The 243,001-nt window shown below is 48.1% G+C and overlaps 12 protein-coding genes across 39 annotated transcripts; 6 read left to right on the forward strand and 6 right to left on the reverse strand.

Moving 5' to 3' along the window:
* The first annotated feature begins 26,951 nt into the window (after positions 1–26,951).
* On the forward strand, positions 26,952–42,403 carry MRPS18A (mitochondrial ribosomal protein S18A). Its single transcript, XM_081031288.1, has 6 exons — positions 26,952–27,453; positions 33,899–33,930; positions 36,333–36,440; positions 38,674–38,797; positions 39,029–39,098; positions 42,009–42,403. Exons 1-6 carry the CDS (start codon positions 27,342–27,344, stop codon positions 42,151–42,153), a joined length of 591 nt encoding a protein of 196 aa, XP_080887414.1. The 5' UTR covers positions 26,952–27,341; the 3' UTR covers positions 42,154–42,403.
* Positions 42,404–42,544: 141 nt separating this feature from the next.
* RSPH9 (radial spoke head component 9) lies at positions 42,545–55,208 on the reverse strand. The gene is made up of 5 exons (XM_081031280.1): positions 54,922–55,208; positions 51,547–51,712; positions 50,579–50,708; positions 49,972–50,118; positions 42,545–43,026 (listed from the first exon to the last, which is right to left on the reverse strand). Exons 1-5 carry the CDS (start codon positions 55,146–55,148, stop codon positions 42,866–42,868), a joined length of 831 nt encoding a protein of 276 aa, XP_080887406.1. The 5' UTR covers positions 55,149–55,208; the 3' UTR covers positions 42,545–42,865.
* Positions 55,209–56,481: 1,273 nt separating this feature from the next.
* Positions 56,482–60,902, reverse strand: MAD2L1BP (MAD2L1 binding protein). The gene is made up of 3 exons (XM_081044412.1): positions 60,561–60,902; positions 59,902–60,146; positions 56,482–58,627 (listed from the first exon to the last, which is right to left on the reverse strand). The coding sequence occupies exons 1-3, from the start codon at positions 60,604–60,606 to the stop codon at positions 58,115–58,117; spliced, it is 804 nt and encodes a 267-aa protein (XP_080900538.1). The 5' UTR covers positions 60,607–60,902; the 3' UTR covers positions 56,482–58,114.
* A 3,750-nt stretch (positions 60,903–64,652) lies between these two features.
* Positions 64,653–76,781, forward strand: GTPBP2 (GTP binding protein 2). Of its 2 annotated transcripts, none has more exons than XM_081045254.1 (12): positions 64,653–64,868; positions 66,684–66,710; positions 67,001–67,185; positions 67,554–67,662; positions 67,861–68,058; positions 68,353–68,527; positions 68,689–68,908; positions 69,349–69,484; positions 69,625–69,683; positions 70,306–70,477; positions 70,902–71,066; positions 71,297–76,781. In XM_081045254.1, exons 1-12 carry the CDS (start codon positions 64,683–64,685, stop codon positions 71,471–71,473), a joined length of 1,809 nt encoding a protein of 602 aa, XP_080901380.1. In that variant the 5' UTR covers positions 64,653–64,682; the 3' UTR covers positions 71,474–76,781. The 2 variants fall into 2 exon arrangements, 1 of the variants encoding a protein (XP_080901380.1); XR_013993151.1 differs by having other exon boundaries at positions 64,675–64,868; positions 70,960–71,066; positions 71,297–71,433.
* Positions 75,818–102,615, reverse strand: POLH (DNA polymerase eta). Of its 2 annotated transcripts, XM_081045252.1 has the most exons (11): positions 102,220–102,615; positions 99,547–99,687; positions 99,180–99,314; positions 96,559–96,776; positions 86,789–86,958; positions 85,302–85,405; positions 83,977–84,096; positions 83,249–83,372; positions 82,620–82,685; positions 79,425–79,594; positions 75,818–77,687 (listed from the first exon to the last, which is right to left on the reverse strand). In XM_081045252.1, exons 2-11 carry the CDS (start codon positions 99,681–99,683, stop codon positions 76,796–76,798), a joined length of 2,136 nt encoding a protein of 711 aa, XP_080901378.1. In that variant the 5' UTR covers positions 99,684–99,687; positions 102,220–102,615; the 3' UTR covers positions 75,818–76,795. The 2 variants fall into 2 exon arrangements, with proteins under 2 accessions (XP_080901378.1, XP_080901379.1); XM_081045253.1 differs by lacking the exon at positions 83,977–84,096 and having other exon boundaries at positions 76,012–77,687; positions 102,220–102,470.
* Positions 102,616–102,767: 152 nt separating this feature from the next.
* On the forward strand, positions 102,768–145,257 carry XPO5 (exportin 5). Of its 2 annotated transcripts, XM_081045242.1 has the most exons (32): positions 102,768–102,900; positions 104,205–104,326; positions 105,328–105,400; positions 106,723–106,860; positions 107,030–107,212; positions 110,036–110,062; positions 110,457–110,642; positions 111,305–111,381; positions 114,126–114,225; positions 115,318–115,401; positions 116,018–116,143; positions 117,163–117,253; positions 118,569–118,697; positions 120,066–120,184; positions 123,643–123,798; positions 125,040–125,081; positions 125,402–125,491; positions 126,202–126,401; positions 126,983–127,082; positions 127,911–128,092; positions 135,825–135,925; positions 137,672–137,768; positions 138,572–138,708; positions 139,422–139,519; positions 140,057–140,103; positions 140,542–140,639; positions 141,267–141,329; positions 142,105–142,190; positions 142,656–142,763; positions 142,903–143,040; positions 143,236–143,400; positions 143,579–145,257. In XM_081045242.1, exons 1-32 carry the CDS (start codon positions 102,796–102,798, stop codon positions 143,714–143,716), a joined length of 3,606 nt encoding a protein of 1,201 aa, XP_080901368.1. In that variant the 5' UTR covers positions 102,768–102,795; the 3' UTR covers positions 143,717–145,257. The 2 variants fall into 2 exon arrangements, with proteins under 2 accessions (XP_080901368.1, XP_080901369.1); XM_081045243.1 differs by lacking the exon at positions 110,036–110,062.
* Positions 145,258–145,812: 555 nt separating this feature from the next.
* POLR1C (RNA polymerase I and III subunit C) lies at positions 145,813–149,418 on the reverse strand. Its single transcript, XM_081044399.1, has 9 exons — positions 149,332–149,418; positions 149,138–149,209; positions 147,844–147,951; positions 147,468–147,600; positions 147,078–147,197; positions 146,830–146,982; positions 146,523–146,672; positions 146,297–146,413; positions 145,813–146,163 (listed from the first exon to the last, which is right to left on the reverse strand). Exons 1-9 carry the CDS (start codon positions 149,398–149,400, stop codon positions 146,045–146,047), a joined length of 1,041 nt encoding a protein of 346 aa, XP_080900525.1. The 5' UTR covers positions 149,401–149,418; the 3' UTR covers positions 145,813–146,044.
* Positions 149,419–149,558: 140 nt separating this feature from the next.
* On the forward strand, positions 149,559–154,937 carry YIPF3 (Yip1 domain family member 3). 3 transcript variants are annotated; one of them, XM_081030426.1, is made up of 9 exons: positions 149,559–149,785; positions 150,395–150,592; positions 150,788–150,894; positions 152,450–152,495; positions 152,634–152,726; positions 152,896–153,027; positions 153,223–153,336; positions 153,514–153,637; positions 153,731–154,937. In XM_081030426.1, exons 1-9 carry the CDS (start codon positions 149,705–149,707, stop codon positions 153,877–153,879), a joined length of 1,044 nt encoding a protein of 347 aa, XP_080886552.1. In that variant the 5' UTR covers positions 149,559–149,704; the 3' UTR covers positions 153,880–154,937. The 3 variants fall into 3 exon arrangements, with proteins under 3 accessions (XP_080886552.1, XP_080886553.1, XP_080886554.1); XM_081030427.1 differs by having other exon boundaries at positions 153,483–153,637; positions 153,731–154,212; XM_081030428.1 differs by lacking the exon at positions 153,514–153,637 and having other exon boundaries at positions 153,731–154,206.
* A 677-nt stretch (positions 154,938–155,614) lies between these two features.
* Positions 155,615–158,995, forward strand: LRRC73 (leucine rich repeat containing 73). The gene is made up of 6 exons (XM_081031453.1): positions 155,615–156,560; positions 157,184–157,344; positions 157,681–157,803; positions 158,178–158,278; positions 158,421–158,646; positions 158,797–158,995. Exons 1-6 carry the CDS (start codon positions 155,722–155,724, stop codon positions 158,865–158,867), a joined length of 1,521 nt encoding a protein of 506 aa, XP_080887579.1. The 5' UTR covers positions 155,615–155,721; the 3' UTR covers positions 158,868–158,995.
* A 63-nt stretch (positions 158,996–159,058) lies between these two features.
* Positions 159,059–183,019, reverse strand: TJAP1 (tight junction associated protein 1). Of its 17 annotated transcripts, XM_081031309.1 has the most exons (13): positions 182,988–183,015; positions 182,373–182,520; positions 175,510–175,639; positions 173,682–173,810; positions 167,113–167,210; positions 166,282–166,404; positions 164,645–164,673; positions 163,732–163,893; positions 163,458–163,524; positions 163,212–163,241; positions 162,334–162,441; positions 162,153–162,236; positions 159,059–161,402 (listed from the first exon to the last, which is right to left on the reverse strand). In XM_081031309.1, exons 6-13 carry the CDS (start codon positions 166,375–166,377, stop codon positions 160,296–160,298), a joined length of 1,683 nt encoding a protein of 560 aa, XP_080887435.1. In that variant the 5' UTR covers positions 166,378–166,404; positions 167,113–167,210; positions 173,682–173,810; positions 175,510–175,639; positions 182,373–182,520; positions 182,988–183,015; the 3' UTR covers positions 159,059–160,295. The 17 variants fall into 17 exon arrangements, with proteins under 17 accessions (XP_080887435.1, XP_080887434.1, XP_080887425.1 ...); XM_081031308.1 differs by lacking the exon at positions 175,510–175,639 and having other exon boundaries at positions 166,282–166,401; XM_081031299.1 differs by lacking the exon at positions 175,510–175,639.
* Positions 183,020–198,855: 15,836 nt separating this feature from the next.
* On the forward strand, positions 198,856–203,854 carry DLK2 (delta like non-canonical Notch ligand 2). Of its 4 annotated transcripts, none has more exons than XM_081045177.1 (6): positions 198,856–198,927; positions 200,084–200,214; positions 200,488–200,551; positions 201,535–201,665; positions 202,103–202,247; positions 202,952–203,854. In XM_081045177.1, the coding sequence occupies exons 2-6, from the start codon at positions 200,139–200,141 to the stop codon at positions 203,685–203,687; spliced, it is 1,152 nt and encodes a 383-aa protein (XP_080901303.1). In that variant the 5' UTR covers positions 198,856–198,927; positions 200,084–200,138; the 3' UTR covers positions 203,688–203,854. The 4 variants fall into 4 exon arrangements, with proteins under 4 accessions (XP_080901303.1, XP_080901302.1, XP_080901301.1 ...); XM_081045176.1 differs by lacking the exon at positions 198,856–198,927 and adding an exon at positions 199,016–199,046; XM_081045175.1 differs by lacking the exon at positions 198,856–198,927 and adding an exon at positions 199,384–199,597.
* ABCC10 (ATP binding cassette subfamily C member 10) lies at positions 203,778–223,051 on the reverse strand. 4 transcript variants are annotated; one of them, XM_081045173.1, is made up of 22 exons: positions 222,919–223,051; positions 222,429–222,600; positions 219,189–220,407; positions 217,614–217,841; positions 216,864–217,020; positions 216,469–216,578; positions 214,810–214,889; positions 214,040–214,211; positions 212,626–212,724; positions 211,995–212,184; positions 211,187–211,264; positions 210,849–211,043; positions 210,231–210,384; positions 209,855–210,044; positions 207,758–208,101; positions 207,315–207,484; positions 206,679–206,839; positions 206,107–206,360; positions 205,002–205,147; positions 204,823–204,920; positions 204,529–204,641; positions 203,778–204,247 (listed from the first exon to the last, which is right to left on the reverse strand). In XM_081045173.1, the coding sequence occupies exons 2-22, from the start codon at positions 222,587–222,589 to the stop codon at positions 204,094–204,096; spliced, it is 4,473 nt and encodes a 1,490-aa protein (XP_080901299.1). In that variant the 5' UTR covers positions 222,590–222,600; positions 222,919–223,051; the 3' UTR covers positions 203,778–204,093. The 4 variants fall into 4 exon arrangements, 3 of the variants coding, with proteins under 3 accessions (XP_080901299.1, XP_080901297.1, XP_080901298.1); XR_013993148.1 differs by having other exon boundaries at positions 203,797–204,247; positions 206,271–206,360; XM_081045171.1 differs by having other exon boundaries at positions 203,959–204,247; positions 204,823–205,147.
* Between the last annotated feature and the right edge of the window lie 19,950 nt (positions 223,052–243,001).

Raw genomic sequence — 243,001 nt, forward strand, 5'->3', positions numbered from 1 at the left:
GGTAACAGTGACAGTGATTCCGGTGGTGGAGGTGATGGTGGTGGTGACGAAGGGGCTGGTGGTGATGGCAGAGATGGTGGCCTTGCTGGAGATAGTGCTGGCAACGGAGGTGGTGCTGGTGGTTGTAGCAGCGGGAATGAGATGATAGGGGCGTCTCCCTTCCCTCCCTAAGGCTCAGGGATGTGAACAGACCATCAGGCATGTGTGTCCCTGAGGACCACGGGAACAGTGGTGAGTAGATATTGTCCAGGGCATCTAGTCACAGAAGGACCCCAGAGCATGGGGTCATGACCCCTTCCTAGCTCCCCAGGGAGGTACAATATGTTCCCCTCCCAGACCTCGGAGACATTCCCTCCACTTGAAACATGTATCATCTGACCTAGAAACTACTGGGGCTTCCCTTGAGCGAAGGTGGGAACAGGCCAGGCTTAGAAGACAGAGGATCAAATACTGGAATCCCAATCAGTTGGAACAAGCTTGGGTCTAAAGCTCACTGTAGAATGGGAATCATAATTCTTACTGGCAGGGTCATTGTAAGGCCTGAGATAAGCATCTTTAAAAGTGCCTGGCACAAAAGAGTAGCATGATAAATAACAGAGATCTTTTTCCAAGGCTTTCTTATCAAGCTCTGGCATACCCACCCACCCCTTTTGCCATATGCCTTCCTGTATTCGTTTTCTAGAGCTGCCGTAACAAATTACCACAAACTTGGCGACTTCAAACAGAAATGTATTGTCTTGCAGGTCTGGAGGCCGGAAGTCTGAAATCAAGGTGTTGGCGGGTCAAGTCCCCACCAGAGGCTCTCGGGGAGAATCCTTCCTGTCTCTTCCAGCTTCCAGTGGCCCTAGGCGTTCCCTGGCTTGGGGCTCCAGTCTTCCCATCCATCTTCACCTGCATGTTCACACGGCCTTCCCCCCTGGGCTTCTGTGTGTTTTCTTTTCTTATAAGGACATTCTTATTGGATGTAGGGTCCACCCTAATCCAGCACGATGTCATCTCAATCCTTACCTGAATTACATCTACAAAGACCCTTTTTCTAATAAGATCATACACTGAGGTTTCAGGTAGATATAAACTTGGGGCGGAGGGGACCATTTAACCCACTACCCACATGCCCCAACTTCTGTGTGAGCCAAACCTAATTCCCCAACCCCCTGCCAGCTGGCACCTTCACGGAGGCCCCTGTCTCTCTATGCCCCCGGACACCCCCCACTCTACCCTGGCCCTTTAGCCTCCCAGGCCCCTGGCCCTGTGCCCCGGGCACCCTGGTGCCATGTGCTTGCGCCTGTGTGCTTGTGCACAGACTCCCCTTTTCACTTGGCGGTGAGAAAGGGGGATTCTAGGCTTGAGTTGGAGCCCACAGGGGCCTCTCTGCTCGGAAACGCTTCTTCCTCTCCCCCTGGCAGCTGTTTGGCTTGGCGGGGGCCCAGCTGGCAGACTCTGCAGCCAAGGAGCCCTGGGGGGCAGGGGGAGGGAACGGTGAGGGGCAGGCAGCTCCCTCCTCAGGCCCAGGCCCTGGGAGCTGGGCCAATGGTGGGCCTCCCTGCTGGCCGGCTCCAGCCTCCTCACTCCGGGTTCTCCTCCTCCCTGCTCTCCTGTCCTCTCCATCCCACAAAGGGGAATTCTGGAGACCCTCCACCACCCTGCCCCAGCCAAGCAGAAGACGTGCAGAAGGGGAGCAGCAATTGGCAAAGGAAGAAACACACACTGAGAGAGCAGTCAGCAGACCTTGGTGCTTTGCTCAGGGGGCTCTGAGTACTCTTTGAGGGCACCCTAGGACAACCTGGACTCCTTCCAACCTCTGGATACCCTGTCCCTTGCTCCTTCCACGTTCTTGAAATCTCTTGTCTTTCACGCCCCCTCTAGGGCCCTTGCCTTCTCTGTCCAGGACCCCTCTGAACCCCAAGCCGTTGCCCATTTTTCTGTTCAGTTATCTCTTCAGAGAACCAGGGCTGAAAATGATGGTCAGCAGCTCCCCATCTGCCAGCAGGTCCTACGACCTTTTCCCACTGATGGGAAAATAGTCAAGAAACACCCAGGGAGGGACACTGTACGATGAGCCTGGGTTTTAGGGTCTAATAGGCCAGGGTTTATGTTGCAACACTGCCACTTAACACTTGTGTAACCCTGCACAGGTTACACAGCCTCTCTGAGCCTCGATTTCCTCTTATAAAAAAAAGGGAGGGTACTCAGAGCTAACTTCCAGGTTGCAAAAATAAAATGGTATAGCTTCTGAAACAAGGTACTACATGATAATAACTTACTATGTCCCAGGCACAATGTTTTGCATAGATTCTCATTTAACCCTAATAATAACTTCATGGAATAGAAACTGCTTCCTGGCTAAGGGAGCTGAGCAGTTGGCCTGGGGTCCTGGAGCTGGTAAGTGGCTGAGCTGGGATTTGATTCCAAGCACTGTGAATCCAGACCCTGAATGCTAAGCCACTACGCCCTGCCCCTCCATCACTAGCAGTGCAGCCAAAGTAGATAGGAGTTAAAGGAGGAGATTCATGTCAATTTTGGAACGAAAACGTGTCCAGAGAATGTTTTGTTTTGTTGAACTTATTTACTCTTTATTTTAAAATTTCTTTTAACCTAGTCATTTCACTGGATTTGCTTGCGTCAGAGAAGAGAGCCGCATTTGTGACCAGCGCTAAAGGTTGTGTTAGTATGATTTGTGCTAGCCATCGTCGTCTTGGAGATAAACCGTAGTACCAGAGTCTGTTCTTCCTGTCAGTCTGGACCCAAAAATGTCACCATTCCCAGTTATTTGTCATAGCGAATTCGTGTCGGTTAGAAACTTTTCCTGAAATGGGGCAGAACTGCTTTGCTGTCTCTTCCATGTAACTTAGGCATAGAAATATAAAGCAATAGCTAGATGTTAAAAAAAAAAAAAGACTACCGAGAGCAGCTGGGCCACACGGGTTTCCCAGGGGCCCCTGCAGGTGCAGAATGGAGGTCTCCATCACCCTGCACACATGGATTTGCATACAGTTTTCGAGTAGGCATCTGCCCAGCTGCCTTGGCAATTCTGAAATCCTGGAGTGGGGGCCAGCCCTTCCCAGCCTCCCAGCCACAGCAGGAGACCGCTGGACCGGAGGCTCCCTCTGCTCTCGTGCCCTGGCACATCTGGAAACTGTTAGCCTCCACCCCTTTCCCACCTCCCCCTCTCTGCTCCAGCTGTTCTCAGGTGGCTAATTCTGGGAAGTACCCCTCAGCTGTGCTTGCAGACGATTGGGTGGGTGAGGGGGGGTCCTTATCACCCTTTTGGTGGGGTAAGTGGGAGGTGGGCAGGCTGTAGAGGGTTAATGTGAGTCACCCCAGAAGAGCGGGTCTCCTCCTCCCGTAGCCCTGTACACAGCCAGTGGGGTTACTAGGGGTTGAGTAATGAGGAGGGAAGAGAAAGGGAGGAGGCAGTGGCAAATGTGGTGGGAGACCAGGGAGCAGAGATTGAGAGAATGTTTCTGCTGGAAGAGTTTGTCAAAAGGTAACCTGATACTGTCCATCCCCCTGTTGCCTGGGGGTCACAACAACTGGTAGTGTAGTGGAGAGAGCGCAGCCTCTGCAGTTGAGCAGCGCTGGGTCACCATCCTGACTCCATTACTGGTGTCCTATGTGACCTTGAGCAAGGTCCTTACCCTCTCCGGGCCTGAGCACCCTCATCTGTGCAATGAAAGGACGGTACCTCCCTGGCAAGAGGGTTCCATGGTCTGATCCATGCCCCAAAACATTCGCTCATTCCTAAGAGCTGCAGGACACCTTCGCCTCGCTCCATTCCCTGCCCCACTTTTTGGGGTCTCACTCTCCAGTGCCTGCACGCAGCATACCCATCCCATGCCTAGACTTGCTCTGAAAGCCATGCCCTACCACGATGGAGCCTGCCTCTCCCTCCTCTCTGCCCAGCTCGGCCCTTCTCTCTTTCTAAACTTGCTGAATCCCCCCTGCTGAGGGAGATGGCCCAACTCTCCTTCTACCCCATAATACCTGTGGCCTTGCAGAGGTCATTGAACATCTCTGAGACTCAATTACCCTGAGGGTTAAATGTCATCACTGCTGTGAAGATGATTCCGTATATGATATCACATGTTATCTTCACCGTAATTCTGGAAATTAAGGTTTCTTGGCCCTGGTTTTATAGGTGTCGGGGGAAGGACCTATGCTAACATTTATTAAAGACCTGCCGCACGCCAAGCCTGAAAGAAAAGCCACGGAAATCCTGATTCTCCCTAGAGACGACATGGGTTTTAAAAAGCCAAGGACTGGTTAATATCTCCTACGGGTACTACTGCGAAGGGGCAGGGTCCCCAGGCCCCCAGACAGCCTGTCCCTCATCCTTCTGACCACGATGCTCAGAGAACGGCTGCTGAGTCCTAAGCCCAGTAGCTGTTGCGTCAGCTGCAGTTGGATGGCCCCAACACCCTTCCACAAATCTTTCCCCTTCCTGTTGCCCAACAAGCTCCAGTCTCCCTGGCACAATGAAATCACATTCCCCAGGCTCAAGCCTCATTCTTAGCCTTTCCTCTCCCCACTCCCTAGTCTCCACCCGCATAACCCATTTGATGACTGGTCCGCAGGAGCCAGACCTGGTTGGTTCTTTGTTATTTTTTCACTACCTTTCAAGTGTTTCTTTAGTGCCACACACTGTGCTAAGTGCTGTACAGTCTACTCTCTGACAGCAAGTCCCCAACTGAGTATTATTATACCAACCTTGCAAATGAGGAAACCAAGCTTCAGAAACAGGACTACCCCAGATGCTGCATAGTCCCAGCCTAAGGGATCAGCAGCCCTGCACAGGTTTTTAAAGAACAGACTCAAGTCAAAGGATTACAGACCTGAAGAGTCGACTACCTATGTCGACTCTTTGTATCAGCACCACCCTGGTGCCCACCAGATGTCTCAAACAGGTTCCAAAGCAAAACTCTGATCTTTCTCCTTAAATGCGTTTCGCTCATAGCTTCCCCATCACAGCTAAGAGCAACTCCATCCTCCCAATGGCTCAGGCCAGACATCTTGGTGCCACGATTGACATCTGTTCCTTACATCTCACCTTCAGTCATCAGGAAGTCTTGTTGGCGCTACCTTCAAAATAAATTCAGAGCCGACCACTCCCAATCACCGCTACTGCTTGCACCAAGCTGCCCTCCTCTTTCTCCTGGATTTCTTCAGTGGCCTCTTACAGGTCTCTCTGTCCTCCAGTCTACTCTCCACACAGTAACCAGAGTTGACCCTTTGAAAGCCAACTTCATCCACGCTCTGCTCAACACCCTCTTGTGTTACTTCCCACTCAGAGTAAAAATCAGGCCCTTGCAATGGCCTCCAGGACCCACACCATCTGACCTCAGCCCCCTCTCTCTCCTCCCACCACTCTCCCTGTTCCCTTTGCTGCAGCCACACTGGCCTCAAACACTCAAGACACATTCCTGCCTCAGGGCCTTTGCTCCGGCTGTTTTCTTTGTCTTAAATGCTCTTCCCCAAATATCCTCATGGCTCCTTCAGGTTTCAATCCTGAATCTCACCTCTCAGTTAGGCCTACTCTGACCAAAGTATTTTTTGCTGTGACCACCCTTCCCACAGCATTCCCAATATTCTCCCCCTTTTCCTACTCAACTCTTAATTTCCAAAGGCCTTATCAGTTTCTAATGTACCTTATAATTCACTTATTTTGTATGTTTTCGGTCTTTCTTGTCTCTCACCCACTAGCATGTCAGCTCCATGGAGGCAGGCAAACCTATCTGTTCTGTTCTTCGCTACATCCCAAGTCCCTAGAATTATGCTTAGCACATAGTAGGTGCTTAATACATATTTCTTGAATAAATGAGGTGACTGAGCTGATACATATCCTGAAGACACTTTGGGAACAGCATATCTTGGGGGATTCAGGTGGGCTACAGGTAAACCCATTCTTTTGCTACACATTTTTAGAGAGCTGCCCCGTGGCAGACCCTGTACTGAGTCCAGGAAAGTGATCAGGGACAGATGTCCTTCTTGCTCTGGAGACTACCAGAAAAGGACACAAGCACCGCCACCTCTCCCATCTCCAGCAGGGGAGTGGGGGTAGGGGGTCATTCAACTTCATGGAAACAATAATCATCAAGCACATAGAATATGCATGGCCCCTTGCTGAGATACTAGTTTTACTTTGACCTTAAAATACTTTTCACAATTGAAAACCCCTTTATATCCACATCTTCTGAGATCCTCTCTACCATGACCACCATCTCACATCACCCCCCAAAACACTTTCTCCCTTCTTCCCTTCTCTCTTTTCTCCCAGAACACTTACTGAGAATCTGTTCCATCCATAACCCAGCAAGGTGCAGGCTGTGTTGTACCCTGGTGGTTCCAGAGTCCCAGGAAATTTAAATCTACACCCAGAACAATTTCAATAACAAGATCAAGCTGCTGGGTAAGGAACAAAACAAGGCAAAGCCCTCAAGAGCAAGTAGACGCAATTAAAGATCCAGGGAGTTCTCATGCAGAAAGTAGATCTGAGGGGGGGGGGGATAAATTTTTTTTTTTTAATGTTCCAAAGTAGAAAGAAGGAAGGCAAAGGCAGAAGGAACTGCTTGAACAAACGCTTAGAGACGAGAAGGAGCCTACATGAAGGGCATCAATCTGATTGAACAGAAAGGTCATTTGAGCAGTGGTGAGATTCAAGAACTCAGCCCAAGTGGTGAGTGAGAAGGTCAAGAGTTCAACTGCGCAGCTGGATTTACTGCGGGGACAGCAGGCAGTAGAGCAAAGTACGGACTCTGAAATCACAGAGATCTGAGTTCAAATCCCGGCCAAGCCCCTTGGGCAAGTCACGTTCCCTCTGCCTTGGATTTCTCACCTCTAAAACACAGATAATAATTCCCAGCTCACAGTTTTTGTGAGGATTAAATGAGATGACATATATGAAGACCTCTGGCATAGTGGATGCTTTGTAAAAAATGTTTATTGAATCTGAGAAAAATGAAGGCAGTGGGTGTGAACTGCTCATTCAAGAGATTTAGTCACGAAAAGAGGGAAACATATTGCACAATGGCCAGAGAGTGCAGAGCAGGGTCAGGAGAGGCTTTTTTTTTTTTTTTTTTTTTTTTTTTTTAAGTTGAGGAGAACCTGTGGGTGTTTGAAAGCGGCGGAGGATGAGAGCTGCCAAAAGATGAGCAGGCTGGTGACGATCATGCTCTAAAACTGATTGTGGCAATGGTTGCATAACTCTGTGACTCGACTCCAAGTATTGAATTGTCACACTAAGTGGGTGAATGGTACGGTGTGTGAATTATATCTCAATAAAGGCAGGCTGTATAGATCCACCAGCTCCTGTGGGAGCCAGGAAGGAAGGACGTCGGTAAGGGCCAGACTCAGAGAACAGAGGCAGGTACAGCATTCCTCCAAGACAGAGTGGCAGGATGGTGAATTCATCCATCAGTTCCATGGGCTTTAATGGGTGCCTACTAAGTGCCACGCGTTGCATCGGAGGCTGGGAGGCTGCTACGCCCCGGAGTTTCTCACAGTGCCTGGGTGAGCCCAATATGAGCACAGCCGTGGGGGGAGGGGTTCACAAAGTGTGGTGGGCGCAGGAAGAACAATCAGGAGCAGAGACGGGACGCTGTCCTGCTCCATCTCACAGTCTTCATCAACCGGTGGGGTTGCTCTCTCAATCTGAGATCCACTCGCCAGCCGGTGGGCTCAGAGCTGCCTCAGACAGACCCTTGGGCTGTGAATGGGATGGTGGGGACCGACAAGGTGGGGAGCTCCATAGCCTAACTGGCACAGTTGTTAGAAGTGCCCCATCCTAGAAGAGGTCAGAAAGAGTCCTGATGCCATCACTCCCAACCCCCAAATCACTTCCATGAGATCTCCACGGGTGACCCCTGAAAGCATTCATGGAGTCTTCACTGGGTACACAGTTTCTGCCTGTGGCTTCTTTGTTTGAGTAAATGCCCTCCACCCCAAAAACACTGTGGGTCCTGCTAATGTGGTAAACTGATGCTACTGGTGACAGGTGAGTAGAGAGAGACCTAGTGGGCTTGGGGACAAGGCAAGGAGCCAGTTTGGGCCACAGAAAAGCCACCAAGCAGACAAACCACAGTTGGAAGAGCAAGAAGAGTCAGATATATCTTTTCAGTAAAAGGGGGCTTTGGGACACACCCCAGACCAACATGCAGTGTCAGGTGTTCAGCATGTCCCGCCCCCAGGCACTTTCTCTTCATCCCCACAGAGCTCACGTCTGCTGGCCTCTCCCCCCTGTACCACTGGCCCCTCTCTGAGCTCATCGGACAAACTGAGGCAGTGTGCTGCAGGCAGTCCTAAAAGGGATCCTGGCTTCTAGCCCCCCTGACCCTGCCACCAGCTTGCTGTGTGACTTCCCTTCTGGGCTCTGTCTCCTCCCCTGTGTGGTAGGTCACTTGAGGTTTCAAAGCATGGGCTCTAGGCCAGACTCCTGGGTTTTGATTCCCAGCTCTCCACTTACTAGCTTTGTGGACTTGGGCATGCTGTGTGTCTTCTTTGTGTCTCTGTTTCTTTACCTAAAACGGGATAGCAAGAGTATCCACCTCAAAGTTTGTATGAGGATCAAATGGGTCAATTGCCATAAAGCACTTGGAATGCTGCCTGGCAAAGAATAAGGGCTCAATCAATGTTAACTATTTGTATCATTATGATGATGAGGGAAGAATGCCCAATGGTCACTGAGGTCCGTTTAACTCTGTTATTCTATGACCTTGGGAATCTGTCTGTACTACCATATTTGTCTGCATTTCTGATTGTGTCTCCATTATTTGGGTAACCCAGTCATTTCAAAATCCAGATGATTTCTTGACCTTGGGCCTCCTTGACTTACCCTTTCTTACAACACCCATCGGGAAGGCTTGAGCCCCCACCCACATGCTATGGAAAGTACAGAGCCCTTCCCAGTATCTCCGAGGGCTGGACAGAGGGGTTCTCTCCCAAGTCATTTCCTTATGAAGCCCTCTGCTGTGTGGAGATTTGCCCCCAAGCTTCACCAGGCCTACATCTGTATGCCAGACTTTCTTGAAGTTTCAAGTGTACAGCAGGAAACTATAGTACAGAGCAGGAAGCAAGTTCAACATCAAGGTGAAACAATAGCAGTCTGGGTAAATAAACCTCTGTACACACACACAGTGGAACACTGTGCAGCTGTAAAAAAAATCATGCAAAAGCTCTTGCTGCTGATCATTAAGTAAATACAAAGCTAGGCGCAGAATGCTGTGAATGGCATATTTTCGAAAGAAAGGAGATGGTGGAAGGAAAAATATGTTTATGTACATAGAATATCTCTAGGAAGGCACATAAGAAACTGGTCGTAACCTTAGTGTCTGGAGCAGGGGGAGAGGGAGATTTTTCATTGCATATACCTCTGTATGCTTAAAATTTTGAAATATGCAAATATATTACCTACTAACAAAAATAATTTTTTAAAAATCGAGATGAAACTTAATTCTGTCTAGAGATTTCTTTGTTGGTCCTCACCTACTGGCCCTTTTTCGAGGGCCCGACCGGCACCCTTCTCTGCCCTGCTGCTTCAGAGATGCCAGTTTCCTCAATATATTATGCAAAACATTCTCTCTTGACCTCATGTAACCTGTTCAGACCATGCCTTTCTCACTCAAAGGGCCCACCACTGTGTTTTCCCATAAAAGAACCACTTCCCCAAGACGAGACATATCACGTTCCTAGAAAGCAGAAAGGGCGGCAGCAGCCTCTGTAGTAAATGGCCCTTTCGCTTTTCTGCTGGGTCTATTTCCACACCAGCCTCCCATCTGCACTGAGAGTTTCTTGAGGGCACAAACTTGTCCTATTCTCCTTTATCACCAGCAGGTTCTTGCATGCATTCCACATCAAGTCTCCACAAGACGCTTAGCATCCTAAGGGCAGGGACTCCCACTTCTTCACATCTGTCTCTCCCTCAATGCCTGACGATGGCTCACAGAGAGGACCCCTAGTAAACGTCTGTCAAATTGAATTGGTTTGGTGAGGTGGGAGGGACTTGGGCCAGATCTGGAGCAGGAAGGCAGTTGCTGTGTAATAATAACAGCTCACATTTACTAAGCATTTTACTAAGTGCCAGGTACTCCTCTAACTGCACTGTCTCAAGGCTTTATGGGTATTAATCGTATGGAGTAGGTTCTATCACTGTCCCCATTTTACAGAACAAAGCAGACTTCACAAAAAAACAAAGGAGACTCAGTTTCTCCCTTCCCCAGCCTGTTCCTGTTCTTGCAGCTCAGGGGCCACTCTCAGGCCTGGGGACCAAAGCAAATAGGCGGGGAAATGGGGGACACTGGGGCAACTGGGGCTGCTCTCCTGCCTGGGTGGTCAGAAGCTACCTCTGCAACAGTGACTCAGCCACATGCGGCTAAAGCCAGGACAAGGAAGAGAGGCCTTTGCTGCTGCAATTTTGCATCAGCTGCTCCAGGCAGGCCAGCCGGCTGAGGGCCAGGCCAGCCTCAAGCATGTGTACCGAGTAGGCGTGTGTGTTGGAAGGATCTTTGGTGGCTTTTTTGAATTCATAGGCCAAGGGCAAGAAAGACACTGTCTGAATTTGCATTACTGCTGCAGCGGCTAGAGAGCCTCTGCCCATGGCCTTCTCCCAACCAGTTTTTCTCTTCCCTCCCTTTCACCAAGAATCTACCTGAAATGCTGCCTCCTCCAAGAAGCCTTCCTGAATTGACAGGAGTTAATGCTTGCTTCTCCTCACCTCTGATCCATGTGTTGATACATACACTGACTCAGGGCTTCTCCAGCAATTTCCTCAAACTGCCATCCAAGTCAGGGAGTACGGCTCTCCATCTGTATAGGCAGGCACAGGCCTCCTAATACAGTGGTCAAATTTCTGATCTTTTACCTTCAAAGATATCTGAGCTTTGCCTTCTATTCCAGAATATCGCTATACCTGTCGTTATACTTTTTAAATATCTTAAGTTACTTACTGTCGCGCAGGGGACCCTGCTCGCTGTGTCATTTGTCGTGCGGGACGTCCTGCAGGGTCTCTTGTTCCGCTCCTCACATAAGAACACAGGACATGGTGAGGCCAAAAAGGAACACCCACGGAGCCATAGATAGGGGAGTCAAATCATTATATTCTCACCGGCGGCATCCACCTCTCCATCTGATGGGAGTCAAGTTGGCACTAATCCCTAAAAATACATCGCTGTCACTGCTGCTTGACCTGTCAGGACACCTACGCTGCCAACCCCGCGAACAAGGGCACATGGATTATTCACTCTGACAGGGCTTCTCTGGTCACCGGCGGCATCCGCCTCTCTGCAATCCGCTCTTGCTAGCCCCCATCTTTTCTGCTAGTGTAGCCACAGCCGTTATGTTAGTGGCCAATGGCTCACGGGTTACAGCTGATGGCCAACTAGCCACAGCTGCTGGCCATCTGATCACAGTTGATGGCCATTTACTACCCGAGCCAGCACCTTTCTATGTGAGGCCGAGAGCCTGGAAACTGCTTTTTGGGGCTTTGTCCCCACACTTATAAAGTGAATCATAATGTTTCTACTAAAATCTTCTAAGAAATTGATGCTCCAAGAAGATGCCCCGTACTTAACCTGTAACTTTGTGAACCACCTGGATATTAGCACAACCATCAGGTACACCACAACTGGAGGACCAATAAAGCAATCAACTCCAACTGGAAGGACAGAAGAACCTCTTGCTGGTACAGGGACCCTAAGTCCTGTGGGCAGCCAGGCCGGTGGGAAGTGGGAGCCCCCTCTGTGGTCACCTCTGTTTAACAGGGTACTGTTGAAACACTAATTCTCCGGGTGTCATGACATGACTGTTACTAGGAAACAGTTATCTAGAACCGTGGTGCGCAAACTTGGCTGTGGATTAGAATCACCTGAAGATATTCTAAAACTCCTGATGCTCGGGCCACAACCTACACCAATTGAATCAGCCTCTCTGAGGAGGAAATCCAATCACTGGTAGGTTTGAAAGTTCCCCACAGATTCCAGTGTGAGCTGAGTTTGAGAACCAGTGATCTGGGCCCACCCCTCTGAAATGCAGATGGACATGCTGAGACCCAAGGAGAAGAAGCAATGGGCCAAGGTTACAAGCATGGCAGTGGCTAAACCCCAGTCTTCTAGTGCCCAAGGCAGGCCTTCTTCCGCTGTGCCCCTGCCACCCATCCTCCATGTTGCTATGGGAACTGAGCTAGCCGGCCAACGGCTACTGTCACGCAGACCTTGGTGTCCTTGGCTCCAGGATGGCTCAGAGGAAGAGATCCAGGACAGGCCGACAGAGACCCCTCACCTCAATGTGCCCTCATTCAAGGAGCCCCTGAAACTGGACACCTTAGGGCAGAGCCCCACCTGGAAATTCTCCAAGCCTGGACACCACCCTGGAATTAATAGGAGCTCAGGGAGAACGAGAAAGACAGGTGGGGCTTGCAGCCAGGACACCAAGGGGAGAAGTGCTACAGTCACAGGCAAAAGAGCTGGGGGCGGGATGGATGATGACTTCCTGACCCCATCCTGTGGGGCCCCAGTCCTCTCTGTTCTCTCCACTCCCCAGCCTCCTAATGACGCACAGACCCCTGCCCTCCAGCTCACTGCCCTCACCCCTGAGGGGTAGCTGACGGAAATGCCTAAGGGCTGTCCACAACTGTTTTCATTCTGGGGTCGAGCTGGTCTCGATAGGTACATCCGGAGGGCCCCCGCACAGGGCTCTGTGTCCAGGCTGTCCTCTCTGTGGGGCACACACACGCTAAACAGAACCTCTGGGGGCAGGGGGGCGTCACAGGGGAAGACTGACCAGGAGAGCCAGTTTTTCTGTCCCCTTCCTCTTCTACCTTCTAACCCAGTGCTTCTCAACCTTGGCAGCAGAGAAGCACCTGGGAAGGTTTTTTAATGCTGATACTTAGGCTCCAGCCCCCAGGGAGTTCAATTTAACTTAGATTTTTCTGGAGAGAGGCAGGAAAGAAGGGGAGGTGTGTGTGTGGGGGGTCCTTGCAGGTGATTCTAATGTGCAGCCAGGAGCAAGAACCCCTGTTTCATGGAATCATGGGGACCGGAGGAGGGATTCTGTCTCTAGGCAGAGAGTCAGGAAACAGTCTGTCCTTCCTGGGGCTACAGGGCAGGTAATTACCCTGAGGCCCCTCATTCAAGTCCATCATCAGCACAATGCAGTAGAAGGCCATGGTTAGAGCTCACAGATGCTGGTCCTTGCTCTTCTCTTTCCTCGCCTTAGGCAAATTATTTGGTTTCTCGGAGCCTCAGTTTCTTCATCCATAAAATGGAAAGAATAGTTGCTACCTGGGAGGTACTTCTGATAATTAATGAAGTCTATGCAGTCGTGAGCCTACAGTAAGCAATCAATAAAAGGCAGCCTTTTATTATAAAAAAATAAAAGTCAATTTTTCAACCCACGTTTATAGCAGCATTATTTACAATAGCTAAAATACGGAAGCAACCCAAGTATCCATCGACAGATGAATGGATAAGCAAAATGTGGCATAGACACATAATGGAAACTTATTCAGCCTTCAAAAGGAAAGAAATGCTAACATATGCTACAACATGGATCAACCTTGAGGACATTATGCTGAGTGATATAAATACTGTATAATTCCACGTGTATGAGGTACTTGGAATAATTACCATCATAGAGACAGAAAGTAGGATGGTCGTTCCCGGGGCTGGGAGGACAGGGGAATGGGGAGTTAGTGTTTAGTGGGTAGTTTTGGCTTAGATGAAGAGTTCTGGAGATGCATGGTGGTGATGGTGGCGCAACATTATGAAGGCATTTAATACAGCTGAACGGTACACTGGAAAATGGTTAAGGCGGTAAATTGTGTTACGCATGTGTTACCACAAGAAAAAAAACTGTGGACAAAAAGATAGAACCAGAGTCAAAATTGGTGCTACATCTGATCCCAGGCCTGAGCAAGGCTATTTCCAGAAAAGGGTGGACACATGGCCCTGCCTTCTCTTCGAAAGCCGCCCTTTCTAAGACAGATACAGTGAGACACATGCACAATGAACGCACTCAGGATTTGCACTGCTAATAAACAGGAAATAATAGATAGGCTTAAATATTTACATGGTACACAGGCGTCAGGGGAAGGACCTTACCAGGGAGGGCAGAGAGGAAGAGGGAGCGGGAGGGAGCAGGAGGCTTAAGGAGAATGTAAACCTTAGTAGAAAATGGGGGTTGAAGCTGCCCAAACGTGTGTTTCAAGCACACCCAGTAAAAGAGGAACAGCTACAGGTGGGGGAAACCCCTGTCCAGGCCTGGGGGGTGTGCCAAAAACCTGCACCGTGCCTTCCTTCCTTCCAGGGGAGATCCTTGTTTACCCTGCGAGGCTGGAAGAGAATGTAATCAAATTATGACTAGTTATTCTAAATTACGGTCTCCAGTGGGGAAAGCAGGCAGGCAGGGAGCCTGGAAAGGGGAAACAAGTTATTTTCCAGGACGTTGTTTGTTTGTTCATTCTCCAGCTCCCTCTGTCCCCAAGCCCTTTCCCTCCCTTTCTGCTTTTCCCTGCCCTGGCCTCTCTCTCCCTCCCTCCTTCCTGGGCTCTGCTCCCTCCTCTCCCAGCTTGAGGGGCAGATTCCAGGGTACATTTTAGTCTCAGCAGGTGACCATAGGTAGGACCACAAGGAATAAACATCCTGCCACCCAGGACTACCTGGCCCCCCAAAAAGAATTTTTCCAGCCCCTTCCATGTCCCCACCAGAGAAAGCAAATACTACAATCCCTCTATTTCTAGAGGTCAGGTCATTTGATTGGTTAGGACTCTGTCTCTAATTTGCTCTGTTGTCATTTGGGGCAAGTCACTTGTCCTCTCTGGAGGTGGGAAGTCATTCCAGAAAGAGGGACCTGTTCTGAAAGAACAGCCAGCCCCTTCCTGCCTCCTAGGACTGATATAAGAACAAGGGGTGATTCCACAGGTCAGACATCTTCAAACCTGGGATCGTGGAGGGCAGAGGCAGATGATACGCACAGGCTTTCAGGGACAGGGGTTATGGGGGCCCCATGCGCTGGGCCCCTCTGAGCTAGATGCCCCACTAAGGAGCATCTCACCCACCCCTCTGCCTCCACTCAAGCCTGCCAGCAGTTTCTCAGAGAGGAGGGGAGCAGGGTCATAGGTCCCTTTGAAAGGTCAGATGGGCTAGAAAGGGGAAAGGAAAGAAAGCATTCTCCCCTCCCTCTGCTCGGGCGCCTTCCAATAATTCCAATAACCCAAAGGAGTGAGCAGAGAGGCTGGCGTCACTTCCTGCCCTGGGTCCTCACGTTCCAAGGCCTGGCAGCTTGTGGTGATAAATACAACTGAAAATCTTCTCAGGGGTCAAAAGGAAACTGTGAGCAAAGGGGAAGGTGCCATTTTTCCAAATATCAAGTTATGACAGATCTCTCTCTCTCTCTCTCTCTCTCTCTCTCTCTCTCACACACACACACACACACACACACACACACACAAACCACGTGGTCATGAGTACCCATGTCACAGATAAAATCTAGTTTACATTCTTTTAATATTAATACTCTAACTTTAATAAAATCACCTTGAAACTGTCAGATACAAAGCTCACCCAGAGAAAGACACAGCCAGGAAGGACAGTATTGAGACTGTCATGACTGCCCTTTCCTGGCTCCTGCAGTCTTCTCACCACCCCTACCTGCCCTCCAAACCCCACCCCCTACCCACCTTCACCTAAAGACCATCTCCCTGAGGTGTCTGCAATGGCTTCTGTAGGACCAGCAGGACCAGAGTGAAGGAAAAGACGAGGAAGCTTAGCCTCCCTGGCTCCCAGCCTCTCCCTTCTGCCCGTCCTAGCCCCACGGATAGAGGTGCAAAGAAATGATTTTAGCTTTAGAGTGATGGAACCATTCAGTTAGAGGTGACCTCAGAGACTCCCAGTCCAATCTTTCATTCTTCGGATGAAGTCACTAGAGTCCAAGTAGCCTGGGCCAGGCCCCAGGTCACACGGCCAGTCACAGGTGAACCCAGCACTGAGGCCCAGGTCTCCTGACTATTCATCAGCAGTGACTCCCCACACTTTCTTCAGCTCTCTCCTTCCTCCCTCTCCAACTGCCACTGTCCTAGTCATTTTGGGCTGCTGTTAAAGACTACCATAGGGGCGGCCGGATGGCTCAGTTGGTTAGAGCGTGAGCTCTGAACCATGGGGTTGCTGGTTCGATTCCCACATAAGCCAGTGAGCTGCGCGCTCCACAACTAGATTGAAGACAACGAGCTGCCGCTGAGCTGCTAGAGGGGCGGCCAGATGGCTCAGCTGGTTAGAGCGCAAGCTCTCAACAAGGTTGCTGGTTCAATTCCCACATGAGATGGTGGGCTGTGTCCCCTGAAACTAAGATTAAAAACAGAGACTGGGCTTGGAGCTGAGCTGCACCCTCCACAACTAGATTGAAGGACAATGACTTGGAGCTGATGGCCCTGGAGAAACACACTGTTCCCCAATATTCCCCAATAAAACTGGGGGGAAAAACATTTAATAAAAAGGAAAAATACCATAGACTGGGTAGCTTAAACAATAGACATTTATTTCTTGTAGTCAGGAGGTTGGGCAATCCAAGATCAAGGTGCCCACAGATTTGGTTCTTGGCGAGGGTCCTGGCTTTTAGATGGCCTCATTCTTACTGTGTCCTAACTGGGCAGAGAGAGGAAGCTCTGGGGTCTCTTCGTGTACTGTCATTAATCTCATCGTTGGGGCTCCACCCTCTTGACTCATCTAAACCTAATCACCTCCCAAAGGGCCCACCTCCTACTGTAATACCATCACACTGGGGCTTAGGGCTCCAACATATACATTGGGAGGGACACAAGCATTCAGTCCCTGACAACAACTCTGTGGCTTTTATCTCCTACCTGGCCTTTCCAGAAGCCTGAGGAAAACCATTCCAAATAGGAGAGCTCCCAGGACCCCTGCCAGCTGGTCACTAAAGTAAGTCCCCTCTCACCTAGATGACATCCCTGATCAAGAAATCTCCTGGCACTCTGATAACACCCACAGCACCCTGGGGAGATAGGGCTGGGGAGCCTGGGGAGCTCTCAGGATCTGAATTCTAAAAAATCTCTGGATTCAGATCAAGCCTTTCAGCAGAGCTCCTTCCATATCCAACAGCCAGATCTCAGCCCATGCTCAGCCTATCACAGCTGGTGACTCCCCAACATCACTTTTTCTGAAAAGAGAAACTAGGGCTCAGTGAGGTGAAGGACTGGCCCGGGCTGAGCCAGCTCGTCATTGGCAATTCTGGAGCCCCCACATTTTCCACTCTGCGCTAGACGCCATGACACACAGTTCAGGCCCCATTTTGGGAACAAAGGACCTCTTTTCCCAGCTGCTGAGAGTGCTGCAGGCAGAAAGCCCTCAGCTGTCCATCCCTGTGGAGTCTGCCTGGCGGAAGAGTTGACCCATCCAATGGCTGATTGTCATGGGGATATAAACACCTGGTCTTCTTGTCCTCACTTGAGACAACCCTAAAGAATCATCCCAGGGCCAGACCGGTAGCTCAGGTGGTTGGAGCTCCGTGCTGCTAATGCCGAAGGCTGCTGGTTCGATTCCCACATGGGCCAGTGCCAGATGGCTCAGTTGGTTGGAGCGCATCCTCTCAACAACAAGGTTTCTTGTTCGACTCCCACAAGGGATGGTGGGCTATGCCCCCTGCAACTAACAACAGCAACTGGACCTGGAGCTGAGCTGCGCCCTCCACAACTAAGACTGAAAGGACAACTTGACTTGGAAAAAAGTCCTGGAAGTACACACTGTTCCCCAATAAAGTCCTGTTCCCCCTAAAAAAAAAAAGAAAAAGAAAGAAAAGAATCATCCCCACTTCAGAACTCTCTGTAGGAGGTCAGGACATGCCAATGAGACCCCCTTGCAGCTTGACCCCTCCCCTCTGCCTGATCTTCTTTCCTTCTCTTCCTGTTAGCAGATGTTAATCCTAAGAGCACTCCCTAAAAAAGCCACTGCATGCTCACCTGTCTCAGAGTCCACTTCTCAGGAGCCCACTCTGCAATGTACTCCGAAGCTAGGGTGCTTCCCATTGCTCGGAGAAGCCTTGCACCTGACTTAGGGAAATCAACTTACCCACCGGAAGGCAAAACTAAACAGCTCCATGGGGAATGCGGAGGATGACACAGGACGTGCTCCTGACCCTGGCAGAAGTTGGAAGGAAAAGCAAATCCACCAGCTGACAGTCAAATTTTAAATTAAGGAGACACAAGAGCAAGATGGCAGTTGGCATAAATGTTTCTGAAGACCTACTTTGGGGTCCATCTGCCAGGGGAACAGATACAGAGCACGCGCGCTTTGGGACCATGATGTCCACGTGAGGATAAACATGAGGTTTAGTTGACAGCAAGCCCATCAGACCTGACATGGCACATTCCCACGCCCACACGTTAACAGATGTACGTTGCTGGGATGAGGGTACCAAAAGCCCAATTCTATCCTGTACTGGTCACAACACGTCTGGGACACTGGGACCCAGCTCAGGGCATCACATTTTGGGAGGGGGGGGCAAAGGGAACAGGACTTTATTGGGGAACAGTGTTTACTTCCGGGATTTTTCCTAAGTCAAGTTGTTGTCCTTTCAGTCTTAGTTGTGGAGGGAGCAGCTCAGCTCCAGGTCCAGTTGCCGTTGCTAGCTGCACAGGGCTCATCCCACCATCCCTTGCGGGAGTCAAACTGGCAACCTTGTGGTTGAGAGGATGTGCTCCAACCAACTGAGCCATCCGGGAGCTCAGCTGCAGCTCAGTTTAAGGTGCTGTGTTCAATCTTAGTTGCAGGGGATGGAGCCCACCATCCCTTGCGGGAGTCGAGGAATCGAAACAGCAACCTTGTGGTGGAGAGCCCACTGGCCCATGTGGGAATCGAACAGGCAGCCGGGAATCGAACCGGTTGAAGCATGGAGCTTCAACCTCCTGAGCCACCGGGCCAGCCCCAGGGCATCACATTTTAAGGAAGATACGGACCAGCCTCAGCTGCATGCCAGGGCAACTGAGGTTTGGAATTTATGAGAGAAAAATAAAAGAAGTTAAGGATGATTGGACCAAAACAGACTTGAGTGCCATGGTTGTCTTCCAATAATGTAAATACCATAGTGTAGAAAAGGGTTAGAAGGCAGAGCAAGGCCCAGCAGATGCAAGTCACAAAGGGGCAGATGTGGGTTGTCCAAAATGGAGCAGGTCATATTACATAGCACTGTGTTCCCTATCGTTGGAAAAATGCCCAAGTGCCCCCTCAAAGCACTTCATGGATTATGGGCACAGCACAGGCTGCTAATGGTGAATATCGATCCTTTCCTTCTTCCTTAGTGTGTAATAGCACCTCTGATCTTTAGCTATGCGTGTGGCTGCCCAGAATTAAGACATTTCCCAGAAGTCCTTACAGCTAGGTATAGCTATGTAAGTTCTAGCAATATAAAAGATATAAGCTAAAGTGTGTACACCTTCCAGAAGGCATCTTTAAAGGATGGCAGGTTAGGCCATTCTTCGTTTATGTCTCCTGTCTGCTCCATAGGCTATCTGGGCGGAATGGTGGGCGCTCAAGTAATCAAAGACGGTAAGGTGGCAGAGAAGGAGCCGGCTTCTCTGAGTGCTTCCAGAGTCGTTTGTCATCCTATTTACGCCACTGCTATTTGGGGGGTTCTGTCATGCACAGCTGACCTGACTCCTAATAAACGGAGGAGTGATGATTTGTTAGTTTTTCTGTCCAGTACTTTCCCTTTTTCTTGAAACGGTGCTTCCCTTCTTTGGGGAAATTCCTCTTCTTCTGCCTTTCCTGCAGCTTCTTCATATAGCTCCACTGGGGCCTGCCAATCTGAGCATTTCCATCCCTGTCTCAAGGCTAAGAACTGCTGGCAGCCTCGTGGGGCAAGAACAATGAGCGAATAAAGCCAAAAGGCAGAGAGAAATCGATCACGAGAAAGGAAGAGCCTGGTGTTGTCTGAGTCTCTGGCTCCAGTTGCCCCGAGGCCCCACTGAACCCTGCCCAGCCTGGGTTGGTTATAAGAGGTAGCAAAGGTCCTTCTACAAAGCTGGATGGCTGTTACTTACCACACCGCCCTGGCAATTGTAGAGCATGCAGTCCACTACCAGAGGCAGGAGCAGACTAGCACTGCAGTGGCAGGAAGGGAAGAGAATATGCAGAAAGGTCGCATGGAGGAAATCCTGACAAAGGAGGCGGAAATGGACCAGGCCATGAAGAACGGAGGGCTTTGACCAGGGTCAGAGGGAGGACGCCCCCTGAAGAGGAGCATGGTAGGAGTAAAGGAGGAAAGGGAAATGAGCACGGGGTAGGTTTTGAGAGTCTGTGGGGGTACAGGGGAGGCAAAGTGGGAAAGGCGGGGGATGCACTTCACGGAAGGTCCCCTGTGTCAGGCTGTACAGTGGGACTTTTATTCCCCTGGGTCAGCAGTTCTCACACTTCAATCTTTCTTTTTTTGGGGGGGAGGGGAACAGCACTTTTATTGGGGAACAGTGTGTACTTTCAGGACTTTTTCCAAGTCAAGTTGTTTTTTCGATTGTGGAGGGCGCAGCTCAGCTCCAGGTCCAGTTGCCATTGTTAGTTGCAGGGGGTGCAGCCCACCATCCCTTGCGGGAGTCGAACTGGAAACCTTGTGGTTGAGAGGATGTGCTCCATCAAATGAGCCATCTGGGAGCTCAGAAGCAACTCAGCTCAAGGTGCCGTGTTCAATCTTAGTTTCAGGGGGCGCAGCTCACCATCCCTTGTGGGAATCAAGGAGTCAAACTGGCAACCTTGTGGTTAAGAGCCTGCGCTCCAACCAACTGAACCATCTGGCACTGGCCAGATGTGGGAATCCAACCGGCAGCCTTCGGTATTAGGTGCTTGGAGCTCCAACCGCCTGAGCCACCCTGCAGGCCCCTCAGTCTTTCAATAGTTTCTTAAAAATGCAAATTCAGAGGCCAGCTGTAGGTAATGAGATGCCATCAAGCAGGGAAGTGACCAGGGGTATTTAGAAAAATTAGACAGAGACAGGAGACTAGATTGGAGATGGAGAAACTGTAGATTGGAGAAGATGATGGGCAAACTGAGGTGTTAGAAGATGGTGGAAATTGAAATGGTAAGGAAGAGGGGGAAATCATGAAGTAACTGAAATCGGTGAAATGTATGAAAACTTTGGAAATTAGCTTGGGGGGGCAGTCAATGGGGTCACTGTAAGGGACAGAGAGACACACAGTACTGATGGCATTTATCAGGAAGGAGCTGGTGGCCTTACTTAGACACGGTGCACATTTAAGCTCCTTTAGAAGAACCAAATAGAAAGTTCTGTAGACAGTCAGAGAAATTTCTGTAGACAGTCAGGCAGAGGCTGGAGTTCAAAGGAGTGAGTGCTGCTGTGGATTTTGGACTTACCAGCTTCCAGGTGAGAGCTGAGGAATGAAAGTGGGTGAGATCTCTGAAAGAGTGCAGAGTGGGCAGGAGGAAGCTAAAGACTGAACTCTATTGCTGTGGGTTACAGGGATGGGAATGTTTATAGAATCAGGATTCTAGAACCAGACAGGACTCCTTACAGACAGAGAAACTGAGGCCCAGAGAGTATGAGTATCTAATTTCAGGTTGCCAGTTGGTTAGAACAGAGCATGGTTTTCAGTCTGCAGCTCTTTCCTTTTGGTTTTGTGTGTGTCGCCATGTGCGTGCTGACGATAGCATCCGCCTAGGATGCCATTTTGTACCCATTAGCAAAAGTGTCCCAATAGTTCCAAAGTGCTCTAAAATCCTCTCTTTAGGCACAAATTGAATTTGGGCACCAGGAACAAGAAATCTTAGTTTCTCAGCCTGACAGGGACAGGAAGGCCCTTTTGGAAAGGGCATCCCGCCCTCTGCAGCAGTGCCCAGCCACAGCTGGGGCTTGCTTAGTGTGGGAGGAAACTAAGTTGAGCAGGTCTCACTGGCTGAAGCTGAGGTGAGGCTAATGCTGTCCAAGCACTGGGGGTCCCTACCAGGGTGCACACCCTTGGAGAAGATTCTGCCTAGGGGGTGTCCACAAAGGGCACAGCAGGCTCTCTCTCCGCCAGCAGTTTTTTAGGGGGGCTTCCTTCCTCTGGCCTCACTTTCCTGAAAGGTTCTGTCAGGGGTTCTGAAGGCCCCTAAAGCGGCCTCTCACCAATTCCACGTTTTTAGTTTTTTTTGTTTTATCCCCCCTTATCCATATTAGGGCAGCAGCATGCCCTAGTGATCCAGTGTAAAAATGAATGTTTTGCTTTATAATTAGTCTCTTAGATAGTACATTTAGGTTTGATGTACTTTTTCTGAATGTGTGTTTTATTTTACTATTTAAAAAAAAATTAAGGGTTGGGGGTGTGTGGCGAGAAAGCAAATAAATCCCAAGGAATTCATCCAGTTTTCGAAGAAAAACGTTTCTTTTGTCAAAGAGTTTTCACCCCTGGAGAGCGCCCACCCCCACCCCACCTCCAGCCCATGCATGTAATCATTTGTTTACAAATGGCACATAGTAGCTGCTCAATTGATACTTGCTGGTGAAATGAATCAATGAACAAATGAGGACATTAAGATGAACAACCTGGACAGAGTAAAAGCCGGAAGGAGGAAGAGAAGCAACCTTGAAAAATCGATGGAAAACATTGAATTAGCAAGTATTCTAGACACATAGCAATTGTTTCCAGATCTGTTGCGTCAAATAGGGCACACCTGTCGAGAGGTCACCACCAAGCAGGGGGTCCTTTGTCCAAGGTCTCCTCACCCACCCCCACTCATACCTGTTTGGAGGCAGCAGCCCCAACAAGCAGGAACTGCTCTTTTGTAAAGGTCGTGGGAAACCGAGCTGAGCAGCCAGGCAGGCCAGCCCAAAGTAAGCAGTCCCTGGCTGTCCCCTCAACTCCACGATCTCCTGGAGATGTTCTCCCTTCTTCATCTGCACAAAGCCAGTTTGGGAGGAGGGGCAGACGCTGCAAATGAAACCAGACCCTTTTGGGGAGGCTCACAGCTTCAGCTCCTGGCCAGGGCAGGGCAGGGCAGCCCACAAGTTGTTCTGGTTGCTTCAGCCAGCTGGGAATCAGCAGGGGGGTTGTAAGGAAATCACATTCATTAGGAGAAAGCAGACTTGACAATCACTCCCTCTTCCAGCCTTGTCTCCTGGTTTCTCTTGAAGCCCCCTCCCACGGTGGTCTCTACCCGATCAGCTCTCTCTCTCCACCTTCCTGCGCCTTTTCCTTGCCTCTGCTCATTCATGGAGAACATCTGTGTGTGTTGGCTCTGACCCGCTCTTCCAGAACAAGGTGGGAGGAAGGCTGGAAGAGCACATTCATCCACAGCTGCGACCAGAACTTCTCAGCCCCGAAGCCGTAGACAGGCTCAACCGTCCCATGGCCTCCTCACTCTTGCCTTTGCTCTGGCCTGAGCCCCGCGTCCTGTGGGCTGGAAGCATGTCACTAGAGCAGATCACTTCTGCTGGGAGTTTTAAGATTTTCTTGGCAAAATGAACATTTCTTGGTTATTCTCTTACGAATGTTTTCCTGAACATCTTCATTAGGATGGTTTACTTGGGACTTATCTCCAGATTTAAGAATAAGGCCCAGGGTGAGGGGTAGAGGAAAGAAGGAAGATTTCCTTCGGAAATGGGTGGAAGCGAGTGGGCTGGGCTACTCAGGAGAGGCAGTGGACGGAAGATTTTGTCGGGATAAGGAGTGGTGCTTCTCGCGTGTATGTGCATACAGTGTCAGGGCTGCTCTTCATGGGCCAGGAGTGCTACAGGAGCTGGAAATAACTCTTCCCATGCACAAGAATGACTCTTGTGCCAAAGCCCTGGAAACTCTGGCTCTTGAAAAGACCCTTCCTTTCGGTGGCAGCTACCATTTTGCCACCCCCAGAGAAGAGCCCTCACACCCTTTTATTCCACAGCACAGTTCTATTAAAAAAAAAAAGTCTACAACATACTAAATGTGGCGTACAAGACTCACTGATGAAATATTATAAAAGATGCTATTCTTAGAACTGGGAGATAAGTCTTAGAAAATATATTCAAATTAAAAGCAACCTAAGTGTCTAGCAATTGGGGATTGGTTGAGTAAGTTATGGCACTTCCAGACCATGAAATAGTATATAGCCATTAAAAATGGTGCTAAAGGACCAAGGGAACCAAACAGAAATTCCAGAAACAGATCCACTCCAGATAAAATGCAATGAGGGAAATTATAATACTTTTAATAAATGGTGGTGGGTCAGTCATATATTTCTAAGGGAAAAAAATGAAACTTAATCTCAATCTCCGACCACATAATAAAACAATTCCAGATGAATTTAGATCTAACGTGAGGGGTAAAACAATAAAGCTTTTGGAAGAAAACACTGGAGAACATCTACATGACTTTGAAGGGGAAAAAATTTTAAATAAGAAACCAAAAATGCCAGGGGTAGCCGGTTAGCTCAGTTGGGTAGAGCGTGGTGCTAATAACACCAAGGTTGCCGGTTCGATCCCCACATAGGCCATCATGAACTGCACCCTTCTTAAGAAAAAAAAAAAGAAAGAAAGAGACAAAAAATGCCAACCATAAGGGAAAAAAAGCCTGATTAATTGCACTACAATAAAATTTAAAATACTGCTTATCGAAAAAGACATTACAGACAAATGAAAAGGCTACCCACAGAAGAGATGACATCTGCAGCACATATAGGCAACAAAGGACAAGTATCCAGAATTTATAAAGAACTTCAATAAGAAAGAGACAGGCAATCCAACATAAAATGGTCAGAGACCTGAACAGACATTTTTACAAAAGAGGCTATCTAAATGGCTTATAAACATAAGAAAAGTGACTCATCTTCATTAGCCATCAGGGAAATGTAAATTAAATACACGATGAGAGCCTATACATATTCACCAGCGTGGCCAAGATGAAATGTGCAAAAAAAATCGAATATTGGTAACGATGGGGAGCAACTGGAATCCCATACACAGCTGGTACCAGAGTAAACTGGTACAACTACTATGGGAAAAGGTTTGGCAGTATCTACTAAAACTGAATATACACACACCCTAAAACCCAACAGTTCCACTCCTAGATACATTTCTGAGAGGTTTGTTCTTGTGTCTCCAAAAATCATGTACGTAGAAGAATGCTTATCACAGCAGCATTTATAACAATCTCAACTGGAAAGTATCCAAATCCTATCAACAAAAGAAAGGCTAAATAAATTGTAGTATAATCACGGTGGAACATTATACAGCAATGAAAATGAAAATGAATGAATGACAACTACAGAGGGTGCCAAAAAAATGTGTACACATTTTAAGAAAGGAGAAAACTATTAAAATTGTAATACTCAATATATACCAATAACAAAAGACGAATACAAGTCACATTTGACTTCTGCAATTAAAGGAGGTGCTCAGTGTTTACCATCAGCGTCCAGACACTTCTGATGACGGCGAACTACTGCTTGAGCAACGTTGACCAAAGTGTCACTTGTATACATTTTTTTAACAATATGGGTGAATCTCACAAACATGATGATGAACACGAGAGCAGACACAAGAGTACATGCAATATAAGATTCTATTTATATAAAGTTCAAGTGCAGGAAAAAGTAATTTATGGTGCTAAAAGTCAGAATATGATCATCCTTGGGGCAGGTGTAGTATCTGGAAGGGGACACTAGGGGAAGTTCTGGAATGCTAATAATGTCCTACTTGTTTGTGTGGGTAGTGTTTCCTTTTCGGAAAATTCATCAAGCTGTACACTGATAATTTGTGTACTTTCTTATATAGGTTATTCTTTAATTAAAAGAAAATGTACAGGCTAGTCTCCTGAGCAAAATCTGGTCTCACAGAATTATTTTTCATGTAAGAACAAGTAAGAGATTCAGAAAAGTAAGATACTGTAAAACGAAGACAATGTACTGTATTATTTAATTTTGCTAAGTGTACACAATGCTTATCTCTGGATTATGGATGATATTTATTTTCTTTTTACTTTATCTATTTCGTTTTTCTACAAGGATCACATGTTATTTGTCATTGTAAAAACTACAAGTTGTTTTTTTAAAATAAAATTTGACTATGATAAGTCAGGATAAGATAATGGGGAGAGGGGCGGCACTCCAATAGTTCACTATGTGCACAAGACCTGGGTGTGGCTCTCTTACGGCCCTCGTCCCTACCAGATTGCCAGAAATTGAGGACTTGTAAAGACACAGTGGATGCAATACATGCAGGAAGGACTCAAGGTCATTTGTACAGAAGAGAAGGGGGAGCTACAGGGAGAACCAAGGCTTTCCTGATCCCGGCCAGGATACCCAGACCTCTACGTCCTCAAAACCCTCTGTGCTGCTCTTAATCGTATGTCAGTCTCACCCACCTAGACTGACCTTCCTCTCAAGTTTCCCCTTCCCAGGATCTGCCCTTGCTGAATGTGGTGTGTTAAGGTACCCCGATGCCACACTTCTCCCGCTCTCGTCTCTGGTGATGCCACCCGAGCTCCCCATGCAGCAGCTGCTCTGCGTCCTCCTACTCTCCCGGGTGGCAGTCTCCCCTGGAAGATGGGCGCCTTCTCTTCCCCTCATCGCGGAACCTGCTGCACCCTTTAAGGAGCCTGATTTTCCCATCTATGCATCAGAGTAGGAGAACTAGAAAACCCCCCTTCAGGTTTCTTGTGGGAGGTGGAAAAGAATATCCTCACCCCCAAGTGCAGGAATTGAGCTGTGAATGGTTTTCCCTTATTAGGTAGCTCCAGGGGACCATCCTATGATGTCCTGCACATCCCAAAGAGGGAACATTGTGTGTTCTTTTTGGTCCTACTTTCACAAGTATATATGGCGCTCTTATTACGTGTCAGGCACTGTGCTAAGTGCTGCAGCTAGGAGAGTCAACGGAAGACGACGTCCTTGCCTTCGTGGAACGGCCAGTGCGGTGGGAAGTGCTACGTGCAGGAGACCGGGAGATGGGGCGTGGGGGGAGGGCGTGCGGAGTGACCGTCCTACGCCGGCCTCAGCCCTGATGCTGAGTTCCTAACCAGTGCAGCCTCTGCCGTACCGGCCTAGCGCCAGCCACAGGAAGCTGAAAATCCACATCTGAACTGCAGAGAAGAAAAAGCGTTCAAGACAAAGGGGTAATGCACGTGATTTTACCGAGGAAGCCTGCCAGGGAATAAAAGCGACCATAAGAGACTTCGGGGACTGAACGCTATTAATAGAAGACCTCCCCTAGACTCTCGGAATGAAGCACAGGCTTGACACCGACGTCCCTCGGCGTGAGCCAGAAGGCAGCCACAGGAGGAACGGAGCGAGGCGTCCACGAGCCTCACCGTGTTTGCCCAGCACTGCGGCTGCGCGCGCGTCGTTCCGGAAGCGGAAGTGCACAAGGGGTCAGCGTTGGCTTTCAAGATGGCGGCCCTCAATGTGCTGGTGGCCGGTTGTGGGCGGCTGGTGCGAGGGCTCCTGGCAGGCCCGGCGGCGACCAGCTGCGCTCGGCCTGTAGCTCGCGGGTTCAGGGAAGGTGAGTCCTGCGTCCCAGCGACCTCCGACAGTGGAGAAGCGCGGCACAGGTTGCGTGCTCCGCCCCCGTGCGCCTCTCCCTCCCTCTCGTTCGCGCTGTTCCGAAACGTCGGGGGATGCTGGCGCTCCCGGGGGGCTTGCAAGCCCCTTCCAGACCCTGACGCTGTTATCGTGACTTCCCACCCCTTGGGAGTGCCCTCCCGGGCGGGTGCGGAGGACGGAGAGAAAGGCCTCTTTAGTTAGCAAAGGCGGGGGAGAAGCGTGCCGGAGGGTGCGGGAAGGTGTTCCCTGAGGGTCTGCGTGTGAATTCTCTTCCGTGTTCTCCGAACGGCGGCTCCCTTCGTTAAAGAATCCCTGGAGGGAAGCACAGCTGGCCACCGTCCCCAGGGCCTCCCTTTCCAGTTTCGCATCAGAAAATGCTGTCAGCTGATGGCGGCTTTTTTTCTGCCCGGGCCGCTCGTCCCGCTGAGAGCTGGAAGCTCAGGTGGAAAGGCCATTGAACAGCTGAAAGAGGCAAAGGCCGCATGGCCGGTTTTGCTTCTCATTAACTTTCAGTGTGGAAAGGAAGCCTGCCTCTAGCATTGAACCGAGCGCTTTCTAAGGGCCAGGTGCTGCGCCTCAAGCTACCAGGGCATTCTGCAGAAAGGAAATACGGCCCTTTTTCTGAGAAGTTGGGTTTTAATTGGATGGTACGTACACACGCCAGTAAATGCAAGTTAAGGGTTTACGTGACGAAGCAGAGGGAGCTTCGGTTACCGGAAACCAAACCCAACTGGAAGATTTCAGTGGTGGTGGCGGGGGGTCTGGAACAGGCTTGTGAAAGGGTGGAATCTGGCGGAGAGGGAAAAGGTCTCCCAGGACACAGCCTTCCTTTGTGCACCGCTGGAAGCAGGAAAGGAGTGATGTGCAAAACGTGATGTGGGTTTTTTTTAAGATTCTGGCCTGGTATTGACCAGCGTTTCCTTTAACTAAAGCGGAGATGTATCCAGGGGAAAAGAGTGATCATTGTTTTCAGAGGGAGCAGAAAAGTCCCAAAAGAAGAGCCTAATGCGGAGGCGATTGGATTGGTCCCAGCAGAGGGCCCTTTTTCTAGCTTTCAAACTGCAGTTTCAATAGGATGACAGACAAGGAACCCAGTTTGGGGAAATCAAAGAGATAGTTCATGGAGAAATGGAAATAGCAGGTGTGTGAGAAGAATTTAGCTGTGAAAAGAAGATGGAACATTTGCTATAAAGAACAACAAAATCCAGATAGTGCCTGGTTAGCATCAGATAACTTAATCCATTAATAAAGACACCAGAGATATCATGCTGCTAATAGAAAGCACTTGGGTGTTTCATCTCTTCCCATGTTGCAAAATAAGCATATGCCCATAACATTTTTGAGTGTGTCTGCCAAGTGTCAAACACTTAATAGCTGCAATTTACATATCCTTTATGAAATTCAAAGTTAGAAACAGTTCTTTGCTATGTTCCCAGAGGATAGGCAAGAGGAATAGTTTTGGTGTTTTTATAACGGAATATTTTAGATGAGCATTTTTTCAGTTGGAGAGTTTGTGAAATGATGAACTGTATAATCAGATGGGTCTTTAAAGTCCTCCTTCCCGTCAGTACTTGGGTTGGTGGCTCTTCTGTGTTAGTCACTGTCAGACCTAAAAGCTAAGTCATGGAATGGATGTAACCTTACATGAAAGCACTACCATATTCTCTATTCCTGAGAACCACCTGTCTCCAAAGCCTTTAAATGAAAGAACTCTCTTGTTGTTCTACCCGTTATATGTAAGGCATAAAGTGTTACACAGACAGCTAATTAGGGGTATATTTGACCCAAATAATATTGTACACATAGAATTTAAAGTTGTGGGGAGGAAGCTGGATATCTTGCTGAAATTATTCAAGCATCCTACTTTCACAGTAGCAGATAATACAACTTAATGTTAGTCAAGAGTTCATGAGCACTCAGCACCAGTGGTCCTGCCTGTAAATTCTTAGTCTAAAGCAGTGGTTTTCAGTTGGGGGGGGGGGTAGTTTTGTCCCCCAGGGAACATTTGACAATGTCTAGAGACATTTTTGGTTGGCACAACTGGTGCTCTTGGTGGGTGGAGTCTAGGGATGCTGCTAAACATATTACGGGGCACAAGACAGCTCCCCACAACAAAGAACCACCTGGTGCAAAATGTCAGTCATACTGCTGTTGACAAAGCCTGGTCTCAGGTTTGACAAGAGAGACACACAAAGCCAAAAAGCATTATTACGGAAGAAGCAAGACTGAAGGAAGACAAAAACGGAAGTTGTGGTTTATTAAGTGCCTACTGCAAGCATTATGCTAAGTTTTCCACATACACTTATTCAATCTCAACAATCCTTAAAGATGGGTATTATGGACATTTTTACAAATGAGGAAATCTGGTTCAGAGGGGTTCAGTAGGTGCCCAATATCACACAGCTAGTAAGTGATGGAGCTGGAAGCAGAGCCAGCGCTCTTCCCTCTCCACCTGTAAGATCATCTTGGCACTCCCTGGCAGGGCTTCCCTGGGGTCCCCTCCCTTCCCCGGAAGCCCTTGTCAGTTAACTTGCTGAAGACCATTTAGTGCTTTTATGATTGACACGACCAGACTTAGCAAAGACTGTTAGACTTCATTCCTGCCTTGTCACTCATAGAGCTCTTATGAAGGAAACGTGTTGAAAACAAGAAAAATGAACACATACAAATATCTGGTTTTACAGTAATGATCTGTCGGTGTGTTGAAATGAGGAAAGGCTAAAGGGAATTTTCTTCATCTTTTCCAGTTAGCTAAGGGGGCTTTCTGGAAGACCTAACCTTTTAGGACGTGCTGGCAGGATGGGCAGCCTTATAGCTACCATAAAAGCTTTGAGAGAGGAGGGAGTGATTGGGGGCTTTGAAGAACTGAGAGTAACCTGCTAGTGGAAAGAAGATTTTCGTGCAGCAATAAACACTCCTCATTCAGAAGCATAGTGCAGAGGGACATTCCCTTGGGCCCAAGGGGAAAGAGGTGGGGAGGTGATGAGAGAAATCAGAAAACTCTAGCGGTAGGATTAAAGATGAATAGAAAGGAGTGGTGCTTGAGTGAGGAAGGAGTTGGAGAAAAGTAGTTAATGGCCAGAAATGCAGGCACACATCCCAAATAGCACTCCGCTCCCTGGCCCTACATAAGACTATTAGTGCCGCCGCCTCGTAGCCGTCCTGCCATTCAGTTACTCCTTCCTAGTGTACTTGGGACTTGGTTTCCATGGATCCCTTCCAAGAAGGACCTTGGTCTCTGGGCACTCTACGGCAGCGCCCTCCACTCCTCATCATTCATCTTTCCACACTTCCTCCTTTACTAAACAGTTGGCTCTTTATACTGCTGCCGCTCCTGTGTCTGTGTTTATGTGGCCATCAAGGTCTTTCTGCGTTCACTGCAATCTCACCGCAAATGCTGTTTGCTCTACACTGTTATAATTCAGTTATCTTGGACTCCATCCTAGGCCAGTATTTACTGAAGCACTCAAAGGACCTCTTTACGAGGCATGGACTTTATTATAGTGAGGTTCCCATACTTGTTTTAGTTCCCTTTTCTCCCCTAGGGCAAAGACTGTGTCTTCCTATTCTGTTGTAACTCCGCAATAGGTGGAGCCGTCCACGGGCGCGCAGCAAATGTGTGGCCTCCTGCGGAACAGATTGTTTGTGTGAGACGTGCCGATCCTCAGAGATTATGGCCCTTCATTCTAGTTTAGAAAACTGCTTCATTTCTTTCCTGAGTTTACTTGTTATAGCCATGGATCAGAACACAGGGTGATTCCACCTTTTTCTAAACAAGTTTTCTGTGAGTGCCTAAATCTCTCAGTCCAGCTTTTCTTAGCCTCCCCTGCTTATCTTGAATGGACAAGAGGCCAGGGACAAAATGGAGCTCAGGTTCTGTTTGGTTTTGACATGTTTGTGTATGCACACTGAAAATCAATACTATTCTGATTCCTATCTCCTGTTTTCAGAGGCTTAAAATCTACCCGGGCCTCTCCAGGCTCCAGCTGGGCCTTGGGCCCCAGCACTGACACGCCACCCAGATCAGTCTCCATCTCCTGTGAATGCTCTGGTCATGATTTCGGGTTTGACAAATTGTCTCTATTAGATAAGTATCTGCCTAATGTTTTACTCACTCGCATGTAGTCAGAGAATTCACTGGCGCAAAGTTGCAGCGTGGGGAGTTTGTGAACAGTGGAACTTGCCACGGGCTTTGATCTCTTTTCCAGGGGCCAGTGGGATGACTTCAGGGTTTGGTCCTTTGCCGGGAGTGATGTGTGTTTTGTTAGACTTGTTTACCTCATGGTTAGGGCCCAAGTGCCTCCACGGAGAAGGGAACCACATGTTTATCCGCTTTGTTTTTCAGGGCATTGTTCTCTGTGCTGTCCCCCCTACCTGTTGTTGCTCAGATTTGATCGTCCAGCGTGGTGTTTGCACATTTGTAACGTGTCCGCGGTCCCTGGAAGCCCTACGGGGCTGGGGCTGTGCCCTGCTGCATCCCCACATTTGTAGGTTGACACAGGGCAGTGACAGTCCCCAGCAGCTGTGCTGGCCTCCAGACTGAGCCCCAGGTTGAGTCTCTCCCACATCCCGTTTAGGCTGGTCTCTGAACAAGTAGGTCTGTGTGTGGGGTGACGCATTTTCTTTTACTGGGAGAAACCTAGTTTGTCTTTGAATTGATTAGTAACTCCAGTGTTCTGGAGAAAGCCTCAGGGCCTTTCTGGCCATTGTGACTCCTTTGTGTGTCTGGAATTGGACATGGAAGGGCTCTCAGGTTGGTTGTTTAGAAGTAATGAGTCTTTATGAATGGCCTTGCCCAGAAAACCAACGGGGAACTAATCCAGGCCGTCTGTGTCTAATTAGGTGCTGGTCCCGAGCTCAGTGATCGCAGATGCCGCTGTGGGACCCCGGGTGGGTTAGAAGTGCCTCACTTTTTTTTTCCTTAGACATTCTTTCTTTTTATCGTTTTATTTTTTTATTGCAAAACAATAGTACACGTTTATTTTAGAAAATATAGATAGGTATGAGAAAAACTAAAATGACCTTCCGCCACCCCTGAGAGGAAAGCAGTATTACCATTTGGGTCCATAGCTTCGGGGTCCGTGAGCCTCCTAAAATCCTTGTCTAATTATAGGTATGCTTACGGACATGTCTCTAGAGAGAGGTCTGTAACTTGCACTGGATTTGCAACGTTAAGAACCTTAGGCTCTTTCTAATCTGGATTACTTCTTGCCTTGGCTAGAGCTGAGTAAAACTAATTGTGGTAGCCAAGCCGCTGTTAAAATATGATTGTAGTATGTGGGGAGACAGTTTGCAGCCTGGCTCTGTGGGCCCAAGTTTTCTATTCCACTAATTAGCAGTCAGAAGGGGACCATGGCAAGTATTTTGCTCCCTGAACGCTAGCTAGCATTCATTGATCATCTGCTATGTGCCAGTTCCTATGCTGACAGTTACTGCTTCTCTCTTTCGAAAGAAACTGGGAGAACAAGGGAGGATCTCCAAGAACTTTCTGTTTGATTTTATTTGCCAAATGTGAGCTTTTAGCTTGATTCTTTCTTTGAATATTGTTGAAGTTGTCATTCTGCATCCTGGTCGAGTAAGATAGAAAATATGTACAGCCTGACGGATGCGTGCTGCTTACTGTCTTGCCCTCGAGGTTTCTTTTGACTGCCAGGCCTAAATAGGCAAAGAGCTGACGGAATCCCTCTCAGTTCAGAATTACAGTACTCTTCCTGCCATTCTGCCTGGACCCGGTACCTACAGGCCCCCTGATGCCCCCCCTCTTGTCTCACCCCTCCCCAGAATAGATAATAGAATGCAACCCTGCAGGGAGAGGAGTGGAGCGGAGAAGAGGATTTAACTCGCACAGTTGTTCTCCCCCAGCTTTAACACAAGGCTCTCACAGGGTGAGTTTTAGGAGTGACTTTGTCTCCGTGCTTATCCGTCGTGGGGCCACTGAGCAGTATTAGGACGGTGCTGTATCTTTGCAGACTCTTCAAGGTCAAAAACGTGTTTCTCTTCATGAAAGGACACAGGCAGGGGGTACCTTTGAACGTCTTTCAGATGCTTCCCCACCCCTCCATTCTTAGGTGGTTACTGCCAGCCATGGTGGGGCAGGATCTTGCTAATTTCCTTGGATAGAACCGAGATGAATCTTGGCTTAGAAAGGCAGAAACAGCGTGGAGACCCTTGACTCCGGAGAGATGATGTTACTGGGGCATCCGGGCTTGCCCCCACCCAGCCTCAAGGGCATAGAGCCTAGGCGCTTGGAGGTGAACCCTGCATGCTTTCTCTTCCACATGGGACCGTGGGAGAGTGCAGACTGAAGGCTCCGTTTTTCTGCATGTGTAGCATTTGAGCTGTTATTTGAAACTCCCTGTTCCTTATTAAATGGCTGACCTAATTTTTCCCCTTTATCTCTGTAGTGGTGGAGATCCAAGAAGGGAAGACGACGATAGTAAGTATCATTGAGTTGGCCACTTACAACCTCTTTAACACTTGGAGCTGCCTGGCTGCTCCTCTGAGGGAAGGAGGGGGCCCCAAACTGGACTCCTGGCTCCAGAATCAGCTCCCTCTGTGCCCATAAATCTCCTAGTCTACTATTTTTCAAGCTGTGCGCTAGTGTGGTTCATCAGGAACAGTCACTGTACATGGCTTGAGGCGTCTATTATTTGAGGAAAATGGCCTTTTGTATGGCAGTCTCAGAGGTCTTTGCTGATACGTTCTCTGGAGGGTGATAAATTAGTTTTCCAGAGGGGAAACTAAGGCAACGCAGGACTAGAGAGCCAGAGTCAGTTGACCTAGGGCCAGAGCCTGGATCTCAGCTCCTTTCCTTTGTGCCCAGAATGACTAAGTGATGCAGTTAAAAGGTGACACTCTCTGGGCCCTGGGCTCACTAGCTAGCACCCTGGCTTGTCTGCTAGTGAGGAGGCTGGAACAATTCTTTATCCGCCCACTGCCCCCTTTCCCTCATTGGGCCCATCTCACCTCCCTTCCTCCAGGAGTCACAGGGCCAAGATTAGCCTCTAATCCCTAAAAGACAACGTTGTTTTCACACGCCTTCCATGCCTCCGGCAAATCCTCAGCTGCTCCATAGAGCTCCCGAAAGCCTCTGTAACTTCCATGTCAGCCAGGGATTTCACCCTCCTGACAGCCAGCCAAGCTCTGTCCTCCCTAGGCAGTCCTACCCCCGGGACAAAAAGCCCTTGGGGCTCCCTCTTTGGCTCTCCCTCAGCTTTCACTGCTTGGCCTCAAAACAGTTCTTTTGAGGGGGGGTCCCCACCCCCTTAGCACACCTTGTTTGTTCCTTTATTCAAAGCTGAAACAAGCATTTACCCTGTGAACTCTGTGCTGGTGGAGAGAAAACACATCTGGCTTTTGAGTGTGAAGACATGTGGGGCATTTTTTTGCAAATAAAAGACAGTTTGTCATGTGGGGCATGAAATTGCTATTTGTAGAACGAGCATGGAGACACTGGCCCTAGGAGAGCCTTGGGGGAGGGAGCCCAGCCATGCCTGGAGAGCTGCTATCATGGCTGACCGTTCTGTTCGTTCTCTGGGGTCTCAGCTTCATCTCTAAAGTAAGATCACGATGCCTCCCGCTCTAGGTTCTGGGGGTTAAATGAGATGGTACCCGTGGCCCATGATTGGCGCAGAGCCAGGCATGTAATGAGTCAGTAAGTGTGAGCTCTCGCCCCACAGACCCACCTTACCCCCCTCCCAAGGCCTGCCACGCACCTACATGTTTTCCCTAACACACTTCTCCACTAGTTGTGGTGGCCTTGGCAGGAAGGAAGGTAGCAGTGTCCTGCACGGCCCATGTTGCTTCCAGCCCCCTTTCCCTTTTGCCAGGTCTCCCCCAGGAGACATGTCGTTGCCCTCCTACAGCCTCTCAGACCTGTCCCGCCTCCCGCTCACAAGCCCTGGCCTCAGTCAGCAAGGCTTCCTAAGCTTCCCCTCCTGCAATTGGAGCTGACGCCCAGCTCAGTGGTCTGTTACACTTCGTAATTCCAGGGCTGTGTCACAGGATACAGCAGCTGCAGCGAAGGTCATTTCACACGAGGCCTCAGCACAACTGGAAAGGTGGCCATCCAAAATAATAAAAGCAAAGAGAACAGGAATGTATCCTCCCATCTATGTTTTTTTTAAAAAAGAAAGAGAGCGAAGAAGCGGGAGTGCACGGCTATCTGCTTGTCTAGGCGGAGACCGGGCTTCTCACCTTGGCGTTGTTGGCATGCTGGGCTGCGTAATTCTCTGCTGGGGGGGTTGTCCTGTGCGTTGCAAGATAGTTAGCAGCTTCCTTGCTAGGGGCCAGTAGCACCCCATCCCCCAGTCGTGACCATCAAAAATGTCTTAAATGTTGTCCAGTGTCCCCTGGGGAGCAAACTCGTGGCAGGTTGAGAACCACTGGCATAGACCTAGCTCTGTAAGATAAAGTTGGAAGCCGCAGTTTCCTCTGAGAAGGATATGTGGGATGGGAGGGAGACTTCCTTTGGACTCTACATCCCTGCGCGGTTTGAAACTTTTTGCCATGTGCATTTATTACTTTTTCCCAAAGGTTTTTGTTTGAGGAAGGAAAGGTAGCATTCAGCTGATACAGCAAAACCCTACCTCTTGCCACCAACATTAAGTTCAGTTTCCGCTACCCTTGAAGGCCACCAAATCACTTCTTTGTGGCCACCCCAAAGCCCAGGGTACAGCAACTCCAGCCCAGTTCCAGTGGGAAAACCTATTAGCTGTTCCCGCAAGACCCCCAGAGATGAACTTACCCCAGCATTGCCACCATTTGGGGGGCGTTGCTCAAGGATCAGAGTCTGTACACGGCCCTCCCCCTCACTGGCACTCTTTCTCTGCTTCCTAGATCGAAGGCCGTATCACAGGGACTCCCCAGGAAAGTCCAAATCCCCCTAACCCCTCTGGCCAGTGCCCCATCTGCCGGTGGAACCTGAAGCACAAGTATGGCTACGAGGTGAGTGCGCAGACCCTGGGCTCTGCGTGGTGTGGAGGTCGAAGGCCCTGGTTAACTTAAGCAGGATTTGTGCCCCCCCCCTGCACCCCCCGTAGCCACTGCTGCATCTCATGGAGACACCAAAGACCAGCATTTTGTCCAGTGGCTCTTAACCCTGGCTGCACATTAGAATCACGGGCACTTTTAAGAAAAGGCTCAGACCCCACCCCCAGACATTGAGTCATTTGGTCTGGGGTTAAGCCTGGCCGTCACTCTTTTTGAAAGCTCCCCGGGTGAGTCTTCTGTGCAGCCAGGGTGGAGAGTCACTGAGTTCATGGTCTGGTCGCATGCGATTCAGACCGCCAGGGCCCTGCACCCCAGTCTTGCAGGTTGTGTTCCCAAGGGGGATGGAACAGAATCTGAGCTTGGCTTTCCTTCTTTCATAATGAGAGTCTATCTGGAGAGTCCTCACTGTGACCGGGGGACACACTACTGTCTCTTTCTGCAGTGGAGCTGCATAGACCCCCGTTTGCTCCAGCTCTTCTAGCTCTTGTTTCCCCCGAAGGATGATGACGGTAAATAACAATAGATACCCTGCGTTGCGTGCATGCCCTGCCAGGCACTGTTGGAAGCATGTACCTGTCTTCATTCACTCAATTGTCCTTCAGAGTTCTGCGGGTGACCTTAAGCACCCTATTTTTAGGTTGCAGGTGATTCAGGCTCCGGGCCAGCCTGCCCTGCAGGTTGTCCCTGTACCCCTCTGAGGAATGGGATGACTAAGGGCAGAGATCCCGGTCAGGTGGTAAGAGGAGGAGAGGCCACATGCCCATGGATCTGAACAGAGTGACCCAGCTAATCTCCCAGGCTGGGAGCCTTGGCTTCAGGCCCCCCCCCCCTCCCCGGGGTGCGGAGAGGCGGTGTTCTTTCACTCTGCCCCAGGCCCTTCTGCTGATGGCCGCCTGGAGTAATAGGAAGCTTGCAGGCCATGGGGCAGTATTCACAGCTTCTTGTTACGTGAAAGTTAGTGGGGTTGTGGCCATACTTGGAATCCCAGCTGAAGATGGGTAGATGGAACCCCCACACCTGCCTGACCACCATGGGGCACTCTTCCTACCAGCCGTTTCCAGGAAATAAGACTTGGCTCTGCTTATCCAGCAGAAGAAATCCAATCCCCTCCGAGGTAAAGGCTAAAGTTGTTTTCCTTTTACCCCTTTCCACTGAGGACACCATTAGCCTGAGCTGCACGAAGCTGTCAGCTTGCTTGGCAGCCTGCAGTGGGGGAGGCTGGGGCTGTGAGCCCAGTTTGTTAGCCCTAGATAATCCAATCCAAGTTCTTTTCATCAGATTCTGAAGATTACAGGGGTGGGAATTGGGGGTCTGGGTCCCTCGGGAGCTGTCCAGTGATTAAAACAAATCTGCGGTTATACAGCGAGACGCCTGCCAGCAAGTCAGTTTGTGGACATGACTGCTATGCCTGGCATGCCGGGCTCCTCAGGGTGGGCGGGGTGGGAGATGGCTGTTATTTAACCCCCTCAGCCCTCCTGTGAGAGTTGGGAGGGCAAATGGTCTCTTATCTTGATCCTGGCTTTGTTTATCCTTGTTTCCGTGACTCATCCAAAGCAGTCTGAATGGTCCAAAAGAAGCATGGTCGTCCATTCACATCTGGTCACAGGGGGGCTTAGAAGATGTGGGATTTCACTTCACAGCCCTGGTACCTTCCTCAGCTTGTATCCTACCCAGCACTTCAGAGGGAGAAGGAGGGGTTGTCTGCATGTATTCTGGCCTGTGACACATAGGTTTGGGGGGGCAGAAATGGTACAGGTTTTCCCTCTTCTGTGGGAATGTGTGACCTGCCCCCCACCCCCCACCTCACCCTAGGAGAAGAATAGACCTTTCGTCGTCAGGAAAGATATAGCAGGTACATGAAAGATGGTTGACACTTCTTGAAGCGTTTCTGTTCTCTAACGTAGTCTATCAAAAGATTATCTCATGGAGGAGCTGGACGCTCTTGGGGTTGGTAATAGGGTCTGAAAATTCCACTCAGGTGGGATATATCTTCTGTTGGGGTGAAGGTAGGAGAGCAGTGTGCAAAGCTCTTTGTGGGGGTAAAAGCCTCAGGTCGGTTCCCAAGGGAGACATCAACCTCCTGGAGTGTCAGAGTACGACGGCCTCCCCCGGAGGTCACGTGGCCTGGCTCCCCACCATCGAGCGCCCACCCAGCTGACCCCCTTCTCCTGTTTCCCATTTCCACAAGGATGTTCTGCTGCTCAGTCAGTTCATCCGGCCTCACGGCGGCATGCTGCCCCGCAGGATCACAGGCCTGTGCCAGGAAGAGCACCTCAAGATTGAGGAGTGTGTGAAGATGGCCCACCGAGCAGGTAGAAGTTCCCCTCGGGGCTAAGAGGGTCCAGAGGGCTGCAAGCACCAATCCCCACCCTCACCCATTGCCCTACCAGCTACCCCATGTTGTAGCCCCTCCTGGAAGAGAAACGGACATGGAGAGTCTTCATTATACGCCCCCAATGCCAACCTTCCACCCCCTTGGGCTTTCCGTACGGCCCCCAAGAACTGCAGAGACCATCCCCTTATATGCTCTTCCCTCCACTCAGGTCTGTTGCCAAATCACAGGCCTCAGCTTCCTGAAGGATTTGTTCCAAAGAGCAAACCCCAACTCAACCGGTAAGCACACCTGGGTGTCCACACCCTGAGCATTCTGCATGCCGTTTCCTGCTGGGGAAGCCATTCATGGAAGGTCATGCCACAGCCCAGGGAAGCGAGCTGCTCCTTGGCTGTCCCGTCCCGCCCAGCATGAGCACACCCCCCCCCCCCCCGTCAGTCCCACCTCCCCTGCTGGCCTCGGCCTCTTTCTCCTTCCCTCCCCGGTAGGGACTTAGCACAGGGGCAAGAAGGCTGAGAAGGTCTGCTGCTTGGGCAGTAGAATGTGCTAATCCCCTGTTGGTGACATCATACTGGGTTGCTATGGGAATGTCAGAGCACTTTACAAACTTTTAGTATCCCAGCACTGGGGTTATTAAAGGGCAAAATGAGGCCTTAAAAATGGGAGGGCCCTCTGGGGCAGGGCCACTGTATACAGCTGTGCAAGTCATACACAGCAAAACTTCAAGGCAGTATCCATGTAGACTAGATTGTGAATGGTGCTTTCTAGAGTTACGCAGTTACCAACCTGCACAGCTGCACACGGTGACCCCCGAGGTGCTGAAATCAGAGAGGAGAGGAGAGGAAAGCCCCTAGGTCCGGGAATCAGTCAGTCTGCCATTTGGCCTAAGCAGCGTGGCCCCTCTGGTGTAGGAGCAGATTCCTGTGTGACACTCACAGCCAGCGTATGGTCTGTTCCTTCCCTCCCCATCTCTGACATGAGCACATGCACATACTCCTAGGTCAGTGATGCCCCCTTGTTGAGAGTAGAGTCAGATCTGTAAAACTGGTTTTGGTATTTCTTCTTCTTCTCCCCATCAATGGCTGCTCCCCTTTCAGCCTACCCAGCTGTCACTGAAACTGCTCTCTATATGGGACCAAAAATGGTTGAAGTGAAGTAAGACTTACCTCACCCGACCCCCACAAACCTCCTAGTCTGATTGCCAGCAGAACCCAGGCATGGGGGTGGGAGGCCAGGCAGACCAGCCAAGGGCTGCTGGGCTGGGGGTGCCGGCCAGAGTTGGGGCTTCATTGACGCCTCGCCAGCAGCCTGGCCCCAGGCCCATGTCCACCTGCACTTCCTACATTGCTAGCTGGGCCATCTGCCAGCAGCCCTGGGAGAACAGGACCGATTAACCTCTTCCTGCCTTTCCCAAGTGTGCTATGGACCATTTGGGGGTTGAGCCTCTCCCCACCCCCCCTGACTTGTTAAGAGACAGCAGCAGGCCTAAGGACACAATCCATCCTGCCCTCAGGCCTTTGAAGTGAGGCCAGGCTCCCTCCCATATATCCGGTGTCCTTTAACGTGACACAGGATTGATGATGTGTGGGGGCCCTTGGGTTGCAAAAGGCCACCCTGGGGGGGAGGGGCAGTCCTGGCTATGAGGGAGGTTGATTCCCATGCAAGGAACTTTATGATTCTCTCCAGAGGTCCTTGAGCCGCCATGCACTGGCCTGGGTTCTGCTGGGGCCCTGGAGGAGCCACACTTCTTCCTTCCCCTGTCCCTTCAGGAGACGCAGAAAGGAGCCTTGGTTCTCCTTGAGCTGGAATCTTCCCAAATTGCTGGCTGGAGGCCACCCAGGCCCTCCCTCCCCCACCAGCTGGCTGCTCCATGTGGCATAGGCCTCAGGCCCAGGGTTAGCTGCAGCACAGCTTCCCCGGGGCTCTCCAGGGCAGGGGGCAAGAACAGCTTTAGGGCAGCAGCTCTTGAGGCCTCGAGATCTGGTCAGCTCAAGATCTTCTGGGGTCCTGGAATCCCGGGGAGCACTCCTTTTGGGGAGCCTGCTTCCATACCACATCTCTTCACCCACCCCCTCTAGAGTCCTGGAGATGCCAGCCCAGGGGCCCGGCCAGGTGTTCGTTGCCTTATCCTTTACTCTCCCGCTGTCCCAGCACCATCAACCATAGAAAAAGCAGTCCCTGGGGCCAGCCCAGTCCTCAGAGGTCCCTGGTTGGGGCACTGACATTGACAGGAGATGTATAAAGGCTGCCCCATCTGCCCACATCACGCTTGGAGTGCAGGCCAGCACCTCCCACAGCTTTCTGCTCCTCTCAGAGCTGTTCCCTGTGCGCAGGGCTGAGAGCAGAAGACTAAGGGCACTCCAGGGGAGTTTTAAGTCAGCAATCATTTTTCCACTTTTACTTAAAAATTTTCATCTAGGGGTGTTCATATTTTTAATTAAAATCTCTTATTTGAGGGTTTCCAGAGGTGGCTGGGTTGAGTCTCAACCTAAGTCAGGGGAGAGAATCCTGGCCTTTGCCCCGGCTGAGCTTTCGGGATGAAGGGTGGGCCTCTCTGGACAGGACCCAAATTTCATTCTGAATGGAGTCAACCCCAGTCCCAGCCGGCATGAGCCACTTTTCCGGGAACTGTCAGCGCCCTGGCCATCCCCAGAGGAGGCCAAAGGGCTGTGGGTGGCAGCCATCTTTTTCCAGCCCCTCCTACTTACAGGAAGGAACCTTCCTGGCCTGGGTCTGCCCCCACGGGCCTCACCCTTGGCTCCCATCATGGGCTGGGTGAGAGGCAGGGGTCCTACATCAGTTACGGCCGCCCAGGGGAGCTCCCTGAAGGCTGGGGGACAGAACGAGCCAAGTGGGGAAGAGGGAAGGCTCCCTCCAGGCCCTTCCCTCAGCCTCTCCTCCACCTCCTCCCCCACCAAACGCGCAAACACTGACGACTCCTGAAGATCAAGGGAGCGCGTGGCCCTGGGCTGCCTGACCCTGGCCACACACTTGCAGCGAGAGCCCAGCCCATCTGTTTACAGCACCCTCAGCGGTCGTTCCCAAGAAACGCTGCTGCCCCTCGAGGAAGGAACACTAGTGAAAGGGTTTGGTGCGACAACCATAGTTTTGGCCCGAAGTGGCAGTGCCCACTCTCCCAGCTCCGGTGTGGGCGCCGGCCCCACAGCCAGCTCCTGGTCCTCCCTCCGCAGGTACCTGACGCGCTGGTCCCGCCGCTCCGTCAAGCCCATCTACAATAAAGGCCACCGCTGGAACAAGGTGCGCATGGCTGTGGGCTCCCCCCTCCTGAAAGACAACGTGTCCTACTCGAGAAGGCCATTGGTGCTTTATCACTGACTGAGCGGGGCCTCCTGCGCTCCCGCCCCCTGCTGCCCGGTTGGCCCGGATCCTCCAGCACTAGCGGCACGAGGGTCAGTGGGACCATCTTCAGTGGCTCAGCCTGCCCGCGCCACTGGGAGCTGGGGGCAGGCAGGGCAGTCGGGCCCCTTGGCAGCTGCCGCGGTCTCGTGACTGGCTAGGGCTGTGCTCAGTGCTGGGGGACAGGAGCTTTGCCCAAAGGAATGACATAAACCAGGCTCATGTCTCACCCACGGGTGTGTGTGTGCTCACTGCTTGGGCAGTATGGGGGACGCTGCCCATTTCCGGCCAGTTACTGAGCACTGAGTCCCTGATCGTTTGTGATGAGCCACATGAATGCAACCAAAGGGCTTCCTGGGCCAAACAGGTTCCCATCCTCTTTTTTGACAGCTGGTAGCCGTGGGCCGGGGGCTGTGAGGAGGGGATTTGGGCCGCCTGGCCATGTGCGGCTCTCCTCTGAGTCCGAGAGCTGCCTTCCTCGGGGCCCCTGGCTGTCACCTTCTCTGACCCTCTGCCACTTGCTTTAAAGCCGGGTCTCCCAACTCCTCCGCAGACCTCTCCTCAGAGCCTGGACACCAGGTGGAGGTGGAGAGGAGGGGAAGCCTCAGGACAAAACAAACAGACCAACTTCAGGGAAATGTATGAAAATAATGGAGACACACTACAGAAGAAGTCCCCAAGCTGGCCCTTCCTACAGCATGAAGGGCAAGTCTATGTTCTTCTCACCGGTGCCGACGTAGATGTAGCCACAGTTCTTGGTGCGGGGAGCGTGGTAGAAGGTGAGGCCTGGCCACAGCAGGCTGCGCAGCACCACCAGGGCATTGCCCCTCTCCATCTGGACGCTCCAGGCCCCTGGGGAAGAGGCAGGCCTGGGCTGTGGAGCCAGCGCTCTGCTGGGTCTGCACACGCCCCAGGCCCTGGTGCAAGGCTCCCTTTCCACTGGGGAGAGGGGAGACAATTTAATTATCCCGGCACTTGACTCCTCCTGATTGCCTTTTAGCCATTTCACTGTTCATTAAAACCGCTTCCAGAGGGAGGGCAAAGGAAATGAAAAGCGGTGAAACTCAAACCAGTGTGTTTTGTTCCTGTCAGCAAGTCTAGTTAAAGGTTGAGTGGGGGAGGAAGCTGAAGCCACAGGCAGAGGGGAGTTGGGGCCAGGCTTGGGGAGACTTTCTCCAGCTCCCTCTCACCCTCTACTAGGGGAAATCACCAGTGACCTTCAGCCCTAGTAGTTTCCCCCGACTTGCCATTTTGCTCTCTTCCCCAGTCCCAGAAGCCTCTGCTCTGAGATGGCTTAGACCCGACCAGGGGCTCCCATAGAAGTTTGGTAGGAGGGGAACTGGGCTGCAGCTAATGAGCCTTTGTCTATCCTGGGTCTTGCCCCGGTTTTTGCTCCCCAGACAGGAGCAGCCCAGCTCCGGGCTGAGTCGTGCAGCCATGAGGACTTGGCGAGAAGGGCCGGATCCATCTCCAGAACTGAGGGAGGGAGCCGCTGTGTGGGAGGAAGGAGCCTGGGAAAATCGCCTCTGGATGCAGATCTGGAGCTTCTATTCCCCTGTGCACCGAGGCCCCTCCCCAGTCCTGCCGCAGCTCTGCTCCAGGCCCTGCCAGAAAGGCAAACGCTTTGAAGGGTTTGGTGTTGGACCAGCCAGTGATGTACTGAAAGCTGCGCTGAGGCCTTCATCGGCTGCCAGCTCAGCCCGGCTGCTTGGCTCCTGCCACTCCGGCTTCCCACAGGCCTCTTCCAACCATGGCCCACCCTGGTCACTCCACACCCAGCAGCCCCACAGCTCAGTCCCCACCCACTGCATCCAAGAGACCTGACCCCCAGGAACCCCTGGCCCTGACAGCAGCTCAGCCCTGCTCAGGGTACCATCACCTGCCCAGGTCAAAGCCAGAGCTTCCTAGGTGCATGTCGGTCAGCTGGCCCTGGGCTGCGCAGGGAGAGGCTGGCTCAGAGCCCACTGCGGCACTGTGGTGGCCTGCACAAGTGCCACCAGCCATGCATGACATGATGAAAGAGCCACAGTGTGGGCTTGCCTCTGCTCCCCTGGTCCCACGGAGTGCTGGCCAGACAGCATCAGGAATACGAGGCCCTGGGTTATGGGAGTTCTGGCTGGGGCACTGCCTAGGAAGGGGGTGGCGGCTTTCCTGGTCAGAGAAGGGGAGTATTTCCCCTGGCTCCTACAATCTTCCTGTCTGGACACGTGAAGTCCTCCACTTCCCAGACCTGCCCTTACTCCTAAAGCCCTAGCCTGTTGCTTTCCTAGTCACTTCTTCCAAAAAACAGGTTGCGTGGGGTGTGACAGAACAAAGTGTTCCCAGTGCACTGTATTCAGCCTTTGGCCAGCACAGACCCCAGGAAGGTACATCTCCGGGGCCCCCATAAACCCCCACCCCGCGCGCCCCAGTGCTCAGAACATCTGCAGACAGTTCCTCCCTGCCCTGGGAGTCCACAGTCATACAGGGATCCCCTTGAACCAAGAAAGGTCAGGCTCTGCCTCACTCTGCCCCCCAGGGAGAGCAGCTTACAGCCTGCCTAGCCAAATGCTGCCGTGGAGAAATGGGATCCTGGAGTCCCCCAACTTACACCACTCCTCCGTTCACTGTCACCAGCACCTTGGCATACCCTGGGCAAGGGCTGGGTCTTAACCTTCCCTCTCACCAGCCTGCCCACCTAGGGTTTGGCCACCTCTTTCCTCCAGTAGATGAGGAGACCCAGACTTATCGGCAGGGGCTTCCCCCAGTCCCATCCCCAAACCCCAGAGAGCAAGGAGAAACTGGCAGGGATGCTAGATACAGTGCCCCACCGGGGCAGGGGGGCAGTGCCAACCAGGCAGAAGGGTGCTGGCAGAGTGTGGAAGTGGCATGTGAGGGGCCAGCCAGCCAGCACTACCGCCCGCCCTCCCTTGCATTCCTGTCACACTCCTGTCCTCCTCTGCTTGTTCCTAGCTCAGCGGGTTGCCCAGGAAACACACAGTCTCTCAACGTGCCAGGAGTCACGTAGTGTCTACCTGGGAAGGCAGGCGCTTGCTGTCACCTTCACCCACTTTTCTTCCTGAAACTGCTGGAAAGGCTGGGCCCAGCCAGCTGCGGCCGCCTCTGCGTCCTCCGGGGTCCCAGGGGAGCAGCCTCCTGCCGCCTCGGTGTTTCAGCTTCCAGCCCCTCTCTCCCAAGTCTCCCCAAACCTCCCTCCTATCCCCTGGCAGCCCCCCGTTTCTACAAGCTCTGTTTTTTGAGGCCGTGGTGAGAGGACAAGCTGGTAATTAGGAACTCGCAATCAGCAGGCTGTCCTGGGTGCCCTGGACCCGACCGTCTCTCACCTACCTAGTGTAGCAACCTCAGGCTGGGGGATGCTTTTCCTAACTACATTCTCCTGTCCTCCAGGGAGAGAGGCAACTGAGAGTAAATTCGAGAGGGAGAGTGGGCTGGGCTGGGGGTCAGAGCTGTGCAGGAGCAGCAGTGGCTTAAACCCTCTCAGACCCACACTGCACAACTTGTCACACACACACACACACAAATGGCCACGGGTCCCTTGTCAGAGCGGCCACTCCCACAACACCAGGGCCACAAAGTATGGTCCAGCCCCCTGGGAGACGGAGGGGAGTGTGGGGTGGTACAGAGGCGGAGGAGTGCCCTGTGTAATTGATGGGCAAGGCCAGGCGCCCTGGTCCGGAAGGCCAAGCACCTGTCAGCCAGGCCTCCACGGGACTAGGTGGAAAGAGCCACCTGCGTGCAGCCGCAGGAGAATGCTGGGCAAGAACGCCGATTGCCCCTCACTCGCTAGTGCTCCCCTGTTGGCCACTGCCCCCAGCCCCAGCCCTCACCACCCTGTCCTAAAAGGCCGCTTTCCAGGCAGGCAGGCCCCTTGCTGCCCTCTGCTGCCTGAACTGGGCATTGCTGAGGGCTCACTCGTGCTGCAGCCCCAGCGGTCCTGGGCCTGGCCGTTTCTGAGGCGTGTCAGCCCCTGTTCAGAGTGGAGCAAGAACCCTGCCCCTCTCTACTTCCCAGGACACCAACGACTTCGTTTGTGAGGCACCTTTTAGTTTACATTTCTGCTTCCTATCCTTCCTATGTTTCGTTGGATCTTCCCAAACCTCTGTGAGACACGGTCAGTGTCCACCTTATTCATGACCTCCCCGGTGCCTGGCCCACAGAAGCTGCTTACTGGCTATTTGCTGATGGAGTGAAAGGTTAAGGAGCATGGAAGGGCAGAGTACTACCTGGAAATGTGGCCTGACCTGGTGCTCCATCTGTCTCACCTGGCTGCAGCCCTAGCTCAGAGAACTCGTAGCTGTTGCCCTGCTTCCATCATGAGGATGGTTCTGCCTCCAAAGCTACACACTCCCACAAAACTCTGCAGGCCAAGATAGCTCAGGGACAAGCTGCTGAACTCCTTACCTACCTCCATGGGCACAGAGAGCAGGAGTGAGTCCTGGGGCCAGCCTACACCATACCTGCTGTCGTGCGGGGTGTCTGGCGGGGTGGCCTGCGGGGTCTCTGCTCCCGCTCCCCACATAAGAACGCAGGACATGGTGAGGCCAAAAAGGAACACCCACGGAGCCATAGGTAGGGGAGTCATACCACTATGGTCTCACGCTGGGTTTACACGACGTGCGGCCTGCTGTCCGCTTTGCTGCCAACCGACAAACTCTCCTCGACTCTCCTTACTCTCCTTCAGTCTCCTCCTTCACTCTCCTCGGCTCCCCTCCGTAGCCACGGCAGTTATATCAGTGGCCAATGGCTCAGTGGCTACAGCTGATGGCCAACCAGCCACAGCCGACGGCCATCCACCATCTGAGCCAGCACCTCTCCACATGAGGCCGAGAGCCTGGAAACTGCTTTCTGGGGCTCTGTCCCCACACCTGCTCACATGTGACAAGAACTCCCCCTGAACAATTACCTCAGACCCAGAAAGGAAATGATGACCCTACCTGGGCAGAAAATTCCGTCCTGCCAGCTAATGCTGGTGTCCCAGGGAACTCTTCCTAGGAATCTGGCCCCACCCAGCAGCCCAGCCCATCCTGCTGCTGTCTGCCTGGCAGGGCGGCCCCCCACCAGCTCCTACTTTACTGGCAGATATCAGTGCTCTCCCCAGTCATCCACACTTCCACCCCCAAGCCGTGGCCGCCGCCAAGCCATCATGAGAAAAAGCTGGGCCTGACTTCTTGGAGGCCCTCTGATGGTGGCTCTGGGAGGAAGGGAGCTGGAGGTCCAGAAGCACCCCTCAGGCCCACACACACAGGAGATGCCAGGAGCCCTTTACTCCCAAGGCTCCAGCCCTGAGGACAAAGCAACACGCTGGGGTGATGGGGATTCAAACCGTCAGTCATCCGTCTGCCCTGAGGCCCAGCGTTAGGGCCACTGTGACTCACCCACATCCTAGGCCCAGATCCTGTACCCTGACGACTTCACTCGCTGACTGGACATAGCAGGGTGGCCCCAGCGTCCTGTAAGAAGACCCTCAAAACTCCCTATCACTGCAGGAAGACAGAGCTGCCTCCTGTATTCCCTTTACCCCAAACAGCAGGGCAGGCAGGACTGATGGGATTCCCTGAGGAAGCCTTTCCTGGGCCCCCACAGCCCATCTATTCAGTTTTGCACCCCCCAACCCCCTCCGCTGCAAAGACACTTGCGCCCCCCCCTTGCCCCTCACACTGCACAGAGGATGAGGACCCAAGATGGAGGAGGCACTTGTGTTAGCCCCGCTAATCACCTAGCACTGTGGAAGGAGGCCTCATGCACTGGCCTTGGAGCATCCGGCCGCAGGTGAGAAAGGCTGAAAAGGCAGCACCACGCGGGGCTTTCTGGCCACATCCTGAATCGAGGAGGTGGGGCTGCCGCCCCCAGATTACGGACATGAAGAGGACTTGCCTCAGCCCCTGGTGCAGGGTCCCACCCACCACCACATTCCTGGACCCCATTATCGGCCCCCCAGGGATGTGCGGCCCCCTCCAGCTCCTGGCCAGGATGGGAGCACAGCCTTGGAGGAGATAACAGGAGTCTGGAAAGTGTGTCTCATGGGTGAGAAATGTCCCAGCCCCGGCCCCTGCCCCTATAAACCTTCTTTATCTCCCCTGCAAGTCCAGGAGCCCATTTCGACTATGTTCAGGGAGGCTTGCCTCGAGCGCCCCCACGTGGTCAAGGCCAAAGTAGCTTTTCCTTGCTGGCAGCCCTTACCTTAGGATGGACCCCACTGCCAGACCCCTGGGGCACTGCAGTGGCCCCGAAATGGCCTCCGGATCCCTGGCTTGCTGCTTCTCCATCCATCTGTGCTCCACTGACATTGTCACACACCTGCTCACAAGCCACCAGAAGCGCCTACTGCCATGGTCTCGGCTTCCAACTCTTGGCCCTTTAGGCTCTCCTGGGCCTGCCCATCCACCCCTAAGGCCTTTAGCCACTAAACATAATAATAATTGTTCATTTTTATTTCAGTCCTTACTATGTGTTAGGCACTGTTAGAAGCATTTTGTATATGTTAACGCATTTAATATAACAACCAAATGAGGTAGAAACATACCATCATTCCCCTTTTAGAAATGAGGAAATTGAGGCACAAGGAAATTGAGGAGTTACCCCGGGCCACCCAGCTAGCCAGTGGCAGATGCAGGATTTCAGCCCCGGCTGTCTCATTCCAGAGGCCTTGCCTTTAACCATTACTGCCCTCCCACCCCTCTCCTCAGTTCTAGCCCAACTGGACGGCTCATTGGTCCCCAGAAGGGTTTCCGCGAGTGGTGGGGATGACTTGTCCCGCTGTTCCCGTTGTCCCCTGAAAAGGAAACCATCTACTTGACACCACAGGTAAAGCCAGAGCCCTGGGGTCGAATGCTCTAACATTCGACCTACTGTGTTCTTGGGTTTAGCTCTCTGAGCCTCTGTTTCTTCATCTGTAAAATGAGGCTAATAATAGTATCTACCTCTTAGGTTGGCTGTGAAGATTAAAATGAGATGAGGCGTGGAAAGGGCTGAATACAGTGCCTGGCACATAGTAAGCAGTGTCACTGCGTTTATGAGTTACGATCATCGTGTCCTTACCAGCGTCCACCACAGAGCCCTCTAGTTCTCAGAAACACCAAACATGGGGAGGGAAAGAGGCAGGGGTGCTGAGTCAGTGCCTTGGGTCTGCCCCCGATTGCCCAGGACATGGGCACCTGTCCTGGGATATAACATCCAAGCAACAGCATCTTCCCAGGACACACTCTTCTCTACAGGGGAAGGAAATGGGGTCCCTGACCCCACCACCAACTGCTGGATGTGTGCCTGGGCCAGGTGGGCCCTGAAGCATAGGAAGGCCTGTGAAGCTGTATGTTTTAAGATTTAAAAGTCCCACACCCAGCAGGAAGCAAATGTATAGAGCTCATTTCCTTAGCAAGCGGTTTGCTAATCAATCAGCACCCACTTACTGAGCGCCAACTATGTGGCAAGCACTGGATCTAATCCCAAAGTAACAGTCGAGATGGATGCATTTTCAGGGATGTTTTCAGACATATTTGGGGGAAGAGTCCCAACCTGCCTCCATTCAAGATTGATATGAAAATCAGAAGAGACACTGAGAGACTTCCTCTCCATCGAAGCATGTGGAAGACAATCCTTCCTTTTGTCCACAAACATTTACTGACTGTTTACTGTGAGCCGAGCCTTGTCTTGGACCCTGGGGAAGCCCCACCTTCAAGGGCCCATGGTGAACCATCACTTCCCACCTTGGTTCCACTCTCAGAGGAGAATGGCAGGTGGCACGGCCCACTGCTCTGACCTGGGGGCAGATCCAATGTCCTCAAAGTAATAGACTATTACCTTTGGGGATGTCATGCTCCAAGGAGTCCAGGAAGTCCAGGGACGGGTCTAAGTCAGCCTTCTCAAGCAAGGTCTTATTCTTCAGCTCCACAGGCTCCCTGAAGTGGAAGTAGGAACTGAGCTTCTTGGCTTCGGACAAGGACAGTCCTAAAAAGAAGTGGCAGGTAGGAAGGGAACCCCACAGCTCCCATTCTCTATGCATGGGGACCACATGGAGGGGCTTACAAAGGACTCAGGCAACTACTGACAGAGAACTGAAGAGAGAAAAGGGAGTAGTGTTCCCTCAGCCCAAACTTGGCCCAGATCCTACAATGAGGAGAGACCAAGGAGGAGGAAGGTGGGAAAAGGCAGGGAGCCGAGACCCAGGTGGCCAAATGCTCTCCCTTCCATGGCCGAAAAGGGTCAACGTCCAGTGACTGGGTAGCCCATGCCAACCACCGAAGCCAGGCCCTTGGACACATTCTCCAAAGTGATGTGGCCACAGCTGTCCCTTCCCTGAGGAAGTGGGCAGGTTCCCCCAGACTCCCTAGTTGGACAGATATGTGTCCAACTAGAGCTTGGAAGAGACGCTGTCCTGCCCTTGGGAGAAAGAACCCTGAGAACTCACCTTCAAAAGTCCGATTGACATGGACGGGCCCAAAAGGGGTCTTAAACAGGGCACCGCGAGGGACGACAGACACAGCCTTGTCAATCTGGTCTATGACGGACACCAAGCGCGTCTCTTCCTTGATCTGGACCTGAGGAGACAGGAGACGATCCTGCTGGGGCACTGTGCCCACTCAGCCCTGGTACAGGGCCCTCTGTGTAACCCTCTGACCTGAATCACCACAGTGTAGATACCAAGTCCCTGGGAAATCGTGCTGGGCAAGCCCTCCCTTTTCTCCTGCCAACATTTTTCTTTTCTTCTGAAAATTGGTCATACATACTGGTGGTGCAATATTTAAAACTACAAAAGGAAAGCACTCTGTGCCATTTGTTTTTAAGGTAAAAACAAAAAAAAAAAAGGAGAATATGTATAGGTAAAGTATTTGCTGAGGTTTGTATTTGCATAAAATGTCTCTGGAAGCACAGCTTCTCACACTTAAATGGGTATTGGAATCCCCTGGGAAAGTGCTAAAATACAGCTCCTGACGCCCCCCCCCCCACACACACACACATTCTGCGTTTCTCACCCCCTCCAGGGCACGGTCATGCTTCTGATCCAGACTGCCCTTTGAATGGCAAGATTTGGACACACACACACTCTAAATGGTTACATTATTGTCCCCCAGAAAGAGGAGCTGGGTGACTGGAGGACAGGAACGGGAGGGACACTACTATATTCCTTTCTGTACCTTTGACTTTTGAACCATGTGGATGTGTGACCTCGGAAACCAAAAATGGATACAGAAATGTAAGAGCCTGTGTCCGTGCCCTAACCCCAGAGCCAGGCTCTGAAGAGCTGCCCAGCCACTGTCCACCCTGTCGCTCAGGAGCTCGTTTGTAATGGTGTCCCCGTAATTCCTGCTGGGCTGGGTTTTGGATGGCCCGGGCCCTCTTCCTTCAGGCCCACCGCCTCATCTCGTCGTCACTCACCACTACTTCTTCTTCAAAGACCTTATCGCCGTCGTTCACCTTCTGCAGCTCCGTGTGTTCATACTCGTGGGAGGGGTCCCCCAGGAAGCGGCCCTTCACCACAGCTGTCTGCGCCGCCATCTCCTCTGTGGCAGGGGGCAAGAGGCTCCATTCCATGCAGTTCAGGCTGCCAACAACATCCACGTGACCCAGGTTTCCAGCTCCCCCCTCCCTCAGGCTTCCTGCCACTGCCCCTTCTCCTGAGGGAAAGGCCCAGAGAAGCTGCTGGAGTCTCACCTTCCCCCTCAGAAGCTATAAGTACCTATGGTGCATCCCATCCCCAGAGGTGATACAAATTCTATTTTATTTTTTAAAAGGTGGCTTACAAAAGCTTCATGTATGCCAACATTCCAAGAGCTTCTTCCGAGATATCTGGACTGGGAGATTCCAGATGAGTTCCGGAAGCTGAATTTTCCTCAGTTGCGGGTGCCTCTGCTTTGGTAGGCCCCACAGTCATGCTCAGCCTGCTTACTGAGCCCGTAGCACAGCCATCTTCCCTCGTTTCTCAGGAAAGCCTGGCCTGGGCTGAAGGATCTGTCCCCCTTTAAGGTCTTCAGGGGAACTCGCCAGCTCAGTTCCTTCTTTCTCACTTCCCACCAAGAGAAGATGTCCCCCCACTCCTCTCGAATCCACTCAAGGCCTGCGTCCACAGCCTGGCCTCTGCTCATCTTTCCTCCCGTCACTCTTCACTGGCTCCTTCTCAACATAAAAACTTCTCAGCTTTCTAAAAGAGCAGCCCTGAAATCCATGCCCCTCTACACAAAATGCCCTTCTCCTGTCCCTTCCTCCTCTGCCCCACCTCTGAACAGTAATCACAATTTGCCCTGCGGAAGCCCTTCCTCTCTCCACCTCGCTTTCACTCTTTGTCCAATGCTCTGTGATGTCTGCCTCTACCACCCCAAGAAACTGCTTAGGAAAAGGTCATCCGTGGGACCTAAAAGCCAACAAATGCATTTCCATTTCTATTTCCTTTTATATTTCCTTCTCCCTCCTCCAGTGCCTTAAATATTCTCAGAGATCTATTCTCTTTTCTCTCTGTAATCTCACCCACCTGACTCCCAGAGCCCCGGCTATTGACTACTTGGAATCCAGAATCCAACCAACCACCTCTCACAACCTCCACTGCTTCCCTCGTGGTCCAAGCTTCCATCTACTCTTGCCTGGATACTGCAGTAGCCTCCTGACTGGTCTCCCCACTTTCATACCCACTTCCCCTTCGGTGTAGTCCCCACCCAACTGTTAAAACCTAAGCCACATCATGTCTCTGTGAAGAACTTTTCAATGACTTCCCATTGAGCCAAGTCCTTACAATGCCCCTCAAGGCCCTGAATGATTGTCTCTGGCCCCTTACCCCTGTCACTTCATGTCCTACAATGCCCCCCTCACTCACTCCTCTCAGCCACACTAGCCTTTATGAGGTTCCACAGACCCACTTAGCACACACCTGCCGCAGGGCCTTTGCACTTGCCTGAAATGCTTTCCCTTCAAATAAAGACATAGCTCACTCAGTTGCTTCAGGTCTCTTTTCAAATGCTACCCTCTCAGAGACCATCCCTGACCACCCCATTTAAAATAGTACCCCATCCTGTATTCTCTATTCCCCTTACCACTTAGCACCAGCTGACATGCAATATATGTGTGTGCTAATTGATTGTCTGTCTCTCCTCCCCCCCACACACTATAATATAAATTCCATGCAGACAAGGGCTTTGTCTCATTTACCACTGAATTCCTGGTGCCTAGATCAGTGTCTGGCACATAGTAGGTGCCGAAGAAATAAAAACTTATGGAATAAAATGAAATGAGCCTCCAATCTCTATCCTCAGTCCAAATTTTTCTTCTGGGTTCCAGATCTGTACTTTAATATGCCTCCTTGCCACCTCCCCCTCCCACCTCCCACTAGGTCTCCCTCCTTCCTGAGTTTGTCCTGCTTCCTGAATTCTCTCCCAGTCGGTGGCACCAGCACTTACCCAACTGCGTAACCTGGAAGGAGGGGTCAGGCTTGACCTCTTCTTCACCTCCCCCATTCAGTCACAAATCCTGACAGTTCTACCACTGAAATCTTTCTAACCCATCCCCTGCCTAATTCTAACCTAATTCCCTCAGCTACCTCCTCCTTTCAGTCCCCCTCATCCGGACACTGCACCAGACTTCTAAATGCTCACCCACTCAGGTCGGAGCAGGCTCTTCCTGCTTACAGCCCTTCCACGGCTCCCTGTAGCCTGTGGACAAAGTTCAAACTCCTGTGCTTCTCCAGCCAGTTCTACATAACACCCGTGGCTGTCACTGTTATGTTTATCTACCTGCTGTTCTCCGAACACTCCAAGCCAGCTCCAGCCAACAAGTTTGCACAACTGTTCCCTCTAACAGGCATGCCTTTCTCCTATACCTTCCGGAGAACTCCTGTTCATCTTTATATTGCAAAGAAGTTACTCCCTTAGTAATCTAAATTAACTGCTCTCTGGGGGAACGCCCACTTTGGTCCCCTTTGTGTATACCTGTTCCAGTTGTAACATACAACAGCAAACTTGTAACAAGTACAGTTTGCTGTACTTGCTGGGTTGCACATAGGTCTCCCTCCCTAGAATGTGACTAACATGGAGACAGGATGAGTCTTAGTCTTTGTAACCCCAAGGTCAGCACAGGATACATCCAACCAGTGTTGGATTGATGCGTGGATAGGTCAATAAAGCCCCCAATTACCTGTGCCTAATGGACTGCTGTGTAAGGTGGTGAGCCCCCAGCAACGCTGACGGTAGTGAAAAAGCAGTAGGATGGATGGTCCTGTATGGTAGTGTCCAGGGAATTTTTCCCAGTTCTAAATCCCTTCTCTCCCATGCCGCATTCCTTCACTACTTCCTAGAACGCTTCCTGCTGTGAGCCAACTACTCCACTGAAAATGCTTTTGGCATCCCCGCCTTCCCAAGCTTCTGACCCGTCTCTAAACTGAACTCTTGGAAAAGCCAGGCCTGCTCCACGCTTGCACCAGGCTTCTTCTACTCCGGGTCTTCATTCTCCAGGAACTTGCACCTTGCTCCACCTCGGTCCTCAGCCCTGCCTCGATTGTAAACCCACCAGCTTCTAAGTTTCTCCTGCGTCAAGGCCTAGGCGTGTCCTCCCAAGGCCCTCCTTCTCAGACCTTGCCCACCCACTTCCAAGCCCGCTTAGGCTCCCGGGTCCCCGGCCCCGCCCCCGCCCCTCGGGCCCTCCCGATTCCCTCCTGGACCCCGCAGGCCCCGCCCCTTTCCATGCCCGCGCGCTCCCACCCTTCGCGGCGCCCCCGTGGTCCGCCCTTCAGTAACGCCCTGCGCCGGGCCCGCCCGGGGCCACCTGCACCTGTACAGCGTCTTGCGCGGTGCAAGCTGGTCCTCACTCAGGCCCTGTGCGATGTAGTAATCGGCGACGAGGCCGAGGATGCGGCCCCAGAAGAGCACCCGATCGTAGCGGTAATCGCGTTTCACCAGCGTCAGAGAAGTAAGCAGTGAGGCCCGACGGTCCGGGCTGAGGCCCTGCCCACTGCCGGACGCCAGCTCCAGCGACAGCAGGAGGCTATCCGCATCCATCGCGCCGGGGGCTCAGCTCAACGCTTCCCAGGTTGCTGGAAGCCGTCTCCAAGGAGACGCAAAGCTCCGCCCTTCCGTCGAGCGGGAAGCAAGATTCCACCCACCAACCGCCGGTGGCCCAGCCCCTCCCCGGCTTCTGCCCAGCCCCAATGCCCACCGAGCCCTTTCGAAAAGCCTGGGCTTACACGAGCTCCCTCCCTCTTCCTTTCCCAAGCTTGTGAGATGTGTTGTCACAGGATCGGCGAGGTTTCCCCTAAAATAAGTACGCTACAGTTGAGGTTGGAGGATCCAACCCAACCCAATTCCGTGGATATTTTTGCCTTTCCTGAGTCCTTCCACATACTTGACATTTATTGAGTCACTGTATATGCAATGGGGGCTTGGGAAGAAAAATACACCAGTGACACTACCTGTATTATTTCACTCCAGTCGTGTCCCTTCTTGGCCTCGCAATTACCTATGAAGGAAATAATTGAAGACACTCTTGGCTCTGAAAGTCTAGGAATCTAAGATAATCGATCCCCCCAAAGCCAGGTCTTACATAGTGGGGTCCAGCTATTCCATTTTCTTGTCTTCACCAGAAGTCTCTTTACCCCTTCCATTGTACTATTCCAGCTGAGTGGCAAATGAAGACTGAGGTGACGGGGCAAGGAATAGAGCCACACCTTGGGAAAGGAGGGTGTGAAGGGTACAAAAAGGGTGACATTTACAGACTACACTACCACCTACATTTACCTACCTGGGCCCCACAACTCTGTTGCTAGGCTCAAATGGTAGCAACAGAGGAAAGGCCAGCACCCCACTGCGGCTGGAGCTCTTCACTGGGCATCTAGAGACTGCCTATTGCTTCACACCCACCTCTGGAGTCCCCAGCCAGGGTCAAACAGGTAACAGGTGCCTCAGCAAGCTCATTGTCAGGGAAGGAGGGGGGATGTATCATTTTTATTAACTGATCTTTTCATTTCTGGAATTCTTTGGAGAGGACTCATAAAATCAAAATGACCTGAGCCCCAATGCCAAGCCAAAAGAAATAAGTGTACTAATTACCCAGATAATCACTTTGTTTTGATGGTCTAGACATTATGAAGCCTTCTAAAGTCACTATTGAGGGAGCCTACTTGGCTTAATGTGTTTTCCATCTCAAGACAATTTTTAACTCCCTTGTTCCGAACTCTCCCTCCCTTTAGTCAGACCCCTCACGCAGCCTGTCCTTCGCAGGTGGGAGAGATGACCCTGTCCTTCTATAACGTAATATCATCAGGCAGAGACGGCCCGAAATCCTAGCCAGTGGAATATGGTCACAGCACCAAAAAGAACGCAAACCTTTTGTTTTCATTGATTCCACATTTACTCAGTGCCTATTCATGTCAGGTCCCTTATCGGGAAACACAATCTGAAGCCAGTGACGGGGGTCCTGCAGGTTTCTAATACCACCGTTTCTGGTAGGGCAAATCCTCTTTAATTATTTCACAATAAAATCACACAGGCTGCACAGCACAGGGTAAAGCACTCAGCCTCTGGGGCCAGGTGGACGGGTTTCAATCCAGGTTTCAACACGCAGGCAATGTATTCAATCTCTGCAAGTCTCATCTATAAAGTGGGGGAAATGATAAAAACTTTGCACGGTTGTTAGGTTAGATAATAAAGTGCTTCAAAGGTAGCATAAAATATAAGCTATTTTTGGTTTACTTGACAAAACATAAAAACAAAACATTCTTCTTAAAACACAAAAAATTGTATATATTTATATTTTCCCCATGTATACACACACACACACACACACACACACACACACACACACACACTCTAACACCAGTACGGTGAGGATTCTCTGTTCAATTTATTAGGTTGGTGTAAAAGTAATTGTGGTCTAGGTTAAAAATAAATGCAAAAACCGCAATTACTTTTGCACCAACCTAATCCTTCCAAGAACTAAGCAGGTGTTCCCAGGGGTAAACAGCACCGATGTTTAGTGGTCAGGACGGCATCAAGCTGGAGAGGGTAACAGAAAGGATGAGGACAGCCACGTCAGAGATGCAGTGGTGGAGGAAGTGCCACGGGCAGCAGGGCAGGCTTTGCCTAAGGACAACATAAACAACAGTACTGCCAGCTGCGGACAACTGCCACGGAGACAGGCTGGGCAGAATTCCAGAAGGGACGTGTGGCCTCAGGGAACTGATCCCACGGGGCTTTCCTGGGGTTTCAGCCTCTGGTTCAGCCAGGCTTTGCAAAGACCCTGTTTTCTTTCCTCAGCCCAGTCTCTCAGCCCCCTTCCCCTGTGTGACCTCTGCTTTGGGCACACATACGTTAAGGGTCACAAAACCAGTATGCGGCAGGGAAAGAATGTTGGGCTAGGAGTTAGCTGATGCGGACTCTAGTCCCAGTGCTGATACCAAACCACTACAGATCCTGGGCCAAGTCCCTTCACTTCCCAGACTGGCACGGGGCTGATGAAGAGAAACATTAGTTAAAAAAACAAAAAAAGTCCTGGAAGCCCTGAAGCAGAAGAGACTGAGGAGAAACATAAAATACCCTAGCCTGGAGCCTAGAAAGTCTCTGTAAGCCAAGAGTTTCAGGAAAATTTAATATGAATTCATTCATTTTATATTTAAGTTCATGAGCCATACCCACATTATATGTCCCTGGTAAAAATCCTGAAAGGCCGCAGGAAAGGGCCACGTCCACGACAGCATTTGTCCATGGGCCCACATTTGCTTTCCAACCCCCAACAGAAAACCCTGACTCAACCCCCTCTGGGAAAAATCCACCTTTGATTCAATGAGGATTACAGTCCCGGCCACACCATCAGCGCACCAGGAAGTCTGAGGAGGGGAAGCAGGCAGCCAGAAGGCCAGAACCTTCCTCTTACCAGGAAGCAACTACCTCCAAGCCAGAGAAGGGTGACTTGGTACCATAGAAGGAAAAATCATTTAGCCATAGTGTTCACAAGTAAGAAGCACCCTCATTCACTCATGAAAGCCTTTCAACGTCACGGGTGCCTGGAACCAAACGTAATCCTCCCAGGCCGAGCCTGGGATGGAGGGTCTGCCACAGGACAGGGTCACAGTCAGTTTGTGGCCCCGTATGGGGACTCTATAGTTTAGCTTGGGTCGAAACCAATCTTCTCCACAGTCTCGGTGCCCTTGTGCCATGACGATCGTGCCCATGAGCGGAGGAGACTGCAGCTCACTGAAAGCATCAGCCACAAAAATGGCTCGGAAGAGACGGCGCAAACAAGCTGCTGTGCTCAGGCTCTGGTCCATGCTGTTGGGGGCCAAGCGGGATAAGTCCAGCTCGTAGAACTCCTTGGGACTTACGACACTGCCACCAAGGAGGATGAGCACTCGCGGTACTAGTGTCCGGGCAAAGAGACCCTCTAGGTGGCTGAGGACACTCTCCAGTTCTGCCAGGGTTTGTTGGCATGTCCTGCTGCTCGCCTCCGCAGTGGCCCGAGCTTTCTTCTTCACCATGTCCTCTGCCTAAGAGAACAAAGAATGGTGAGAGAGAAGGCAAGGTAGGGGAAAGCTAAGGACCTTTGTAGAACCCTGTTGGTTGGAATGGAGACTTATGGGATGGATTTCCAGTTCAGTGAAGTGCCACAGCTGAGACACTGGGTTTTACCAAAGGGCACTGTATCAAAAAGGAGAAAACATTTTTTTGCACAAAACCATAATTCTCCCACACTTAGAACAGCAAAGACGGTGTTCTGAAGTAGGAGAGCCTCCAGAAATAAGGAACCAAAATAGTCAAGGGGATTTGGTGGCACAGCAGGTGGCAAATTTTTGTTATAGTAGGATCACAGGAACGAGGATTATTTGGGCTAATTAATAAAGGTGATTCTGGAGTTTGTTTTCCAATTAAACATGGCAAATTGAACACACGCTTATTTGTGCTCCCATCTGAAATACTACTAAATGAGAGGAAAAGGAACAGAGGGAGGAGAGGAAGGAAGGAGGGAGGGAGAGAGAATGGAGGAGGAAGAAGGAGAATAAACAGTGGCCAAAGGCAGCAACACATTTTTGGAGGACAGAAAGCAGATGGAATAGTTCAAGAGAGCTGAAAACCAAGTACTGACAGAGGGAACTCCCATGAGAAGCAAATTGATTCACACAGCAGAACCCCAGAAAGGCTCGGGAACTGCCGATTCAGGCACTCCCAAAGGCAAGAGTGAACAGTGAGGACCCTCAGATCGCCTGCCAATATCCTCCACCCAGAGAGAAGACTTCCCAATATTGATGGTTTTGGGTGTTTAGTGATCCCCTTTCCAAAGGAACCAGTAGGTTCCCACCCAGTATCCTTCGAGTAGGGTCAATCAGCTCACAAGGCCCAGCCACGCGAGGCCCACACGGAGCTTTCAACGACTTACTCTTAAATATTCACCAGAGACAGACTAAACACCTCCAACATGCAAGTCAGAGACCGAAACAAATACGTGGGAAAAGGAATCTGGAAGAAACGGAGACACTGCGAGGCACAGAGGATAAGCTGAAAAAAGGGTCAGTTCATGAACTCCAAATGCAACCCACAACAGGAGTTTCAGAAAAAGTAAACGAGAAAAAGTGGGGAGGCTCAGCGTATCCAGGATTACCCGCGGGGAACGTGGCTGAAGCCAGGGGATGACACACTCCTTCCTTGTTCAGGCCCACGGGCCCTGCAGGTGCCCTAGCCCCTCCTTGTACCTGCGGACGAACTAAGAGGACCAACTAATGGCCGCAAAGCCTCCCGCCGACTTTCTCCCCAGGTGTGCGCCTACCTGCGGGGGTCTTCGGTAGAAGCGCTTAAGGTGGTCATACGGCAGCGGGAGCTGCTGGCGCTGGTACATGACGTGCTTTATGAGTTCACAAGTAAAGCGACAGCAGTCTTCCCGGCTCACAGGCCCGGGGAACACGACGGGCACCACGCAGTCTCGGCGGCAAAGAGGCCCCGGAGAGCCGGGGGCTTCGTGGGCGGGGGTGGGCCCGGGGCGCTCCCCGTGGGCGGCGCGGGCTTCCTCCGGGCCTGGCGGGCGCACACAGGGACGAGACAGAAACACGGCACACTCAACGGCAAAGCCAGTCTTCTGGCTCCCCGACGCCCACGGCAGCCGACGCTGCGGCAGGGCCAGCCCCACGCAGCCACGTCCGTCCGCAAACCGCCGCGTGGACGGAGGCGGGGAGGTGGGCGGGGGGGTTCCCACGGCAGCTCCACTCCGAGAGCGGAGGCCCTGCTCTGAGTTGAAAGAAAGTGTAGTCAAGAGGGGACCAGGACGCCGCCCAGAGGAAGACAAAGTGGGGGTGACACCCCACGGGACCCCGGGCCGCGGGGGCGATGGAGCCACCAGGGCCGAGTCAGAGCCCAGGGCCGCCGGGAAGCGCGGACGCGGACACGGTCGGGACCCCGTGACGGGAGCGAGCTCCGGACCCCACACCTCACCTGGCAGCGCGGCCGGGGACAGCACTTCCTGCTCCGCAGCCGCCATCACGACCTGCTCTCGCTTTAGGAGCGGTTGGAACAGGCGCCCCGCGAGGTATCATGGGAAGCCCGCGTCACCGATTCCGGCTCGGCCGGCGGGGATCCGGCGCAGCCGCAGTGTGCCGCGCGGGCGGGGGAGGGGGGGCTCGGAGCCCCGCGCTGTCTCCCCGGCACGCTCGCCCCGGTACGCCGACCCCGCAGGCAGCCCACGCGCTCTCAGCCACTGAACGCTGCCTTCCCAAGGACACTCGCCTTCACGCATCCGTTCTCTTCTGCGTTCACTATTTTTGATGCACCTACTTCGTGCCAGGCCCTGTCCTAGGTGCTGGAGACTGCAGCAAACAAGCCAGAAACGGGCGCTGTCCTCAAGGGGGTCACTGCCTATGTAGATACAACACAATGCGATGAATTATACTGTGGGCTGTGCACGGGATGTGGACGTGAAGAACAGGGGCGCCTAACCTAGATGGGGTGGGAGCGAAGGGTGGTCCGGAGTAAATGTGCCCAAGAAACTGTGACCTGTAGGGTGAGTAAAGATAAAGAGGAGGGCCTCGTGGCACTGGAGACCTTGAGAGACAAGAGCATCCTCTATTCAGGGAATGAAAAGAAGTCAGGTTATAAAGAGTGAAGGCTGTGGTGGACAAATAGGAGCCACAAGGTTTTATAAGCCCTGTTAGAATGTGAACTTGATCCTCTGTGTGTTTGGGGGGGAGGGGGACGTGAAGAAACTTTGAAAGTTTTAAGTAGGGAAGTAGCATGATTAAATTTACATTTTATAAATTTAATCTCCACACTGGCTGCAGTGTAGAGATTAGATTACAGGGAGGATAATAGAGGAGGCAGGGATACCAGTTAGAACTAGCAACTACAATTACCCAAGTGCCTGGTGACAGAGGCCTGAACTAGAGTAGTCACAGTGGGGTGGAGAGAACAGTGGGGTGGTGAACCCTAGAGATATCTAGGAGGTCCAATCAGCATTTGATGGTTGATCCCAGGAAGAAAAGGAGGGATAGAGAGAGGCTGCCAAGAAGACAAACAGGTTTTTCACTTCAGCAACTCTATAGCCAGTTATGCCATTCAATGAAGGAGGGAACACTAGAGGAGGACCAGGTTTACTGGGGTGTGGGTAAGGAGGAAACATGAGTTCAGTTTTTGATATGTTGAGGTGGCCGTTCCATTGTACGGTGAAGAGATATTTAGGAACACCATTAGGAAAAGAGATAGGTATTTGAGAGTCATCAGCATGGGAATGGATAAGGTCACCCAGGGAGGATATGTAGAATAAGGATAAGTTAAGTTCCCAAAGACACTAATTTTTAAGAAATGATGAGCAGAGAGAGAGAAGAACTTGTAGAGAAGAATTAAGGAGTAGCCAGAGAGGTGTCAAGAAAAAACAGACAAATATCAGATCATGGAGGCCAAGAAAGCATGTGTTTCAGGAAGTAGGGACCTGAGATCAATACATACTATATAAAAGTACATTGATTAAAATACTATGGCATAGGCGGCCAGTTGGCTCAGCTGATTAGGGCGCGGTGCTCATAACACCAACAGCGCCAGTTCGATTCCCACATGGGCCAGTGAGCTGCGCCCTCCACAACTAGATTGAAAACGACGACTTGGACTTGGAGCTGATGGGTCCTGGAAAAACACACTGTTCCCCTGATAATCCCCAATAAAAAAAATAAAAATAAAAATACTGTGGCATTGGCTCAGGAATAAACAAACATAATAAAACAGAAATGAGTCCAGAAACAGATCCACGTACATGGATATGATCCATGTATAGTATGTGATGAAGGTTACTTTTCAAAGCAAATAACTGGAGACAATTCCCTGCCCATTTAGAAGAAAAAAATCAAATTAGTTCCTACCACACATCCTATATGAAGATAAATTCTAAATAAAGATCTTATGTAAAGGTACTATACACAAAGAATAACTAATTACATGTCAGGAAAAATATTTTCATATTTTTCCACCTCATAAGCAACTTCTCCAAGGAAACTAAACACATACGAGTATACCACACTCCTAATCTCCTGGACATCCTTGTTCAGTCTACTCCTCTGCCAGCCTTCACTCCTACCTATGGTAAGCCAAGTTGTTCAAGAATGGAGTATGGAAATGAAGGGAGGCGATAGCCTCCCATCTCTCAAAAGAAGTTCTCTGCTTAGAAGACAAGGGGATTGAGATGGATAAAATGAAACTGTATTAAGGTGGTTGAAAGATCCACCAAGATGAGAGGACAAGTATTATCAGGAGAATGCAGCTGGCCCTAGTTATCAAGAGAGCCCAGAACTGCTGGTGGTAAGAATGTTGGGGGAATGGTCTTAGCTCTCCTTTCCAACCCCCATCCTTCTTGAGAGCTCTCACTGAGTTCTTCCTTCTCTGCCTCTAAGTAGCAGTTTCCCTGGTAGGGCTGTACCCCTGGCTACAGCTCACCTCTGCAGCATAACCTTGTTTTAGCTGAACAGGGTTGAGAAGAGAGAAGTCATACGTACTTTCAACTGCTGAAGACCACTTACTTGGCTGGGTCTGCTAAGGCCCTTTTGCAGATTTTGGTCCTTCTGTTCCCACTGCTCTGGGGAGTTATGCCATGTGGACAGCAACTCCATAATCGGTAACTTGCCACCCTCTTTGTGGTATTGGGAGGAAGCCATGGACTCCACTAAGTCTGAACTCCTGAAAGGATCACCAGAGGTAAGCCACTGTTGCTGCTTCTAGTTTTCCAAGGAAAACTGAGGTCTGGAAGAAAGGGCTGTTTTATTTCTTGGCTGTGTGAGCATCTCGCTGTTTGTGAAGAGAGGGGACGTGAACAACAATGAGTGTGGTGAGTCATGAGATAGCCACGGGCTGAGAATTGAATCCTGGCGTCCTGACTCCCAACCCAGCAACACTAACTTGCTTCTCCACTCTGCCTTTCTAGAGTCTTGTACACTGGTTTATGTCGCTGAATGTGTTTACTCTTTGCTGACTGCAAGAGCCCTAAAGAGCAAGAGAGATGGCTTGGCAATAAAGTCAAAAGTCAGCGATCCTCTGGGGCGCTTGCCCAAGTTTCTATTCCCGGCCACTTCCCCGCCCCCGCAGTAGTTGCTGTAACCCGAGCCCCAGCCCCGCCCCAAGTAGAGGCCAGGCCCCTCCCACAGCTCTGGCTGTTTTAAAATCAACCTCGGTTCTTCTTGATTGGTTCTGCTTCAAAACAAAAAATGAGTAGTAATACTCGCTGCGGATATCCTTGTAGCCCTCAGGCAGCAAGCCTGGTTTATGGGTTCGGGCCTCGCGTTGGGGCCCCCGTAGTGTCTTGGGCTTCTAAAACCGGCCCCCGGAGGGTGCCAGCCTGGTAATAAGCAGTGACTACTATGTAAAGGTGGCATAATCATGTAACAATAACAGCCATAATTAGGCTAACCACCACCCGCCTCCGCCCTGGCATTCGCCCTGACTCACCCCTACGGCACGTCGGCCGTCGGGGAAGAAACTGAGGCAGGGGCGGAGCCAGCAGGCTGCAGGGACTAGTGGCCCTGAATTCTACGACTCTCCACGTCCAAAACTTGTCTGGGATCGCGCTAAGGGGCTAAATGCAGGAGCGCCCACAAAGCTTGATTCTGATGTAAGCCCTTTGGTGACTGTCCACCCCCAGGCCGTGGGGCTCTAACTTCCTCCCCGCCACCACCACCCCGTCCCATCCCCCAAAATAAAATCCCTACGAAAAAACCCGCTCAGAGCGCGGAGACCAGGAACCCAACTACAGCACCCTCACGCCTTTGCGTGCAAAGGCGCGCTCCTTGTCTTCGCCCCGAAGTCACCGGCGGCCCAGTGCGCCGAGATGCCTCCTGGGAGTTGTAGGGCAGCGGCGAACTCTTTTGAAGGAGATCCCAGGCTTCAGGACTCTATATCCCATGATGCCCCGCGGCTGTTTCTGACGCGCCCGGAGCCAGAGAGGGGTGGGAGGCGTGGCCTGCACAGGGCCCCACCCCGCTCTCCTCTGGCTGGCCGGACGCGTCGGTGGCAATAGGGGCGGCGGCGGCGGCGGCGGTGGCGGGGGGGAGGGGCCGGGCAGGGGGCTGGCGGCAGCGGCGGATGGACTCGCGGGTATCGGAGCTGTTCGGCGGCTGCTGCCGGCCCGGAGGGGGCCCGGCCATGGGCGGAACCCTCAAGGCTAGGGGGGCCGGCGGCAGTAGCAGCTGCGGGGGCCCGAAGGGGAAGAAGAAGAACGGAAGGAACAGAGGGGGCAAAGCCAACAACCCCCCGTACCTGCCCCCCGAGGTGAGCACCTGAAAAGTGGCGGGGTGAGAAGAAACCGCTCTTTCCGGTCCTGGGACTCCAGGAAGGCGGGACAGAGAGAATCGACACCCCTTTCCGGTGTCAGGACCCTGGGGAAGAGGAGAACCCCTCCTTCCGGTCCCAGGACCCCAGGCCGGAGGGACTGAGACCCTGGCACGCCGTCCGGGGTCAGGACCCCGGGGAGGAAGGTGGGGGGAGGATGCCCCCGTTCTGATCTGGATGGCGCAGGAGGAGAAGTGGGGCAAGGGGGTCCCACTGGCATCCCCTGGCCAAGAGCAGATGCCATGCCCAGGCTCCATCCCGGCTGCCGCCGAGGGGACGCGCATCCTGGGGTGAGCAGGCAGAGTTTTCTAAACTTGTTCCACGGGGAGGAGGGGAAATACCTGGGGAAAGAACCATATGTTCTGTGCCTGTCCCTGAGTGTACACACACACACACACACACACACAATTAGAGAACAGTCAGGCTTAGTCCTCCTGCCCTTTGCCTGTTCTGTGAGGAACGGGCCTCCGCACACCTACTCCATCTACTTACTCCCTAAGGTAGAGAGTAACGGCTAGTTTGTCCCTCTGAGCAAAGGAGGGCCCAGAGGAAGAGCCTAAAGCAGCGCTTAGCAAACTTGAGCGAGTATCAGAATCACCTGGATTGCTGTCCCATCCCTAGAAGTTCTGGTTCAGTAGGTCAGAGGTGAGCCCGATAATCTGCGTTTCTTACAAGTTCCTGGGTGGTGCTGATGCTGCTGGGCCTGGGAGCACACTTTTAGAACCATTGGCCGAGACCACCATCCTCGTACCACTTTTCTGAAGCCGCCCATCCTAATTCTTCATCCTCAGCAAAATGATAAAACAGGAAGTTCTTTGGTGGAAAAAGATCTCCCTTATGCTTCATGATGTAGAGATTATGGGTGAAGATCTGTTAGAGCCTGGAGTCAGAGGGCCTTGAAGGGTGGAATGGTGACAGGAAGGGAAAAAGAAGAATGGCCAGGGAGGAGAAGTGCAGAAATGCAGAAAAAGCAGAACCAGAACAAGCAAATCCCTTTGCACCGAAAGGGGAAGGCTCAGGCAACAGGATCCTTCCGTGTTGGGTCACCTGATACAGGGAAGAGGTAGAGGAGATTGTGGGGTGCGTTCAGGATTTCACCTCAGATGAGGCGTAAGAGGGCAGCAAAGGTAAAAGCCACAGTGAGTCTGGTTTCTGGAGTCTGTCCCCCTAATTATATTTTCTGGGGTCCTTCTCTTCATCTCAGCCCCAACTTTGGAGCCCTGCCCCTCTCTCACCCGGGCTTCTCTCCCATTGGGCTTGTATGACCAGTGCTGAGTTCACCCTTTGGCCCTGGTCCAGAACTTCTTGCAGCATTTTACTCTTGATGGCATCAGCTAAGAGGGGTGGCAGGAAGGAAATAGTGTCTCCCAGACTCGTGGCAAAGAATGGCCTCAGCAGGCCGGACACAAGAGGAGACAGATTTCTGGGGACAGCAGCTCTCCTCCCTGAGGAAAAGAAAGAGGCGATCTTACATCTAGGGAGAATGTGCTGCCAGGAATCAAAGAAAGGAGGGACTCGGTTCTGTTCTGGCTTAGATGGGTGACTCTTTGTCTTCTTAGAGGCCTTTCCTTGACAGAGGTCACACTGGGGCTGAGGAGAGGGCTTGCCTGCCGGTGACCTTTGGCAGGTACCTTCCTAAGCCACTGAGGCTTCCTACTCTCTCCAGTTAGCTGCTGCCTGGGCTCCAGCGGGAATCAGGAAAGTAGGGGTTGGGTCTGGAGGGGTGTGTGGTAACGGCTCCCTGTTTCTTTTCAGGCTGAAGATGGAAACATCGAATATAAAGTAAGTCTTAGGCTGGGGAGGGGCAGGTTGTCCTGGCTGGCGTGGGATGATGATTTCTCTGAGATCCTTCCGACTTCATGATCGATAGTAATTCAGGAATGTGGTTCAGGGTAAGAGCTCTGTACCTCATTCTGGTGGCGGAGGGACTCACCGTTACAGGGGGTCAGGGATGAGGGGGTTTACGTGGGAAGGGAAGGGCCTGGTCCTTGCAGTAGGACAGCTGGTGAGCATGTGGGTAGACGAGGAGCATCTCTGATTTCACCTTGTGATGATACCTCACCTGCCCTAAGCTGAAGCTGGTGAACCCATCCCAGTACCGCTTTGAGCACCTGGTGACACAGATGAAATGGCGGCTCCAGGAAGGCCGCGGGGAGGCCGTCTACCAGATTGGGGTGGAGGACAACGGGCTGCTGGTGGGGCTGGCAGAGGAGGAGATGCGGGCCTCCCTCAAGACCCTGCACCGGATGGCGGAGAAGTATGCCTCCCCTTCCTCCTCTCTTCCCTAACTCCGGGCGGGACCCGCGTGTACCCAGCCCCTTAGGGCCTGACGGGCCAAGGAGGGACTTTCCTTCTGCTGCCCTCTCTTGACAAAGGGCTGAAGTGGGGAGAGCTAGTGTTCTGGGCTCCCCGGCATTAGATGGAGGCTTTTTTGCTCCTTGATTTAGGATTTGCTTGTTTGTTTAAAGGGAGCTGTGGATGTGGGATCGATTGGAGGGTGGTAGGAGGAGAAGGAAGGTGTTGGGAGCTCAGTGGGAGGTGTGGAAAGGCCATTGGTCCAGAGCCAGGATGGAAGGAGTGGGGGCATACACGTGAGCTGTGGCAGCTGTGGCCTTGCTCCGATAGGGTTGGGGCAGACATCACTGTTCTCCGGGAGCGAGAAGTGGATTATGACAGTGACACGCCCCGGAAGATCACAGAGGTGCTGGTACGAAAGGTCCCTGACAACCAACAGGTGCGCATGCAGCCTTCCCTGCCTTTCATGCCTGTGCTCCCCGGGAGGGCCCTGCGGTAGCAGGCTCTCTCCTGGCCCTGGATCCTGGGGGTGTCCAGGTCACCAATGGGTCCCCTGGCAGCGTCACTACCCTTGACCAAACCTTCAGTGGAGAGAGGGGAGGGATTGGAGCCCTGACGTCTGACAATTCATTTCCAGTTCCTGGACCTTCGTGTGGCCGTCCTGGGGAATGTGGACTCAGGGAAGTCGACTCTGCTCGGAGTCCTGACCCAGGGAGAGCTGGACAATGGGCGGGGCCGGGCTCGGCTCAACCTTTTCCGCCACCTGCACGAGATTCAGTCTGGCCGAACCTCCAGCATCAGCTTCGAGATCCTGGGCTTTAACAGCAAGGGAGAGGTACCTGCAGTCCAGGGGACCCCATGGGGCCAGAGTCGGAGGGTGGGATGGTCGCGGTGATGAACAGTCTGAGGGCAGGGCGGAAACTTTCTGGAGTGGACTCGATAAAAGCCCCGAGGGTAGTGAACAAGCTCCGTCCTTCTTCGAAAACAAATGGGGGAATCCACTGAGTTAAATCAGAAATGGGGTTCCGCGTTGAGGCAGGGTCACCCAGGGGCTGGTTTAGGTCCTGGCAACTCTGAAAGGGTTGGCAAGGCTGGCAGGGGAAACTGAGAGCCCTGGGCTCTGGGCCAGGTGGTGAATTACAGTGACTCCCGGACGGCAGAGCAGATCTGCGAGAGCAGCTCCAAGATGATAACATTCATCGACCTGGCGGGTCACCACAAGTACCTGCACACCACCATCTTTGGCCTCACCTCCTACTGCCCCGACTGCGCGCTGCTGCTCGTCAGCGCGAACACCGGCATTGGTACGAGGTGCAGGGCGGGGCAGGGCAGGGGGGCTGCCCACCCTCTTCTTCCCTGGGCCGCCTCAGATCGGGAAGCCAGAGGACCTCTCCTTTTCTTCCCTCTCCTCACTCCCACACACTCACTCGTCTCTCCTGCCACGTGCCTTCCTTCTCTGAGGCAGCTGGCACCACAAGGGAGCATCTGGGGCTGGCCCTGGCCCTGAAAGTGCCCTTCTTCGTCGTGGTCAGCAAGGTGGACTTGTGTGCCAAGACCACAGTAGAGAGGACCGTACGCCAGCTAGAGCGGGTTCTCAAGCAGCCGGGCTGCCACAAGGTCCCCATGCTGGTCACCTCTGAGGATGATGCCGTCACTGCTGCCCAGCAGTTTGCCCAGTCACCCAAGTAAGCCTTTCTTACTCCAGAGCCCTGGTCCACAGGGAAGGCTGCCACAGGGCCCTGCAGCATGGAGTCCCACCACAGGACCAAGCCAGTTCTGGCCCAGTTCTGTGGTTTGGCAGGTGGGGGTTGTGGGAGGGAGTCTTGGCTAAAGGGCTGGCCCTTCCCCCAAGCTGGCTGGAGCTTTGCTGATGCCTGGGCCCCTGGAGACAAAGTGCTATGCCAGGTGTTCGTCATCTCCCTTGGGCCCTGGGATGGGCTTTATGTACCTCGTTCCTTGGCTGGTTCACCCACACAGGGCCCAGAGCTCCTGCTAGGTTAGCAGATAGTAGAGGGGGCCCCCAGCCACCCTGAGAGAAGCTCACCCTTCCATGTATTGGGCTCTAGCCTCTGCTTCCTGTTAGAACTTGCCTCATGTGTCCATTCTGTGCCTCTCCCCTTCACAGTGTCACCCCTATCTTCACACTGTCCAGTGTGTCTGGAGAGAGTCTGGACCTGCTCAAAGTGTTCCTGAATATCCTGCCACCGCTCACCAACAGCAAAGAGCAGGAGGAACTCATGCAGCAGCTGACGGAGTTCCAGGTAATTGTTGTCGCCCAGAACAGGCAGTGAGCTGGGGAACTGGGAAGGACTGATTCTGACTGAGCCCCAAGTCTGTTTAGAGATTTTGGACCTGCCAGCCCTGCTTAGCAGGCTATTGATAGAATTTTCTTTGGCTTCAGGTGGATGAAATCTATACAGTACCCGAGGTGGGGACAGTTGTTGGAGGGACACTTTCCAGGTAAAGTGCCTTGCTTGCTGCCCAGCCTACTCAGCCCTCACATATGCATACACTCGAAGACGTTATGGTCCAAAGGAGACCCTGGAGTTGAACAGAGTTCAGCTAGACGATGTGCTGGCTTGCAGATTAGGCTTTCACCATCAGAAGAGCTGGAGAAAGTTAGTCTATTGGCTTAGGAGGGAAGAAACAGTATTGCCACTTTATTGGGAATCTCCAGGCCCCTGAGGGAGAGATATGGGTCTTGGGCCCCAGGAAGAAAACTAGAGTATGTTCAACTGGCTACATCTCCGAGTAGGGAAATGAGAGGTCCCTTAAGACTTTCCAAAGCAGAGGATGAAACCCAAGGGGATATCTTGCTCTTTCAGGGATCAGGTGTTCAGTATCAAACCAGCAGGTACCTGTCTGCCAGGTAGCCCTGCCTTTCCTGGTATGAGCTGTCAGTCTGACCTCTGAACCGGGGCAAGGCAGTTATCTCCCCTAGCTCCCAGTCCGAATGTAGGGTCTCTTTCCCCCTTCTGAGGGACTCAGCCTTAGAAGGGAAGGAATGCCCTGGGTGACCTGAGCAGAGAAGTAGGTAAAGGAGTCTAGGCTGACACTATGCCATCCGCCCTCTGGGCTGCAGTGGGATTTGCCGTGAGGGCGACCAGCTGGTGGTGGGCCCCACGGACGATGGCTGCTTCCTGGAGCTGAGAGTATGCAGCATCCAGCGCAACCGCTCCGCCTGCCGTGTGCTGCGAGCTGGTCAGGCGGCTACACTGGCCCTCGGGGACTTTGACCGTGCGCTCCTTCGCAAGGTGAGGTGGGAGGGAGGGTTGGAGAGAAAACACAAACAGAAGTGCCTGGGAGACTGTTTACTTGAATGAGAAGCACCTGTCTAAGGGAAACGCCAAGAAAACATGGTCTCTACCCTAAGAAGCTGGTTACACAGACTGTCCATGTGTGAAAAGGCTTAGAATACTCGGAAAGCACAGATCACCAAGTGTGGTGCAACTCGAGTGTCCAAGAGCCTAGCAGGACAAAGCATTGGAAGGGTTAGAGGACATGGGAGGTGGGTAAGGAAGGGTTCGAAGAGAGTTTTGAATATTGTCTTCTGAGGGCTTGTGTTTGAAATCGTAAAGGAAGAGGAAACTTAGGAGCTGGAAGGGTACGAGGGTGGCTGGGAGGGAGAGACTAATGTGAGGTCTGCCCTTCCTGGGTCTGGGGGCTGTGCCTCCCCAGGGCATGGTGATGGTGAGCCCCGAGATGAATCCCACCATCTGCTCGGTGTTCGAGGCAGAAATCGTCCTCCTGTTCCATGCCACCACATTCCGGCGAGGCTTCCAGGTGACAGTACACGTGGGCAACGTCCGTCAGACGGCCGTGGTAGAAAAGATCCATGCCAAGGTGAGAGGGACCCAGCCAGGTCCCTGTTTTTCCAGGGAAAAATCAGAATTCTCCTGCCTCCAGTAAGGCCGGGCCCAGGACTCGTAGAGAACGCCCTGATCCACCAAAGGGACAAAGCCCCACTTAGGGTGGGTAGACGCATGCTAGGCCCCTGAGGGTGGAGAGCCAAGGCCGGTAGAGGATGGGACGGGACACCCTGTCCGGGGCCAGTGACCACATGTCTGCTGCAGGACAAGCTGCGAACAGGGGAGAAGGCCGTGGTACGTTTCCGCTTCCTGAAACACCCAGAGTACCTGAAGGTGGGCGCCAAGCTGCTGTTCCGGGAGGGTGTCACGAAGGGCATTGGCCACGTCACGGATGTTCAGGCCATTGCAGCAGGAGAGGCCCAGGCCAACGTGGGCTTCTGAACTCCAGGCAAGCACAGCTCCATGGCTGTCCTTACAATATAGAAGGTGACTCTGGCCACGCTGCCCCCCGTTGGCAGCTCTGTGTGTTAATAGAGAGGGGTGCTCCCTGCCACCATTCTGGCCAGGTGCCAAGCTTGGTATGGCCGGGGAAGGGCAGCCCTGAGGGAGAAGACAGGAGAATTCAGGGCAGTGCCCAGCAGCGGTGTCCACCTGGTTGGCTCCTCAATCCTGGCCACCCCACCGCCTGTCTGCTGGAGAGAGCTGACCCCCGCCACCTGGGCCCACTGTCAGGACGGGGCATGATCCACCGGTGTGGTCCCTGCACTTCAGGAATTGTCACAACAACTGGGGCCTCAAAGGCACTCCTTTTTCTATACCTCTTCTCAAGACCACGTAAGTTGGCCATCTCTACCTGACTGGACAAAAGACATCTGCTCCTGGCCACGTGGTGGCCCAGGGTCTGAAGAAATGGCACAGCGACAGTGCATGGCAGTGTTCCCGTCCTGTGCTGAGACATGAGGCCTGTTCCGCAGCTTGATTTCTCTTCCCTTCACTCAAGGGCCATCTCCTCCGTGGCCCCTCGCGTAGGCCCCACAGGTGCTATTTGTTGTGCCGGCCCAGGCGTGGGGCTGCTGAGCTGAGGCTGGGCATCCCGAAGGTCAGCTGCATGGCAATCAGCTCTGTCCCCTCCTCTGCAGTGATCTGTTGGTTTTAGTGCTGTGTCAAACAGTATGTTTTACTTGCCCAGACTGACCTGGCTCCCATTCCTGTCACCCGCACCCCGCTTCCTGCTCCTCCATAAGTCCTCTCGTTTTAGTGATTTGCAGTGACCTTTCCCTCTGTTGCTGGGAACCTGGAGGAAAGGGAAAGATGGTGCCATAGTTCCTACTCTTTAGGGGATGGACTCCCTCCTTTCCCTTCATTTGTGTCCTGGGTTCCCGTGGACTCAGGGATTTGTCGGTTGAGGTTTCTCTGCACATATATATATACATATATATATAATATACATATATATTTAAATACACACACACATATATATATTGTACAGAATAAAAATGTTTTATTGAACACACTGTGCTTATGCTTAAGACACAGGCTCAGCTTCCGGAGCTAGACTCCTTTCTGGATTAGACTGGTGAGACCCTAACATTGCTGAACCCTGAACGGGGAAAGAACCTATCGGGGATCTCATTCACTGTTCTTTCCTCTCCCCCATGTCATCAGTGTTCCTGTATTGTGACCAAGTATTCTGGCCTGTTTTGCATAGTTTTTGAGCAGAATGGAAAGTGAAACTTGCTTTAACTGAGATGATTGGTAACCTCCCCATACGTGAGGACTTGGCCATTTGCTGCTGGTTACTGTGCCCTGTCAGAGATTCGGAGATCAGCGTGCCAGCTACTTAATGAAGAGTAGAATTCAGACATAGTAATCTGTCCTCACACTTTTTCTAGCAATGCAAAATAGCCTGAAGTGAGGTTTATACAGCTTAAACTGGCTGCTTGGAGCTATGAGGCCCACATGGCCAAACCTTAGTCCCTGCTTCCCGTTTCTGTTTTCAGAGTACCTGACTCTCACATTTTATGGGTATAGAAATAAGACCCAATGTTAAAGTCAACTATAAAAAGCAGAGACCGCATTTTGAGTACTGATCTTTGCAAAAGAAATGTAATGATAAATGTGGCCCAAGGTCCCAAAGGACATTCTGCCTCCAAGGTATTAAAGTGATAGCTTTCCTGCTACTCAAGCTCCACTGCTTTTTAAAATATGACTGGTTTAACTTCCTACTAAGAAGCCTGGGGTTGAAGACCGTCCTCCTGTGTTGGGAACTACGAGCTGTTTACTTCCATACAGTTGCTGAGCTATGAAAAAAGTTACATTCAGCAAAAAAAGTATGTTTTTGTTTTGGGGAAGCAACCAAGTTATGCTCAGAAACTGATTTCTCTTTGCCAGTAATTTACTTAGCTCAAGTTTGCTGTTGAGAATTATAATAATTTCACAAGCCAATAGCGTACAGGATAATATCTCTTAATAAGCCAAATAAAGAAGTAACATACTCCAAACAAACGACAAATTAATCACACTACTGCTCCTGGCAAGGGGAGGTGAAGGAGTAAAGTCTAAATTTAATATGAAGTGTGCCTTTTTATATACCAGGCAGTTGGGAGAGCTGGCGACCAACCAAAAAGCTGGTTTTCAACTGCCAGCACAAAGGTAAAAGTCCCCTGTTGCTATAGCACGTTGCTAGGGAACAAGGACACCAGTGTTAGCAGGAAGGCTGAGCTGTTCCAGGATTGTGCCAACTGGTAAGAGCAAATGCCTCGGGTCTTCGGAGAGTTTTCAGTCTAGCGAAGAGTTGCCTCTCCCAAACTGAAACTATCATATAGTACTCACAAACTCTCAGTATTTATAGTCTAAATGTCCCCTTATTATCCTTACTATACATGTTCTTATCAATGGCTTATCAGTGACAACAGAATGATGACATCCGGGCATGACTTAAACTTTTTTTTTTAATGTTCGAGGACAGTTTTTTGTTTGTTTTTAAGGACGGTGCAGCTCACGGTGACCCATGTGGGGATCGAACCGACAACCTTTGTGTTATTGGCACCACGCTCTCACCAACTGAGCTAACTGCCCACCCCTAAAGAAACTTTTTTAAAAAATTTGTCATAAACAAGTGAATTAAAACAACTTAGATTACACATGGATTTGAAATTGTATTAAACCTTTACACAACAAGATACTGTAGCTTTCACGTGTTAACAAAAACTCATTTTTTAATTAAAATTTTTTTTAAATTTTCCCCTAGATTAAGAAATTTTGGAAAATCATCTCAGTACTTAATGAGACATCTCCAGGAGTTAGTGAGCCACTTTATTACATCAGTGGAACATTTAGGAGGATAAAAAGGTATATAAGACAGCCTCCCCCCACCCCAGCAGTATGTACATTTTTATTGTTCCCGTACTGGTAATCATCTAAAAATTTTCAGTTTCATCCAGTGACTAACAAGCACCTATTATGTGCAAGGCACGGAATATGTCTTGGCTTCAAGAAAATACAGTTCTAGTAAGGAAAGGGCCATCTACACAGGGAATACTGCCTTTTATTAAACATTTAACTGCCACAAAAATGGAAAACATTTTTGAAAGAGAAATTTCCTGCAGTGCCTAATGGTTTTCATACGTCCCCCATTCCCCACCCTTCTTCAAACTAAATACAGACCCCCAATTTATAAATAAGCTTGAAAAGCGGTTGGTTTGTGCATACGTATGGGGGGGATATGTACACCATTCTACTTCTCCACTTCCCTCACTACCGCCTAACTAACTCAGTTCATCTTCAGTTTTATTCAAGGTTTCCCATATCAGAAAAGCCAAAAAAGCTGACTTTCCACATACAAGAACAGAGATTAAGAATGCAGTACTATAAACATGGATAAGTGCAAAAAGCTACAGTAATTAATTTAAAAACCCTAAGCTAAGTAGTCGTACTTCAATAGGGAAGAGAGGAACACACCAGTGACCCTGAAGGTACGAGTACTTTGTTCCCCAAAAATAAGACCTAGCCGGACCATCAGCTCTAATGTGTCTTTTGGAGCAAAAGTTAATATAAGACCCGGTCTTATTTTACTATAAGACCTATTATATTATAAAGACCTGGTCTTTATAATACCGGGTCTTATATTAATGTTTGCTCCAAAAGATGCATTACAGTTGATGGTCCGGCTAGGTCTTATTTTCAGGGAAACATGGTACTTACCCCTTAAATTTGTACTTTATGGTCTAAGGAAATGCTCTCTCCAAGCCTGGCCAGCTGTTGGTATCTTCTAGAGCAGTATTTCTCCAACTTGAAGATACGCCCTGAGGAATCTTGTTAATATACAGTCTGATTCAGTCGGGGTGGGTGTGAGGCTGAGATAACTTGTAACAAGCTCCCTGAGGACGCCACTGCTGCTCAAAAGCACACTCAGGGGCCTCAAGTTCTAGCTCAGGGGTGTCCAAACTCATTTCAACGTTTTTCACCAAGGGTCATATACGGTAAAATACACAAACAGCCGGGCCACTCAGTGGAGGTGAAGTACGTATTGCCTCACCTGGTTTATTTAAGTAAACCAAATATATTTTTGGAATTTGCTGTGGGCTAATTAACAATGGATCATGGGCTGTAGTTGGCCCTTGGGCCACAGTTTGGACAACCCTGATCTAGAGTAATCTAATTCTACTCGTGACTTATCCACTCTGAACAGCTCCTGAAGTGGTCCAGTAACAACCTCGTTCTACATGAGGACAAGACGCAAGAGGTAGAAGGGCCATTGGCTAAATCGGTGACTATCATAGGGTTCGCTTGTATGTAATTCAGTATTTATTGAGTAGCTTCTGTGTATAGAGCCTTGCCCTGAACTAGTTAACACTTTAGGGTTTCGTCTTCACCTCACATCCTCAAACCTCACATTTAGGTCGGCATTATCTGAACTGCCTCTGTGACAGAGCTGGGGGAAAATATTTTTTTTAACTTTTTACTCAGTTCCTTTTCTTGCTACAGTACTTTAAATACATTGGGGTTGGTTTTTTTTTAAGATTTTTTGGGGAGGGGGGAACAGGACTTTATTGGGGAACAGTGTGTACTTCCAGGACTTTTTCCCAAGTCAAGTCGTTGTCCTTTCAGTCTTAGTTGTGGAGGGCGCAGCTCAGCCCCAGGTCCAGTTGCTATTGCTAGTTGCAGGGGGCGCAGCCCACCATCCCTTGCGGGAGTCGAGGAATCGAACTGGCAATCTTGTGGTTGAGAGCCCCCTGGCCCATGTGGGAATCGAACCGGCAGCCTTCGGAGTTAGGAGCATGGAGCTCCAACTGCCTGAGCCACCGGGCCGGCCCTATTGTTCTTAATCTTCAGTAATTTGTAAGGCATTATCTGAATTTTACTCATTATCTCAAAGATGAGGAAAAGTGAAGAAAGTGACTTGGTCAAGCCCTTATATTCCACGAGGCAGATTTGAAACCAGCTCTCTTAGGCTCCAATGCTCACACAGTTTTTACTGGGTGACTGCCTTCCTAAACTCTTGATTAAAAAACTCAAAGCAAAATAAAATAATAAAAACTCCAAACAGTTGCACCTCTGGAAGATGAATTTTTACATCTCCATCAGCAATGGAATTAGAATCCATACCAGGGAACAAATGGGAACCTTAACTCAGCATCTAACTGATTATTTTTCTTACCAAAGATTTCATAAAGTTATGAATTTCCTTGAGAAGTGAACATATTTCTATTTCCCAGGTTACAGCTAAAATATTAAAAACCTGCAGCAAGCCTGAGGGCAGAACTAGTGTGTTAATGGCTTGAAAAATGATTCCAATGTCTGCATGCCCTCAGGCCTAGGGCGCTTATTCCTGGAGGCCAAAGGACTCTTCGGATTTCTTTTGCTTTGAGGAGAACTGGCAGGAACAACCAGGGAGTTTGAGGAGTGGGGCTGCAAAAAGGATTTCTGCAACTCCAATGCAAAATGGTAGTCCGTATGTTCCGGCATCTCCCATACAGATACCAGAGAGCCACACTTCTCACAGGGCACTTGGTCCTCATTAGGCAGAAGACTCGGGGTAGTAGTTGCCTCCTGAACCACCTTCAGAACAGACTTGGAAGTTACAGAAGCAAGACCGCTCGGGCTGTTCTGGGCCAAATCCATCTCTGCAGGAGTTGCTTTAGAAGATTCTAGCTTCAAAACCTCCTCACAGACAGGGGCGGAATCTGGATACTCTGTTGGAAAACAGTCTGGTAACTCTTTAGGGCTAGATTGTGGATTTTGTGGAGGGAAGACAACTGAAGGATTATTTAACTGTTTTTGTTTTAGAAGCAGACTTTTCTGCTTAAAGAAGGGCTCAATTCCTGTAGTACGACTGGTTTGGAAAAGTAATGATGGCTTGTGTGGTGAATTGCTCTTGACGGCCTGTGTAGTGGCAGGAAGAGATGAAAGTGAAACTTCTTTGACTTTCTGCTTTTCTGCAGCTTTTTGGAAGAATGATTCCAGAGAAGTGGTTGCTTTCTTAGCGGCCACCGATGGGCCACTTCCCTGGGTCTTATCTTCTGGACTAGTCATTGCCACCTTTGACGGAGAACTTGGGTCATTGCTCAAGAAGACAGTGATGTCTGTGACAGATGAAGGGGCAGAGGCAGAGAATTTGGTCGCACAGAGAAAAAGCATTGTGAGGGGCGGGGACCTGTATAGGAAGTAAAGGAACAAGATTAGCACTGGGTTACAGATACAATTTATAAACGATTGGGATTCTGGTTCTGCCACAACAGGAAATTATTACTGCATTGATTCTCAAACTTTAGACAATCAGATTAATACAGATCAACAGACCTGGGATGGGCTGAGAATTTGCCTTTCAAACACATTCCCAGGTGATGCTGGTGTTGCTGATTTAGGACCTAACATTCTGCAGCAGAACCGCTGTAATTCAGGGTGAGGGCAAAAGTTTACTCAGGCCAACAAAAAAGCTTTGCAATATTTAGACTGGAAAGATTCTTGAAAAAAAAACCCCTCCCACCCATTCTCCTGTTTTTAAGAGGGGATCTCCTTACCCTAACACTGACAGACTTTCAACTCGGGAATTTCTGCAGAGTGAAATTCCATAGTGGCTTTTGGTTACCTATCCGAGTCTCAGAAACATTTCAAGAAATTCCTGTCATAAGGTTCCTCATTATATCTAATTACCCAAATACATTTTCACACGAATTGAATTTCAGAAGATGAAACGTGCTTTTATATGTAGATGAGTCCCTTGATAAGGTAAAGAGTAAATGCTATTTTAAAATTATTATGACAGTATCTCACTATCCTCCAGTTTCAGGCTTGGGGACAGTCTTATAATCAGATGATTTTGATGCTTCCCTGTCAATAAGTTTCATATTCTTGGTGGGTAGTTAGTATCTGTTGTACTCTGTCAGTTTATAAGGTTTCATATGAATATCGTATCACAATTATCCTTTGGTTCAGTAAAAATGTTCAATGTTTTAAAATAAACAAACATACCAGGAAGTCACAGTTAAGTCAATTATTCTAAGTAAAGAACAAAGACTCCAACTTCAGAGACCCCCCCCAGCATGTGGTACGTCTATGTATACAATAGTAGGGGCCATATATTTAGATAAGCAGTACCTTAGGTGGTTAACTCAACTTTTATTTCTCAGAATCTTCAATATAGGTCTATAGATAAACAACCAATTTCTTTTTCTCACATAATTATCTTTCCATTGTGAATTTGGAATACTTTTTTCAATGTAACAGGCCATGTTAAGTAAATAATTAAAGGAGTCCAACACTGAAAATAGTATCTGGACAGTAAATGAACACACGCCAGTCATAAACGTGGATATTTTTCATGACCCATTGAAGTTTATGAATATGGCATTAGGTATTACACGAGTGGAACTTGTAACTTCGCTGGGATGTTAGAAACTATGAATGACACTTTCCTTCTCAAGGAAGGTGCTTTTAAAATAGAACAATTAAGTAGTTGAGAGAGAAGTTCCCAAATGTACCATATTCTTGAAGCTTGAGTTCTGTACTCCCAAGTACAGGCAACTGGTTATTTGCCTATTGCCAATTGATATAGGCAGGGATAGTAATGGTTCGCTCTGCCTCTCAAACCTACCCCTGGGAACTGGAGTGCATCGAATGTAAGGGAAGAAGCCACCACAGAGCTGCCTTGTTTCTGGTTTTTCTATGGTGTTCCCTACCAGGTGCACAACCATCCCTCTCTGTAATAGGTCCTGCCAGCCGGAGTCACAGAAAACCTACCCCAGCGGGAAAGCTTCCATACCCATGAATGTTAGAGCCGGAAAGCTTCCATACCCATGAATGTTAGAGCCGGAAAGCTTCCATACCCATGAGTGTTCGAGTAGGACAGGGTATAAGTCTCTCTGAGAGGATGGTCCAGAACGCAGCTCACCATATGGTTTGGTCTCCTGAAGTGTTACAGTTCCTGATGACAGCAAATGCATCGCGGCTCATCCTGTGAGCATCGTAGCGGGCCAGGGCACAGCAGCGGCGTAGGCTGCTGAGGCGCTTGTCGCCTTGGAACCGGATACTCACAACCAGCTGGGTGGCCACCCTGTCATTCTGCGGGTGGGAAAGGATGAAGTCGAGTTACTGTGAGCACCCGGATTCTATGGCCTGAACTGAGGGAGAGGAAATGAAAAGATCCAGAATGGTTTGGAGATAGTCGAGTTTAATTTAAAATTTCAAATATGCTTGTGCTGTTTCAGGGGGTAAGAAGAAACTGGAGAAGACAATGTGGATGACGCCATATTAGCATAGCTAGGAAATTCTGACGGGTGATGGGAACAGCATAGAATAAGTGAAAATGGACTCTCCTGAATGTTCCTTTTGGTGCTGTCCACGCGGGAAGATTACAACAAATACCTACAGAATTCTATTTTGTGACTGAAGGAAGGGCTCATGTCAGTAATTGTCTGAAAGGAAGACCCTAGCTAGGATGTCAATAGATCCATGTAGGCGATCTAGTCTTTAATCTGCTCCGATGCTCTTATGATTAAGAAGAGCAGAAGTTCCCACTTCTTTACATCCCATCTCTAGAAGATACAGTGTGGTGAGCTGCCTCTAGAGAGCAAAATCATTGAGTCACTTTTCAGGGAAGTCTAAGCAGCTGGATATTGTGATGCAAAGCAAACTAAGAAACAAAGGTCCAGAGGCAGAACTATAACAAGGTAAAAAGTCTACATAGGGATCCCCTCAAAATCAAAAGATGTTGGTGAGAAGAAACATCCCTAAGGCAAACATGCCAAGAGCAGCAACTAATTTTTGGAGGTAAAAATACAATCTGTATGTACATTTTGTAAATCCAGTTGGTACAGATTTGTAGGTCTTGAGAGAATACAAATTGGCAATTACAAAGGAGTCCTTGCTGACTAAAACCATTCAACTGTAACTAAATGCCTGCTATTGTATCAGGTACGTCTGGAGAGAGAGGAGAGAGAACAAAATAAAGCCCAGGCCCTCATGGACCTTATCTTGTAGTAGGAGCTACAGATAATAAACGTGTCGACACGTAACAGAAATGACTAGAAAGTGCTATAGAAAAAAGCAGACTAAGGCAGAGAGCGGTGGAAGTGCTGATGGGATAGGGTGGATGGAAAAGTGAAGAGAAGGTGAAATGAAAGCAGAGACCTGAATAAACCGAGGGAGCACATTTTAAGAAGATAAGAGCAAGATTCCCTAGGCTGAAGGAACAGGAAGTACAAAAGTGCTAAGGTAAGAGCTTGGTGTGTTAAATAAAAGGGAAGGAGGCCAGCAGAGTGGAGGCTAGAGCAGGGGAAGTGAAGGGGAGAGGACAGGAGATGAGAAGTAGCCAGAGACCAAGTCATATTGGTCGTTATAGAATAAAAGAAATCCACACATGACTTAAGTGTGAAGGGAAGCCATTAGAATATTTTAAACAATGAAATGACAGGATCTTCTATGTCCAGAATTCCTTTTGACAAAAAAATCTTTAAGCTTAAAGATAGATTAACTTTCAGTGATCCCTACTATGTTTCACTGGACACAAAGTGGGAAGACAAGTCCCAGCAGCTTATAAAGAGATGAGAACGGAGCGACGCCTAGTGGGCAAAGTCAAATAGGCCCACAACATGAGCGGGATCATAGCCCTCTTTCTGTTACCTCCCAAAGAACAATCACGAACCACCAGTCCGGCTAAACAGGGGCAAACAGGTAGTTTGGGATGATTCCTGACAGTATACATTTGACTCACAGGACTCCCAGATGTTTCAACAGGAGAGGACACAGCAAACGATTCCATCAGGAAAGTGAAAAGAAAACCCACACATTGGAAGAAAAAAAATTTGCCAAAAAAAAAAAATACATATAATGGGATTTGTACCAAGGATATATAAAGAACTCATAAAACTCAACAATAAAGACACACATAACACATTTCAGAAATGGGCAAAGGATCTCAACACACATTTCTCCCAAGAAGATAAGAAAATGGCCAATAAGCACCTGAAAACCATAATGAGATACCACTTCACACTCACTAATATAGGTAAAATTAAAAAAAAAGACAATAACAAGGATATAGAGAAATTAGAACCCTCTTACATTGCGGGAATGTAAAAAGTGCACCAATAATCTAGTAGTTCCTCAAAATGCTAAACATAGGTTACCAGTGACCCAGCAATTCTACTCCTAAGTATATAGGAGAAAGAGGAATGAAAACCATACATCTACACAAAAATCTGTACATGAATGTTCATAGCAACATTATTCATTAGCCGAAAAGTGGAAATAACTCAAATATCTATTCACTGAAGAATGGGTAAACAAAATGTGGTATATCTAGACAACAGACTATTACTCAGTTATAAAAAAGGAATAAAATACTGATACATGCTACTATGTGGGTGACCCTTGAAAATATTACGTTAACTGAAAGATTTCATGCCAGTCACAACAGGCCATATACTGGATTATTATTCCATTTATATGAAACGTCCCGAATAGTAAGTCTACAGAGACATATAGAGCAACTTAGTAGTTGCTTAAGGCTGGGGGAGTAACTGCTAATGGGTATGGGATTTCTTTTTTGGGTGATGAAAATGTTCTTAAGTTGGTTGTAGAATAGTTGAACAATTCTGGAATATATTAAAACTACTGAACTGTATACTATAAGTGGGTGGATTTTATGACATGTAAAATACATATCAATAAAGAAATGAATCATCAGATATCAAATCTTTGACTTAATGCTCTGTGTCTAAAACTGCCAGAACTTCATCACATGGACTATGTTTAAGTCCAATAATTTACAGTCCAGCCCCTAAAAGTCCAGCTTAATGGCTTTGTACTCTAACGAAGATCCAATGTAGATTCAGGGTTGCAGGAATAGTTAGATAAGAGATAGACAAAAATGTAGAGGCAAATGGCAATGAGGGAGGCAGGGGTCATCAGGTCTTATGTGCATGTTCACAGATCCAGGCTTTTGAAAATCATGTTGAGTATTAAGGCAGTTGAGTTTTATGGAAGAAGATTTATTAAAGTTTCCTCTTTTTGTACCTTCATTTCTACTCCATCAGGTAAGGTATTTAAATCCCAAAGCTCACCCAAGGAATAAAGAAAATCTTACATCATTTCGGTCCTTGGTGAGTCTCTCCTCTAGTTCCTGGGCTAATTGCAAAAGCCACCATTGCACCTAAAAAAGGAGTGAGACTTTCATTTTTCATTTGAAAACTGCAGGTTGATGATAGACCTGGACGGTGTATTTTTTTTTCAGAACTCCCCAAAATGGAAGTGTGCAAGAAAGTTTCCCCTATAACCAAGGGGTCAACAGATCATAGAAATCTTCAGTACTCCGACCTGCTCTAGCTCAAGATTTTCATTTTCTTTTCCTGCTGGCATGCCATCAGGTGAATTTCAGGCATGTTCCAGCTCTGAGGGTAAAAAAAAAAAAAAAAAAAAAAAAAAAAAAAACACAAACTTGAGGCACAATATCCTAGGCCTTCCAAGTTTCCACCTACCAAAAATGAGTAATTCCTTTATGAACTTCGATCAGTTCCATTTTATTTCTTTTTAGATGGAAAAAATAATAAATCACATTCAAATTGGCCAATTTTCAACAAGAAAGAAGAACTTCTGTTCCTTTCATACTTTATAGCAAAAGGTTCCATTTAACTTATTAAACCTTTTGCAGCTACCAAAACCTACCCGCTAACCCCCCTTTAAAGAGTCAATGTTCTGTCAAGAATGCCTGCCTACCTGTTCCCGAGTAGCCAGAGCTGTTTTTCCTGGGAAGTTCTTGCTGCAGCCAATGGTTTTGGGTATTTGCCTGGGTTTAACTGGGTCATGTTCAATCCCACGGCACATGGCATATAGCCAAGATCTAATAAAGCCAGCAAAAAAGTTTAAGGTGAAAGCAAATGATTATTCTTGTTAAAACAAAACAAAATACCTATATTCTACTACCCTTTTAACCCTTTCATAAAAAAGGGAAAATTTGTCCAAAATTAAGTATACGTCACCTCTGACAGAATCCCTGCCCTTCCCAATGAACTCCAGGGCAATATATTGCCAAGGAGAGAAACACGGGTTATGTTTTCTAAAGCCAAGTCATCATTTGTGTTTTTGGAAAAGTGCCAAGCAAGCTACTGATTTATATCCCCAAGTTTTTTGGTACTTAGCCTAAATAGAAGGATTTTAAGAGAATATCAACATCATAGCACACGTACGAGTAGATGATGTACTTGTATATTTCCAAGCTTCAAAGTAACAGTTCCTATCTATCAACCTGTTTTAGGTACATGAAAAACTACTCTAGACTGATAGGCCATAGTGATCTAATATTTTAAAGCAAAGGGACCAATGATTACCTTGAGGAACAAATGCTAACCTAAAGATAGGTCTAGATTTTACTAGATGCTTTTAACCATATGTGAATTTAGCATCTCCATAAAAGTTATGATTGAAAAGCATTAGGAATCACTTACCCACTCTTTTCCCCAAAATGACTCTGGAGCTGGGATTCAGTGAACTGGGTCAGTTCACCCATGTATTCTACCCCCAAGATTTCAATGACAGAGGCCCCTAGCTTTCCTCCAAGACTACGGCTGACAAAAAAAAGACAAGGAATTGATAGGTCACATCCTAAATATCTAGTTAACAGCAGATACAAGACATTTTGCTTGTGTGAGTAGCTGTCTAGAAGGTTCAGGGAAAATGAGAGCACATATTGGTCCTGGAGGCTATTAATATTCTAGCATAAGACTAGATGCTTCTGGGAATGCAGATATTCTGGGAGTTAGGACCTCGGAAGATTACCAATAGCAAAAACAAAAGGTTAAAGTCATTAATTAGTCACCAACTCAACTGTACATAAAACCTTCACTTGTATAGGATCGACTACTGTCCCACTTAGGGGTTAAAATTCCAATCTCCAAACAATTCCCTTCCATAGGTAAAGCCTTTTATATTTAAGAACAAAGTCAAACATCTTCAGCCTGGCTTTGAAGGTTTCCAATAATCTGTCTTCCACCGATCTTCTCAGTCTTATTTTCATCACTTGCCTTCCTAAATAAGGTCCAACTAAACTAACTTATGCTCCAGTCCACTAAAAATACCTCAGACTTTCTCCCTCTTTGTGTTCAAAATATTCTCCAAATCGGTATTGCTCTTCTATTCTCATTTGACTCTCCGAATTATGCCAAATCTCAAAACAAATCCATGCCTTTTTCATAAATCCTTCTCAAGTTACTCCTCTAGGAACTTTAGTAACTACCAGCACAGTTCAGTTAGCAATAACTCATGTAAAGTCTCATGCTAACACTTTCACTGTTGCTTTGAACTGTTGTATCTTGTCTCTTCAACCATATTATAAGCCCACACAGTTGGTAGGCACGGCCTAGTTATTCATTTTATTTGGCTTCTTCTCTAGTTTGGCTTCTTTCCCTAGTTTGGGAGCAAGTCAGTAGCCCTGAACAGCTCGATGTGATGTTACAGGAAAAGAAGTAAAATTGCTATTTATTTTGATGTTTTTGTGACTGACTTGAATAACAGCCCAGAGGGAAGTTAACCATATAGCTAAAAATCGTTTGAAATTCAGGATGAAGGTCTCCCACAGATAATCCAGAATTGAAGTTTCATTAAGAAAAATGTCTTAGTGTGTTTTTTGAAATTTTCTGCGTTATCTCCCTCCTACCTCCCTGGTACCTTTCTTCCCCGGCTCCAATCCTCCATAAGGAACCGAAGAAACTACAGCCAGAGAATGCCTTCACGTGCATATGAGTAAAATATAAGGTGCTCCTTGAAAACTTACATTTTGCCAATTGGCATGTGGCTAAAGAGTTGTGGGACGGAGCCGTGTGAGACGAGGGTCTGGCGATTGGGCTTGTTTAGTCCACAGGCCAGTTTTGCCAGGACCTGGAGCAAGGAGAGCGTAAAAACCTCATTACTGTCAACACTCGTGTACGCACTGAGTTGGTGAATATGAACAAACATGTATACACACAGGCACAGCTTAAGGGCTGTAACTAGAGGTGTCCACATTAAAAACAAAACCAGAAACTCAAGGCATCTCTAAACCTTGGGTCCCACAGCATCCTCAGTGGAAACCATGACCCACTATCATTATCCATTTTGTCCTTTCCACATCTTCCATTCTCGGTTTCCCTTTAGTCATTTTTTTCCAGCCACGTCAAGAGGGGGAAAAGCAGAGAAGCTGCAGAAGAAACTTCAGATGTATTTCTTAATGTGCCCATATGAAAATACTGAAACAAACTTGTTTTACCTTCCCCCATGTATTTACACTTCTTGATTAATGTTAGTCCATTTTGAATTCCAGATTTAATACAGATTAACCATAATTTAGTGTCTCTGAGAGAGACTGGGCTCAGAATCCTCTTCTATGAGCACACTTACTGTAAACAAGACTTCAAAATGAAAATAAATAAATAAATCCTTTTCAAAGAGTGAGGTACTTCAGTGGTATCATTTCGCAAATTAAAATTGGTAGGAAACGTATAAAATCATTCTTTAAATTCACGGGAGAGATTCTCTGGAACTTTCGCTGTGCAACATTTAGTCTGGTTTAAGTTACTACACTGGGACTTCTGTTTCCTCTCCTGCAACCCAACCAGAAAAAAAACCCCAAACTGCTGGGCAGTTTGGCAACTTTCCTCTGATTGGAAGGATGGGGAGAAGGCAGTAACCAATGATCAGTCATTGCCCAATTACTGAGCTTAGTCAGAAGGGGATGAAGGTCCCAAGCCCTCCCTACACTTTAATCAGAAAACCAGTAATTCTGTTCCTGGGTCATCGAGAATTGTCTGTATTCCTAAATCAAAATAGTTGTCCAAATGAATCAAGTTTTACTATTCCATTTCTCTTATTGCTTTCATTAGGAAACAGGGACTAAGCAAAGCATACAATACCCAGGCCACACCACATAAGATATAATACTAGAATATTCAGCAGGTGAAAGGAAACTAAATAAGTTCATATACGTATAAAATTCAAAGACTAGCCTCCTCCTTTCTATAGATAGCTCAGCCAGTAAGGAAATACTTTGGATGCAACTATATAAATAAGCATTTTCTGCACATTTTTCAGCCTGCTTCTTAGGAAAAAGTACATGTTCAATGTCAATTCCCATGTTAGAGAATTATTTAGGCTTTTATTTAGTGCTTAAATTTTAAACAGAAACCCATTTCAAAGTATATGATTTAAATGTCTCACTCCTATCTGTCTCTGCTGTATTTAACTACAGTTGTCTGTATCTCTTTGAAATCTACTAGTAGCCTTTACCTTATTGTGCGAAATTCCAGCTGAACACTGAAAACCAGTCTGCCTTTCTATGGCTGCTCTCATTTCTTCCACAATCACTGCTCCCACTGTGAGCTGTAGGTCTGGAGAGGTGGTGTTATCAATCTGAAGAGAATCAAGCCATTGCAATAAGCCTTGTTTTCGCATCTCCTCTGAAAAAGTTAAGAGGTCACATTTAGACATCTTTTTAAATTGGGACTTTTTATTTAATTGTGTTATCTGTTGCAGAAATGCTTAGATTTCAGGTACTTCAGATATGTAGGTTTCCACAAAAAAATAGTAGCCATTTTAGAAGACTACTTGATACTCACAAGAGAGATCAATTTCTCCTTCATGCTGAAACGTATGGTTTGAACATGCAACAAATATTTTATATAATCTTTCATAAGCAATGATTTGAAAGTTCATGTTTTCTCTCTCCAGTTCTCTTGAACTTTCTTCCTCCAATTTCCCCTTGCACATCCCCAAGAATTCTGTTATTCAGTTAGAATATATTCAGAATTAGCTCGTGTTTCAATATAAAGTTAAGTTGGTATACAGTACATATATTTTTAGAGACAGGTTCCCACTGAGTAGCTTAAAATCCCATCAGAGGCACTAGAAGATTTATTTTAGGTCAAACAAGCTATTTGAATTAGATGAAGCTTTGGATTCGGGTCCTTAAACATATCTTACTATCCAATTTAGAACTAGCCACAATTTTGAAAAAGCATAAAAAATTATTATATAGCGAGGAATTAGGTATGTAGGACATACAGACATGCTGGTTTAAAGAGGCAGTAATGAGGTATGAACAAGGCAAGAAAATACACTCAAAATATCTTGGAGAGGTAGAGTGAAGATCCACATATAGAAAAGAGGAGGAAGATGAGCACCTAGAAATATTTTCCAACTATTTAAAAATTTATTGGGGTGACATTGATTAATAAAATTATATAGGTTCCAAGCGTACAATTCTATAATACATCATCTGTATATTGCATTGTGTGTTCACCACCCAAAGTCAAATCTCCTTCCGTCACCATATATTTGACCCCTTTTACCCTTTTCTTCCCCCCAATGTTATCCAACTATTGATGATTGCCGCTTCTCTTCTTTGCTAGCTTTTCTTCCTCTTCTAATACCCTAATTGTGAGTACGGAGGAACATTCTCCTCTTCTTTGTATATATGCTTTTTCTCTTGGTGAACCTGGTACTGGCTTTTGTTTCAATTTGCTTATGCTGAGTACATGCAAATCTTACTCTCAATCCCCACACGCTTATTAAATGCCAATTCCTTATCTCCACTGCCTTACAAAATAAGTCTTCTTGAATTTTGCATTATAGTTTTAAACTAAATATAACTAAAAATCAACTTTTATTATATCTTTCTTCTCAAAGGTTCTCTTTCCCATAACTCCCTATGTCTATTAAAGGTTTAAAATGCAAATAACATTGTCTTCTTTTTAATCTTTCATTCCTCATTATTTAGTTAACAAAGACCACCTCAAAATTTCCCATATCCATTGCAACACACCCTATTTCATTCAGGTTTTCTTTATTCTTGCCTAGACCACCTCAATTCCTAAACCACCTCCTCCCTAAATGCATTCTACACAATTCCCACAAATTAAACATTCTTAGATACGAATGTTATCAATCTTATTCCTTTGGCTTAATGCCATTGGCTCTCTCACGCCTACAAAATAAAGTTCCAACTCTATAAATTGGCACTGAAGACCATCTGCCCCTTTCAATTTCTCTTCCACCAATCCCAACTTCATTATATCCTTACAATTTCCTGAACATACCATGTTTCTACCTTTAGACATCACTTATTCTATCTCCCTGCTCTTTTTTTGTTTTTTTTTCTATCTCCCTGCTCTTACTCCTTAACTCTTATCTATACTTCAGGGCTTATCTCTGGTCTCATCTATCATGAGGTTCTCTCCAACTATGCTAGCTAACTTTGCTAACTTTGGGGCGCTAAATATATATATATATAAATATATAAATATATATATATATATATATATATTTAGCTAAATATATGCTAAATATATATAAATATATAAATATATATATATATATATATTTAGCACAGTGCCTTATACATATTAAGAATAATAAATGTAACATCCTTAATTGAAAACTATTTATTAGGTTTAGAAAACAATTTATTAAAATTGTGGGGTTTTCTGGACTCTTTTACTTAACTAGTAGAGCTAAGTTTTCTCTGCTTCAGATTTCTTCATTATTGCTCTCCCGAATTAGGTAGTTGCAATCCTATTACTCTATATCCATTCAGTGGAACAGAACCACAGAAGATAAGCGGCATCCTCTGTTTCTTTCTCTTCTCTGGTTAATAAGAAGAATCTATTAAATTTGTGGCTTTGCTTTGACACACTGTGGTGGAGTAGAGGGAAAAGATCCAGACAGTTTTTGGTGAAAAATGCTCACTAAAGTGAGAAATGACTTTCCTTTTCCTAGTGGATCATCTGGTAGCTTTGTGGAAACCAACTGACCAAAAAATAAATGAATGAATAAATGAATGAATGAGGGATCTATTTGTGTACTCTTTATTCTGTATCATTCATCTATATGTCTCATCTTGTACCAATATCACACTGCCTTAGTTACTGTAAATTTATAGTTAAATCTTTTTTCTTTCTGACATATTTTATTCAAACACTAGTCTGATCACACATGATCCAAGAACATTCAAAGAAACCCAAAAGAAACAGCTATTAAAGACAGGTCTTCAAACATTATAGCCAACAATGCCACATTTGCCTGTGATCTCACCTACATAAAACCATATCCATTATTCAGTGGCCCCCAAACCATTTAGCAGCTAAATGGTTTGGCTGTGAGAAGTTTGAAAGCTACCAGTGTGAGCACTACTGACTACTATTTTCAAGTTCTGAATAGCTGTAAGGATCTCAGTAGGGGTTGGAGGAAGCAGCACAGCGCCAAAATGTGGTCAGTCGAGGCTTCAGGTTAAGTCACAGCCGTGTTCACCAGCGCCAGGGCCTTCTCTGTGAGGTTGCAGACAAATTGGGCCATGGTTCTAGGATGGAAAGTCTGTGGCCTTGAACAGCCAGCTGAATGTCTGTAGTTAAATCTTACAATCAGGTAGTGTAAACCTTCCACCGTAGTTCTTTTTCAAAGTTGTTTGGCTATTTCCACATCCTTTGCATTTCTATACAAATTTTAGAATCAGTTTGTCAATCTCTACAAAACCCACCAGGGATTTTGGAAGGGACTGCAATGAATCTGTAGGTGAATTGGGGGAGACTTGAGCTCTAACAGCATTAGCCTTTTGATCCATGGGTACTGTATGCCTCTTCCACGAGTATGGAAGATGGTATTGACTCTGTCTTCGTCAGTTTCTCTCAGTGATGTTTTGTCGTTTTCACTGAACTCACTTTTCACACATATTGTTAAAATTATCTTTAATAATTTCACAATTTTAATGCTATTACAAACGATACTGCTTTTTAAATTTCAATTTCCCATTTTTAATTTTAGAATATAGAAATACTATCGATTTTTATATTATCTTCGACTTTGTCTCCGGCAACCTTGCTCATCTCACTTATTCTAGTGGTTTTCTTTGGGGGAAGAGGGGTTGATTGCTGAGAATTTTCTATAAACATGGTCATGTCACCTGCAAAGTAAGTTACCTTCTTCCTTCACATCTGAATATCTTTTATTTCCTCTGCTGTTCTGATTGGACCACCTTGTGCCTCCAGTACAATGTTGACTACAACTGACCTAAGAGTTAATGTTGATGACTTGCACCAAAACTTTGGAGTTAGACTGATAAACCTCTAGCTTGACTCCACAACCCCAGGGCCCATAACTACAAAAGAGAAGTCCCTGTACAGATAACAGGGGTGCCCTCCTCTGTGCTACAAGCTGGTGAGTGCCTTCCAAGCTCCATCAGGTTGTAAGCAGAATCTAGCATCTTGCAGTTTGTAGCACTGAGGTCCCTGTTTTCTTGCTGGCTGTCAACAGAGGGCAGCAATCAGAGCCTAGCCGTGGGGTCTTCTGCAAAGTTCTCGCAACACAGGCTTACTTCTTCAAAGTCAGCAAGGACTCTCTCTATAAGTACTGCAATTCTTACCTTTGACAGTTGATTTATAATTTTTTGTACCACTATCCAACTGTTTCATGTCATTGCATTAAGAAGATATTCAATAGGTTCTTAGAAAGAAATGAATTACCAGCAAGCAAAGGGAGGAAAGGACAAATGAGTTCCTTAGCTAACACAAACTAGTTACAACATAGCCCTGAAGGGAAAGTTTTCACTCTAGCAGTTTTTGAGTATTATCCTTAAGTAATCTTACTACTTAAACTTTCCACAAACATAACTATTTTGGGAACAGAAAATACAAAGTTGCAAATGTAGCATAGCTGAGCAGAACTGCTGGCTTTGAACCCATTAAGAGGCAGGATAGTAAAGGTTATAAGCACTTAGATCAGCTAATTTCCATTATCATTTTGTTGTTGTTGTTGCACATATCACAAAAAGACTCAGGAATATGGTATGAAATATAAACCATTTACTAGACATTTCAATGTTTGAACACTGTAAATAATATGATATCACTGCACCTGAAAGCTTAATATTTAAATTGGACACACTAAAGCAACACTTGCATAAGACACAGAAATAAAATTTCTTTATCAACATTGGCATTTTAAATAAAAATGCACATGGGTGAGAAAGATAGGTGTAGAAGAAAGAGAAACATGCCCAATTGAGTTAATATTTGATCACCAACAAAGGTATATTCCATCATCTTCAGAGAGCTAGCTATTCAACAAGAGTTTCATCCAAAAACCTATGTGATGCGTAATAATAGTCCTTACTCTGAGGTATATCGGTTTCAAAGGGTCTGTGAATCTCCTGGAAACTGCATGTAAAATTGTCTCATATGTAGATATGTATTTTTTTCTGATACAAGGAAGAGTCCAGAGCTTTCTAAAGATTTTTAAAGGATATATAGCCCTCAAAAAAACCTTAAAGAACCAATGGTTTAAAGTATTATAAAACAAATTCTAAATGTTTATTTAAAAAAAATAGGGCACAGAATAAAATGTGGTAAACGAAGCTAAGACCAAAGAAAACTTTACTTATTATGATCAGTGACTTTCTGACTCTGGTCCCAGAATAACAAAGAAATCATGACATGTTTCATCATCAAATGATTATGTACCATAACTTTGCCTCCTTTAAGTGGCACATTTTTGTTGTCCATTGTATTTTCCCTAAAGAACTAAAGGATCTGCATCCTCCTGCTTGATAAACTCTCCCACATGAGGATCAGAGAATACAATAATTTCTCAATGGTCTTTCCCACAAGCTTCCCTGACAGTTCTGCTACTATCACCCTTCAAACCAACTTGTTGAAGGCATATCATACAGCTGTTCAACAGCAAAAGGAAACTTTAACATCTCACATCTTATTTTAAAACATGAGACCCATGGGAAATTCACCACTGTGACTAGAAATAAGCCAGAACCTCTTGGAACTCCCCCCTACCCCGCCCGCCCCACACAAATCCACATTGTTTCTACAAATAACAACAGATTATCTTATTTTTCCCCCAAGAAGTTAACTTGCTACAGATTTGTATCCAGACAGTTTCTTTTTGGCTAATGTCCAACATTCAAAGTTTTGTTATACTGAAAGAGCTCTTCTGAATAAGAACAATGTTACAAAATAATAGCTCTAAAAGTACATGTTACAAATGAAGGGGAGAATAGATACACTGTTTTAAATATAGTCATGATCTAAAGTAATAGAAAATATCTAGAAAAAAAGGGTAGACACCCTGTTGAAAAGCTTCTAAATATAGAATTCTTTGCTCTGGGAGATCCAGCGGAATTTGATTTAACAAATATAAGACACAGATTCTCTTAGATCTTGTACCTAGAACTATTATCATAATCTAATATTACCGTAAAAGCACGTTTTTATTGCCTTAATTTTATTCTAGTCTAAGAAAATATTTTTAACCATCAAGTTCATTTTATTTTTTAAAGAACTTTCATGCAGACTATATCACAAGTTTTTATCAAGTAGATGAAGTAAATAAAGATGAACTCACAAAAATCATTTATAGGGGTGGCAGGTTAGCTCAGTTGGTTAGAGCATGGTGCTAATAACACTAAGGTTCCGGTTCGATCCCCTCTGTGGGATCCCCTCAATGGGCCACTGTGAGCTGTGCCCTCCTTAAAAAAAAGAAAAATCACTTATCATTCCCCTATACATCAATAACCAAGTAGAAAATATGATAGAAAAAAAAATGTAATAGGCCAGCCTGGTGGCTCAGGCGGTTAGAGCTCCACGCTCCTAACTCCGAAGGCTGCTGGTTCGATTTCCACATGGGCCAGTAGGCTCTCAACCACAAGGTTGCCGGTTCAATTCCTCGAGTCCCGCAAGGGATGGTGGGCAGCGCCCCCTGCAACTAAGATTGAACACAGCACCTTGAGCTGAGCTGCCGCTGAGCTCCCGGATGGCTCAGTTGGTTGGAGCACATCCTCCCGCAAGGGATGGTGGGCTGTGCCCCCTGCAACTAGAAAACAGCAACTGGACCTGGAGCTGAGCTGCGCCCTCCACAACTAAGACTGAAAGGACAACAACTTGACTTGGAAAAATAGTCCTGGAAGTACACACTGTTCCCCAATAAAGTCCTATTCCCCTTCCCCAATAAAATCTGTAAAAACAAACAAACACAACAACAACAACAACAACAACAAAAAACCCTATAGATGAATGAGACAAGATAATTCAACTTAAACAGGTAGTTCATGAAAGGAGATATCCAAATGGTCAATAAATCGACAAAAAGGTGCTCAATTTCATTAATACGAGGGACATACAAACCCAAACCACATCATGATATTGCTACATGTAGATCAATCCAAACGGCTAAAATGCAAGTGCAAAAAGCAAGTGTTGCCAAGGATGAGCAACAACTGGCACTCTCTCTCATATGCTGCTAGTGCGATTTGAAACTGGTGCAACCGTTTTGGAAAACCGTTTGGTCCTATCTACTAAAGCTAACTATAGACAAACGAAAAAAGCTCCATATCGGCAAACCCTATGACTGAACACTTCTTGGCACATACCCAACAAAAATGCATCCATTTGTTCACCAAATGATATTTATAAAAATGTTCTTAGCAGCACTATTCTTAGTAGCCCAAGATTGGAAACAACCCAAATACCCATTAACAGTAGAATGAGTAAACTGGGATAGTCATATAATAAAATACTGCACAGCGATGAGTAAATAAACGCAACTACGTACAACAGAATGGATGAATCTCACAATGTTGAGTGAATGAAGCCAGACTCAAGTATATACTGCATGGTTTCAATTTTATAAAGTTCAAAAATAAGCTAAATAGAAATTCAGACCATGGTTACTGTAGGAGAGGTGGAAGCGGAATGGATGGTGATTGGAAGGGTAGGCAAGAGCGGCTCCTAGAATTTTGATGTTGTTTTTTGATTTGGGTGCTACTTACACAGATGGATTTACTTTGTGAAAATGAGTCAAGGTATGTATGCTTGCAATGTGTGTACTTTACGTATATTATATCAATTAAAAGTTTAGATGTGCAAGAAAAAGGAAAACATACTGGATTCCAGATCTCAAAAGAAGCAGATATATCACAACAGGCAAATCAAAATATTTAACTTAAAAAAATCATTAAAAGGGATATAAATGAAGACCTGAAAAATTGGTGAGATATGTTTATGGGTGGAATAATGTAACAGTAAGATAACTACCCTCCCTAAATGTGTAAATTTAATGTAAATCTGTCAGGATTGCTTGCAGAATTCAACTAATGGATTCTAAAATACATACTGAACAATAAAGGTGCATACCTAGCTAAGACAATTTTGAAAAACAAAAGCAGAGGTAGTCCTTATTAAATATTATGACACTATACACAAACAATAAGATAACATAACCTATTTCTGGAGCAGGAGCAGAAAGACTGATGGGATACAGCAGAAACAGATCCACTTATATATAGGAAGTTGAGAAGGAATGAATTGTTTAATAAATATTTGTTAGGAAAACTGACTCACAATAATAACTAAGGTGGCTCCCTACCTTAAATCAAATAAAAAGGTGAACTTCATATGGTTGAAAGACCTAAAAATAAATTATAAGGCAAATAGAAGAAAATGTAGAAAAATGTCTGTGTGAACTTCTGGTTGAAATGGATGTCTACAATGAGATTCAAAATGCACAAACCAGGAGGTGAAAAATTGAAGGGCAAAAAGAATTTTGTTCAATGAAATACGGCATAAATAAAGTTAATGGATGACAGACTTGAGATATTTGCAATGTCAAAAATAGACAAAGGACTAATCACTAGGAAATACAAGGAACTCTTGCCAAAAAAAAAAAGAAGGCAGGAAATACAAAGGAAAATTGGTTAAAGATTATAAAGACCCCATTCACCAAAGTAGAAACTCAATTAGCTAACAAGAATATGAAGAGATGCTTAACTTCAATTAGTAAATAAAGAAATGTAAATTAAAACAAACTAAAAGCACAAAATACCGCTATATAGCCACCACATTGGCAAATATTTTTAAACATTAAATAATATCAATTGCTGGTAAGGATATGGGGGAAACAGAAATGCTTGTATACTGCCAAAAAAAAATGCTTGCGTACCCTGCCAGGGGTAGGGTAACTTGTTACAGTGATTCTGGAGAGTAAATTGGCACTATTTAGATAAAGTAGGTTACCCTTATGTGTATACCTTATGACCTAGCAGTCCACTCCTGAAAATATTTCTCAGAGAAAAAACCTAGCATAGGTCCAAAGATGATGAATGAGGACATTCATCATATAAACAGTAGGAAATTAGAAGCAGCCAATGAATTTATCACTAGGAGCATGGTCTGTAAATAGGGTAGATTCATACCATGGATTACATTGCAATTATTTAAAAGCAATCAATTACACATAAATACAGCTACATGAAAAGAACTATAAAATCACCATTGAAAGTGGGGGGAGGGGGGTTCATGGTGTGAGGGATGTAAAAATAAAATAAAATAAAACTATAAAAAAAAATCACCATTGAAAGAAAACTAAGAAAAAGGATGAGATCTATAATACAATACTATCTTGTAATTTAAAAGCACAAATTTACAAAGCATACAAAGTATGATTTCTAAAGACATATAAATATTTAAGAAGATATACCAAATATATCAGTGGGTGCCAAAGGGTGTGTGGGGAGGGGAGGGAGTTGGGGGTACCACTATAAAGGGGAAAAGTAGTAAAATAAGTAAAATAAAATGAGAGAGGCCTTACATATCACATTAATAATATTGTGCTATGAACTGATTCAAAATTTTGAGTGACTCAATTTCCTGAACTTGAGGACACCTTAAAAAAAGCACACCCTTCTTATGATGAAGAAAACAAGTTACAATAATGTTAATTAACCTACAAATGATAGACATGCTCAGTCAGCCTTTTACTGATAACTCTAAGCTGCCCAAGTTATATCGAAAGAGAAACTTGATTTTATACAGATTTCACAAGCTTCTCAACATCCAGATGCCTGGAAAGATAAGAGAATTTGTATATCCTTCCGTGTGAGTCCTTATGATTCATTCAGATTGTAGTTTGTTTACTTTCAATCAGTCCAAGAAGTATCAGTGTGACCAAGCAAAGCAGATTCCAAAGGCAGGAAGCAGAAGTAACATGATGCGAGGAAGTACCTTTCTGAACAGTCCCTTCTGCTGTTGCAGGGCCTTGAGGCAACCCTTCAATGTAGGTGGTTGGCAACCAGTCCGCTGAGATGGGCTGACCTTGCAGCTTTTGTAGTCTCTCTTGTACAGCGCTGGTCAGGTCTACATAAGCCTCATCGATGCTGGCACGTTCAATCACAGCAAAACGAGACATTACCGTCATCACTTCCACACTGGCTTCCCGGTACCTAACGAGTATACAAGAATTAAACATGCAGGCAATAAATGGAGGTAACATTGAGACTGTGGGTCCCATCCCTTCCTTCTCATAATGGAACAATAATATAATAATCAGTGTAGTGTCTCCTTAAAGAGAAGAATGGCTTGTCAGAGACTAGATAGTAACTGAACTAAGGGATCAATGAGCAGGCAGATGGTCAACAACAGAAGCCAGGAAAAAGCACTCTGGAGGCAAAGCTTTTTAGTGCGTCCAGATCATGAATATGTCCATGTGACAAGGGTCTCTCTAAAGTGGAAAGAAATGCTTCAAACTACTTTAACTAGAAAACATTTTACTATGATCACCTACACCTTTTGTTATTTTTATATACCCACCACGTAGTATTCTGCTTCTACTTTTGTCTTCAAATAAGAGGTAACACTGCACTGATCAGTGAACCCAAGTATCTGGTCTTCCGCGTGATGGTATTTCTCATTATAAATTAATAAAGTGACACACGGATTTTATACTTCAGTCAATGCGGAGTCTGATTAACATGTCAGCTGGCCCTCACTACATGTATACACACATACACACACATAACCAACCAAGTCCGATCACTTCTGAATATAGTAACATTAAGATTATCAAGTTGAAGATAAGCTCCTAGAATGTGGCGATACATCTGGACAGGCAGACAGCCTTCCCCAGGGGATGCTGATCTCACCATATATAGTCTATTCAAACTGTAACAAGCAGCTCTTCTGGCTGTATACAGCGAATTTTCCACGGCAATATGTGGATGTTTGCTTTGCTTTGGACTTGCTATGGAATTTAAAGTAAGTTCTTTGTTCCTGTTGAACCTATTTGATGTGTCACAAATATGGAAATATCTGCACCTCTTCACTAAGACATCTATCATAACTGGTATAATTATTGTTCTAAAACATTCTCAAATGAGAGAATTAGAGAAAGAAATAAAAGAGAGAAAGACTTGGCTTTTTTTCTTTTAATCATTATTTGGGCTGGATGGAGGGGAGTCAGACCTCAAAGGAAAAAGAATGCAAGTGTGTGCAAGAGCATGAGACCATGATATACTCCCGCATCCACAAACAGGGCAAGGAAGGATACTCTACTGCAGTAGTTGGCATTCCTTCTCAGCCTCTTGAGCAAATTTCTCCAAGGTATTTTTAAGAATATTTGATAAACTTAGTGTATGTACATTCTGCAAATCATATTTTCATAACTCGACATTTCAGGTTAATTATTAAAATAATTTTAAATCAGCAGGTCTTAATCTCTCTCTGGTCTATAAATTTACTCCTAAATTTTCTAAAACTGTCTTTGTTCAAAAGTAAAATCAATGATCCAGTTTAAAATTGGTGGTGTGTAACTTTAAAATCATTCTCTGAACTCAACTATAATTCTGGGAAGTTGCATTGTCTTTACCAGCATAAAATTCTATTCAACGCAATGTAGTATATGTCCACTAGCTGAATGAATTCTTTTAGGGTTAAGGTATTAATCTTCAGTCAAATCTGCCTTCTTTTCTGGCCATAACTTCAATGTGAGGTTGACTATGACATTCCACCTTTAGACTTCCAGTTCATAGGTGAATTCAGGGATATCTCAAGTCCCAAGTCAAAGCAGGATACTTCCACAACACACCACCCAGTATAGTGTACTGGGAGAATGTGGATCCTGGAATCTAAAAAAAAAGAACCCTCGGCTTCTACTTTCTAGCTGTGTGAACTTAAATTATTTAGCCTCTCTAACGTGTTTCCTATCTGTGTGTGTGTGATGGGGGCAATAATACTAGAATGTGCGATACAAGAGACATTGCCTATGGAGAACTTAACATAGTACCTGGCATATGACATATGCTCAGTACATACTATGTATTAGGATTATTATAATGGCCAGGGCTGTACCTACCTTTAACTTGACTATGCCTATACACGTCTCACATTCCAAGGCTAACCTTCTAAAATTTGAGGAGAGACAGCTCAGGTCAAAAACAGAGAAGGTAATCTTTGAGACTGTTCAGTTCCGGCAAATAATTCTAGATATTGCACTAGAACATCAGTTTGACTCAGCCTTCTCTGGGAAAACTCTTCAAAAATTATCTCAAACACTTCAGACTTGGTCTGAGAAGACGGAAATTGGTATTTAGTTTTAATTATAACAACCAATTTTTAAATAATTAGGAAACCGAAAGGGTGTCAAGGGCAGCAATTTTAAGTTATGACTCTGAACTGTTCCTGAAATACAATATCAAAATCTGTTTTCAATTCACACAGAAAAGTTGGTGGACCAAAGGAAACTTATTCAGATACTCTTTACACAAAATAAATTTGAAACATAAGTTCTTAGCCTCCTGGGATATTATTTCCAACTCTTTCATTCCCCTTAAACAATCTTTTTTTCTTACTTGGTGAGGTTAGCTTTCCCACGGGACTCACGAACTTGTGCCAGGAGAAGATCTGGACATAACTTCTTAGCATCATCTGCCCACATGTTTCTAGTGACGCCAAATGCACGCGCTTCATAACTCACTGCAATTATTCTATGGTTAGAAAAAAGGGGAACAGAAAAGTATTACACGATCACGAGCAAAAATAATTAAAATTTGACATGAATAGGCTACAAACTTAACAGTAGAAATTTGTTGGCCACTGATGCCATTATTTGATCTCAAACACAGCAGTTCAGAAATCTCAAAAAATAGGACCTCGCAGAGTGCATGTATTCTTATAGATTAAAATAGTAGCTGACAGTTACAATAACTATATACACACCCTCCGCCCTTCCATGATTTGTACTGCACGACTGCACAAGGTTTATTCCTCAAATGAGCATTCTGCCGCTGCTCCACTTGAACAAAAAAACAGTCCATGTCCACTAGGGCGACTACCCGGTCCTGTCCATTGGCCATTTTTCTGTAAGACAATATTTTATGGATAGTTAAAAAGGATACCTAATCCAAAGTGCCAAGAAAAACTGTATTTCCATTCTTCCATTGTTGAGTTACCATGAACATGAGAGCCTGGAAACTAACAAGAATTAAATAGGCATTTTCATCTACTGCTAGAAGAAGAATAATAAATTGGCTCACTTTGGGGAAGGTAATAAGTATTAAAAGCTTTAAAAATATCCATCCCCCCAAAGAACTGAACACTTCACAAAAGAAGATACACAAATAGTCAATAGGCACATGAAAATGAGCTTAACATTTAGTCACAGGGAAATGCAAATTAAAACCACAATGTACATCAACAGAGAAATTCAGCCAACAGTTAATCCACTTCATAGACAAGTCTCAAGCATAAGTTCAGGGAAAAGAGAAGCGGAAAATTATATATAACAGTATAACATTCATGTGAATTTTTTAAACTTTTTATTTTGAAATAATTTTAGACTTGTAAAAATAGTAGGGTTCTCTTACCCCCAGTTTCCACTAATGTTAACATTTTATATAGCACAATGATCAAAACTAAAAAATGAACACTGGTATAATACATTTTTGGCAAGAATATTATGTGCTCTTCTCAGTGTATCAAACTGGGTGGTACATGATGTCAATATGTCTTATTACTGGTGATACTAACCATGATCATTTAGTTGAGATAGTGTTTGCCAGGTTTCCCACTATAAAGTTACTATTTTTTCCTTTTGTAAGGAATATTTTAGGGGAGATACTTTGAGAATATGCTAATATCTTGTTTGTCCTCATACCACAAAGCACCATCAGTGAATCTTGCCTGTCACAATTACTTTGCAGTGTTCTATTGGTGATTTTTCTACCCATTCATATACATTTCTTAAAACAAAAGAAAACAATACTGCATACTACTCGAGAATAGACATACGTAAAGGTATAAATGGTAGATTGGAGGGACAAACCTTATATACTCGATAGTGGATACAGACTAATATTATCATTTGACATTATTATAAATCTGGAGAAGAAATGTTAAATTCACATGGTGGCTCCCAAGTTTTGCTGTAGATTGGAATCACCTAGGATATTTAAATAATATTCATATCAGCTTCTACCACCATATATCCTAATTTAATTGGTATGTATGTGACTTGGGCATTGTGATTTTTATAAGTTCTGCAGGCAATTCTAATGTGCAGCAGAGACTGAGAAACACTGACCTAAAGTAAATAAGATAACTTATGAAAACACCAGTAATTCATGATTTAAATATGAGAAACACAGGTTATACAGTTGAGTAAGCACTCAACTGTATTCTTTAAAAAAAAAAGTGTCAAAAATTAACATTCACCTTGAAAAAAGTGGCATGCAACTACAAACTGGAAGATTAGTGGAAAGAAAACACTGAATTTAGGGGTGGCCGGATGGCTCAGTTGGTTAGAGCGCGAGCTCTCAACAACAAGGTTGCCGGTTCAATTCCCCCATGGGATGGTGGGTTGCGCCCCCTGCAACTAAGATTGAAAATGGTGACTGGACTTGGAGCTGAGCTGCACCCTCTACAATTAGATTGAAGGACAACGACTTGGAGCTGATGGGCCCTGGAGAAACACACGGTTCCCCAACATTCCCTCCCAAAAAAACCAAAAAAAAAAAAAAACAAAAACTTAATTGTAATTCTTAAAAAAACAAACAAAAATGAATTTAAAAATCAGAGTGTCAGGGCATTAATTCCTTATAAATTCTACTTACCTAAAACAGGCAGAATGTGATTCTTCCAACATGTACAAGTTAAAAACCGTAACATGTCAGAAATCACTTCACCTTGAAGTGCCTTTTGCATAGTGCTGGAACAGATGATGCCAGAGTAAAAATAGCAAATGCATTTTCACAGAAAACCACCAGGTACGCACCATGTTAGATACAAATACCAGCCGTGAAATACGAATAGGAAGCAGTGATTTAAGTCCAGCAAACATATTAATTACCGAGAATACAAACACAAAAACTGAGTGAGATGCAGGCTTTAACAGCTCATGAAGCTGTTCATGTATTTTTGCGGGAGAAAGCAAGAGCTTTTGAAAGATGGAGAAGGAAACCCTCCCCGCCACAACGCTCCTCTCAGAATAATGGTTACACTACTCTGAAGTCTCATATATAGCATTTCAAACGATTCAAACCGCACAAACCATCAATACTTGCGATTCTTCATCTTTAACCATCTCGATTTATCCCGACCTGTACAAAACAACTTTGGTGCTGATCAGGTGCCTAACACATCCCGGGAAAATAAGTACAAGCCAAGAGGGAGGTTTAAGAGCTATAGAGAAAAATACAAATTTTTTTTTTTCCCCGCAAGAAAAATCCTCTTGGATGACAATTCCCGGGCCTTCTCTCTCTGTGAGCATGTATTTCTATCGCATGTAATTTTGGCCCAATGTCACCATCCCACTGCTAGATCATAAAAACCAATAACCAAGGCAACACGAAAAGTTTGAAAACGGTGATGATGGAAGTTTTGAAATTCTCTTACCAATGTGGCAAACACCTGGCCAAACTGCCAACCGCGGATGCCGCCAATGCCGGGCTTGGCGTCCCCTGGAAGGACGATGAAGGGGTCTTGAATATCTGTTCCCTTTCCGGGAGCAAGCCAGTCGGTATCGAGAGAGATTTATTGACCGCACAGATGAAGAAACGGACGGAGGTCCGCAGAGGAGCCTGGCCCGGGCAGCCGCCGGCACAGCCGGGTGGCTTCCGCCCAACCAGCGCGCTCAGCAACTGACAGGTCTCAGGCCGCGCGCTCGCCGCGAAGGGCGGTGACGCGCCTGCGCACCGCGGCCCTTCCTTCTCCCGCTCCGCCCGCCGAGGAGCAACCGTCACCAGAAAGCCGCCACTTCCGCCGGCGCGTGCGCACTGGAAGATCGAGCGCGTGCGTAGCGCCGGTTCGTTCCCGGCTGGGGCTCCTGCGGCTCCCGCTCCTCCTCCCGCTCCCCACTCCCCCCCAGCCCGCCGCGGCCCGGTACCGGCGTGTTATCCCCGCAAGGGAGCGGTCCGTGCCTGGTGCTCCCAGGACTGCCGCGGGGCGCGCTCGCGGCGCGTGGCAGTAGCCATGGCGATGGATCAAGTGAACGCGCTGTGCGAGCAGCTGGTGAAAGCGGTGACCGTCATGATGGACCCCAGCTCCACCCAGCGCTATCGGCTGGAAGCCCTCAAGGTAGCTGGGGTCTGGCGCCGGGGCCTGCCGGGAGATTCTTCCCCAGCCCTGCGTCCCGGCGCCGCCCACGCGGCCCTTGGACCTCCCTCCCCACCCCCGAGGGGCCTTCCCTGCCGCTCTCCGCGCCACTTTCCACTCCCAGCCGCCTCTGCTCGCCGCGCCTGCCCCTTGCCCGGGACGCTCCGGTCCCCGGGTGCTTGTGGCGGTCTCTGTCACCACCGCTTCCCACGGCCCTCCCCTCCCCCTTTCCCCACGTCTGTTCGCTGTTGGCCGCACCACGACCCCCCTCCCCAGCTGGCTGCACGCCTTTTATCCCCCCAAGCCCCCGGCCCCTCGCCTTCCCGTGGCGCACGTGCCCATCCCGTACCAGCAGCAGCTGCATTCTTTATGGTCTTCCCTGCCCTCAACGTTTCCCCGCTGAGCCCCTCTCCTGACTCTCCCTGAACGAGCTCCAGCCCCCCTTTACTTACATTCACACAGCCTCTCCCTAACCTTGTGTGTCTTGGGTATTTCAGGGCGAATTCTCACACACCCTCATCTTAGGTTTTTTAGTGTCTGATATTCTTAGGCAGAGGTGAGCTGCCACCACTTACTTTGCATTTTAACAAGGGCACTTTGATTTCCTGAAAGTAGTTGTCTTGAGTCCCGATGCTCGGCTCCCAAGACTGACTGTTGTGCCGCTACAATAGGAGCTACAGTATCCCCGCATCAGTGTCTGTGGGCTGTGGGAAATGCAATGGCCATTAGGAAAAACGACTTGTGCTGCGCATATTTTAAGTGATGTACAGTGAGCCCCTCTTGGAGGAAACTTGACAATACATACGTGTATGCCACAGGATTTGGAATCAAATAGTTGGGTTATATTTGCTTTTTACTATGAAATATTAAAAATAGGTACAAAAGTAGTGAGAATACTTCAGTGGTCTTGCGTGTATCCCCATTGCCGAAACTCAGCTGTTACAGATTTTACCGTATTTCCTTTATCGCTCCTCCCACCAAAAGTTTTTAAAGCAAATCCCAGAAATTGTTGTTTCACCCCTATATACTTCAGGAGTGTATCTCTAACATAATTTTTTACTCTTTTAGGTCAGTTTCTTTTTTTTTTTTTCAACATTGGTTGGACATTGCAGGGGAAATCTGGAACTGTGAACATGAAAGGAGTGTTTATCTGTTTTTTACTCATATAATATTGATCTAGATTTTGTACTTAAAAATGTAGCTCAGGTTGGAGTTTGTTAAGATGAAGTGTTTTTAGTCCCCTCTCTCTTGGCTCCTAAGGGAAATGCTAACTTTTATTCTTTCAGTTTTGTGAGGAATTTAAAGAAAAGTGCCCTATCTGTGTACCCTGTGGCTTGAGGTTGGCCGAGAAAACACAAATTGCCATCGTCAGACATTTTGGCCTTCAGATCCTGGAACACGTTGTCAAGTAAGGAGCTTTTGGATGTTACCAGTCAAGTCTGTGAGAGAGCAAATCTTTATTTCTTATGTAACTCATAGAGATACTCTTTAGATGAGTAGAAAAGGGCAGTCACCAAGAAGAAAGGATCGATCCCCAAAAGGTCATCACAGCCTTATGGGAATTCTCATTCAGGACTTAACCTTTCTCTTTTTCAATGTCTTTATCCATATAAAGTATGTGGTACATACTAAGCAGTCTGCAAATACTACCACCTAGTCATTCAGCCAGCAATTATTGAGCTCCTGTAGTATGTCAGCAGACCTCAAAGTCTTTAGAATAGGCCTTTTGAACCACGCTGTTGCTCAGGCCCGCTCCTATCTCTTTGGAGTGTATTTTCACTTTTAATAAACTACACTTTCACCATTGTTAAAAAAAAGTCTTTAGAATAATGCAATGTGTAGGTAAACAAATCTCTGATTAGGCACTGTGCCTTTAATTTTTTTTTTTTTTAACTTGAGTGTATGCCCTCTCTGAATGGCAAATCCAAAGCAGGATTATATGAGAATAGCTGAAAACCTAAATTGAGTCTGCTACACACACTGCCTATCAGAAGAATTAGTTTTTAAGATTTAGCCAGTTTTTCTGGAATTGTGCTGTTACCTTGTAAACCATCACAGAAAGGGAATTCATAGTATCTGAAAAGCAACTACAGTGTTGCAGTCATCCCAGATGTGTATCTGCTTTTGGTCTGTCAGGGAAATCAAGAGGGAAGCTGATCTGTGCACAAATCTTGTGTGGATTTCAATGAATGGATCACTGCCTATATAAAATTCTTTCCCAAGAATTTTTCTGTTAGCATTTTGGTTAAACATGGACTGTTTTTGTCGGTTCTTTGAAAGGTATAAAATCAAAAATATAATTTCTTAATAAAATCACCAACATAATCTAACAACAGGAATCTAATCTAGTCTCTTATGAAGAGAAGACTTCTAATGTGGTTCTGTTGACTTTATGCTTTTGGTGGCCAGGTTTCGGTGGAACAGCATGTCTCGGTTGGAGAAGGTCTATCTGAAGAACAGTGTCATGGAACTGATTGAAAATGTAAGGAATGATTGGTTGGAAGACTTGTGTTTCCAAGGTAGTTTAGACAAAGTATGACTTCTTTAATGTAGCATTTGTGTAAAAACTTCACTGGTTCTACATACATTAAACAGCATGCTTTGTATGATAGTAAATGTTACCTTCAAGGTAAAAAGAATGACCATCACAAGAAATCATAGTTCATCACATTTCTCTTACTTGGTTTAATTAATCCCTTATGTGTTGACTTCTGTTTTGAAAATTATGTAAAGACAGGGCAGAGGAGGTAAGACATTTTTGGCAAATGAGTAAGATTCTTAGATCTAAATTAGATTGCACTTTGCTGCTTGTTTCCTTTTATTCCAAACTTACTTATTCCCAATGCACTGTATGATGAACAATAAAAAATAATGCAGAATGAATTTGTTTCAGGAGTTAGAATATGACTTTAAATATGTTTAAAATCCACAACCTTTTTTTTGTCTTTTTTACAATGGGCATGAAAAGTGGAATTGCTACCCTTTTTTGTTTCCAAAGTCTGGTGCCTTTAATAGAAAAAAAAAATTTCCTTCAAAATTATTAATTAACTTAGCTAGGTAGGATTTGTATTTTGCTAGTTCTACGGAAACTTGATAGAAGTCATAATTCATTAATCTTGATATCAAACTAAGGAGAGTCCCAGTAATAGTCTTTCTGTGTTTTCTAATACCGTGTTTCCCCACAAATAAGACCTAGCCAGACAATCAGCTCTAACATGTCTTTTGGAGCAAAAATTAATATAAGACTTAGTCTTATATTAAATAAGACCTGGTATTATGTCACATCATATGTCATATCATATCCTATCATTTCATACCTGGTCTTATAGTAAAATAAGACCGGGTCTTATATTAATTTTTGCTCCAAAATTCGCATTAGAGCTGGTTGTCTGGGTAGGTCTTATTTTCGGGGAAACACGGTACTAGAACTATTGGTAAAATATTCCAGTGCTCCTCCTGACTCTCCCATTTTATCAGCCCCTCAGTGTACTTCTTATTTCTGTATTCTTCCATGCTGGCCTCCTTAATGAAACAGTCGATATGAGAGTCTGCTCAGTTTCTGAAGGAGAACAATGATGTCTTCCTTGCTCTGTGTGGCAGCCATTTTATTAGCTGGTACAACCCTCCCTTTAAGTGGGAAGAATGATTAGTGAGAATGCAGGACAAGTGAGTCAGACGTGGAGAACCAGTTTGTTTATTCTGTTTACTTTAAAAGCAGGCCTGCTGATGAGTTTTTACCCTTTTGTAGCCCAGTTTTTTCCTTGAAGTCAGTCTTGTAGACTTCTTACTATCATTCTTTTTCAGGGAACACTGAACATTCTGGAAGAGGAGAACCATATTAAAGACGTTCTGTCTCGAATTGTAGTAGAAATGATCAAGCGGGAGTGGCCGCAGCATTGGCCTGACATGCTCATGGAATTGGACGTTCTTTCCAAACAAGGGGTATGAAATACAGCTGTACCGGGTCAGTTTACGTTTTGGGGGACAGGGCAGGGACTGGGGCTCTTCACGGATTTCTTTGTTTGTTTTGTCAACAAAAAAGCCTTTGGCTGTACCTATGAGGAAAAAGATGTTTTAGTTTAACTTAACTAGCTTATTTCTGTTGATACAGGAAACACAGACAGAATTAGTCCTGTTCATCCTTCTGCGACTGGCAGAGGATGTCGTGACCTTTCATACCCTGCCCTTTCAAAGAAGAAGAGATATCCAGCAAACGTTAACCCAGAACATGGAAAGAATCTTCAGTTTTTTACTTAACACACTTCAAGAAAATGTAAACAAGTACCGGCAAGTGGTAAGGAATACCCCACCTTCCCAAAATCCTGTTTTGTAATACAAGTGTTTTTTTGTTTGTTTAAAGTTCAAATGAGCCGTCAGCAAGGAATTAGGGTATCTAGTTGGCAAAAGAAAAGGCCATTTTATAAGCAAAAAAGAAATAGATAGGAAAAACAATGGATTTTTTTTAAGAAACTCGGTTCAATGACTTTCCATGTCTACTAGCAAAAAGAATTCCTTTTATAGTAAGAAAATTCTTTAAGTAGTATAAAAATGAAGGTTAATTCTTAATATTTGAAAGCCCAGATTTCTGATAGGTCAGGGTTGTATCCCTGTTAGATTTTGATGTCCCATTTAGTCCTGGTCCCATTTGTAATATAAATGGTGCCAAGTTTTATTAATCTTGACTACATGATTCCTGGTATTTTGCTTTTCCTGATGAAGTAATTCTTCAAAAAAGGGCAAGGCAAATTCTCTCTTTCCAACTATTGTCATTTTTATCAGAGAACTTTCAGAAGAAGGCAGTGTGGAAGTTAATCTAGTACAGTGGTCCTCAATAGGGAGTGATTTTGCCCCCTAGGTTGTCACAGGTAGGGATGCTGCAGGCATCTAATGGGTGGAGGCGAGGGGTGCTGCTAAACATTCTCTATTGCGCAGAACAGTCCTTGCAGTAAAGAGTTATCCAACCCAAAATGTCAAAAGTACTGAGGTTGAAAAACCCTGATCTAGAAATCTTATAGTTGCTTATTTCACAAAATAGGATTAATTAAAATTAGTTATTTTTTATGCCCATGGCAGCTTCATTAGTTCTATTTTCAGAGAAGCACTAGAGACAAACACAAACAGAAGACGCTACTATGAGCTGTTAGGGTGGGGAGGAACTCACAGTGAGTACCTAATATATATCATATACTTGTTTGCACTTTATATGTTATTTAATCCTCAAAACAACCTTAAGAGTTCGAAAGTATTATCTCCATTTTACAAATGAGGAAACCAAGGCTCAGAGAGTAAAGATTCCCTAATATATGGTTGTGATGGAACTCAAGCCCCATTTTTTTTTTTTTACTAGATTGTACTCTTTCCCACAAAATGCTTTTTCAAAAGAAAATATTTGCATTTAAAAACCTGTGTGTATTGAGGATGAAGAAGGTTATTCTTTTCATTTTCCTGTAGGAGATTTAATCCCTAAGAGAAGGAGGACAGTTTATGAATACTTAGTTGCCCTAGAAACCTAGCCAACATGTCAGAACAGGGCTGATTGGTGATGGTCTGACACAAGTTAGAAACGTCCACTGTGGTGTTTTTATTCCGCCTCGGTTTCAGTTTTCTCCATGTGTTAAACCAGGCCTCCACTTCTGCCTAGGTCAGAGCACACCAAGAGCCATTTCTTGAACCTTGAGCTTCTCAGTTTGCGCATAGTTGTTTCTCTGCTTCCCATCCCTTCAACTTCCCAATTGGGAAGTAGTTTGAATGGTAAACAATGATGGGATGAGTAGGCTCACTGTCCCGGTCCCATGACTTGGCTCCTGCACTGGTCCTAGGGGCATAGAGGATCCAAACAGGAAAGAAGGGTTTATAGGAGTGGAGAGTAAAGGCTGGGTTTGGCTATTGTCACTTGGATCCCTGTTCCTTCTTGGGCAGCATCATTAGATGCTGAGGAGAGGGTTCTACTAATCTCTGCCCTGTTAACACCTCTACTTGATCATTCATGATGAAGGCTTAATACTTGTCCTTTATGAAAAAAGTATCTTTTGGAAGTTGAGAAAGGAATTGTGAAACACGTCCTTTATATAAGATCCTAAGGGTAGTAAGTTTTCAGGGACTTCAGAAGTTGTTATTCCTGCTTGCATTATTTTTCCTTTGACAGTCTTCAGGAGTTACTCTTAATTTTAATTTCAGAAATTCCTCAGGGAAATATTAATTTTATACACTTGTAAATTGTAAGCATTACAGAACATTTTTATGGAATTTGAAATATACGGGTAAAAGTCATATTGTACATTTACTGAACAGACATTTTGCTCTGTTTCACATCTAATATTTTTGTGTACATGTTTTTCCTATATTTCCATCCATCCATGGTCATAAATGATATTGATTTAATTTTGTTTCTTGATTTTTTTCCATTAACATTACATCATTTCAATATACCTTTGCCAGTTATAATTTGCCTTTATTTTAATTTGGAAAAAATGCTAATACTTTGTTGTCTTCCCATCTCACCTCCTTTCTTGTGCCTCTCCCTGCCCACCCTGTGGTTCAAGCCATTGTTTCTCAGTCTAGTTGTGTAGGACACACAGCTCCCTGGCCCATGCTGGTAGTATGAGCCTTGCGCTCACCCGGCTGAAGCAGTGGGTCACCAGTTCACTGTAGAGGGCGCAGCTCACTGGCCCATGTGGGAATCGAACTGACGACCTTGGCGTTCGGAGCACTGCGCTCCAATCACCTGAGCCACTGGGCTGGTGCAAATACTTTGTTTTAATTTGTATTTGTTTCATCACTAGCAATGTTGAGACTTATTCATTGTTCATCTGTTAGTTGTATTTCTTTGTAAATTGTGTGCTTTGAAACTGCCTTTGTAGATCTTAAAGTTCTGATAAATTTGTGTAAGCTTTTTAAATTTTAACTTTTTGTCTTTATTGCTAAAACTAAAATAATCTGTCTTTCTTAGAGGGAATATCAGTTGTATGTTTTTAGTAAAGTGTTTTTTTTCTAAGATTGAAAGTTGAGTCTGTATTGGAGAATCTTTATTTGAGGATCTTGATTATGGGGATGGAAAGTTATTATATAGCCTTTTGCTTATTAAAAACATTGGATCCTTATACTTCTTTTCTTTCAGAAGACAGATAATTCTCAGGAGTCAAAGGTAAGAGCTCTTTGTGGAATTGGAAGCAGACTTCTTTGAGGCTTTCAGGTACAGGATTCATACACCTAATGAAGAGTGACCTCAGCCTTGGTTTATTTCGTCTCTGAGCTAAGGTGCAAGGGAGTTAAAATTACAATAGTTGAGATTTCTTGAAGGAAACACAATGGACACACATGGCGATATGGTCTTATTAACGTGTGCTGAGAGCGCTGTTGTGGAGGTGTGATTGTGTAAGAAAACCTTTGAGTTGCTTATTAATGCCTGTTACATGAATACATTTTTTTAAAAATCACTTTCTTTTTAGAATTAGAAACTAGAAGGAGCTCAGGGATAGCCACCACTTCCTTGTCTGTTAATGAGGACTCCGTGGTAAAAGGGATTTCTCTTCGTGTAGGCTCAAGCCAACTGTCGAGTAGGAGTCGCAGCGCTGAGCACGCTCGCAGGCTACATTGACTGGGTGTCCATGAGTCACATTACTGCCGAGAGCTGTAAGCTCCTGGAGGTGCTCTGCCTGCTTCTGAATGAGCAGGAACTTCAGCTGGGAGCAGCCGAATGTCTTCTCATTGCCGTCAGCAGAAAAGTAAGTTACCACTTCAAACTGACTTACAACTCAGAGTCTCCGAGGATTGTGTGTGTGTGTGTGTGTGTGTGTGTGTGTGTGTAATTGTATGTTGTGACAGAAAGACATTTAAAGGTTTGGATTGGTTTTTGTTTGTTTGTTTTTTTACTTGACGTCAATTAACTCCCTGCCTCCAAAGCCTTTGGACAACAGTTTGCCAGTATTCTAGGAATTCATTGGCAGACTATATAGAAATTTGTTGGGCTACTTGCTTCTTGAAACAGCTACAAATCCTGGCATTTCACACTTAAGAGATAAAAGTAGTATTAAGGTTTAAAACTCAGTGTTATGTTGAAGAATCTTAGATGGTGGCTCCACTGGCTTTATTATCTGTGTTGGCTAACAAACGGGACCGTGCCTCTCTTCTCCATAGGAATGCTATGTGCCAATGTAATTTACTTTGCTTTCAGGTCAGCATTAGGACCCAACACATTTTCAAATAGAAGTTTTATCCAGATTAGGTTTTAAAGAGCTGCTTTTCTCCCCGTGTTCAGTCAGCCCAGGGCTATGTGAGAAACTCTGAAGTCAGTGTATTTGATTATACAGGGATAGAAAACGTTAGGGCTTGGAGGCTTTTAATAACATAGCTTATATCACCTGTGTTTCCCTGAAATTGGGTCTAGGGCAAGTTGGAAGACCGGAAACCCCTAATGGTCTTATTTGGAGATGTTGCCATGCATTATATACTCTCCGCTGCACAGTGAGTATCTGCTTTTCTGTATTCTCTCATTTCTTTGTTATTTTTATATCATACTTGAATATATCTGAAGTTTGTATCTGAATGCTAGCAGTCAGTTGATAGTGTTTTTAATAAGAAAATCAGGCAATTTTAAAGGGATTATTTAACCTTTTTAAAGACCTTAATGCTGGAAATAAGTTGTGGTTGTTGACACAGCACCCATTCACATTCACAATTTTCTCCGTTCTCCCCAGACAACTCATCTCCATGATTCTCTTTGTTTGCGTCTAACGATCCCTAAGCCTCCTACTAGCCTTGGTGACTAGGCTTGAGGGTTCTCTGATCTGGACCAGAGTCTGTCCCAGGGCCTGCCTTGATTCAAACACTCCTCCCTGATCTCCTTGTCAAATAATCAACGCCTGAAGTGCTGAGGCTCTTGGAAGCAGCAGGAATAATGTATTCAATGAGAAATGTGTGCATATTCTATGTCCTAAACGCATTCTGTGTCCTAAAAGAATTACTTCCGCTTATTTTCTTTTAATCGCTCTGGAAAATATTAAAAGTATTTCCTGATTTGTGTTTCTTACCAGGGAGTCAGATAGAATCGTATATTTCAAATAGTTGAAACTGTTGCAACACTCTTTTCAATACTCTTCATTTATTCATTTATTCTTTGTCCCAAGGACAAGTTGAAAAAAATGTGAGATACATATGTATTACTTAGATTCTTTTACTGTCTATTCTAATACAGCTTTTACGATGGCTTTCTTTCCTATGGAGACAACAGCTCTGTTTTTAAGGGGTCATGTTAATTGAATGACCTGTCTTTTGGGTGGCCACTGTGGTTTCTGTCTCCAAGAACCATTAATTCCATAGAGACCAGGACACTCACACTGACGTGTCTGTCCCATCTCTGTTTGTGCTGCTAACACTGGTTAGCTAAGCTATAATTCGGACCCAGGCAATCAGACTCCAGAGGCTGCACTGGAAACTGTAATGCCATACTGCCCTGCAACATCACAAGAGCTTGTGTCTTGCTTACGTCAAGGCCCAAGCTTTTTACATTATATTCTACTGCCTCCAGAACACAGTTAATATAGCTGCTGTCCACACTAGTCATTATTAATACTTGTTACTGTGAATAGTTTTACACCATTTCAGGTTTTGCCACTAAATAAGCTTCATTTATATATATATATATATATATATATATATATTTTTTTTTTTTTTTTTTTTTTTTTTTGTAAGAGCTATTTGGATTCTAAGATAGGAGCTAAGGAATTACAGATCCGAACTAAATGACTTGGAGAAATGAGACACAAAGTTATGCTTTTATTACAGTCTTGTTTTTTATTAGTTTCAGGTGTACAAAACAGCATAATGATTTGACTATACCCCTCACAAGTGATAATCCCAGCTAGTCTCCTACCCGTCTAACACCGTACATAGCTATTACAATACCATTGGCTGTATTCCCTACATATATTTTTAAAATTATAGTGACATTTAGTATTATGTTAGATTCAGGTATACGGTGCAATGGTTAGGCATTTATATAATTTAAGAAGTTATCTCCCTGGTAAGTCTAGTACCCATCTGACACCATATGTAGTTTTTACAACATTATTGACTATATTCCCCTTACTCTATTTCATATCCCCATGACCATTTTGTGAGTACCAATTTGTATTTCCTAATCCCTTTACCTCTCATCCATCCCCCCAACCCTATTATAGTCTTTTTTAAGACTATTTTTTTAGAGCAGTTTCAGTTTCACAGGAAAATTCAGAGGAAGATACAGAAATTTCTCATACACCCCCTTTGCTCAACACATGTACAACCTCCCCCATTATCAACATCCCTGACCAGAGTGATACATTTGTTACAATTGATCATATTGTCACATCAAATTGTGTACCTTAGGGTTAATTCTTGGTGTTATACATTCTATGGGTTATTAGTACTGACTAATATCCCATTGTCTGGATGTACCAGTTTATTTGTCCATTCACCTGCCAGAGCACATCTTGGTTTGTTCCAGTTTTGGGGAATTACGAATAAAGCTGCTATAAACTTCCAGGTCTAACATGCTATAAATGTGCAGGGTTTTGTGTGAACACACGTTTTCAACTCCTTTGGGTAGGATACCAAGGAGGGCAATTGTTGGGTTATATGGTAAGAGTATCCCTAGTTTTATAAGAAATAGTTCATACTACCTTCCAAGGTGCTGTACCAAATGTTGATGTTTAACATTTCTTTGTATATTTTGGATAAACAGTCCTTTATCAGATGTGTCTTTTGCAAATATTTTCTCCCAGTCTGTGGCTTGTTTTTCCATTCTCTTGATGATAGTCCTTTTTCATTTCGTCTTGGTATAAAAAAATTGTTACACATGCTCCCCTAGGGATCTCTCTTTAAGTCCTCCCTGTGTATCGACCAATGTCTTTGTGCAGCTTTTATGTATACGCGTTGTTTTATGGAGTCATGCTCAGAGCTTACATAATTATCCCCAAATACTTAAGGACCATATAATGCCCCAAATTAGAGTGTCTTTTGAGGGATGAGATTGCATTGAACACTATTCCTCATCTATCTTTCAGTGTTTGGAGATTTTTTTAGTTGTAGGTTTGTTTTGTTTTGTTTTTTAACTTTAATAATCAACTGAAATTTGAATGTTGAAGCACAGACCACATATAGTTCTATTTGATGGGAATCCCTTTGGTTCTTTTGATGTGCAACTAATCACACTATTTTCTTATCTACAGGACTGCTGATGGAGGAGGCTTGGTAGAAAAACACTATGTCTTCCTGAAGAGACTCTGTCAAGTTTTGTGTGCTCTGGGCAATCAGCTTTGTGCATTGCTGGTGAGTACTTACTTTCTGGAGAGTTTCAGGGCCATTTGAAGAGGGCATTTAGAAAGTCATATTTGTGTAAGGACTGACACATGCCATTGATATTAGCCTCGTGGAGCATTGTCCTACAGATGATTTCATGTGTTTCTATAGATTAAATTCTTTTAACAGGGTTTGAGCGACATAAATTTCTTTTAACAAGTCAGTTATTAACATCAACAGTTATAACATTGCTATTCTTGTGAATTTTGGTACTTGTAAAACATGAGTCTGCTGAGTGCATGCATTATCCTTTAAAGTCCTAGTAGATCATGAAACATGGATTTGAGTAAAGAACCCTTTTCCTAAATCTAAAACAGGGGTGTCCAAACTGGCCCGTGGGCCAACTGCAGCCCGCAATCCATTGTTAATTGGCCCGCAGCAAATTCCAAAAATACATTTACTTAAATAAACCAGGTGAGGCAATACGTACTTCACCTCGAGTGGGTGGCCCAGCTGTTTGTGTATTTTACCGCATATGGCCCTTGGTAAAAAAAAAAAACGTTGAAAAAAGTTTGGACAGCCCTGATCTAAAGGATCTGTTATTGGATCATAAAAGAAAACTTTAGTCTGATTTACACAGCAATACCTGTCTTTAGGGAAACACTTAATACTCAGTCTTACAAATTGTAAGGTAGGATATTGGTACAGACATTTGTGTTTGATGTTATGCCTTTTTGTGGTGGCTTGAATTATTAGAGAGGATAGAGCTTCAGACATAAGACATATACCATTGAGTGGTTATTTAATGAGTTGGGTCACAGACATGAGAATAGACCAGATCTAAAAAAATAATATGGATTTTTTCTTTCTGTGGTTTCTGAAATGAATACTCTTTTATTTTATTATATGACCATAGAGTGGATTTTAATGATGATAATTAAGGAGGTAAAGCGGCTTTCCTATTTTTTAACCCTTGAAAGGAGGTCTTCCTTAGCCCACAAGGAAGTATAAAGTCCTTTCAAAACTGAAATTTTTGAGGGCTTAAATTATCTGTATTTGTTATTTCACTCCTCCCCGCTCCCCAATCAGCATCATTAATGGAATGGACTTTTTGTCTTACAGGGTGTGGATTCTAACGTAGAAACACCAGCAAACTTTGGAAAATACCTGGAATCTTTTCTTGCTTTCACAACGCATCCAAGTCAGGTAAACTTTTTGTGGGTAACTTCTCAAAATTTTAGTTAGGTAAGTCAAAGTCAAGCACTATGGCTTGAAGTAATCAGCAGCTCATATATAAAATGTGACTCTTAAGGCCCTAGAAAATAACTATAGCATCATTTCATTAAGAGAATTGCCGAATCTTCCTAGATCAGTATTGCACCATCAAGGTCAGCAGCTTTTCGCCTCAGGTAGTATCATTCTGATAATACTCAATCAGATGTGAAGGGTATCTCAGGTGATATACTACTAAAGATATTTTCAATACAAAAGTCTGATTGATGTGTTATAAAATTAATTTCATCCAATTCAAGATTTTTTTTATAATACCACCCTGAGGTTCCTATGACCTTTCTTGCGTAAAAGAGAAAGTGGTAGAGTTCAGCTCACCCTGCAGCAATGGCACCCGACCCACAGTATCTTATTAACGTGGTTCATAATGAGCCGTCATTACTGATGGACTGCAGTGTGGACAGTTCAAAGTAATATAGAGATTTCTTTCCATGAAAAAATACAGTTGATAATTGCTGGGCTAAGTAATAATCTTGGTTATATAAAATCCAAATCCTTAAGCAGGTTCTTCTTTTCTTTGTTTTCCCTTTAGTTTCTACGCTCTTCGACGCAGATGACTTGGGGAGCTCTCTTCCGGCATGAGATCCTATCCCGTGACCCTTTGCTACTAGCAATAATACCGAAATATCTTCGTGCGTCTATGACTAACTTGGTCAAGGTATGCAGGGGGAAGCTAACCATGTAGAACGTAGATGAATACACATAACAAGACTCAGATTGGCATCGTGGTCAGCCCGGTCTTGGTTACTAAGATCCCTTCCTTGCGTGTGGTCTCTTACTCCTCAGGAAGAAAGCAGCCCGTATCTACTCTTTCTGTCTTGGAGCACTTAAGTACCAGGTATTGGGCTAGATGCTGGGAAAAAGAAGGGATAGGACAAGAGCAGTGACCGTGACCATGCAGTGTGATCCTTGCTTTTCAGAGGTTAAAAACAGAAAGGAGGGTGGAGTGAAGAAGATTCTGAGAGGAAGTGGTACTGATTATTTCTGAAGATCAAGTGATTGAAAAGGGAGGGAGAGTGGAAGCAGATTGCTCACTACGTCGGTAGAGTTGCTTATGAATTCCCTGAGATCTGCTGAGGGCTCGTGCAGCTGAGAGATGCTTAATCTTGATTTGTAAAATCACAGAATGGGACCCATTCAAGGGTCCCCTTATTTCTTCTAGGAATTCACTTAGCACATAGCACATGTGTTCTAATTGTCTGCCATGGTCTTCAGTACTTTTTGATAAAACATACAAAATTCTGGGGCGGCCGGTTAGCTCAGTTGGTGAGAGTGCGGTGCTCTTTACAAGGTTTGCAGGTTCGATCCCCCACATGGGCCACAGTGAGCTGTGCCCTCCACAACTAGATTGTAAGAACTCCTTGACTTGGAGCTGATGGGTCCCGGAAAAACACACTTAAATAAATGAAAGTCTAAAGAAAAAAAAAACATACGATGTTCCATGCTTGTTTCCAGGGTTCAGCATTTAAGGAGACAGATAGTTCTCTATTCTTTTTTACTGAAACTGGGAGCAAACTATGGACTTAGAGTAGACCAGATGCAGTTATTTATCATAAAATATCTCATGTAAACCCTTCACTCTTCTTAAACAAATTAAAAAACACTTGAGCTCCTAGAGTTTAAGACTCTTTGGTAGTTCCATTTGCATTCTTCACCCCAACTATGTTTTCTTTGCAGATGGGCTTTCCCTCTAAAACAGACAGCCCTAGTTGTGAATATTCTCGATTTGATTTTGATAGCGATGAGGACTTCAACGCTTTCTTCAACTGTAAGTGATGTTGACCTGGAATTTCTGCCAGCCGTCTCAGAGCGGCATCTGGTGTTGTGAGTCGTGGTACATGGCCTTCGGGGTTCTTCGTTAAAGAGCCCCAAATCTGGACAGCAGCCTGTTAATCTCGTTGCAGAGGGTGATAGGATTGCACTGGTTCCAAACCTAGTATTCTTTCTTACACACACACACACACACACACACACACACACACACACACACACCTGTCTTTGGACATTGATGTTTAGAAGATAGTAACTATATGTAAGACACTCTTGAAATTTTTTTATATACTTAAGATTAAATACCATTTTACCTTGTGGGTCTCCTAAGAAAGAAAGAAAAAACCCGTATAACCTAATATTCTAATTCTGTTCTGGGTTTTCTGAAGCCTGATTTCCCCCTCTCTTTTTTTTTTTTTTAACTCCACCTTTATTAAGATATATTCATTTATGATACAACTCACCCATCTATAGTATACATAAACTGTATACATAGTGTGTTCAATGGCTTTTCATATTTTCAGAGTTCTGCAACCATTATCTCAAATCAATTTTAGGACATTTTCATGATCCCAGGAAACCCTATACCCATTAGCAGTCAGCTTCCAATCCCTTCCCAGCCTTGGGCAACCACTAATTCCCTTTGTATTTCTATATTCTGAACATTACATATAAATGGAATTATATAATATGTGGTCTTTTGTAACTGCCTTCTTTCACTTAAGATAATGTTTTTAATAGTGATGGTATAGCATATACCAGTATTTCATTTCTTTTTATTGCCAATTATATTGTATGGACATATACGTTTTATTCATCTATTCATAAGTTGATGGATATTTGAGTTGTTTCCACTTTTTGGCTATTTAGAATAATGCTGCTATAACGTTGGTGTACAAGTTTTTTGGTGTACTTATGTTTTTATTTCTCTTGGGTATATGTCTAGGAAGGGAATCACTGAATCTTAGGGTAATTCCATGTTTAATATTTTAAGGAACTGCCAGACTATTTCCACAGCAGCCACAACATTTTATATCTGTACCAACCTGATCTCCTTTCAATTCCAACAGAAATGGGAGACCACTTTTAGTTTGCCACTTACAGGATCTAGCAGCTTCCAGAGATAATTTTTTTGTGTGTGAAAATTTCTGGATTTGTTAAACAAAGCTTTATTGAACATTTGTTACATTCAAAGCACACGTCTGCAAAACCGAATCTCTTTGAACATTTTCCCCTTGGGATGGATAAATGAATGAACATTAATAAAGTACCCATTATATACCAATTATTGGTTCATGTCTTTCTCTTGGCAGCCTCCCGGGCCCAACAAGGAGAGGTAATGAGGTTAGCATGTCGTTTGGATCCCAAGACTAGCTTCCAGATGGCTGGGGAATGGCTAAAGTATCAGCTGTCAACTTCCATTGATACTGGATCCATGAACGGTAAGTTTTCCTATGTCTGAACATTAGTGAAATAATGTATCAAAACTGTACATAGGAAATAACTCTTCTGAGCCACACTTCAGAACAATATGCTAATCGTGTTGAAAAATAGCTTTTGATGTACTGCCCAATTCCATCCTAGGGAGTGAGCCTTTTCATTTGTACACAGAGAAAGCAGATAACACTACATTTTTCATCTGTTTTAATTAGGGCAAAACTATGTCCCTGTCAGCTTTGCCTGAATTTTTCTTTTTTAGCAAAATCAACTAGTTGTTTATTGTTGACTTTATTACTTCACTTCCGGTACCATCTTAACAAATTAAATGTCTAGACCTAACGTTTTTAAGCTTTTCAAGCTTTTGAAAGCTTACATAGCACCACTCCTAAACTCAGAAAGACTGTCTTGTGTGTCGGGCATAACGGGGCTGCCCATATCACCCATCCTCCTCACAGCCTTTGGGGAATGCCACTTTATATAAAATCAAAGTAATCCCCCTCTACAAATGCATAAGCTAGGTCGTTTCTCTGTGCTCCATGTCTTCTGTCTGTCATCTCACTGATGCTGTGGGTGGCAGGACTAATACAGCAGGAGAGAGTGTAAATCACTGCTTTAGAAAAGGTCCACATTACTGGTCAGTTACTGAGAACCTTAGTTACTTGACGTTCATGGTATTTAATATTCAGCTAAATTCCATGATTTACAGTTGACTCTGAAGGTCTTTGGTATCTAGTAACGCACATGTTTGCAGAGGCTCAAATATGTGGCACGAAGATGAAGCTAGGAAGTGGAAGCACTAATGGAAGCAGGAGAAGTAGTTTGCAAATCTTTTTGCCTGTGCCTCGCTGTTTGAGAGACGTGGTCTGATGATAGTTGTAAACTTGGAGCGTGGCACAGTTCTCGAAACAGCTCTTGCAATTGTCCTGAGGCTACTGGATTTTGTATGTTACAGCAATTCCTTGTTGGAAGGATTACTTACGGTTTCAAATATCTTAATTATTTAGATTCCCATGGACACATTATAAAGGAGGAGGAAAGGAGAGATTAATTAATATTTATCAGTTGCCTCTAATTGGCCAGACACTTGTTTTGATGCTTGCATGTATATTTTCATGCAATACTCAAAATGGTTTTTATAGACAAGGCTCACAGAGGTGAATTAAAACAGCTCATTGTAAGAGGTGGAGGCAGGATAGGGACTTCTTTCTCCTTTTTGTTTTTTTTTCCAGGCTGAGGGGGCCAAGTGGGCTCTAAGGCCCCATTATCTCTGTGTCTTCTGTGGTCCTACAATGTTGGGGTGGGTGGGTGGGGGTGTGTGTGTGTGTGTTTATGTATGTGTGTGTGTGTGTTAAAACACTGTTTTCCTACAGCTGGAACTGGAGAAAGCGGCCTCTGCTCCATCTTCTCACCTTCCTTTGTGCAGTGGGAAGCCATGACTGTTTTTTTGGAAAGTGTGATCAACCAGATGTTTCGAACACTAGACAAAGAAGTAAGTAACTGTTTCCCATGCTGATTGTGTAATGATTTTGATTTTTTAAAAACTGGCAGAGGGATAGAAAAATCTGTGGATGTGCATCTTATAGAAGAGGAAACTGAGATTTTAGAGAGGTTAAATAACATACTTAAGTTCACATGGTTAGTAAATAGCAGAGCAAACTCTAAGCCCTACAGTGTTTAGTATACATGTGAAGGGGATAATAAAATAAGCCTACTAGTATAGTGAACCACAGGTAGGATAACAATTGCAGGGAGGACAATGATGGAAACCTTGAATTGAAAAACTTGAGATATTTGCCATTAAGCATCTTTTTCTGTTGATGCCAGACAGACCAGAATATTCATGTTGGATGATCAGTATCTCTCTTTCCTGAGTAACTGACTAAATAGGTCTTGTTTTTCTATACTTCATGTTACCTATAACCCTTCCCTTGTAACATTATCTTAGATGAAGCTATAATGAATGAGATGATAGCATATTCCATATTAACTATGCAAATTAGATTTAAATGGATTGGATCCCTTAGTTTGGGATAATTACATTTTAGTTATTCTAGATTAGTTGTAGTAGAAAGAATCTAAGTCCCTTCAAGAAAAGTGGAATATAGTGCTTTTTCTTACAAGTGGCATATTAACAAATTAGATCTTAGCATCATTATTTCCTCTGTTTTGACACTGATTCACTTCAGTTTGAAATGATGGCATTCTGAGTTTGTTCCAAAATCTAGGTGGGAAACCCTGCTTGGATGGTGTATTTTCACTGTGTTAGTCTTTTTTCAAGTTGGGATGGGACTTATGTTTTAGTAAGTGGGACAAATCCAGAAAGCCCTTTATTAAATCAAGGGAAATGACCCTGCTGTTTCCTGGCATTTTTTTTAAGTTAGACACCTTAAAATGGATCCAGATATGTGGGTATGATCCTTCTCGAAGGCAGGAGAAAGAAATGTTCAGGGTTTGTCAAGTACTTGTCTTTAAAGTATATGAAAGGACTGGCAGTGTTGGGGGTGCGGGAGGCGGTACCTAGTTGGTTGTGTGCCGGATTTTACAGTTAAGTCCTTGAATATGATGGTAGTTGGTCAAAAAGTACAAAAAAAAGTTTGGAACGTACGAGTATATACAAGAAAGATGTGGGCTATGACAAAGCATAGATGACTATTAGAAATGTGGCAGGATTCAAAACCAATGGTGGGGAGAAAAACAAATAGAACTAGATTCTTTTTCCTTAGGAGAATCCTAGATGGTATTATTTAGGCTTCTTAATGACTTAAAGTAAACCTGACTCTAAAACCTTTTTCTTCACCAAAATGAAATGGGTCAGCGTAAGCATTCCTAACCAAGAGAGATGAGTGTTTGGATATCTGATTAAATTATTCACCTGCTTGTTAATGAAGCTGTAACACATTATAAATCCCAAGAGTGTGCAAGTGACAGATCTCAGCCTGCTACATTCCCACTTGCTGCTATCAATTTCTGACTCGGCAGAGCATTAACTAGGCCAGTGGTTTTGCAAACTGCTCGGATTCTGCCCCACTTTTACCCTGGGTCAGTCAGAACAGATCAGCTCTTATCATGTGAAAGAATTTGACCAAGAGCTTCTTTGGCTAAAAAGATTGAAAAGCGAGCGGCTGGTTAGCTCAGTTGGTTAGAGCGCGTTGCTACTAACACCAAGGTTGCCAGTGCGATCCCTGCATGGGCCACTGTGAGCTGCACCCTCCTTTAAAAAAAAAAATTGGAAGGAAAAAGATTGAAAAGCTACTCATCTCGTCTGTATTGGAATTAGCTGAGCTTGTATTCCCTGTAGTATGTACGTGAGAATATTAGGTAGAGCCTTACTTTTGCAATAGATTAATGTAGACGATAGCTTTGGAGAGAAAAAAAAAATCACATTTTGAAGATGATGACTGATTTGCCTCAGATTGTAAAATATAAAGCTACAGTATTTTAAAGCATTGTGGAACTGGCATTAGACAGTTCATTGGAGCAAAATAGCCCCAGTACAACTTGGAGCATAAATAAGCACCCCCAAGATATCGAGAATGATTGGATCATTTAATAAATAGCGTTAGGGAAGGTTCCTAAGTTGAAAAACAATGAAAGTAATAATGAAAAAATGAATGGCTTTAACTACATATGTTTTTTAACTTATAAGCTTTTAAAAGACAAACTTGGAACAATATTTGCAATAAATATAGATGGGGTTAATATCCTTACTGTAAAAAGCTCATCTCTCTTAAACATTGCTTTTAGAGTACAATTGATATCACAGCTTTGGAGAATAATTTGGCAATGTCTAGTTGAAGACACTTAGCCTTACAACCCAGCAACTCTACTCTTAAATCTGGCCTCTGAAGGAACTCCGCATGTGTACTGAGCCACCAATATTCATAGAAGCCTTGTGTGTTAAGCCAATAAAAATACTTAACATCTAACAATTGCTTGTGTAGAATAGATTGTAATATATTCATAGAGCAATGAAAACGAACTAGGGTTATTCTATGAATAAGGATGATTCTCATAAAACATAACGTTGACCCAAAACAGCCAGCCACAAAATAAGCATACAATACTGTATAATTACGAATATGGACATTCGTGGCAAAAGTACCCAGAAATCAAGGAATCTGTGACAGTATGAACACCAGATTCGGGATATTGGCCGCCTTGATGGCTGAAAAGGAGGGCACGCGCACAGAGCCACCACTGGTAACATCGTGCTTTTCAGCGCGGTCGTACAGGGGGTTATCAAAGTATTCTAGTGTTTTAAAGGCCGGGAATATTTCACAGTCACATTTTTGTATAAATTTATAAAAACACTAGAACCCAGTGGAGAAATAGACAAAAGATATGATCAGATAATATATAGAGGAGAAACTGAAGTGTTAATAAATATGAAAAAGAAAAACCTCAACCTAATAAATCGACGAAATGCAAATTTAAATAAACTTAATTGTTTTACTTACTAAATAAGTAAAAGTTTTAGGCGGTAAACTCTGCTGAGAACATGGTAAGAAGGGAGACATTAATGGATACAGAATTAATTAATACAACCTGTAAAGAAGAAAAGCAACTTGACTGACATATATATTCAGACCTTTTGGCCCAGTAATTCCAGCTGTCCCCAAAAGTCTCTTATTCAAGTGGAACAACAGATAATGGAGCCAAAAATTATTAGCATAATTTACAATGGTGAAGAACTGAAAATATTCTCAATTTTATCATGTATGTATAGGAGATGCTGTATCCCTAAGATAGCTCATGGTGGCATCATATATGACAATCTTTAGTAAAATGGGGTAATGCTCAGAATTTTAAGGGTTAAAACGCAGAAAAAAAACAAACAAAAAAAAACATGTGGCAACTGTATTATGTATTTATAAATTAGAGTCCAAAGGAAGTTCAGCAAAAGTGGTTATCAGGCGCGTCAACCTCCTTTTAATGTCTATGTTACAGGAAATCCCTGTTAATGATGGAATAGAGCTATTGCAGATGGTCCTGAACTTTGACACCAAGGACCCCCTCATTTTGTCTTGTGTCCTCACTGATGTCTCAGCACTCTTTCCATTTGTCACCTACAGACCAGAGTTCCTGCCCCAGGTCTTCTCTAAGGTAAACTCCATCTCCTTTGTAAACTTTATTTTGGCATTTCAAAGCTCGTTTTTTGTAACTTTTTGAAGTTGTGTGAGACAAGCTAATAAACAGACAGCCATGTATTCATTTATCGACTATTTACTCAGTACTTACTGTGGATCAGGTACCATGCTAGAGGAAAAGCTTTACCCTTAGGAGTGCTCTGTTTGGGAAGAAGGTCACATAAACAGATGTACCTGTGTGGCACTGCAAGTAATAGATGTGTCCAGTGAGAAAGGGAAAAGAATACCTAAAGGGAGGGAATCAGAGTGTGCTGTCAGATTGAGAGGGTACTGGTCGGAGGAAAGGTCAGTATGCAGTTTTCAGGTTTTCTACTTAGGTGCTATGTGAGTAGTGGAGCACCACCTGAGTGAGAACGCTGGGTCCGGGAGGGGGATTAGAAGTAAGGAACAGAAGGGAGTAAAGACTATGTTTAAAGTACACGTACAACAACTAGTGGAGACACCTCATTGGCTATTGGAGGTTTAAAGGTCTAGACTCTAGAAAATTACAAAGTAAAATTAAGGCAGCAGCATCATAGAAGTGCCACGCGTAGAGGTGAAGCCCTAGAAAAGAGAGTATGTTTGTAGATTTAGACGTGTGCCTCAAGCAGGGAAGCCTGGCGATCACCACCACTGGGGGTGAAGGGAAAGAATGAGAAGCCCCAAAGAAGAAAAAAGAGATAGCCAAAGAAATGGGGAAAATGTTGTGTGACAAAGGCCAGTAGAACTTCAAAAAGGTGGATTCATTTGTGGCAACAGAAATTCTCTAAGAACTGGAGAATGTCCACTGGGTTTCTCAATTAGACCTTTGTTAGAATGTTATTCCATCATAGTGACAAGGGCAGCACTCATATTGTGTTGGGTTAAAGAGTAAATGGGACCTTACGCAATGGAACCAGGGAGGGTAGATCACTAACTTTTAATAGAAAGAGAAGGAAGAGGCGTTACCATAGCTGAGTCTTTGCGTGATGGCATAGATGGTGCTAGGATTCTGTAACCCTTATCTTTATACAATGTTTAGTGGTAAAATTGTGACTCTCGGGCCTCTTGTAGTTATCTGAGAAAGGAAACATCTGAAACTTTGTAATAATGCCAATTGAAAGCCCTTTTGTTACCACACTGTAACACTTTTGGGATTTTGTTGGAAACTTTATAACTACTGTTTAAAATAACTATGCATTTGGGACTGATGAGTCACCTTTTTTTCCTTCCCCTTAGCTGTTTTCATCTGTCACTTTTGAAACTGTCGAAGAAAGTAAGGTAAGACCATTAATTCAACCAATAAATTCTAACTTCTGAGAGCAAAAGTATGAATGCCTAATGTCTACATTTTTTTTAAGTAGAAGGGGTTAGTAAAGGCAGGGGATGGTCATATGATAAGCTGTTTTATACTGGAGATACTCTAGGGCAAACAGTAAACATGTGGATTCGTGGTGACTATAAATGTCACTCCATCGTGTTCCCACAGTTATGAAAATTGATTGTTAATTTGTCTCTGAAAGAGGTATTTACATGATTCTGTACAGCATCTGTAAATTATATTAAAAGTGGCTCCAAGTTTGTTCAATATCTCTTCCCAGGCCCCCAGAACCCGGGCAGTGAGGAATGTGAGGAGACATGCTTGTTCCTCCATCATCAAGATATGTCGTGACTACCCCCAGCTTGTACTGGTAAGCCACTGAGACCTGTCAAGTTTGGTTACGTTTCTCTGTCAATGCAGCCCTATTCGTACCTCATGTAAAGAGAAAACTAGGAGCTGTAGCTTTGCTAAGGGTAAGCATTCTTAAATTGGTGTCTTCTTCCTCTCCTACTTAGTAATGAAGTTAAAAATGCAAAGTGTTCCCAAAATGAATAGTTCTCTTCCGTATGGATGGCCATGTTTTCCCCGTCAGTGTACGCTGCTTTGCTATGTGATGTTCTTAACTATTATTGCCAGATGATGTGCCCAATCTCAAGAGAAGCCAAATGTGAACCCCGATATTTTTTGGAGGGTTTCTAGAAGAAATTTAGCACTACTCCAGATTATAAATTAACCAGAAATTTCTTCTGTGAACACAGAGCGGTGTGTGTGTGTACACATGTAAACACACTGATCTTTGTGAAGGTACTGTAAAAGTTGATGTAGAGAAAAGACCAATTGTTTTCATAGTTGTAGTAGGGGAAAGTGCAGTTATCTAAACACTCAAGCCAGGAGCCACCTTCTGCCTAAATTGCTTTGCTTGTCCAAGCAAAGGAACATTATACCTGCATTACTAAAGACAGTCTTATAGGCCAGACCTTCCTGGGATGCCTGGGTCCTCTTTCCACCTTCCGTGAGTGACCACCTCTCTCTGAAAATTAGACTTTGCCACCTCTATTTTTCTTTCCTATTGATCTGCAGCCCAATTTTGACATGCTTTATAACCATGTGAAGCAACTCCTCTCCAATGAGCTACTCCTGACACAAATGGAGAAGTGTGCCCTCATGGAAGCGCTGGTTCTCATTAGCAACCAATTCAAGAACTATGAGCGTCAGAAGCTGTTCCTGGAGGAGCTGATGGCACCAGTGGCCAGCATCTGGCTTTCTGAAGACATGCACAGGTAGAGGAGATCCTTTGCCACTGACTGGCACTGCACTTGGGCACCCCATTCCATTTCAAGAGCTATGCCCAGGGTCGGGATGTCAAGATACCGAGGCATACTCGCATGATCAGTGTGATATCTGAAGGTCCCTCGAAGCAGTCTTGTACTCTAACTGCTGAAAATAACCCCTTGCTGAACAGAGGTATAGGGAGGATGAAGAAATGAGTAAAAATGGATCATACGGGTTGGGAGGCCACAGAGTGAGATCTGCGGTGTCTGTGTTGTAGCACCGGCACATGTGGAGAAATGAGAACAGCCAATAGGGGCCACACATAATAAGCCCCACACAGACACTCGTCTGTGCCCACGCAGCCTCCTCAGACTATATCCTTTCTGATTCATAAAGTGTTGCTAATAACATTTAGACATGGGAAGAGAAGTTTAAGCTTTCAAATGAAAGCTGACAATTAATGTGATTAAACTCCTCACACTGTAACAACTGCTCTTTGGGGCCAAACAGTCATAGCTTATTAGCTCTTGTGAAAGAAATTGCCCTTGCTTAAATTGCGGCATAACTTGTCTTTCCCCCCAACCTTCAGAGTGCTGTCAGATGTCGATGCATTTATTGCCTACGTGGGTGCAGATCGGAAAAGCTGTGACTCAGGCCTGGAGGATCCCTGTGGCTTAAATCGTGCACGAGTGAGTAAGCCTCTCCTGGGACTGGGAAGTCGAATTGGCCACCAGTAGGAGTTGGGTGTTGTCATTTATGTTTTTCTATACGGGTGACAAATCTAGGAATCTTCACTTCCCTAAGCTTCTCCTTTCTTTTCTTCTTTAGTATTGAATTCTTGAGTTAGTTCCCACAGCAGAGCAGATGGTCTTTTCTATGAAGTCATTATTTTGGCTTTAAGGATCTGTAAATAGCTCTGAAGACGGCAGGTATAATGAGGAAGTAGGTCAGAACTTGGTCCACAGGGTGAGTCCTCCCTGCCATTGCTCTCTGGCATGTAAAAAGTCCTGAAAGATGGCCTAACTTGCAAACCTGAGATTTTTCAGTTCTTTGCTGTTCAAATAAGCATTATTCCTGGCTCCATTATGGCAAATGTCATATTAATTAACCTGGCAAGTAGGAGGTTTGTTGAGAGTAATGTGAGTGCGGATGAGGGCAAAAGCTGCCAAGGCCTAAGCCAGAGAGTGTCAGGTCAACTCAAAATCAAGATAAAATGTTGTCAGTCTAAATACTTTTTTTTGAAGCATGTCCAAGCCACCTTCTAACTGGGGTCCTGCAATGCTCACTGCAGCCTCTGGAAAGACATCCTCGTGAAAGGAAGCTTCTAGAACGTACCATTCACTGTACTTTAAGATGACAATGAAAGGACCCCTCTTGAACTTGACCTTAAAGGAAGGGACAGGTGGGGCCGGGGGTCTTTTCCTTCTCTCTAGCCTCTGTATCACTTTTGCCATAACCTTATATCTAATAGCACTTCTTTCTTTCCCTTTTATGTTACCTTACATGTGTTTCCGTAGATGAGCTTTTGTGTATATAGCATTCTGGGTGTTGTGAAACGAACTTGCTGGCCCACCGACCTCGAAGAGGCCAAAGCTGGGGGATTTGTGGTGGGTTATACTCCCACTGGAAATCCAGTCTTCCGTAACCCCTGCACAGAGCAGATTCTGAAACTTCTTGACAATTTGCTTGCCCTTATAAGGTGAGTCGGAATAATGTTTTTTCTCTGTTGTTTATTGTTTTCTACCTTAAGAATTGCAAGAGCTGCATCTGTTTGTATTTCTTCAGATCATGGTGGTGGTAAATGAAGCACTAGGTCTTGTTTCTTTCTGGATGGGGGGGAGGGTCTCTTTTAAAAAACACCATGTTTCCCCGAAAATAAGACCTAGCCAGACGATCAGCTCTAATGGGTCTTTTGGAGCAAAAATTAATATGAGACCCAGTATTGTATTGTATCATATCGTATCGTATCGAATTATATTATATTATATTTTATTATATTTTATTATATTATAGTATATTATATTGATTATATTATAGACCGGATCTTATATAATTTTAAAATAAGACCCGGTCTTATATTAAGTTTTGCTCCAATAGCTGCATTAGAGCCGATGGCCTGGCGAGGCCTTATTTTCGGGGAAACGCGGTAGCATGAGCTCTCACTTGTGTGAGTCTTACATTCCAAGTGAACGTGTAGGGCTAATCTTAAAATGGCTTTGCTCATTTTGAGCCACCTCTCTGTTCTTTATACTTCATCCCTACTTTTTACTTTTAAGTTTTATTTGGTCTAAATAAATAAAATGAAGGAGTTGTTCATTGGGAGCATGACAATTGCTCTCTGTAGCGGTGATTCTCTGGGTGGTACTCCCATGAGCTAATCTGTATTTCTCAGTGATGACTCTTAATATCAAATGGACCAAACATCCAGTGGCTGTTGTGCCAAAGGAAGGCGTGATATGTGCTCCCACCTCCCTTTCCCAGTTCTTTCCTTCTCAAAGCTGAGTCCTCAGACCAGGCTCGTCACTTGTTTGAAATAGCAGAGTTGGGGCCCTACCTCAGACCAGTACATCAGAATCTGCAATATCACAAGATCCCAAGGTGGTTCTTGTGCACATTAAAGGTTGAGAATCACTGTTACAAATCGCAAGAGCTAATTCATATATTCAAGTGGAAATTAGACAAGTCTAGGCTTGTTACAGTTACATGATGTATGTTTGATGATTCAGAGATGTTCTCTACAGACACATGGGGTTTGGATAGAATTCCTTTTTTACCGCCCGAAGCAAAATTGGATTGCTTCTTATATCTCATAGTATTTCTGACTTACAGTCTCAACTGGGCAAACCAAATTTCTCACGTCTCAGGGACATTCTGCAGGCAACAGACACCCTTAGACGATAAACTTAAGAATCAAAGGTGAAGTAAAGTGAATGTTGGCCAGTTGGGAGGATGGAGTGTCTGAAAGAGTTGTCATGGGCATGTTTTTGGAAACAGGCCATTTTTTGTTCCGATTTCAAAAGGAGGAAAGAGATTTCAGTAAAGAAGTACAGCTTGCATGTTGAGAAGGCAGTACAATATTTAGTCAAGGAAAGCATTATTTCCATATTGAGGTTTTTTTTAACCAAAAACTGCTTTAGTTAGAGAAATGTGAAAGTGCTGAAGTCAGATGGTAACAGACAGACTCCTGGATCTGGCCTTTGTAGGCCTGTGGCCAGAGTCCCTGTGGTGAGAGACCAGACCTGGAAACGGGTCGTTCCTGGTTGGGTGAGGAGGCTGCAACCATGGCATGATTGTCATCTTGATGTTTTTCTAAAAGTTCAATGCTTTGGGGAAACCCTAAAGTCAGCCAAAAAGTATTTTGAACAATGTTTACTGTAGTTACGGAGAAGTTAGATTCCTGAGTGGCGTACAGCTGGAGCTATTAAGAGTTTTGTCTTGTTGTAGTAAATTTTATCTTGAAGTATAACGTAAGGGCACAAGTATACATAATAAAAGGCACAAATTAAGAGTGTGTGTAAGTGAATTTTCACAAAGTGGGCACATGCATAACCAGCACTCAGATCGAGAAACAACCGTACCCAACACCTCTTTTCAAGTCATTACCTGCCCCTTGAGGGTAACCACTCTTCTGACTGGTTTTTCAAGCTTTAATAACTGGCGTCAGAAGTGTGTACTCTTTCATGTCTGGCTTGTCTCGCTCATTGTTATGTTTGTGCGAGTCACCCATGTTATTGCACGTGGTTGTGGTTTGTTCATTCTCATTGCCTGTGTGGTATTCCACTGTGTGAAGATGCCATCACTTATTCATCTACTTAGTGTTGACGGACTTGTGAGTAGTTTCCAGCATTTTGTTTTTACAAACAGTACTGCTGTTAACATTCTTATAAATGTCTTTTGGTGTATACATAATTCCTGTTGGGTAGTAGAATCCTACAGGTAGGAGTAGAATTCCTGGTTTACAAGGTGTGTATATAGAACCAAGTAGTTTTCTAAAGTGGTATACTAATTAACTTGCCACTTATATTTCTACCAGTTGTATATTGGAGCTGTGAGTCTTAACTACTTGTCAAATAGTCTGATAAGCAAAGAAGGTGTTAGAGCTATACTGTCCAATATGATAGCCCACTAGCCACATGTGGCTGACTATTGAGCACGGAAATGTGGCTAGTCTGAATTGAGATAAGCTGTAAGTATAAAATACACACCAGATTTCAAAAACTTACAAGGAAAAGAAATATAAAATGTCTCATTAGTAATTTTTAATGTTGATAACATGTTGAAATGATTTTTGATGCATTAGGTTAAATAAAATGTGATTAACCTATTTCACGTTGTTTGGCTGGCTAGAAAATTGTAAATGGCTTATGTGGCTTACATTTTGTTTCTATTAGACAGTGTTGTTCCTAGTGGGTTGGATAGAGGATGGATGTAGAGAGTAGAACTCCCCGGTTCTCGAAAGGTGCATTACCATCAATATCTGTTTATAATGGTAACAGCTTTTCTGCTAACTTGAAGTCTCTCACATTGTTTCTGTATGTCTTCTATATGTTCTATTGAAATCTTTTTCTGTATGAAGTCTTGTTACTATACTCTTAGCTGGTGATACAAGAATATTTCAGATAGGTATAGATTGTCCAAAACTTAAAGCTTGTATTACCTGGTTGTCTTTTTCTTTGCCAAGCAATAAGAAGTCGCTCTTATGTGGAAGCACAGAGCTCTAACGTGCAAGTGTATCGGGAAAGGTGATATTTTGGGAGCCGTACTATCACTAAGGGTTGTAGATGTCCCTGCTTACGAACACCTGGCCTACGTCAGAGGTATCAGAGCAGTATGTGCTCTGAGTCCTCCTGCCTCTGCCTGTGAGAGGCACAGCCACCATGGTGCCATGTCCTTGAGGAGATGGCGAGGAGAACAGAAGGAATACAAGACTGTTGTAGCATCAGGGACATATGATACACTAACCCTCCCTTTTTTTTTTTTTTGAACTTATCTCTTGGGGTCACAATCATAATTAAAGAATAAAAAACAGTTCATCTGCTCTCTGTCAAACTTAAGATTGAATTTTTTCAGGAAACTGATTTTATCAGAGATCATTTCACAGTCTCAGACATCTTCCCTCAAAAAAACAAAACAAAACTTAATTCAGAAACCAAAAAGATAGTATATTGCAGTTTTTAAAAGTAAATGGCATGTGTTACCTATCCTTGGGTCCCACACAGCAGAAGGTGAAGGCTAAGGCAGAGTTGTAGCCAACCTCACAGAAATACAAGCAAACTGAGTCCAATAGCATGTTAAAAGGATTATACACCGTGACCAAGTAAGATTTATGCCATTGATGTAAGTCATTCAACGTATGAAAACAAATCAGTGTACTATACCATATTAATAGAACAAAGGAAAAAAAACCCACGTGATCATCTTAATTGACGCAGGAAAAGCATTTGACAAACTCGAACATCCTCTTACAATAAAAACACTCAGCTTACTAGGACTAGAAGCAAACTTCCTCAACATGAAAATGATTTTTATGAAAAATCCATAGCTTATATCATACTCAGTGGTGAAAGATGGCAAGCTCTCCCCCTACCATCAGGAACAAGAAGACCAGGACACTCACTTTCACCGCTGCTGTTCAACACCAGCGGTGTTGTACTGGAAATCCCAGGTGGAGCAGTTAGGCGAGAAGGAAATATAGGCATCCAAACTGGAAAAGAGGTAAAACTCTTCACAAGTGACATAGGAAATCCCAATTGAAAAAAAGTCTGTGTACAAGTTGACCTGCACAATTCAAACCTATGTTGCTCAAAGGTCAACTGTACCTGAATTCAGCAAAGTAGCAGAATACAGAGTAAACACACAAAAATCAGTTGCATTTCTATATTCTAACAATAAATAATCTCAAAAGTAAATTACAAAAACAATTGCAGTTGCAATAGCATCAAAAAATAAACTACTTAGGAATTAACAACCAAGGAGGTAAAAGCCTTATACATTGAAAACTCCAAAATGTTCCTGAAAGAAATTAAAGAAGACTTAAATAAATGGAAACATACCCCATGTTCATGGATTAGAAGAGTTAATATTGTTAAAATGTCAATGCTGCTCAAAGCAATCTACACGTTCAGTGCAACCCCTATCAAAATCCTAATGATGTTTCTGGCAGAAACAGAAAAACTCATCCTGAAATTCACATGGAATCTCAAGTGACCCCAAAAACCCAGAACAATCTTGAAAAAGGAAAACAACTGGAGGACTCATACGTTCTGATTTCAAAACTTACTACAAAGCTACAGTAATCAAAAAACTGGTACTGACATAAAGACAGACATAGACCAGTGGAATAAAGAGCCCAGAAGTAAGCCCTCACCTACATGGTCAAATGATTTTTGACAAGGGTGCCAAGACTATTCAATGGGGAAAGCCAACCCTATTTCAGTAAGCGGTGGTGCTGGGAAAACTGAGTATCCCACATGCAAAAGAATGAAGTTGGACCCTTACCTAACACCATATACAAAACTTAACTCAAAGTCGATCAAGGACCTAATGTAAGACTTAAATGATGAAACTCTTAGAAGAAATCGTAGGACAAAAGCTTCACATTGGATTTGGCAATGATTTCTTGGTTATAACACCAAAGGCACAGGTAACAAAAAATAGGCAAGTTCAATTTCATGAAAATTTTAAAGATTTTGGGCATTAAAAGACACTGTCAGTAAAAAGACAGCCCACAGAATGGGAGAAATATTTGCAAATCATATATGAGATTAATATTCAGAACATATAAGAGGTCTTCCAAAACTAAACAATAAAAAACCAACCTGACTCAAAAATGGGCGAAGGACTTGAACAGACATTTCTCCACAGAAGATATATGAAATGCCAGTAAGCACATGAAAACATGCTCAACATCATGAATCATTAGGGAAATGCAAACTATAATGGGATATCACTTCACACCCATTAGGATTGCTCAAAAATCAGAAAATAACAAGTATTGGGGAGGATGTAGGGAAATTAGATCCCTGTGCACTGTTGGTGGGAATGTAAAATGGTACAGCCATTGTGGAAGATGGTTCCTCAGAATATATGGTGGTTCCTCAAAAACTTAAAAATAAAATTAGCATATTATTCAGCAATTCCAGTTTTAGGTATACACTCAAAGAATTGAAAGTAGGGTTTCGAAGAGGTATTTATACACCCATGTCCATAGCAGCAGTATTCACAATAGCTAAAACAGAATTAACCAAAGTATCCATTGATGGATGAATGGATAAGCAAAATGTGGTCTATGTACACGATGGTATACATACATAAGTATTTCGTCTTTAAAAGGAAGAAAATTCTGCAATATGCTACAACATGGATGAACCTTGAGGACATTATACAAAGTAAAATAAGCCAATGACAAAAAAACAAATACTTGTTGACAAAAGAAATTCCAACCCTAAAGAAAGATTTAAAGAGTTTATTTAAGCCAAGGTTTTGGGGCCAGCGGACTGAGATAATGCTCCAAGGAATTGCAGTTTACTTTATACTTTAGAATCACAGGAGAGAACATAAGGAAGGTTACACGAAATCCATTGGTGGCAGATTAAAGAGGCGGGTGAAAGTAAAGTGGGGAAATTGCTGATATTGGATGAAAAGTAAAATGGAAAAATACATACTTTTATATTGGTGGGTGCAGGATAGTTAACATTTAACATACATAGTTTATAGAGGTATGAGGGTAGAAGATAACAAAGAGGAATGTTGGAGTTGCCTCGCCCCTTACTGGGGTGTTTCTCTTTGGAGGTCTGGAAAAGAAATCGTTCTGACGTTTTAAGTATGTTATTCTAGATGCACAAAAACAATGGACAGGGTAGAGAGTAATCTCTCATATAGGCCTTAGGACGTGACTTTCTATTCTAACCTGTTGAGTTAGAAATTTTTGTATGATCAAAATATCCCATGTGGCTACGTTCAGTTATTGAACTTGTCAGGCTTGTCAGGGTGGCCCCTTTTTTGTTCACATACTGTATGATCCTCCTTACATGAGGTACTTAGCATAGTCAAAATCATAAAAATATAAAGTGTAACGGTGGTTACCAGGGGCTCAGGGAAGAGGGAGTGGGAAGTTACTGCTTAATAGGTATAGAGTTTCTTTTACAAGATGAAAATAGATGTGGAATGGATGATGGTGATGGTTATACAACAGTGTGAGTGCATTTAATACCACTTAACTGTACACTTAAAAAAATGGTGAACTTTATGTGTATTTTACCAGAATTTTAAAAATAAAAAGTAAAGCCTATTGCAATGTCAGTGTGAACAAGTCAGGCCACGGAGTAGGAGAAGGTAATTTGTAACCCATGACTTGCAAAGGACCAATACCCAATAATTCTGCCTGTTTATGTCCACCATAGAGAAACTGTCACACACATACACAGGAGACCTCTACAGAAAAGCTCATCGTTGGGCTCTCTGTGTGAGCAAAAGAGGAGGGAGATGGAGAAATAAACTGGAAATACCTTACTAAGTGGCATTCTAAAAGACAGTTTAAACTAGTGTACCAATAAGTGTACGTTTCATAAAAAAATAAATAGATAAAAGTAAAAAAACATAAGTGTACATGTTAAATTTTAAAAACGTTGCAAGTTTTTTTCGAAAGGCATGGTCTAAAAATGATCTGTTCAGTGTGCATCTTCAGTATGTAACCTTGACGGTGTCTCTTATGGTCTGTGATTTTCTTTGTGTTTGAGATGTCTTATAATTAATTTTTAAAAGACAAGTAGGTAGTTACGCGCTCTGGCTCTCATTGTTCGGTGGTGCCATTGCTGTGGGCAGCAGGGACCAATGTGGATGGCAGGTAGGTCGGTGCCACGGTCACTCCTTAATCATTCAAAGCCAGTAACCGCTCAGGTAAGTCACTTTGGTGGGGAACAGACGCACATGTTGGGGATCGTGGGTGTTCCTCCAGGTGGCTGAAACACCTGTCAGAGATTGTGGGGTCCATGTTCTTGGCATGGAGGCAAGACATGAGTAACATGGGGGCCTGTTACCATGGGCTGTGTTCCTGCCTGTGAATCAATGGCTCTCACGTTTGATCCCGTCTCACTGGCAGTCGGAACACAGTGCCGCGGCACTGTCGCAGGTCTAAAAGAATTTGGCTTTCTAGCTTCAGTCTGTGATATTGTCCAGATAGCTCAGGATTTGCTTCTCATTTTGATTGCTTTTCGGTTGTGTACTATACAGCTCTGCTTAATAGCTTCAAGTCTGTTCTCTGTCCCAGGGAGACATTTAAATGTGTGTACCGTCTTTCCTCCCCCGCCAGGGGTAGTGTTGACAGGGACATTTGTCTGTGTGGAAGTGTAGTATCACTGAATTACACGGTGAAAACCCCTCTTCTGCAACAGGCTAGGAAAAGTTCACATAGCGTCCTTTTTTTCTTTTAGAACCCACAATACTTTATATGCACCAGAAATGCTAGCCAAAATGGTAGAGCCTTTCACAAAGGCTCTGGATATGCTTGAAGCGGAAAAATCTGCTATTTTAGGTAAGAAATCTAGCCTTTTGTTCCTTGAAGTTTACCTTATCTTTAATGAGCTCCTCAGGCAGCCTCACTGTGCCTGTGTCTCCTTCTCCCCACCTGGCACCACCCTGACCACCTGTTTGTTCAGAAATGTATGTGTGCAGGTCCTACAGACTTAGGGACAAATGCATTTACCCCGTTATCTTAGCACACAGAGGGGGTCTTCCTTCAGAGGCAGGCTCCCCTCCTGGGCCCTCCCCATCCCGTGGTAAGCCTTCCAGGCAGTGGTGTGTGTTAGAGCTTTGAGGTTCTAAATAGACCATGGTTTTTTTGACCTGAAGGATATTAGCGTGCTTTCCTGTCTTTTATGTATGAAAAAAAAATATTAAACCAATTAAGTTTAAACAGCTTTTATCAATAAAATATTATATATGTTATCAAAAGTTTTTAAGGAATAGTTTCTAAGCCAGGTTTCCTGGATTAGAATATTGCATTAACTCATTTTTCCCATTCGTGAATGACTATGCAATCAAAATTGGGGTATATGCTGTGAAGGAAAGTGGCTGTGACTGTTCATCGGTAGACCTCACCCAATCTGGGGGGCAGTCAGAAGATTGCTCCCCAGAGCACACTTGAAGGATGAGTAGGAGCTTAGTAACTACGTGGGGGGCAAGAGGAGATGGCTGAGCATTCTGCGCTAACAGACTGCCAGGTCCAAGATGCTGAGGCATGCAGGAAAGAGCTTGGTATGTCCAGGGAATAGAGAGGGGTGACCCATGTGGTCGGAACGCAAGGAGCAAGGCCGTGGTTGGAAGTTAGCGCTGGGGACATCGAGAGTTGTGCCCATCTCTGAAGCTTCGTGCTGGCTCACCATCACTGCCACCACTGTATCTCTTCATTCCCAGCCATGACCTCGGCCTGGGCCTGGCTCTGATTAAGCCATCCAGGGAGCAGGGTGATGAAGGGTGTTAGTTTACCTTTCCAGAGCTCATGTCTGTCTGTCTTGGCCTATGTGGTCCTGGGCCATTTCTTTTGGGCCACACTTAAGGTCCACGTTGCAGACACCAGTGAACAACAAAACAAAATTTAAAAGCTCCCAAGAAATGTTTTGCCATTCATACAAAAAGTGGATGTTGCATCACCACCCATTCTTCCCCCCGTTCGGTTATTCAAACTAAGCCAAGAAGTCCCGCTGTAGACATACTTGGCCAACCAAAACATACCTGAATGGACACCCAGTTCTGTGTGGCAGCTTCCAACCATGAGCGAGACTTGAAGTGTAAAATTGCCTGTAATTAGAAGTATAGATCTTTTAGGGCAATTATTATACTGAGGTAAGCGGGTTTCATTTTGTTCTGTTACGCATCTTGGGCTTCACATAAAATTTTGCTTGAAAAAGAGGCTCTACAACTTAAAAAGGGAGGGGGGCATCCCCAGTGCTTTATGGAGAGATCATTTTGAGTTATCTGTATGTATTTTGGTACCAGTCCCATCTGGAAAAACCCACACAAAAGTTGGGAGTACCCAGGTCTAGTCGGAAGTCCTGGGGACTTAAATAGATTTCAACTTTTCCTACTAAGACAGTGTAGCCTCACCTTTAGGGCAGCTCTTAGCACTTCTAGTTGGTAGAAGACTTGGCCAGCTTCTTTGCATTTATAGCACTCCTCGCTCCCACCCCGCACGCCCAAACCACATCTGCCTGCTGTAGGGTTGGCAAGTTGAGACCTTAGACAGCGGAACAACGTGTGCCTGACCTGTCCTTCTCTGTAGGATTACCTCAGCCTCTCTTGGAACTGAATGACTCTCCTGTTTACAAAACAGTCTTGGAAAGAATGCAGCGTTTCTTCTCTACGCTCTATGAAAACTGGTAAGGAACCAATGCTGCCACTCCATGTTCTCTTCCCAGACGTGCGCTGTCGAGGAATGGCCATGGGTTGGACCTTTGATCTAGAATCTAGATCTAGGTTAGATGAGGCAACAGTTTGAGAGGGAACTAATGATCCTAGTGGCAAATCAAAATGAACAGGCTGTTTTCTTACATTTGCTTTTTTATAATTGTCACGTGTGCCTCAGTCCTAGCCTTGACTTGATATTTTATGCCCAGCTTGTCTGTTTCGGGGGCATAAAACAATGAGACCAAAGCAGAAGACAGAGTGGTGAGGATGCATTTTCTCAGACCCCTCCCTACCTGTAGCCTACTTTTCATGGGACACCGGGAGTGGCTGACCAGAGGTTGTCTTTGGGTCCTGCTTGTGGGATGGGGAGGGAAGTGGCCCTCCTGTACGGCCAGAGCTCTAAGCAGCCACGCTAATGAGATTCTCCATTGTCAGTCCATAGTGCTTACGAGTAATGAAGGCTACTGTTGATTTTGGCTACCAACAGCCAGCTTTAAAAAGATGCTGAATCTTCTATCAAGAAGCTTCCATAAAAGTGGGAGGTGGAGGGGCATGATTTTCACTTCTCATAAAAGATTATGTTCACATCTTCAAAGTATACTGATTAAGCTCAAGTTCTCTTAAGGAGTAAATACAATTGCTCTTCTAGCCGACGAGTTTTGTGGTAGACTGCAATTCTCTGTGACAAAGAGTCATGGCACAGAGACATCCCAGGGCAGTCAGGGCTGGCGTAGTAGCTGTTGGGTCTGTCATTGCCCGTGGTTTGCCCTTACAGTTTCCACATCCTGGGGAAGGCAGGCCCTTCCATGCAGCAGGACTTCTACACCGTGGAGCACCTGGCCACCCAGCTCCTCAGCTCAGCCTTCGTCAACTTGAACAATATTCCTGACTACCGACTCAGACCCATGCTTCATATCCTTTCAAAAGTCCCTAGATCACCCAGAGGGCCAAAGATGGAGGACAGGAACAGTTTATGGGCACCAGAGGAGGCAGAGCTGAGCTGCGTGGAATAGATGGGATCATTTATCTCAGTGTATAATAACACGTGAAAAGGACAAAAAGAGTGAAGTAAATAAGCAGGAAAGACAGGAGGGCAGTCCAGGGGGCCTGGAAAGCTCTCTCCTTAGGGCTAAATCTTTGCCATCCCACTTCTTGGAAATATAGAAAATGAAGCTTTTATCCCTTTTGTATGTTTCGTCAGGTGCTTCCTCCTCGAAGACACACTCTCATACTTCATTCTCATTTGGGTTGTTTGTTTGTTTGTTTTTGCTTTTGTGAGTATCTTCCCTGAAGTTATAAGGAGAATGGTGAAGGAGAATTTATCACAAGGGTGTCTCCTGTTTTATTTCCTCCCTCCTTTCCAGCATCCCAGTGCCCATAACGTGCAGTCTGGTAGAAAGCATAGTTACAGTAAAAGTACAGTGGAAATGTATCCACGCAGCTTAGGATTTTCAGAAAAGAGCTTGACATTTTTTGCCTATTAACGGGATATTCTTGGCATCTTGCAAGGCCTTTGGGGGTTGACTTTGACCGAGGGCTCAGGGTACTGCCTAGCAAGTGAGGGGTGCTTTAGAATGCAAGGCGTGTGTATGCATGTGCTGAAACTTCTTAACCTGCAGCGGCATGGGTCTTTGTGAAGCCTCTGGTGCTCTTCTGCCCCCCCGAGCACTACGAAGCCCTGGTGTCTCCCATCCTTGGGCCTCTGTTCACCTACCTCCACATGGTAAGAGACTGGGCAGGAACGGGTAACAAAGAGGAGTTTTAGGGAGGGTGGCTTATGAGTCTGTCAGGAGCTCCTGAAAATGTCTCCAAGTCCTGCCAGGATGGCTGTGCAGCCGTCCGCCCCTCACTGCAGTGGATTGAGCAGCCCCCCAAGAACCGACTGGTTTAATTGTCCACAAAGCACCACAAAGCAGAGTCAGCTTCTATTAACAGAGGAGAGGTGATCAGAGGAGTGCTTCCCTTCAGTCTGTTTCCCTGACTCTAGAACTAAGCAGGTGGTGCAGGTGTGTTCGGAGTGACCCAGGAATTTTAAAATTATTGATCCTGTCCAAGCAAAGAAATGTTTGATCTGCTGCCCTCGTGGGTGTGGGAGAGGTTACAGAAACATCTGTTTTTTTAACCTTGTGGGTCTCCCAAGGTTCTGTCACTGATACCTGCAGTCATCCCTGGCTAATTCTAGTGATGAAATAGACCTTAGATATGATCTGTTCCAGCTTTCTCCCCAATTCTAGCATTTACTTCCTTTTTGTTTTCCCAGAGGCTTTCCCAAAAATGGCAAGTCATCAACCAGAGGAGCCTGCTGTGGTAAGGAACATCTCTTTTCCTTGATGGATGAATTGGAGCCAAGTTTGGAGTGGGAAAAGGTTGGGAGTGGGTGGCGGGTGGGGGAAGGGGCTCTGCGGGATGAGGGCTAGAACCGCAGTGGGCTATAGTCATTCTCAGCCTAATGAATGATAGGTGGCTTGTCTGTGACCATTAGCAGACTCAGCTCAGCTGCCTTAGGAGAAGCTGAGACATCTTACCCACTTAGGACTCAGATCTAGTACCCTCTGCCAGCTGGGTAGAGTCACAAGTCATAACATCCCTCAGTGGATCGTTGCTGTCCATTCCCAACATTTGCTTGGAATGTAGACCAGAAAGACGCCAGGAGGAAGTGGGCGCAGAGCGTCTGGTTAGGGTCCCTGCTCTCCTGGTCTTTCCCTTCTTTGCACTCCCCTGGAACTTGCCCCTGATTTTCTGCAGTGGAGAAGATGAGACCGCAGATGAAAACCCAGAGTCTCAAGAGATGCTGGAGGAACAACTGGTGAGGATGTTAACCCGAGAAGTCATGGACCTCATCAGTAAGTGGCACGTGGGAGCCAGGGGTGGTAGAGAAGAATTTTTCTGGAGAAAGAACTGGTCACTCGCCCAATCCCATGAAGGCATGTTTGCAGCAATTCTGATAGACTGATAAGAAAGAGTTAACTAGATAGAAGACTAAGAAAGAATTAACTAGATAGAAACTAGGTGGTCCTTACGTCAGTCTATGGAGATTTTATGAATTGCCAGCTGAATTGGATTTGTTCATATTAAAGCCAAAATATGGTCTAAAATTTGGTAGGATGAAAATAGCAGGTAGGAATAACTTCTCAGCTTCGTTAAAATCGGGAAAAAGTTAATTCTTGGACATGAAGGTGGTTAATTTTTTTATTTTTGGGCCATTTCATTTGTTTGAGATACAAAATAGACGAAAGATTTATCAGGTATCCTCTCGTGGTCACTTGGTCTCAGAAAATTTCGTAATTTCCCTTCAGTTACTTGAACTTGAAGAGGAACCAGAACAGTTTGGTCACATGCCTCTGTTTCTATCAGTGAGGCTGATGTTGTGCCTGGACAGTGCCCCCCCTTCCCTCCTCGTCACCTGCCCAGGGAGTCTGGGATCTGTTGTCTGGTGGTAGTAGCTCAGTAACCCTGCTTTCTTGCTTTAGCGGCATGCTGTGTTTCAAAGAAAGGTGCTGACCACAGTGCTGCGCCCCCTGCAGATGGAGACGGTAAGCGAGCCTCTTGTGTGGCTGTCTGAGCTCTTCAGTAGCGTCCCTTCGGTAGCCAGGTCACTTCCTAGCAGTCTGTGGGGGGGTGTTGTACATCTGGCTTTCCTCTGTGCTGGCGCTCTTGCTGGGTTCCCCCGGCATATTCCCACCTCAGAGCGTTTGCACTGGCCGTTTCCTTTATCTAGAATGATTTGCCTCCTGACTGTACATGGCCTTTTCCCTTGCTTCATTTGGGCCTGTGCTCAAATGTCAACCCTGAGAGGTCTTCCATGATCAGCTTATCCAAAATAGTAACCTCAATCACTCTGTATTCTCCTCCACTCTATTTTTCTTCAGAGCACGTAGCACTACATGACATTACATTTTATTTATGCTTTCGTTTTTTACTTGTCTCCCTCACTAGAATGTCACCTCCCATCAGGGAAGGGACTTTGTCCTATTCCTGTGGCAGGGTATCCCCAGTAACTAAATCAGTGTTTACTACCGTAGGTCCGCAGATGTTTGTTCAATGACAAAAGAGCCTCACCATTTGCTTAAGTAATTGTCCAGAAAACCTTGTTTCCCACTGTTTCTGAAACGTGCATCTAGTTACATCTCTACATCTGCCACGGGCAGGGGCTTCTGCACCCTAATGAGGCTGGGGACCGTCCCAGTGCTACTCAAGCACCAGTCAGCTCCGGGTTCTCAACCTTCCTCTCCTCGGTGGGCTTCTCTCAGGACAGACTTTTCTCTGTTCTGAAAAGATGCAGCCTAACCCTCTGCTCTCTGCTTCTAGATGAAGAGATGATGGCCACAGAGGTAGTAACCCCGTCGGCCGTGGCGGAGCTCACAGACCTGGGCAAATGCCTAATGAAGCATGAGGTAGGTGGGGCTGCAGATGAAGTTCTTCTCCTTTCCCAGCTTCTACTTCTCTTACTCTGGGATGCCATCGGAAGTTTTGGGGGTAAAACTCCTTTATGCGAGTTAGGTTCCTGGTTCCTAAAGCCCCAGAAAACAGTGGGGAAAGCACAAGGCCATGGGGTGCCCCCTGCTGGGCAGAGGCTCTCAGGAGAGCTCGGAGCTGCACTGATGCCAGTCCCTCGTGTTCATCCGGCCCTACACCTGAGCCTGTCTCCTTCCTACACATAGGTTTCCTCTTCTGTGTCGGTGGTTTTTCCTTCTTTTTGAGTGCCTGGTATACAAAGGAAAGAAAGAAACTCACTTCTCTTTTTAAAATAAGCTCATTTTCCCACTTACCTACAATTAAAACTCCAGCTCCTGTTACATAAGCATACTCAGAGAAAATGTGCTTATTTCCTGTTGTAATCCTTCATCCTTTTCCGTTAGGATGTTTGTACGGCGCTATTAATTACAGCCTTCAATTCCCTGGCCTGGAAGGATACTCTGTCCTGCCAGAGGACGACCACACAGCTCTGCTGGCCCCTCCTCAAACAAGTATGGTTATTCACCTCTTCTCGCCCCTCTGAAAGGTTTGGGTCATGAGGATTGACTGAATCAGTTGAAAGAATTGGGGTGCTGAGGCCTGCCTGGTGGTAACAGCCTGCTTTGGCCCTGAGCACGACTGTCTCCCCAGGTGCTGTCAGGGACACTGCTCGCAGATGCTGTGACGTGGCTTTTCACCAGCGTGCTCAAGGGCTTACAGACGCACGGGCAGCATGATGGCTGCATGGCTTCCCTGGTCCACCTGGCCTTCCAGATATATGAGGCGCTGGTGAGTGGAGAAAGCCTGGGGGCAGGATGGCTGCAGCTTCATTCTTCACAGCCGGCTCCCCTCCGTCGGGCCTTATCCTAAATGTAGGCAGTTGCCCAGTTGTTAGTGCTGCCCGAGGAGTGGGTGTGGCAAGGAATGGGCGAGGTGGCAGGGCCCAAAGCTACCCCACTGAGTGGGTTTGCCCTCACTCCGCAGCGTCCCAGGTACCTGGAGATACGAGCTGTCATGGAGCAGATCCCAGACATACAGAAGGATTCTCTGGACCAGTTTGACTGCAAGCTTTTGAACCCGTCTCTGCAGAAAGCTGCCGACAAGCGCCGGAAGGACCAATTCAAACGCCTCATTGCTGGTTGCATTGGGGTAGGTCATGCACCTTCCTTGGTGCTCCCAACCACCCTTGCGGGCTTCTTAGACCATGTGTTCGTGTTAGGGCAAACCGGAAACCAGCTATCGTCACTGGCCATTAGGGTGAGATGGTCTTAAAAACAACCCACTACTTAGGGTCCAGCGTTAGTTCTCTCTCATTTGTTTTCCACAGAAACCCTTGGGAGAGCAGTTCCGAAAAGAAGTTCACATTAAGAATCTTCCCTCACTTTTCAAGAAAACAAAGCCCATGTTGGAGACAGAGGTGCTGGGCAACGAGGAAGGCGGCCTGGCCACCATCTTTGAGCCCTGAAGCGAGCTTTGGGCATCCTTCCTCGGCCTTCGTTGCCATCTCTTCTTCCCTTCGTAGCTAATCTCTAGGCCTCTGTCAACTGCCACCTCACTTACCACCATTGTCAGCCTGGAGATACTCAGCTCTGGAGCTGGAAGAGTGTGCCCTGTGCAGGGCCAGAAGTAACTGTACTGAAGTATCAAGAAAGGGAGTGAGGGCTAATACCATGCTGTCTAGATCTCCCAAGTATCCCACATTCTACTTGGAGGTTGGGCTTTTCCGAGAGAGAAAAGCTAGAGCAGAGCAGCCCTTCTCCCCAAGCCCTCCTGCCCCCATGCAGCCATATACCTGTGCAGAATGGTAACTAGGGGTACTCTACTCAGCACTGCAATTAGCTGGGCTTGTGGCAAGGGTTCAGCCGTGAACTACTTGTGCCAGAGTTCCCCCAGGACCATCGCAAGTCCCCCTGAGTCCCCATGCCACTGGGCTGGCAGGGAGCCCTTGCCATCCCTCAGCATGTTCGGGTCAGGTGCTGACTGCTGAACTGAATGTGGCCGGTTCCTTGTTTTGAGCAAGAATCTGGTCAGCTGATGGGACCCATGGTACAGGCTACTGCTAAGCTCTGGACGTGGTATCAAGCGTATTACCTTCAGGGACCAGGGCTGGGCCAGCGTCTAGTACTCACATCCCCCTTAGAGCTCACACATCGTGCCCTTCCATGAATGACCCCTCAGTGTGGTGTCCCCAACCCCAGGGCCCACCTACGCACCAGAGCCACACTACCCTATCTAGTGTCACGTGATGCCATTGGAATCTAAGGGTAATGCAGACCAACTAGGCTACATCTGTGACAGCAGCTAGCAAAGCCACTGGTCTCTTAGGACTAGGCGTCCAGGTGCCTTCAAAAATCTCCCGGTCTTTCAGGTCCTGGGCACTTCTCTCATGGGCCATTTCCAAAAGAAAGAAAGTATGCCTTCTCATCACAACCTGTAAGTCTCTGGTCCTCTGTAGAGGTCACGAGATGGCCCTCTAAGCATAGGGGACGTGGACGCAGGACCCTAGCCTTGAGGTCGTCGCCGGCCACAGACACAATCCATACAGAAACCATATCGCGTGTTCACGCCCTCTGCGCAGACGGAGGCCTGTCATCGAGCCAGTCCACTGACGGGTCTCAGTGAGGACTGAGGAGCACGTAGACCGGAGCTCCAGCTTGTCGCCGTGCTGGCCCCAGGCCGGGGAGGCGAAGCCGCGGGAAGAACCTGGAGTCCAGCGAAGCCACTTCTGCAGCACAGACCTGCCCCGCGCCCTCTTCCTGGGTGGTGCGTGGGCTTCTTGTCAACTGTGAAGGCCATCTCAAAGCATGTTTCCCTCCAGATGTGTTAGCTGCCTGTTCCTCTGTGGTTGGGGCTTGGAGGGCACAGTTGTATTTATTGTGTTGTACTATTTTTAACATCTTGTGACTTCATGCTAGAAGTTTTCTATTGTTTATAGAACCTTTTTGTAGACACATTAACTCTAAAGCACATCTGCATGTCAGTAAAAATCTCAATTTCATATAGAAACAGCCCCGTCTGTCGTTTTCAAATGAGTGACATGCTCCAGGGTGAGTTCCTCCTGAGCATCTTGCTAAGGGGACTGGACAGGAAGAACGGTGACTGATGGCTGTGCTGTCCAGCTTTCTGACAACGTCAGCTAGAAAGATTTCTGTTGCTGACGTACCTACACCAGGCGGCCCATTCTGTGTCATCCATTACTGGAGGCCACCGACCCTGACCCTGAGGGGCTGTCCCAAGGGAACCGCTGTTCTCCCTCATGGCTCTTGGTGGCAGTGTGACATGACTGCTAGGGATCACCACCCTGTTTTCTATCGGCAACTTTCTCCATTATCCAAGGGCTACGTTAAGTGGTGCACAGTATTTTTGTCCAGTCTGTGCCCCTAGAAAACACCTCAATTTGGCGTTGCTCCTGAGGCGTCAGAGGGACTTGGCCCTGACTGGCAGTGACATCTGAGCCATGGGTCCCTAACCGCTAAATCATGCCACACCTGTTCTGAGGTGGGGCCCCATACTTGCAGACCAAAACTGAGTAAGGGGTCTCTGACAAAACAATTTTTGTTTGAATGTGAATTTATTTACATGAAAGCCTTACAAAGGCATAAAAGTCACATTTTGTGACACATTTAACAAAATGCATTGACTGAAATAAAGCTGGAATTGTCCCCCACACTCAGGACACCCCGCCCTGCGGGGCTCTCTTGGGCAGTCCTGTGGTGGCAGGTCGGAGCCCAAAGGCGTCAGCTTGCCTTGGGCACATCCAAGCCCCGCCATGCCCCTGTATCTGGCGCCAGCCTCAGTCCATCTGAACGGCATCTAGTTCATCCAAGAACCGCCGGCACTTCCCCATCAGGACCTTGACGGCTTCGCTCACCAGCACGTCTGGTGGCAACACCCCCGTGGACTCCACAGAGACTGGAACCAAAGAGACATTTTAACCCAGGCAGGGCTTGCGAAAGCTGGTCATTGCTAGATGCCACATCTGGACTCCAAGGAAGCTGTAGCACCAGAGCCACCCGTCCCTCTCCTGCCCACCCCCGGTACTCACAGATGTAGTGGTCTCGAACCCGAGCAAGCCGTACAATCTTCTTTAGCTTCTCATTCCGGAAGACTTCCCTGCTAAAGGTATCTAGCCGGGGATTGGCAACTCTGGCCACCTTTTTACCTAATGAAAACCAACCATGTTAGAAACACGAGCCCCAGGCTTGTATGTCTGCTCCCTTCAAGGAAACATACTTGAGGTCCTGACCTGAACAGCACCCCGAATACCGTACCGTGGACTTCATGCACTTCAATAACACCCGGTGAGAAGCACCGGCGCAGCTCCTCAGCAGCCTCCCCTTCCACGGGCTCAAGCAAGGTGATGTCCGGCAGGAGCCTGTAACTGGCTGTTGCCACAGGTGAAAACTTGGCATGATCTTTGCCTAGAGGGAAAACAGCGCCTGTGGGAACACCCTCCTTCACGTTCCCAAAGGCCCACTGGCTTTCTGCCCATCACACCTTAGCTGAGCCCCTCGGTCACACCTCACGCCACTGGATTGGAACTGCCTTCCTCGCCAGGGCAGCCCCCAGGGTCCTCACCAATGCCTTTGACACAGTGCATGAGTAGGTCGATCTCCTGGCCAGGCCGCAGCTGCGCAATGAGGATGTCGTCATGCACTGGTCGGATAGTGCCCTCCGGGAAGAGGTCAGCCTGGTTCCCCAGGGGGACCCACGTCATGTGTCTGGTGTACACTGGAGGGAGAAGCACATCAGGAAGACCGCAGTCCCTAAAACCGGCACCCACCGACAGATGGGCCCTCTTCCTTACCCTACCAATCAACACTTACCTTTGTGGTTCACGTAGAGTTCATTGGGGTCAGAGGAATCTTTAGCAGCATGGGGGTTCCGAGTGCACCTGACTTGCAGCCGAAACTGCAGCGTGTCTATCTCGGTGCCTTCTTCATCTCCTGCAGAAAGGGAGGAGATGGCAGCTCTTAAAGGACTAGTGAGTATCGGAGCACGAGGCTGAATGCATTAAATTTCTCATGACCAATTTCGTAAGGCAAGGGCAGCGGTTCTCATGGATAAAAAGAATGATGTACCAAAAGATTGGTCACTTGCCTAAGGTCTTGTAGTAGTCAATTCAGGATTTGAATACAGGCAGTCTGATTCTAGAATCTACTCTGCAGAGGAGAGCTGCTCCCTTTCCCCAAAATTTCATTTTCTCAAACCCTCACCTTGGTTCCGATATTCAAAAAGACGGGGATCGGCATGGATGGGAATGAGCCCCAAGCGATGGGCGAGGATCTCATCCTGCACAATGGATGTGTTGTTGTACACCAGGACTTTCTCCACAGCCATGGTTGGCACCTGCCCAACAAACAGAATCACTCATCTACAAAGACCTTAACGACTCCGCATCTATTCCCCGCCGGCTGACATAGATAGGGGGAGACCTCTTCCTAGAAGAATCCTTGATTAGAAGTTTACAAATGAGCAAGAGGAATGCTCAGCAAAACGGCAGGAAAAATAAACCTCGAAACAATTCTACAAGTGAGGTCAATGGCATGGTTTCCCCATGCAACTCTACCCCGTCACCAGGCCCACCAATACCTCAGCCAACAGAATGCGGCGAAAAGCATTGGCAATGGCTGCGTCAATTCCCACCATGTCAAACTCCAATGAGTTTTCATCCAGGTGTACCACATCCACGTGGAAATTCTAAAGGGACAGGAAAAACACTAAATGATGCTTGCTCTCTGTATAGTCAATAGCTGCCCTCCCTGGATATTCCCCTCAATGTATCAACATTCTGTCTCATCCAAAAACCTCCCTTTGCCCAGATGGCCCTCATTAGATGTTCCATCCTCCCCAAGTCCTCCTTTATGAGTTTCTTTTTAAAAGTCTCCCTGTTTATATCTTCCATTCATTTACAATTCTCTGCAGTATGGCTTCCAGCCAGACCATCCGCAAAGGATATTGTACTAAAGAACATGCTTCCATACTGCTTAGTCCAGTTGACACTAATCAATCCTTATTACGTTCCTCGGTTGTATCTGGCATTGATAGGATCCCTCCTTTTTCAAACTCTATTGCCTTGATTTCTGAGCACCAATCTTTTGGTTCTCTCCCTTCTCTGATCAGTCCTTCCAAATTCATTGTCTTCCACCTATTCCATAAATATTACAATTTCCCAAGTTTTCGCTTTCCCAAACCTATTTCCCAAGTTTTCTCTCCAGGGTGACCTCAACCACACTCCTGGTTTTAGCAACTATCTCTATTGACAACTCCCCAGATTGTATCTCACTTCTGACCTCAATTCAAACATATATTCTACTAGCCTGCTAGACTTCTCCACCTGAAGGAAACTGAAAGCATGCATCATCATTCCCCAGCCCCAGTTCTCATCAATAAATGACACCACCATCCATCAAAGCAGTTCCCCAAGCTACGTCATTTTACAGTCTCCCCTCACGGCTGATATCAAAGCAATCACTAAACCTACCTTCTATCTCCCCTTTGCTCTGTCACCTAGTGTCTAAGACACACTTTATTCAATCTTGCCTACCACTCGTGCGGACCCTCTTTACTTCTGCCCTCCTCCCCATTCTAGATTAAGTGCCTCTGCGGAATGGGACAGCCCCCGTCCCACCTCCGGTCATCCTTAGTGCTATCAACCGCCTTTAACACACAATACTGGAATGATTTGCTTACGCGCGCTCTTCCCCAACAAGACTGAATATTTTCTTAGACCCGAGCAGAAACGGTGTACACGGAGCGCCTAACACAGTACTCAATAGACGTTTCAGGAACGGAGCGAAACCCAAGGACAGCTTCTGAGGCACAGGCTGCTCAGATCACACGGTCCGATCCTATTCCCTCTCCGGACACCTCCGGCTCCACCCACCTTCTCGAAGCGGTCCTGGTCCCAGGCATCATCGTAGCCGGAATAGTTGCCGGGAAAGTCGGTGGTATGAACCTAGAGCAGAGAAGAGTCTGTCCGCGAAGGGGCAGCGAGGCCAAGCCCGTCCCCACTCCGATCCCAACTCATCCCTGTCCCACTCTCGTTTCTCCTCCCGAGCTCCAGACCGCGAGGCTTACATTGCGAACCCCGAACTCCCCGAGAACCACGCGGCCCCGCATTTCCTCCACTGCCTGGGGCGCCGCCATCTTCAACCCCTCCACGTGACGAGGGTAGCAACTGGCACTTGCGTTCTAATCGCCCGCCTCCGTCTCCGTGGCAACGCCCGCCGCCTGCAAGGTTAAATATCGCGAGATTCTGCCCTGTCTCCGTCCACGTCTCCTGCTTCCGGAAGTTAGTTGTGGCCAAACATCCGGGGTTCTCGTTTTTGCGTTCCGGCTGATCCCGCCTCCCTTTTGGCCCTGGACCTCTCCTTTCTTCAGGCCCACGTCTCTCCCACTCCCCCACGAGCGGGACTAGCGCAGGCTTCCGCGACGGGAGCCCTCGAGGGACATGGCGACTACGGCGGCGCCGGCCGGCGGCTCCCGAAACGGGGCTGGCCCAGAATGGGGAGGGTTCGAAGAAAACATCCAGGTAATGGCCCCAAGGCTTCAGCTGCCAGCTGCCCCAGGGTCGGCAGTCGTCCAGAAGTGTCGTGGGGACTCTCCCTCGGGCCTGGAAGTCTGCTCCGTGTGCAGCACTGTTTCTCTCCTTTGGCTCTCGGAGCACACACGGCAGCCCGTGGGACCAGTGATGGCCAGAAAGGGCCAGCCTCGTACTCCAGTCGGAGGGCCGGGCCTCTGGGCCAACCCGCTCTTGCTTTCGGCACAAATTAGGAGGTCGGTCGGGGTCAGGACGGCAGCGGGTGGGGGAGTGACGCGCGGGCCAAAACCATGCTGTGCGCAGGCCGGCGTGGGCTTGGGAAAGACAGAGGGACTGGGCACACTTGCAGCCCTTTGAGACTTTGGTCGGGAAGGTAGGAGGAAGACGTGCTTGCAAGACAGGGGTAGGTTTCCCAGGCTGGAAAAGACAGCCAGACAAGAAAGATTCTGAGAGCAAATGAGGAGAGTGGCACCATGTGTGGTGGTTCCAGGCCGTTTCCCCATCAGGGAAGGACAAAGCCCCAAGTCCTGGGAGGAGCAGAGAAACACTTAGTGGAGGGAGCAGAAAGGTCCTGCACACGAGGGGCTCTTGTCTTCACAGGGTGGGGGTTCAGCTGTGATTGACATGGAGAACATGGATGACACGTCCGGCTCCAGCTTCGAGGACATGGGTGAGCTGCACCAGCGCCTGCGCGAGGAAGAAGTAGATGCTGATGCGGCCGCTGCTGAAGAAGAGGATGGGGAGTTCCTGGGCATGAAGGGCTTCAAGGGGCAGCTGAGCCGGCAGGTGGCCGACCAGGTAAGCAAGACTGGATACCTGGCAGGTGGAAAAATACCCCTAGGAGGCCCCGGGTTCTGGGGTTGGTGTTGATGAAGGTCAGTCACCCCAGCTTGTCCAGTTAGAAACATGTAGAAATCCAACAGAAAATCAGCAACAGGGCTGAGAGCCAAGAGTCTCACGCTAGCCCCCACCCCGCCCGTCCTCTTTCTGCAGATGTGGCAGGCAGGAAAGAGACAAGCCTCCAGGGCCTTCAGCTTGTATGCCAACATCGACATCCTGAGACCCTACTTTGATGTGGAGCCTGCCCAGGTGCGAAGCAGGTGAGGACCCTTCTGACGGAAGCTGCCCTCCTCACACCTGGTTCTTCAGAGGACAGAGACCAAGTCTTTAGACACCCGTCTTCATGACACCAGCAGCCTTCATCGTTGTACCCGTACCCCAGCCACGCCATTCCTCCTGTCAATCCCAGAACGGGACATGCTGATAACACACTGCCTTCTTCCTCTTGTCCATCTAGAAAGCTCCTCATCGTTCGTCAAAACCTAGCTCAATGTCACTTCCTTTGTTCCCCATTCCTCAGCCTCATCTCTAGTTTGTCCTTTCCTGGTGCTCCCGTATTGCTCTGCGCTTTCCCCTAATAAATAACACTTCAGCAGGGCTGTACTTTCTTTTTTTTTTTAATTTATTGGGAGCCCTCGAGGGACATGGTGACAATTGTTAGTGAAATTACATAGATTTCAGGTGTACAATTCTATATTACATCATCTATAAATCCCATTGTGTGTTCACCACCCAGAGTCAGTTCTCCTTCCATCCCATATATTTGATCCCCCTTACCCTCATCTCCCACCCCTCACCCCCCCTTACCCTCTGGTAACCACTAAACTATTGTCTGTGTCTCTGAGTTTTTGTTTCTCATTTGTTTGTCTTGTTAAGGCTGTACTTTCTTACTCTTGAGCCTGTCTCCCCAGAGACCTCTTCGAAAGCAGGCTCTGTTTTGTTTCTCTTTTTATTCCAAGCACCAGAACAGCCTCTGAATCAGAATATCCGTACATAGTTGTTGGATGATTTTAAAAATTGGAATTAATCTTGGCTTGGTTCTTTGTTCATACTTGAATATAAGTCTTGCTTACCAAATACCCAGTGTACTCAGCAAGTACTTACTAAGCTTTTGCTCTGTGCCAGGTGCTTTACTAGCTGTGTCTGATTTAGTGGTGAAGACAGATGGGAGCCTTGCTCTCGAGTGTAATTACAGTGTAGCACTCACTTGCTATGAAGGGACACATAGAAGGGACACTTGACCCTAGAGTAGGCTTGAGGTGGAACAGGGCAGGTTTCACAGAGGAGGGTAAAATCTAGCCAAATTCGAAGGTATTTTTAGGAACTAGCCACTTAAGAGAACGGGGAAGTGGCTTGTACTCGTACTTGTATTCCTTCTGCCTGGAATTTTCACACCACTTCAAATGTATTTTAAGAAAATGCTCGGCAGTGCCTGGAGCAATTGTAAGCAGACAGAGGCAGGAGGCACACTGGTTCCCTCAAGTAACCTTCACTATTACAGTGTGGAATTCTGGGCATTCTCTGCTGAAGTTTGCCTTTTAGAGGGTAGCACGTCAAATAGGTAAATTGTCAAGCCCTTTCCCAAGGCCCAGCGGGGCTCCCTGAGTTCATACTGCTGCTGCAGCGGTCGGTACAGCATAAAAGGATTGTCCTTCCTGGAAGTATGTTTAGGGGCAAGGAAGTGATCTCCTCATTTTCCCTTTACCATCCAGCATGTTCTCTGGAGTTAGAGAAGTGAGTGAGATTCAGGCCCTTGAGAACCTCATAGCCTCGTGCTGCCTCTGCGCTCATCTCTCCTCTCCTCTCCTCTCCCAGGCTCCTGGAGTCCATGATCCCCATCAAGATGGTCAACTTCCCCCAGGTGAACAGGGGGTGGCATGACTAGAAGAGCCGGAGGGAGGCACCAGGTCAGAGGGTGGGGCCACCAGATAAAGCCTGGGGAGAACTCAACAGAAGAGCCATTGTACCCTCCAGCCTGAATGAGTTGGTATATTGACAGAAAATCGCAGGTGAGCTCTACGGACCTCTCATGCTGGTCTTCACACTGGTTGCCATCCTCCTCCACGGGATGAAGACATCGGACACCATTATCGTAAGCAGGACAGAGGACTTTGAGGGGCTGGGGGGCTGAGGGGCTGAACTGAGTTGAAAGCTGCCCAAAGAGACAGTGGTGGAGTGAGTTAGAAGCAGCCCTGAGGACGGCCCTGGGTGAGGATGAGACCATTGGCCTCCCAGGACTAAGTAGAGCCTTCACCCCACAGCGGGAGGGCACCCTGATGGGCACAGCCATTGGCACCTGTTTCGGCTACTGGCTGGGTGTCTCGTCCTTCATTTACTTCCTGGCCTACCTGTGCAACGCCCAGATCACCATGCTGCAGATGCTGGCGCTGCTGGTAAGGAGTCCAGCACGGTGGTGGGAAGAGTGGTCCTACAAGAGCAGCCAGGCCTTGGTCTGCGTCTGTGCTGGGGCCCCGGGGCCTGGAAAGGAGTAAGCTGGCCGCTCGACCATTTATTTCTCAGGGTCTCCATGAGGGTCCAGGGGCCAGCCCGGCCTGAATGATTTTCCTCTCCACCATCCTCCTCCCTAGGGCTATGGCCTCTTCGGGCACTGCATCGTCCTGTTCGTCACCTATAACATCCACCTCCACGCCCTCTTCTACCTCTTCTGGCTGCTGGTGGGGGGGCTGTCCACCCTGCGCATGGTAAGCTGGGCAGCGGCTATCCTCCTGGGGAGGTGGGGGACACGGCCCCCAGCGCAGGCAAAACCCCACAAGGGGCTCTGAGTGGGACGCCAGAGCCCAAAGATGGTTCTGCTCTAGGGAGGAGTGTCTTCCCCACACTGGAGCCAGGCGCCCTGAGCTGTATTCCTGTGGTCCTAGGTGGCAGTGTTGGTGTCACGGACTGTGGGCCCCACGCAGCGGCTGCTCCTCTGTGGCACCCTGGCTGCCCTGCACATGCTCTTCCTGCTCTATCTGCATTTCGCCTACCACAAGGTGGTGGAGGGTAAGTGCCAGGAGGCTGGGGGGCAGGGAGGGGGGCACAGCTGCCGAGGGTGGTGCCCCGCCAGCTCACGCTCACCTTCCATCTCCCACGCAGGGATCCTGGACACCCTGGAGGGTCCCAACATCCCACCCATGCAGAGGGTTCCCAGAGAGATCCCTGCCGTGCTCCCTGCTGCGAGGCTGTCAGCTGTCGTGCTCAATGCCACGACCAAGGCCGTCGCGGTGACCCTGCACTCACACTGACCACACCTGAAATCCTGGGCCAGCCCCATCTTCCCCAGCTGCGGAGCGGAGGACAATTAAAGAACAGTGCTGATGACATGTGTCCTTTTGATGGGGTCGGCAGCTGCCACAGAGCCGGAACCACTTAAGTACCTCCTTTGATGCTGGTCGGGGCTTCCGAAGGGCACAAGGCCAGGAACTCGTGGCCAGGACTGCAGCGCTCTGCAGTCAGTGCAGAAAGTGGGTCAGCACCCGGGAGGCCCTCTCACCACCCATCCCTTCCTTCCTCTTTATTTTTCCCACATTGTCTTGCTAAATATAGACTTGGTAATTAAAATATGGATTGAAGTCTGGAACTGCAGCTACCACTTCACTGGTCCTCCCTGCCCTCCTACTTCCTGTCCACTTTCCGGTTCTTCTGTCAGTTGTGTTATAACGTCTTGTTCCCTTATTTATACCCTCAGAACGTAAGGTGAGAAAGGCAGGATGAACATGAGACAGCCCAGGCTACGCTGAAGGCAGTGACTGAATATGGAACCTGCCCCCAAGGGCAGGGGCACCTGACCCATGGAGCAGCAGGGTGGCCTCAAACACAGGAACCATAATTCTGATGGAACAAAGCGCCCAGCTTGAGTCTGAGCTCAGCTGCACTCTTGGGACACTAATGGAGCAATGACAATTGGACAAAAACTTCCAGATTCAACCCCATAGCATTACAAGACCCTTATGGACCTGGGCCATTATGTAGGGATAATTTTCCTGTGGGAGCTCACATTCGAAGCCAAACTTGGCCTTGCCCTGGTTATACTGGGGCCAGAGGAACAAAACTCTGTTCAGTTCTGTCCTTCCTCTTGAAGGGTGCTGGTTACTCCTAAAAACCGCCACCACCCATGCATAGCACCATCCACCCACCACCCATTTAATCTGCTCCACTTAACAGATGAACAGAGGGAATAGAATTTTTTGAGCTCTCTTCACTACACTTACGTTACTCATTTAAAAAAAAAAAAATCATTACCCTAGTAAACCGAGGTCAGCATCTTTCCTTCCTAATAAAGGGACTAAAAGACGTGCCCTTCATTTGCCCAAGGTGACCTATGTTCTGTGTAGCCCCACCATCACCAGTGGACAAGGTCCCAACAACACCGCCCACACTGCAGTGTGTCCTTCCTGAGGGCTCCAGCCCACTCTCCGTGCCCCGATCTCCACTCCAGGCCGCTGATCCTGGCACTCCATTTATTTGGGCTACCCCGGTTTCAGGGCATCAGCAGTGCCCTCCGCACCTGGGGAAGGGGCGGCACCAGTACCCTGCATGTACCTGCGGCTCACCTGCCCCAGGGACCCTTTGGGAAGATTCCCCTGGGCCTGGTAATCCAGATTGCTTCTGCCCGGCCTGAACTCGGACCGCTGCTGCGAGGCCTCCATCGTGGCGAGGGGCACGCGGGGAAGTGCTCGTGGGCTGGAATCCCTTCGCACGACGTGCCTCCCGTCGCGGGGGCGCGGGGCGGGGCGAGGCCTGGATTAAAGGACCCTGAAGACTCCCAAACGGGACCGGAGGGCGAGCCTGGGATCCCAGCGATGGCACCGAGGGTCTGGCCCTTAGGGATGAGGAACGACGGGAGAACGGGCGAAAGAACGCGGTCAACGTCTCAAACGCCACGTCCAAGTGACGTGCCTCCATTTTCCCCTCCGCAGCCCTGCCAGTCGCCGGCCTCCACCCTGCTACCTACTTCCTACCTGTTTGGCCCCGCGCCCAGGGGAAGAGCGTCCCCACGGCTCCTGAACCACCGGTGTGCGCAAACCTCGTGGGCCCGCGTGGCCCAGGCAGGGGGCGGGGCGAGCGGTGGTGACGCGGCTGTTGCCATGGGAACTCGCCGCCCGCTCCGGCGCAGGAGCCGAAGCCCAGGCTGCCGCCCGCCGCCGGCTGCCGGTCTGCCCGCCGTGGGCTCCTCTCTGTGCGGGCGCCGTAGGGAAAGCCGAGCTGGAGGAAGGGAGGGAGCGGATGCGGCGCCTGAGCGGGAACCAGTCCCGCGCGTCCTAAGCCGCGGCCGCTGCTGCAACGGCGACGGACGAGGACGAGCGCGGAGCAGCCCCCGGCCCGCCCCCGACCGCGCACCCCGGCCCGCGGCCCAGACACCGGCAGCACGGTCCGTCCCGGCGCCAGCGCCGCGCGGTCCCAGCCCGACCGGCGACCGCGGCGCCTCCGCCACCCGGGCCGGCTCCGGCCCAGGCCCCGGCGCTCTTCGCCACCGCAGCCGCCGCCGTTCCCGCCGCCACCTCCGCGGCCGCCGGCGCCTCTGCCGCCGCCGCCGCCCCCGCTCCGGCCGCGACCCCTGCCCGGGCCCCGACCTCAGCCCCGACCCCTCCCGCGGCCGCGCCGACCTCGCCCACGTCCCGGGCCCCGGCGCCGGAGGCCCAGCCGTGGGCACGATGCTGCCCAGCTCCATCCAGATTTCGGGGGAGCCGCTGTCAGGCGCCGAGGTGCGGGACATCTGCCGCGGCCTGCGCGACAACGCCGTGCGCCTGCTCTCCCTGCGCGGCTGCCGCCTCTGCGACCGCGACTTCGGCCGCATCTGCCGGGCTCTGTCCGGGGCCACGTCCCTGGCGCAGCTCAACCTTAACCTGGGCGTCGTGTCCAGCCCCAGCCGCATCAAGCAGCTGGCCGAGGCGCTGCGGACCAACCGCTCCATCCAGTCCCTCTTGTGAGTGCGCCCCCTCGCAAGGGGGTCCCGGGCACCGCACCCCTTCTCGCACTCACCTGCCACCTCCTCTTCCTCCACACCTTCACGTACCTCTTTCCAGCAGCCTCCCTTCGCCGCCGTTACACACACCCCTCATCCCTCTGCCCACGCTTGCACAATACCCTCCAAGCGCATCCCTTCTCTCCAGACTTTGCACACGCAGCCACACCCCAAAGGAGATGGGATTCCCCCCTTTCCTGGCCGGGCACGTGTACCTCCCTCCTCATCACCCGCATTGACTTCTGGGGGCAGCTCCTCAATTCCCAGCACGGACGGAACACCCATCTGGGGACTAGACTCCTGCCCCTACATTCTGCCTACTCAGGCCTCCTAATCCACCCCCCACGCCCCTGCTCTGTCCTGGGTCCCAGTCCCTGCCCGAGAAAAGAAACCGAATTCCATCTCTACCTGTCTTCCTTTCGAATCTAGAATTTTCTTTCTCTCTTCCCAAGGCCTCTCTCTCCCCAGTGCTGTGACTGAGTGCCTTCCTTACCTCTGGGGCTCACCTAATGGAAAGCACCCCCTCCGGCTCCAGATAGGGCTGATGACCGCAATAACCTCTGCTCTTTGGTCCCAACCCCTAGCCTGCATGGGAGCCCCCTGACAGACGCGGGGCTGGCCTTGCTGAACCCAGCGCTGGCGCTCCACCCTGCCCTTGTGGCCCTGGATCTGGGGGACTGCATGCTGGGCGACGAAGCCATCAACCTCATCTGTGGCCTTCTCCCGCCAGACGGGGCCAAGTCTGGTGAGCGGGGCCCTGCTGCGGGGCATGGGCTGGCGCAGCTTTGATGAGAAGCTAAGTGCAGAGGGCAGGGGGCGTGGCCCAGAGCTGCGGGCCGGCAGTGTGGGTGAGAATGTTTCTAAATCCTCTCCGGAAGAAGGATGAAGGGCTGAGCAGGATGGGGAATCTGGAACCAGGTTCCGGTGGGCAGGGAAAGCATGGGTCTCGAATGGCCCTGAAGTTCTGTGGTGGGGGTGGGCTGGCTCCAAGCCACTGGGGACACCCCAGAAACCCAGGGCAGGGTAGAGGCTTAAGGAGTGTCTGACCTCCATCCTGGCTTCTCCTTCTGATGTTGCCCAGGCTTGAAGGAGCTAACGCTGAGTGCCAATCCTGGCATCACCCCTAAGGGCTGGAGCCGCCTTGCCATTGCTGTGGCCCACAGCTCCCAGGTCCGCGTCCTCAACCTGGATTACAACCCCCTGGGTGAGGTTCCAGAAAACCCCCTTAGAGTCTACCACCCACCCCCATCCCAGAACCTAGGACCCTGGGTTGCCATGCTAACCCCCACCCTGGGGGAGGGAAAATGGAGGGAGGTCTGGGAGCTAGTAGAGGAGCCCCTGTGTGGGGGATCAGGTGACCACAGGTAGGTCAGAGCACTCATCACCACCGCTGGGCCTGGCTTGCTTCCTGTGTTCGCTCACCAACCACAGTGCTCCCTTCACGGCCACCTATCAATTGTTTCCTGGCCTGGGGGTGGCAGCTAAGGCTGCTAAGCGGGCAATGGGGAGGCTTTCAGGAACAAGGGTTAGCAGGCCCGTGCATATATGCAGGTTTGTGCGTGTGTGTTGTCTCCCCAGGTGACCATGTGGCAGGGATGCTGGCTGTCGCTGTGGCCTCCAGCCGCACCTTGGAGGTCCTGGACTTGGAGGGCACGGGGCTCACCAACCAGTCAGCTCAGGTGAGACATCTTCATGTTTGGGGAAGGACGGACGTAGGGGTGGAAGTGCGCCAGGGTGTCGACACACCGAAGGGGTGGCAGGATGGAGTCAGGGGGTCACCTTAACTGTGTTTATCCTTTTCCATACTCTTCTCCACGCCAGACCCTGCTGGACATGGTAGAAAATTACCCCACGGCTTTGCGGAGCCTGGTGTTGGCTGAGAACAGCATTAGCCCTGAGCTGCAGCAGCAGATCTGTGACCTCCTTTCTGAGGGAGAGGAGGAAGAGGAGGTGGCAGGAGGGTCTGGGGACACGCAGGAAGGAGTGAGGGGGCGGGAGCCTGCTGCCCACCAGAGAGGCAGCAGCAGCTCCTGGATGTGCCCCAGTGGTAAGAGCGCTGTGGGTTGATCGGAGCCCGGTCTGAAGAGGCCTGGGAGCTGGGAGGGTGGGAATGGGAAAACGAGGCCATTTCTCTCCTATTTGTGGTGCCCAGCGGAGGGACGAGTGGCGCTCTGAAAACCCCTCTGCCCTTCCACAGATCCCAGCTCTCAGATGGTGCTAATGACGTCAGGACTCGGGGACAGTCTGTTGGCTGAGACGGAGATGTGACTCTGCACTTGGGTTTCTGTGCATCATTACATTTGTCTATGTCCGCAGCACCTTGCCCCCGATATCAGGGTCAGGCCCGGGGCTTGGGAGGGAGGGGGTGGCCCGGGGCTCTGGCAGCTCCGGGCAGTGTGGTGGGAGGCTCTGGAAGCTGTGACTGAGCAACAGCCTTGGGGGTACTTGAACTCAAAGCAGTGGTTCTGGACTTGTTGGCAGGTCTGGCTGCAGCCCGCTGGCTCGGAAGAGATTTTATGAACTCTACAACCTGGCGTGTGGCTGTGGTCACTGGGGGCCGGCAGTAGGGGAGGAATTGGAAATACCATTAGGCACCTGTAGGGGGCAGTGCCGTCCCACAGCCAAAGTGTCCTCGGGCCCCGGAAAGTCCCAAACAGGTCTGGCTCAGGCTTCGGACTTCTAGGATCTGGGGTTCTGAGGTGACACCTTACACAGGCCCCATAAGGACATAACCAAAGTATATGGTTATATACCAGAGCTGGTTATATACCAGAGCTGGGCTGGCCTGGACTCTACCTCAAGGGGAGACTCGGGGGCCCTGTCAAGGCTCCTTGAGGTACACCTTCTTCCACTGCCTGATGCTCTGAGCCCAGGAAGCCCCAGGCAGAGGGAGCACAGGCGTCACTAGCAAAGCGTAGGGTATCACAGGCACTGGGAATACTCAAGAATGGGGAGAATAGCAGAAGGAAGGTCATTAATAGACATATTAAGCCATACCAGTAAAATAGTTTTATTTAATTTTAAAATAGTCATCGATGTGAAAATTTTCCCAAAGCTGGGAGTAACAGTCGAGGTCAAGGTTGGGAGGGGGGCAGGCCCCACCGAGAGCCCCACCTGGAGGCCCCCGAGTCCCACCGTCCACTCCCTTCCAGAAGGGGGAAAGGAAATAGCTGAGGGGAGCCCTGAGTCAGCCCCCTCCCTCACCCCGAGGGCCCACTGTGCCAGGCCCCCTGAAGGCAACGGCTTGTGCAGAGGATTTGTGGGGAGAGGGAAACAGGCAGAAAACAGAAAGGTTAATAGAAAACAGAAATTAGAAGTTAATAATCCCAATGATACCCTGCCCACAAAACCAAAACTCATGGCTGGGAAAGGAGGATGGTGGCTGAACACTGATACGATAAAGCCCTCGGCTCCCTGGAACAGCCCGGTCTGGACTGGGCTGATCTGAAGACAGGTCTCAAGCCCCGGCTGCATGTTACCTTTGGAAAATAAATATTCCAAGAAGAAAAGGGAAAAACCATGGGCGAGGGGTGCAGGTCACAGTCAATGCAGCGGAAAGGGTTGGGGTGGCCCGCCTGGCCCTCCGTGCACGGAACCGAGCTGTGCAGGCCTGGAAGGCGGCTGTGCAAGGGCTCGGGCCGCGGCGGGACCCTGAGCTGCAGTCCCAGCGCAGCATGGCGGGAAGGCAGGCGGGGCCTAGTTAAGCAGGTTGCCCTGCTCCTGGGCCTGCGTCAGGCTGTCCTTGCGGTGCAGGTGGTGCACCCCCATCCTCTTGGGGCTGCGCTGAGGACGGCTGGCGCTGGGGAGCGCCCAGGCCCTGCCCTCGGTGTGGCACGTGCCAGCCCCTTTCTCTGTGCCACTGTCACTGGGCAGCAGCGTCTGTTGTTCCTCCTCGGGGCTGAGGGGCAGGTTCAGTTCTTCCTCTTCCTCTTCGTCTTCCCTGGGAAGCCCAGAGTCAGGGTCTGCTGGCAGTAAAAGCCCTCTCGCAGCCGGTGGGGAAGAAGGTGCCAGAGCCTCCTCAACCCTGTCAGTGGGGCTGGGAGCAAGCTGCCGCTGCGGCCCAGGGAGCGTGTCCCGTCCGAAGGCTGTGCGCTGCGCCACGGCGGCCGGCGGCGGGGTGCGGTCCACAAATGCCCGCCGCCAGCTGGCCAGCAGGTCCTCCTCGGAGCTGGCGGGGCTGGCGGGGGCACTGAGCGCGGGGGGCACGGGGCGGGGCTGGTGCCGGGGCGAGGCCCGGGCTGAGGCCGGGCTGCTGGGCGCTGGGCTGCGGCGCGCCCGCTCGCTCCCCTCCTCCACCAGGCTCAGGGAGATGGCCTGGCGGGTGGCGTAGGTGCAGTTGGGGAGCGGGCTGTTGCGGGGGATTCGCACCTTGTCCTCGGAGAACTCGATTACCTTGCGGCCGGGGTACAGCGGGTGTGGTGGAGACGGGGTGGGGTAGGGGCTCAGCTTCTCCAACGCGGGCAAGGGCAGCTCCTCATCCGGGGAGCCCCCAGCAGTGCTCAGAGGGCGGCACTCCCCATTGGGCTGGGGGGTGGGGCTGCCCGGGGCTGGGGGGCTGGCGGGGTCACCTGGGGCACCCCCACTCATGTCGACATGCACAAAGACATCCTCAGCCAAGGGGCGCCCAGCACTGCCTGACTGCGCTGAATTGAGCAGCAGAGACTCGGGCTTCTCTAACACCCGGGCAATGACCGAGGTGGGTACCACTGCCCCCGGTGCCAGGCTGGGGGCAGGGCCTGGGCTGGCAGCCTCTTGACCGCTGTGCAGATGTTTCCGAACCATGTCCTGTAGCTCACAGGGCAGCTGGAGTAAAGGAACAAGAGAAGGGAAGGGAGACATGAATGATCTCAACCTAAGACAGTTTGCAAAAATCGTGGCAAAAATCATGGCTACCACATACAAGCATCGCTCCGTGCCCGCACTTGCTATCTGCTCTGCTGGCAGCACGCCAAGGCACCCCCCCATTTCATGGATAAACAGACTTAGCAGGGGGCAGAGTACCTTGAAGCTTTTGATTAACACAGCCCGGATCTGAACCCAGAACCAGGGCTAAGGCACAAGAACTCTCAATCTTCTATCCCCCGCATCTTAGCAGTAGCTTCTGCCCAAACGCGACATACATTTGAGAATCTATAGTGACCTTGGGAATACCGCCACTCCCTGTGCAGGCCCCTGGGGCCTCTGGCTCCGGGGTCTAGAGTCTGCCCCTTGGGGTAAGGGAGTCAGTTGGGCCTAATCCTCCCAATATTCTCATGGCTGATAGCTCTGCCCCACCCACACCCCCTTCCTGTCGGGGCTCCTGAAATTGAGTCCCTCTCTCCTTGTCTCTGTTCCCAAAACACCAAAGGGCAGCTCCCAGCCCTGGTAATGGGCCCTTGAGAGCACCCAGGACACTCCCCAGCGGCAAAGTTGACTGGCTTGAGAGGAGACATTGGGGCGAGGGAAGACAAAGCAGAGAGGGGTAAAGGCGGGAGGAGGGGGAGAAGCGTAGAAACGAGTTCGGGGCGCGCGGGAAAGGCTGGGCTGGCCTGCCGGAGAGGGCGCTGCACTCACGTCAGCCAGCTTGTGGTTGCGGAAGTGGGACTTGTTGCACTTGAGCAGCTGTACAGCCAGGTTGCAGTCCAGCCGGTACCGCTCCTGCAGATACAACGTGGTTCAGAGCCCAGCCCTGGCCAGGGGAGCGGGCGGCCCAGCACAGAGCCAGCGCGGCGAGGCAGCCCCCAGGCGCACGCACGTTGAGCTCCTCCAGCCGGTTGATGGTGTTCCTGGCATCCAGCAGCTTGTTGGTCAGCTCCACAATCTCCCAGTCCAGGGTCTTCCTATCCATCTCCGCCTTCTTGATCTGAGGCACGAGACTTGGGGTGAACCCAGCTCACACCCCAGCCAACCCTTCCTCTTCCTCCTCCCCTCCTCCCAGCCCAGAGACACAGGAGGCCACAGGTGCTAAGGCAGCCAAGGCAGACGGAACAGAGACAGAGGATGGACAGACAGAAGGAGACCAGACAGCTCTCCTGTTCTTCGGGGTAACAGTGGACGGGGGCTTTCTGCGCATGACCTGCTGCTGTGGGCCCAGGACCGAGGCCTCGATAAGAGCTGCCCGTCCCTTGAGGGAACTCAAGGAGTTCTACGCACGAGTCAAGGCAGCTGGTCCCGAGAGGCGAGACCTGTGCACACCCAGGCACTGAAGCCTATGTATGTCATTGTTCCAGGCTCAGGCTAGGAAGAGGGAAGAGGGAGTGGGCTGGGTGGCAGCTGGGGAGCTTGTGAGATTATCTCATGGAGCAGGGAGGGCACTGCAGGCTCAAAAGCAGCCTTCTGCTCTCCAGCTCACGGGCGGGATCCACAGCCCCCTCCCCGCAATGGCGTGGGCTTGCTGCCACTGCAACTGAGAAGCTCTTCGTGTTCAGTGGTGACATCAATCAGTACCTCTGCCCAAGCCAAGAGCAGGCTCCCAGCTGTCCCCCAGGAAGGAGGCACCGAGTACTGAACGGGCCTCACAGAAGGAAGAGGACAGCAGTGGGCAGAGGGAAAGGAACAGGGCCCCGGCAACCCCAGGTCTCAGTGGAGGAGACGGCCAGGGCAAGGGAGGAGACACACAAACTCAGACGCAACTGCAAAAATCCAGCTGTGGCTAAGAGAGGCCTGAGAGGAGAGCGGCAGCAGCGGTGGCAGCATGAGGGGAAGACGAGGAGAGAAGAGAAACAGTGTGAGCATTACGACAGTCCTGACTGCACAGCACACGGCAGTGCGCACCCCACCCCGCCCCCTCCCCAGGCCCCAGGGCAGAAGGCACCCCCTCGGCGCAGCCCTCTGCTGACTGAGCACAGGGCCCGCCCCGCGGCGCCCTGGACAGATTACCAGCGTGTGCAGCTTGTCCTCCAGCTCCTGGTTGGTCCTCTGGGAAGCCGTGTAGCTGTTCTGCAGCCTGTGGAAGGATACAAGGCAGACGCTTGGATCAAGACCCTGTGTTTCAGCCCCTGCTCAGTACCTCCCTGACAAGGGATCTTGGGCAAGTCATTCTCTTCCCAGAATTTTTTCTCATCAGAATCAGACGATCTCCGAGGCCTCTTCCAGCCAACCCCTATGAATGGGGAGACTCATGCATGTGTGTCCTGGCCCTTCCTTCCCATACCTGCGGAACTTGTCCTTGAACTTGTCCAGCTCCTCGCGGCTCTGGCCCAGCTCCAGCTCTAGGCAGTCCTGCCCGATTTCCAGCTCACGCTCCAGGGCCTCGGTGCGCCTGGTGGCCGAGGCCAGGCGCCTGCGAAGCTCCTCATTCTCCTGCTCCAACAGCCTGGCAGGGGGAGGGGTCAAGGGCAGAGGGGCATCAGAGATGGAAGGACCAGCCCTGGAGCCCTAGGTTGGGCTCAGAAAGGGAGTGGGGATGACATGAGGATGGGCAGCTGGGGGCAGGGGACTCCCTGAGACTCAGCCTGAGCCTGGGGCAGCATTCCATAGGCCACTGGCCCTGAGAACACAGCCTGGCTTGGAGGGTTGAGGGAGGAAGAGGAGATGGTAGAGGGCAGTGCAATCCCCACCCCCCACTGGAGAAGAATGAGAAGACAGGATTGGGTGGGGGTACAACTCCCAGGCTGTCTCTGGTTACAGCCCAAGCCAGCCGGCCACCAGGCCCCCCAGCTCCAGTTTCCCCACTGCACAGTCAGGCTGCTTCATTATTAATTTCCTGGAAATCCAGCCCAGCACTGCACTCCTCTCCGGAGGCCTCACGTGGCTGACAGAAAGGGCTGCAGGGAGGCAGCTGGCACAGGACGGCCAGGACCTGGTGAAGGGCTCGCTGGTAAGAGCAGGCCCTCAGAGCCATCCCTTCCTTCATTCCAGGTTCTCCTGGAGCCCATGGAACAAAACCTTTTTCTATAAGGAATATCCACAACATCAAGCCTCCTCCCAGAGTCCCTAAAACACCCCACCCCAACCCAACCTTTACCTCTACCTAATCCCAGGAAAAGCTCAACTATACCAATAGCCTCGCCTGGAGCTAAAAGGGACTGAGGTGAGGCCGGGCGGGCTCTCGGGCAGGTACTCACTTCATCCTCTCTGCGTCAGTCAGGGGCTCCTGGGCACAAAAGAACAGAAGCTTAAGGCTCAGCTCTGGACCACTGGCCTCCTGCTTGGCCCACCCTCCAAAGAGCCCTGGAAAGGGCCATGTCTGAAGCCCAAAGACTCTCACAGCAGAAGTGGGCTGCAGGGCCCTGCAGAGATGGAGGCAATCCAGTAATGGCCAGACAAGCCTAGATTACTTTCTCCCATGCCAACCAGAAGATTCACAAACCCCTTCCAACCTTCACCCAGCTCTAATCCGTCTCTTAAGCCCAGAGCCAGCTACTAAAGTTCTGCTACCCATGCTGCCTCTCCCAGGGATAAAGAGAGACTCTCAGCTGTTCACGGGACCCTGGTGACCCCACAGGCATGGCAGAGACCTTCCAGAGAAGTGAAGGAATCGGGCTGAGCTATAGTAGGGTTCCCAGCTCTGACAATGAGGCAGAATCAGGCCGTCATAGAGACTCGGCAGGAACATGAAGGAGAGCCTCTGGGCGGATCCAGTCCCACAGGAGTGAAGTGTCCTGTCTCGCTCTGAACCTCACGCCCAACCGCCCCAAAGCCCACGCTGGTCACAGCCCAAGAGTCAGAGCTTGGCCACACCCAAGGCAGAGGGGGCACCTGTGATGGCAAGAGGGCAATGTCCAGGGTCCCACTCCAAACAGAGCCGACTGCTTCAAGCATCAGTCGGGGCAGGCAAAGGAGGTGGGTGGCCTTTGGAGCCACCGACACCTGGATTTGCTCCTTTCCTACCACACGCTGGTTATATGATCGTTGCTCAGCCTTCGTGTCTGCATCTACAAAACCAGGGCAAGGCACCTCACACAATACCTGGCCTTTTTATGTAATGTTCCCTGACCTGAAATGGGCGAGTCATCGCATTTCTGCCCGGACGCTGACCAAAGTGGCCATGGCACGCCTGACACTCAGCGTGTGCTACCTCTCTCTCAATTCTGGAAGCGCACTCCTGGGGCTGCAACACGACAGCAAGGAGAATAAACCACTCCAATACCCGTTTCCTCCCGTCGGTGAGCTTAATGAGGGAGGACAACTGATTTAGAAAATGATTTGCAGTTGACTGGAGGCCTCCTAAAACCTGACACGGTTCCCCGCCGGGAGCACGTATTTCACAAATGGGAGCCAAACAAAGCAAAGCTGGAGGAAGGACCGGACTTCCTTCCGAGGGTCAGTGAGGAACAGCTGGTCGGGTGAAAGCAGTTGGAGCACAGCCTCCCAACAGCCCCCAGAGGGGCCGCAGGCTGGACGGCTCTTCTCCACTAGTGGAGAGCCAGAGTCCCCGCCCCTGGCAGGTTGGGACCCCACAATCTGGTGGGCTGCCTCCTGCAGGAAGGGCAATACTGTGTGCATGGGATCATTTCTGCTGAGCTACCACGACTCAGGGGCTCCCTGGCATGTGGACATGTGCTCACAGCTGCCCCCCATGAGCCCACATTGCCCCCACCAGCACTGCTGCAGCTAGGACACCCCAGGTGCTATCAGCAATGCCATACTTTCACCCCAACTCGGGGGAGGGGCAGTAGCCCCCTCAGGTGGGAGAAGTCTGCCAGACACCCAACCTCAGGGGCCCGGTTCCGCCAGCCAGGGTAGGTACCGTCTTGCTGACCTGCTCAAGCCGGGAGCCAGGAACTTCCAGCCGCAGCTCCCGATGCTCGGGGGGTGCCTTACGATAGGGTTTCTTAGCAGGAGCTGCACTGGTCATTCTGGGAGGTGAGGGCGCCTCGACCTGCTGAGGGCAAGCAAGGAAGGTGGAGGCTCAGAAATGAGGGCAAGAGGTCTCTGGACTGTGGGGAAAGGACGGCAACGGGGACATAGGGAGGAGCCATCCGGCAGGCAAATGGGCCTGGACGTTGCTGGGGCCACTAGAAGGGCTGGACTCTGGTGTGTGGGTGCCCACGGAGTCAGGAGAGTGCAGGAGGGGCCTGGGTCCAATGGGAACACAGGAGTGGGATGGGAAAGGCAGGGCCCAGGGCCTGGGCACCAGGGAGAGTGGACTGTGCCCGCGGAGTCTGCAGTCTGACGGGCAGCCCACCACTCTCTTGGTGGCCTCGGGGATCAGAAGGTGGCCTCGGAGGGAAAACTGTTCCATGGATCTGATTCCTCAACTCCAAATTTGGGGAAGAACAGCACGAATTTCATAGGGTTGTTGTGAAAACTATGTAAAACACTAAGATCAGTACCTGGTACTCAAGAAATAGTCAATAAAGGTTAGCTTAAAAAAATTATAACCAGAATAAGGGTTTGAGGATCCTCAGTGGGGGTCCCCAAGCTCGAGAGAGCCCTGAGGGCCAAGCCCCCCAGCTACACCACTCTCTTTTCACCAGCCCCCGACCCAGAGGAGCCAAGCTGCCTGCCTCCCCTGCCAGCCTCCCCAGAAGAGAGCCACACGGCAGGGAGGGGGGAGGCGGGGGGGGGCACAGGCCTCACAGGGACATACCGTCTGTTTGTCGGCAGCTCGCTCCTTTCCGCTGTCAGGGAATTAGCCCTCGGCTCTCCGCATCCCACAGCCCCTCCACTTCCTCTGGTCAACAGCTCCTGAAACCAGAGAAGGGAAGAAAGTGGAAACCAGGTGTCAGCCGCCTCTGTCAGTGCTACAGGCCGGCCTGCCCAGTCTGGGACCTGGAAGGCCCCCCAGGAAGAGCGAGCCAGGAAAGCTACAGCACAGGGAGTCTGAGGGGAGCGTGGTGGAGGCGGGAGAGGATGGGAAGCACGGGGCACCTGCCATTCTCCGTGAAGCACTGTCACATGTACACCTGTGCGCGTGTTCATGGGCTCCGCTTACCCACGTGCCCAATTTGGAAATGGGTCTGGTCCTGTCCTATCCCGATTCTACCCCATGTCTGTCCTGCTCGTCTCCCAGGCTTTTCAGAGTCTGGAAACAACTAAGAGATTTGGAGAACATGGATCGCAGAAGAGAATACCAGGAAAAAGCCTAGAGAGATACCAGAAAGTGTTGGGGAGAAAGCTCCTGGCAATGTCTCCAGGAGCCCAACGACTACCTCTGTGTGCAGTGGTCAATAGACTCTGTGATGAAGAGGGGTGGGTCTAGGACAGGAAGCTTGAAAAGGCGGCAGTTTGGAGCAACGACGGTTCCCAAACAGGGAGACTGTGGTCCCCTTTCTTCCCCTTCTGGCAAATGTCTAAAGACATTTCAGGTTATCACAACAGGAGGGTGCTATTATCACCTAGTGGGCAGAGGCTAGGGCTGCTACGAAATATCCTGTAACACACAGGACAGCGTGCACGACAGAATCATCCGCACACAGGGCTTAGAGAGCCAAGGTTGAGAAACACTGGTGTAGAAAACACGGGTGGGCTGAAAGCTGGGTTCCAGGCTCAGTGAGGACTCTGCCACCCCGTGTGGCCCTTCCTCACTGAATAAGCCTGCGTCTCCTCTGCACGAGCTGGCTGGACTGAGTGACTTGTCTGCTCCCCTCCAGCTTCTTGGGGGTTCTGCCCTCACCTGTAATAAGCGGAGCTGCAGCATGGGGGCAGCAGCCGCCACAGGGACCAGCGGAGGCAGTAATAACCTCAGGTGGCCTTCTGGGCATAAACAATCTTCCCACTGCCATCCACCTAAGCAGAGCTGGAGGCTGAGGGAAGCCTAGCGGGCTGAAGCGTGTATTCCTGCTGTTGGGACATGCCCTGGCCATGACTCCTGTCACATTCCAACAGGGCCTGAGGCAGGAAGAATGGTGAGGGGGTAGAGAGGGCGGGAACGCAGGAGTGGCCTCCCTCCTGTCTGGGCAGCCTGGTCTCTGGCTTGGGGTTCTGGGGGAGCGAAGGCGTGACAGCAGGCACGAGCCGCCAAACTCCGCCCCTTTGACGGTGAGGCAAAACGTGTCCCCACAGGGCACAAGCAGCATGCTGGGTTGGGCTGACTCCCTGAGCAGGAATCCAGGTGGGCCTGAAAGGACAGTACATTCCTGGGGTGTGGGGAGCAAACAAGTCACCCCACAGGTTCCCCGGGGCTACGCCTCCACAGGCCTCCAGGGTGAGAGCGCCTATGGCCTGGAGGAGAGGCCCAGAAAGTTCCAAGCAAACCTGGGTACCAGGGCTGATACTCAAGAGGGTGTAAATGGGGTGGGGTGGGGTGTATGTGAGCTGGAAAAGAGGTAGAGCCCGAAACACAGGTAGCCAAAGAGATGCTATAAAACCCAGGGCAGGCTCCCAAGCTGGCCACTGCCTTCTCCCCTTCTCGATGGAGAAGCTAGGCTCCTCTCCCTTCCCGACCTGACCCCATCAGCTGAGTAGCCCCTTGCTCCCCACAGGCCCCTCTGTGTAGCCCCATTTATTCTCAGCCACTTCTTTTCTTCCTTACCCCTATTCCTGCCCATGCTCGCATGTCCTTTAGGTACCAGGACACGTGTACGGGCGGGGGGTGGGCAGGGAGGACAGGGACACACACAGGTATCTGGTAACTCTCCCCGTAGGGAGAGTGGCCTCACGCCACACTCCAGGCCTAGCTCTGGTTGCCACACTTCCTACAGCTCGTCCTGACGTCAAGCCCCCACTCCCAGGGCTTCCACAGCCAGGTGGTCTGGCTTGCTGAGGGGCTCAATGTGGCTGTGCCTGGCAGCGAGATGCCAAGTACATGCAGACACGGGCTCTCTGGGATGAATGGCGGGAGACGGGGCGAGGGGCAGGGGGTGGGTTCTCTCTCCCAGCCAGAGCCTACTCTTTTCAGGCACGTTAGCCACAGGGAGGGGAGCCACTCCCACTGGGCAGCAGAAGGCGATGTTACCTTAGGAAGACGGTCCACCAGGGAGCCTGCAGTATCCCCCAGGACAAGTCCATGAGGGAAAGTCTGTGCCACTCCCTGCCCCGTGTCCAAAAACACTAGTGCATGTCAGGGCCCCTTGCTCCAACTCCTCAGATCTGCGAAGTGCCCCAGAAACAGCCCTTAGGGGCCCACAATTCCAGCACTGAACAGGAACACAGTGGGCCTGGCAGGCCGCTCTCCCTGACAGGAAGTGTTACAGAGAAGTGTTCAGAGACCCAGGAGTGAGACGATGCCAGGTGCCGTGGAGAACAAGACGAGAAGCAGCTGGACACGAGGCCCACAAGCTGGGAGAACATGAAAGGTAAGCTGAAAGGCAGCAGAGCCATCCCACCATGAGTGCCAGCTACCAGGTGCAGCCTCTACTGGCCACATGTCTCTACTGGCCACCAGAGGTTCCCAGGTGGCCTTGGAGTGTCTCTGCCCAAGGAGGGCTCCCAACCCTGTGTTGAGAAAAGGAGGCCTTCAGGGAAAGCAGCTGGACTGCGCAGCATGGGCCATGGGCTACGACGAGCAAGTCAGCAGCCTCAGGGGCCGCCTGGCTTCTTCATGCTGCGCTAGCTCCGGGGCACCACCAAGACAACGGTCTTCTGGAAGGTCTAGAAATTGACAAGAAAGAATCCCACTCCCAAACTACCTGAGCTTCAAGGACAGATGAGTAAGGACGTGGGGACACCAGATCATAGGCTGGGTTTGTACTACAGAAGGGCTGCGCTATGGAAGAAAGGCTGACGCCAAGGACGAAAGCTCTGGCTGACCCAGTCGGGCCTGAGGTTTCTGGGGCTGGACCTACAGGCCTGAGGGAGACACTCAGAGCAGCAGGAAACCCTCCTCATCTCAGGGAGGGAGGGGAGAAGACAAAGCAGTTCTCCTCAGCCCTCACCAACCCCACCTCCTCCTTCCTCTTCTGAGTAATATTCATTCTTCACTTATTCAAAATCAGTGTGGAGGAGAGACTCAGCCCTGAATCTGCTGGGGTGGAGAGGGGGGTGATGGCGTCCTAATTGCCATGTTGCAATCTGCCAGTCGGCGCAGGCCGCCTGTTGCCGCCTGCCCTGTATGAAATACCTTCTCCCTGATTACAGCCCATGGGGCATGATTAGCTGCCTCTGGAGAACAAAGTCTGCTTTCATTAGCAATGGGCCTCGCACGCACAGTGAACCGGCTCTGTGAACCCACTGAACAGCTGAGCAGAGAGTGTAGACAGAGAGAGACACTAGGAGAAAAGTGTGTCAGAAGTTGGCTGAGTAGTATCCTTTCATCAAAGGACCAAAAAATTGCAAGCACCTCTTTAACCAGGAGATGGGACTCCTACCTGCTCCCTTTTATGGATGTGGAGTATGTGAGCAGGGCTTCGGCGGCGGTGGTAAGGGGTCACCGCTGCTGGAGATGGAGCAGGATAAGGAGAAACTTCTTCAGGAGCTGGATTCTGTCCAAACCACTAGCCTCACTCCTACTCCCAGCAAACATTCACAAGGTGGTACAGAAAAAAGGTTGAAGCCCAAGAGCCAAGGACGCCCTGTCATTTCCTTCTGCACCCTTTCTGTGGGTCTGCCCAAGGCCCAGGGCAAAGTCAAGGGCACAGGAGAAGAAGAGAGATCCAAGCATCCTCTGAGGGCTCCAGCCACCCCCTCCACACCGGTTCAGCAGCTCTGCCCTAGAAAGACCAACTGCCTACCCGCTCTCCCATGCTCTCATTAAGAAATTATGGCTCCAACAGTTTATCTGGGCTCAGACCATTTCCAAACCTAATGAGAGGCCTTTCTGCTCACAGCTGTCACTGAATCAAGTAAGTGGGGGACCGTGAGGGCTCAATGAACCCAACCGATCTTCTCAATCATGAAGGGTCCACACTTCACCACCGAAATCATTAAAGGTCTTCTTCATAAGTCACCCCAAAAACGTCAAACGGAAGTCAGCAATCACTACCGATTTTAAAATGAAAGGAAAACCAGCCCCTCTCCAGACTACTCCAGCGGTATGGTATGCTGCCTTAATTCCCTGGGAACCCAAGGATATAAATAAATAATAAAAATAAATACAGCCCTTCCTAAAAACCCTAATCAACTAGTGAAACACAAAGGTCTCATCACCCAGGGACTCGCGCCGCCCCTGCAGGCACTGTCCCCAGCGATCAGCCGTGGACATGGTCTCTAACTGCGAGCCCGGAGGAAGCCGCGCCTTTGGGAGCAGGCTATGCCCCTGCCATGCAAGTCCAGTTGCTTCCCAAGCCTCTGACATCCAGGCTCTGCCTCCAACTGAGGCCCCAGAAACAGAAACCATCACCCTGCAAGGGCCAGCCCTGTAACTAGGTGACCGGGCAGGGTCCCCACCACCATTAATACAGCCTGTGTCCAACTGGACCGTTAGTGAACAGCAGAACATCCCCCAGCACAGAGAGCCAATCCTTCCCGAGCTGGCGGGGCTCAGCCTTCCCTGCACTGACCCCCAGGTGCCCCTCCCGCTGGCCCACCAGCCCCCCCGTTTCCGGCATGCAGCTGTTCCTGAGCTACATGAGCAAAGCCCTCAGCAATCCTGGGCGCGTGGCAGGCAAGCAGCCAGCAGCTCACGGGGTGGGGCCTGCGCAGGCTCTGCTCTGGGCTGATGACTAGGCTGCAAGATGCCAGTCTGTGCCCAGACCAGCCCTGCTGCCCCTCCAGCAGCCCTGCCTACCACCCCTCTGGGCAGGTACAACCTCACCCTCTTGGGACACACTGGCCCTGACCTGGCCTTGTGCCTGCTTTAAGTGGAACAGGCTGACAAGTTTTTAAAAGCCCAAATGGGTGGGTACAAGTCTGCCACAGAGGAGTCCTGAGGACTCAGAGCTGGCACTGGTGGCCTGAGCACTCACCTGGTTCCCCTCCTGGGCAAACGCCTCAAGTCTATCAGCCAACCTCATCCCAGCAAACACCGGACAGGAACTAAGGGGCTGAAGATTACTGATGATGACCCAAGTAAACCAAACCTCCCTCAGCAAAGAGAGAGCCCCCAAATCCCCACGATCATAACCAGTACTTGAGATTAGTTCCCCATGCCCTCTCCTAAGGAAGGGCAAGGTGAGGGGTGGCCCTGAACTAAGGCTGCACTCTAGTCCCCTCTGGCTTTCCTGGTCAGAGCCACGCCACCAACCCCTCCCACCTGCTAACTCCCTACTCAGGGTCCCTGAATGTGCGAGCAGCACCTACCGGCTCTCACATTTACACACTCCCACCCCACGTAGTAAGCAGCCCCCTGCCTTCGCACTCCGAGCCCAAGGATACAGCACCCAGTGGGAGGGCCACAAGCTTCCCTATCCAGCCTACCCCATACTGCACTGCCGAGAGGCTGGCGAAAGAATCACCTGTGCAGACAACCAGGTTGCTCCAAGCAATCAGCCTTCCCGTTATCTCCGGACCCCCTAGTCCCTTCCAAGTCTAGAGGGAGAAGGGAGTTTGGCGGAAGCTCTCCATGGCAGGCTGTTCGTCAGTCTCCCAATCTGAGGCCAGGGCCTGTCCTAGGCCCACTGTGGAGTCCAAAGCTGGGTCCTGCCCCCTCGGCCTGAGGCGCCCTACCCAGCTCTTCTCGGCTAAAGTCCACCTAAAGCTCCAGACATGTAACCCCACCCACTCCACTTCCCAGACAGTCACCAATGGGACTCAGATGGGTACCTGGTCCTGGGCTCCAGCGTTCAGCTTAAGAAACTTCACTCTTCTGCCCAGGGAATTTCCCACGACCAAGCCAAGGTTTTCCTCAACCTCCCCAACCCCAAGGAGAACCCTGCAGCTGATCCTAAATTATTACACTGGGGTGAGGATAATGGGGACACCACCCAATCTTCCCCTTTTAAAAACGGGAGGAAACTATTTAGTCTAGAAGAAATTTCCCATCTGTGTCTGAGGCATGAAAAAGAAACAGCACGTGAACCGAGGGAGAGTCTAACGCTGTGGTGCTAAAAGCAGATTAAATAGCTACGCTACCAGTTCTAAGAAAGCCTGGGGGGCAGGCTGGCAGCAGGCTGGCAGCTGGGCAGGTGGCTGTGTTCAGGAAAGCCTCCTCTCCTGGCCGTGACAGGGGCCCATCCCCACCCACAGTAAGGAGACCGGGAAGATGGAGGGGACCCAGTGGTGAGGACCCAGGAGCAGAGGAGATGGCGTGAGGTCAGCATCCAGGATGCGGAGAGGAAGAGGGGACAGAAGCACAGCTGGTGGCACTCCCAGGGCTGGTTAGCGGGCCCAGGTCAGACTCACAGGGTGAGTGTCGTCTCCCCACCAGCCAGCTCTCCCGGTTAGCACGGTTAGCGACAGACTCATGGCAGACACCCTCCAGGCGCTCCATACAAACAGACAGCTTGGTTTGTGAGCAGCCCCACTCCGGAGCTGCAAAGAGAGAACAGAAGGAATGCCAAGCTGCAGACGCCCAAGGGCACGCACTGCACTCTCCAGACAGGAACGCTCCTCTGGACTTACAGACCCCTGGGGGCTTCCTCCCACCCAGAAATCATGCCGCGGGGAAGTGCAGCACTCCTTTGCCACCCAGGGAGTCCAGCTCACTAACCCCCAGGAAACAAGGCTCACTGTTGGTCAACACTGTTGTGGAAGGGTCACTGCTTCCAAGGGCATAGCTCCCTCCTCACCTAGAACCCAAACATGGCTGCCAGGCCACACTGAGCCCTGAAAGCTGGGTGGTGAGAACAAAGCCACCCACAGCTGCCGCTGCCCCCCATGCCATGCCTGTGCCAGCAGCGTCCATCACAGCGCCTCCCAAGGGCTCCGAAGAAAGAGGCTGGGAGAGAACTGGCCCAGGGATCAGAGGCTGCAACGAGCACAGTACAATGGGGCAGTGTGTGACCCAGCTCAGAGCTGGGCCAGTCAAGCCAGGGGGTAGCACACTGCCACCTTTCAGTTTCTGAAAGGGCCAGGGGGGTGGCTCTTGCCAGGGAGCTGGCCCCAGAGGAACCCACAGAGCAAAGATAAAGGCTATGCTATAGCCAGGCTCCCCCGTCTCCAACAGGGACTAACTAGTCCACCGGCTCAGAATGAGCAGTGCCCAGAAACGCTAGCATTCCCATCACAGCAAGCCCGGGAACAGCCCAGGAAAACACTCCTTTCTGAAGCCTCCAGAACCACCCGAAGGGAAGTGACACACCCTGGCTTAGAGATCTCAAGGCAAATGCGGCCACAGTGGCGCCCCAGAGACCAGGCAAGAAGTGACCTTCTATCCTCAGCAGGATAGGAAAGCTACAGCAAGTATATCAGCAAACACTGCCTGTGCTTCACAGAGAAGGGCAACATGTTGGCAGGGAATAAACAGGGAGGGAATCCTCCTTTCTGGAAAGCCCTGCACATGATGAGAGGACTCGGGGTAGAAAGGGGAGAACAGCGACCACCGCCCTGGCCCCCATACAGGCCTGGCCGTTTCCCAAGCTTGGGTTAATAATTACTGCAGGCAGGAAACGCCTGCCCTAGGCTCCCCAGCTGCCTGCTCACTGGGTTCTCCATCTTGCTGACAACCGCCCCAAAGCTCCAAAGGCCAAGGCCTGGCCGTGGAGGGTGAGATAAGTATCGAGAAGACAAAGACTACTCTTCCTGTAGGCTCTGACGTGTTCCCTGGAAGGAGAAGAAATCACGACAGGCTCCCTTCAGGATCCTTACCCACAGAGCAAAGATAATTTTACAATTTTTAAAAGGGAAATTTTAAAGTAATAAAAATACACCAGGGGGGTCTGGTTTGCTTTCAGAAGGTAGAGCAGCAAGTGACTTGACTAATCCAAGTCTCAGAAACCAGGGCCCCTCTCTTCACTGAACTAGAGGTTAATTTTTACGCTCTTCCCAGCCAAAGATGACAGAGGACTGAAGGGGAGAGAGAGGCGTGACATGGAAATGTTGATGCCCATATTGCACTTATTTCCATCCTGATTCCCACTCAGGGGCACTCCTGCTGGACAGTTTCAGCTTGGAATAAACAATCCCTGAGATGAACAGGGGGCCACCGTGGCAGGAACCTGTAGTAAAGCCCCTCCATCCCTCCCAAGGAGCCAGCCCCAGGGGAAACCCCCAAGCTGGGAAGGAAGCTTACAAGCAGGCTCTTCAAAGGTTCCTCAAGTACGACCCTGGGCAACTTGTTAGGTGAACAGAGCAAGCTGAAGAACAGTCTGTATTGTTATTGCGTTTTGTTTATTTTACAGGTAATACATGATGAGGAATGTCTAGAAGGACAGAAAAATGATTAGAAGGATACCTTATAAATGGTTAAGTTGTTAAAATGTTAGTTCTCTATCTTAGGGAAAGGGCTTAGACGGGGCAGGGGGAAGGGTCTTTTTACTTTTTATTTTGTATAGTTTCCTGTGTGGTTGGTATTTTATACCAGGACATACATTATGATTATGATAAAAGCATACAATTCCTAAATAAACGGACCAAAGCCCCCCATGTGCACTGTGCTTCATCATTCTGGAAGCATTTTCCCTTCCATTCGATGTCCTTTGATCCCTGTCGTGTAGTGAGGCTCACAGACCAGGTCGAGTTCTCCCATTTTGAAGTGACAGAGAGGACAAGTGACTCAGACCACAGACAGAACCAGGACAGAAAGCTGATTCCAACTCCAATGCAAAGCATGGAAAACTGCCTTCTCGAGGGAGCCACGGGAAAGCCACGACAATGTGTCATGTCTTTTATGGATGCCCAATGTCACCGAGAGCAGACACCTGGCACTTTCGAGATAGTACCTAACAAAGCAGAGGTCCCACTCTCTTTCCTACCCATGGCCAGCCCAGGAGACTCAGTCCCTTGAAAGCATAAAAGTACACAAGACAATCCAGTCCAGCTGGTTCGTCCAAGCGCCTCCCAAATCTGCTTAACATACAATGCAGCTTATCACTCCTGCCCAGATGCCATCAGTGAACACACCACATTGCAATGTGCACTCCCAAACCAAAGGACAAGGAGCAGCGCTGGGGTGAAACTCCTTTCATTCCCCGTTTAGCTATTGGTTTCATCCTTTTGACTGTCTGGGCACTAACACGACTGTAGTAAATCCTGGCTGTGAGTTTGGAGCACACCTAGATAAGACTAGTGATACAACCAGAAAAGCAAGCAGCTTACAGGGGCACTAAAAGAAGCTTAATGAATAACACAGAGAATCCCAGCAGCCAAGGATTTTTTAGAAGATGCTAACTCAGCAAGAAAATACACCGGGGTGTTTCACATCCTCTTTTAACTGGTTCTGCTGGCTTAGGGACATGTTATTAACATATTAGGTTGGTGCAACAGTAATTGCGGTTTAAAAGGTTAAAAAAAAAATTGCAAAAATCGCAATTACTGTTGCACCAACCTAATAAAAAGGCTGGACAGGGAGCAGCTGAAGCTAAGCACCTGAAAAATCATTAGGCAGATTAACTCAATCCTGAAAAATAATTAGTAACGCTATTTTGAATACTGTCACATTTTGTTTATGCAGGGCCTTCCTTCCTAAGAGTTCCAAAGGTTCTGCCACATAGATCCTCTTTGCTTTCACCCCGCTGAGGAAGGACTGGGTGGGGCCACAGAACCAGGAGGGCTCCATACCTGCTAGGTATGCCCCAAATGCTCAGCCTTCAGGAACAGACCCCTACCGCCCTAAGAAGCCTCAGAGATAGAAGGCCTCGCCCCTCTTTGGGGAGAGACAGGTGAACAGCCAGTTGCATTGGAGCTCCATGAGTGCTTTGAAGGCCCAGAGGAGGGGCGCCTTGGGGGGGGGGGCAGGAGTTTAAGGAGCAGAGAGTAGGCTGCTCCCCTGAGAATTCAGACACACCTTCCTCCTCTGATTGTAAACTCCCCCTGGAGTACCACCCAGCATTATCCAATTAAAAGGTCTAGACTTCTAGAAACAACTTCCTTTGGTGTCTGCTGGGAACTGGCATCCTCAGGACCACCCCCAATCAACTACACTAAACATAAAAAAGGCAAAGAAAGGATAACAACTCTCAGCTACCAGCCCCACTTCTGGGGAGTACCTGAGTTAAGCCTGTTCTGTGGCACACGGTCATCGAAGTCCTAAGAAAACTGGAGCCGAAAAGTCAGGCTTCCTTGATGGCTAGCTGTGTCCACCAGCTTTACTCAACACTTTGCAGTTCACAGAACAACAGGAGACATGGATCCTCCAACCCCCCGTCCAGTCACCCACCACCTTACCTACATTACAAATCCACCACCTAACACCCCCCACCTGGGCCCAGCAAGGCCACCCCCAGTCTCAGCTCCACCAAAGGAGTCACTGCAACACAAGAATGCGGAGAAGCATCAACAATCTTTTGCACAAGCTACTCCCTGATGATGTCCCCAATCTCCCTTTTTTTGCTTCATTACAAGAAAGGCGACTCTCAATTTTATTCCCACCTCAAAAATGCTCCTGGCCACCTGGCAGAAAGCAAAAGGCTTATCCTAGCTTGACTAAAACAAAGCCTTTTCTTATACATTGAGTTTTCTACAGTGGGATTCATTCCTGCCGCAAACATTTACTGAGTATTTTTCATACACCAGGTACCATGCTATATGTGGGAAACTCATTCTCTCTGATAGTCAATACTCCTGCAAAAAAGACACTGTCGTCCTTATTTTATAAGGGACGAGATCCTGCTGGTTAAGTAACTTGCCCACAGTCCCACAGCTGCTAAGTGGCTGAGTCTAGATTGAAACCAGGTCTGCCAAGCTCCAAAATCAGACTCTCTCACACTCTCACCTCACTCCCAACTCCCCACACCTGCTCAACCCTCCCAGCCGCCCCTACCCCGCACCCCCTCCCTGCAATCAGGGAGGGTCAGCTTAGTGAATGAGATGGACAAGGAAACAGAGAACTCACCATACAACATAGTAAGTGCCAGAACACAGGTTCAAACCAAGTGTTGGGGGGCCACCAGCAAGACAGAAAAGCAGGGAAGTCTTCCCACAGGAGGTAACAGAGGAGCTGGGTCTTAGGGGCGGCAGAGTTTCAGAGACAGGGTGAACACTATGAAAAGAGTCGAGTGCACAGCGAAGAAGAGAAGGAAATGGCTGGCTATAACAGGTTCAGGAGCAGCAGGAAATTTCGGAGCAATGAAGAACAGGACAGATGAAGTAGAGTGGCAGCCACTCAGGCTAGACACAAGGTTGGGTTTGGGCCAGGGTGTATAAAGAATCTTTTTGCATGCCTCGCCCAAGAGTATGGACTTTAACCGAAACAAGGGGAACCCATGGCACTTCTAAGGGAAGAGACATCATTTTTTATAGGAAAATAATTTTGACAGCAGCAGAGAAGATAAGACTGGAGTGGGGAGAGACTGCCCATCGCATTTCATTCATCCTACATGCGCCACAGTATTATAAAGCACCTATTATGTGCCCTGCACCATCCTAATGGAAGAATACAACAGTGAATAAGACACACTAAGTCTTCTAAGGACACTTATAGTCTTGTAAGAATCAGACAAGTAAACAGGCAATTATTAGGTTGGTGCAAAAGTAATTGCAGTTTAAAAGGTTAAAAATAATGGCGAAAGCTGCCATTCCTTTTGCACCAACCTAATACAATACAGCATATTAAAACAGAAGTAAGCACAGAAAAGGGCACTAAAGGTGGGGCGGGATCCCAAAGCAAGTGACCTTTAAACTAAGAGGTGAAGGTCAAAAAGGAAAGTAAAGGGAGGAGGGGGAATGCAGTCCAGACAGCAGAAACAGCACTTGGAGCAGATGCCCAGGAGCTAGACAGAATGAGGTAAATTCAGAGCGCTGGTAAGAGGCTGAATCCAGTGAGAAATGAAGGCCCACTTTACCCAGAGGTCCTTGGCACTCGGAATGTGGTGGTAAGGATGTGACGGCCTTAGATTCAAAGATGATACATGAATAAGAGGTGTTATGAGAAGAAATTGATTTCGACAACAAAAAGAAAACAGTAAAGGGGGAGAATCAACTCAAAACCCAACAGACTTCACCCTGCAGTTTAATCATTTACTAAAATGTGACCTGAATCCAGAAAGTCTGAGGACTTCTACCAAAACACAAAGGTGTACGCTCTGGAGATAACACGTTTCAGCATGCTGCCTGCAGCCCAAGTCAAGATAAAATACACTACCCTGAGCTTGGAGGCTTCTAAGTGAACGGCGGAGGGGAGCCGAGACTGACAGATGCTGTCTAACTCTCAAATCACATGTGTCACTACAAATAGAAAAGTTCATCACAGGGCTGGGTCAGAATTCCCAGGGAAAGCCCTCATTCCTGAACCCCCAATTCCCTGGAATCTGGTTAGACACCAGGCACGTGCCTACTCTGGCTGCGGGGTGGAGCGTCATTTATTGAAGAAAAAGATGGGCCTTGAGGGTGAGTTAAAATAGACAGGACGTGACTCAGAAGGAGGGGAAGAGTGACTCTGAAATACAGGGCAAAGGAAAACCAGTCTGTCAAACGCTGGCACACCTCTGCCCCAAGGCGCACGCAGGCCTCCTGCCTGGCGAAAGGGAAAAAGACGTGAGCGCTGAGCCAGGAGCTTCCTCAGCCAACACAAGTAGAAGCACATTTGTTTTCCATCTTCCTCTTAAGCTGGGGGGCGGGGGGGGGGGGACTGTTTAAAATGCCTTTTTTTCCTGTGTACGTTGCTACCTGCCATTTTTAAAGGAAAGATGCATCCAGACTGTCTATAAATTTAACACGATTGCTACTTTAACTGTTCATGTCAGTAATCCGTAATCCAAGTCAGACAAAAGCCTTCTATGTACATCTACATGAACACACACACACACACACACACACACACACACACACCCTCCCCTCTCCGCCCCCACCTTTAAGCCATACTTAGGGTGGATCCTAAGTCACTCTGCTCACCCAACCTAGGCCCAAGGTTTTCCAAGGGCCAGGTTGAATCATGACTACTACAACATGAATATACATCTAACAAACAAACAAAAAGATACAAACTGCCACTAGGCATATTTAAAAGTTAACTTCATACCAAATCCAAAAAACAAAATCTAAAACTCAATGGCTGACGCCAGATTGCCTGGGTTCACATCCCAGATCTGTCACTTACTAGGTGGGTGACCTTGAGCAAATTACTTAACCACTATGCACCTCTATTGACTCAACTGTAAAATGGGGATAATAGTATCTACGTCATAGGGTTGCTATGAAAATTAGGTAATATATTTAAAGCACTCCCAACAGTGCCAAGCACAGAAAATGCACTCAGTAAGCACGATTATTATTATCACTCAACTGCAAAAAAGATAATTCTACAGCCTTCCAACAGGAAATCACTGGCATTTTAACATCACTTTAAATCTACATGTCAAGTCTATACAATCCAAAAGCTGTGCCTTGCCTCTCTAACATCAGGGTAGCAGCCCAAACCAGTACAGGTTCTCCATAGAGAGACACCAGGTTCGATCAGGAAGCATACATTAGTGCCGAATTCTGACGAGCATAATAAACTATACGTACTGAGGGTCAGGTAGTGTTCTAAATATATTAATGTATTAACTTATTTAACCCTCACAACAACTCTATGAGAAAGGTACTCTTACCAAACCGATTTGATTGATGAGAAAGCTGAGGCACAGAGAGCTATGTAATTTTTAAAGTTCACAGAGCTACAAACGGCAAAGCCAAGATATGAACGAGGCAGTCTGGCTCCAGAGTCAGTGCTCTTAACCTCTGCACTCACTACACTGTCTTGGCTGATCACCATGTCCAAGGGGCCATCCACAAATTGTCCTCAGAAAGAAAAGGTTCCTAACCTTCTAGAAATGGAGTCACAACTACATAGCATCAGTTCTCGAGGTATCTGAAGATATTGAATCTGGCCTAGTAACAGTGAGTTGGGTTGGTCTACCTGGAGTCAGACTTTTTTGGGGGGTGGAGTGGGGAGCAGGAGATGGTTAGTGAGGTGTCCTAGATCAAACCAAACCTCTCAGTTCAATCATGGAGCAGATGTCAGCCCGGTACCAGGATTCACTAAGAAGCCTGCTCCCAACTCTGGCTTGGGCATAACCACAGGGCATCAAAGGAAGTGAGGACCATATACACTGCACCCTGTGGCTCCAGACCCCTTCCTTCTCCAACCCCAAGCCCACTATCTCTCAAGCCATGCTTAGTTTGGCTAGTGAAACTGTTTTTTTGTTTGTAGTTGGTTGGTTTAATGTGGTTTGATGGGGAGAAACAAAGGAAAAGAAGCAAGCTACCAGATGAGAAAAGGGTAAATTCTACAATCCTTTCCTCCCATCACCGTACTGGTCTAGACTGAAAAGCAGCTCTCAAATATCAGGGATCTCAGGAACAGAGACTGATGTAATCAACACTCCCAGAGCTTTACATCAGTCAGCGTGACCTCTTACTATAAACTGATCTGGATTTCTTCTTCCTAACCCCAATCTGCCTCTCCCCGTCCTCTGATCCCACCTACCTGCCAAAGCCACACCCCCACAGAACACTAATGAGCCCTTCTTACCAAAAGATGAAAAAAAAAAAACAGACATGCCGCAAGAGCGAACGCAGGAGCTGGTGACAGCAGGTGCCTAAATGTTCAGTGAACACCATCAGAATTATTTTTTTCTCATGACTCCCCGCCATCTGTCACGCGCAAGTCTCCACTTCAGGCAGGATACCAAACTGAAGATGTGATGGGGAGTTGACGATAAGATCCAGGGAGCATGTAGGAAACTGCTTGTGACAGGGCTGTGTTAAAGTATTTTCAACGTGATCTCTAGGCCGTTGCCCATGTTCGTGTGCACGCGGGATGGCACACAGGCCCAAGGCTACACCCAACTCTCAACATCAGCAAGCACTCTAAGCAGAACGCTAATTTAGGACGACAGACAAAGGGCAACCTCTACAGAAGGGCGCCCTCCTCGGAGTAACTGATTTTCAGCATCACTGGGCTCATGCATCCTGCCTCCAGGGAGCATGCCAGCCTGTCACCGGAGGCCACCTTACCCGCTCTGGGGTTCGGCTTGGGCAAGTCGCTACCTCCTCTTCTTTCCAAGCAGCCACTGTGATTCTTCCAGTCCCGGGGGCCCCTGAGTCTTCAGCTGAAATTGGGGCAGATGCTGCTATAGGAACTGTGGAAAGGCTAACCCTGAGTCTGGAAGAGGGTCATTTGGCTGGCGTTAGTGCTTTCTTTTATCAAACCTGCCAAGCATCCTCCAGGTGTCTCTTTCCCGCTTCCCCACTACACTCCTCCACGGAGAAGACCCATTCCTCTCCCACGGGCCTGGGCCAGTTGGGCCTCGGTCACAAGCTCCAGGCTTCTCTAGGTTAAGAAACTCCCCTCCAATCCGTGATCCCGCTTCTCCAGGGCCTGCACGCCTACTCCTGGCCCCCCGCCCCTCCCCCAGGGCTGCCACTGGATCCCAGGGCCCCTCCCTTCCTCCCCAATCGCCCTCTTATTTTCTCTCCAACCTCCCATCATTCCGTTTCCTCTTCTCCACCCGGGAGCTAGTCCCTCCTCCGCCCCGGCTCCATGCCGGCGTTCCCACGATGACCCCCAGCTCTAGCCTCCCGGCCCGACTACTACAATCCCACAACAAACTTTCCGCCGCTGCCCGCTACCTTCAGGCCGCCATCTTGCCGCGGGGCAGGCCGGGTAGTGGCCACGGCCTCGGGAATCCCCACGCACTCGGCGCCGTGCGTCACCGGGGGCGTGGCAATGGGCGTGGCCTCGGGCTGAGCTCCGGGTGAGAGTGAAAAGTGGGGATCTCCTAAGAGCGGGGTTTGGAGGCCTGGACACCGGAGAAGGAAGGAAGTGTAGGAGTTGGGCGATAGTGGGAAGGATTGGGAGAGAGTCTGGTATTCCAAAAAAAGGGGGGTGGGACGGGGAAACAGCACAAAAATATGGTGGGAGAGCATTGCTTCCCCATCTTCCAAAGAATAAAGGCAGCTTTCCAAGTTGTCACGCAGAGATCCGCATGACCCAGCCTCTTCCACATTCACCAGCCTCATTTTCCTCCGCTCCTGGGGACTTCAGGGTCCCAATTGTCCTGTGTTTTCAGGCCTTAAAATGTCCAAGCCCTCTCCTCCCCTGGCATTATCAATTCCTACTCCTCCTCCAGCCCTCAGCTCAAATTGCCAGCTCCTCCAGGAATCCTTCCCCAGCCTCACACCCCCAGACTGGATTTGGGGCTCCTTTGGCCGGGCATCTCTAGTCACTTTCACATAACGTCACTGTAGCTATATTACAGCTGCGCTGTAATTATCTGTTTATATGCTGTATCCCTCACTAAGCAAATGCTCCTTCAAGGCACAAACTATGTCTGATGGCATTTTTATATTCCCTAGCAGGTGTCTGGCACACAGTAAATGCTTAATGAATAAATAGCATGGCATCTTCTAATGCACTAAGCATACCTCTGCCTCAGGGCTTTTACATACAGAACATACATACATACAGAAGCACACTTCTGTTCTCTGTGCCTGGAATGTTCTTCCCCTAGATGATCACTCCCATGCGTGTCTCTGCTCAAATGTCACCACCTCAGAGAAGCCTTCCCTGGCCACTCTATCTAAAACAGCACTCCCAGCCACTGTCCCTTACCCTGCCTTAATGTTTTCTTGCATAGCACTTATCATTATCTGACATTAAATATTTCTTTGTTTGTTTATTGACCATCTCCCACTATAATGCAAACTCCACACGTCTGGGACTTTTCCTCACTCATCACAGTAGCGCCACCCCCACCCCAGTATCTAAAACAATTCCTAGCATAGTAGGTGCTCAGCAAGTGTTTACTGAATGAATAAATGGCATGGAGATGACTGACAGAGGGGTTTTGGAATACAGAGGTGGAGAGGAGAGGCTAAAAATACTACAAAATAGGAAAATGCATTACCGGCCCCCAAAGCCAGACTCGGCCCTATGAGGAAGGATAGCAAATACAGAACCCAGACTCAGCAAAGGAAAGAGTAGAATGAGAGCCAGGTGGAACTCGAGAGGCAGGTCCACAGGGAGCGGAGTCCTCCTGGGAAAGCCACAGTTCAGGTAGAGGAAATGGGGTGGGCGGGAGGCCGTGGGGTTTACTCAGATCTAAAGACACCATCCACCCTGAGCCCAGGCCTCTCTTGGCCAGATGGTTCCGGAGAAGCCTCAGCATCTGTTCCTCTGTAAATTATCCAGGGCTCCCTCCTGCTTGTCTTCTCTGGTGACAGCCGGAACAATTGTCCAGGAATTCCATCTGCTCCCCTGTCTTCCTCCCTCCCACAGCTCATCAACATTTCAGAGCAGAGAGGTGTCCCATTTCCCTGGGTCTAGGGATGGGAGCTGGGTCTGTCCCTTGGTGGAGCTGGCCTCAAACACTCACTCCTCACCAACACACACAAACAAAACCTCAGGTCCCCGGAGGGAGGGGTCAGTCATCTTTATTTCCCATCCTGTCTATGCTTTCAATCCCATACAACTTTTTATTATGATTCATTTAATAAAATTTCACTAAATGAATCAATCATATTGGTTCTTGTAATGCTTAAATCAAGGGATCCCAATCGTTATACATTTCCTCGTGGTTCCCCTTAAATTGCCCATGTAGTACTTTTAAAATGTGACATTCATTGTGATATAAGCCCACAAACTCAGATTTTTTGAAATATGAGTTTTACTGTTTATTAAAAGGAGTGTGCCTGAAAGAAGAAATGAGTAAGCTGGTTTTCTTTTCTAAATAGGAATGATTCCTAGATCCCCTCTCTACCTTTCCTGAAATTGTTTTGTGATCCACAGAGAGAGAAAAGCCCATGAACTGTCAGGTAAACAAAGTTATGGTATATACATTTGAAAAGTGATCCAAGTTCATCTTTTATAAATGGGGAAAGTATCAGTAAACATAAATATGGCTTTGGAAAGAAAAGAAGTGACAGTCCTCCAGAATATTTCACTTTTAGGATGTATGAGATAAAGTTCTTTTTACTAGGAAGAAACTGGTTTGCCTCTTCATTCCCTCTGTGGATGTACAGAGGCATGCATGTATACCTATATATTCCTTAGACCATAATACGTAATTGTTCACCATCACTGTAAGGAAGATTAAAGATCTCTTTTAGGATTTCAGGGCTTTACGAAGTAGCTGCAATTTGCAGAAAAGTCAGGCTCACAGCGTTTTGATGGCAGTTTTCATGTGGTTGTGCCTCAGTGTCCACAGGGCTGCAGTGGCTGCAGGGCCCACCCACACAAGCATGGTCTGTGCTTCCCAGGGCACAATCCACCCAAGTCCAAGACAGTTCTTTCTCCTAGTTTCATTTGTGTAGACCTAGTGTCCCATCTGGAATGGATGTGTTGGTGTGGAGTCTAGGTTTGGCCTGCCAGACTGTATAGGTGGAAAAGGGCCATGGAGTAGAAATGGGTCTTGGACACAGACAGCAATTTGAGCTCCCGGTTTGGAGGAAACTACTAAAGAGTTGACACCATCCTAGATTCAGCCCCATAGTCCTTTGAACTGTTCATCATGACCACTATTGGGCCTTAAAGGCATATGCAACTTTTCGGTTGCAGTTGACATTATTTAGTGATAGTTTGAAGCCAGGAGGCTGCCTATATTCTTATTTGTGACCCTGATTGAACATGCTAAATCCTACTTACATGATTGTTTTGACAATGATTTCAAAACTCCAAGAGATGTTAACTTAGTCTGCTTCCCTAGATTTAAGTTATACACATCTCCTGATTCTTCTATTAATAGAAATCCACAGCTACCACATTGGGGGATATATGTAAATGTCTTTTTCCTAACTTGGGATGTTGAATTTGATGGGAGCCTAAGAAATATAATTTTTGGGCCGGCCCTGTGGCTCAGGTGGTTAGAACTCCATGCTCCTAACTCCGAAGGCTGCCGGTTTGATTCCCACATGGACCAGTGGGCTCTCAACCACAAGGTTGCCAGTTCAACTCCTCAAGTCCCTCAAGGGATGGTGGGCAGCGCCCCCTGCAACTAAGATTGAACATGGCACCTTGAGCGGAGCTGCCGCTGAGCTCCCAGATGGCTCAGTTGGTTGGAGTGCGTCCTTTCAACTATGAGGTTGCCAGTTCTGCCAGTTCGATTCCCACAAGGGATGGTGGGCTGTGCCCCCTGCAACTAGTAATGGCAACTGGACCTGAGCTGCGCCCTCCACAACTAAGACTGAAAGGACAACAACTTGAAGCTGAATGGCACCCTCCACAACTAGGATTGAAAGGACAACAACTTGACTTGGGGAAAAAAAAAAGGCCTGGAAGTACACACTGTTCCCTAATAAAGTCCTGTTCTCCCCTTCCCCAATAAAATCTTTTTTAAAAAATGTAATTTTAAAGAACTTGAAATTTGGTGGGATCTCGCATTCTTTACTATTCTTAAAATCACTTAACTCTTAAAAGATAATGAAGGCAGGAGCACAAACAAGTATTTGTACACCACATGTGCAATAATCCTATTCATAGCAGCATTTTTACAATAGCCAAAAAGTGGAAGCAACCCAAGTGTGCATTGACAGATGAACGGGTAAACAAAATGCACTATGTACACACAATGGAATATTTTTTAGCCATAAAATGGAGGGACATTCTGACACATGCTACAATGTGGATGAACCTTAAGGACATTATGCTAGCAGTAAGCCAGTCACAAAACGGCAAATACTGTATGATTCCATTTATATGAGGTACCTAGCGTAGTCACATTCATAGGGACAGAGAATAGAGTGGTGGTTGCCAGGAGCTGGAGGCAATGGGGATAGGGAGTTGTGTTCGATGAGTACAAAGTTTCAGTTTAGGAAGACGAAAAAGTTCTGGAGCTGGATAGTGGCCCAACAATGTGAATGTTGGCAATCAACATTAATGCCCCTTAAAAATGGTTGAAATGGTAAATGTTATGCTATCCACAATAAAAAAAAATATTTCCAGTAAAAAATACTTAAAATATACATGCAATACATCTTTATACAATACCGAGCTGTGTTTTCTGGTTTCTGATGGGGTCTTGCCTCTGCCAGCTCTAAGGTAGGGACCCCTGAGGGCAGGGCTTGTCTCCCCCCTCAGTGTTTGGGCTCTCTGAGGTGAAGATCTGCGCTTCCTCTCCCAGACTTCAATTCTGAGTCCTGGGGAAACTCAGACAGCACAGAAGAAACAGCTCACCTCCCTCCTCTGGACCACGCGTGGACTCGTATGTCAGGTCCTACTTCGCTCTGACGCAGTAGAGGCTGGGTAGTTCTGCGGTCCTTGGTGTCTTTGCTGAATCAGGAGGGCCTCCCTCCATCGCAGCTCATGATGTGAAATTTGGCCTTGAATGTACGCGCTGTCCCAGACAATAAGCAACTGTTTATCCACGAAAGGTTAGCAGAGGAGACTCAGCTTCCAGAAGCTTCAGGGAAAGCTTCCTTAGCAGCTGCTAGCGGGGCTGGAGCAGGACTCGCCTGGCTATTGATGCCCCATGGGCGCTGGCTGCTTCCAGGTGGCAGGGACTTCCCAAGCGTGGGCAACACTCATACTGCCATGCTTCACGCAGGTCAGACAATGAAGTGCGCGACCTTGTGGCAACGCTGTCGCTTACCTTTTTTGATCTCAGAGGGATTATTCATTATGAATTTGTACCAACTGGACAAACAGTTCACCACGTTTACTATGTGGAAGTGCTGAAAAGGCTGCATGAAAAAGTTAGACGACCCGAACTTTTCGCCAACAATTCATGGCTCCTGCATCACGACAATGCACCAGCTCACAGGGCACTGTCTGTGAGGGAGTTTTGAGCCAGTAAACAAATCACTGTATTGGAACACTCTCCCTACTCACCTGATCTGGCCTCCAGTGACTTCTTTCTTTACCTGAAGATAAAGGAAAGATTGAAAGGAAGACATTTTCATGACATTCAGGACATACAATGACAGCTCTGATGACCATTTCAGAAAGAGTTCCAAAATTGATTTCAAGGGTGGACTAGGCACTGGCATCGGTGCATAGCTTCCCAAGGGAAGTACTTCAAAGGTGACTGTAGTGATATTCAGCAATGAGGTATGTAACACGTTTTCTAGGATGAATTCATGAACTTAATTGTCAGACTTTCGTACACTCGTAGTTCTGGATAGGGGTGAACCTCTTACCCTTCCAGGCCTGTGCACGTGTCTGCACACTCTCATGGTTCCAAATGGACATGTTCCCTCTCTTGACATTTTGGACACCAGTTACATGACTGCACATTGGGCCCATCAGTGGGCAAAGTGTCCCCTGCTGCCTTTCTCATGTAGCCCCAAAGCTCACAATCAGTATTTACTCTTGTCCAGCTTCCTCTCTTCCCCTGAGCAAACATTTCCAGGTACTCCAAGCATGGCATCCAAGGTCTGAAACTTGGCACTCCAACCCCTGAGGCACACAATAGGCCCTGCACACACACACACACACACACACACACACACAGAGTCAAACACAGCCAAAAGGTGGAACACAATGGTTGGTTTGGATTTCAGCCCTGGAGCAGCAGCTGGCTCTAACTCCTGCTATGCCGTAGGGATGGGGGTGGAGAACAGGAAACAACCAGAGAGGGAAGACATTTGTTTCAGGACCCAAAGGCCTCTGCGCTGGCAGAAAGCCCAGTGAACTACTTGGATGGACTCCTTGGACCTGCCTGACTCCCTACCTGCTCCAACTCAGCTCCCACCTGGGGCCCCCACTTGTTGGGCTGGCGGACCTGGCTTGGAGAGATGGTGGCAGGACAACACAAGTACGGAGATGACTGCCCCTTGCCTGGTGAGGGCAAGGGCCAGGCCTGCATGCCCCTGGGTCTCCATGAGGCCCAGAACCCACAGGTCCATCTGGTCCCCCGTTTACTTGGAGTGTACGAGCAGTGAGAGGGTGTTCCTGGTCTACTAGAGTATAAGCTGCTGGAAGTCAAGGCCCAGTCATTTTTTTATTCATATTGATTGTTAATTCATTCAACTGATGCTTATTGAATGCCTGGAGTCCCTTCCCTGCTGCTGACCACAGTGCTTACATCGTGCTAGGCTCTGACGGGGAGTGGGTGGGTCAATGAATGTGCGCGCGGATGAGTGGCTCTGCTTGCTCCCCATTCTCTCGTCTCTGCATCCTCATTTGGTGTTGGTAATGCACACAACATTTTTTAAAGTCAATTTACTCAACTCTTTATTGGACAAGCTAATCCTTTTTCAGTGGTCTGAAACGTTACCATTTTTCAGTGGTCTGAAAAGTTACCATTACTTATATAGGACTAAACAGGTTACCCAAAACTTTTTGTTTGGAGAGGGGGCTAAGGAGAGAGGAGGGGAACTTGAGAACCCCCCCTCCAGGTGAGGAATGGGGAGGCCATGAAGGATGAACCCACGTGGCTGGGGGCCCTGGAGAAAGGATTTACTGGCAGGTACTCAGAAAAGAGACGCTCAGTAAAGTGGGAAATCTTGAGGGTTGGCAGACCAGGGTGTTCTAGAGCAGTAGTTACTATCCAGGTGTGGGATCAAAGCTACAAATGCGCCTCAGACGTCTGGTGGTGCCCCCCAAAATAGTGGCCCCAGCCACTATGAAGGCAGACTTAGGAGGATCCTAAAGTCATCAAGCTTCCAACCCAATGTATTCCAAGTGTTTTCCAAATGAAAGCTGAGTTCATTATCATCAGCCAGAGGGCTCTCACCACACAGCACATACCAGTCTTTTTCCCCATGGATAGGCTAGTAATTAAAAAGCAGGGTTCCTGAAGCAGATGGCCTGGTTTCATATCCTGGCTCTATCACTTAACTAGCTGCGTGAACATGAGCAAATGATTAAATTCTCTGTGCCTCAGTTACCCCATCTATAAAATGGGTTAAGCATAGTACCTACGTCACAGAGTTGCCATGAGGCTTGAATGAGTTCATGCATGTAAAGTGCTTAGAGCGATGCCTGGTACATAGGATATCCATCTATTTACCAGCAAGGACCTTGAGGCTCAGAGAAGTCAGATGTCTCCTGAGGGTCATCCATCTACAGATGATGGAGCCAGGATTTGAAGCAGCTTCTGGTACTCTTGCCTTGCTATCCATCGCACAGTAATAAGAGTAATAAGAATGGTCCCAGGCTGCTGAGTCAGGAAGTGAGATGACCACGAGGGTAAGGCAGGATGCTTTAACCTCAAGGCATCCTGCAGATGGGTGCATGGGAGAAAGTGATGGGCCTGAAGCTGAGTGATCAGGTAGAAAACGCTTGTTCTGACACTGGTGTGGTGCAGAAGGAGTTGACCAGGGCTGAGGCACGGGGATGATCTCCCATGGCCCTCCTAGAGAGAAAGAAGGTTAGACAAAGTTCAGTGAACAGCCAGAACAAGGAAATGGGGGCAAGAGAGGAGGTAAGGATGGCCTTAAGGTTGTCAGGGTCTGTTACCCAGGGACTAGAGAGGCCTCTGCCAGAAACCGGTCATTGGGATGGGGTGTTCTTGGAAATCTAAGCAATGAAACAAGCCTTTGTTTCTGGGTGATTGTTAAATGGGAGGGTATGTGTTAGAAACAGTTCTGCAGAGACAGAAGCCTGGACTAAATGATACCTTTTACGTCAAGGGGCTTCTACCCCTAGTAGTGGATGGATACTCAAAGATACTTAAACAGAAACAGTTGCTAAGAGACAGCCCCAGCACATCCCAGTACAGCCCAGAACAGCCCAGTTCAACTTCCCATCATTGCTCTTGTCACCAATTCCGTCTCCTACTCCAGAGCAGGAAATTGACTCTAACCAGGGATCCTCCCCACAAAGCTTCAGCAACCACTCATCCCAGGCCCCGCTCTCCACCGTCCTGTACACTTAACTGCACTTTAACCCACACGATCTCATTCCACCCTCACAGCAACCCTGTAGAGAGTAAGGCTGGCACTATTCTTCATTGTACAAATGAAGAGGCCCCCAAAATTTTTGAGACTTTCTCAGGTGCCTACCTCCTTTCCTCAGGAGATCCACAGATATCCCTTGGTGCCTGGAGTATCCTTTTTTTTTCTCTGGGAGTAATAAAATGGTGGGATAATGACTAGGTATTAAGGAGGCCTTGAAAATGGACAAGGGGACGTGGCAATATTATGGGTAAGCGCCAAACATCAGGGCTGGAACCATCCTTAGAGATCACTGAGTTAATGCCTACTATTTACAAGGTAAACTTAATCCCCAGAAGACAGGACTTGCCCACTGAATACCTCTGACGTTTTGTTACTCCCTTTGTTCCAGTTATCTATCACTACATATAACAAATCGCCTCAAAATTTGTGGCTTAAGACAACAATCATTTTATTATCTCTCAGATTCCTGGGGATCAGGGATGTAGGATGAACTGGGTAGTTCTGACCTTGTCTCTCATGCAACTGCAGTTAGTCAGTGGCTGGAGCTGAAACAGCAGGACTAGTTTGGACTTCCTCATAGCATGGTGACCTCAGGGCAATTAGATTGATTACAAGAGCAACTCAGATCTCCAAAGGCAAGTGCCCAAGAGAATCAAGTGAAACTTGGATCATCTTTTGTGATCTAATCTCTGAAGTCAGAAAGCATCACTTCCACCCTAGCTACAAGACCGCCTCCAGCCAAGGGAAGGGATTCTAGACCCTATCTCAATGGAAGGAGAGTCAAAGTCACATTATGAAAAGAGCCTGTGAGATCTGAGACCTTGCAGCAGCTGTCTTAGGAAAACACAATCAAGCATACCCTTGTTCAGTTGCCTAGATCAATAGCATGGAACGGGGGAGAGACAGGCGTGAGTCTGACCCTGAATCCATCACTCACTAGCTCTGTGACCTTGGCAAAGTCACATAGCCCCCTGTATCTCGCCTTCCTCATACGTAAAACCAGAATAATAGTAATGCCTGTCTTGCAGCGTTGTGAAGAGGATTAAGGGAAATGGCCTGGCCAATAGGAAAACAAAGGTTTTTTTCTTCCAAGTTATAAGAAAGCAAAGAACACACTGTCAACCTAAATACCTCACCCGGCCCGTGAAGCAGCTGTGTTACAGTAGTAAACAAAACAATGTCCTTGCCCTCCCCGAGCTTCTAATCTAGTGGAGAGGGTCAGTCAATACATATTAGGTTGATGCCATAGTAATTGCGGTTTAAAAGTTTACAAATAATTGCAAAAACCGCAATTGCTTTTGCATCAACATAATAAAGATGCTAATAGATAATATTTCAGGTGGAGAAAAGTGTTGTGGAGAAAAAATAAAGTAGAATAAGGGAAATATGCCAAGGGTAGGGGTAGGGTTACTCTATATGATGATCAGGGAAGGCCTGTTTACTAAAATGAAATTTGAACAGAGAACTGAATGAAATTAGGGAGTGAGTTATAAAAATGTCTGGGTAAGAGCCTTCCAGGCAGAAGGAATAGCTAGTGCAAAGGTCCTGAGGCAGGGGACATGCTTGATGAGTTCAAGGACCAACAGAGAAGCTACTTTGGCTAGAGTAGAATAAGGCAGGGAGAATGTAGGTCAAATGGGGTCTACTGGAAGGTTTTGAGCAAAGAGATGACATAATCTGACTTTCATCTTTTAAATTCACTTTTTATTTTTGTATAATTTTAGATTTCCATGAAAGTTGCAAAGATTGTAAGAATTCCTGTATGCTATTCACCCAGTTTGCCCTAGTGTTAACAATTTACATTACCGTGGTACACATATCAAAACTAAAAAGCCAACATTGGTACCCTCATGTAAACTAAACTCCAGACTTTATTCAGACTTCACCAATTTTTCTACTAACTATCGTTTTCTGTTTCTGGATTCAGTTTAGAATACCACATCACATTTAGCTGGCTTCTATTTTATCAGAATCACCCTGGCTGCTGCTACATAGCGGAAGACCATTAAGGCGCTATTGCAGAAGTCCAGGCAAGAGACAATGGGGCTTGGACCAGAGTGTTAGAAGTCAGATTGTGAAAAGTGGTCAGATTCTGGATGCACTTGCAGACAGAGCCAACAGGATTTACAAGACATGAGATGTGAGAGAAAGAGGAGAGTGATACTAAGGATTTTGGCCTATAACAGTTAGGCATTTACTGAGAAGGTTAAGACTGACATAGGAAGACTATTTGGGGATGGAAATCAGGAGTTTGCATTTGGACATGTTAAGTTTGAGTTGCCTATTGGACAATCCAAATGGAGATGTCAAGTAGGCAGTCAGATACACGAGTCTGAATTTCAAGGATAAATCTTGGTTGGAAATATAAACTTGGGAGTCCTTAGCTTATAGCTATTATTTTAAGCCATTAGGCTGAAGGAGATCATGAAGGGAGTGAGTGAAGGCAGAAAAGAGAAGAGGTCTGAGTATTGAGCCCTGGGACTACGGACAAAATTCGGAAGAGAAGGAGGAAGCAAAGGAGACTGAGGAGGGGCAGCCATCACGGTGGGTGGAGAGCTAGTGAGAGTGATCCTAGAAGCCCAGTGAAAAACTGTATGAAATGCAGCTTACAGAGCCAGCGACATAGGACTGAGAAGTAATCGTTGGATTTGACAATGGTGAGGACATTGGTAACCTTGACAGGAGTCATTTTGTTGGAGTGGTGGGGTGAGAGTGGGTTCAAGAGAAAATGAGAGGAGAGAAGGCAAAGACAGCAAGCATAGACACGTATTTTGGAAGAGTTTTCAGTAAAGGGGAGCAGAAAAATGCAGCTGGAAGAGAATATGGGACTGAGGGAGCTTATTTATTTATTTTAAGATGGGAGAGAGGATAATGAAAATGATTCCACAGAGATAAGCAAACTGATGACACAGAAGAGATGGAGAGAACTGCAGGAACCCTATAGTTATATAGGCAAGAAAGGATGGGAACTCGTGCCCAGGTGGAGGGGTTCACCTATGTAAGAAGGCAGGCGGTGCTTCTATGGTAACATGAGGGATGACAGAGAATATGGAGACAGATGCAGGTAGGGGGTGGAAGCATGGGGAAATTCTCTTCAGATTGCTTCTATTTTCTCCATAAAGTTGGAAGCAAAACCACTAGCAGAGTGAGGAGAAAGGAGGAGGGGTTGGAGGTTGGAGGAGAGCAGAGAAGGTAAAAATAACTGTAGGAGGGGAGAGAGGGTTGGGTGGGTAGGAGAGTGCACAGAACTGAGGACGTGCAGGACGTTGGTGGTCAACAGAAAGGCTGTTTGAAGGTATGAATTTAAGTGAGACCAGTCAGCCTGGAGATGTGTTTTTCCCAGCCACATTCAGCTGCTTGGGTGCAGGCTGGAAAGGGCGCAGCAGTAGGGTTTTACCAGAGGAACATGGTGGGAAAGAAGGGCCAGGGAGTTGGTCTGTGCAAGGGACTGATTATAATGGTAGGTCATGGAGTCAAAGCTGGGTAAGGAGGGAAGGGTGGGTGTGATGGAGGTAGGGGACCCTGAAAGGAGGTAGGATGAAAAGATGAGAGACAAGGCCAACTTATCCACAGCAGGTACAGTGCCAAAACCCACAGTTTTTTTAGGGACCCACAAAATGTTTTAATTTAAATGTATTTTAAAATCAGAAGAAAAAATGAAAATAATAAAAATGAATACGCAACAGGTCCTTGAATAACATCGTTTCATTCAACAACATCATTTTGTTTTAACATTGATGAGTCAGAAAAAAACAAAAATTCCAGGGCCCAGCCAGGCCACTCTCCGTGTGGAGTTCGCACGTTTTCCTCATGTCTGGGTGGGTTTTCTCCTGAGACTCCAGTTTCCTCCCCCATCCCAAAGCTCTGCATGTGAGGGTGTCTATATTTTCCCAGTCTGAGCAAGTGTGGGTGTGGATGTGGGTGTGAGTGCGCCCTGTGATGGACGGGCGTCCTGTCCAGGATGGGTTCCCACTTTGGCCCTGAGCTGCCAGGACAGGCTCCCACCTCCTGCACCCTGAACTATAATAATTATCTTACTTGGAAAATAATTATCTTACTTGTTTTTATTAATTTTCCTTAAATGTATGTATAGCTCACATCCATTTCAATGCTTAATATTAGAAGTGTTTGGGTCTTTATTTAGAAGTTTGGTGATGTTTTTCTGACCAGAAATATGCCAGAGGAAGCTAACTCTTGATTATGTCAATTAGCCTATGGTAAAATTGATTTTCATACGCATCGTTTCACTTAAAGTCACAGTTTCCAAGAACCTATTGAGGAGGTTAAGTGAGGACTTACTGTATAATAATGAATCTAGCTTGGATTATATTTGTCTTTATATCAATGCAGTCATAAAATATAATTTTTAATATTCTTTTATGGAGGAAAGGGGCCATAAAGGTAAAGTGCCCAGGGCCTACAAAAGTTGTTACATGGCCCCGTAGATCCCAACTCAATATTTGTTAAATGCATTTATAATGGCAAAAAGTAAGCACGACCTTAGTATCCAGAATTGTTTGAGTCCAGATACCAAAGATCATGGGCTGAAAACATACGAGTTGGTAATAGGAAGATGTGACACTTAAAATTGAAATAATGGAGTGTGAAGTATTGGTAGTAACAAGGTTTGGCTGGGCCTATCCTTCTCATTGGTGGAGAAAAAGAAATCAGGGAAATGGGAAGCTGGTTTGATCAGTCATCTAATGCCATATTAACAAACCACCCCAAAACTTAGTGCCTTAAACAACCACCATTTATTTGCTCATAGTTTGGTAATACTAGGCTGGGCTCTACTGAGCAGTTCTGTTGATTGTGCTGAAGTCATCTGGAAGCTCGACAAGGGCTGGGTAATATGACCTCACATGTCTGGTGGTTGGTAGCCAGGGAACCCCAGTTCTCCTCCACGGGGCTTCTCATCTTCCAGTAGGCTAGACTGGACTTCTTTACATGATGGAAGTGTTCTAAGGGGGCTTACAGGCAAGCTGCAAGGTCTCTTGAGGCCCAGACTCTGGGGATTCACACAATATCATTTCTGTCCCATGCTTTTTTGTCAAAGCAAGTCATAAGGCCAGCCCAGATTCAAGGGATTGAGAAACAAACTCCACCTCTTTCTGGGAGGAGCAGCAAAATCATTGCAAAGGGTCACGTGGGACAGGAGGAAGAAGAGTGGCCATCTTTGCAACAAACTATCACATTTATTAGGAGAATTGTCTATGGGATACTGAATCATCAAGAATCTCCAAGAATTTGCTCTCCCTCCCTCTCTCTAGCCCTTTTCCTTTCTCTGTCTCACTCTATGTCTGTCTGTCTGTCTTTCAGCTCAGCTAGGCCTGTTTTCTTCCCTGAGAATGTATTACTAATAAACCCTGCTTGCATAGTAATTGGCTTGCTGACCCTTGATTTTTCACTGTGTCGGCAAGAAGAACCAAGACTCCTGTAACATGTTGGTGTCGTGACTCTGATTACACACCCTTTGTCTCCAGCCATTTGGAACGCACATTCTTTCCAGGCTAATCCCATCATTGTTCCTGGGTTGCTGACTCCACCATAGAATCACGTTGCCAGAAGGAAGGCTCCATGCAGACCCTCGGGAACCATCATGTAGCCTCTGGAGGAATGCCCAGATTTTCCCTTAAAAACCCCAAGCCGGTCTGAGAATGTTAAGGCAGTATTTGGAGGTGTTAACCCGCTGCCTTCTCAAACCACTGGTGCTCTGATAATAAACGCTTATTCTATGACCAAAAAAAAAAGGAGAATCTCCAAGAATTTGGCAGAAGTGGGAGTGAGGAGGGTAACAACAAGCCAGGTGCTAAAATCTCCAAAGCATGAGGGAGTAGTAAGTGATAGTCTGATGCCATCAACTTCCAAAGCTTCGAATATCTTTACTGTTGCATCAGTGAGTGTCAATGCATTTCATTAATAAGAAGGAATTGTTCATTTTTTCACAGCTTCTTCGACTCAGTCACTCATCAATTTAGACTTCATCTTAAGGAAGGAACCTAAACCACGGAAAAAACTATATGCATGAAAACTATTTATCTGGGATACTGTTTACCAGATACTATTTATCTGGGAGCTGTGTCCCCAATACCTAGAATGTCTTGGCACATAGTAGTAGCACATAGGTGCGCAGTAAGTATTTGATGAATGAATTTATAATAGCAAAAAAGCAAACACAATTTTGTAAGGATCCATGTGTAAGTATACAATAATGAGGGCTCGGTTAAACAGATCATGATCTAGCTATCTAATGTGCGGTCATGCAGCCATAACAATTATGTTTTTGAGGACTACCAATAAAAACATCTGGATAGGAAAAGTGGTCAAAACAACAACAGTGGCTTTACCATACTAGTTGGATTACGGGTGATATTTATTTATTTATTTATTTCCTTCTTTATTTTGGTGAGATCGATAGACATTTGATTTAAATCCCAAAGTAGGAAAAAAATAATTGGCAAAAAAGTGAACAGAAAATAGTTTTTTTACAGACACGTATAGAAATTATGATTGATTTGTCTGATATCTTAAAGAGAAAGGAAAAAGGTAAATTTTTTAGCTTCCGTGAACATTTACTGTAAGACGCTGACTGCATCTCTTGGTGTAGGTTCCAGATGAGACAGCCAACTAGTCCTGAATCATCTGGGCACTTGATTTCTAGAAGCCAATTTGATTCATCCACAAGTAGCTCTGAATTTTTTTTTTTACTTTAGTCTAAAAGTTCTTTAATGTTATTGAATTTCTTTCATATTAGTAAAAAACAGTTGTACGTCTTCATTGTGGAAAAGGGGGAAATGCAGAAAAGCATCAAGAAGAAAAAAAACCCTATAAGTCCATCATTCAGAACAAAAATCACTGCCAACATGGACATAGATTCTGCTTTGTTTCTTGCTCCTCCCACACTTAATATATTCCTAGCTTTTGCCTGACATCTTTAGACTTCAAAAGGTGACTTTTAATAGTCACATAGTGATGACATACCATAATCTATAACCTACAGTAATCTGGACATTATAGGTTCTTTGCAATTTTTTACTGAAAAACAAATTTAAACAAAATACATGGTTAGAGCCGTGGCATTACTCAGATTCAGAAATCTCTTCGGGTGATCAGAGTTTCCGGGAAGTTGGCTAGAGAGATAGGGTGCGTGTGGCTGTTATGTCCAATGGAGACTGAAGGAAAAATTAGTCCAGGGACTCCGTCCCTGGGAGGGTGTCTGTAGGAAGCTGCTCTGAACGGGCTGGAGACTCCTCCTTCCAATATTTTGAACTTAAAGGTGGTGAAATCTTGATCTGAAGGCTTAGGTGGCGTTGCTCACCTCTGCCCTCTTGCCCTGTGCAAAGAAGAAACCGTTTCCTGTCCTTGCCTTACACGGGTGTCTCTGAGCCACTAGCCTGAGGGGTAGTTCTCCCCCAAGGCCCCCACACAACTCTCTCAGATCTCGGGGTTTGGGCAGTTGAGGATTCCCTTGAGGTCAAGAACGGATGTGATCCGAGGTACAGAAGTGGGAACTGGTGTGGGGGGCACACTCACAGAGTTAGGGCCGTTCCCAGTACAGGGAGGCTTCCCAGTAACGTCCCAAAAAGGAATGGGGTGGGAAAGACGGACTTGACAGAGGGAGGGATGGGGGTGGGGCAGACTGAGACTTCGGCAGGAGTGGATCCTGGAAGGCTGTGGACGGCAGTGAGGAGAGAAAGCAGCGGAGGGCGCGGAGAGCAGCAGACAGATGAAGCAGGTGATGGAGGATTTACAAAGGGAGGAGGCGTGGGCGGGTGACAGAAGGAGGGCGGGGAGCGGCACTGTGCGCGGGGCGTGCACGGGGTACATATGAGAAGCGTGATGGGAAGCGGACTGGTGAGAGCAGAGGTGGGGCAGGGGGTGAGGGGCGCGGGTCGGCAAAGCGGGGATGCGAGAATCGCACGGCTGCGCACATCTGGCCGCCACTTTAGAGTCAGCTCCCACTTAGACTCCCATAATTTCCTCCCTTCAATGAAGGAAGCGAGGTTCGGAGAGGTTAGGTGGCAGCGGAGGGTGGGGGGGCCCGGGGCGAGCGCCGCGGCGAGGTGCGGGCCGTGTGTGGCAGCGGGGCTGGCGGCAGACGCCGGCGGGTGGGGGGCGGGCCAGCCGCAGCTCGGGGGGGGCGGGGGGGAGGCGGGCTCCGCCGGCACACGCCGCCCCTGGCAGGCGGCCTGAGTGCGCGTGAGGAGCCGCCGCCGCCGCCGCCGCCGCCGCTCGGGGTCGCCTTGAGCCCCAGATTCCCGAGCGCTCGGCTCGCATGGCAGCCGCCTCGGCGCCCGGCCCCGTGGCCCGCTAGGGGCGGCCCCGCGCCCTGGCTTGGCCCGGCGGCGGAGCCCGTCGGATCCGGCCTCGCTCTGCGCCCCGGGCGCGCCGCCTCGGAGCCCGAGGTGAGGATCGCGAGGGCAGAGGCGCTCGGGGACTCCAGGCCCGGAAGCCGCGGCCGAGCCCGACGCGGTGGAGACGCGAAGGGGACGCGGGAGCAAGTCCTGGTTGGAGTCGGGGTGGGATCGGAGACTGCTCACTGCCGGGAACCGGCGCCCGCGTCCCCTCCGTGCTGGAGACTGCCTCTCGGCGCTGACTGCATCCCCGCCGACTCCTCGGTTCTGCTGCGTCCCCAGCCCCGGCCCTTCCTGCGCCCTGACGTGGCTTCGCGCTGTCCATCCTTCGCCCGCTTCATACGGAGCTCGCTCCGGGTCCTGTTCCCCGGTGCCTTTGCCGGCTCAGCCCTTCCCAGCCCCCGCCCTCCCGTTGCCCCCACCCTCGTCTTCTGTCTGGACGCCCCTCTACCCCTCGGCTCCGGTCGCTCGGAACAGGAACAGGTGCCGTGCCTCTATCTCCGCGTCCGATCGCCTCCAGCTTGTGCTGTCCCACAGGTGTCCGCACGTCCGGCCGTCCATCCGTCCGTCCCTCCTGGGGCCGGCGCTGACCATGCTCAGCGGCCGCCGCGGTCTACATCTCATGTGCCTGCTCTGCATCCTGGGGGCACCCGCTCAGCCTGCCCGAGGTGAGCGCGCTCCGGGCTCAGGGCGCGGCGGTCTCTGGCCGTCCCTTGCTGGCATGGTGTCCTCTGCCGGTCAGAGACTGCACTGCAGCCACTCCGACCCGCGGGGTTGGTGAGACCCAGCTTGTCCCTTCGGCATGGGAGGAATCTCTGTCATCCCCTGCCCCAGACCTGAGCGCACCCAATACCTGGGACCCCGCATCCTCTCCCGAGCCCCGCATCTCAGAGCGCAACCCGGACCCCGGGCTCACCCTTCCCATTATCAATCTCTTGCAGCCGATGATTGCAGCTCCCACTGTGACCTGGCCCATGGCTGCTGTGCGCCCGATGGCTCCTGCAGGTACCTCTCCTGAGCACGTGCTCCTAAACCCTCTGCTCCCCATTTCCCAGCCCTTCAGACCCACAACCAGGTTAAGGCCCAGGGCGGAGCGTCTGATGGTTTAAGACCTACTGTTCACTCCTCATGCCCTCATGGCATACAGGCAGACTGGCCAGCCCACCCCGCCTCCCCAGTTCCCTTGCCTTGCCTCTTTTTCCTTCTTCCAGCTTATATCTCCCCACTTTACTCTTCCAAGTCTGATCCATTCCTCCTCAAGATACCAAGAGAAAGACCCGAAGCTTGAGAGAATTTGGAGATTGGGAGTCTTGAGGAAAGGGAGAAATAAAGATATAAATTGGTTCAGCCTGGAAAAGAAAGGCTGCCAGGAGGTTTGCCCCAGAGAAGCACTTATGAAAGAGGATCTTTCTTGATGAATTTGAGTAATTGACTCACTGGGGTGGGCGTTGGGCAAATTCTGTAGCAAGAGGAAAATGTGTCTGGATGGATATAAGGAAATGACCTGACAGAGCAAGCTGCCCGAGGGCATGTTTCAGACTCTCCATCTTTGAAGGGTTTTAAAAAAATAGGTCAGGCCGTTGCCCTGGAATCAGGGTAGGAAGATAGTCCTAATGCCCTTTCAAGGTTACTTAAAAAAAAATGTTTCTGAGCTCCTCAGACATGCCAGGAGTGGTCCCGGGGGGCATTTGTGGATATCCTTTTATTTAGGTTCTTCTTCAACACATCCCTGCCAGGTGTGTCCCAATTTACATATGATAAAACTAAGTCTCATAAAGATTCGATAAAGTACAGAACTGGGAATTGAATGAATGCAGGTGTCTGATGGTCTGATTCCATATAGGTGGCCTATGATCCTGCACCTACCTGGGATAGGCCTGCTTCCCTTTAAGGGACTATGTCCTGTTTTCTAAAAGCCCTGGTCTTGCTGCCTTCATTTCCTCACATCCCCCTACCCAGAGCCCTGACCCTGCTCTTCTCCCCATCAGGTGTGACCCAGGCTGGGAGGGGCTGCATTGTGAGCGCTGCGTGAGAATGCCTGGCTGCCAGCATGGTTCCTGCCATCAGCCCTGGCAGTGCATCTGTCACAGTGGCTGGGCAGGCAAGTTCTGTGACAAAGGTAGGGGAGTAGAGGGTAGCTGTTGGTCTGGGGAGGGGACCCATGTGTCTTGGGAGAACGTCCATCCGTATGTATTGAGTACCTATTGTGTCCAGCTCAAATCCTCTACATGGTATCATTTTAGACTTCATACCTATCTGCTGTCTGAATTGGTCCTCAACATAACCCTGCGAGGTAGGCAAGGCAGCTGCTGAAAACAGTACTCATTTCACAAATGAGGAAACTGAGACCCACAGATGAGATACAGCTTGCCCAAAGTTACTGTGAGACAGACTGACACTGCCAGGGCTAGGAGCCCCCTGACTCCAAATTCAGTTTTGTTTTCCCCCACCGCACCCTACCAGCCTGGGTGGGTTTGTAGTGTGAGCCATGGGTGGGACCTGGGCGGGTCTGCAGATTAAGGGGCTATCCTAGAGCCTTCCCTGTCTCCTCTCCAGATGAGCACATCTGTACCACGCAGTCCCCCTGCCAGAACGGAGGCCAGTGTATATATGACGGGGGTGGCGAGTACCACTGTGTGTGCCCACCAGGCTTCCATGGGCGGGACTGTGAACGCAAGACGGGACCCTGTGAGCAGGCAGGGTGAGTACTGGCCCCATGGGGTGTGGGTGAGGTTTGATGAGAACCTGGTCCCAGGAGGAGGCAGGATTGTTGAGGGTGATGGTGAAGTATTAGGGCTGAGGGCCGAAAGTCCCATGTGGCGGCAATAAAAGATAAAACCCCAGCCTGCCAAAGAGTCCCTAGTTCAGTTTCTCAGATTTTTTTTATACCACCCGCACCATTTCTTCAATAGCAAAAATCTACAGGAGGTGTAACAAATTAATGTGTGTGGAAGGGCTTGTGGGGAGGTTGAGGACCGAGGACTCCCTTCATCCTCTGAGGAAAGCTGCCATGCAGCTCCTAAGAATGTTCCACACAGCAGCCTTATGCCGCATTGTGTGCATAAGGAAACGGGCAGCAGGGCTGGACTTGTCCTCATTTCCGCCGCTGGCCTGAGAGCCTGTCAGGATAATAGTATATTTGCCTTGAGCTTTGCCTTTGGACCAGGCCCCATGCTGACTGCTTGGCATTGGGGTATCTCACTGAACCCTCACTATTTGGGACGCTGGGTACCACTTGTATTCCCATTTTTAAAATGAGGCATTCGAGGCTCAGAGTGGCTCAAGGTGACGTAGCTGGATGAGGGTGCAGGGGGTGTGTGTTGGGGTGGCAGTGGTCAGGAAGCCGATCTGGGCTACCGCGCAGGTGTGACTTCGTATCCATGCCCTCTCCCACCTCCACTCCAGCTCCCCATGCCAGAATGGCGGGCTGTGCCAGGACGACCAGGGCTTTGCCCTCAACTTCACTTGCCGCTGCTTGGCGGGCTTTGTGGGTGCCCGCTGTGAGGTGAATGTGGACGACTGTCTGATGAGGCCTTGTGCTAACGGCGCCACCTGCCTGGACGGCATAAACCGCTTCTCCTGCCTCTGCCCTGAGGGCTTTGCTGGACGCTTCTGCACCGTCAACCTGGATGACTGTGCCAGCCGCCCGTGCCAGAGAGGGGCGCGCTGTCGGGACCGTGTCCATGACTTCGACTGTCTCTGCCCCAGTGGCTATGGCGGCAAGACCTGTGAGCGAGTCTTACCTGTCCCAGACCCCGCCACCACCGCAGACACCTCCCTGGGGCCCACCTCGGCGGTGGTGGTACCGGCCACGGGACCTGTCCCCCACAGTGCGGGGACTGGTTTGCTGCGAATCTCAGTGAAGGAGGTGGTGCGGAGGCAGGAGGCTGGGCTAGGTGAGTCTAGCCTGGTGGCTGTGGTGGTGTTTGGGGCCCTCACTGCTGCCCTGGTCCTGTCAACGGCATTGCTGACCCTGAGGGCCTGGCGCCGGGGTGTCTGTCCCCCTGGAGTCTGTTGCTACCCTGTCCCACACTACGCCCCCGCACGCCAGGACCAGGAGTGTCAGGTTAGCATGCTGCCGGCGGGGCTCCCCCTGCTGCCTGACCTGCCCCCCGAGCCTGGAAAGACCACAGCACTGTGATGGACGTGGGGGCTTTCCTGCCCCCTCCTTCACCTCCTCTGCCCCTCAGACTGGAGTGGTCCTCTCTTGCCACCCCTCAGCAGCCTCACACCAGAAATATTATTTTTTTAATACACAGAATGTAAGATGGGAATTTTATCCAATAAAACTGTGGAAGTGTAAGTGGGCTCCTTTGCCAGAAAAACCTGCCTGGAGTCACAGAGGTAAGAGGGCCAGAGCAGAGGCCTGGTTCTGCAGAAAACCGTGGGCCTCTGCCTTAAGAGTGGTTCCCAAAAAGGAACGCCGGGCACCTTTTCCCCCCTGGGGAAGTGCCAGCTGAGGTAGAGCCATGGAAGAGAATGTAAACAAGCAGCCAGCTCTACGCCGCCCAGCACGGGTAAAACAGAGGGGAGACCCTGGAGGGCCCTCAGGGGGAAGACTGGGCTCTCTGCTGGCTGCTCTGCAGCAGCTGCTGGAACAGCGAGTGGGGCTGGTTGCACAGGACGGCAGGAGAGTCCAGCTCCGCGACCCTCCCTGCTTGCAGCACCAGCACCCGATCTGAGTTCAAGATGGTGTTGAGCCTGTGTGGGAGCAGGAGGTCAGTGGCAGCATGGGGGACAATGCCCTAAAGCAGAAAGCTGACCCGCATCCCCTCCTGGCCTCCCCTGGACAGCAGAGGTCTACTGACAGGCTTTATCCCTGGCTCAGTCCTATGGGATGGGGGCTGCGGGTCCCTCAGACAATGTGCTATGAGAATGAGGAGTTGGGGTTCATGGGGGGTTGGAATCTCTAGGGCCCCTGCCCCCTGGGGACCCTGATACCATAGGCCCTGATTAGAGTCTCACGCTGGACGCTTGCACACCTGTGGGCAATGGTCAGCACTGTTTTGTTGGCAAAGCGCTTGCAGATGGTCTGCTGGAGCAGTTGGTCTGTCTTCTGGTCCACGCTTGCTGTGGCCTCGTCGATACACAGGATCTGTAACATGTGGAGGGGGTGACTCCTGCCCAAGCACCAGCCCCCACCTCCTAGCCGGCCCAGCCCAACTTACAGCTCCTCACCTCCAGCTCTAAGAGGGAAACTAACTTGGTCCCCAACACCTTTCCCCAACCCACTTCTTCACCCCTAACATGCCTCTGCCTTCTTCCTCTCACCTTACCTTGGCATCTGTGAGAAGAGCCCTGGCGAGACACAGCAGCTGCCTCTGCCCCAGCGATAAGCTCCGGCCCCCCTCGCCCAGCTCGCCATCCAGACCACCTGCAAGGCACACCGTCTTCATCCCCAGGCCTCTCCCTGCTCCCTCCTCTTCCACCCTGCAGGGTAGCACCTGGTACTCACCCATGGATATGATCACCTCACTCAGGTGGCACTGCTCCAGGGCCTGCCACAGGGCCCTGTCCTCATACAGGCCCTGGGGATCCAGGTTTTCCCGAATAGTCCCGCTGAACAAAAAGGGCTCCTGGGGGATGATAGCCAGCTGGGATCTGGGGGGCAAGAAGGGAACAGGACACAGGGTCTAGGCTGGAGATGTGGCCACTTCTGCTCCCAGCACAGGGTTTGGCTATAGGTCTAGCACCTCCAGCAAAACTTGGCAAGAAGACCCGAACACAACCCTCACTCTGCTCCCCAGTTGGTCAGCCATGTTCTTAGAACTATGCCGGTGCTGTGAGGAAACCAGACACCAAAGTCCTAGACTCTGTCCTTAAGGAGCTTACATCTCACTGAGGAACAAAACACAGAGAACAAGAGCGGGCTGACTACGTGGCACTGACGCCAGCAGTCCCTGAGACAGCAGTGGAGGCAAGGAGTGAACAGAGAGTTTGAACGTGGAGGGGACACTTCAAGGGTAGAGGGTCTGAAATGGGTCCTGTGGAACCTGGTGGCAGACTAGAATATGAGGCCACCACAGGTGAGACGAGAAGGTAGAAAGGCCAGGGCCAGGGCCTGGAATCCGTAATGGGCTTTAGAACAGAGCTTCCCTGCCTTTTCCATGTCATGATACTAAGCTAACCTGGGGGTGGTACGGGGAGATGTTTAGCCCAAGATGTGGCCACTTGTGGCCAAGGGCAACTGGCCCAAGTCTCGAGCTGTCCTGAGCACCGCCTGCCAAGCCTGAGGGCTAAGAGGACGCGTATCTTGGGCAAAGCACCAGGGAGGTTGTGATTCAAAACGCACTGACTCGTGCTCTAGAGTGCAGAGCGTATGCTGGGAAATTCAAGCAAGATGAAGCTGGAAAGGTGGGCCTGGGTCAGACTGAAAACCTTGAGACCCCAGCTATGACCCTGGACCTGAGCACAAGGAGCCCACTCTCCTCGCCGACCTGTCCTGTTCTCCGTCTCACCCCGACTCGGCCCTGGCTGCCCTGAGGTGATGGAAGACTTTCCTGGCTGGGCCTTCCTCTAAGTGCCAGCAGTCTGGTTCCCGTCTTCTCCCTGCCCCAGACCTGAGCTCAGCCAGCTCCAGTTGGCTGGTGTCCACTCCGTCCAGCAACACTCGCCCGGAACTGGGCTCCAGCAGCCGGAAGAGCACCAACAACAGGGAAGACTTGCCGGAGCCCGTGCGGCCCACGATGCCCAACTTCTCTCCAGGATGCACACGGAAGCTCACCCCATCCAGGGCGTTCGGCATCCCTGGCCGGTACACCAACACCACGTCCTGGAACTCCACGCTTCCCTGGGTCAGCCAGCCAGCGCCTAGCTGGTGGGGTTCGTGGGTGGGAGACACAGAGAGATGGAGAGCGGGAAAGGCGGTGTTGGAGAGTGGAAGGAGGGGGAAATAATAAATGGATGGCACGACAAGAAAGGTGAGGGACATGAGGGCAAGTGAAGGAGAGATGGCGAGAATGCACACAAAGATGAGGGTCACGGTGAAGAAAGGGGACATCACGTGGGGACATTAGAGGAGCTGAGAACAATAGCGAGGAGTGAAAGGAAAGGAACTCAGGAAGCGACTGGGGCCGTTGGAAGGTCCTTCGGGGTTCCGGTGCCCAGGCCTGGGGCCGGGGTGCAGGCCTACCTGTGACAGCTGGCCCTGGGGCTCCTGGGGAAGGTCACAGGAATACTCCTCCAGCCGCTCAACGCTCACCAGCATGGCTTCTGTCTGTGTGAAGCTGCTCACCAGGCCCGAGAGCAGGCCCGTCAGGGACAGGGCGTAAGACAGTGACAGGCCTACCAGTCCTGGAGGGAGAGGAGCACCAGACACTACGGGAGCTGTGGACATCGGGATGAGTGTGGGGAGGGTTGAGGCAGATGGGAGAAGCCCCCGCTGTGGACTGTGGGCATTTAAAGGAGGCCAGCAGAGAAGCAGGACGCCAGCAGCAGACCAGGACGACCAGGGGCTGGACGCAAGGCAGTGGGGGGGGCCTGGAGAGCCTAGGAAGCGTGACAGGTGGGCCTGGCAGAGTGCTGGGGTGGGGGTGGGGCGGGAAGGAGCGGAGGTCAGAAGACTTGCTCTAGTCCAAGATCCACCATCATCTGGGCGAATCACTCTTTCAGACTCAGTTTCCTCAACTCTAAAACAGGGGGGCAGGAGAATTACAACACATCCTCATAGGGAAGCCTGGATGGGTGGTGAAAGTGTTGGGGAGAGGTCTGGGGCAGGGGTGGGAATCACATGCTTATGCGGCGAGAGGGAAGGGCCCCAGGGTGGTACCTGGGTCCGCGAGGCCGTGCTGGTGCTGCACCAGGGCGATGCCTGCGATGGCACTGACCACTGCGGCCCCCATGAGCTGCAGCCGAATATCCAGCCACTGCATGGTGGCACTGGAAGCAAACTGGCACCTCTGGTTTAGCTCCAGGAGTCTCTGGTTCTCCTCCTCAAACCTGGGGGAGGCCAGGAGGGACGTGAGACCCCTCCTGGTGCACTGACCAGCTCAGTCTCCTTCTTGGAGCTGATCCACCCACCCACAAGCTTCACCTCCGGGTACGGAGAGGCCAACGTGCTCTTTCAGAGAGGATCTGCTCTGCCTCAGTATCCCTTTTTTCTGTTTCTTCCTTCTTTTCCCCAGGGGCCCTTCTTCTCAAAGGTCCACCTGCTCCCCTCCCCCCAGCACCTCATCGTCCTGGCTCTGGTTGGGAGAGGCAGACTCCACACACCTGTCCGTGGCCCCCGCGGCCCGGAGCACGGGGAGGCCGGCCAAGGTGTCGGCCAGGTGGGTGTAGAGTGGAGACAGGGTGAGGCTGCCCAGGCGCCGCAGCTCCCTGGAGGACGCCCGGTAGCGGCGCTGCACGCGGTAGTAGATGACGCTCAGAGGCGGCAGCAGCAGCAGCAGCCAGGGCAGGCCGGAGCCCAGCACGGCCAGGAGGCCCAGCAGGCCTGCCGTGTTGGCCAGCAGGATGTTGAGGATGAAGGGCAGGCTGTCGTCCGCACAGGCCACATCAGAGGAGAAGCGGTTTAGGACCCGGCCCGAGGGTGTGGAGTCGAAGAAAGTCACTGGTGCCTGGGAGAAGGGGTATGGTTGGGCAAGGGCAGGGCCTGTCAGAACAGGGCTTGGGGACAGTCCTGGGCGGGGAGGTGGGGTGCGGAGAAAGGCCCAAGGTGGAGAATGGGAAGGGAGGAACGTGTCCCCAGAGTTTGGGGGCAGAGAGGAGGGGCAGGCGGGGTCTGGGGGAAGCACGGCCCAGGGCGAGAAGGATACAGTCTCCTTGTTCTTCTGGCCAGTGGTGACCCTGAGAGGCCATGATGGCCATTCCTTTACCTCTGTGCTACACCGGTCTACTCCCCTTTCAAGGGCAGGGAGCTAATCTGCCTCTGGAAGATGAGGACGTCAGGCGGGTGGGTGAGATTTAGTTAGATGTCAGGAGGATCATGCTGATGGCCAAGGGCTGGACAGAGCGGTGAGGGCAGCAGACAAAGTCAGTCTCCTCGCGTGTGGAGTGAAGTGCTCAGGCTCTGGAGTCCTACCGCTACTGGGATCCCAGCTCTGTCACTTAGTAGGGGTGTGAAACCCCAGGCAAGAGGCTCAATCTCTTAAAGACCCCTGCTCCTCACAAAAACAGGGATTAAAAAGAAAAGAGAGAGAAAATAACGGAGCAGTACCTCCCGGGGCTATTAGTAGAATTAAAGGCCATATATAGTGGCACAGCCGGCCTGGTGTGGAGTAAGTGCTTAGTGACTGTAGCTCTCTGGCTACTATTGGGAGGCAGTCTCAAAAACAGCCCCCTTGCCATTTCCCTTCCTTCCTTGTCCTCCTACTTTCTGTCTTTACTTGGGGAAAGTCCTCTCCTAAGGCAGGAGACGTAAAAGGACTTTCTGAAGTACCACCTAAGGCCAGTTTATGTGAAATTAATTCCTTCACCACCTGAAGACGTCCCCTCTTTGACTCCTGGAGGACAGCGGGCAGCTGTTCCCTGGGAGGCGATGCAAAGACCCACATAGCACTAGGCTCACAGCCTGGCTCGTGGTGGAACCAGCCTTGCCCAGGCCACGTACACTCTCAGAGTCTGAGTTTTCTCATCTGCAAAATGCGGATAATAGTACCTATCTCACTGGGTTATTATGAGGCTCAAATAAGATAACGGACAAGACAGGGCTTTTTAACAATAACAACATAATAATAACTGCTAATTGGGCACTTAGTATGAGCCAGGCACTACCCTAAGTACTTTTCATGTACTAATGAATTTAATCCTCATAAGAAGGCTACGGGGTACGCAACACACTAGAACGGATGTACACATAGCAACAAGGATGGAACTTACAAACAGCCCTAAATAAAAAATAAATTGTAAGAAACGGAAAGCCATTTATAAAAAGACGTGGACACAGAACATGGGCATTTCGCAAAGAGACAAAAAGATACATCTTAAACACACTTAGAATGGTTGCTCATCAAGGAAAGGAGGGGAAATGGAGACTGGGTATGCAGATAAAAGCGGATGGACAAATAAGTAAAACAATAAAGGGCCTTGCATGAACTAAGGGGTGGTGAACTCGGCGCTCTGCACTTGAAGTGACTCTGAGGAAGATTCTCTTCTCCCCATGTTCCAGGTGAGAAAGCTATGGGTTTGAGTAACTGGGTTTGAACCCAGGCAGCCTCTGCTCTTGGCCTTTCCAGGTCTCAAGTTGTCAAGTGCTGCCCTTGTCTGGGAGGGGCTATTTTCTCCTAAGGACTAGGAGGTAGGCTACCCCCCCCATGGAGCCTAGGTATTGGGAGGGCCCCCCATGCCACCCCCACCCTCCCATCCCCTCACCATCAGGGTTCGACACAGCAGGCGGCGATGCAGGGTGGAGGCTGCTCGGAGAGTACCTGCTGCAAAAAGCACTGCCCGGAGCAGCGTGCAGAGGGAGTTGACGCCAGCAATGGTCGCGTACACGGTGAGGTAGAAACGGATGTCTGAGGAGCCATTGGGGGCAGCTTGGGGCAGTGGGAACACTGAGGTGCTGGGTAGTGGGGAGGGGGCTGTAGGTAACCAAACGTAGGGCCACTGGGGGGTCCTCCCCTCCCCCACACCACCTCTCCCCAGCCTCCAGCGACAGCTTCTGGAATATCACCACCAGCTCTCACTCCCTGCCTGGTAACCGCTCGCTGGGAGAGCACCAGGCCTGCTCCCAGCCCCCGCCACTCACTAGAGGCTTCCAGGGGAGAAGAGGAGCAGCTGGGCAGAAAGGAGCCCTGTGGAATCTGGGGTGATGGGGGCTGGTGCCTCCTGGGAGCTATTCTTGGCTTCTTTCAGCTGAGAGATCCAGTGTGAGAGCCACCAGTCGGCAGCATTCCTCGTGGCTGGGTGGGGATGAGAAGGAGAGAGAGAGAGAGAGAGAGAGAGAGAGAGAGAGAGAGAGAGAGAGGGAGAGACTGACCTCCTTCCTATTCCTCTGCCTTCACTCTAGTTTGTACCCTTCAACACCCCGCTGTGACCTGGGTGGGGGGCCGCCGCCTTGTCCCTTGTCCCTATCCAATGTCCTGCCTGGTGTGCTCTTCTTTCCGGGGCCCATCACCCTTCAGCTCTGGGGAGAGCTTGATCTTCGATTTGCAGAATGAGGCAGAATATGGCTATAGAGCACGTCTATGTAGAGAGTGCATCTCTGGCACTCTCTCAGAAGTGGGGGCAGGCCTCTTGTCCCAACTGTCGCCTTTGCCTGGTGAGTCTCTGGGCTTTGTAAGGGTGAGTAGCAGGTAATAGATGTGACGGGGACCTAGAAGACGAGGCTGTGGGTGGGACAAGGGGCGCCAGGCTTTCCTCCTACCTTGCATGAGGATCAGAGAGAAGAGGATGGCCAGGCCCAGGCCCCAGCCCACGGCCCTCCAGTAGGCGCGGTACACGTGGAAGGCCACGGCCCCCTCCTTCTTGCTTTCTTCCTGCAGCAGGCGGCCAGATGGGCTCTCCTCCACCTCCAGCCCCTCCTTCGTTTTCTCTGGGTTCTGTGCTGACCGGTCTGTGGCTGGAAGGATCAGGGGGACTTGAGCTTGCAGGATGACAGCTGAAAGCCTCAGTGTGTCAGACGGGCAGACGAGCTCTGAGACAGCCTATCTCTACAGTGTGGGGCCGAGGGGCAAGCCTCTTCCTCCCACCCCTGGGCCATACCTGCATCAGACTCTTGTCCGTCCTTAGCCCAGACTTTGGGGACAGCTTGTACCAAAGGCAGGATCTCAGCGGGAGGCCCTGGAAGGTAGCAGGAGAGCTCAGGAGGGGCTGTTCTGAGAATATACTAGGCTTTTCTAACTCTGTGTGCCAATCCCCATCCCATTCTCTTTGGACCTCCTCCCTGACCCGTCCTAGCAGGACCCTGCCCTGGACTCCCAGACTGAGCAGGATCATCGAGTCCATCCCTCTGTGTCTGGAGTCCAATCAGCTCAGACAGAAAATGCTCCCCCCTACAAGGAGAGTCACAGCCATGCCAGAAGCACTGCCGAGCTTTTCCCTCACGCCATACAAAATTCCTAACACGCTGGTGGCACCTCATGGCCTCCTGTGTCTCTCCCAGTGAACTCACAGATGCTCATGTCCCACTGGGTAATACTCCTTCAGGTGTTCTTTTTTTGTTTTGTTTTTAATGAAAAGACTATTCTAAAACTGACTGCTTTCTCTTCTCCAAACACATCTGACTGTTCTCAGACACCCTGAGCCTCGGAGCTCCCAAAGCCCAAGTCCCACATCCAGTGGCTTTTCACCAGTGTGCTCCTTTCCCTCCTGCTCTTCACTTCCTCACGCCAGTTCTGTGAAGGCGGGACAGGGGCTCCCCTTAGACCAAAGCATGCCAGGGTCCAGGCCACACACAGAGGGGGTGGCAGAGTCTGCCCGTGACAACCCATCGTCCCTCTTCCCCTGTCACACACAGGTAGTGGCTCCCTCACTGCGCTGACGTGGCTCCCGCCCTGGTGGCCCACATTACCAGCCTGGATGAGGCGCCCGGCTCCCATCAGCAGCACCACATCAGCCCTCTCCAGGTACTCGACGCGGTGTGTGCAGAGCAGCCGCGTGGTGTGGCTCAGTGCTCCCAGGATACACCTGTGCAGCAGGTGGTTGGCCACATCGGCATCCACAGCAGCCAGAGGGTCATCAAGGAGATAGAGTTCCTTTTCCTAGAGAGAGGTGGGGGGCACGGTGGGCACCAAGTCCCAGGGCCTCTGGAGAAAACCCAGAGCTCTCTCCTAGGATGTGATCTTGAGGCAGTCAGAGAAGACGGTTCAGGGCAACTCTGGGTGCTACCCCTACAGCAGGAGAGAAGGAGGTGAGACCTGAGGATGGACTTCCCTCCAGTCAAACAAGACCAGTGTCCCATAGCCAGTGCTCAGCCTCGCTTGGTCCCAGTGCTTCAAGCCACATACCGCTTTTTAAAGGGCCTCTAGTTCTACCTTGAATCTACAAAAGAGGAATGGGATGGCCAAGGGACCAACACCTCAGGAGCATGAAGGGGTGAGGGAAAAAATCAGATGCTGATGAAAATATCCCCAATATCCCCATCCCATTCCACTCAGCCAAGCTCCCAACGCTCCGACTGCCCCCCCCCTCCTTTAACTTACCTGGTAGACAGCACGAGCAAGGGCAATCCGGGCCCGCTGTCCCCCGCTGAGGGTCACACCCTTCTCCCCCACCTCTGTCTGGTCTCCAGCAGGAAGGATCTGATGGGACAGGTCCCGCAGTGTTGGCCAGGGAGCTTCCCAGTACTTTCTACCCCATTTCCTATCCCCATTCAAGCCAAGGAGCTTGAAAAAACTGGACTTGATTTTGGGGTGAGAAGCCAGAGGCAATGACTCATAATTTCAACACCAACTGGCATTTATTAACCACTTACTATGTGCTTGGCACATTACAGGTGTCATTGCATCTGATCCCCATGACAACCTTATGAAGAAGGTATTATTTTCTTTTCACAGATGAGACCAAAGCTCAGAGTCACTACCCTGCCCACGGTTGTTTGACAGCTAGTAAGGGGCGGGACACAAACACAGATTCTTCACCACTCCATCACACTCATGACCCTGCCTTTTTAACTGGCAAGGAGGAGGAAGAGGAAATTCGATGTGCAAACTTCCCTAGGTTTTTCTTTTTCTTTCTTTTTTTTTATTAAATTTATTGGGGTGACAATTGTTGGTAAATTTACATAAATTTCAGGTGTACAATTCTGTATTACATCATCTATAAATCCCATTGTGTGTTCATCACCCAGAGTCAGTTCTCCTTCCATCACCATATATTTGATCCCCCTTACCCTCATCTCCCACCCCCCTATCTAGGTTTTTCAAGAAGGAATTTACCCTGACCTTCCTATGGTCTCAGGAGTAATCTCCTTAGCTGAGGGGTCCCCATACCAGAAGAAGCACCTGCGGCCCACCAGATGGTGAGTCCCCTAAGGGAAAAGTTTTGCTATTCATCTCTTTTCTTAGTGCCTAGAACAGTTCCCGGTACCCAGTAGACATTTGGGAAATGCTTGATGTAGAAACAAATAAGAAATGGACATAGGCTGCCCAATGGTCAAAGTCAAAGGTCCTTTCCAGGGAAGCACCACATTTACCTGGACAGGGTAGTGGTGAAAGCAGTCCTGCAGGGGGCATGGGGGTTGGGTGTGGAAGTCATGGGAAAAATCTGTAATCCCCCCCACACACCCCAAATTTACTCTAGATGTGAGGGATCTAATGGGTTTGCCAGGCTTTCTAGAGTAACCTTGACTCTCCCAAATTTTCCCAGTGGGAGGCGGGGAGGGCCTCATAGGGAACCCTTCCTAGCCTCAGGGTTCCCCCAGCTGCTGTGTGAAATACCCAGTCCCCACCTCCCCTCTGGGTCCTACTCAGAACAGGGAACGGAGCAGCTGGACACTCGGGGAGGACCAAAGCCTGACAGCTAGTCCTAGGTAAATAATGCCTGAGTAGAAGTAACCCCTTCTCAGAGCAACCAGTGGCAGAGGGCAGCCAAGAAGTTTCAGGGCCAGGTACTCACGCTGAGGTCGTCATTGAGGGCGCAGGCCTCTAGTACTTCCTTGTACAGCTGGGCATCGAATGTCTTCCCAAAGAGAATGTTGTCTCGGATGGTGGCAAACTGGATCCAGGGTTCCTGGGTGGCTAGGCCAAAGCCTTTGGACAACTCCCACACAGCCACCCGTCCACGCAGCCTGTGGAGAGCCAGGACAGCAGCATGGGCGGGAGGGGGGGGGGCTGGCTCCAGACTGAGTCCCTCCATGCCCAGCTCCTGTCTCTCAGAAGCGTTTCCAGATGGCTGTCTTCTTCATAGGCTCCCCCTTCATGTCACATGGCTCTCTGGATTGGTAGCCACTGAGGGGAAGTCCTAAATGAGACTGTAGGCTCATTCTGGACTGGGAAGGGAAGGCATTGCTCTTTGGCTGCAGCTAAGCAGCTGTCATATCTAGATGTGCTCAGAAGCTCAGAAGAGAATGTGGCTACCACCCTGTACTCATCCATTCTCATTGTAAAATAAGAAGGGCCTCCTTCATATCCCAGCTCCTCTCTGGATCCCTTCGCTGCACCACCACATTTTCCCAAAGAGTCGCTGATGTTTCCATTTATTTCTTCACTCACTATTATAGCACTAATAACACTCTGGTGAGAAGATGATGATAATTCACTTCCTTGACTGTCTCCCCCTTCTTCATCTTGGCATCTCTGGCCCCTAAAAAAGGTGTCCACCACATAGCAGGGGCTAGGTGTTTGCAAAGGGCAGAGCCAAAGATGGGAGCACTGGAGGTTGCTTACCTGTGGAGCTCCCCAGCAATGGCGGCCAGCAGCGAGCTCTTCCCACAGCCCACCTTCCCCACAATGCCCACCAGGATACCCTGCAAAAAAGCCACCCAAGTAAGCGTCAGGTCTCCTGAGGCTCTGGGCTGCCAATCATCCCACGGAGGCTTCTTTCTAGGCCCGTTAGTCTGCAGGGAAATAATTTGCCATTGCCTAGGCTGAGCTGTGCTGGGCCTAGAAAAGTAGGGTGTTTTATCCTCTACCCAGAGGAGCTATTGGTTTCACTGTCTATGTGAAGAGCCTCTGGAGAGTAGCAGCATGCCAGAGAATGGGAGGAAAACTGCCAAGGAACTTCCAAGGAAAATTCTGAGGCAGGCTTCCCAGAATGGGGAGAGGAGATAAGGGCTCCAGGCTTTGGAGCCTGAACACTGGGCTGGGTAAGACCGCCTGAGGCCAGACTTCTGATATCTCAAGACAAAAAGCAATGCTCTCAGAAGTGCCCATTACTGTTTCAAAATTTCTGTGGTTCCATTCCCTTCTCAGTTGTAACACACGTTCATGGAGCTATCTCCCTATACAAAAAGGAGGGGGGGAAATTCCTTCTCTAGAAATGGCAGGGCTCCCAGCTCTGTCTGTGATGCCCCCACCCTGCCAGCCAGTATTGACCCATCTACAAGTGGGCACCAGCAAATCTGAGACCCTTCCCTGGCTCCCTCTTTCTGCCTACAACCTGTAAGTGGGAGGGCTCTCTGCAGTCACCTCTTCTGCTCATGGAGAGTGGGTTCACAGAGAAAAACAAGGCAAATACTGAGACAGGAAGGGGGAGAGCCCTGCAAGTTGAGGCCTGGTTCTGGGCTGCTGCTGAGATCGGGCTGTATGCTTGCCTTTGGATTCTGCAATTCATCTCTATATCCTTGTTACACATTCTTGTTTGCTTAAGCTAGCTCCAGTGAATTTCTATGACTTATACCCCAAAAAAGCCCCAACTGACACATTAGTAAAATTCCTTTGAAAAATTCCAGCCTTGTCTTGCCTGAACTAAGAGGAAAACAAAACATACAGCCCAAGCCAGAAATGTGAGCCAAATGTGGAGGCAGTTCAGCAACCACGGGAGAACACTGGGTTGAGCTGTGGGGCAAAGGGTTGGACAGGGGTCAGAGGAGAATGAAAACTCAGGACTCGGGTTGCTTTCCTGCCAGGAATGTTCTTTCAAGTGCTTCTTTGAGGATGTCTGCTGGGGTGTGAGTCACACGGTATGATTCCTTTCACCAGGCTACGTTATCCCATTTGCAAAATCCTTCTCAGAAGAGGCAGCTGAGCCTCCCCCGCCAGCCTGGGTGAAAGGCTGGATAAGCTCTGGGGTCTGTTCTGAACTCAATAGCCTCTGGGGGACATGGAGGACCCGGGAGGCAAACACTCTTATTGGTCTAGACTGGTGGGTGTGAGCTGTCCCAAGACCAGGGAGAGATGTGACAACTCTGTAAAAACTATGTGGAGTTTTGAGACATTCAGAGATGAAGTGTCATCTCTTCCCCGATGAGAGCCTCCAGTCCTTCCCTCAGTAACTAGGGCTACTGGGCCATCTAGCTGGATTGGCTCCATCCTTGTGTATCTGTCCCTGAGTCTCCATTTTTCTTATTAGTCCGGGGACTTTCCTAGGTTGTCTGACCAACGAACCTTCTTTACTTCGAGGTGACTGATGAAGGTCTCCTGGCTGGCTCCAACTGGGTCCCAAGAGAACAGGGCTTCGTGCAGCTCCAATACTATAGATGGCTCTGCGGGGGGATCTGAATAGGGAAGAAGCCACTCAACGTGGTGTTCTACTCCACCACCTACCTGCTTGGGGAGGGTACACCAGGGGGATGTCGTTGGCTTGCCTGTCCCATATCTACCTGCCCAGGGCTAATTCAGCCTCAGTCTTTGTCTGAGGATTCTCCCCCAGGAAATTGCCTCCTGTTTTACCTGGATTCTGCTGCCTCTGGCTCCTCTTGGGAGCAGCCATGTATAGTACCCAGGGGGCTACAGTTCCCTCCTCACCCTGTGCCAGGTTCTGCCCTCTAGCTTCCCATTACCTTGGCTATAGTAGGCCTTGGGGTTGTGGTTGGGAAGGTCAAGGAAACGCTGGATTCGCTCTAAGGACACTTTGGCCTCTAGGAGGCCATTGATCACCCAAGGGAAGTTGTTGAGAGGAAGAATGAGCATGCGCACCAGTGCCAGGGCTGTGAACACCTACGTAGGGGAGAAAAGGGGTATGAAGCACCTGAAGGCCTACTGTATGGGTGGCCCCGTGGACAGGTCTGGAGAGGGAAGAACAGGGCAGCAGCAGAACTGAGGGGCTGGTTGGACAATCCTGAGATCACCGGTGGCAAAGTTGGCCACTCCAAGAATCCTAGAAATTCCTGATGTCCCTCCAGGGATCCAGGTTGTACCTTGGTAAGCCCACAGGCCTAGCTCATTCTCAGACATTCTCAGAATTTCTAAGTAGTAACATGATCTTGCCCTGGCCAGAACGAGCATCGTGGATTTTTCCCCCCCAAGGCCATCAGAATGAGACTAAAGGGGACCTAACACGGAGCTTGGGCCTGAACAGAAGTTGGAAAGAAAGGAAGAGAGGAAAAAAAGGAATTCCTTTAAAGACGGAAGGATTACGTATCCAAGGTCCCTTCGGGGAATTTTCCCTTGGCTGGGAAAGGTGAAGGTAGTGAGGGATCCACCTCCCTCCTTCCCAGCCAACGTTGATCCCACCTCCCCACTCCACCTTAGTCTTCTTGCTGCTGCCTCCCTCCCCTGCTTCCCCACAGCCACCCCCACCCTGTCCTCACCTTGGTGGCAGTGAGCTGGTGCCCCATGAGGACATAGGTGATGAAGATGATGATGGAGATGACAACGGGTAGGGCGGCCCACAGGTACACACAGACCGCGTCCAGGTATTTGATGACCCAGAGTCGCCCCAGCTCTTGAGCCCGGCAGGCCTCTACTCGGGCCCCCAGAGCCTGTTCCCACCCGAAGAACTTGATGACCCGGATGCCACTCAGCAGCTCTGTCATGAGCTAAGGACGGGGACAAGAGAGCAGTGAGAAGTGAAGACACTGCTCATGTGTCTTCTTCTCTGCCCCGTCTTCCCCAGGCTCCTGGCGAAGGATTCCAAGCACTCTGAACCCCCAGATACTCTGTACTCTCCTTTAGCTGGTTTGCTTCCTCACCTCAGCTCTATTTGAAAATCCTGCCCTCGAACCCTTTCAAGCTCTTGGTTGCTTCCCCTCCTAGTCTTTTACGTCTCCTGCATACTCTCCAGCTGGGGGCAGGTCAGAGCGGGATCCCCCCCACTTTCCTAGGAGATGAAGTGGTGGAAAGTGCCAGAGGTTACCTCCCGGGGGTAAAAGCACTCCTTCCATTAGATGAGTGACTAAGGACCATTTCCCAAAGCCAGAAGATAAGGGCTTCGGGGGCCGGTCACCAGTCTGGCCCATGCTTGGGTGGTCTGTGGACTATTCCCATAGGAGCATACAGGGGTAGGCAGCCACACCACAGCCCGGCGAGATGGGCAAGGGCCAGAGAAACTCCCTGGATCCTAACATTTGTACATCTCCAGCCTGCAAGCCAGGGAGGCACTGGGAGCCTTCCCAGATGGCTCTGGAGACCCCATCTATAGCTCTCATGGGCAGGAGAAAAGGCCTCATGCCATCACCAGCTATCAGGGATACGCTTCACCCCATTTTGCTGAGCTATTCCAGTAAGATGTTGACAACTACGCTGTGTGGACCGCAAGCCTGCCATCGCCTCAGGAAAGGGACCCACAATCACTGTAGAACCCAGACCTGACTCAGCCAGATGTTCAACACCTAGGGCTGTCCCAGGCAGGAGTGACCTACTCCATTTCCCACAGCACATCCCTAAGAGGTAGCTGGGGTTCCCCTAGAGCTCTCCACATGCAGCTCTGGGATGACCTGTACCCTAGATGAGGAGGTGGGAGACTTAGCTTCTGGCTCAATCACTAAACACTCATTTGGTCCCAGACAGGCCACTTCCTACCTTCTAGGGTTGCTGCTTAGGATTCCGTGAATATTATACTATGGGCCACGTTTCTTTAGGGTATACTTTGTGACTGGCCCTGTACCAAGCATTATCTCATACAATCCTCACAACAACTGCATAAGGCAAGCTGCTATCCTTACATTACAGATGAGGAAATGGAGGTCCAAAGGTTAAGGGATTTGTCTGAGGCAGTTAAACTGCTGAGGGGTAGAGTTGGGATGTGAACCCATGTCTTTCTGCAGCCTGAGCTCCCAGCTTCTAGATCACATCTACTCCCTCAGGCACCGTGCATGGCAGGACCTGGGGACCAGGATCCTGGGCGGGGGTCTCCGATTGCTGAGGGACGTCAAGCAGCCCCTCACCTTAACCCGGGCGTCCTTGTGCTGTAGCATGTCCTGGTTGCTGGCCATGATGCGGGTGGCAATCACTTTGTTGACAGGGACCAGCAGCAGTGCCAAGATCAGACCACCCACGAAGGCCACCCCGACCTGCTGGTGCAGCAGGTAGAGGGTGATGGCCAGCTGCAGAGGCAGGCCCCAGGCCTCATGGAAGCTCCCAGCAAAGTTAAGCAACCGCTCAGAGTCAGTGCTGAGTAGGTTCAGGGCTTCCCCAGCAGGAGGGCGTCTGGGCCCCAGCTGTAAAGCCTTTCGGTATAGGATGTGCAGCACGGCTCCCCGTGCCTGAAGGGTCACCTTCCGTACCTCATATCCATACTGATTCTGCAGCACAGCACCCAGCACAGCCCCGCCAGACAGCCCCAAGGCATAGAGCAGGCCATTGCTTAGTGGCTCCTGCCCCTCCTCCAGGAAGCCCACCAGCAGGGACAGCAGCAGGGGCCCTGAGAATCCCAGCATGGTCCCCACCAGCTTCAGCAGCCCAAGTGCCAGATAGAACCTCCCAAAGGCCCCATACAGGACCCTCCACAGCTGGGCCCCCTCCTGCCAGTGTGCCTGGAAGACACGAGCCAGGTAGGTTGGGTGCAGCCTGTGGGGAAGGCGGCAAGTGTCCTGGGGCTGCCGGAGCTCTCCACGGGCCCCACGGGCCAACAAGGGTGTCAGCCAGGCATAGGAAAAGCGTGACAGCCAACTCTCCCCATCTTCAGCTATCTCAGGTTCCTGTCCTTCCGACAGGAGTGGCTCCTGGGCCCAGGGTTCCCGAGGACCCCCAGGGACTGCCCAGCCCAGTCCATAGGCCGAGATTGCAGCCAGCTGCAGAATGAGAATGCACAGGCGGGAAAGGGGCCCTGGGAGAAGTGGGGGCAGAAGTGTGCCTCGCTGGAAGTGCCATAGCAGGGTCAGCACTAGGGCTGGGGCTGGCAGGAAGGCAGCCAGAGCCAAGGCCAAGGGCCCCCGGGAGCAGCCATAAGGGGAATAAGCCAATACCCACAGGGCCAAGCTGTGGCTGACCCAGGCCACAGCTGCCACAGCCCCTGCCAGTACCTCTAGCCCTATGGGCCCTGGGCCTGCCCCTGGTGGCAAAGCAACAGGAAGGATGTCTAGCAATGGAAAGATGGAGAGCAGGAAGGAGGCTATGAGTCGGAGGCGCCAACCAGGACTACAGGGTAGGTTGTAAGCTGGACTCCTGGAGACAAGAGGGAAAAGAGAAAAGGAGGCACATCATGGCCGACTCGAGGCCCAGACATACCTCCAATAACTCATTTCCCTAGAGGGAATCAACTCCCTTTCCTGCCCTGTACACCTTATTTCTACCCCACTTTACCCTGGAACCTTCTCTCCCAGGAAGTCTTGCTGGATTAACCTAATCTATTTTCTAACCCACCCACACCATTTCTGATGATTCTTTCGCCATAGAAATTAATAGTTTTAAGTTAAGGTTGTACCAAACATGAAGGTTCTAATTAGAAAAAAAATCCTACATTTTCATACTGACAACCACTATAGGATGAGTCTTCATTTTCACAAAGTATCTACCTAACATAACCTTTACATTGACCTGAAGCACTATTAGGTGAATAAAAATTTGACTTACATGCACCTTCTGTACTCTATTACTATAGCCTAAGTTTTATGAAGCCTCAGAATATTCTACTCTCTGTCTCTCCAATGGTTGTAGAAAGGGGTGAGGATCATTCTGCGACTCCTTTAGCTGAATAAAAAACTCCAGTTTTGTCTATATCTTCTTGGCACGCAAAACATGTTTTTAATAAACAAAAAGGTGATATGTCTGCATTAAAAATCAAGTATAGGAAACTATGCCTGCAGCAGTAAATGTTAGAATGTCTTAAAAGTTCATGTAAAAAGAGGACTGAATCTGTTCTGTTATTCCCTTTGTTGGCAGGGGCAGGTTACTGAAAAAGTTTAACTGGAGATTAAAATGCTTCAGGTTTCCTTGAAAAAGTCCAGCTGACCAGTTATCTGGAGGGGTTGTATTGGAATAAAAGTCAACCTTTGATAATTCTATTTCCTAAGACATGGAGACTGAAGAAAGACCATTGGATACTTGGAAGCTGGCACACTGGCCCCAAGTTGGCCATCAACAGTCTCATGAACTTGGGCAAGTCTCTTTCTCTCTACACATCTCATTTTCCTCATCATTAGAGTGACAAGTGAAGACTCCGAACCCAAAGCTCTCTGAGATCCTTTCCTGTCTGAGATTTTGGCTTTCTCTAACCCTTTTCCACAATGCACAAAAGTCTGATAAGTGAAGTGAGATAACCCCAATTTCTATTGATTATCTGATGGTCTTTCTTGCCTTTTCATTAGACTGTGAGTTCCCAAAAGACTAGACGCTCCTCTGAGCAGCTGTGGATGCCGGTGAGAACTGACTACCCCTCTCTTTTCTTTTGTCTCATGCTGTATAAGATATAAAACAGGATTCCTCCCAGCCCAAGCAGATCCGAAGCTTCTCCTACCCAAGGGAGCAACTCATCAGTCCCCTAATTCATCTTGGATAAGGACACACTCCATCCTTTAGACTAGGGACTCCCAAAGGCAGAGACTACAGTTCCCTTCTGCCTTGTCAGTAACCAGAGTGAGACTAACGTATCTAGCCACACAGGAACTAAGCACAAAACATAGGCGAGTTTAGCACCTGCACCTTACAGCCTCAAACCCAGGTAGGATTAATGTTTTGCTTTTGCTCTTTTCTTCTACGTCCTGCGTCCTCTCCAGCTTTGTACAAATGCTTTCCTTAGCCTAGGGACCCCGAGGTGTCACCACTTCGTAGGACGTGGCGAGAAAAGGGTCCTCCAACTTCAATACAAGGTATCCTTTTTCGGCTAAAATGACTGTTCACCCATTTTTGCCTCCTATTCATGACCGTTGGGTCTGGGCATCTGAAAATCTACAAAAGTGATTATTTCTACCACGCATCGGGCCTTTAACAATGTGCGAGGCACTGCGCGATACGCTTAAATATATTATTTGATTGAAACCTCCCAACATGCTGGGAGGCTCAGAGAAGACAGGTAACCTGCCCCGAAACGGCCACACCGCTGCAAAGTGGTAACGCCCACATTTCGTCCCACTTTTGCGCTAGTCCAGCGACCTCACTATTCTAGATGCACGGCCGCGCAGATGTGGGTGTCAGGTGAGGTCTGCAGGCACGCAGGGACAGATGTCTTACCAACCGTGTCTACCCACCTCGGGGTGCCCCAGTGGCAGGCGCTGAGCACGGCGAGGAGCGCGTGGGGCAGGGCGCCGAGCACCAGCTGGGTGAAGCAGTGGCCCGTAGTGCCCTCCTCCCACACCGGGAGCGGCTGCAGGGCACGGCTGCCGCACAGCTGGGCCAGGAGCCGCTCCATGGAGGCTTCACCTGCGGGGCAACGCCGAGGGCGGATGGAGCGAACGTTCCTCCCGGAAAGCGGGGAACGCGCGTCCCCAAGGCGAGAGCCGCGCTGGGAGAGCCGGGACGCTGACCAGCAGCAAAGGTGGTGTCAGAACGCCCTGGCCGCTGGCCCTGGCGGCGCGTCCCCGCCGCGGTTCCAGACCTCCCACCCAGTCCTCCCCCCGGGGACCTCCCCTGGCATCCGCCCCGAAGCCAGACCCCGCCCATTTTCGCGTTACCGCAAGGGGTAGAGAGGGAGGTGGTTTGGCTGCGTGGAGCCGAGGGACTAATGAACTGGTCACTTACGTGGGCTTTGCGTTCCGCCCTCCCCTGTGTCCCCGCCGCCCGCGATCCGGAACCTGTAACCCGAAGAACTGCTTTCCACCGGATCCCGAGATCCAGAGCACTGGTGGAGGCAAAAGGGAGTGTTGCCTGCCGAGTTGGGGTGCCTGCCACGTTCACCTGGCACCCCCTAGAGGCGGGATGACCTCTCAGGAGCGGCTCACCCTCCCATTCGCAGAGCTGTTGCGCGCATGCGCACCGCTCTCGGCTTGGGAGGGCCTCAGAGAGGCATCCTTGCGTGTGTACTTGCTTTTGCTGCCTTACTTGCCTGTGGGCTGAGCTGTAGTGCAACGGCATTCATACACTCTCACGTAGAGTACTCGCTCCCATCTGTCTACTGTTTACTAGCAGGCACCTGCATTGCACTCTCTAATTCTTAAAGGTTACAGAGCTGGGAAGCCAAACATGGTTGCTCCAGGGACACGAACCATTTCCTTCTTACTCCAAGGCCTTGGAGAAGATACCTAACCTTGTTGAACCTCAATTTCTTTATCTGTACCAAGAGGGCAATAATACCAATACCAAAGTGCTGTGGAAGGAGTTCAGTCATTAACGTGGTTTGAGCAAGTGCTTTGCTTAGGCTAGTCCCACAATAAATAAATCGTTGAGGGAAACAATAGGAAGGATATAAGCTTTATTGTTAGAGGGACCTGAAATCGAATCCTGAGCCCACCAATTTTCAGCAGTGTGATCTTGGGCAAATTGCCTCTGCATCTTAGTTGTATTATCTGTTTATTGGGCATGGTATTGGTATATACTTCACACAAGTATATACAGTGCCCAAAGAAAAGTAGCTCAACAAATAGTGATGATTATTGCATTTCATCCCAATAAGAAGCTGGTTTCTCTAACATCAGGAATTAATGTTCTTATCTTTACAAATTAAGAAATGTAGGTTTGCATTTCACAACCCCTAATAATTAATGGATCATTTAGGCAATGATCATCAATGGCTGCTAACTCACAAAAAGAGAGACAACCAGACATTGTATGCCTCCTTATGAAAAATAAAATATTCTTGCCAAAAACATCTAACATGAGTCTGAGCCAGCCACTGTATCTAATTATCTACTTGCAAGAAATATAGGAGACAGTTAAGCAATACCACAGAGCTATTTGCAAATGAGCAACTATTTGAAAGTTTACATTAGCCACCTTAGACAAATACATCATCCTATACAGAGCCCTAAGCTAAAGTGTGTTTTATTGCATGTGTACAAGCTGGATAAGGTGAATTTAGGTGTTGGGATCTAAGAGCCAGAGGTCAAAAGGGCTCTTTAGAGAGGATACTTCTGAAAAGAGGGTAAGAGGGGTAGTTAATACTTCTGTTAAAGATTACTCCTCCTCCATTGCTACCTTCCACCCCAACCCATGTCCAATTTGGTGCTCAGGCACACCGGCAAGACCGAGTTCCCACTGAACATCTGAGGAAGATGGTGCAGGATATGGTCTCCTCATTTTTATCACATTCCAGTGTCCCAATTTTCAATAAGAAGTTTAGCAAGAGTCACACCACTGAAAGGATCCTGTCGTGTGGGAGATCCTGCTCGCTGCGCTATTTGTCGTGCAGGGCAGCCTTCCGGGTCTCAGCTCCCGCTCCCCACATAAGAATGCAGGATATGGTGAGGCCAAAAAGGAGCACCCACGGAGCCATAGGTAGGGGAGTCATACCACTATAGTCTTGCTGGCAGCATCCGCCTCTCTGCAATCCGCTCTTGCTAGCTCAGCCACCATCTTCTTGCTAGCCCCCCATTTTTCTGCTAGCATAGCCACAGCAGTTATATTAGAGGCCAATAGCTCACTGGTTATAGCTGACGGCCAACTAGCCACAGCTGATGGCCATGCAATCACAGTTGATGGCCATTTACTACCTGAGCCAGCACCTTTCCACGTGAGGCTGAGAGCCTGGCAACTGCACTCCTGGCTCTGTCCCCACAGATCCCTTCTGACTGTCACAAACAACCAACTAACTTTTCCTCAGAACCTAGAGTAGGAAAGATCACAAGAAAAAAATAAATCCTCCATTCAGTGTCATTTGGCCCCTAGTTTCACCCAGTTTCCCAGAGAGATTTTACATATGGTTTCTAAAAAATGAGGCCACAGGTACAAGTTTGTCTCCTTCCTTTCACCTGGGGGAATTGGAGGTAAGTGGAGTAACAGCTAGGTGTGGAGAGGAGGTGAAGAGGGAGAGGAGGAAATCACTGGTCACTGGATAATTCACATCCAGAGAATGGAAGGCTGGCCAAATTCTCCAAAACCTGGACGGCCAAAGGAAGGTTCTACCACTTTGAAAACTGACTTCAGACTCATCACACCCAGATCTGATGCGAAGTGAGCCTGGATGATCCGGCACTCCAAGAGAGATGGTGGGAGTGAGGGTGGGCAGATTCAGCTGAGTGCCTGCGAGGGGATGGGAGAGAAGGGAAGACCTAGAGATACCTTTGAGGAATGAGGAAGAGTTCTCTCAGATGGTGACTTTCCAAAGTAGTAGGTTCTGTCTCTTAGGTCCCCTCTTGGCTTACTTGACTTACTTCTCCTTGCTACTTGCACTTTGCTCCATAGTTATCAGCAAGGTGATTTGCTGGAGGGCAAGGGGCAAGTGTGACTAGGGCTGAATCTGAGCAAGGCCCCTGCCACACTCAGGTGTCCATTCTGCTCACATCATCTTCTACCAGGTAATCATTTGAGAGGTCCCTTGGAGTCGTGCTGCTCTTAAGGCTGGGAAGGGAATGGGAACGAGGTCTTCCCAGACCACTTGTCATCGGCCTCCCTTCCCAAAGATGACCTTTAATATAAATGGAACCATTTATATTATTTCCATTTAATATAAATGGAAATACAGTATGTGGTCTTTTGTGTGTACCTTCCCTCATGTACCGTAATGTTTCTGAGGTTCACCAATGTGGTAGCACATATCAGTAGCCCGTTGCTTTTTGAAAAAACAGCTTTACTGAGAGATAATTCACATAAACAATTCATTCACTTAAAGTGTACAATTCAATGGTTTTCAGTATATTCAGAGACGTGTTCAGCCATCACCACTGTTAACTTTATAATATTTTCATCACCGGAAAAAGAAATCCTATACCCTTTAGCTATCAGTCTTTTAGTCCCCATCTCTCCCTACCCACATTCCTAATCTATCTGTCTCTAGAGATTTCCCTATTTTAGACTTTCGTGTGAATGGGATCATATCAGATGTGGACTTTTATGACTGGTTTCTTTCACTTAACATAATATTTTCAAGGTTCATCCAAGTTTTAGTATGTATCAGTACTTCATTCCTTCTTTCTCTTACTGTGGTAAAAATATACACCACATAACATGATTTAGGGCAAGGGAAATATTGGCTTGGTGTGTGAGGGTTAGATAAAGAGGTAACTGAGGATTGGTTGGTTACATATGAAAAGCATGCTTGTAGCAATTTATTATTATCTTTAGGAATTAGCTACGCTGGGTGGGGCTGTCTCTCCCCACCCACAAAAGGTTTTTAAAGATGTGGGGACAGAGCCCCAGAGAGCAGTTTCCAGGCTCTCGGCCTCACATAGAAAAGTGCTGGCTCAGGTAGTAGATGTCCATCAGCTGTGGTTAGTTGGTTGTCAGCTGTAACCAGTGAGCCATTGGCCACTGATATAACTGCTGTGGCTACGCTAGAGAAAATGGGGGCTAGCAAGAAGATGGTGGCTCAGCTAGCAAGCATGGATTGCAGTTAGCACGGCGGATTGCAGCTAGCGAGGGGAGTCGGTCAGTTGGCAAAAAAGTGGACAGCAGGTCTCACGTCGTGTGAATCCAGCCTCCAGCAAGACTATAGTGGTGTGACTCCCCTACCTATGGCTCTGTGGGTGTGCCTTTTTGACCTTACCATATATCCTGCGTTCTTATGTGGGGAGCGGGACCAGAGACCCCACAGGCCACAGCGCACGACAGATATCATAGTAATATATAGAATATTTTTAGAATATTTACAATACAACGTGTTTATCTTATCATATATTTTAGATATATATTTCTGTCAAAATCTTGAAGCTGTATATATTTTTAACTCCTTCAATGTAGGGAAAGTGTCTGCCATATAAATGCATTGGCAAAGTCAGTCCTTTTTTTGTCAAATATTTCATCTATCAATTTAAATAAACAAGTTAATAATGGTCCTGTAATGACACCATCTCACTCTGCAGTTTAATGCTAAATAAATTGAGAAGATATGGCATCTTGCCATGAATTTATCCTTGAATGAAATAAGGTGAATTTATCTGCTGTGTTTCTACTTACATTCTTTTTGTGTTGTTCTTATAGGACCCTCCCTCAGGTGGGTCTTTGAAAATAGTCATAAGGAGCAGAAGAGGGGATGTTACTAGGTAAAAATTACCACCACTCTAGCTACACTTTACAACATATCTGAATTCAGAACACAACATGGGCCGAAATACCCCATTCCTAATCATGCTTGCCTGTGACAAAAACAGATAAGACAGAGACAGGAAGTCCTACCACAGTTCCTGGGTAAAGAGGATCCTTTGGTTCTTTTTCCAGAAATGTTTACACACTGGAGAATGACACCATGTTTTTTGTTGCATTTCTTTTTATTTTCAACTTATTTTGAAATAATTATAGCTTCACAGGATGTTGCAAAGATAGTATGGAGAGGTTCCATGTATCTTCATGCAGTTTCCCCCAGTGGTGACATTTTGCATTAACTATAGGACAATATGAAAACCAGGAAACTGAGATTGGTACCATGTGTGTGTAAAGGTCTATGTCATTTTATTATGTGTAGATTTGCATAACCAGCTCTGCAAGCAAGATACAAAACTAAGCAATCACCACAAAGATCTCCCTCCTGTTACCCTGTATAGTTGCAACCCCACCCCCCAACCACTTTCCCAGACCCTGGCAAACTCTCATCTGTTTTCTTTCTCTCTAATTTTGTCACTTTAAGAATGTTATTATATAAATGGAATCGTATGACCTTTTTTTTTTTTTTTTAAAGATTTTATTGGGAAGGGGAACAGGAATTTAAGGGGAACAGGACTTTATTGGGGAACAGTGTGTACTTCCAGGACTAGTTATTTTCCAAGTCAAGTTGTCTTTTCAATCTTAGTTGTGGAGGGTGCCATTCAGCTTCAAGTTGTTGTCCTTTCAGTCTTAGTTGTGGAGGGCACAGCTCAGCTCCAGGTCCAGTTGCCGTTTTCTAGTTGCAGGGGGCGCAGCCCACCATCCCTTGCGGGAGTTGAACCGCAACCTTGTGGTTGAGAGCCCACTGGCCCATGTGGGAATCAAACCAGCAGCCTTCAGAGTTAGGAGCATGGAGCTCTAACTGCCTGAGCCACCAGGCTGGCCCCTCGTATGACCTTTTGATATTGGTTTTTCACTCAACATGCTGCCCTTAAGATCCATCCAAGCTGTTGCATGTGTCAATAGTTTGTCCTTTTTTATCGCTGAATAGTACTCCCTGATATGGATGTACCACAGTTTGTTTTACCACTTACCTATGGGGCACATTTTAATTGTTTCCAGTTTGAGGGTACTGCAAATAAAGCTGCTATGAACATCCATGTGTCAGTTTTTGTGGGGCTGCAAATTTTTATTTTGGGGGATAAATCTACAGGAGTGTGATTGCTGTGTTGTATGGTAAATGTATGCTTTATTTTTTAACTAATTGCCAAACTATTTTGCAGAGTGGCTGTGTCATTTTATTTTCCCATCAGCAATGTATGAGAGATCCATTTCTCTGCATCCTCACCAGCATTTGATATTGACACAGTTTTTTAAAATTTTTAGCTATTCTAATAGGTGTAGAGTGATATCTCATGATAGTTTTAATTTGAATTTCCTTAATGGCTAGTGCAGTGGAATATTTTTTCATGTACTTATTTGCCATCTGTATAGGCTCTTTAGTGAAACGTCTCTTCATGTTTTGGGCCCATTTTTTAATGGGTTGTTTGCTTTCTACTGTTGAGTTTTGAGAGTTAGTTAGTTAGTTTGATAGTAGTCTTTTGTCAGATATGTGGTTTACAAATATTTTCTCCTAGTCATTCTCTCAGAGTTGTTCACAGAGCAAAAGTTTTTAAATTGATGAAGTCCAATTTATGGATTTTTTTTCTTTTATGAATTGGTCATGTTTTTGGTATCAAGTTTAAGAACTCTTCACTAGGCTCGAGGTCCCAAAGATTTTCTCTTATGTTTTCTTCTAAAAGTTTCGTAGTTTCACATTTTACATGTACGTGGGATCCATTTTGAGTTAATTTTTGTATAAGGTGTGAAGTTTAAGTTGAGATTCTTTTTTTTTTAACCTATGGATATCCAATTACTCTAGCACCGTTTGTTGAAACTACAGTTTTGATTACTATATTCAACAAGTCTCAAAATCAAGTAGAGTGATTCCTCCCACTTCATTCTTCTTTTTCAAAATTGTTTTAGCTATTCTAGTTTCTTTACCTTTTATATACATTTTTGAATACTCTTGTATATATATATTTTTAAATCTTGCTGGGTTTTTGATAGAAGTGGTGTTAAACTTGTATATCAGCTTGAGAAGAATTGACGTCTTTACTATGTTAAGTCTTCCAACCCATGAACACAGACTATCTCTCCATTTATTTATATCTTTAAATTTTTATCAGTGTTTTATAGTTTTTAACATACAAGTCCTGTACATGTTATGTTAGATTTACATCTATTATTTTAAGTGATTGTAAATGGTATTGTCTTTTTAATTTTTTTTTTTTTATTGGGGAAAGTGTACAGGACTTTATTGGGGAACAGTGTGTACTTCCAGGACTTTTTTTCCAAGTCAAGTTGTCCTTTCAGTCTTAGTTGTGGAGGGCGCAGCTCAGCTCCAGGTCCAGTTGCCCGTTGCTAGTTGCAGGGGGCGCAGCCCACCATCCCCTGTGGGAGTCGAACTGGCAACTTTGTGGTTGAGAGCCCGCTCCAACCAACCGAGCCATCAGGGAGGCAGCTCAGCTCAAGGTGCCGTGTTCAATCTTAGTTGCAGGGGGCGCTGCCCACCATCCCTTGCGGGACTCGGCAGCCTTCAGAGTTAGGAGCATGGAGCTCTAACCGCCTGAGCTACAGGGCCGGCCCTGTCTTTTTAATTTTTATGTCAATGTGTTCATTGCTAGATTATAGAAATACAACAGATTTTTGTATGTTTACCTTATATCTTGAAACTCTGCTGAATTCACTTATTAGCTCTAGGAGTTTTTTATAGATTCCTGAGATTTTCTATGTAGACTATCATGTCATCTGCAAATAGGGACAGTTTTGTTTCTTCCTTCCCTGTGTCTATACCTTTTATTTCCTTTTCCTGCCTCATTGCACTGGCTAGAACTTGCAGTGCTGTGTTAAAGAGACCACACTTATTTTTATGTAACAGAGCCTCAGTTTTTACTTTTCTGTTCTAAGCACTTTACAAATGTTAACTCATTTAGCCTTCATAACAATCCTGAGTTAGGTGCTATAGTTTTATCATTCCTATTTTACTCATGCAGAAACTGAGGCTCAAAGAGTTTGAATAATCTGCCATACAAATATCTATAGTTGTGTAAAAATTACCCACAAATTTAATGGTTTAAAACAAAAATAAACATTTGTTATCTTTCACAGTTTCTGTGAAGCAGGAATTCAAGAATGGCTTGGCTGGGAGATTCTGACTTGGAGTCTTTCATGAGATTTCAGTCAGATATTATCTGGGGCTATAGTCGTCTAAACATTTGATTGGACATGGAGGATCTCTTTCCAAGTTGGTTCGTTTATATGATGAGCAAATGGGTGCTGTCTGTTAGCAGGAGGTCTCAGTTCCTCTTCAGTGCACCTCTCTCTAGGGCTGCTTGAGTGTCCTTGTCATGTGGTTGTCTTTCCCAAGAGCAAGCAATCCAAAAAAGCAAGGTGGAAACTGCAATGCCTTTTATGATCTAGCCTTGGTTGTCATATATTAATCACATAAACCAGACCTGATTCAGTGAAGTACAGGGCAACTCAAGGGTATGACTATCAGGAGTCAGGGATAATTGGAAGCCATCTTGGAGACTGGCAACTACAGCTAGTAAATAGCAGGTAATCTTGCTCCAGAGTTGGGAATTATAATCACTGTGTTATATTGCGTAATGATGGTAAGATTTGGGCTCAGTAGGAGACATGACTTCCGTAAAGTGGGAGAAGGACAACTGAGAAAGTGCAGGTGGCATTCTATTTGAGGAAAAAAGATCAATTTTAGGAAAAGAACATTTGGAAATTGAGTATCTAGAAGTTGATTCTCTCAAAATTATCCATACTGTGAATCTTTTGGAAAGTTGCTTTATGCCCCAGACTGCTGCCCTGGATGACTGTTCTGTACCTTCTCAGACCTCCTACACCTTCTCCCCTTCTCATTCTCTATTGATGACATTGCTTCCTTAGCCACAGAGAAAATTAAGGCACCCACCACCACATCTACCCAGTATCTGACAGTATCTGTCCCCATATGCTTTGCCTGCCCTCCTTCTGCTATAGGTGAACTGTCTCTGCTCCCAAGGCCAACTTCTTTTTTTTTTTTTTTAATTTTTTTTTTAATTAATTTTATTGGGGTGACAGTTGTTAGTAAATTTACATAGATTTCAGGTGTACAATTCTGTATTACATCGTCTATAAATCCCATTGTGTGTTCACCACCCAGAGTCAGTTCTCCTTCCATCACCATATATTTGGTCCCCTTTACCCTCATCACCCACCCCCCACCCCCTTACCCTCTGGTAACCACTAAATTATTGTCTGTGTCTATGAGTTTTTGTTTCTCATTTGTTTGTCTTGTTCTTTTTGGTTTATATACCACATATCAGTGAAATCATAGGGTTCTCTGCTTTTTCTGTCTGACTTGTTTCACTTAGCATTATTCTCTCGAGATCCATCCATGTTGTCACAAATGTTCCTATATCATCTTTCCTTAACGCCGAATAGTATTCCATTGTGTATATGTACCACAACTTCTTTATCCATTCATCTATCGAAGGACATTTTGGTTGTTTCCATGTCTTGGCCACCGTAAACAAAGCTGCAATGAACATTGGCGTACACGTGTCTCTATAGAAAAATGCTTTTATATTTTTGGGGTAGATACCCAGGAGAGCGATTGCTGGGTCATATGGTAATTCTATTCGTAATTTCTTGAGGAACCTCCACACTGCCAAGGCCAACTTCTTGACTTGGGTACTAGACCTGTTCTCCTTTCAACTATTCAAGGGCATTGAGCCTGCCAGCCCTTCACCCCTCTATCTTAAGTTTTTTCTTCTTTTTTTTTTTAATTAATTTTATTGGGGTGACAATTGTTAGTAAATTTACATAGATTTCAGGTGTACAATTCTGTATTACATCGTCTATAAATCCCATTGTGTGTTCACCACCCAGAGTCAGTTCTCCTTCCATCACCATATATTTGATCCCCTTTACCCTCATCACCCACCCCCCACCCCCTTACCCTCTGGTAACCACTAAATTATTGTCTGTGTCTATGAGTTAAGTTTTTTCTATTTCCATTATTCCCATCAGTAAGCATATAAGGCTATGTTAATCTTCCACTTTTAATTGTTTTCGTGGTTCATGGTATTGTAGGAGAAACATAATTTGCAGGCACAGCAGGCCCCATAAATAAACATATGAAAATGAAAAATTAAAGTATAATGATAATGTGATCAATTGCATGGGGATTCTTTAATAATGCTATAGAAGTTTAGAAAATATAGAGCTGAGGGTGGTTTTAGGTGGTAGGAGAAAGACAGAAGTGAGGGCAGCTTTCTGAAATGCTATATTTGTCAGAGTTCTCAGTTGTAAGCAACGGAAATAGATTCTGATACTAAGTAAAGCTATAAATAGTTCACAAGATCACTGGGAGAGCTGGAGAACCAGGCTCAGAGCTTAGACAGCCATAACCACAGCGAAAACCATTCCATAAACGGTGTCTGGTGAGGACACCACTGTCCACTAGATGGCATGCATCACACCGCTGACGCCTGGAAGCCGGGGACCTGCGCTCTGCACTGCTGCCACAGCTGCCATGGAAACAGGAAGTTGCTGCCACCAGAAACACTCTTTCATTGACTCTACTTCTTTTCACCAGTAACTCCAGAGTCAAAGTCTAAGATAGCTGCACCTGATTGGCCCAGCCTAAGTCAGTGTCAGCACCTAGGTGCAAAAGGGGGCTGGGAAAGCAAGTATCTGGCATTTTCAGCTTCGATAGTGGCATCTGCTTCATAAAAGATTCATAAGTTGGGGAGTTCTCGGATACTGAGCAGCCTCCATTTCCACCCCCACCCCCACCTCCCAAAGAAATGTCTACCTACAGTTGATCAAAGCTAGAGGGCAGGAAAAGGAAGAATGGTCAGTCAAGAGATCAAAAATTGGTCCAGGGCAGTGGGAATGAGCTTTTGAACAAGCCTGAGAGGAGCACTGGAGGAAGGAAGGTTAGGGGCCAGTGCCTTGGAGAGTTCTAGAAAGAGTAGGAGTGGTCTTCATATTTGGATAGGGGTGTCCTGTGACCTCACCAAGGGCAATTTCAGTCTAGTGGGGAGGTAAAAGCCAATTATAGGGAATTATGGAGAAAGTATAAATACAGGGAGGAATCTGGTATTGAGAATACCGAAAATGTTTGCCTCTGTTAATCATCACAAAAACACAATCCAATGTGTTTTAATTACTAATGAAGATTACTAACTGTTAGTGTTTTGTATCTTAGTTTCTTCTTCTAATACGGACACCAGTCATATTGGATTAGGGCCCACCCTAACATACCTCCCTAAGGTCCTATTTCCAAATGCAGGGGGCAGGGATACAACTCAGCCCATGACATACTATATACTCTATCTGGAATTGACTTTTTCCCCCCCCTTCTTCCACCTCCTCCCCACTCCGGTTCAAGCTGTTGTTCCTCAGTCTAGTTTTGTAGGACACAGCTCCCTGGCCCGTGCTGGTATTATGAGCTTTGCACTCCCCCTAGCTGAGGCAGTCTGTTGTCAGTCATCGGTCGGCAGCTCACAGCAGCCTATGGCAGCTTTTTCACCAGCTACTGGCCACTCACACTGGCCACACAGTAGCCCACAGCAGCTCATGGCAGCCCAGCCAGAGAGAGCTGTTGTTCACAATGTTAGCTGTAGAGGGCGCAGCTCACTGGCCCACGTCAGAATCGAACCAGAGACCTTGGTGTTAGGAGCATGGCACTCCAACCACCTGAGCCACCAGCCCGGCCCTGGAATTGACTTTTGAGTGTGGTATTGGGCTGAGGATCAAGGTTCTTTTTTTTTATTCCTATATGGACATTCAATTATTGTTGACTCAGCACCAATTATGAAAAAGTTTATCCTTTTCCCACTATATTGCAGTGGCAATTTTGTTGTAAATCAGGTGTTCGTATGTATGAGGTGTGATCAGAAAATACAGTGAATGCTGCTTGCTGCTGAGTGCCATCCAAAGGAAAGGCACGGATCTTCAATACAGGAAGCAGCTCATTGAACCTTAGCAACAGTATGTGACGTTTCAACTTGTTTGGTGCGGTCAGTTGAGAAAAGGTATGTTTTAAAGTGTGCCGTAAAAAATTGTATTTGACACATCACTTCTGGCAATTTCTGTCAACTAAAAACATTACAGTGTATCCTCATCCACCTTATTCACCGGATCTGGCACTGTGTGACTTCTGGCTCTTCCCCAAAGTCAAAATGACCAAGAAAGGTAAATTTTTTGAATTGTTTCAGGACGTCGAGGCAGCCACGACAGCGCAACTAAAGTACTCACGGAACAGGACTTCTAGATCTGCTTCAGAAAGTGGCAAGAATGATGGGCTAAGTGTGTTTGAAGTGAAAGGGAGTGTTTTGAGGGGGATTAATGGCAATATGTCTTTTACCATAACAAATTTTTTAAAAAATTTTATTGGGCAATATTGGGAAACAGTGTGTTTTTCCAGGACCCATCAGCTCCAAGTCAAGTTATTGTTTTGTTTTTTTTCAATCCAGTTGTGAAGGGTGCAGCTCAATGGTCTATGTGGAAATTGAACCAGCGACCTGGGTATTATGAGTACTGTGCTCTAACCAATTGAGCCAACCGGCTGCCCCCAATTTTTTTTTTTTATTTAAACATTCACCATATTGTTTGAACACCCTCATATTCTGTGTTCTGTTCCACTGGTCTATTTATTTCTCTTCATACTTTACCATTCAGCTTTAAGTACTCTAGCTTTATAAGTTGCCTTATATTTGAGAGTGGAAGTATCTCAACCTCATTATTCTTCAAGATTGTCTAAGATATTCTTGGGATTTTATTTTCATATAAATCCTAGAATCAGCTTGATAATTTGCACAAAAGAAATTTTCAGGACTGGTGACTGGAATTGCATTGAATTTATAGATCAATTTGGGGAGACTTAGCCACTTTATAATATTGAGTCTTACAGATCTTAAATTTTATTTAGATCTTTTAAATTTTCTTTCAACAATATCTTGTAGTTTTCAATTTAGTGGTCTTGCCCATCTTTTGTTGTTTTTTTTTTTTTTCACCATTACCCAGTTCTGGAGAATTTTCATCCCTCTAAAGGGAAACCTCACACCTATTCGTAGTCATTCCCCATTTCTCCTTCTCCTCAGCCTCTGGTAATCACTAATGTGATTCTGTTGATTAGCCTACTCTGGACATTTAATACAAATGGAATTATACAATATGTATCTTTTAGTGTCTAGGTTATTTCCGTTAACATAATATTTCCAAGGTTCATCCATGTTGCAGCACGTATTAAACTTCATTCCTTTTTATTGCCAAATAATGTTCCGTTGTATGGGTATACCATTTTGTTTATCCATTCATGAGCTGTTAGAGATTTGGATTCTTCCCACTTTTTGGCTATTATGAATCATACTCCCATGGACATCATGTACAGGTAGGTTATTGTGTGGGCATGTGTTTTCTGCTCTCCATGGTAAATAGGTAGGAGAGGAATTGCTGGGTCATATGGGAGCTGTAGTTAACATTTAATTGCAACTGGCAAATGGTTTTCCAAAGTGGCTGCACCATTTACATCCCCACCATCAATGTATGCAGGTTCCCATTTTGCTACATCCTTGATAACACTTGTTACTGTCTTTTTCATTATAGCCATCCTAATAGGATGGGGTAGTCCATGGTTTTGATTTGTATTTCTTAATGACTAATGATATTAAACACCTTTTTTCATGTGCTTATTGGTCATTTGTAGGTCTTCTAGGAGAAATGTCTCTTCAAATCCTTAGGGTAGGTTTATTTCTAATTAACTCTTAAACTGTAGGTATAGCCCTTTGGGTTCCCTGCTTTATTGAGGGTGTCTTTTTTCGAAGAACTTTGGGAAGACCCTCGCTTTGATCTAGGAGTCTCAAAATCCAGTGTTCAAGTTACATTGGCTTGACAATACCTTAGTAGTGAAAGCTCCTTCAACAGTTTTTCTGTCTGGTTTTCTGTCTTTATTCAGTTTCTGGTCTGGACATTTCTCACTGTCTTCTCAAATCAGAACAGGATTGGCATAATGCCAACATTAAAACCCCTAACTCTGTTAGGCTTTTTATTTTCACAAAGAGATTCAGCCTGGCCTCATTTAAATTAATATAAAGAATGGGAATAATTGTGAAAGAAGCTTCTTCCAGAGGCAGGAAAGCATAAACTCACTTACACTTATAATAGTAGTGTGGTTACAAAATTACAATCACACGTGTCAAGAAAATATCATTCATTTTCTATCACTGATCAAATCTTCACCACTTCTATACTGCTAATTTCTTGGTAACTTAAAAGTGGCCAATTAATAGAATCTCCATCTCTTTTAGTTGAAAAAGACTCTTTTGGGCAAAATAACTCTTGCAAGTAAATTCTCAGGCTTTTAGAGAATCTCCTCCTCCTCTTGCTCCTTTCTAATATTTTTTCCGGGAGTATGAAAGGGGTATGTGACCTCCTGGTGAATAGGGAGAGAGTCTTAATCTTCTTTCACAGGGTCTCTGGCACCCTTGGTTTCTGAAACAGTTATCTGTCTTTCTGATCACTGGGAACCGTGTTCGCAATTGCCTGGAAGTCTGCAGACAATGAAGTGTTGGTCTAATCTCTTGGCTCAATCATGGCTCAACTGATATCTCAGTCTCATGTTGGCTCTTGCCGGCCCCCAGGATGTCTCTGAGTCTCATCCTTGCACGGCATACATTGCATAAGTTGCTGGTTCAAGCTGAAACTATTCCTCTGAAACACAGTGGAGTCTCAGGAAATGCAGGAGACTGTCTTATGCCTTTTGGGGCTAGGTATAGCACATTACCACATCTACGTTTCTATGCGTGGCAAGGAAGGGAGGGGAATTGAAGTGTACCCCTCAAAGTCCAAGTCCTTTTTTAAAAATATTTTTTAATTGGGGAATATTGGGGAACAGTGTGTTTTTTTCAGGACCCATCAGCTCCAAGTCAAATTGTTGTTTTCAATCTAGTATGGAGGGTGCAGCTCACTGGCCCATGTGGGAATTGAACCAGTGACCTGGGTATTATGAGCACTGCGCTGTAACCAACTGAGACAACCGGCCACCCCAAAGTCCACGTTCTTTGCTTTACATTTGACTTCCCCTTTCTTCCCTGACTCAAGGAATGTTCTATTTCTCTTGGACTACAGAGAAAAAGACGTAGTCAGAAATGTTTCTTTCAAGATTATTGTTTTTTTAAATTTATGAATGGAGGTTTTTAGGCTTCTGGATTTTTACACTGAAAACTTTTCTCTCAAATGACTTTCTTTGAAATGAGTTGAAAACAGCAATTTTCAAATGCACGAGTTGATAAGACATCAAAAGATGCCATTAAGAAAGTAAGAAGAAAAGCCACTATGAAAGAAAACATTTGTAGTGCATGGAAATGACAAAGAACTCATAACAGGATATATAAAGAACTCTTAAAAATCAATACGAAAAAGAGAGACAATCCAATAGAAAAATAAGCAGGAGAATAAAGCCAGCAGTCCATGTTTGAATGACCAACAAACCAATATGAAAAGATGTTCAATCTCATTTGTTATTAGGGACATGGAAATTAAAACAACAACGACATAGTACTAGAATCAATTGTCTACGGGATTCACAGAGGTGACTGAGTGAGAACATGGAGTGGCTAATACCATTGAAAGACGTTTTTTATTACTTAGAGTTTCCAGGAGAAGGGGGCACCCATGCCATGCAGGGCCATGTGGGGAAGCACCAGGCTTGGTCAGGAGGCAGAAGCAGGAGTGGGGGCAGGAAGCATAGGCTACAGCCTTTATTGAGGTTTTTGCAAGAAAGGCAAGTCTGGGCAAGGTAAACAGTTTAGGATTGGCTGGTTTGAATGTCAGCAGGCTCTAGGCTACAGGAGTGGGCTCTAGTTGTCTGGCACCTAGGTCTAGGTGATTCGGGGCAGGGGAAATATTAGCTCAGTGTGTGAGTTAGATGAAGGAGGAGATAGAGGGTTTGTCATATGGTGTTTGCACACTTGCAAAAGCTGGGCTGCAGGGGAGATGTGAACTTTGGCTGTTAGTTTGACACTTTGATCAATGAATGCCAAATAGACAAACACAGAATCTAAGAAAACACAGTTAAAACAGCACCAAATCTAGGAGCAAGGCTAAAATTAAAAAGAACAAATGACAATACCAAAATCTGGCAAGGATGTGGAGCAACTGTAATTCTCCTATACTGCCGCTGTATGAAGTTCAAGAATAGGAAAAACTTTTACTGACAATTGTCACCCCAATAAACTTAAAAACAAAGAATAGGAAAAACTGATCGAGGATATTAGAAGTCACAATAATGGTTTCATCTTTTGTGGGGCAGTGTTACTAAAAGAGGGGGGGCACAAAGAGGATATTGACCTGGTGAAGTCTTTTTCTTTGGCTTCATTAACAGGAAACAACAGACAGGATACACAACAATATACATTTACATATTATCTCATAATTACATGAATTCTCTGACTTGGTGCCACAGTTTAATACACAGGCATCTTAACCATCTTATCCATCCCATAAGACAGCTTGCTGGTTGTGACATAATGAGAAATATACAGAGGGTACCAAAAAAATGTGTATATACATTTTAGGAAAGGAAAAAACTGTATTAATTGTAATACTCAATATATACCAATAACAAAAGATGAAGTCACGTTTGACGTCTGCAATGACAAGAGGTGCTCAAAGGGGTTCCCATCAGCGTCCAGATACTTCTGATGACGGTAAACTACCGCTTGAGCAAGGTTGACCAAAGTGTCCACTTGCATACATGTTTTTGGCATCCCAGTATATTTGGTCTCTGTCCCCAGTTCCTGACACAGACCTCCTAAATCCCTTGGAATTTCCTGGGTGACTACAGTCTTTTGTTCTAATGAGGCTCCTCTTGGTGGGCTCCTGAATAGCTTCAGGATCAGGACAGTCACCAGAAAGAGCAAGCCATGATAAAAAGCTTGGAACTTCAGCCCTCCCCGCTGTCCTGTGAAGAAGGGAATGGGGCTGAGATAGAGTTAATAATCAATGGCGCCTATGTGATGAAGCCTCCATAAAAATCCCTGAACTATGGCGTTTGGAGAGCTTCTGGGTTGGTGAGCACATCCACGTGCCAGAAACGTGGCACAGAGGGCTCAGGATCCTTCTTGACCTCACCCAATGTGTCTCTTCCTCTGGCTGTTCATTTGTATTCTTTGTAATAAACCAGCAAGAGGAAGTAAAGTGTTTCCCTGGGTTCTATGAGCCATTATAGCGAATGATCAAACCTGAGAAGGGAATCGTGGGAACCCCTGACTTGTAGCTAAATCAGACAGAACTGGCCCACTGAATTGATGACATCAGACTACAGAATATTAATGCTTTAGGAAACACATGGATACCAAACAAAAGGCAGGGAGACCACAGTACACAAAGGCCTTTCATGTCATTGGAGTCTCTTGGTGTTTTGTGGTTTTGCATACAAGTGTACCCTACAAAATGAAGGACAACTTGCCTTCTCTGTGCTACCTAAACTAAGTGAAAAAACAAAAAGACATCACTTGGGTAAGTGTAGAGACCATATTTACCATATCTGTGTGTACTGCTCTGATCTCCTTACCTGGTCACCTGAACGGAAGCCACATTTGAGTGAGACTCACAGGAAGAGAAGGTTCTCCAGCTGGTCTAGTCTGAGTGCCACTTGGTCTTATTATTCTTTTGCTGTTCACAGTGTTTGGGGCAGATTGAAGTACCGCATGGAACCTGTGGCAGGTTCTGACAGGGGAATCACCACAGAAGACCTTCGACCATGACCTTTGGTAAGTAAACATTCTGTCTTTGAGAATCAGCTGCCAGCTTGCTGCTGGGCCTTGGACACAGAATGACCATGCAAATCAAGCCCTTCATCATAAGCTGGTTACTATGGGGTCCTCCTAGGTATGAAGCTGGGTATGGACCTATCACGAAGCAGAAACAGTATCTACCAAGATGAGCCTTGAGCAGATCCTGAAGACACAAGTGGCTCACAGTAACCAGACACCTCCTGCTTCATTACCGCTTCTTGCACCACTGTGATCTGATGAGATGTGCCCTGTTACCAATTGACTGCTGCGGAAAAAGGTCAAAATTCGTTTACAGCTGTCTTTACCTCATATGCTGACAGTAGAAAGAAATGGATGGTTGTAAAATCATGGCCCCAATACAAGGATGGCCCTGGGGAACGTTGGGAATAAGCAGGGCTTCAAGAAATACATCTATTTATCTAGTTTTCCCAGAAGGTGAGAGGACTTGAGGTTACGAATCTGCACTGATTCTTGGATAGAGGTTAATGGTTTAACTAGATGGGGAATTAGGAGTAATAGTGAAAGTAAGTTTGGGGGAAAGTAATGTGGATGAAACTCTCAGGATGTGTTCCAAATGTGAGAATATCTGTCAGGCTTCAGCTGCAGACCACAAATACCACTCTATCTAGTCTAAGGGAAAAAGGATTTATTACTAAGGATTAGGAGATGTATATAATATTTGGAAGTGCTAAAGGAATAAGTTTTATTTGGAGCTTGCAAGAGCAACCTCTTGCCCCCAGAATCTCACTAATTCTGCGATGCTTTGGTAAGCTATGACTACCACTGCAGGAAACTGTCAAATCAGCAAACTGGTAACCACAGAATCACACTTCCTCTGCCACGATCCACAGAAGACAAGTGGATATGTCACACTCTGCCTCCTCCCTACTTCACTCAGTTAACTCGGGTTTAAATTCAAGTCTCATGTAAGTGCATCTGATTGGCAGAAACTCAATCGCATCTAGCACCCTAACTGCAACAGGATCTAAGACAGTTTTTAGCTTTCTAGACGGTGAGTATAGAAAGGCACACTCGAAGGAAGTTCAAACATATGTTGAGCCAACCAATCTACCATAGTGAGAATATTTGTGCCCTAGGAGTAGAAGAGGCTCTCAACAATTCGGCAGACAACATGACCTGTTCTGAAGGGTATCAGGCTTCTACCCTAGTTACCCTGGATATGACTCTGTGAGCTCATGAACAAAAGGCCGTGGGGCCATTGGTGGGGGTTATGCAAGGGCTCAACAGAAAGGACTTCCTCACACGAAGACTGACCCGGCTACTGCCAACTTGGACCCTTTCCATCATAGAGGGGGCAGCAGTAGGTTCTCATTATAAAAGAAATTTATTTCAGGTTTCTATATATTTTTCCTGCTCACCATGCTTTTGCCAGCACCACCATTCAGGAACTTACTGAATGCCTTCTATATTAAGATGACATGTCACACAATACTACTATTTTTTTTTCAATTCAAAGCTCTTATTAGCTTCATTGTATGACACATAACACTGCTTTTGACCAAGGAAATTCATAATGGAAGAAGTAAGGCAGTTGGGATATACAGTTCAACCCTCATGGGATTCCCTAGTCTTATTGTACATTCCAGCTGGCCGTAGAGAATAGACCTACTGAAGTCTTAGTTATTTTGCCGACTGGAAGACAAGATCTTATCATATTAGAGTTCTATCCTACAGAATATGCCATGTGCTCTGAACCAGTGACCAACTATGATGGAGCTATTTCTCTCACACCCAGAATTCACAAGCCTGGGCACGAGGGTATAAAAGAGGCAGTACCTCTTAAAATTACACTTGCCCCTGTAACAAATCACCACAAACTTAGTGTCCCAAAATAACAACTTTGTTATCTTTTAGTTCTGGAGATCAGAAGTCTGAAATGAAAAAAAAAAAAAAAAAAGTCTGAAATGGTTCTCATGGGCTAAAGTCAAATGTCATTACGACCATATTACTTTTGTAGGCTCAAGGGAAATCTGTTTTCTTGGCTTTCCCAACTACTAAAGGCTGCCCACATTCCTTGGCTCATGTCTCCCTTCCCTTTTCAAAGCCAGCAATGGCTTGTCAAATCTTTCTCATGCTTCATCACTGACATTGACTCTCCTGCCTCCCTCTTTCATTTATACGGTAACCACTTGTGATTACACTGGGCTCACCTGGATAATACAAAATAATCTCCCCGTCTCAAGGTCAGCTGATATGCAACCTTAATGCTAGCTGCAACCTTAATTCTCTCTTCCCATGTAACCTAACACGTTCACAGGTTTTAGGGGACTTAACTTATTCTGCTTACCACATCACACATCAACCCTGAGCTCTGCTAGTAGGAAAGAGTCTATCCATGGGCACAACAGTTGAGGGTTAGACTGCCAGTTGGTCATTTGGGGCTCCTCATTGTAGTGGATCAACAGGGAAAAATAGAAATGACAGAGTTGACTAGACTCATTAATCATAAGTTTCAAAAATAAGATTGTTGTGTCAAGAGGCATATGGATGGGACCTGGGGAGGTCCCTGGGGTACATCCTCCTATGGTTGTGTCCAGTACTAAAGTTAATGAATGACTCCTTCAACCTCTTGTATAGGCAGGACTACCAAAGGCTTGGATCCCTGAAAAATGAGATTTGGGACACACATTGGGTGAAAAACGCTAGCTAGCTAAAGTTCTCCCTAAAGACAAAGAGGACATGGAATGAGCAGAGAGGGCAGTAGTCGTATATACCCACAGCCTTATAAT

The sequence above is a fragment of the Rhinolophus hipposideros genome, assembly GCF_964194185.1.
Source record: "Rhinolophus hipposideros genome assembly, chromosome: 3".
NCBI classification, from domain to species: domain Eukaryota; kingdom Metazoa; phylum Chordata; class Mammalia; order Chiroptera; family Rhinolophidae; genus Rhinolophus; species Rhinolophus hipposideros.

Coding starts and splice junctions, on each gene's coding strand:
- XPO5 (XM_081045242.1), top strand. CDS start 102,796: ATGGCGATGGATCAAGTGAACGCGCTGTGCGAGCAGCTGGTGAAAGCG. Junction 126,402..126,982: donor CTTTCTGAAGACATGCACAG/GTAGAGGAGATC, acceptor CCCAACCTTCAG/AGTGCTGTCAGATGTCGATG. Junction 137,769..138,571: donor TCTACGCTCTATGAAAACTG/GTAAGGAACCAA, acceptor TTGCCCTTACAG/TTTCCACATCCTGGGGAAGG.
- POLR1C (XM_081044399.1), bottom strand. CDS start 149,400: ATGGCGGCGCCCCAGGCAGTGGAGGAAATGCGGGGCCGCGTGGTTCTC. Junction 146,673..146,829: donor GCACTGTGTCAAAGGCATTG/GTGAGGACCCTG, acceptor TTTTCCCTCTAG/GCAAAGATCATGCCAAGTTT. Junction 146,414..146,522: donor TGAAGTGCATGAAGTCCACG/GTACGGTATTCG, acceptor GGTTTTCATTAG/GTAAAAAGGTGGCCAGAGTT.
- ABCC10 (XM_081045171.1), bottom strand. CDS start 222,589: ATGGAGCGGCTCCTGGCCCAGCTGTGCGGCAGCCGTGCCCTGCAGCCG. Junction 216,579..216,863: donor CAAGGCCTACTATAGCCAAG/GTAATGGGAAGC, acceptor TTCCCTATTCAG/ATCCCCCCGCAGAGCCATCT. Junction 210,045..210,230: donor TTCTCCCCTGGAAGCCTCTA/GTGAGTGGCGGG, acceptor CCCACTACCCAG/CACCTCAGTGTTCCCACTGC.
- MAD2L1BP (XM_081044412.1), bottom strand. CDS start 60,606: ATGGCGGCTGCGGAGCAGGAAGTGCTGTCCCCGGCCGCGCTGCCAG. Junction 60,147..60,560: donor GTCCCCGGCCGCGCTGCCAG/GTGAGGTGTGGG, acceptor TGCGCCCGCCAG/GCCCGGAGGAAGCCCGCGCC. Junction 58,628..59,901: donor TCTACCGAAGACCCCCGCAG/GTAGGCGCACAC, acceptor TTGTTCTCTTAG/GCAGAGGACATGGTGAAGAA.
- POLH (XM_081045252.1), bottom strand. CDS start 99,683: ATGGCCAATGGACAGGACCGGGTAGTCGCCCTAGTGGACATGGACTGT. Junction 96,777..99,179: donor GGGAAAGCTAACCTCACCAA/GTAAGAAAAAAA, acceptor TATACTCGTTAG/GTACCGGGAAGCCAGTGTGG. Junction 86,959..96,558: donor AGAAGGGACTGTTCAGAAAG/GTACTTCCTCGC, acceptor TAACTTTTTCAG/AGGAGATGCGAAAACAAGGC.
- YIPF3 (XM_081030427.1), top strand. CDS start 149,705: ATGGCGACTACGGCGGCGCCGGCCGGCGGCTCCCGAAACGGGGCTGGC. Junction 150,895..152,449: donor CCTGCCCAGGTGCGAAGCAG/GTGAGGACCCTT, acceptor CTCCTCTCCCAG/GCTCCTGGAGTCCATGATCC. Junction 153,337..153,482: donor GGCTGTCCACCCTGCGCATG/GTAAGCTGGGCA, acceptor ACACTGGAGCCA/GGCGCCCTGAGCTGTATTCC.
- RSPH9 (XM_081031280.1), bottom strand. CDS start 55,148: ATGGATGCGGATAGCCTCCTGCTGTCGCTGGAGCTGGCGTCCGGCAGT. Junction 51,713..54,921: donor CCGCGCAAGACGCTGTACAG/GTGCAGGTGGCC, acceptor TGTTGTTGGCAG/CCTGAACTGCATGGAATGGA. Junction 50,709..51,546: donor TCTTTGAAGAAGAAGTAGTG/GTGAGTGACGAC, acceptor CTGTCTCCTCAG/GTCCAGATCAAGGAAGAGAC.
- DLK2 (XM_081045177.1), top strand. CDS start 200,139: ATGCTCAGCGGCCGCCGCGGTCTACATCTCATGTGCCTGCTCTGCATC. Junction 200,215..200,487: donor ACCCGCTCAGCCTGCCCGAG/GTGAGCGCGCTC, acceptor AATCTCTTGCAG/CCGATGATTGCAGCTCCCAC. Junction 200,552..201,534: donor GCGCCCGATGGCTCCTGCAG/GTACCTCTCCTG, acceptor TCTCCCCATCAG/GTGTGACCCAGGCTGGGAGG.
- LRRC73 (XM_081031453.1), top strand. CDS start 155,722: ATGGGAACTCGCCGCCCGCTCCGGCGCAGGAGCCGAAGCCCAGGCTGC. Junction 156,561..157,183: donor CGCTCCATCCAGTCCCTCTT/GTGAGTGCGCCC, acceptor CCCAACCCCTAG/CCTGCATGGGAGCCCCCTGA. Junction 158,647..158,796: donor CTCCTGGATGTGCCCCAGTG/GTAAGAGCGCTG, acceptor GCCCTTCCACAG/ATCCCAGCTCTCAGATGGTG.
- TJAP1 (XM_081031313.1), bottom strand. CDS start 166,377: ATGACCAGTGCAGCTCCTGCTAAGAAACCCTATCGTAAGGCACCCCCC. Junction 164,674..166,281: donor CTGGCTCCCGGCTTGAGCAG/GTCAGCAAGACG, acceptor TTTTGTGCCCAG/GAGCCCCTGACTGACGCAGA. Junction 162,237..162,333: donor ACCGGCTGGAGGAGCTCAAC/GTGCGTGCGCCT, acceptor TTGTATCTGCAG/GAGCGGTACCGGCTGGACTG.
- MRPS18A (XM_081031288.1), top strand. CDS start 27,342: ATGGCGGCCCTCAATGTGCTGGTGGCCGGTTGTGGGCGGCTGGTGCGA. Junction 27,454..33,898: donor AGCTCGCGGGTTCAGGGAAG/GTGAGTCCTGCG, acceptor TTATCTCTGTAG/TGGTGGAGATCCAAGAAGGG. Junction 38,798..39,028: donor GAAGATGGCCCACCGAGCAG/GTAGAAGTTCCC, acceptor CCCTCCACTCAG/GTCTGTTGCCAAATCACAGG.
- GTPBP2 (XM_081045254.1), top strand. CDS start 64,683: ATGGACTCGCGGGTATCGGAGCTGTTCGGCGGCTGCTGCCGGCCCGGA. Junction 67,186..67,553: donor CTGCACCGGATGGCGGAGAA/GTATGCCTCCCC, acceptor TTGCTCCGATAG/GGTTGGGGCAGACATCACTG. Junction 70,478..70,901: donor ACCGTGCGCTCCTTCGCAAG/GTGAGGTGGGAG, acceptor GTGCCTCCCCAG/GGCATGGTGATGGTGAGCCC.